General features: G+C 40.5%; 4 protein-coding genes and 1 long non-coding RNA gene across 11 annotated transcripts; 4 read left to right on the forward strand and 1 right to left on the reverse strand.

Moving 5' to 3' along the window:
* The first annotated feature begins 27,671 nt into the window (after positions 1-27,671).
* On the forward strand, positions 27,672-28,875 carry LOC143421942 (uncharacterized). The gene is made up of 2 exons (XM_076892003.1): positions 27,672-28,635; positions 28,702-28,875. The coding sequence occupies exon 1, from the start codon at positions 27,977-27,979 to the stop codon at positions 28,571-28,573; it is 597 nt and encodes a 198-aa protein (XP_076748118.1). The 5' UTR covers positions 27,672-27,976; the 3' UTR covers positions 28,574-28,635; positions 28,702-28,875.
* A 67,269-nt stretch (positions 28,876-96,144) lies between these two features.
* gria4a (glutamate receptor, ionotropic, AMPA 4a) lies at positions 96,145-219,644 on the forward strand. 5 transcript variants are annotated; one of them, XM_004543869.3, is made up of 18 exons: positions 96,145-96,519; positions 101,574-101,732; positions 158,575-158,814; positions 163,217-163,269; positions 163,530-163,661; positions 166,043-166,096; positions 167,160-167,318; positions 171,731-171,898; positions 173,112-173,216; positions 174,161-174,271; positions 183,529-183,735; positions 184,961-185,176; positions 187,544-187,704; positions 199,214-199,412; positions 203,694-203,941; positions 207,292-207,406; positions 210,955-211,092; positions 216,214-219,644. In XM_004543869.3, exons 1-18 carry the CDS (start codon positions 96,426-96,428, stop codon positions 216,376-216,378), a joined length of 2,724 nt encoding a protein of 907 aa, XP_004543926.1. In that variant the 5' UTR covers positions 96,145-96,425; the 3' UTR covers positions 216,379-219,644. The 5 variants fall into 5 exon arrangements, with proteins under 5 accessions (XP_004543926.1, XP_004543927.1, XP_004543928.1 ...); XM_004543870.3 differs by lacking the exon at positions 207,292-207,406 and adding an exon at positions 209,252-209,366; XM_004543871.2 differs by having other exon boundaries at positions 210,955-211,202; positions 216,214-216,334.
* A 5,284-nt stretch (positions 219,645-224,928) lies between these two features.
* msantd4 (Myb/SANT-like DNA-binding domain containing 4 with coiled-coils) lies at positions 224,929-235,674 on the reverse strand. Of its 2 annotated transcripts, XM_076892398.1 has the most exons (6): positions 234,807-234,842; positions 234,509-234,584; positions 232,402-233,142; positions 231,641-231,736; positions 231,273-231,554; positions 224,929-229,335 (listed from the first exon to the last, which is right to left on the reverse strand). In XM_076892398.1, exons 3-6 carry the CDS (start codon positions 232,507-232,509, stop codon positions 228,607-228,609), a joined length of 1,215 nt encoding a protein of 404 aa, XP_076748513.1. In that variant the 5' UTR covers positions 232,510-233,142; positions 234,509-234,584; positions 234,807-234,842; the 3' UTR covers positions 224,929-228,606. The 2 variants fall into 2 exon arrangements, with proteins under 2 accessions (XP_076748513.1, XP_076748514.1); XM_076892399.1 differs by lacking the exons at positions 234,509-234,584; positions 234,807-234,842 and adding an exon at positions 235,550-235,674.
* aasdhppt (aminoadipate-semialdehyde dehydrogenase-phosphopantetheinyl transferase) lies at positions 234,859-241,142 on the forward strand. 2 transcript variants are annotated; one of them, XM_012917067.3, is made up of 7 exons: positions 234,863-235,222; positions 236,112-236,225; positions 236,492-236,612; positions 236,972-237,093; positions 237,808-237,969; positions 239,829-239,897; positions 240,042-241,142. In XM_012917067.3, exons 1-7 carry the CDS (start codon positions 235,079-235,081, stop codon positions 240,207-240,209), a joined length of 900 nt encoding a protein of 299 aa, XP_012772521.1. In that variant the 5' UTR covers positions 234,863-235,078; the 3' UTR covers positions 240,210-241,142. The 2 variants fall into 2 exon arrangements, with proteins under 2 accessions (XP_076748515.1, XP_012772521.1); XM_076892400.1 differs by lacking the exons at positions 239,829-239,897; positions 240,042-241,142 and adding an exon at positions 239,521-239,730 and having other exon boundaries at positions 234,859-235,222.
* Positions 241,143-245,007: 3,865 nt separating this feature from the next.
* On the forward strand, positions 245,008-245,861 carry LOC143421943 (uncharacterized). Its single transcript, XR_013101545.1, has 2 exons — positions 245,008-245,602; positions 245,690-245,861. It is a non-coding gene; the product is annotated as an uncharacterized LOC143421943 (long non-coding RNA).
* The last annotated feature ends 14,925 nt before the right edge of the window (positions 245,862-260,786 follow it).

A 260,786-nucleotide genomic window follows, 5' to 3' on the forward strand; every position in this document is an offset into this window, starting at 1 on the left:
TCATCTACATTATTCCTCTCTTTTGAAACCCCCACCCAGTACTTCTCCACCTCACTTTTCAATTACGGAAGAAATAGAAGTGAAACATGACAAAGAGGCATTTATCTATTTCTGCTGGCCAAAAAGGGGAAAGGCTATTGAATACTGGATGAGACCAGAGAATAAAGAGGCGAAGTGGGCAAGCTGGTTGCTGCTATGTGATGTAAGTGACATGCTCCTCTCTCCTGTGTGGTACAAAACAGAAATACCCCACTGCTCACTCTCTATGCCTCAATTTTTCATTGTACCTAACATTACTTTGTATCTCTCATCATCGCTGTCTCCCCTTAAATCTCTTTTACCTGTCCATCTCTCCCTCTAATCTCACTCTCTCTGTGTTTCTGACAACCTCTTTTTCCATTTACCCCAACCCCCCCCCTCACTTCATGGGCTCTTTAGATTTTTAATGAGCCTATATTTAGCCTTGCAGGATAAGAGGAGTGTTTCTGAAGTGTTTTAGCCTGAACAGCATTTCTCCCGTCACCTTGGACATTTTTCCCGTCTGCCACATGCAGTTAATTCTCAAGTGTCTCATCCTTACATATCACTCCCTCTATCCATCTTTTAAGAGATTCATTATGACATATTAGATGCATTAGTAGATGGAATAAGGGCTTGCATACACTTGTATCCAAATAGTAACAAGTTTTGTGCATTAGGAATCCCTCTTTCTGGCCTCTTTCTCCGGATGTAAGTGTGGATTATTTGCCTGCATGAATGTCAATATTTCAAAGGTCCAGCAGCGATTTTACAAAAAGTTCATGGGAGTCTTTCCAACTTTCTTGAATAGCAGACTCATTCCTGAACACGTGATAACAGGAACCATAATCTGTTTTGTTTTTATCACATCCACTTTGCTCCTGTTTTTGTAATGAGCCATGAAAGAAATCAAGAACTACACTGAATACTGTAACTAAAATAGAGATTTAATACCTACACGATAAACTCGCACACAACTTTGGAGAAATTAATGACATCATGATTTATAGGCAAGATCACCTGGGCATTTAAAATCAGGAATACCTATTATGACAAAAAGTCATGACCTTTTGTGGAACACACCCACACTGCTGGGTGGACGTTGAAACAAAATACAATAGCAGGAAACACACACACACGAACGAAACTGTGGAAAAAGAATGGCTGAAGCGTTAATGCTCAGGAGACAGGACAAACGTGCTGAGGTATGAGAAGACACAAATGAAACACATCCTTTTTCTCAGCTACTAAAACTGTTATCCAGTGTTGCTGGGGGATCGGTGCAGTTCCATTAAAATTTAAGGAGAGTTTGCTGTCAGGCAGTGGCTTTTTTATCACCTTTGGAGACTACATACAAACATGATCACCTTTTCTTCTCTTCTTTAAATTCCTTCACTCCTTCACTCTCTATTCATCACCTCCTTTAGATCCTTGTTTTTTCAACAAGAGGAGAGCTGATCTCTGAGATGCCTTCTCTCAGGTTGTCTGTTTTTTTTCTCAGTATTTTTTAACCACCTTCCAGTCATGGGTTACATCAATTATTCATTCACTTACAGTCAAACTTAATGCCCTCATTTAACATTTTTTTTAACTACATGCCTGAGTGACAGGAAACAACCAAACCAAATCATCAGCACGACACATCCTCACGCAGGCAGGCTTATACAATTAAACTGTAAACTAGAAGAAGTTACATTTTAATATACGATTCAAGGTTCAAGGTTCTTTATTTGTCACATGCATAGTTATACAAGTATAACACACAGTGAAATGTAGCCTGACACGCTCCTCGACATGTGCAAAAATTGGGGGGGGGGGGGTGTAGAGGAAGAACATTATATATATACACATATAGTATATACACTGGGCGAATGTGCAGTAGTAGCAGCAAGCAGGTGAATTCTGTACATTAATATGAATAGACATCTGACGAGTGAAGCAGTGTTAGTGTTCAGATCCTGTAGTTTAGATTCAGCTTGCTAGTGTTAACCAATTAATGTGACATTTAGATGAAGAAGATTCCATGATAATATTTAATAATCACTATGTCCAAATGATGTTTTATTTTATTTTTAAGACTCTCTGTACTGACCTCGGGTCCTTTTTGCCACAGTTGTCTTTGCAAATGGCTGACAGAGCATCATTTGTCATCAAGGAAACAGTCTGACCTCCCGGATAGGGGGAGGACATATACATAGATAGCTGCACACTCACCTTTAATCAGGAAAGGGATGGGTTCCTTTTATAATATATCACACAGCTGCTTGACAGTGTGTGTGTGTGTGTGTGTGTGTGTGTGTGTGTGTGTGTGTGTGTGTGTGTGTGTGTGTGTGTGTCTTGTGGTCTTGCAGTACCTTAGATTTGGTGGGCCACAAAAGCAGGTGATCTGGAAAAAAGGAAATCCAGGAAAAACATAATGGGCATGGGAGAGAGCAAGCACAGGAATGAGCACGTACAGCAAAATTGTTGAGGTTGTCCATAATGTAGGCTTTGTTTTTTTTAAGTAACAATAAAAAGTTGGCTATTCCATCCCTGACAGCTTCACATGCTCAAGTATTCATCGGCTAGACTGAAGATGCATCATCTTATTATCATTTTCAGACGTTCCAGACAGAAAATGTGTTTTCATTTTTATTTTTTATTTAACCTTTATTTATACAGGTAGTCCCATTGTGACTCAATACCTCATGTACAAGAGAGACCTGTTTCAGACAAATGTATTAAAATGACAACAATAAAAGAAACAATAAAATAGCTAAAACTGTCTAATGTTTACACAGTCATATCAAAAACAGGAATGGGTTCCCGGTGATGATTTCACAAGGTTATTTGTACATCTTTTAAGATCTGCTAGTGAAATCAATCGAGAGAGGTGCAAGTCCTTCTGTAATGTATTTCATGAAGACGGGGCAGGAGAATGCCTTCTTTCTAGACGAACTGATGGAACAGTGAATGTAATGATGTCCTGTGACCGCAGACTGACTTGTTTATAGTGACTATGATCATATTTGTGTGTCTGAGAGACTGAAACAGAGCACATGTTGCAAAGTACAATGCACAGACGCTCATAAAACTAATAAAAAATGATGACATGGTTTCTAATTCTAATAAGAAATTAACTAAAATACACACATTTACATTTTTAATTGGCAATAGACCCTAATTTCAAGATTGTAAAAGGTGTTAGTCATTCACATATTCATTGCAAGCTACTATATGTTTAAAGGCTGGGACTGGTTAAAATAGCACCATACAAGAAAATAAGACTCACAACAAGGAGCATACATACATAGTTTATTAACATGCTTAAATTTTTAAAAATGTTAGCTTCATACAGCCATTTAACACATCGTTTGGTCAACATAAGTCATCAGTAAAATTTTTAGCCTTTATTACATCAGGCGAAGAAAAATACTGCATTCCAATTGTGTTTTCACATAAGCTATTATACAACTAGCTTAAAACAACTTTTGTCTCAAGCCAGCTAATGGAAGCATGGTGAACAGAACCAAATACATCATGAAGTAATAGAAAAATAAACTATCTCTAATTTTGTTCTTTAAAATATTCCTAGAAGTCTCTTCACTACCACAGGCATCCAAATTAAAAGTAAAAAAATCTTTAATCATGTGGTTTGCCTTTACCACACAGCCTCTCTGTCATAAATAATGAACCTTTCCTCTTTTCACTTCAGGTACCTTATGAAGCCCTCTGTCTCCTGTGTATGACTCTACATCTGTGGCGATGCGTGGATTCAAACATCAAACAACCTTAAAAAAAATTAATTGTGGCTACAACTAGTCAGCCCCGAATTTATCAAGGAGCCAGATTCAAATTTACAAGAAGATGGATTTGACCCTGCAGGTTTTATTTTGACACATGTGGATGAAAGCCCAAAACAAGGAACTGAATCAAGCTGATGAATGTGTTCTTTGATTTTGTATGGCGCTACTTTAAGGCGGGGGGAGACAGGGGAACTGGATTTTTTGCAATGTTTTAAAGCCAGTTTCTCAGTAACACAGTTGCTGCTTGTTGTCACAGCAGCTGAGTTGGTCCATGAGCTGTTTGTGGTTTAAAACAAACAGCAATCAGCACAAGCTGAGAATTCACTTCACTTTGTATCTACATTCAGCTTGCTTGTTATCTTGGCGAAAGAGAGAACATAACACTCTGATTTAAAAAAAAAATAATGCTACTCTGAGGCACTTTGCTCCTACTGTGCTGCTCACTGAGCCAACCCCCGCCCCCCCCCCAAAAAAAAAAAAACATTTTGCTGAAACTGCAATCATCTCAATCATCTTCTCATTCCATGTTTTATTTTCTTTTATTTTTTACTGCTGTATTACAACATGTTTGTCACACTACAAACATACAAATATCATGTTTTATAACGCAAAGAGAAAAATGATCCTTCACTGGCTACCCTAACGTTGAAAACTGACAGCCTGGACAGAAGTAATGCCTCACCTGGGAAGGCATCACTGCCACTTAATAAATGTAAGGTCACTGTAGTAGGTGAGCACGTTTGTCCTTTATTTAAGATATTTGTTCATTCTGAACAACTTAATATTATCACAAAATCACCACAGGTGTTGAAGGTGTATGGCGGTGGGATATCATTATTTTCCTATTACTGAGAAGTATCTCCATGGAGTCATGGGAAGCAACGCCAGGCAGCAGCACATGAAAAATTAGCTCATTCAATATTAATATGAGTGAGCAATATGGTAGCCGGGACAGGCTCCAGCCCCCTGTGACCCCTCTGCCAGAGGTTTCTTCCTGTTAAAAGGGAGTTTTTCCTTCCCACTGTTGCTTGCTCAAAGGGGGGCATTTTATTTTTGTGGTTTTCTCTGTTCTCTTTGTACAATTGTGGGGTCTTTACCTGACAATATAAAGCGCCTTGAGGCACCTGTTGTTGTGATTTGCCACTGTGATATGAACTCAGTTGAATAAGCAGGATACTAGATAAGCAGGAGAGGAAGGAAGGAAGGAAGGAAGGAAGGAAGGAAGGAAGGAAGGATGGATGGATGGATGGATGGATGGATGGATGGATGGATGGTTGGATGGATGGATGCATGGATGATTAACTAGAGGTTCCAGAATACCAATCCTGGATTGTCCCGGCCCATTTGTACTCTGCCATCTATAGTTCAGTCTTTGGTGATGTACATCAACCACTTTTGGGTATGTTTGTTGGGTAACAGTTTCTATCTTCTGTGAGATGCTGGGATATCAGTGAAAATCAACAACTTTAAGTGACCACAGGTGAAATAACTTACTTTTCGTAGCTTCAAGGCAAGTGAATGAAGGGACTACCTTCCTTGATTGACAAATGATAGGGTGGTAAAGACATTAGAGGGTTGCCTAGGCAACCAGAGCCTGAAATATCTCCTATCGACCAGCCTCTAGCTTCAAAGCAAGTCATTTCTTATGAGGGCATCCCTTACAAGAGCTTTTATCACATCAAGTTTCTAAATGGATAAATAAACCGAGCCTTTGGATCACGACTATCTTTGACAGCCTTCAATGGCCTTCTTGACACCCCTACTTTGGGAACCCTTTGCTTAGTAGTTAGCCATGGATCAGAAAAAGTACTTAAAACCTCCTTTATCGCTGTTTCCTTTATTGTACAGTGTCCTTTAAAACCACATTTTGCCATAATAGGAGAGACACATACGTAGACATACTGACAAGCCTGCCAAGCTGTGGCAACTGGTAATGACCACACTAGCAGGTGTAACAAGAACAGTTCTGTACCTGTGATCAGGTGGTATAATTATGTATAGGGATAGTGAGTTACGAAGGCGGGTTGGGGATGCCGAACTTAACCTGCTGTCTGCAAGAGTGGGAGAATACTGACGAGACAGTAACAGACAAATGGTGTGTGAGAAGAACAGAGAGGAGAGGAGAGACGGGGAGCCGGGAGAAGATGACAGAAAACAGGGGGAGGTAATGGCTGTGGTGAGAGAGAGATAAATGGTATGAGAAAGTTAATAACAAGCATTGTGGTTCCTCAGCTCCGAGTGGAGGAAATAGCAGAACAGAGTAGAAATAAAAAGAGAGAGAGGAGAAGAAGAAAATGGCTGAAATGCACATTTCCTTTGTGGTCTCTGTGGTGATGAAGGAAAGAAGAAAATGAGATGGACAAAGTGACAAAAAGATGTATGAGGCAAATAAGGTGAGAGAGACAGATACCACCTTCTTTGATCTGATATCTTTTTTAAACAACCATAAAGGATAAAATAATGTTCATGGATATTGCATTAAGCTAAGATCACAAATGGAAACAAGGAGAATGACAGAATGAACAAGACAAGCAAAACAAGCCCTATGCCACGCTTAACAAAACCATCTCCATATATCACTGTGTCTGTGATAGCATTAACATGTAGCTGAAGCCTTATGTATGTGTTCTAAACAACATGTAATTTCTCAATGACAATTCAGGAAATGTTTCCTTCTTCTTCTGGTTTATTGCTACCCTAGTACAGAGAGAAGAATTCAGAAAAGTTATCTTCTGGCCTGTGACCTTAAGAGATTTAAAAACTTTTAACAACCCACCGGAACACTGTTCAGTTCAGTGTTTTTCAAATTGAAGACTGTCAGGGTTTCTTGCTTTTGCTGTCTAGAGGAAAACAGCTAATGGTTCTTGTTGTGAAACACACCATTTGATCTGTCAGATATTTGGAAATGTTTTTGTTACATATTGCGGCAACAATAGGAACACTACTTGGTTGTGGACTATTAAGAGTTAGAAATATGTCTCTTTTTGTTATCGCTGTATTTTAAGGCCTTTGGTCATTTTCATTTTGTTTGTGCAACTATTTTTATAGATTTGGTCATAATGTCTGTCACAGCTAAAGTTAAAATCTGTGTTTCGCCAGGGTACCTGCACGCATTGTCAGAGTTCATTGAGACAATTTAAAGATGTTACTACAATAAACATTAAGTGGATCTATTTTGTGGCTTGAATCTTGCTAAAAGGATTGAACTGGAATCATATTAAAAGAATTGTGGTCTGCAACTGTTACTGATATATTATGATGTGAGAACTATAACCAACACCATAAATTAAAATACATACATGGAAATACAGTTTATAAGGCAAACGAGAGTTTATACAGTTCTAACAACATTGAAAATCATTATTTGGTATGACCACCTTTATTTTTCAACACAGCCTGAACTCTCTTAGGCAGGATTTCCTAAAATTTCTTTGAGTAGGACATCTAAGACTCTTCTTTGGAGCTGGCTGCCTTTTGTTCTGTTCTCTGTCAGGATGATCCCACACTGCAGTCCTGGCTCTGGGGAGCTGATCTATGTCCTCCACTGTATGTTTTTCTATCCAGGTATGGTTTTATTGCATTGGGAGTGTGTTTGGGATCATTGCCAGCATTCCATGTGGTATAGCATGGTGGATCAAAATCTGATGATACCTTTCTGTGTACATAATTACATCAATTGTGTCAAAATTCCCAACACCACTGGTTGAATGGCCATAGGTTCACAGGTTAGTGTTAAGTAGCTTAACAAACAAAGATATTCTTCTGAAAATAGTCAGGTACAAGGACTGGACTGAAGATGAGTAAATAATTTGTAATGCCGAAAGTATACCTTTGAAAGATCTTCAGAAAACCTGGAGAACTATTAATCAATATCGCTTTATTAAATTACAAGACAGTCTTCGAGGAAAAATAGCTCAAGACCTTTATACTGTACTCTAATTGAAATTTGATATTTGTTGGAGGAAAATTGAACTTTAGTGTTGTGCAACATTGTAAATTTTGGTATCGATCTGACACCAAAAAAACATTCTTTGTTTACAGCATTTTTTCTCAACTGCCTAAAACCTTTGCACAGTACTGTATGTACAGACAAGCCCACAATAAAACCAAGAATATGGTAGAGGGACAAACTTCTATTATGAATGTATAGTGATAGTCTATAATTACTGGACCAGTCCACACTAGTTTAATACTGTATATTCAAGTCCATGGCAAAATTGGGGGATGGTGCAAGTGCACTGCAGGATGGCAGGAAAAAGAGATAACACTGGATTGCATGATGGCTGGTCAAAGAGAATAGTAGCAGTGAGCAACAAGAGACAATAGGAAAGATAGTCCCAAACTGGCTCAAGTTGTCCCCAAGTTTGACAGCAGGAGCAAAGAGGGAGTGAGAAAATGACTAGTTGGAGCATGAGAAGATTGCATGGGCAAAAATGAAATGCGATGGCATTTCGTACATACAGTACTTTTGTTTTCTGTCAACTTCCTTAGAGTAAGAGAAATAAAAGCTAGCTAAGTGGCCAGAGGGGAGCTGACATAGACAAATGCAATTAGTGTGAAGCAGAAAAAAGAGTGAAAAACAGACATTGACACTGAGGCATACAAGAGACACCTTGAAAATTATGGGAATGGGGGTTATATAAGGAGCAGGTAAAAAGTACATAAATCATTGAACACTCATTAAAAGAAATACTAATAAAAAGCACTTCATTTCAAAAGCACCACAAACATCTTTAAAATGATGTCTCTTGTATGAGCTCAGAGCCAACCAACCAAAAAAAACAAACCAAGTAAAAAGTAATAATTTATGATTAGTATTTTAAATTTACCAAACTTACCAAAGCTGACTGCAGTTTTGAAACGGGAAACACGTATCTGTCTCTTTTATTGACCTGAGTTCTCCAACCACACACTGAATATCTACATTATGTTCTTTAAATATCCAAAGGTTAAAACTGATCCAATATGTTTAGAAGAACTAAAGCAATAAAAAAAGCAGTTTTAATGCACAGTATTCTCTATTGCAATCATCTTAAATCCAATAAATACTTAGAGGCACTGGTTTTCACACCTTGTGATCTCATTGTTTTTGGGAGGTCACTCTCACATTGTAAGCCGAACAAAAAAAGAGCTTATTGCATGCCTGCTCTCCTCAGTCACATTAGATTCAGCTGTAGATGCAGTTAATTAGCTAGAAGCACACTGTAAATGCTGTAACAGTTGTTCCCTGATGATGGCTTATGCTCTACTGAGTGCATTCTGTTTGCAAATGTTACACAGCATGTGTACTCAAATTGCTCTTAGGCTGTCCACTGCTCTTGTGTGGGCGCATCTGTGTTTGTTTCCATGTTTTCAGACAGCGTATTATTCCCTTTTATGCATATGTCCTTGTACTTTTTTGTAGTATGTGTGTGTACGTATGTGCTTGGAAAATTGAGTGTCCATACAGACGTGAGTGTGTGTGTTAAAGTGTGTATAATGAATGTATATGTTCCACACTGCTATGTGGCCATCGTATTTCAATCCTTGAGGCCCTCAGGGTTAACATCTCAGAGGAACAGGGAGAGGGAGAGACTGAGAGAGTGACATAAAAGGAGGTCTTAAAAGAGCTCCTGCAATAAAAAAAGAGCTAAAGAAGGGACACGGCAGACAGAGTATTCTAAAGATGAGAGCGTGACTGACATTTAAGGATGAAGAATGAGAAAGACGGCCGTGTGTGTGTGAGGGACTGACGTGTGCGTGTGAGGTAAGTAGGGGAGGTAAGTGACGGAAGTGACGGGAAAAGGTAAGCGACCCATGTTGTAGGTGACGTCAGACGCCGGAGATTTGGCGGGGAAAAAAAGTGAATGGTAGCGTAGAATTTAACAAAATTTCTTCAAGCTTCAAGTATACCAAATATACTAATCAAGTGTCATATAACTAACAACATCTGTCTTATCATCTCTAACACCCTGGAGGACAAGTTTAGAGTTTAGACGCTCTCCAAGATTACATCGACCGGTGCTTCCAACATCTAGTAATGAAGAAGGCCCAGAGTGCATCTTCCCCAGCAAAAATTGAGACGCCGTCATCGAAAAGATGTCACCCGGTAGACTCCCCCGGCACAACATCGCCTGCCGGCAAAGACGTTGCAGACATCCTGGAGTCAATCGACAAGTGATTGTCCAGTTTCGATGCGAGGCTGTCCCTGGTGGAGATTTTACACCGAGAATTTAAATCTCTGAGAGAATCCCTGGAATTCAGCCAGCAGCAGGTGGAAACACTTGCCGCTGAAAATGCCACGCTACAGGAGTCGGTCAAATCTCTCACCGATAATGTGACCCAGCTAAACATATAAAATAAAAAAATAAAAGAGACCGTTATCAATCTATAAGCCCGTAGCATGCAAGACAACCTTGTGTTCTCTGGTATTCCAGAATCTGAGGAGAACGTGGAAGCAACGGTGAAAAGCTTCATTAAAACCCACCTGAAGCTGCCGGAGGACACCATGAAGAACATCGCCTTAAAAGAGTGCATCGTTTGGGGCCGTGAGGTTACCGACCGGGAGACCACATCCAATTGTGGCCAAATTCGGCCAATTCAAACAGAAGGAACAGATGAAGAGTCGCGGCAGGGAGCTGAAAGGAACGGACTTCAGCGTGAACGACCAGTTCCCCAAAGAGATCCTGGAACGACGCAAGGTCTTGTTCCCAGTTCAACGTAGCTTCATCCAGAGAGGCTCCCGCGCTGTCATCACCGTGGACTGGTTCTATGTGGACAGACAGCTCTACCGCGATCCCGGCACCACTCCGTGGTTATATTGACTGCACTCCATATAAGAACCTGCTACACTCTTTTCCTATCCACTCACACTCTCTCCTCTAACATGTGTTTAACCTAGTAATATCAGTATGATGTCATAGCAGACAACCCCCCCGTCATTGCTTTAATTGGAATGTTTCTGTTTTTTTCTTTTTTTGTTGTTGTTGCTCACCATTCTCGTGGTGTCTTTCTTTCTCTTTTCTTTCACTGCAGTGATCACCTACTTCCCCACTCACCTACAAACAACACCCTCTATTTCTGCATATTCACACACCACGATCACGCAAACACATGCGCTCAATGGCAGCACATTTACATCAGCCTCACAGCACACACAGACTTACAAGACACACACGCAAGCGACGCTTGCTCATATTAGTTAATATACACACACATAGTCAGACTTATGGAGCCTCTCACCATATTTTTTTCTCTCTCTTTCTATTTACAAACAAGTGATGTTTCCACATTCTCTTCACCCGTCTAAACGAAACACCCAGCGTACATCATTAGACATACACACACAATTATGGGCACACTAAGGTTTGTCACATGGAATGTAAATGGAGCTGGCACCATAGGAAAGAGGTTAAAGATATTTAACCAGCATAAAAAACTACAGGCAGACGTTGTTTTATTACAAGAGACTCACAAGCCTGTCACAGGTTTAAACGAACTTAAAACACCCGAGTTTCCGAATGTGTTTGCAGCCTGTTATAATTCTAGACAAAGGGGAATAGCAATATTAATACATAAAAATGTTAATTTTACAGTACTCGATACAGTTATAGATCCAGAGGGTAGATTCCTAATTAATAAATTATCAATACTTAACAAAAAGCTATGTATTGTAAGTATATATGTCTGTGAAGGTTCTCAGTCATCCAGGTCATCGTAGTCAAAGGAGCTTGGAAAGAAAAGCGTCTGGACTTCTTTAAGTTGCTTGAAGACGTTTCACCTCTCATCCGAGAAGCTTCTTCAGTTCTAAGGTCAAATAGTGGAGAGTCCCAGATATAAACCTAGTGGGAGTGACCCCCCACAGAGGGACAAAAGGACCCCCTGATGATCCTCTAATCGCCTGAGCCAAGGTGTGAAACGTCTTCAAGCAACTTAAAGAAGTCCAGACGCTTTTCTTTCCAAGCTCCTTTGAGTAAGTATATATGGTCCAAATGTTGATGAACCCTCATTCTTCCATGGATTTTTTAGTGCACTCTCTGAACACTTAGATGGCACACTTATTCTTGGAGGCGACCTCAATCTGGGACTAAATGAAGAAATGGATAGGCTCAACACAACAGCAACTCAGCGCAATTGGCAGTCCACAAATATAATCAAACAGTATATGAGCGACTATGGCCTTTGCGATGCATCAGAATCAGAATCAGAATCAGATTTGTGTTTATTGGCCAAGTATATGTGTGGACACATACAAGGAATTTGGTTCCAGTAGATGGTGGCTCTCAAGCACAGCAATGTAAATCACACACACACACACACACACACACACACACACACACACACACACACACACACACACACACACACACACACACACACACACACACACGTGTCTATATATACACATTGCACATACTTACACATACATACACAACGCTGTGTAAACCAACTATAAATAACTAATCTAAACTTATATACATAAAATACAGAAATGAAGTGCAGGCATGCCAAAGGCATGGCATTCCCTTCACCCCAACAGTAAGGAATATTCTTTCCTCTCACATGTCCATCACTCCTACTCTCGACTGGATTATTTCCTAGTCAGCAGCTCACTGCTGAGTAACATTACAGACACTGAGATTCATCCTATAGATGTCAGTGATCATGCTCCTGTATCTTTAACACTAATACATAAGAAGAACGCTACACCAAGTAAAAACTGGAGATTCAATACATCACTGCTCAAAGATGAAGACTTTATTAAATATTTTTAAAAAAGAGTGGACTTCATATTTAGACTATAATGACACTCCCGGAACATCAGCATCTACTCTATGGGAAGCAGAGAAAGCTGTGATGAGAGGTAAAATAATTTCTTTCTCATGACATAAAAAGAAAACAAAATTATTCAGGAACTAGAAAAAAACATCAAATCCTTAGAAGAAGCCAACGTGTCCGACCAAGATCAAGAACTAATGAAGAAAATACGCAAAAAAAAAAAAAAAAAAAAATTGAATTAAATGAAATTATTAATAAAAAAACACAATTCCTAGTACAAAGACTTCGCTTGCATAATTTTGAACACAGTAACAAATCCAGTCGATTTCTAGCAAACCAGTTAAAAATAAATAACGAAAAAACAACTATATGTGCTGTTAAAGATTTATCTGGGAACACAATATATGACCCTGAAAGAATAAACAACATTTTTAGGGATTTCTATGAAACTTTATATTCACCACAAATAAACCTGTCTAAAAATGAAATTCTTCTTCTGCCCCGCTACAATCTGGAAATATTAAATATATAGGTATTAATGTCTCTCCTAAGCTTTCAGACTTAACTAAATTAAACCACATCCCACTTCTAAAGAAGGTAGAAGGCGATCTGACTAGATGGAAATCTCTACCCATATCACTCATGGGAAGGGTCGCCACTATAAAAATGATGATCTTGCCAGAAATAAATTATTTATTTTCAATGATCCCGAACAAACCATCACAAGATTGGTTCAGATCTCTGGATATGTATATTTCTAAATTCCTTTGGAAAGATAAACCCCCGCGTATCAGCTTAAAAACGCTACAAAGAACCAAGGATAAAGGAGGACTAGATCTGCCTAACTTTCAACAGTACTTCTTAGCCAACAGGCTTCAGTTCATCTCAGGATGGTTAAAACATACCTTCTTAGATGAGCCCTGGCTAGATGTTGAACAGGCCCTATGCAATAATCTAGAGATTTCAGACCTACCATTTAACAGCTCAAACATCAAAAGACATGAATGCTTTAAAAGCATCAACATCAGCTCTTCTCTGACAGCATGGTGGGAGTTTCTAAAAATAACGGAGTCTTCATTAATCCCATCTATCTGGAATAACCCTGACATATTACAAAACAATAATATGATTAATTTTCCAGATTGGAGTTGTAAAGGAATTAAATACTTGGAACATATATTAGAAGGAACAGACTTTATTCCATTTGACAGACTAGTTATACAATATGGGATCAACAAGAAAAGATTTTTAGAATATCAACATATTAAATCCATAGTAAAAAAAGAAATTTAACCTCTGCCAAGTTGAATTACAAACACCACCAAGTGTGGTACATTTTCTTACTCTTATATCCCCCAAATTATTGTCTAAAATATACAGAACACTTTCTAAAATAGATGAATCAATATCCCTTCCTATAGCAAAGTGGGAAGCAGATTTATCAGTCAGCTTAGACCAAAACTTCTGGTCTCAGGTATGCTTAAAAACCTTTAAATTGATTAGAAATCCCAGTCTGCAATTACAGTTTTTCTCGATTGCTTAAACACTATAACCAGGCCTCTAAACTAAAATTTCAAAACCGTAACGCTATTGTTCAAAAAGCTCACCCATTTCCCTGAACTATAAACACTATTCCCTGCTTTGACACATGACTCAAATTTGGTGAACTGTTACTGCAAAACTCTACACACAAATCCCTACATTTTACAGTGCTTACACCATGTAGTCATTTAGAAAGCACTAGCATGCAATAATGTTAACTTAAGTCAGCATAGCTTGAGCTCAATTAGCACACAATTAACCAGGTGGAAACACTAGGAGTCAAAATTTAGCACACACCAATCAGAACCTGCGATGGATAGATAAAAGGGCCAAAGTCAGCTCATTCAGGTTTGAAACAATGGATCCAAAGAGATGCAAAGGAAGAGGACGTGGTGGAGAAAGAGGACGTGGTGAAGGAGGAGGACGTGGTGGAGGAAGAGGACATGGTGAAAGAGGAGGGTGTGGTGAAGGAGGAGGACGTGGTGGAGGAAGAGGACATGGTGAAAGAGGAGGGTGTGGTGAAAGAGGAGGACGTGGTGGAAGAGGAGGAGGAGGTGGTCTAGGACAACAGGAAGGTGGTGGAGGAGGAGGGAGAGGTGGAGGAGGAGGAGGACGTGGTGAAGGAGGTGGAGGTGGAGAACGACGGCGACAAGGAAGGGGAAGAGCAAGGGCAAGAAGACAGTCAGTCTCGGATGAAATTCGAGCCACTTTAGTTGACCATGTCCTTGTCCATGGGATGACTATGAGGGAGGCTGGGCAACGAGTACAACCAAATTTGAGTCGCTTCACTGTTGCCTCCATCATCAGAACCTTCAGGGAGGAAAACAGGTAGGTGTACTTGCAGTAAGACTGCTTTGTACAGTAACGTTTAAGTTACTGAACTTATGTGTCTTGAGTTTCAGTATGTTTCCATTATTTGCCTGTAAAATGAATGTGTGACAGTTACAGTAATGAGTGCTTCTATTTTTGTAGGACACAGAGACGACCACCTGGTGGAGGCAGGTTAAGGCTTTTGTCGGAGGAGCAAGAGAGGGAACTTGTAAACATGGTAATTGCAAATAATGTAATCCGCCTGCAAGAGATTCAAAGGAGAGTGATTGAGGATGATCATCTTTTTCGAGGCATAAATGCCATCAGCCTCTCCACAATTGACCGCATCCTCCGAAAGAATCAATTTCGGATGAAACAGGCATACCGAGTCCCTTTCGAACGAAACTCTGACAGAGTGAAAAACCAACGTGTGGAATATGTTCAGGTATGAGTTTTGATACTGTATAAAGTATTGTGTACCATCACAGCATGGCAGTTTATGCTGCCATTTCAGCACTCTTGAACTGTGGTTCAGGGTACCGATTGACTCTACTGTGTTACAGTTTTTACCGAATGCCTAAACACTAACTGTGATTCCTGTAGCACAATTTCTAAAACTAGTCAGACGTATAGTAAAACCACTCACTAAGTGTGCAAAACTAAAAGCACAAAAACTGCTTTGCACTCAGTTTGCAATTTTGTAACACACACTTTGCAAGACTGTAGGCACAATTCACTGCACAACACTCAATTACCAAATTTCCAACACACTCCTAGCAAAAGTATACACATGTATGGCTATCATTAACACTAATTTGCCAACTGTCTGGCACACTTTCACATGTGAAAACTTTCTTAGATAATTCGTTCACTTTGCAATCAGCCTAAGCACTATAATACAGGTAAGCTGTGTGTGCGGAGTACAATGGTGGGAGCAGAAAGAGTGAGAAGTAGAGGAGGCCGAGGAAGAGGACGTGGAGGTGAAGAAGTAGGATGAAGAGGACGACAAGGACAAGGAGGAGCAAGAGGAAGACGAGGAGGGGGCAGAGGAAGCATGTTCACTGCAGACCACGTAACCCATATAGTCATTATGGCGATTGCAAATAATCCTATACTTGGAAATAAACACTTGTGTTTGTTTTGATGTGTTTGACTAAACACCAGTACTTGAAGTTTGGATCCCTCTATGCTTATGGATCTATGACAGAAGTATGAGCTCAAACTGACATAGCCTACCTTGTGCACAGGGAAGGCAAACGCCAGATGTGTTTTGTATTCATACCATCGGTGTGCAGTTGGCGCATTGTGTGCTTAGTAGATGATGGCTTGTGTGTACTGTTTGATACGGAAACACCATTTTTACAAAGGTGTGAAGAGTTAATCTAGCTGTGTTTGCTTTTGCAAGAGAACTAAAATGTTTGGATAATTGGGTGACAGGTTGTTTTATTTGTGTGTAGAGTTTTGCTAAATTAGCCAATAGTTACATAACATGTGCTTAAGCAATCAGAAAAAACTGTATGTGTTTTGCAGAGAATCTTTGAGATTGAAGGACGGCCTGTTCCCCATGAAATAATCTTTGTGGATGAGGCAGGTTTTAACCTGACCAAAAGAAGGAAAAGGGGGAGGAACATAATTGGCCATCGGGCTATTGTAAATGTCCCTGGTCAGCGTGGGGGGAATGTCACTATGTGCGCAGCCATCAGCCAACGAGGGGTACTCCACCGCCATGCCGTACTAGGACCCTATAACACTATGCTTCTCCTTGCTTTTCTTGATGGTTTAAGACAACATATGTTCCAGCTGGACTACAGGGAACCAGCACAGCCAGAGCAGCCTCACTACGTTGTTGTGTGGGATAACGTCAGCTTCCATCGCGCTGCTCTGGTTCGTGACTGGTTTACCCAAGGTTTTCTAATATCTTTCTGCCTGCATACTCTCCCTTTCTAAACCCGATAGAGGAGTTATTTTCGGCATGGCGGTGGAAAGTGTATGACCGAGAACCTTATGTCCGTGTTCACCTCCTTCAGGCCATGGAAGAGGCCTGCCTAGACATATCAGTAGATGCATGACAGGGGTGGATCAGGCATGCAAGAGGATTTTACCCCCGCTGCCTGGCTGGGGCCAATATAGCCTGTGATGTGGATGAGATTCTCTGGCCTGACCCAGACCAAAGACAAGATGCTGAGGTGGGATAATGTTTCTGGTGTGTGTTGTACTGTATAGTACATGAATGACAATGTGCCACTGTACATACATTGGTTGCGTCTTTTGTGTTTATCATGTGACAAGGGTTTTGAAGGGGAGAACCATAAGCAACCTATTTGTTTTGGAACTATTGTTTTGAATTAATTGTACCAGTGTGCAAAACTCTGTTGTAGTGTATGTGTTTTTGAGGGCTTGTGTTTGATGTCTGAGGGCAAAGTTTGGTTTTTCAGCAGGAGTGAATAGTTTTGGGTGTAGAGCTTCATTTTGACCTGGAAATAGGATGTTTGGGAAATTGAGTGAGATGTTATGGATTTGTGTTTACTGTTGTGAGGATATGAGGCGTAGTTTCAAGAAATGTGTTTTAGCAATCGAGAAAAACTGTAATACAATGCAAAATACTACATAGAGTGCACTATACAGGTCATCGGATGTTCCAGATGGGCTTTACATCTTCAACGAACTGCTCACACTGTCAAGGCAATACACCAGACAATTACATCCTTGCTCTTTGGTTCTGTCCACCAGTTCAGAAGTTTTGGCGGGGGATATGTGAAGACTTATCAAAGTGTCTGAAATGTAAAATTCCAACCTCCCCTTTAGTGTGCTTGTTGGGCAAATTGGATGATGTCACTACAGAAACTAATACAGTCCACATGGTTTTCACTGCCCTTTGCATTGCCAAGAATGAAATAAGAAAAATAAAGAATAAAAAATAAAATAAAAAATAAAAATAATCTTAATTCTAGCCAATATAGAAACCATCTAATAGATCACATTAGCCTCGATTAGAGATGGACCGTTCCGATATTATGTATTGGTACTGGATCGGATATCGGAGAGAAATAAAAATATGTAATCCGATCCATTAAATATCAAAAAAGCACCTCACAAAACTTGTGACACGCTGTAACACGCCTCATAACCATAGCACGTCGGAGCAGTATGCGTCATGTGATAGAGCGGCTGTGGCGTGCCAGACCTATCGGTGGTCTGGTTAAGCATTTGGAGCTTCGCTACCAACCCGGCATTTCATCTCCGACAAAGTTATCCCCGAGAGAAGTAAAGCAAGTGTGTAAGTAAAGCATTCCTGCGTTAACCTTAACAACCGATATATGGAGCGACTGCCTCTTCTCTCTCCCTCCCTCTCCTGCTGCTACTTCAATCGTGAAACTGATCAATGATCAGCTGATCGGCTTTTCTGTTGCGAGTTAATCGCCCACTTCGCGCCAGAAAGAGGAAACCAGCGGCTGAACAACAGCAGCACGTTTAAGCTTGATAAGCTGTTGTTAATATTACTTTTTACACCAGGATCTTTTTCTACGTAGCGGATCTAGCAAAGATTAGCAAAGGGGGCCGATAGGGCATTAACAGGGAAAAGGGGGCACAAAGACATACTTTTCTTATTCTCATTTAAAATGTGTAGCTTTTAATAAATAATTATCTGAATCTTGCACCCAAAGTTTTAATCTGATGAAAAATGTATAGAAGTCCATTACTCTATATAGTAACTATTAAGTCTAATATACCCTAGTAAGCTATAGTACTTTTTCCATCTGTGCAGTCGGCAATTCTGTTGAAGAAAGATGCTGAATCTATTTAATTATTCTTGAAAAATAATCGAGTTCTGTGCATTTTCTTCCCCCACTGCATCAAATTAAAGTTGATTACGTCGATTAAGCATCATGAGGTGGAGGGTGGGTGGTTCCCTATTTTTTATTTTTTTGCTGGAGTTTTAGAGCCCTATTAGTTAGATTGCTTGCTCTTTAAAATACCAGAATAGGGAGGATGGAGTAGGTTTAAGTTTATTAGATTGATCAGTATTGCTGAACTATGAAATATTTTGGGTGCAGTTTATTTTTTGCATACAGGTATAATAAAATAGCTTTAGTGTTTGTTTTTTTTGTAACTTGAGTATGAACTTATACAAAATGCAGCAAGATATTTAAAAAACAGTTTTGTTGATTAAAAAACACTATATCGGATTCATATCGGTATCGGCAGATATCCAAATTTATGATATCGGTATCGGACATAAAAAAGTGGTATCGTGCCATCTCTAGCCTTGATACAGCCTCTGCCACCACATTAGATCAATCCCTCTGGGCTCCTTTTATCGGCTCCATCACCTAGCGGGGGTGGGGGGTCGCGGTTTGGTCCCCCCTTCGCTATTGTGGTTGATGTGGAGGTTGGGACGGGCTTAGGGCGTCTGGGGAATCCCTAGGGACATTATCCCTGGAGGGCGCTAACCCGGGGGTTGTGGTCATAACCTGGTTAGTGGCTCTAGTTGCTCTTAGAGGGTGTTTTCCTCGTGGCTACGTGCAGAAGGGCTAGGGGAGGGTCTGTGCTGGTAGCCTGGCTGCTCCTGAGTGGATCTGGGGCAGGCGTGGGGGCTTGGGGTTCGGGGGTGCTTCGTCTTTGTGCTGGGGCTCTGGTTGGGCCTTGGGGGCTTCGGTCCTCGTTGGTGTGTCGCCGAGGTTGTGGGCGGGTGGGTGCACGGGGGCTCAGCCCTGGCGCAGGGGGCCTCTGGTGCATCGGCCTAACTGGGGGGCTCTTCAACTGGTTGTTCCATCCTTGCAGGAGTCCACTCTGCAGGTGGGGGAGAGACATAGGAGAGGTGGAGAACAAACTCAACCTGGGTGTCTATTGTCTTGTGTAGTCTGCGAGATGATTGAATGTTGGGGTGGGTACAGTTTCCTCTGCGGTGGGGTCGGGTGGGCTGCCCCGGGTCCTGTGGGGCTTGGCAGTGCTGCTGCCGTAGGTCCCGGTCTGGATGGGCCTGGGCCCCCTTGCCTTGGTGGGTGTCGGAGGATGGGGGTGCCTACTGGGGTCAGTGGGGGAGCTGGCCCCAGGGAGGGGCTTATTGCCCCTCTCTTTTTCTCCTCCCCATCCCCGACTGCCTCCCTCTTCCCGCTCCACCACACCCACCCACACAAGTAGGGCCTTGGGGTGCAGGTGTGTCACCAGGGTGCAGGGGAGGCATTCCCTCCACCTCTGTCCCCTTCTGGCCACCTGTGCCTCAATTTTATTCCACAACTTAGACATCCACATCACTCATACTCTCATAACACATACATATAGGGCCTTGAGGGTGGGCACGTTAACGGCATCCAGAGGACGGTCTGTGTATTCAACCCCACCTCTGGCGCCGGTGCCCACCTCTCAATTTTAAATCCATGTAGACATTGAGGGTTCTCGGGAGGGGCCGTGCTAACACCTGCTGCTCTCTGGCAGCAGCACCATGCCCTTCCATGTTTTAAATGCACTTTAGAACAACACGCAGCAACACTACACATGAGCGGGAGGAGGGAGGTATCGGGTCTTCATAGACCCCCGTTCTCTGCTGGCCATCGGGGCGGGGGGGCTGGCAGGAGGTGTTGGCCATCTGATTGGGATCTGGGATGCGGGGCCCCCTGCTGCTGCGGAGCCGGGGTGGTCTGCTTGCCTCCACCCTTGGGGAAAGGGTAACATCTCCTGGGTGTAGGTGCCGTTTCCCCCTCTGGGGGCGAGGGTACCTGGACCTGGGGTACAGAGTATGTTTGGGGAGTGTGATTGTGTGTACAATGTCTGTTTGTGTATATCTTTATGTTGGGTGAGTGCTGAGTATTTGTATATGTGTGCATGAGGGTGGGAATGCACGTTTGTGTCTGTGTGTGCCTGTTTCTCTGTGTCTATATGTCAGGTTGGGTCTTAGACTCCACCTCTCTGGGAACTCCCAGGCCCTCCAAAGTATGGAGGCCTATCTCCCATCACCACACTCCACGTCGGTGGCTGATGCCCTCAGTGGTCGGTGCGTTGGTGGTTCTTGGTGTCCGGGGCTGGGCGCTCAGGTATGTACCAGCTCACTCCCGGTGACTACTTGGCGGGGCCTGGCGCCTGTTGCTCAGTCAGGTCTCTTCCGGGGCGTGGGGGGCCCTCGGGCCTCCGGCCTCTGGGACTGCGGCTCGGTTCACTCTGGCACAGCTGGCTGCCGGCAGAGTAGGTGGACACGCCAGTGCAGCCCCTTCTGGCTGCTGCGTGAACCCTCGTCTGGGGCTCTCCTCAGCTCTTTCCGGGAGGGTGGCACGGATGCCCCTCCAGTGGTCCTCCTTGGGCTCTCGCACTCTGGGACCTCTGGATGTCTGGGGCCTGGATCTCATCCATGCCTGCTTCATGCCCTCGGGGACGGGGCTATGGCTCCCTACACCCTCTAGCAAACCGTTACATGGGGAAACCTTTTGAATACAAGCGTGCTGATCCACACAGGTGTGCACACGGGTGTTCACTGTCCATAGACATAAACTACACCTTTCTTGGCTGCTTCCTGAAAGCACATTGTGCGCTGTCGGCCCTGCGTGCTGCACCACAACATTCAACATTTAGTATTTACTACTGTTTACACTTAGCTAGATTAACGCGATGGTGTTGTGTTTATTATGTTGCTCTGGGTTTTTTTTGCTTGTTTTCTTTTTCTCTCAACAGGTGATCCAGGAGTTTTTTGTGTTTTTTTTTCTTCATTCTCGCTTTCTCTTTTTAAGTGCCCTTTCTCACTGTCCCTCTTCCCCTCTGTTTTTTTCCTTCATCTTTCTTTCTCCCTTTCCTATCCCCTAGTCATGTCTGTCCCATCTGTAACAACTGAAAATAAAATAAATAATAACAAAAAAAAAGAAAAAAAAGAGAAAGACGGCCTATATACACACAAGAAACATAACATTTTAATGTGTTTTTAGTATTAATGCAAAACCAGTTAAACTCAGTTATTTATTATTCAAAAGCATTGTGTCAAAAAAGCAGTTTTCCTAATTTCTGCAAGGATGATCATTTGCAGGTAATACACTAATTCATCAGCCTGTTTTGCAGTCTGTCCACATTCATATAGTGTATATGGTGCAATAAAAATGAATTTATGATGAGAGCAGGAGATTAATTTCCAGGTTCTGGCCAAATATGAAATATGGTTACTATCTGTCTTGCTTTTTCCAAGTTGTGGCATTGAATAATGGCTACAGAAAATAAAAACAAAACAAACAAAACTATACTGTCACTTTAAGTTTCAACCTTTACCTTTTAGGATGATTATGCCTTTACCTTATCTTTTCATCCTATTAGTCATTTGTGGGAAATTGTGTTATAATTCATTCATTTAACTTTATCAAAGTGAGCATTTGTGAGCAAAGTAATAAAGATTTCATAGTGTTACTTACTCAGTACATTCAAAGGAATAAAAGATATGAGGTCAAAGTGACCTTCACTTTTAATCACCAGAATCAAATAAATTATTCCTTGAGTCTAACTAAACATTGCCTTCATGTCTGTTCTACTACTGGAAACGTAATGTCTAGAGCCATAGCACTATAGGTACGTGGATGTTAATGAATGAAAGAAAAGGAAGAGAGACTACTTTGAAGAGGCCAACACTAAATCCACAGAGGTGTATAACAGTAAATTTTATTTTTTACCAAGAAATGATTGAAATAAGAAACAGCATTTTTATAGATTATGAAGATAACAATAATACAGACTCAAGACTAAAGTGCAACAAAAGATTTTCCAGTTGTGACTCGGGATGGGTATCGTTTAGGTTTTATCCGATACCAGTACCAAACCGGTACTTTTGAAACAGTGCCGGTTGTTAAATGGTGCTCGAACCGGTGCTTAAAGAATGGAGAACACAAACTTTGTCCAAAAACCTCTTGTGTTCTTATTTTTAGAAGTCTCTTTTTTTCTGCAAAATGATAACCAAGTTAGCCTTTTCTGTTGATACAACATACCTCCTTTGGTTGGAACTGGTGCTTAAACAATGGAAAACACAAACTTTGTCCTAAAACCTCTCATGTTTAGCTGTTTTTTTTTTCTGAAAAGAAGTTTAGCCTCCTGAACTGCTTGAAGAAGAAGCAACGAAAGAACCCCTCTTTGGCTGCTTCTTCCTCAAGCAGTTCAGGAGGCTGCTTCTTCACTCTTCTGCAACCTGTGACCTCAAGAACCTTGTGTTAAAGTTTGTGGGGGGTCTTCTTAATCACTTTGTAGGACCCCCCTCACTGGAACATGCATCATGGGAACAACCCATTCTGGTGCTTGTAAATCACTAAAAAAAACTTCATCAAATGATGAAGACAAAATAGAGTTCCCAGACCAGACTAGGAACAGCCTCTCTAGAAGAAACTCTAGGCATCATAAAATATTTTATTTAATTACCTCTGACAGTAATTGGCAGTACAATGTAGTATTTGCCATACATTTTTTATCATCTCCAATATTGTATACTGCAGATCTGGTAGCAAAAGATAAACAAACAACATGATTTGCGGAGCTGCAGAGCTGTACGACTTCCTCATGTTCATTATAGACTGATTTCTACAATTTGACTAAAAACATTAAACACAAATCCATCAGCTCATGTTAAAAATATCTTCATTGTCTGCATGTTTTTCAAAATGTGGCTCTCCTGTGGTGCTCAGAAAGGGAAACTCCAACAAATACATATTTAATGAGGTCATCTGCAAAAATAACCATGTCCATGGGCAAGATTTACTATCACTCTGCACCAGAGTAAAACCCTCATTTGGCATTAAAATATTTGCAGAGCGAAAGATGTGGACACAGGTATTTTGTTTGCTGCCCTTGTTGTGAATATATATTTGAAAGTAGAATATTGGGTGTAGAAAATTTAAATGAAGGTTTCTGGCATGCAGTTTAATACAAAATGTAATGGTACAAAAAGCATGTCTTACCTTGGTTGTGGGATTTGTGATGGTTGTAGTACCCATTCATTTGGAATGGAAATGTAGGATGAAAAATAGATGTTATCAAAATGAGTGCACAGCTGTCCCTGGTGGAAGACTCAAAGCTCTGAATGCTGAGTGCTAGATTTTGGCTCTCTTCTGTATCTCTTTGCTCAGTCCTCACTCTGCATGTGTTACAGGTGAGTTCCTTTCTGCTCTTCAGTAATAATGCCTGTACTTTACTGAAACTAAGTAGAACTCAGTGCAACTGTTTCTTGATGCATGCTAAATCATCCAGGTATGGAAATCCCAAAAAGTTGATTCTGTTCATCTGGATGTCGCATTTCAGGTGGGAAAAATGTTTCGTCGCTCCTGCAAGTGACTTCTTCAGTCTTCTTAGACTGTGACACTTCCATCAGTAATGGGGCACAATGAATGGTCAATGATCAATGGTCTTTGATCAGTGGTTGTTGGTCAGTGATCATGACAATTTGCATATTACTGATCAAGAGACTGACCTCACAGCCTAGTGTTGCTAGTTCCAGTCATTATGCAAATGTATTGTTCATAAGGTTGGGGAAACCTGCAGTCAGCTGAGAAGTCACTTAGATGAATGATGAAATGTTTCTCCCACTGATAATGTCACGTTTAGATGAACAGAATCAAATTTTCGGGATCAATGGAACTGTGTTACAGCATTTCGGTTGCATGTCTGCACTGAGAGTGGCAAATAATAAAAATTTCTGCATGTTTTTTTTAGTAGTGCGCACAAACCATAAAGCTTTTGTTTTTAAAACTTCTCTCTGTTGGAGCGATACAGGTACCATATTAATAGATACCTGCAGCATCACACAGCCTACAGGAAAAACAAAGCAATGCTTGCATTTCTGTGCTGATGACATTCAGCTGTATATGTTTTTAAGCCTCATGTATGTTTTTTTGTTTATCCCAGATAAGTGACTGGCTCTCCAATAGTTACATTGTTTTCAACTCAAACAAGACTAGAGCCATGATTATCGAGCCATGATTATCGTACATTCAAGAATCAGTTAAGTGATTTTTTCCTTTGTTGCATCTTCGAAGCATACTATTTGACTCTTCTCTGGGCTTTGCTTCATATGTAAAATCTCATGTTCAGGTTTCTTTCATTTAAGAAACATTTCTAAATAACAGCTATAGCCATGCATTTATCTCATTGCGCCAGATTAATGTAATGCCCTATTTACTGGGCTAGAGTGAGCCAGACTATTTACTCATTCTAGCAAGCATGCATTACCACTGTTTTATGCTCTTTACACTGGCTCCCAGTTGATTTTAGAATTGATTTTAGAATTTGTTTTAAAATTGTCATACTTACATATAGAGGTCTAAACTGTAAGTGGACTAATTTCAGACTGTTTATCTCAATTTCTTGTTAAACACACAGCTGGCTGCTGTCTTTGTTAAGTAAGTTCAATATAAATTAGTTATATCTCATAGAAGATTGAAGACGAGGGAGGTAGAACTTTTCAGTCTGTGGCACCTTGACTTTGAAGCAGTCTACCAGCTACATTTAACTAACCTGTGAATTTTCTGTTTAACTAGGACTTCTGTAGAGTCTCTTGTTATCATTATTTTTCTTTTAATCAATTTTTTTACTATCTGTTTTATGATGGGGGGTTTTCTTTTGCCATAGACTGCGTTTCAATTTTCTGTTTTATTTTACTGTATGTATTCCTAGTTTTTACTCTTTGTACAGTGCTCTGTGACATGGGCTGCGAGATTGAGACCCAGGCATTAGAGCCTCTTAATGCGCGTTTTGTTTAAGTTTCCACCAGCGTGGAATTACCATCCAAAATAGAGAGAGCATAGCCTAATATATGAAACAGGAAAAGACAGCAGTGTAATCCATTTATTTCAACAAAGTAACTGTATTCTGAACGGTAACTGTAACGGAATACAGTTACTCATATTTTTTAAATACGTAATGGCGGTACATGTACTCCGTTACTCCCCAACACTGCCGATGAATAAAACCATTGAGATGGCATAAACAGCTTTACAAATATAAAGCAATGCAGAGCAAAGACTCCCCATTGCTTTATATTTGTATAGAAATGGATAAAACTAAATAAATAATTAAATAAATAAATCTGGTGTTTTTATGTTCATATACGTTTATATTCCTCTATAGTGGTCCGCTGCATGAGTTTGTGTGCCTCCAAGCTGCTTGGGAAAAATCTGCGCCCATAGCTGTGTTCTCTGTGCAGCGAAGAGCGTTGAAAGCTCAATGACATTTCTGCCATGTTGACTGCTAATAACTTTGTACTTGATGTTGATACAGAGCTTCAGATGGCCAGTAGAAGTAGTACTCACAGAGCACTCATGAATGCAGACGCATAGAGAAGGCCCTCAACCAGACACAAATATGTGTAAGCAAGCATGTGAGCACATTTGGAAGTCCACAGAAGATGTATTACGCATAAAGCCCTTAACATGTAAACACAGAGAGTACACAAGTAACACATAAAAAGACACAATAATGTGGCAAATGCAAATATGCAGAAACAGTCACTGTGCTGTCTCTTTTGTGAAGTGATCTTTCTGAGCCAGAATGCCACCATAACCTCATCAGTGTGAGGTTTCACCTGCCTTCCTCACACTGAACAGCTCTACAATCTATTTGAACCCCAGCTAAAATCGGGTAACATTTCTCTCCTTCACTTCCATCTAAGGCAGTGATCACCCTGACAAGCAAGACTTTTCACATTTGTAAGCTATATTTCAAGAACATTCCTTACAAATATACCAACCTATATATTCTACATTGAGCTGCTGAATCACCATGACTGAGCTTAGCTTCAGTTTGCACAGTCATGGTTCAAGTGTTTTTATAACGTAACAAATATCTTTATGCATTGAATTTCTATTTTAAAAAGCTAGCTTGATAGATTTTGTGATAAACAATACCAGTTCTTAGCAGACCCTGTTTTTTACTCTCCATTCCTCTGGGATTGAAAAAATGCATCAAAAACCTCAGTAAAAATGCATGCATTTGCTCTTTTTTTCGTATTTTCTCTGTTATTCTCCTTTTGCTTTTTCCTTTTCTCTACCTCCTTTCGCTTTTTGCTGCTCCCTACATTGCTGTTCTTCTCTTTGCTTTACCATCTCTTCTTTTGCTGTATGGTCCTCTCCAAACTCTTTGTTAGCTCTTTCTCCTTTGCTCTCCCTCTTTGCTGCAAGGAGAAAATTGAATGAGAGTGAATGAGCATTGTGGAAATCCCATCAGAGATGCTATGGTCTCCAACATTATTAATTAGCTGATATATTTACATCAACGTAAGCAGTAAGGAGGGAAAACCTGCATAGAGATTGAAAATGTATACACAAATGCTTACAAATACTATAGAGTACAGAATAATCTCTCGAGACAAGTAGGAAGAAGTCTTATCGCGTACAATATTCAACATGTACTGAGACAAGAGATAATTAGGCAGAGTGGGCGGGGAAGGAGACAGGGAAATGTGAAGAATGGGGCAAAAACTTGGGATTTGAGACCTTGTCCTTGGAGGTCTGGGATTCAAGGGAATATTTTGCCAAATGCCAATCTGTTGGGTTTCACATGCCAACAGTTACCAATTTAGCTCGAGTCTGGAAAACAGAGAAAACATTGAAAACATCGTGTAAGGTCCTACATAACAGCTCCAAACAAAAGAATGTATGAGCTAATTTACAGACACCACTCTGAAGTTCACTTCATCCTGCAGCATCTGGACTCCCCAGGAACCTACGCCAGGATCCTGTTTGTGGACTTCAGCTCTGCCTTCAACACCATCCTTCCAGACCATCTCCGAGACAAGCTTTCCCAGATGAATGTGCCTGATCCCATCTGCCGGTGGATCACTAACTTCCTGACGGACAGGAAGCAGCATGTGAGGCTGGGAAAGAATGTCTCGGACTCCCGGACCATCAGCACCGGCTCCCCTCAGGGCTGTGTTCTTTCTCCTCTGCTCTTCTCCCTGTACACCAACTGCTGCACCTCCACCCACCAGTCTGTCAAGCTAATCAAGTTTGCAGATGACACCACCGTCATTGGGCTCATCTCGGACGGGGACGAGTCTGCCTACAGGAGGGAGGTTGAACGTCTGGTGTCCTGGTGCAGCCACAACAACCTGGTGCTGAATGCCCAGAAGACAGTGGAGATTATTGTGGACTTCAGGAAGCACACAGCCCCACTCCCCCCCCATCATCCTGACTGACACCCCCATCACCTCTGTGGACTCATTCCGCTTCCTGGGTACCACCATCACCCAGGACCTGAAGTGGGAGCCCACCATCACCTCCGTCATCAAGAAAGCCCAGCAGAGGATGTACTTCCTGAGGCAGCTGAAGAAATTCAACCTGCCAACACGGACGATGATGCAATTCTACACTGCAATCATCGAGTCCATCCTCACCTCCTCCATCACCGTGTGGTACGCTGGAGCCACTATCAGGGACAAACAGAGACTGCAGCGTGTTGTGCGCTCTGCTGAGAAGGTGATTGGCTGCAGACTCCCATCTCTGCAGGACCTGTACACCTCCAGGACATTGCGGCGTGCAGCTCGGATCTCAGCTGACCCTTCTCACCCTGGACACAGTCTGTTTGACCTGCTCCCCTCAGGCAGGAGGCTCCGGTCCATTCGCACCAGAACCTCTCGCCATAAGAACAGTTTCTTCCCCTCTGCTGTTGGACACATGAACAATAACCACATGATTGTCCCCGCCACTAACACATGACCCTACGCTGTGTCACTGCATCATTCCATGTTTGGCACTGATCACCACCTGCACTCATGTATATATCTTTCAACGTAGCACTCTTAATTCTTATTCTCATGTATATATCTCATGTATATCTCATGCACATATCTTTCCACGTAGCACTTTTAATTCTTATCCCTACTTTTATTTTTTCCATGTCTATTTAAGTGCTATTTATGACACTATGTTTGCACTGAAGCACCGCAGCAATTTCCTAATGTTGTAAACCTGCTCAACATTTGGCAATAAACCCCATTCTGATTCTGATTCTGATTCTGATTCTGAAAAATAAATGAGCCTAATTTGCTCTCCTAAAACTATTTTCTTCCACAAAAGTGCCCAAAGGCAAACATATCATATGTAAAATAGCATATGTGATAAATAAAACTGCAAAACAGATAATAAATAAGTACATGAAAAATGCCAGTAAATACATGAATAAATAAATACATTACATTTGATATTGGCAACAGCATGAACTGAGAAGAACCTCAAACAAGAATGCACATTTTACATGCTGCACATGCACAAGCTGCTGGAGCATACATACACTGTATTTCAGCTCACAAGGAGCACTGGAGGCTTTCTTCAAATTTTGCTTTCATCCTGTAGATTTTCCTATGACGACACATGCCATATGATAGCAAATTACAACTACAGTAATTTTGGTGTTATCGTTCTTTTAAATGTTTTGAGGTGACTTATTTGTGTATGCACAATATTAATACAAATGACCAAAAATGTCATCAGTGAACATAAATGGCTGGCGATCCAGAGGTATGATATGCAACAAAGGTTCTTGCATGCAATCAAACCAGTAACACATGTTTTATTCTGTCTGCGACTTAGAAATCACATGCTGTCACACCTGGCATGAAACCTACTGAGTTTGCACCTGTTCGCATACCTTACAAATAAAGAGTACTCAGATCAGCTGCGAGCTGTGTGTACAATCAGATTTCTATTAAAAAACAAAGAACAAATGTCATGGCTGTGTACAGGCAGGTAGGAAGAGAGGGGGCAAAATGCAGGACTCACGGAGGCAAACGTAACTCAAAATACTCAGCTTTATTGCTGGAAAGCAACCGAACAAATAAAACTAACTAACCTGAGAATACACAACAAACTAAACAGGCAGGCTGGCAAACGGAACACACAGTGAAAGTGAGGGTACGACGCGACAACGAGTAGGGGAAGATGCAGACACTAAATACAAGAGGTGAACAGAACTAAGAGGAAACAGCTGGGAGACATGGCTGACGCTGATTACACTGACGAGACAGGGAGAGCACGGACAGAACACACTGACAAAAGACACAGACCTTCAAAATAAAGCAGGAAAAGCACAGACTGGACTCAGAGATGCGGTACAGACAGGACAGAGGGGGCAGATGGGCAGACAACACAGAGGGGCCGCAAAACCAAACCTCTTAAGAACCAAAGGGTGTAAACCAAAACACACAATCAGCATAAACTAGAACAAAGGATCATAATAACAACAACAAAATAATAATAATAAAAAATAAACACAAAACACTGTGTCAAATGACCCAGGACTGTGACAACAACTTTGGGAAATTTGCCTACAAATACTGTATCATTAACTATTAGATAGTTCTCTGTGTAAGAAATACTGGTTTGGGCTAGACTTTTGCCTTTATAGCGCTTTCAGGAGTCAGGGCACAAGGAAACAATTTGTTAACTGTGAACAACTTACTGTTGTCTCAATTTGAAGTGGCTTTAAAGACAGCAAGAAAACTGTCAGAAAAACAAATAAATGAAAACCCAAACATGGAAATGTTGCATTATCACTGAAAAACTTGGGTGGGCTCCAAAAAATTTCAAAATACGTTGTATTACTGTTAGATTTAGGATTGTCTGTTCTATGATAACAAATGAGGTTAAATCTGTATTTCCTCAGCATGGAGCTATCCTGATCGTGCTGGCTGCACCAGAAGTTTCCTCATACAGAAGGTCTTCAGACAGGCTGCTTTCTAATGCATCACATAAATATGCTTTTATGTTTGATTCAAATACTGTGAAAAAGTCTCGAGTCAGTCTTCATTTAATTATGTTTTACTATGATATGGGCTATGGAAAATAGTTCCAGCGATTTATTGAAATATGTACACAGCTTTCGGATACTGTTCATCTGCTCTACATAATTTTTAAGGCCTTCCACTTCCTCTTTTGTCCCCGACTTCTCCAATGTCCTTAGTCTTTTTTAGGACACATTACACTGAGATATGCCAAGTCTTCAGCTTTCTTTGGAAATCAACTTCTTGCCGCAAAAATGCCTTTTTTCATCCCTGTCTGTATTTTTGGCATTTTGGCATTTTTCGCATTTTTCATAGACTCTACTAAAGAAATGGGAACAAATTATATGTTTTTGAACTATTGCCCATTTAAATAAAACTACAAGAGAGTCGTGCTCCTTGGAAGCAAAATTGAAAAAAATGAGGAGTGATTCAGGACTTTTGCACAGTACTCTACATCCCAACTATCCAAGAGCACCAATTAAACCCTCACAGATATGCTCACCCTCACCCTCCATTTGCATTATAGATGAATAGTCATTGGTGTGAAGCAGCTGTATCGACTGGCTGAACAGCCTTTATTGATAAGCCCATAAAAGACATGGCATCTTGGTATTAATAACTCACCACAAAGCTCTCCTCTGTATATAACACAGATATCATTAACTGTGGCACCGCTGTCACACTGGTAATGGCTATAATCAAGCTCCCTCCAGCAGTAAAAGTTGTGTGTGGGTGTGTATGTGTGTGTGTGCATGTTTGTGTATGCACGCAGTTGTCTTACGAAGGAGTATGGAGCAGCCCTTTGAGCCTCATTTTGACAGAGAATAGATTAAACAGAGATGCATGCATGAAAGGAAAGGCTAATTTTGCCTGATATGGCACTGGCCAACTTGAGTGTAATTCTACATTATAGTCTGTAAGGTCTCATTAGACTGGTTTCAAACAGACAGTATATTTATATTTATGCTTACATGTAAGCATAAATACAAGCACAAGAGACTGTATTTATCTATATTTCTATTAAAAAAAGATGTATCACACAAATTATGCATACTGTTATGTTTTATTTATAATGCATAATAACATTCCATATAATTTAATTATGACATGGCATATATAGACACAGTGATTTAGACTAAAAGCTATATTTAACCATTCATTAAAACTGCTTTTTATTCAAAGCACTTTAATTTACTTCTCACCCTTGACCACCATCCCTAATTAATGCATGCATCTCTTTGGACTATGGGAAGTTCGCACTGGTAGAACTTCACAGAGAAATGCCGCAGCTGTGGTTCAAACCTGGTGTTGCGAGGTGACAGTGCTAACCAGTGGAACACCATATATGCCAACATATCCGAGTGCATGGAAAAGATGAAATATTAAGGCATGGATTAACTTAAAGGAAAGATTAGATACATTTTATTAAGCCATCACAGAGGAATCTCAACATATTTTAGCTCAGTCACTCATGCTTGATAGTTTCATTAATGGATAGAAGGAAGTAACTGAACAAATCCACCCACAAGCATGAATATCAGCTGTATTGAGCACTTGGGGAAATGTGTTGCCTATATGCACTGCAGGTGTGTAAGTACATTACTTGGCTAAACAGATGCACAGCTGTAGTAACGTGATACAAATCTGGCGCTACACTATATTTATTGCAGTACCGCACATGTATTTATGAGTAACATTAAGTTACCTGCAATTCCATGACTGCAAACGGTTTAACAAAAAACATTTTGCAATGTTTGCTTTTTTTTTCTTAAATATACAAAAGGTTTTTGGTGTAATATTAAATTCACAACACTGCAAATTTATATACAGCAAATGTATGGCACAGTGTGGCTTTCTTAATTTCACCAGTCCATGAAAAGCAAAGATAAAATACAGAAATCCATTCACTTAGATATGGTAATTAACCCCCAGGAAGTCTTTTAACTTTCATCATTAGCTCACTACTTATGATGAAAAGATATCTTAAAAAGATACAAAAGTGTAACTGGAGACCAGCTGGTAATGGGATCACACCAGCTGCAATCCTACAGCGTTCTTAGACCACGCCTACCTTCAAACGCTCTCGTTTTTATTCCCACTGCCTCTTGAACAGTTATGTAGGTGTCGTGTTACTTACAGACTTTCAAACACCAACTCAAAATGAATTTTGTGGATAGACTAGAGATGGTGTCTGCAAGGCCTTTTGTCAGGGTGACACACATACAGACAGAGATGAAGAATCAAAAGTACAAGAAGTGCAAGTGCAAGACAATCGACACTTTTAATGACATAATAAATGTTGGTGTGCTTATAAATGTACTAGCCATTGTTCACTGATCAGGCATTACATTATGATCACTGACAGCTGAAGTGAATAACACTGATTATCATCATGGCACCTGTTAGGGTGGGATCTTAATTATGCAAATTCTCATGACCATTGATCAACCACCACTGACCAAAACCCACTGACCCAAGCCCACTGATCAATGTCCATGAGTACCATTCACAGAGAGTTGGGGAATGGCTGCAATCACAGCATTGTAAGATGGTGAAAGATGTGCCCTTAGGCCCTGGGGAAACCAAACAACCTCTGTCGAAGCGGATGGCACAACGCAGAAGAGCTAAATCGTCAGGCCAGTACTCTGCAGTTTATTTACACCTACAGGCCAGTGGACAGTCTTTCAATGATGAGGATGTACACATCCTGGACAGGCCATTTACGTGAAAAGGGAAAGACCATCTCTGAATCAAGGAGGGGCCCTAAGGGCACATCTTTTGCCATGTTACAATGCTGTGATTGCAGCCATTCCCCAACTCTCTGTGAATGGCACTCATGGCCATTGATCAGTGGTCTTTGATCAGTGGGTTTTGGTCAGTGGTTGTTGATCAATGGTCATGAGAATTTGCATAATTAAGATTAAGGAACTGACCTCTCAGCCTATTGTTCCTTCACTGGGCTGGTTTCAGTCATTATGCAATGTACTGTTTATACGATTGGGGAAACCTGCAGTCAGCTGAGACGAAAGAAGTCACTTGGATGACTGACGAAGCATTTCTCCCACAAAACATTATGTCCAGATGAACAGAATCAACTTTTGGAGATATACTCAAAGTTGTTGTTTTGATATGTTGTTGACCCACTCTCTTGGCTCTGCCAGGTACCAGGCGGTTCTTGGGCATGGAGCCCCGGGATGCTGATCTCGACTTGCACTAGGGTGGCCTCCAGTGTGGTCAGCTGCCCGTTGCCTCTGGTCCTCTGGAACTCCTACTCCTTGGCTGTGGGCAGCCCATCAAGGGCCTCCCTCCTTCTCCTGCTGGGATAGGCACACAGATTTCACAGAGATGTGTGGCCTTAGGTCTTCGGTACTCATTGAGGGTGCGGATGACCCAGTTCTCCTGGATCCATCTCTGTCCTCCTCTGGCTCCTGGAGGGTATTAGATTGATGATCATCTGACATGTGCATTCATACAGTAACACTTTCTTTAATGCTTACACACACTTATTTCCTAACATACAAATGTACTTAAAGAATTGTCACTGGAGATGATTTTTCAGTTCTATTTTAGGGCTAAATTTGCAAGAATTACCTCCAAATACAAAGAACATGGTTATTGCATTAGTGTAATGTGACAGAAACATATGACAGTCTCTATCTTTAGAAGTTCAGGATCGGTCAGTATTTTTAGAAAGGCTTCTTATTAGACTCTCTGTATTTCTGATGCCATACAAACAGACTCTACTGAGTTTCCTCTTTTTTCTTTTAATTTCATGTTTATTCCTTAATGAAGGAATAAATGCCAATATTGATTAACACAATATTGGCATACATCAAAAATATCTATATTAAATACAGCAACTTTTAATCTTATATCGTATCATAATCTAGGATCTATAATCTTAATCTTATAACCAAATTCTCAACGGTTGGCTAGAGGAAAGAAAATTGACAAAGTGGACTTTACATCATAAATGAGCCTTTATTGTGACAGTATGCTCCACCTTTTATCAGTTTAAAAGCCAATCAGAGTGATGTCAATATGTTGAAGTCTCACAAATACATGTGTGCAGTGTACTCCCTAACTGCAATACCTTCTATTGCAGACTAAATAATTAAGGTATAACATAATATATTTAAACAGTGTCATAAAATACAGGGAAATATTATAACTGTCATAAGTGTAAGAGTTATTGCAGGGCTGTCGTGTTAGATAATACAAATGTTAAGAAAGTTGACATTGAATTTTTTTTAATTTTATATTAAATTCTAACTTCCATTAGCAAATATATCTAATAATAATGTGGCTCATTTTTTCTGACCTAGATTGCCAATGGGTCAGTACACTTCATCTATATCTACTGTAAGCAAAAAGCCTAATTGCATTTATTGCTTTGATACGTTGAGAATAATTGGCTACATTGACTATAGTTTTGTTTTTATACGGTAAACAAGAAATTAGTGTTTTTTTAAAAAGCAATCTTCATGTACTGAATGTTGCCTTCACAAATTAGATGTCATATTCTGAGGTGCTTTAGCCTCCGAATGCCCTTTCAGTTTGACTTAGGCAGCTATTTAAAAAAAACACTAAATATAATGTAACAAACTGTTGACATCATGAAAATTTAATAAGTTCATCCCCCACAGCTGTAAACAATGTTCAGTGCTATAACTGTCATGTGGGCTTGGCCTATGCATGAGTGTGTACATGTCTACGCTTGCTAATATATTTGAGGTCATAAATATGTATATGTGTGTGGGTTTTGGCTTCTTATACAGCTGTGTGTTGTTTTTCAAAGAAACAAAGGTATGGAGAAATACATTTTTCTAGATAACCTGTAAGCCTAATGTATATGTACTGCATGCAACCAACATGCAATATATCACAGTTCAGAAAGAACAGACCACTTTAAAAAACATATGTGGTGCCGACTGTTACGTTCTCCTAAAAGGTCGAGGTGATGGGGGTAAGTAGCAAAACATGTCCAGGTTGAAAAAAGGAGACATGAAGGCAAAATTGTTAAAGGTTTTTATTAAAAATATTACTACTAATTAAATTGAAAGAGACAGAAAAGCTGCCATTACCTTGAAAAGAAAGAAAAAAATAATAACAAAACCCAGGAGCTGCCACAAACAGCTTGCTAGCTGCAAACCAACAGGGCTCTCTGACATTAGAGCTCCCCTTCCTCCAGCTTTAAACACCCATACAGGGTCAGTAACAGCAGGCCCTGCTAAATTTAAAAGCTGATGATGCTGATAAGATTCACCTACCAAAGGTTACCTTTTATACTACATACACACATACACTCTAGGACTGGGAAATGAGCCATGATAACTTGTAAAAAAAGATCTGCTTATATTGTTCTGAATTCACGTGGCTGAGAAGTTTAATAGATGTAGTGAAGGAGGACATGCAAAGAACTGATGTAACAAAAGAGGTTGCATGGGATAGGATGAGATAGAGGCAGATGATTTGCTGTGGTGACCCCTAAAGGGAGCAGCTGAAAGACGAGAAGAAGATGTTTATATGGGATCTTTAAAAAATAATAATAATAATTGAGGACTTCAGGGGATTATTTTGTTCCTCTCTCAAGTAGAATTTATACCACAAGGGTAGAAAATTGGACAAATAAGGACACACAAGTGTTCATACTTGTTCATACTCAGTGATTAGTCTGATGTGTCACATTGTTGATAACAGCAAAAGAGAAGATGATTAAGAGCTTACTGGAATAGACCCAGATCACAGTAAAAGCATTATAGAACCTAATAAATATCAGTACTTAATTAGCTGCATAATATGCATCACTGCACAATTCACAGCATGTCAGCTGATCCTGACAAGCAGCCAGCACAACTGTCGACTAATGTGTAGGTTCTGTAGAGCATTTATGGTATTTGTAGTAGGAGCAGAAGTCACACATGTCATGGAGAAGTAACCAATGGTTATTTATGAATTGATGATCTATGATAATGGGACCCTTCAACACTCATGAGAAACAAAGAACACCTCAAACCTGGGAACTGGTTACAGATACAGGATGAAGAGAAAAGTTCACGTTAACAAAGTGGTCAGGCAAAACACACAAAAAAACAATTAAGCAATGCTTGAACAAGCAGAGAAGCTGTATGAGATCAATAAACAATGATTTGGTTGGCAGATGATGGGTTAAAGCCCAGACTCTGCTCTGTTGGTCATTAGATGAGAAAAGAATTGCAGCAACATATTTGTTCCACTGAACACCAGAAGGTCTTTGGCTCACGAGAGGATGTCGGTGAACGCAGTTATGTGATATCTTCATTGTCAAATTCAAACTAATGAATTTTTCATTTGTTATGGACTTGTGGAATCAGCAGTTTTGTGACAGCCAGCTGTAACTGACACACACAAGCTGCTTGGGGTGTCTGGGGTTTGCAAACTCCAGTTTGGTTGTACACGTCGTGGGTAATGAGGAAATAAACCCAATGAAGACAGAGAAAGCTTGCACTTCCAGATTAGGAGGGCAAAGTGCAGTAAACTGACTGTGGCTTTAATGTGAAAAGAGCAATAGTACATGTCTTTTTACACATACTAAGAAAGCAAACACTACACTTGTTATAAATGTTACAAGAAAAGAAAAATTCTACACATATCTGTGCATTGTTGATCCTAAATACCCAAAAGTGCATCATATAATGTAGAAACCTAGGGATAAACAAAGAAGGAACACTGTCCAGTCAGTGATTATTATGCCACCTGCATGATATTTATCCAACTCCTGAGTGGTTTATTGGTTTCTGGGAATAAATGAAGGCAGGTGCCTGATAATGATATCTGCCACTGGCATGACAAGCACATATTTCAGGCAGGCAATTTATATCATTTAGTTTGTTTTCACACCAGAACATGACAACCTGTAACTGGATCTGTGGCTAACAAGCTGACAGCTGATAATAGGTGTTCATTCAAGTAGATATGTTAATCTTTATGACTTGGGCAATTATCTACCCACACTCTGTCTCACTGCTATACTACTGATGAATATCAAGAATATAGCCAGTGCTTTTTAAAAAAGGGAAGAGCCACCTCTGTGGTTGAGTTCATATGTGTGTTCAGCAACGCAAGCACATAGAAAATGTATAAGTGGGAGCTGATGATTGATGCTTACAGTGTGCATAAAGACTTAGAGGTCACAGTAACATCTGCTTTGGACACAAAAGGTGTAATTACAATGTAAAATATCAGCTTTTAAGCAGAAGTCATGCATGCTGTGGGATGATTATTTATTTATAGTGAAGACAGAAAAAGTACATGATATTAGTGCCAAATGAATTACACCTAAAGCATGATTAGGTTCATTTAAACCTGGTGTATTACACTTTTATGTCACTTTTCAGGCTTTATGGCTAATTGTAACCGTAGAGTAGTAACCACACTGTCACATGCTGATTTGGAAGTGGAGAGGGCAACATTCGCCTGGCCCTTAGGGCTGCAACAGCCAAATTAAGTGGATAAAAAAAGCCAGGGCAAATGAAATGGATTAACGTTTAGTGGCTGTGCCGTTAGCAAAATGACTCAATGAGTCATGGACAGTATAAATTCTGTGTAGATTTTATTCTCATACCACTCAGCTATCATTTGGAAGATTTCCCAAAAAGTGAAAAATATTGTACTATTTTTTCTGCTTTTTTAATACAATGAGATCAGGTATTCCTTTGTTTCAAGGAAGACATTTTTGATCCTTGAATAGCAAATATTTCTCGTGCTCCCTACTGAAACATATTCATTAGAAGGTAGGATATTGACTATGAAGACGCCCAGCAAGAGGAAAAAATAAAGACCACAGAGGAGATTCGTGGATGTAGTGAAGGAGAACATGTAGAGGATTGGTGTCACAGAGGAGGATGCTAGAGATGGAGGCAGATGATCCACTGTGTGGGACCCCTAAAGGGAGTGCCTGAAAGAAGAAGGAAGCTTTTATGTGATTATTACCACCTAGTGTTGTTATAACCAAGGTTATTATAGTTAACGAAAACTAACGAAATAACGAAAACAAGAAGTGAAAAAACATTTTCGTTAACGGAAATAAAAATAAAAACAAAAAAAGGAAAACTAACTAAAACTGTAATGAGTGTTCACAAAACTAACTAAAATGAACTGAATTTATAGCAAAAATGTGTTTAGTTTTCATTGATGTGTGCGTGTCATACAATAGTCAAGGGTGAAAATGAAGTTTAGTTTCCAGATTTTTTTCTTGCTGTCTAATTATACCAGCAGGTGGCAGTACGTTAGTCGAGTCGTCTGTGTTGCTGCTCCGTCCACGCGCAGAATCATGTCAAGAAAAGTCGGGAGAAAGCGCCAGAGTCCAATTTGGGATTACTTTGAATATGACTGTGTTTTGGATAAAGCAAGTGTCTTGTAGTGGAAAGAGACAAATTATGAGGGACATTTCTAAAGGGAAAAAAATCCCACAAACGTTAAAGTGCACTTGAAAAGCTCACACAAGAAGGCTAACCTAGCTTACCTTGAGAAGATAAGGGAGCACACTCAACCCTCATCCCCAGAAACAGACGCTAACCCCAGGCAAGGCAGCGTGATGCATCCCGAGACAACAGGACTGGGATATCTACATAACTGTGTGAGTCAATTGCCTTCAATAAGTTTATCAATTCACTTGAACCAAAATTACGAACACCCGGTGCTGCAAGAGTTAATAGTCTCATTGGGGACAAGATATACATTTTATAGTTGCCTGGTATCAGTGGTTGTTCATCTGCCCTTATTTATTTATTGTGGCTCAAGAGTTGGGCGTTAGCCTTGTAATCGGAAGGTTGCCGGTTCGAGCCCCGGCTTGGACAGTCTCGGTCGTTGTGTCCTTGGGCAAGGCACTTCACCTGTTGCCTACTGGTGGTGGTCAGAGGGCCCGGTGGCGCCAGTGTCTGGCAGCCTCGCCTCTGTCAGTGCGCCCCGGGGTGGCTGTGGCTACAATGTAGCTTGCCATCACCGGTGTGTGAATGGGTGGATGACTGGATATGTAAAGCGCTTTGGGGTCCTTAGGGACTAGTAAAGCACTATATAAATACAGGCCATTTACCATTTACCATTTATTTATTTAAAGAACCCATAGGTGGGAATGTGAGTTGTCTGTCTCTGCGTGTTAGCCCTGCGACAGACAGGCGACCTGTCCAGGGCGCAGAGTATGGTAGCTGGAATAGCAACATACCCAAGGATAAGCAGAAGAGAATGACTGATATGATGAAACTGGGATTTTGTTACACTTAATTATTGCAAACACGACTAAAACTATAACTGAAACTAATCAAAACTAAACTGAAACTAAGGATTTTCAAAAAAATAAAAACTAAACTAAACTAGCAAACAATTGGTAAAAACTAATTAAAACTGATATAAAATTGAAAATCTGAAGTCAAAACTAAATAAAAATAAAAACTAATGAAAATTGCAAAACTATTAAAACCCTGGTTATAACAGACAACATGTAGCAATGCAACTTCAGCACCATGGACAGTGCCGCATAATATAGACGTAGCAAGCAATGCAAAGCAATAGTTGATTCTATCTTAGCTTAACAACAGAGAAATTAATGAATGAATAGGCAAGTATGGCTTATTTACTTACCCAAGTTTTATTATGTTGAACTATCTTTTCAGTGAAAGGACTTCTACTGTCATTGGCTTTATTTTCAGACTGTGGTAATTCACACAGTCCACACGTGCACGTACTGAGAACAAATATGCAGGCTGAGTGCAAGTAGCAGCTCCGCTGTGTCTCCATGCACCTGACAGGACAATTCTGCTCATTCCTGAGATTTCACACTTAAAAACTAAACTAACACTAACACTTGGTGGCATATACAGTATTAGAAGATGCTACTCTTAACAAACTCTTAATTTAACTTTTTATTCTCCAATTATTTTAATGCTATTTCAGGTTGAATTGCATTACTACAACCAGCAATGATAATGTCATTAATTAGCATGAAATAGCAAGGACACAGTGTATTTGTACTTAATACTGGGAAAACACAAGCCAGGGTAAGTGGATTCATGGGCAGCACGTGATATAAAATTAAATGCTTATATAAGCTATTCATTATATATATAATTATTCCCCACATTAATTTTTGACAGCCTGCCTTCAATTCATCACTTCACATTGCTGAAAGTCTCTAAAAGGAGTTTGTTTGCTCGGGGTCCAGGACGCATATTGTGTGTATGTAGTGTTAGGAAGAAATGTCTTTAATTGTTAACGATGTTTCACATACGAGTTATTTATTTGGAAAGTTTGAATCTCTCCTTCTAGTTAAGCAGCAGAAAGGGTGCCCTTCATGCTTTGGGGCAAAATGCTAGATTTTCTTGTGCAAATGAGCTAAACAAAACATGTGTTTTGTAAATTACACCCATTTCTCCTCATGTGAACTTTTTCTTTTTATCTTCAAGGTTTTTCACATATTTGGAGTAAATCATGTTTCCCTTGAAACATGACTGAAAATGTCATTTATTGTATGTAGAGTAAATTTTTTATGCGCCCCATCCAGTTTCTTCCAGCTTTGGTGCAGTTTGAAAATACAGCAAAAAATGTGGGTTCTGAACGTAACTCACCCCTCAATTACGCGTACCAACACAGTGTAATTGGGAAAGCAATTTATTTGTATAAGAATGTAATTTCTAGCCTGCAGAATTTCACAAGAAGCATCCGCTGTTGACAAACCAAAAGGCATTTTTACTGACTGCTCCCGAGGAATAGTAAATGGATTGCTTTTGGTTTGTGTATTTCATTCATTCATTCACACCAAATCCATTGCTAATGGTGGAGTTATCATTCAAGGAAATAGCTTCTCAAATTTGGAGAAACATGGCTCAGTGTCTTGTTCACAAACCCGTCGACATGTAGACAGGAGTTGTCAGGGATTAAACTGCCAGTCCTTCAGTTAGTGGACACTCTGCTACAGTATCTGAGTCACTGCTAGAATGCCTTCAAAGGTATAAGATAAATTGCCTATAGATATAAAAAATGAACCCCTGGGTAATGCTGAAGAGTTAAAAATAAAAGTAGGCCTTCTGTGTATGGATAATTCAGTCGGTAGTAGATGATGAGAGGCTGTGGTAGTTGTAGTTGATTCCCGGAGAAAGTCTTGCTCTGTGATCTGCTCCTTCCAAGTGGCTGCCTTTGGCAAGCTTTACCCTTCTATGGAGGCAGGCTAATTAAAAACACACAGTAAACCATGGATTCTGATTAAAGAAGTTCTCAGTGCAGGGAACATAGAGGGAAGTATGATATACTTTATTTGGACATACCTTCTATTGCAAAAAATTTTTTTGGTATTGCAAGTGACACACAAGCACATTAGCTAATAGGACCTATATAGGCTATATTAGTTTTACACTGTATAAAGACCATTTGCAAAGCCAAGTAGAGCATCAAGAGATTCAGTAAATCAGTTCTCCTACTCCAGTAAGCAGAGGTCATGTAAAAGAATGGACAATATTTATTTTGCATTATAAGCTATTTGGTAATTAGACTCAGATCAGGAAACGCAGCAGTCCTGACAATATTTGGAAGTAGGAGAAGATGCACACATGGAGGAAGAGGTTCACAATGATTGATGTGTGGTGGAGATGGGGAGGAGTAGGGTCATACAAATGAGTCTAAAAGGCAAATGGACAAGAGTTACTAAGATTTAAAGCACACAGAACAGAAGATGATTGGCTTTCAGGGGGCGAGAGAAAAAATGATTCGTTCAGCGCGATTGCAACTGAAGTGAATTTAACATAGACTGAAAAGAGGAAGTGATGAAAAAACAGCAACCAAATACCCAGTAATGAAGGCAGACGAGTGCACACAGATCTTTCTCACTGAACTTATGCATAAGCTTCAGTCATTTCTAAAATAAATATGCACAAAAGAAGGTCTTTCTCTGTGTAACCCAACTAAAAGGAAATGGTGTAACACTATTGTCGTTCAATCAAAGCATCACATTTGAGGCTTTAAAGCCATCAGTGGCACTACAGACAAAATAATTTGTTGTTTTGATTGTAATGCTTTCCATTCAGGTGTCAGATCTTTCCCAGTTTTCATTGGGTAAAGTGAAAACCACTCTGTGAACTCTGATGGCGTAAAACACAGCCAGCGTATTAAACATTTGATGTCATTGTTCAAAAAGGTCTCAGGAGCAGATACCCTCTACCCTGCACAGAAATCATTTTTGCTGCAATAACCTTTTTATAGCATTCATTTTTATTAATGAATTAATATTCATTGTTTACAGGTCATCAGGGTTTGTTTGCTTTTTAGGTTGGTTTTAATTATTTTTAATAGACTCCCTGTAAATCTGGGGATGTTAATCTATAAAGCACCTCCACCTGAAAGGTATATTCTGCCTACTTGGCAGTACAAATGAAATGTGTGCCTTTGTGTTGGCTGTGCAGATACTAGTGCATCAGTTCCATTAATGGCTGGAAAACATGGCTGTAACACTCAGACAGACACAGATTCTGTTTATTGCTGATTGGCATCATTGCTTAAATTTGTATTTCCTTACTTTAATACAAGATAATTGCCCTGTGTTACTTGTGTTTTGTCTGTTGTTAAAATGAATATTCATACCAAGCTTTACCCTCCCACACACACACACACACACACACACACACACACACACACACACACACACACACACACACACACACACACACCAGGAGACTACCATCTTAGCCTTAATTGAAAGATGTAATCTTGGAAATGGAACCATGAAACATTAACAGAGAGAGGGAGAGAGTTTATGTGTATATACTTTATATTTAATCCTCAAGAGAGTCACTCAGAGACACTTCTGTCAGAATTTTAAAAAACTGACCTTCCCTCATCTTGTTTTCATCTTCTTCCCCCCTTTTTTAGTTTTGCTCTCTATTCTCTTCTTTTTCCCACTTCCTCCTTTGCATTTCTTTCGCAGTCTCCTTTTATGCCTGTATCCTTATCCCTCCCTAAATCTGACTCTCAGATGCCCTTCCCATTCTGCTAGTCTCTACCACACACACACACACACACACGCACACACACACACACACACACACACACACACACACACACACCACATCTCTCATTTTCTCTTCTCCTGCCAACTTCTTTCCTTCTCTCTAGATATCTCCTCTTTCCTGATATCTGTTCCCATATCTCACATCCATTGAGCACCATCATCTCACATGTGTGTCCACTCAATCACTCCAATTTTCTCTATTTCCTTTATAAAATATCTGAATAGGTACAATGTCTCACAGCCCCTGGTCATGTTTTTCTTATATAAAACTTATATCTATTCTTACGCTCATGCCTTTCAATATAAATCTGTGTCACTCCGATGTATGCTTTGTGAGAACCCTAACAACCTACTGGTGTTTCTGTGTGTTGTTGAAGGTGTGCTTTGTTAAAGTGTTCTGCACCCACTACACATCTCATCTGTAAAACAACTTTTTACCCTCAAGTTACTTTATATTAAATTGAAATCATATTTACATGCAGTGTGGTACCTCTGTGTTTATGAATATTAATACGACTTCATGAAAACCTGGAATAAAACTTTTCTGTATATGTTGCTAGCAGTTCAACGGTTGCAGCACACTGTAGGATTGTGCTTTATTCTCCAAATTGTACAGCTGCTTTCCTACATGAGTTGTTCACACTTCATTTTCCAAAATACTATATACTAAAAATGTTATGAAAAAGACAACCCTGGTGAGCGGTGTTTCATTTACTGTGAGTAGTAGCACAGCTCCCAGCACAGATAGTTAATACAGATAGGTTTAGACAAGAAGTACATTTTCAATTATTATCAAGCATTGGTACAAACTGTGTAACCTGTATAGCCCATATTTATGCTTAGTGATTTCCATCTGATATCATTTGCTGAGGGTTTTTTTTAAATGATCTACACATTGAGCCTATTTGTTGTCTCATCCTGGACAGTGGCTCTGACACTCACCAGTTTTCAGCCTCCTTATTTTTGCTTAGCATACAATCTCAGGGTGCTGGACTTGGGGTAAAACCCTCTATGAATGGTCAGGAGCTTCCTTGTATTGATGTCAGTGGCTTCTGTCTTCTCCTTTGGCCATTTTATAATCCCAGCAGGGTACCTGATCATCGGCCTGGCGTAGGTGTTGATTGCTCGGACCTTGTTCTTGACATTCAGGTGACTATTTGCCTGACCATCTGCAGGTACTTGGTGATTGTGGCTTTTATAGAAGCCTCTTCATGGTTCCCATTTGCCTGCGGGATCCTCAGGTACTTGTAGCTGTCCTCAATGTGTGCAATGTTGCCTTCTGGTAGTTCAATCCCCTCATTCACTTTTTTTTTTACCATTCAACTACACCTCTCCAGTCCAAATGACATTCCGTTGTCATTGCTGTAGATCCTAGTGTGGATCAGTGAAGCAATGCCTTGCTCACTCCTGGCATACAGCTTAATGTCATTCATGTAGAGGAAGTGGCTGACAATTGCTCCATTCTGTAGTCGGTATCCATAGCCAGTCTTGTCAATGATGAGGGGGGTTCAAGTCGAAGCAGAACAGCAGAGCGAACAGGACGTCTCCTTGATAGATTCTGCACTTTATCATGACTTGTGAAATTAGCTTGAAGTTGGCCTCTGCACAGTTCCTGATGAAGGCTCTTAGGGTCCTGTTGATCTTGTATAGTTCTAGGCATTCCACAATCCATGTGTGGGGCATTGTCATAGGTTTTCTTTTAATCATTCCAGGAAGTGCACAGGTTGATAAGCCTGGTCCTGCAGTCTTGGGCAACTGCTCTGTCTAGCAGTAACTGGTGTTTCGCTCCTCTGGGATTTCTGCCAATTCCTTTCTGTCCGCCGCTCATGTATTGAGCCATGTGCCTGTTCTGTGTTTAGGCCTTTCATCCACACGTAAATGGCATTTTGGATTACTGAAACATGCATTTTTAAAAACTCCTTCCAGAGTGGAGTTTTTGTGTTTGTGTGTGGACAAGGAAAACGGAGATCGAGTAACGCAAAGTCAAAGGTGTGAGCCTTTTTTGCCGTAACGCTGTGCGCCACGTTATTGTTTACATGAAATGAATTTCTACAAAAGCTTTCACGTGGATATGAATTTTGATTGTGATTGTGTGTATTATTGTGGATGCACCATAGAGACTATAAATGAAGGCTGTACTTACCCATGTCGCTGGTTTCTGAACTCCAGATATGAAGCATCAAGATCAACATTTCCACTATCTCTATTGGTTCCACAAAATGCCAAGTGTGATGAGGAGGGGTGGGTCTGGCTGAGAAACTGCTTTGTCATTGGCTAATGACTTGTGATTGGCAAGTTATTAGCCAATGAGCAGTGGAAAATACCATGGATAAGCCTCCTGTTTGAAATGTGATATGACCAAGATGTATAAAACAGATTTAATTTTTATTCCTAAGACAATGAAGTCATTAGCAAAGAGAGATCGTGCCTTCATTTTCCAGAAGCTACATCTATTTTTTCTTCTATTTTTTAGGAAATCTTAGGAGTGAAGAAGGGCGAGGAAATGAAGAAAAAAGCAAGTTAGCTGTTCTGGACTTGCACAGTCAAATTCCTGCCACATACTCTTCAGTCAAAGAAATGAATAGCTTTACTTGCACATTGCTTTGACCTGCAGCCACAGAATTACAGCTACCTTTTCTTTTGTCTAATGCTGCATTTGTGTTAGTTTTGCTATTGAAACTAAACATCATTAAAACAAAATTACTGCGAAACATAGAAGGACTTATAAAAAAAAATGGATGCATAGTGAAAATAAGCAAGATGTGAGAGAGTTCCCTGAAAAATGAGGAAATCAACACTCTGTATATCCTGGTTTTGCCTATATTTTGTCAAAGAGTTATGTATTATATTTCTGCAAATTGAGTTAAAGTGCCCTGGTGGTATGCAACTCTTGTTAAATGGAATGTGAAAAATTTTAAAGGTTATGGCTAATATTATTATGCTTAAAATAGCCTTAGCTTGACAGTCACTTTGTAACTTTGTAACACATTGCTAATACAGCTTTCTAGACACTGGCTGCTAGAACACTTCTTTGACATATTAAATTCCAATTTTTTCAGCTAATCACAGTCACTGTATTAGCCTTTATGTCCCTGTATATTATGATGCAAATTGTTTTCCCCTCTAGCAGGCATTTTTGTTTTATTTTTTCTTCTTCTTTTTGTAATAAAGCACATTGAGGTCTGTCTCTGTAGAAGGCCTTCAGTGTCATAGTCACAATATTAAAATCACTGTAAGGAGTATGTGGTATACCTATAACTAAAAGGATGTCCACTACCTGTTTAACAAAGGAATTGTTAGTTTTGTTTTAAAGTTCACTGATTTCATTCGTCTGTCTTTACAACATACTTCCTATGTGGACTTTAGAGTTCTTACTATATGCATTTTTCTCTCATTTTAATATCTATGGCCTCTAAAGCTATACTATAAAATGAGCATATGCCACTTTATCCGGGGCCAGGTCGCGGGGGCAGCAGCCTAAGCAAAGAGGCCCAGACCTCCCTCTCCCCAGCCACCTCCTCCAGCTTATCCGGGGGAATACCAAGGCGTTCCCAGGCCAGCCAAGAGATATAATCTCTCCAGCGTGTCCTGGGCCTGCCCTGGGGCCTCCTCCCGGTGGGACATGCCTGGAACACCTCACCCAGGAGGCGCCCAGGGGGCATCCTTGTCAGATGCCCGAACCACCTCAGCTGGCTCCTTTCGATGTGGAGCAGCAGCTGCTCTACTCTGAGCCCCTCCCGGATGGCCGAACTTCTCACCCTATCTCTAAGGGAGAGGCCAGCCACCCTTCGGAGGAAGCTCATTTCTGCCGCTTGTATCCGCGATCTCGTTCTTTCGGTCACTACCCACAGCTCGTGGCCATAGGTGAGGGTAGGGACGTAGATCGACCGGTAAATTGAGAGCTTCGCTTTTACACTCAGCTCCCTCTTCACCACGACGGACCGGTGCAGCGTCCGCATTACTGCAGCTGCAGCCTCAATCCGTCTGTCGATCTCCGCCTCCCTTCTCCCATCACTCGCGAACAAGACCCCGAGATACTTGAACTCCTCCACTTGGGGCAGGAACTCATCCCCGACCCGGAGTGGGCACTCCACCCTTTTCCGGCTGAGAACCATGGCCTCAGATTTGGAGGTGCTGATCCTCATTCCCGCTGCTTCACACTCGGCTGCGAACCGTTCCAGTGCGAGCTGGAGGCCCTCACCCGATGAAGCCAACAGAATCACATCATCTGCAAAAATCAGAGATGAGACTCTGAGGCCACCAAAGCGAAAGCCCTCCGCCACTTGGCTGCGCCTAGAAATCCTGTCCATAAAAATTATGAACAGAACCGGAGACAAAGGGCAGCCCTGGCGGAGCCCATCACCCACCGGGAACGAGTCCGACTTATTGCCGGCAATGCGAACCAAGCTCTTGCAACGGTTGTATAGGGATCAAATGGCCCGTAGCAATGGGCCAGACACCCCATACTCCCGCAACACCTCCCACAGGACACCCCGAGGGACACGGTCGAATGCCTTCTCCAAGTCCACAAAACACACAAAACACATTCTTGATAAAGCTGCAGGTGTCATGAATCGGCTGTGGCACGCAGGATGTAGGACCCAAAATGCAGGACACTTGAACAGAAGAGCATACTCAAATAGGCTGCTTTTATTGCAGTAGCAGAAAAAAAAACTCCATAAACAACAAACTTGCAAAAACCAAAACTAAAGTAGAAACTAATGCTAAACACTAAGAAACCTGGGGACGAGGCGCACAGAGTGAAAACCACACAGCATGAGGGGACGAAGCAACACTGACTGAGAGAAACGCGGGGCTAAAATACAGTATTAAATTCCGGTTCTTTTGGATTCTTTAGGGCCAAGAAAGACACGGCTCAAAAGTGGTCCTTTTACTTAAAAAAAAAAGATCTTTATTTTACATATCCGGGATATGGAGACCTGAGCACACAACACACAACCCCAGGTCTCAAGCACAAACGGAAGCCTAGGTATTTATATACTTGCTCTCTACGTCACACCACACTTTAAGTTTCGATCAAACAGCCTAGTTGGTTTCACTTTCTAGCTGCAAAAGCACGCTCTGCAAAAGCATGCAGTTTCCTGTCAGCACTTTTGGCACAGAGTGTACTCAGAGTTAGGCCTTTCTTATTTAAAGCAATTTAATCAGCATATAAACATTTAAGATGATAAATTTAAACCTCAACAGTTCCCCCTCTTTAACTAATTCTATTAGTTAAACTAATTAACTGACCCCCTCAATAACTACTGTTTACTAACAACAGATATAATTAGCTTTTCCTGGTCAAAGGGCCTACTTACTTTTATCACTCGTTGGAAACAGTCTCTTTAGAGTTAAGTTTTCCCACCCCCTCTGTGGATAACATAAATCCGGTCTTAGCACTATTTCTTGGGTAATTTACCTAACATAGAAATCCTGGAAACTATTACTAAAGTTGCTCTCATTACTCTTCATTACTTTTATGGTCACATTTAACCTTAACAAGCTTTTAATCTCCTAAACAACACATTTTATTCAACTGTGGTGCTCTGTGCTTCTTTTGGGTGCCCCTCTCTGGTGGTTCTGTTCGGTCCGGTGCTCCCTGGAATCTCGCCACCCCCGTGGTCGCTGTGGGCCCAAACTCTCCTGCAAATGAAACAAACACCTTTCCCTACTATGCCTCCCTAACTTATGATGTTCATCAATTGTTCTCTTAATTATTCAAACTTGGTTCAACCTATCATGTTCGTGACTCTCTAATCAAAAGCATTAACCTAATTATGTGTATAAGCATGTTAGCATCTATCCATCGGCCCTCAAGGTCCTCCCTACAATATATCAATTCAGTCAGTCACGCTGAACCAGGTTTTCAACTTTCATTTATATATATTCTTCAATGTTACTCATCTCAGTAAACAACCTTTTAACACCTTTAACACACTTAAAGCGACGCTTTCACGTCCCTCCAGGTGCTTCCTGTTGCTCACTCTCTTCTCTCTTATCTGATTATCAACATCCTGCACACAAAACTGTTGCTTCTGCAAGTGTGAAAGTTTCCAAGCAGAATGTGCCTCTGACCTACAAGTCACAGTACATTTTATCTGTTTCTGCAAGCATCTTCATTGACCTTTTACACCCTGACACCTTTCACAATAGATTACAAGAAAATCATTATAACCGCTTATTCTACTAAAAGATCAAAGAGAAAACAAACATTTTAATCAATTGAGTTTAAGCATAAAAGCAATTACTTATGTGTAAGTTTTATCATAGCTAAATCAAACTCCCACCAGGTCCTACCATGATCATAAAGCCCCTTATTTCAAATTAAACCCAAAATCACCCCTTCTTGACACATCTCATGTGTCAAATACGCTAAAGCCAGCTCCTAAAACGTTATAACATGTTCTTGATACAGCATATTTTGACTTCATTTTGCTCTTAATGTAACGGTACATTCTAATTATACTTTACCAGACTTAACCAAAATATATGTGCTTTCCTTACTTTGCTCCTGTTTTAAAGGAAAAGACCTTGGTCACTTCGACAAGTGTTTGTTATTCTATAACTGCATGTTATATGAAAAGTCTAGCAATCGCCTCTGTGACTCATAAATATTACTTTTGTTTTAGTTATTTTCCTCTATAAACTTTAGTTGACTTCTACAGTGGCCTATTTTGTTAATGGCACGAGTTATATCAAAAAGTTTCTCCCCTTTAGCATTTGGCATTTTCCCAACAATATAATCTAGTACCATAATCTAAACCCAGTCAATAAAACAGAAATTTTCTTTTTAAAGCAAACGTCAGCAACCCAAAATCAGCAGCCAAAAGATTAAGTCTGCAAGGCATCCCCTTTCTCTCCCCAACCTAGTCAATTGTTTGTCCCCCTTTATTCATGCTAACCTTGGTCCAGTTGTCAGTCCAGTCACAGTCCAGTCATTCACACGCAATTGTGAATGACTGGACAAAACAATTATCTATCATTTTTGGTCTGGATTGACACGCGGCAATCCTTTTAGACAAGAACTCGAGGTTCCCACAGGTAGCCTTCTCCTCAGCCAGTTGTAATCTGGAAAAGGTCACCTTATATTTGCTCTCCCGAAAATGTTGATTCCCCACCTTAAATAACAGCATTCCTTGTCTTCAGCCAGTTCAACCAGAAACTCGGCCTGAACATTTCCAGTGATGTTAACCTATAACTTTCTTCCGACCGCTGCATGTGGAAAATAACAAAACTGAGACATTTTCATTATTATCATCAGTGCTTAAACGACCCACTTCTCTCTCTCCAGCCAGAAATACCAATTTATTTCATGTATTCACCTTGATAAATGTGAGCGTGTTCTTCCTTGCGTTCATTTTATGTGGTCATGTTAATGGAGTGTAAGCTGCTCCTTCATTGCATATGTATTTTATAATCAGGTTTAACTCATGCCTCTTTGCACTGAGCTGTGGATTCAAACTATCTCAATTCTGCTTCTCCCCAAAAATAATTTCACATGTAACCATTTGTATGTGTGTTTTCTACTCATTAATCTAATTCTTAGTTTCTCTCTTTATTTTTACCCTTTTTAAAATTTATTTATTTATTTATTTATTTTTACCTATTATTGTGATGTGGTAGACATTCCTAAACCTCCATGAATTCAGCCTGCAATCCAATTTTCCCATATGCATTCACCATATGGCGTCCAGTTTCACCTCTCACAGTTTCCTGTGGGGCCTCGCAGATCAACACAGGCCCAAATCAGCTGTTTCTTCTCTCCATTGCTTCTCTCTTGATCTTTTCAGTCTTTTCTTTGAGGATTACTCCAAGCATGGCAAATATGAAACTCGGTGTCAAGTGCTTTCTCACAGTTATTTATCCCACTGTTCTTACCAGCCTGTAATTCACCGTGCATGTTGCATCACGTGCTTCCTTACATGTTGTTGCTGGAGTCGTCAGTATTATAGTTCAGTTGCACTGTCTTTTTGCCTGCTGTTAATTCTTCAAGTACACGGTGTTCTTTCTGTCTTCTGTCTTCATCAGGAGATTGACTGTCCTTTAAGCTTCTTCTCAGGATAACAAGACAATGAGAGGTGAAGCTGTCAAATTTTAAGCCAAAGGCTGGCCTGTTTTCCTCCCAATTCTGTTAATCTATGCTTTTGCCGCTGTACGCATGTTTTCAGATTGAGAAGAGTCCACCTGTATTGACACACTAAAACCTTCAATTAATATCCTTTTCATTTCTTTTCTTAAGACACCCATTAGCTTCATCTGCTTAGATCTTAACTCTTCTCTCTCTCTCTGGGTGCACACTTCACACACCAGCCAGTTTCCTTTTATGGGCATGCAAAGTTCCTGTCACACACACTGCTTCCTGTCTCACACACACACACACAGCCACACATACTCGTTTTTTCTGTTTCTCTCTTAACTGTTTCTACAGGCTAATCGAACTCTTGTTATTATTATTTCTATTTACAGTCTATAAACCCTCTGTAATTCTGCTCAGTCTTGATCTAAAAACAATGCACCCTTATTACACGCACACACACTTAAATATACTAAGCTCTTTCATTTGCCAGCATTCACACCAAAATCTTCAGCGTGCTTAGGAGAGCTCTTTCAGACATCAGGACAATTAACAATTTTCCACACATATCACCATTCTTTCAGCTCAGTTTTGTAGCATCATCCACACAATAATTTCATCAGCATTTTACACTCCTCCCTAAACTTCCTTAAAAAAACAAAATAAATCGTCTCACACACACACACCATGCCCTTTTTCTCTCAACACAATGTGCACCTTTAATCATTCATCCCAAATAACAATTTTACACTCCCTGCTGGTCAATCACCCCGCTTTGGGATGATTAGGCCCTAATTAATTTATAACCGCTAACCGCGGCTTGACAGGAAGCTCCACCTCCAACTTGCACCTTACAGCTTTACTTAAAGCTTACCTGTCAGTCACATTGAATGGTCACGGCCGGGGCTGCGCCCCTGTCGGTCAAATAGTGCAAGTAAAGTGGTGCTTGACGACTAGCTATTAACGAGCGTCCCCAGTGCTCGCAGTTGCCAGCTGAATTAACATTTAAGATGATAAATTTAAACCTCAACAACAGTGAGGGATAACGAGGGAATGGGACACAGGAGAAGAGCACACCTGGCAGTAATCAAGCACAACAAGACCAGAGGAAGCCAAAATATCCCAATTCAGGGTCTGCAGCCTTAAAGGCTGCATTTTAAGGCCGATTACGTCACAGTGGCGCGCCGAAGGCTGTCCCAATTCAAAGGCTGCTCGAAATGCGGCCCTCAAATGCGTCCTTCATTTCCCTGAATTTTAAGGTTGTGGCAGTGTAGACTTCGTGGTCCCATATATCCCACAATTCATAGCGCCGGCAGTCGGTGTGGATAATTCTGCCGCAGACGGCAGAAGCGGAGCGGCCGTAGAGTAAACTGTGAAAAGTAAGTACTGAATATTATGTCACTTATTTATGTGCAAATGTCTAATAATGAGGAACATTAAAACATTACTGTTGGCCACATGTTGGCAAAGTTATTTGCCATTAGCGATGTTTGTACGTTCAGCTTTTACTTGCTTTTAAAGCCTTTAAAATATAATAATACAATAGTCGACCTTAATCTTACAGAGAATGTGATGATTTTGTGGATAATTAAAGTCAGTCATATATCCACAAACACAACAAGCTGAAAGTCAGTGAATGCTGCTCGGTTTGCAGTGCTGAATATCACGGCACAAGCAGGATTCACTGCACTGCTAATGTTAGCTATGTTATATTGCTGCCTCTATTCGGTGGTGTCGAGCCAAACGGACTTTAACGTGTGTTTGAACGAGCTGACGGTTCACTCGTTAGGCTGAAAGAAAGATGCTTTAATCACAGGAGTCACACGTGTGTTCACTGTACCATCTGGGAACTCTTCTTGTTTCTTAATAACACAAACACTAAATCCTCCTCCTTTTGTGCTGTTTTGTAGCAGTGTGTACACCTGAGACTGTCACCTGTCTGTCTGTCCTGCACTCTCCCTCTGTTTCTTTCTCTCTGATTGTGGAATAAAAGTATGAACATGTGTTTATAAGTTACACTTGTGTTTGAATCCTGCAGCTTATCACACATTTGCTTTCCATGTGTGACAACTGCAAGTGTCCAGAGTGAGGACAGACTGAGGGACCCACTGCTGCACATCATCTGTGAGGCTTTGCGCCCCTGATGATCCACCAGGACAAACTCAGCAGTGTGTGAGGAAGAGGAGGAGGAAGAGCCAGCAGCAGCTGACAGATGGAGAGAATAGACAGACTGTTCCCTGTTTGTGAAGGACTGCTAGAAAAGTTTAGAATAACTAATTGTCTGTCCTGAATCAGTCTTATTAGGTAATGTTCAAATCATTTTATCATTCCAGTGTTTTCAGTGTGGGAGAAAGTACTCAGGGCCTTCAAGTTACGCACTATGAAAGGCAGCAACAAGTTTAATATTCAGAAACCTAAAGTATGTATCAGCAGCAGAATGGAGCTAAAAATTAACGTGTGTTTCAGTTCTATGAAGCTTTGAGTATTTTGGATTAGTAGCACTGCTGTGTTTGTTGCATCATATTGCTGTAATTGTTTATATGCTTTATATATTCTGAGGTAAGTTGATCTATAGTGTTACATCATATTCTATAAGGATGTTATGTGTTTGTATACTTTCTGCCCAGTTTGACCCATTTAGCAGAAGCCAGCCTGTTTAAGGCTCTGATATCTATTCTGTATGACTGAAAGCAGTTATGACATGGTCTGATTTTCTCACCCAATAAAGGAATATTTAATATATCAGTCTACTCTTCATTTTATCACACACAGTTATCACAGCTCGTACATTTGCTTTTAACACATATATGTAATCATTGAGCCAAATGTAATAATGCCAACATACTGAAGGAACAACATTTGTCTCTTATATATAATACATATATATACACTGTCAAAGATACTTGAGTGTCTTTGAGTGAAGATTTAAGGTGATAGGACATATAAATAGCTGCAACTTTTATCTTTACTGAAGCTCAGTATTTGACACAGAGTTCACTCACATGTGCTGTACCAGTGTACTTGCACATGTGATGTGACAATAGAAGTGATTTGATTTGAGAGTTCAAACTCACTGCTGCAATAACTAATAATGATTAGTATAATAACTATAACATTGGCCATATCATATTTACACTGACTTTAGTCTCATGAACAATATTAACTATTTGTTATTTACTAGCTAATCTTATATGACTGTTCAGCACAGATATGAAGCCCAACAATAATGTTTTACAGTCCTGTGGTCTCAGCCTCAGATACTTATTAAATCACGCAAAGCTCATGTAGAAACAAACAAACGAACAAAATATGTTCTCCTTCATTTCTGTCAACCACACATTTCCAGCTATCATGTTTGTTAGGCAACCTGGGCAGCGCAACGGAGGCTAGACCGTCCCATTTCACAAGCCTCACACTTCCAGCCTTAGCGGTCTTTGAGTATGCGGCCCTTGAGGACCGTTGAGGCTGCATACTTTAAGGCTGCAGACCCTGAATTGGGATACAGCCACTGACATGAGACACAGACTTACAAAGTAAAACAGGAAACACAAAACATAAACACGGATTTGACAAGGGGAGACAGAGCAACCATGGAACACAGAGACAAAAACCAGAATACTAAGAACGCTAACACAGAAACCAAAATACTAGAAATAATAAATACTGAAAAAAATCAAATGTCTATAATAATACAAAACTCAAAATCGTGACAGCAAGTCTTCTTTTGTTTTTTCTTTGCCTGTCCCATTTGGTTCTTTAGCTGCCAGAATTGTTATCTGATTGCCAACAAAGATGCCCAGTGGATTTACTTTACCAAGTGGATCATCACAGCCTTGCCGTATTGGCCATTTGATCGACCTTTGTTGTTATTATTTATTTTATTTTCAGTTGTTACAGATGGGACAGACATGGCTGGGGGATAGGAAAGGGAGAAAGAAAGATGAAGGAAAAGAAAAACAGTAGGGAAGAGGGACAGTGAGAAAGGGCACTTAAAAAGAAAAAAAAATCTCCCAGATCAGCTGTTGAGAGAAATAAAAGAGAAAACAAGCAAAAAAAAAGAGAGCAACATAATAAACACAACACCATCGTATTAATCTAGTTAAGTGTAAATAACAATAAATACTAAATATTGAATTCCAGGACCGACAGTGCACAATGTGCTTTGAGGTAGCAGCCAAGATTGTGTCTATGAACAGTGAACACCCGTGTGCACACCTGTGTGCATGAGCGTGCTTGTATTTAAAAGGTCTCTCCATGTAACGATCTGCTAGAGGGTGTAGGAAGCCATAGCCCTTACAACCAGGGCATGAAGCAGGCATGGAAGAGATGCAGGGCCCAGACATCCAGAGGCCTCAGAGTGCGAGAGCCCAAGGAGGACCACCGGAGGGGCATCCATGCCACCCTCCTGGAAAGAGCTGAGGACAGCCCCAGACGAGGGGTCACCCAGCAGCCATGGAGCAAAATCCAGAGGGGCTGCAGTGGCGTGTACGGGCTCTGCCGGTAGCCAGCTGTGCCAGAGTGAACCGAGCCACAGGCCCAAAGGCCGGAGGCCTGAGGGCCCCCACGCCCCGGAAGAGGCCCGACCGTGCCACGGACGCCAGGCCCCATCAAGCAGCCACCAGGAGTGAGCGGGTACACACCTGAGCTCCCAGCCCCGGACACCAAGAACCACCAACGCACCGATGCCTGAGGGCATCAGCCACCGGCAGGGAGTGTGGTGATGGGAGCTATAGGCCTCCATACTGAGAAGTTCCCAGAGAGGTGGAGTCTAAGACCCAACCTGACATATGGACACAGACAAACAGGCACACACAGACACAAACGTGCATTCCCACCCTCATGCACACATATACAAACACTCAGCACTCACCCAACGTGAAGACAGACACAAATGGACACTGTACACACAATCATACTCCCCAAACATACTCTATACCCCAGGTTCATGTACCCTTGCCCCCAGAGGGGGAAACCGCACCTAGACCCAGAAGCTGTGGGTCTTTCAAAGTTTTGCCTCCTAGACACCTCCTCTGGGAGGTATTTCCAGCATGTTCTACCTGGAGGAGTTTCCAGGGCTAGGGAACATCTCAATGTGCCCACTGATGAGCTGGAGGAAGTGGCTGGGGTGAGGGAGGTGTGGGCTTCACTGCTCAATTCCGGATATGCAGAAGAAAATGTACCTTGTACCTGACGATTTTCTGAACAATTTAGTTTGTTTACTTGTTTGTTTGTTAAGTCATTTAACATGATCTCATGAATCATCTCAGCATAAAAAGTCATAAAAACTCAAGGTATGAATCAATGTGTCTGGAGTGGAGGACAAAAAAAGACGTGGTAGGCCCAAACATACTATCCATAGCAGATGAACTGGATCTGAAAGTTATGTTCCTAAGAAATACAAAACATCCAGCAAAGACCTGTCGCAGGACCCAATGTTTTTCTTTTGAAATATTCAAATGATGTTTTCAAACTGAACTTCATAGTATTCTCTTTCTCTATAATTGGCGATGGTTAGTAGAACTAAACTCATCTTACAATGACTCAAACGTTTCACTTTATGGAGAATCTGCCTGCTAAGTAAGGGTGAATAAATGAGTTAGCTAATTTCTCAAGGTTTTCTAAATTAAAAACTTAGTGTGCAAGAAGTAAGAGAGATTTTTTCAATATGCATTCATATTGAAACTAGCTTCACTTTGACTCCTAGGGGATTCTTTACCCTCTCTCCAAAATGCACATGGAAATCAGCAATAATAATAATAATCACACATAAACATACTAGAATTATAACAGCTGCCCTATGACAGCTGGGGGATGACACATTCCCATCCCCCAGCTGTTAAATAAGCAGAATAAATTAAATGGATGCTTTCTGCTAGAGAAGAAAATTCACTATAAAACTGGAAAAGAGTACTACTGCTTTCCTATTTGCAGACCTTTTAATTGATCCATTCTGCCGAGTTGACAGACTTGTCACAGTTTCATGCAACAGTTGTTTCTCTTTTAAACAAAGAGCAGTCCAACAGATCTCATTTGTAGCACTGAGGGACTAAAGATTATTCAGTTAGCATCATGGATTGTTCTTAAGCTTTTGTCAAGCAAGCTAACTAGCAAAACAATGGAGCCAAGGTGGTTATGCTTGTCTTCAAAGTTGGATGGATAAAATCAAATCAATTACATAGGAGATCTAAAGATAGTATAACACATCTAAACCTGTATCTGGTATCAAATAGCACTTGTCCAGGTTTTTCAGTCCACCCAGTTTCAATTGCAGTCACTACTGCTGACACCAGCCTGAAGCTATACACTGAACATAGCTTTTGATCACTGCCATAAAACATCTAATTTGCACATCGCACAATATGATGGAGAACTCAGATAAACTAAAATAAGTGCCTCGAATAACCAGAGAGAAAGAAACAGAGGCTCAGTGAGTCTGTGTAACAGTGAGAACGAAAGCAGGGGAAGAGTCATACAGCAAACTCATCGGAAGAAAGAACTCAGATCAGAAGCTGTTTACACTGCTGCTGCAAACAAGCAAAGATTAAGCTCTTTAACCAAGCTCACAGGCCTCTTTGAAACAGACATCAGGGCTTTGTTCGGCGAGAGCCTCAACACAATAGCTACAAATTCGCTGCATGGCCACACACCCCGAGAGTGACAGAAAACTGATGCACCTGCCTCTATGGGGAGCGCCTTTATTCAGACTTGGCACTGCTTCTGCAACACTGAGAGCTTTTTTCTGTTTTTATATTTTTATATAACAGCACAGAAGAAACTGTTATGAGACTGATGCAAGAGAAGTCAATCATAAGAACTGCCCTCACCATTGTCATGCTGGGTCATTCCAGCTGGGCTTATTGACTCTTTCAGGGACAGGTGGAGAAATGACGTTTGAGTACAGTATCACTATTTATAGTAACCTCAATTCAAAGTCTGCTTCCATGTCTAAATATCAATGCAGAAATTTGTAAAACTACACTACTGTACAAAATGACTCAAGATATAGTCTTGAGCCATTTTGCTTCCAAAGAGACAGACTTTCTTGTCATTTTTTGAAAGGTTTTGAGTAGTTCTCCAGTTCTCCAGACTTTCTGCAGGTCTTTCAAAGTTTTCTTTAGCCATTGGCTACATTTTCACAAATTTTCAGGCCAGTCATTGTACCTAACTATTTGCAGAGGAATGTTCATGTTTTTAAGACACTTAATCCTAATAATTCAAGCATAAAAAAGGCAAGGGATGAACCAGAGCTGCGTGTGTGTCCTTTAAATATTTGAGGACATTGGACAATTGGGGACAAAAAAGAACTAACAGGCCTAACAAACCATCATGTCCTTAGGAAACAGGAAAGATTCCAGCAAAGACCTGACACAGGACCTGAGATAGTGGATGGCGCCCTTCAGTTGATCCATCTACTGTGTGGGATCGTCTTGGCAGAGAATGGAATGAAAGCCAGCCAATATTCAAAGAAGAGCTTTGAATGTCCTTTAAGAAGCCTGGAAAATTATTGCTGATGACTACTTAAAGAAATTACAAGAATGCTTGCATACGAGAGCTCAGGCTGTGGTGAAGAATCAGCATACCAAATATTGACTTTCAAGCTTAAAATTGTACAAACGTTTTTGCTTTACATATTCTATTTCCATTCATGTTTTTTCATGTTTCTGTAGATTGCTGCACCTATTTCCAAAAATTCTAAACAAATGTGCACTGGCTCTAGACTTTTTGGACAGTACTGTAGAATATTTAAATAAACCCAAGTTGCAAGCAAAACAGACACATTTGCTAGCAATTTCATTGTGTGAAGATGCAAAAGTCCAAAATAAAGAAAATTATATGGAATAGAGATGCATTGAAGGTGTTTATAAATACACAAGGTGATGAAAAAGAATAAGGAACTAAGATGTTTGGAATGATAAGAAAGGAGAGCGTGTAAGGGTAAAATGGGAGAAGGGAATGGACACATAGAACAACAGGGCTTGGAGAGGGGATCAGTGTGCAAAAAATACGGAATATCAGATAGAGAAGGATTAGATTCGAGAGATACGTAATTTGAAGGAAGAGGGACAGCTAAAATACCATTTGGGAAATGTAATGATAGTCCACAAAAGAGTAACAGAGAATTTAATTGGAAAGATTCCTTAGAGGGACAGGAAAAGAAATAAAAAAGGAATTTGAGAACAATTTGCAGCGTGTGATTGAAGGAGGAGAGAAGATTCAATATTTAAAATGAGAAGAAGCAAGTCACAATGAGCAGAACAAGCACTATTAAGTAATGGCTGTGGTGAGTGAGTGTGAGTTGATTCAGCAAGAGAAAGAGACAGTTAAGAGGATGGTCCAGACAGAGGGGTGGAACAAAATGAGGGTAAAAGTGTGATTCAGAAAGCGATAGGAGGAAAGAGGGGGTGCAGCAGGCATAGACAAGCTCAGAAAGGGGGGTCTTCTTCCGTTCAGCTGTGTGTCTTGGCCGGCTGTGAAAAGCCGCTCTCTTCCTGTCAGCACAGGAAGCCCACAGGGCGCCATTGTGTCAGACTCGGAGAGAGATGAGGACAGAGAGATCAACAGACAGAGGTTTGAATAATTTAGTGGATTTATTGATACATTTAAATTTCAGGAGGTTGTGTATTAGTTGGTATTCAAGTCATGCTTGTTTGTTATATATTTCCCCACCTATGATTTAGCTGCCGCATATCTAGATGGCCAATACCAGGCAAGTCTCATTAAGACTAATAAGAGACTGATTTGTGTTTGTTGGACTGATTCACAGTCCCAATCGCAACAAAGACAGAATGAGGCTGCCTTCAAGCATGACAGTCGCACTCAGTCATGCTGTGGCTTAAACCCTTCAGCCCCCCCCCCCCCCCCCCCCCTTGCCCATATTGACTAATACATTTAATTACTGTGAAATTTTACCCAGGGTCTCTGTTTCACAGACAGTTTATTGTCTTCTTTGGGCACATTCACCCTAATGTCACTCAGAGATTAGTTGCCAAGAGTCTGTAGTGGTAACTGGTTCTCCTCAAGGGAGATAGCTCTTTCAAGCTCTTTCAGTGAAATGAGAAAATCTTTCATTTAATTTCACTTGTTTTTGTAAGTAATTGAGCAACTCACACTCTCAGAAAAAGTGTCTCAAATAGAAGTGCACAGCTGTGTGTTCACTGGAACAAAAATGTCAATCATCTCACCTTACTCATTCAAACACTCGCATTAATTGACACAAATTGCACATCATAAAATTACAGTACATGGCAAGACTCTTCCGCCTGTTTATTAGTTTTTCCCATTACGCTGTTTAATTTTTAACCAGAGTTAGAAATCAGCGTGTCTACTATTGTGACTGTGATTTTTTTTTTCCTGGTGGGATTTGTCCGAAATACCTTACCTAGGATGACGGCTGTCCAAATCACACCAAACCACCATTTGAATTTGTGATCTCATTCTTTCAGTCACAACCCAGAGCACATGACCACAAGTGAGGGTAGGAATGAAGATCAACCAGTAAATCAACAGCTTCACTTTTATCCAACACCCACAGATAACAAGCTTGACTTATTGTTTGCACAGTGGTTGTACAGGGATCTGCAACAATGGGCCCATGGGCAAACTCCTATGCATCCTTGAATATCCTTGCGGAGACACAGAGCTGGTGCAGAAAAATTGTTTCCTTGAATATTATTGTTTTGTTTTGGGGTTTTATGTAGTGATGTTTCCAGGAAATACAAGATTCCTTTTTTGGGAAGTGTGGAAAACTGATTGATCATCAGTTGGAAAATAGGCTGACCTGACCATAAGTCAGGTAAGTGTTAAGTGTGTTAGGTGTTTTAGGTCAAGGAGCCAGAAAAAAAAATTGAGGAATTGAGAAATACTACAGTGTGTAAACTATGAACTATGATGTCACACGGGACTGTGAACTATACAGCAGGAGCAGAATGGAGTCTCAGGGAGAGGGTTGCTGCTTGCGCAGTGGAGTGTCAGAGACAAGTCTTTGCAGATGGAAGCTGGCATGGAAGGGAAAGCAGTCAAAGTGGTCCGGGTGAGTTTCCAGAGGCAGGGAGTCCAGAAGGTAACATGGTTCGTAAATCCTTTTGCTGTGGCAGGGAGGCAGGCAGGTAAACTAGCAATGAACTGAGCTTGGGCTGTGGCTGTGATTCCAGAGAAGACCAACATGCAGATAAGAGTGAGCATTTCCAAGGGTGAGATAATGAACCGAAGGATGGACTAGTTTAGCAGAAGATCTAGTGAGGGCTCATTGAGAGCGCTGGTCTTATATACTGGCAGGCCAAATTGCCCACAGGTGCAACTCGTGGTAGGGATGAAGGTGGCTCCTTCATCCCTACCACTACAGCTCTATGGAAAAACAAAGCCACTCGCCATAACACTATGGACAAAACTATTGTCAAGCTGTTGTCAAACAAGCTGTGGATCAGAGGCAATAAGTAGTAATAACTAACAAAGGAAAAGAAAATGAGGTATAGCAGCATATATAACATGTGCATTCTGAGGTGTTGAAATCATAGATCATAGGGTAAGTATTACTTACTTACCTCCCTTGTAGTACACCCAAGTTTGAAGAAGGTAATTTGTTTTGAACATTTTAATTATTATTACTTTCTGACTCCTCTCCACAGTGTGGTGTTTGTCCTGTCTTCCTCCCCTCACTCCTAGCTGGTCACAACAGATTGCTGCCCCTCCTTGACTCTGGTACTGCTGGAGGATCCTTCCTGTTAAAAGGGAGTTTTTCCTTCCCACTGTCACCAAGTGCTTGCTCATAAGGAGTCATGTGATAGATGGGGTTTTATCTCAAGACAACTGTTGTTGTGATTTGGCATTGTATAAATAAATTTTAATTGAATTAAATAACTAACAGCAGAAGTTACTGTTGAAATATTTGTTGGTCACATAGATTTCTTTCTTTACTAGTGAGATATTTTCTGATTCCTTCAGTCCACTCTTGAAACTTCCGTACAATAAAACAAACAACATAGATCATTTACTATAAGTATTCATATCTGAAAACAATTGTCTTTGTTTTCAGTTATTTCTTCGATCAAATTTTCTTTTTTCTTTCCCTTGTGCGCTTCTTTCATATTTTCCTTTCACATTCTTTCCTTGTCCTCTCAACTACCAAATCCCTGGTCTCCTTTTCTCTCTCCTCTTTTTCTCTTTTATCCCTGCTCCCTACTCTACCCTGTTTTGTTCTCCTTACTCTGTCTTGTTCTTTGTTTTTGTCTTCAGCTCTTTTGCTTCCCCTTTTAAGCCATCCTTTCCTTTCATGTTTTATTTTCCTATTCCCCTTTTCCCATCTCATATTATGTCTTGCCTGACCCATTCTGATTTCTCCTCCTACCTTCTCCTTTCATTTCTACCACTCATTCCTCTTCAGCCATTGCTTCTTCCTTTTTCTCTCAACAAAGTTTCCTGCTTATTTTTTTACTTGTTTGATAATAATCTCTCAATGGAGGCATTGCCACTATTACTCCATCCCAAACAAATGTAAGCACTGACAAAAATGGTGAATGTAGGCAAAGAGTAAAAAAGTAACATGCCAAAAAAAAAGTATTGTAAAACTAACATCTTTTGGACTGTGGACTGATGCAGCCATCTGCAGTGAGACCGGGTCATCACAGATGAGATGTAGGGTACCACACTCAGCTATTTACTCTAGTGGCTTTTTGTAGTGCCAGGCCATAATAAACCACAACCACGACTTTTATACACAGATGCTAATGTTGGAACAAAACACCTCAGGCAAAATTCTGAACACCCAACTTCAAGTTGCTGGTAGTTACTTCAGGCCCAAGCCCTAAGATCCTGCTGCGAATTTAAGTGTTGCACCACAAAAGTGTCAGCATGGGTTCATCCTCTGATCTGTTCTTTTTTTTTTTTCCTTCACTTGATATAATGGTTCCCATCTGTAGCTATTTTCTGGTGCTCAGATTTGTTCACAGCAAGAGAAGGCCAAGCTGACCCACACAAAGCCTGACAGCTTCCAGCCTCTAACAAAATGCGTTGACGTCACATTAATTGGCTCAAAGTGATATATTACACAGGTTACAGCAGACAGAAAATGTCATTTTCAAGTTAATATGAACTTTGAGTAGTTCTGTAAGATCTTGTGTAATTTATGAGTCACTGCACTGCTTTTGACATAAGTGATGTTTTTTTTACATACTGCTTTTTCTCTTAGCTGTGATTACCTGTCAACTGATCTGAAAAACAATGCCTCACTGAGAATACATATTCTGAGATCACTCTGTGGGCTTGATACCTGCAAAGCTGCAAAAACAAATGTTTTCAGCATACAGTATACCAAGGTCATAACCAGTGGATTGAATTTTGCAGGTGGGAGAGCCCTAAGATCCAGTGCTGCAGAAAAAACAATTTGTAGTGTGCTCCGGTGTTTCTGTCTTCATTCTATGTGTCTGAACATTACTGCTCAACATGCCAACAAATAATTCATCAGTAATTATCAACTACTTTAACTATAGGCAATAGTAATGATATATTTCTCTCTGCAGAAATTTTTTTCATTGAGAAATACCAGAATGTCCTGCCACCTACCAGCACTAGATTGGAAAAAACTTATATTTGATAATCTAAAGGAAAACAGGACATGAATTCCATGTATTTTAAATGGAAAATAGCAATTTTGAGACATTTGGGAAAACATCATGTACTGCACAAAATGACTTTGCAGTGACCTCTTTTATTTGGACGTCCAATTTCGTCCACTAATGGGGTTGTTTTGTAACGCCAGGCAAAGTTGTTTTTTTTTTCAGATGTCCCATGTTTGGGCTATTTATAATCCAAATGTGCTCGTTGTGGACGTCTTTTCAATGTCAAATTTAGACTCATTTTAGATGTTGTTTTTATATTGCTTCTTGAGGTTCTGTAGTCCCATATTTCCAGAGGGTGGAGGACATGTAACCTTTAGGCTCATTTTCCTGTAGTTTTGTTTACATCTGCAGCTGAGAAAATCAAATGAAATTATTGGAAAATGATCTGGAACAGTATGCCACCTTCCGAAATGGGACTAGATCATAACAGTTATGTGTGAAGGAATGCAGAATCAGCAGACATCTGCATGATAGTGCAGGCTTTTGACGCTAAAACAAAAGTGAGCAGCTGCACGGACTTCGAGCAGAAATGTCCTCGGCTTCTCACAGGCAGTTTGCAAAATGTACAACAAACAAACAGATAGTCCAGTTCATACACACTTACACAAACATCTCATACTTTCCATTCTTCTCTCAGTCCAGCTACCAATCACAACCACATTCACTTCCTCTTACAATCATGAACTTTTCATAATAAAACAGGATACTTGTAAAAATGAACCATTTGTAATGCAAATGCAATTTATTAAACACATTTTTCTAAACACTTTAACCATTATTATTTTACATTTTAACATGGATTTCAATGTTTTTTAATATTTCAACACATTTTAATAAATGGCTGTTTTAACCTGGTTACAAACAAATAAGTTGATTCATTAAAATAAATAAGCCAGTTAAAGAAAAACAGGAACATTTAAAATAACAAAAAAAACACTGCACGTGTACTGAATAAATCAAAAGAAACACATAATAAATCATGTTTGTTTATAAATAATCTGTATTCATATTTATGTTGATAACAACAATGTTGATATTTGTAAAAGAAATAAATAAATTATTAATCATTTATATTTCCTGCACCTGCCATAGATGTTCACATGTTGTCCAAAAAAAATTACCCAATCCAAAGTTCAAATGTTAACGTGTCTATAACAGAGTCTATAACATTTTGATAAAGGAGATTGTTTCAGTGGCAAAAATATTTAATTTTCTGGGAAGCTACTTCTGGTGTAAAGCTTATGCTCTGTATAGAGACATTAGATGTTCTCAAACAGCTTCACTTTTCCTATACACAGTAATATAATGCATGACAAAATGCCACTTTTGTACCATTAGGCAGCATGGGATCAGGCACCTCCAAAGGATAAAAAAATATTGTTGATATAAAAAAAACGTAAGTTAATTGTCTGCTTTTTTATATCAGACCAACTGAAACCATATATGATACACATGCATAAAAGACACACACTGTTCCCTGCCAACCCCCTCTCCCCCATTATCATCATGATCATTTATTAAATGTGACTTCCACCACAACGAGTGAGACTAAGAGTGAGGGAGCTCAAGGGAAGGAGGGATTGCTTTCTTAATTAAACGAGAGGAAAAAAGAGGAAGAGCACGGCGCCACAGGCTGGGCTCCTTTGAAGAAAAAACATTTATCTCATTCACTGCATTCCCCTGCTCCTCGTTTCTCCCTCTTTGAGTTGGCTTAGTTGCTCTGTGGCAGAGAACAACACGTACACACACACACACCGCTGTTCTGTCGCTCATTTTCTTTGTAGAGGTGTAACATGAGGATTATTTCTTTCCAGGTCACAAAAACTGTGCTAAATTATATAACATTAAACATTCTTGTGCACCTGCCAGTTTGGCTGCATGTCGTGCTCTTGCTTTCTTTCTCCCACGCAAACTCACACAACTCAAGTGCATTCGAGTTGAGGTGAGTAGAGTTACACACATTAACGCTCACAGTTAATAACATAAGCAGAATTTACACGAGTGCAGATAGAAATGTAATGATAAAAAAAAAGCCATAAAAGAAAAAGGAAATCCTAAAACTTAAGCTTTTAATTTCTATAATTACTTGTTATTAACGCCAGTAACATGAAGCGAGCTCATATACACTTTAATGATGTCATTCATTTGTCGTGCATCATTTATATTTACATACAATATGACCATTTTGTGAAAAAAGCATTACATAAAGTCATGCAATTGTAGGCCGTTTTTACACTTTTTAAAATGGTCCTCGACTAAGGGCGTTTCCCCTCTAATGGAATTTTAAGGTATTTTATTTGAAATGACAATTTAATTATAATTACACACAAATACGTAAAGGTAGGTACATTAGAATAAGGGTGTAACAAGTCAGGTTTTACATTACACAACGGAAAAATTATACTTGGCTTATCCTCGCTCAACTTACAGGTATATTACAGCAAAGGGTGAGCAAATTACATCTTAAGAAGTTTTAAGTACAACATAACAAATTTAAGTAGTGTGTAGTTCCTTAGTAATTTTGCAGAAAAACAATATTTCCCCATTTTGCAGTACAATTTACTTTCCTGGGCTTTATTATGGAGCAACTTGACCTTCTCTTCTAACATTGTTATTTAATATTTACTATGTTGATATTCATTATGGATTTTCTTTTACTCAACTATCCTTTTGTACTTATGCTGTACTCAAAATTACAGTATATTTGCAGTATAATGCGTCTCTTTTCCTGTAAAATACCCAGAACTTGGGCAGGGTTAATGCACTCTATAATATGGAAAGTACAGGGTATATTCGATGTAAGGTTGGGAAATATTGTTTGTTTTTCCACTATATTACCAGGAAATTATGCAGTATCTAAAATTATAGTATATTTTTTTCCTGATTTTTTTCCCCATATTCATGTGTACCTATCTTTGAGTATTAGTATGTAAATATGATGACATTGTAATTTTAAATAAAATATGTTGAAATTACATTTATTTACAGAGTAATTACACCTTCAGACATGGGCCACATTACAAAGAGTTACCAATAGTTTTATCAGTTTTCCGTTTGTATGACCTTCTTTCACGATAGGTAACACAAATTTTAAGTGCTTGGCACAAAGTAAATAGTTTAAGACTGAGTTACTAGTGATTTACTTGCACACTGTCACTTGCAGTGCTATGCTTGTGGGAATGGAAATGTCATCAATATCAAGCAAGTTATTATATGTCCAAGTATTGCTTTTATCACATCGAGTTGGTCTTCACGGTTGGGCATTATTGTCTGCCCCACAAGCGGATATCTCCAAAATAACAAGCAGCTTGGGTGAACTGATAGCAGGCTCAGTTTTTTTTTTATGTTGAAGCAAAAGCCAGCATAAACGTTGTTTTGACAGAACATGAAATCTACTCAATTTGCTCAAAGAGGTCTCCAGAGAGCCCTGAGCTTCTTTGGATACTCCCTCTGAGGAGATTTAAACACACACTGTGTCCTCTGCCCCACTTCCTGCAGAAAGATTAAGATTAAGATGGCGCCGGTGAGGTCGGCTGCCGTCACGACTGCTCCGACCACTTTTTCCTTGCCTTTGTTTTTTAAGTTAGTTTTCAGCGTTTCTAAATCGGCAAAATCATCACCATTGGGTACATTAGGTATGACAGTGACACTCTTGTTTCTATTGGTATACAATGTACTCACAATTCGAAGTTTTTAACTCCGGATCCGAGCTGGCCGAGTGAGATCTCGAGGGAGAACAAAGGGAAGCGGCGGCGGCCTAGAGGGAAGCGAGCCGGCGTCAGGAACAGGCTGAGAGCTCGTGCACACCGCACACCTCTGCCTAGCATCCTGCTCGCCAACGTCCAGTCACTGGAGAACAAGCTTGACGACCTCAGGGCCAGGATAAAGTTCCAGAGAGACATTCGGGACTGCAATCTCCTCTGCTTCACCGAGACATGGCTGAACCCAGCGGTGCCGGACCACGCCATCCAGCCGGCCGAGTTCTTCTCGGTTCACCGCATGGACAGGACACGGGACTCGGGGAAGTCAAGGGGAGGCGGCGTGTGTTTAATGGTGAACAACAACTGGTGCAACAGTGCGAACGTTGTTCCTCTCACACGCTCCTGCACACCAAATCTGGAACTACTGTCCATCATGTGTCGTCCTTTTTATCTACCTCGGGAATTTACATCGGTCATTGTAAGTGCCGTTTATATTCCACCACAAGCGGACACGGTCACCGCCTTATGCGAGCTGCATGAGGCACTCACACAGCACCAGACACAACACCGGGACGCTGCGCTTATTGTGACGGGGGACTTTAATAGCGCCAACCTCAAACGCGCAGCGCCGAACTTTTATCAACACATCACCTGCCCCACCAGAGGTGAAAGGACACTGGACCACTGCTACACTACGGTCAAGGACGGCTACAAGGCACAATCCCGCCCCCCGTTTGGCAAATCTGATCACGCCGCCATCTTCCTCATGCCAAAATACAAACAAAGGCTAAAACAGGAAGTTCCGGTTCAGAGGAAGGTCGCGCGCTGGACGGATCAATCGGTGGCCGCGTTACAGGACGCACTCGATGACGCAGACTGGGGCATGTTCAGAAACAGCTCCGACGATGACGTCAACGTGTTTATGGAAGCGGTTGTGGGATTCATCGGGAAACTAGCGGATGATACCGTGGAGACAAAGACTATCACAGCGTTTCCCAACCAGAAGCCGTGGGTGGATAAAACCATCCGGAACGCTCTGAGATCCCGCACCGCTGCCTACAACACGGGACTCATGACGGGGGACATAGACCCGTACAAAGCCGCGTCATATAACGTGCGGAGGGCGGTGAAAGAGGCGAAGCAGCGCTACGGGAGGAAACTAGAGTCACAACTCCAACAGAGTGACTCTAGGAGCCTGTGGCGGGGACTAAGGACAATAACGGACTATAAAGCACCAACAACCGGTATGACGAACGCGGCCGTGACTCTGGCAGACGAACTGAACACTTTCTATGCTCGCTTCGAGGCTGCAGCTAAGGTCTCCAACAATGCTAGTGTTAGCGGCGCTAACGGCTGCAGACAGGAAGATACTGCCAGCACCGGAAACGTGCTCGTCATCTCCGAGCATGAAGTAAGGAGAGCCTTCAAGAGAGTGAACACCAGGAAAGCAGCAGGACCAGACGGCATCCCAGGTCGTATCCTAAGAGACTGCGCATACCAGCTAGCTCCTGTGTTCACTGAGATATTCAACATCTCTTTATCTCAGTCGGTGATCCCCACATGCTTCAAAGAGTCCATCATTGTTCCTGTCCCGAAGAAACCCCACCCTGCTTCTCTCAATGACTATCGCCCTGTAGCCCTCACCTTAGTAGTGATGAAGTGCTTTGAACGCCTGGTCAGAGACTTCATCATTTCTTCACTACCAGACACACTGGACCCACTACAGTTCGCTTACCGTCCAAATCGTTCCACAGACGATGCCATCTCTCATCTCCTCCACACATCACTCACTCACTTGGACACTAGAAGGGGGAATTATGTTAAAATGCTCTTCATAGACTACAGCTCTGCATTTAACACCATAATTCCCTCCACACTCACCACCAAGCTGGAGCATCTGGGACTCAGCTCATCTATGTGTTAGTGGATCTCCAACTTCCTAACTGGCAGACCACAGGCAGTAAGGATGGGCGGACATGTCTCAGCCTCCACCACTCTCAGCACTGGAGCCCCCCAGGGGTGTGTTCTGAGCCCCCTGCTGTACTCTTTGTACACATATGACTGTGTGGCCACTACCAGCTCCACCACCATCATCAAGTTTGCTGACGACACCGTCGTGGTGGGCCTGATCTCTGATAACAACGAGACAGCCTACCTGAAGGAGATTAGGAATCTGGAGAACTGGTGCCAGAGGAACAACCTCCTTCTAAACGTCAGTAAGACAAAGGAGCTGATAGTGGACTTCAGCACTAAGCAGGAGAGGAACTACCAGACCCCCGTCATCAACGAGTGCCCAGTGGAGAGAGTGGACAGCTTCAAATACCTCGGAGTTCACATCACGCAGGACCTGTCATGGTCCTGTCACATCAACACCGTGGTGAAAAAGGCCCGACAGCGTCTCTACCACCTCAGACGCTTGAGAGACTTCCAACTGCCCTCCAAGGTGCTCAGGAACTTTTACTCGTGCACCATAGAGAGCATCCTGGCGGGAAACATCTTAACCTGGTTCGGGAACAGCACCATGCAGGACAGACAAACTCTACAGAGGGTTGTGCGGTCAGCTGAGCGCACCATCCGCTCCGAGCTCCCTGACCTGCACTCAATCTACAGCAGGCGGTGCTGGACCAAGGCCAGGAAGATCGTGAAGGACCTCAGCCATCCCAACAACAGACTGTTCTCTCTGCTGAGGTCAGGAAAGCGATTCCGCTCCCTGAAGACCAACACAGAGAGACTGAGGAGGAGCTTCTTCCCGCAAGCGATACGGTCTCTCAATCACACCACCACACAGTACTGACCCACACATATGGTTCTTACACACACACTGGACTTTCTGGACTTTGGTTTTGCACAACACTGGTCACTATATTCTTCATTTCCGGTTAATACTTGTACAGCTGCTGTTATTGTGTATATATTTATTTATATTTAGATTTCTTCATACATTCTTATATAGTTCTATATTGTGTATTGTGTATTTTGTTGTACAGTTATTTTATTTTCAACTTTAATTTATATATTTATCTTTATCTTATTCTTCCCAGTTAAATTTACCCTTCATTCTAATTTGTGTTGTACAGTTATTTCATTTTTAACCTTAATTTATATTTTATTCCTTCCTAGTTAAATTTACCCTTTTTAATTTTTCATATTTATTTCCCTTTTTAATTTTTCATATTTATTTCCTTTCTTATTCATAGCCTTTTCCTTTTTTGTTTTCTTTAGGTCACGAGCAGTTGTCCAAGCATTTCACTACATATCGTACTGTGTATGACTGTGTACGTGACAAATAAAAATTTGAATTTGAATTTGAAAGCATGTTACAACAAAGTGACTGAAAACAGGCCTCCAAAACCAAAACCAAAATGAGGCATGCTCAAGATAATTTTCCCAGATACGTTCTGTCCAGTGAAAATGATGGTTGTGCAAACTGAGCAGGGCAGAGAGGAGAGCCCTTTTTCCTACAACACATTTAAAAGCTCATCCATTTGGATTTTCATACAAGAACAGTAAATTCAGTAGATCCATGCGCACCACATGATCCCCACCAACAAGGCGCTATCGACATTTTTTTTTTAATTGCTATGTCTGGTTTCTGCTATCTTATTACTATATGCATATTTGTATTGTACAGCACTTTGGTCTACCAGGTGTGTTTTTAAAGTGCTATATAAATAAATGAGGATGATGATGATATTCACATAAGTTCGAGCAAAAACAGCTTCATTACATCAGTGATTCTTGTTGTGCTATTATGTCACTAAGTGCTTGTACCTGACTCACTTTAAAAGTGTTTTCTGTAAACACAGCAACATCTTAAAATGGACTACTCTTTTAAGAGCAGGGGGCAAAGCTTGGGAAAAGGGGGGGGGGGGGGGGGGGGGGGGGGTTGTCAAGGAGCAAGTGCTGAAGAACATTGTATCCCTGACATCCATCTGTAGCAGCCTGATGTTGCAAGTCTTGACAGTTCTGTCTCACACAACCAACTTGTCATGGTCCTGGGTCGTGTGACCCAGTGTGTTATGCTTAACCTATTTTGATGTTTATTGTTTGCTTAGGTTCTTTAAGGTAGTCCAGTCCTTTTTGTAATTATGTTACCCTTGCATTACGTCTCCCTTGCCCTTCGTGTGTTTATGTCTGTGTGTCTTGTACTGTCAAGTTCATGCTGTCAGTTATGTCACCTCCCCCTGTACTACGTCTCCCCGGTTCATGTCTCATGTTTCCTGTTTTACTTTGAAGGCCTGCATTCACTGTCTGTGTATTCAGCTCACTCCTCCTGTCCTGTCGTTAAGTTCATGTGTGTCAGCTGCGTTCCCATGTGTGGCCATTTCCCCTGATCATCCCTCCTGTGTATTTAGTCTCTGTGTTTCTTACAGTCTGTGTCGCGTCGTCTGTGTTCCCACCCTCCGTGTTTCCATGCCTGGTCTGTTGTCTTCCAAGCCATAGCCTCACCATAGTTTGTTCCCAGTTTAGGTTTTTGTTTAGCCACGCCATCCCTGCTGTATTTGCACACCTTGTTTTCAGCCATATTAAAGGCTCGCCTTCTGTTAAAGCTCACTCCCGTCTGTTCACTTGTGTACGCACCTGGGTCCATTACACGCATTCTCCACTCGGTCCGTCACAGCGGACCGTGACACAACTACATTTGTTCCCTCTTTTACCACCTCATGAGTGAATTTTATTCTGAGAAGGTATTGTAAGTCTTCTTGCGTCACAATCTAAAGGATTTAACTTGGATTCAATAGCAAACTGATTGCTGGAAGAAAAGGTAAGTGTTGCTTTTTGTGATGTTCTTTTCTAGGCCTGGGCAGTTACACTAATTACATATAGGCAGTTCCTATCACAGCAGCGTGAAGCAACTAAGTGGAAAAAAGTCATTTAAGGCTTCAGTAGTTACAGAAGAGTGAAAAATTAAATAAAAAATTACCATGAAGTGTTTTGGCCACCAATAGCCTAAAAGTGGGGTTCAACTTGATTGGATTGTATCGGCTATAAAGAGCCGCAGAATATAATTCATGTCATTTTTATAGTAATCAAATTACTCGATTCTCTTTTATTTTTTTCCCTCCCAACATAGCATTAGGCTTTATAGAATGTGAAATCAGAACTTGGAGATCAGTCTAAGAAGAAAGAAAACTATTCACACTTGCAACAGACCCCTTAAAACATACAGTGGGGCAAAAAAGTATTTAGTCAGCCACCGATTGTGCAAGTTCCCCCACTTAAAATGATGACAGAGGTCAGTAATTAGCACCAGAGGTACACGTCAACTGTGAGAGACAGAATGTGAAAAAAAAATCCATGAATCCACATGGTAGGATTTGTAAAGAATTTATTCGTAAATCAGGGTGGAAAATAAGTATTTGGTCAATAACAAAAATACAACTCAATACTTTGTGACATAACCTTTGTTGGCAATAACAGAGGTCAAACGTTTACTATAGGTCTTTACCAGGTTTGCACACACAGTAGCTGGTATTTTGGCCCATTCCTCCATGCAGATCTTCTCGAGAGCAGTGATGTTTTGGGGCTGTCGCCGAGCAACACGGACTTTCAACTCCCGCCACAGATTTTCTATGGGGTTGAGGTCTGGAGACTGGCTAGGCCACTCCAGGACTTTCAAATGCTTCTTACGGAGCCACTCCTTTGTTGCCCGGGCGGTGTGTTTTGGATCATGTCATGTTGGAAGACCCAGCCTCGTTTCATCTTCAAAGTTCTCACTGATGGAAGGAGGTTTTGGCTCAAAATCTCACAATACATGGCCCCATTCATTCTGTCCTTAACACGGATCAGTCGTCCTGTCCCCTTGGCAGAAAAACAGCCCCATAGCATGATGTTTCCACCCCCATGCTTCACAGTAGGTATGGTGTTCTTGGGATGCAACTCAGTATTCTTCTTCCTCCAAACACGACGAGTTGAGTTTATACCAAAAAGTTCTACTTTGGTTTCATCTGACCACATGACATTCTCCCAATCCTCTGCTGTATCATCCATGTGCTCTCTGGCAAACTTCAGACGGGCCTGGACATGCACTGGCTTCAGCAGCGGAACACGTCTGGCACTGCGGGATTTGATTCCCTGCCGTCGTAGTGTGTTACTGATGGTGACCTTTGTTACTTTGGTCCCAGCTCTCTGCAGGTCATTCACCAGGTCCCCCCGTGTGGTTCTGGGATCTTTGCTCACCGTTCTCATGATCATTGTGACCCCACGGGATGTGATCTTGCGTGGAGCCCCAGATCGAGGGAGATTATCAGTGGTCTTGTATGTCTTCCATTTTCTGATGATTGCTCCCACAGTTGATTTTTTCACACCAAGCTGCTTGCCTATTGTAGATTCACTCTTCCCAGTCTGGTGCAGGTCTACAATACTTTTCCTGGTGTCCTTCGAAAGCTCTTTGGTCTTGGCCATGGGGGAGTTTGGAGTCTGACTGTTTGAGGCTGTGGACAGGTGTCTTTTATACAGATGATGAGTTCAAACAGGTGCCATTCATACAGGTAACGAGTGGGGGACAGAAAAGCTTCTTACAGAAGACGTTACAGGTCTGTGAGAGCCAGAGATTTTCCTTGTTTGAGGTGACCAAATACTTATTTTCCACCCTACTTTACGAATAAATTCTTTACAAATCCTACCATGTGAATTCATGGATTTTTTTTTCACATTCTGTCTCTCACAGTTGAAGTGTACCTCTGGTGCAAATTACTGACCTCTGTCATCATTTTAGGTGGGGGAACTTGCACAATCGGTGGCTGACTAAATACTTTTTTGCCCCACTGTAAATTACTGTCGAGGAGAACGATACAGGAAGCCGTCAAATTATACAGGGACCATACTGTGCACTAAAAAAAATATTTAAATACCTTTGCACTTGTGTTGACCATTTAATAGACTTTAATACTCTGGGGTATTTACAGACCGTAATAATATTAACTGTTTATTTATTCATCAGGAAAAATACCTGCACATAGAGAGAAAGCTGATTGCACTGCAGATAAAGGTCATGAAAGGTTAGTGACTTCTCCCACTGCTCACAGTCGGTTCTCAGTCAGCAATTGCGAACGGAGGGAGAGAAGTGAGAGAGAGACGGACGGAGAGAGAGGAGGAAGGGGAAAGTGAGAACAGAGAAAATAACCGTAGCTCAAAGAAGGGTCCAAAAAATGGAGGGAGTGAAGGAAGCAAATTAGAAAATGAGAAGAGAGTATAGATAGGAGGAGGATGCGAGGTTAAAAGAAAGAGTGGGTTGAGTAGGGTTTCACAATTAGATCATTGATGGATGGATGGCATTTAGCTCCCCGCTACTTACGGAAATAACTAATTAAGTGTGTGCATGTATGTGTGTCTGTGGTCTCGGTATTAGAAATGATATGGGACCTATATCTTTTATCTTTAAGCTGCAAGTATTCACAAGTATGTCATGTTTAAGGGAACTTATTACGTATCCTGTCTGATAGACTAATGGCTATAATCCTCCTACTAAAACAGTCTGTAAAGAGGATGAGCAGTGAGAAAAATAAGTTGGCGTGGAGATAAAATAAGGCTAAATGCTGTTGTTTCTAGAAATTTTGCAAACACCGTGTTACATTCAGATATGTGTTATGAATAATACTGTTAAAGTCTGGCACCAAAACTGGCTCCAAAAAGTAATGACAGCAGGCAATTTGAAGCGCCCCACCTCTATTAGTAGGAGGTTTACACTTTTCCAAACACAAATTGGTCCAAACATTTCTTTTTGTACCTTTTCTGTCCTAAATAGTTTATATATTACCATTTTTAAACACTTTCTATTTTTTTGATTATTTTCATTCAATGTGCGATTGCTTTTGTGGAAGCACTCCAACACTAATAATAACTCAGTGGTAGTATACGCAACATAATTGGCGCGATACATTTTTGTAACAATAATTTAAATAATTGCACCCCTTTCCTTTTTTTTGCCCGTCCCGTTTGGTTCTTTTGCCATCAGAATTATTGTCTAAAGGCAAAGGAAGATGCCCAACAGATTTACGTTACCAAATGGACCATCCCGGCCTTGCCGTATTGGTCTATTTGATTCACATTTGCTTTTATTGTTTATTTTATTTTATTTTCACTTGCTACACACGGGACAGACTTGACTGGGGAAAAGAAAGGGGAGAAAGAAAGAGGGAAAGCAAAAGCAGTGGGGAGGAGGCACAGTGATAAAGGGCAAAAAACAAAAACCAACAAAACAAACAAACAAAAATACATATATCAATCACCTGGATCACCTGTTGAGAAAACAAGCAAAAAAGAGAGAGCAATATAATAAACAACATCATCATCATGATCTATGTGAATATAACAGTAAATACTAAATATTGAATATTATTGTGCAGCATGTAAGATCGACAGCGCACAGTGTGCTTTGAGGTAGGAGCCAAAAAGGGTGTAGTTTGTGTGTGTGTGCACCTGTGTGTACACCTGTGAGCATGAACGCGCTTGTATTTAAAAGGTTACTTCATGTAATGATCTGCTAGAGGGTGTGGGGGGGCCACAGCCCCATCCACCAGGGCATGAAGCAGGTATGGAGGAGATCCAGGCTCCAGACATCCAGAGGCCCTCAGAGCACAAGAGACCAAGGAAGACCAACAGAGGGGCAGCTGCGCCACTATCCTGGAAAGAGCTGAGGAGAGCCCCAGATGAGGGGTCATTCAGCAGCCACGGAGCAGAAGCCAGGGGGGGTTGCAGTGACGTGCCCGTGAGCTCCGCCGGCAGCCAGCTGTGCCTGAGTGACCGAGTCCCAGGCCGAGAGGCCGAGGGCACAACACCCTCGAAGGGGTCAGAGCGAGCCCCAGGCTCCAGGCCCTGACAAGCAGCCACCGGGAGTGAGCCAGTGTGTACCTGGACGCCCATCCCCGGACACAAAGAACCACCAATGCACCGATGTCTGAGGGTGTCTGCCACTGGCAGGGGAATTGGTAAGGGGAGATAGGCCTCCATACCTTGGAGGGCCTGAGATGTCCCTAGAGAGGTGGTGTCTGATACGCGACCTGACATATAGACACTGACACCCCTTTCCTTTTAACATGAAACACATGAGTTTTCATTTCAGATGGAAAAACATTAATATTATATAAATTTCCTGAATTAATACATCATTATGAAGAAGATTACTGCTTAACTATTTTGGACTGAACCACAGATATGCAAAAACCGGGATGGTAGAATTAGTTGGTACTTTTATTTTTAACTTTTTGTACTATGACAGTTTTATACTCTGTTTTCTCCATTCTGTTATGTATCTTTTACCTATAGATAGTGAGTATCTGTTCCACTTTCACTTTGCTTAATTTCAATCTTTTACTCATTTGAAATTAGGAGAAAAGGACTCATGAACGCACCAGACTGCATACTACTACTTGCTTAGCAATTAGACCATATTGCGACCATATTGCTATACAAAGCTTTTACGTGACTTTCACAGAAAGCATCCAGTGCAATTTCCTAAACAGTAACAGTCCATTGCCTAGATTCTACACAGCATACTTCTGCCAATGTTTATGTTTTACACTGTATTTTTCCATTTTATATAATTTATCCACAGGCTTTATCCTAAAATATTGTATTCCCTGATCCATCTGGTATTCATCTGGGTAGCTAATTTAGCCCGTTGATTATAATGGAGGATTGCCAGTACGCCAAGGGGGTTGTCCTCAAACAGACTGTGTTTTAACAGAGGTGGTTCCTCAAATAGGCCTATTAAAAAAACAAATTTCAACCAGTACTACTCTAAGTTTTGGTTTACAAGTTATGTTTCAATTAAAAATATTTCTCCAGAAGACTTTTTTTTTCCCTTTCTACTAAATCTAAACAATTTGAATAAATTCATAAAACAATTACAAAGACTGGGTTTACTATAAATATACATGGTTAAGATTAAAAAGGACTACAAAATAAAAGATTAGTTCTACAAAGGAGCAGCATGGTGGTGCAGTGGTTAGCACTGTTAGCCTGTCTGTGTGGAGTTTACATGTTCTTCCCATGTCTGCATGGGTTCTCTCCAGGTCCTCCAGCTTCCTCCCACACTCCAAAAACATGCAGTTTGTTGGGTTTGGTTAAGCTGGTGTATCTCAATTGGATCCTCACGCTATGGCAGCTTGGATAGCCCACCTCCGAAACACCATAACAGTAAATTGGATAAGTGAAAGAAAATGGATGAATGGATAGTTTTCCAACACTGGTGTTTTACCGGGACATTTTAAAAAATTTAATCACTGTAGCTAGCGTACAGCATTATTGGTACATGCTGCACAATCAATCCTCAGTCAAAACAGTGCTTGCTTGTGAAAACAAACCAATCTGTACAAACCTCAGCCCCATCTGACTGAAGAAATGAATAAGCCTTCAGTTTCATATATTTGAGTCTGAATGCGCTGTCAGCATGTGACGTGTGTTATCGCCACCACTTTGTAACTGAGAGCAGCGGGTGGTCGAAGCTTGTTCTGAGTGTCTTTCTGAGAGGTCTCACCTTGCGTGCTGCTGTGATCTGTTTTTTACAGCTTCAGGAACTATGCCAGTAGACTGTGGACAAACATCAATTTGAGCACTTTATTATAGTTAGGAATTACAAAAACTGTTTAAGATATCATTGTCTCTGGGATTAGCAATAAGAAATTAGTTGGTTGTTTCAGTCACGATAAAGGTCAATGGAAAGATATAATATGCAATTCTAGGTTGCGGGGGAGAAGTTTTAGTGCTCATAAAAAATCAGAGTGAGAGAGAAACTGATGAAAGGGGGGTATCATCAAGATAATTGTCAGGAATGAAGAGATGAATACGAATACACAGACTGAAACCTTTTATGCCAAATGTTAAAGTGACAAAGTGCTCTTGAGGAAGAGAGGAAACATAGTCAAACACAGCTTTTTTTGCTAAACCCCACCTAAAGGACAAAGTGCTCTTCAAGTATTCTGAGCTACTGGCAAACACTTGTCGTGCTCACACGCATGCACACACACTTTCATCCAGTGCTGTGTGTTTAGAAAGCTCTACAGATATATGACACTCACCTGAACTCCATTCAAACATGCACGCACACACACGCAAACACACACACTTCAGCTTCTAGGAAGGGATTAAACTCAACCTCCTCATACTGTACCTTCACTGTGCTGCATGTGGCTCAGCTGGTGTTAAATCGGCACACACTTACACACTCACACACTGCCTTGGTATTACTTTTACTTTCAGTGCCAAAAATAACCACTGTGTCATGTTGAGAGAAACATAATTTTTTCATAGGCACAAACTAGTTGTGGAATACTTCACTGTGTTTATATTTCATAGAAATACAGTATGCACTCATAGCTGATCACTGTTGAGTGGATTAATTTTGAATGCAAGACTTGCTTCCGCACACATGTTCTTCTCTTTCTGTCCCACGCATATACAAGTTCAGAACAAGTTAAGACACGAGTAGAGTACAGGCATGTTGTTCGGCTGTTTACAGTGGAAGCAAGCGTTTCATTATTCATGTTGATTAAAGAACATCTCTGTTTTTGTGTTCCACTAACAGGCCAAACAAGAGGACAGGAACAGAAGGTAAACAGTAATTGTCTTCATTACCAGCAGCCTTCATACGCTGCGCAACACACACTCAAACACATTCAGCTTACTGCTTACCATGTTTAAATGACTGACAGCTGAAACTGGCATTGTGTTGAGTTGCTTGGAGTATTCCTTTGTCTTGATTGTGTAGGTTTGTTCACAATGCTGGCTTGGTTTCTATTCAAATCTAGTGCAAATTTTAATTGAATCTGCAGAAAATCTGCAAAAGAGAACCATCCACAGCTGTTGTGCATAAATAAGAGGTTTGCCTAATTTTTTTAAAAGCAGCAATAATCCAGTTGAAATTAAACCAACCAGCTGAAGAAGAAGAAAATATGATGCATGTATGACATTTCTGTGTGTTTCACCTATTAAATTCAGAAAGTTTCCTTTTCATAATGCACATGTTTGAAGGTTTTGTCTGCAACAACAAGAGAAGACACTTCAGTGGGCATTTAAATAGATTAAGCAATGCTATTGTTCATTTGTACAGTAGTACTTTCATTATGGCATTACTAGAAAAGGGCTGGGATTAGATAACATCAAAAAAAAGACCCCATTCTGAAGAATGTTTCATGGTTATTAGATATTGTTTCTGTAATTAAGTTTTAATGAAAACGTGTGTGCTGAAAGTTGCACCCATGATAAAATTCTACTACAACACCAACTTATGTATAGCATAATACCTATAATCAATTCAGAGGGACATACAGTACAGTACATTCATGTTGTAGTAGTGATCTTGTGAATGTTTGGTAAAAAGCAGGTGCTCATGAATATTCAATAAGAGGGGAAATTGTCCAAATGTGTGCTGCTTTTCAGCCTAAAAAACATCCACATGTATGTATTTGTAGTTAACGTATACGGGATGAAAATATGTTTCCATGTATACTGCCACTGGTGTGAGTACTCGTGTTTTCTTCTGTCGACGTTTCAGCTATTCAAACCGTGTCATAGGTTTGATAAACCCTCTTCTCTTCAAGCATCTTGTCTTTCATTAGTATGCATGGTTGGGTTCACCATTGGTTCACAGAATGAATGAATGCAGTAAACTGTAAGAGCTGTCTTTGTGCCAGCAACATTGCAGTCATTTTGATTTCTCAAGGTTATTTTTCTCTGATATGCATCCAAGAAATGCCACTGTGTTGTGACAGCCAACAATGAACTACCACAATCTGTCATGACACCTGTTTGCACTTTTTTGGTGATTTCGTTTTATATATAAATATATGGTGGTTTCATCATCAAATAAGGTCCAGACTCAGTTTGTTAACATGTTGACTTCAGTTGATACAGCATTTCTTCAATACAATACAGGCCATCTTTGACTTAACAATAACATTTCTAAAAATGTTTTTATATACTTTTGAATGTTTTAAGATTAATAACTTACAACTCCCCCTTTAGCAGACTACAGTAAATTGTCTGTACTTTCACTGGTACTACCGGTGTTAAGACCTATTAAAATATATATATATATATATATTGCTAAATGCACTTAAATGCTAAACTGAAAAGAAACAGAAGATAAAACAAATAGAAGAAACTACTAGTATGTCTACAAAAATTCAGATAATAGATTTTTTTTAAACTGGTTCTCAACACATTTAGGCATTACACCATCTTCATCTTTGAGAGGACATTTGTACCATCACATGCTCGGACTCCCGGTGATACTTACATGTGGATGTTTTGCCCCAACAGTCATAAACACTTTCCAGATTGCAGTTTATCTATGTGCTGCAGTGTTGGATGTGGGTACTGTTAGGCGGTTGAGAGTGTTGAGGGAGAGCAAGGTTGTGCTTTTTTCATTGATCCGGATTCCACTGCAAATCCCCCTTTAAAGGAGTGGATTGGTCATAAGGCAAACCTTTTTAAATTTCTAAATTACTGCCTGGAAGGAGCTATCAGACGTGATGATACCACAGTAATAGTTTTTACCTCTCGACATCATGAAGAAATATTAGACCAGGTAATAATCTGTAATTCTGATGACATAATCAAAATCATTAAATTTCTCTTTGCTTGGGGTTTTAATAATACATTCAAATCATGAAGAGAGGTCTGTATGGCCAAGAAAGGTTGATTACACTGAGTTCCAGCTGAATATTAACACATTCAGGTCGACAGTGTCAGTGCCGTGTACGTGAAAGGTTGTTTAAACATGCAGGCCTGCTTGTGTTCATACATCATAATAGTTTAATTGCTGGTAACTTATATTTCCTCTGCTCAGCTCAAACTTACACATACAAACAATTTAGTTCAGTTCAATCAAGGTTTATTTATACAGCCTTAAATCACAACAACAATCACCTCAATGTGCTTTAGCCTGCACTAAAGACCCTACAGTAACACACATACACAAACACACAAACGCAAACCCAATTTGTAGTGCAGGCTTTTCTTAAACATACAGGCAATGACAGTAGTGTTAATAAATATTCAACTGCCGTGCACAAATGAAATACAGCCATGCACACACACACACGCATGTACACATTCAATGAGCTCACAAGTCGTAATCAGCTGCCATAAAAACCTTGGTGTAAACCCCTGCCTCCCCCTTAAATCCCAATAATTTCACTGAGGCCAATTCTCAGCAGGCTCTTTCAGCACACTGACATACCTTCAATCACACAGAGAGACACACACAAGCACTGTTGTATTCCATGTTTTAGATTACGCCTTAGGTTATTATAGTGAATGTGAGGGGTGGAGATGGTCAGATGCCTAGTTTGTCTGCTGATCAATTGAAGCCAATGACCTATTGAAGACAACATCATGGAGCTTACACCTTGTAAAAAACATGTATCTCCCTTCATGAGATACCAAACATACTGTTGATTTCAAATACAACTAAGATGCAAAATGTATCTCCTTTTTCCTTCTTTGACTTTCAAGAATCCTACTTCTCTTCCCTTATGTTTTGATGTACCTACGACCCAAGCACCTACTTATAAGCTCCAGAGAGCTATTTTCTCATTCCTCATTATAGTTCACCAACTTCTTATGTAACATATTTGTGGGGAGTGATGAGCAGCTTATATCCTGTATGCAAAAGTATAACTACAGAAATCCTTATTCAAAAACAAAAGCCTAAAAGATTTGTAAAGCAAACAGAGGGCAGTAACAAACAACTGATACAATGTATCTGTATCTGTATCTGAAATTATTTCAAACTGGTTCTCAAATGGTATCCACAGTCACCAGATCTTAATCCTACAGAGGGATGTGGTGGAATGTGTGATTTACATCATGGATCTGCAGCAACTATGTATTGTTATCATGTCAAAATGGATCAAAATCACTAAGGAATGTTTCCAACACCTTGTGAAGTCTCCACAATGAATTAAGGCAGTTCTGAAAGCAAAAGTGGGCATAACCCGTTACTAGCTAATCAAGTGACAGATGATAAGTGTGCATTAAAGAACATTTTTGTAGACTGTGTAGCTTTTTGGAAAATAATTTCGATTTTCATGTCAAGAATGCGAGGCAAATTGGTAGTTTCCAATGCTTCCAGTTTTGTTCATTCGTCTCTTTTCTATTAGAAAATAAGGTTTCGTTAAATTCTTAATGCAATTGTCCATCCATCCATTTTTAGGTTCTTATCTGAGTCTGGTTCCCTGATGTGTATATATAAGTCAACAAAGAGATATAACCCCTTGAACATATCTTGGGTCTGCCCCATGATTTTCTCCCACCAGGACATGGCTAGCAGGTGCCTAGGAGTAATCCTAATCAGATGTCTAAGACACCTCATCTGGCTCCTTTCAAACTGGAGGAATAGTAACTTTATTTTGATTTGTTTCTGTAATCTTATTCTTTCAATCACTACCCAGAGTCCTTGTGCCCATAAATGAGGGCAGGAATGTAGACTGACTGGTAAATCAACAGCTTTGCTACATCCTTGAATATCCCTGAGAGAATAAAGAGCTGGTCCAGTTTTCCACAACTAGGATGAAAATACCATTTTTCCTCCTGATTCAGCTAGCAGACCAATCGTCCTTCCCAGCACTCTGGCATAGACCTTTCAAGGGAGGCTCCAGCGTATGATCCCTCTGAAGCTGGAAGAAGCTCACTGGTCCCCCTTCTTGAAAAGGGAACCACCATCCCAATCTGTCTGACTTCCAGGCAGTGTGGCAGAGGTGTGTCATCCAAGAGCTTTGAAAACCTCACAATGAATCTCATCCACCCCAGGATCCTGGCTACCAAGGAGCTGTTTAGCTACCTCAGTGATCTTGCCTCAAGTGCTAGGCAATCTACTCCATTCCTCTAAAGAAAGCATGTCAGTGGGATTCAAGTGAACCTTAACATATTCCTTTAATACGTTAAGGTTAGAAGTTAGAAGCACCGCAGCCATGGTGTGTAGTGTGGACAGCTAGACCCTAACCCATCTTGAGTTTCATAACAGTTTGCCAGAACCACTTCAAGGTCCACCAAAAGTCTTGTCACTAAGCTCTTCCCACACCTAGGGTTTTGCTTTGGTTGTTTCTAGCGTGAACCTCATCTTTTCCAATTGCCTATCAGCTGCTTCTGTAGTCCTACATGCCATTCAAGCTCAACATGACTTCTGCAGCTTGACAGCTCCCTTCACCTCTTGTGTTCACTATCTGATTTATACAATATTACATACATATTAAAACATTAGATATGCTGTAACTGTCATTATATTCAAATTATGTTTTCTCATAGAACAAAGAATTTTGTGATTTTTACATTAACTGATGACATGGTCATATTTAGAAGTCTTAACTAATCATTCATTTTGACACAATAAGCTAATGTTGCAGAATAACATATTTGACATGGGTGCAAATGTTGCCATTGATGTGACAGATGATGTTAAAACATTATATTTCAGTGAAAAAAAAATGTTTTTTTTATTTGTAATTAAATCCTTAAAAAAGTTAAAAAGAGCAGCGAGAGCAGCCAGATGTAGATGAAGAACATGACATGGGTAGACCATCATTCTAGCATGGAGGAAGAGAGGGAGGCAGAGGTTTGTGACCACTACATTAGCCTCTGTGCTTGTCTCCCTCCAGCACCATTAGCATATCATTAGAAAACATCTGAACTCACAGATGTTGGACGCTTAGCCTGGCAGGTTTGCTGGGAAACCAACACACACAAACACATGCACACACAGGCTCACTGCAAAGCTAATGTGTTCTCTTGGTGAACACACCACATCGAGACACACAATGAACGCCCAGATGTTTTTTGCTGGCTGATGGCAGGATGAGAGAAAAGGAGAAAGGACATGGTGCAGATCTGACTTAGGCTACGTTCACACTGCAGGTCTTAATGCTCAATTCCGATTTTTTGATCAAATCCGATTTTTTTGTCTGCTCGTTCACACTACAAATAAAATGCGACAGCAAACGCGCTCTAGTGTGAACGCTCAAAGCGGCCCGCATGCGCAAAAGAAGATGTCACACACAACGCGCTCTGTTTAGACCCAGAGCAACAGTATTGTTTGACTGATGGCCCTTAATATAAAGACTTCGGACTTCACGTTTCCCAATTTTTGCTTTAAGTTATTTTGTTATTTACATAATAATGTAAATAACCTAATAATGATCCTTATTGCTGTTTAAGAGAGGAGCGGTGCTTCAAAGGATAGTTGCAGATTTCTGTCAGAATCTGCAGATTATACAGTACAAATAAAATGTTTACGTTGTCTTCCCAACAGTTTCACTAACATCTACACTGGATGGCCAGGAAGCGTTCGCGATGTCTTCTCGGGCGCTTCTCTGGCGCTGATAATTGGCTTCAGTGTGTCGGTGACGTAAAAGGCGGATTTAATGCGACTTGACCGTTCAAACAGCAGTCGCTTTCTAAAACATCGGATATGTATCGGATTCAGTACCACATACGAAAGTGACCCAGATCGGATTTGAAAATATCGGATTTGCGCCGTTCACACTGTCATAGCATGATCGGATATGGGTCGCATAGGGTCAAAAAAAATCGGATTTGATGCGCTTTCGCCTGCAGTGTGAACGTAGCCTTAGAGGCCAGATAGAGAGATGCAGAGAGAGATTTTATTTCCATCCATTCACTTAAAACTACAATACAAAATATTCCATATGTACATGTGCATCACTATCAATGCAAGCCAAAGTGACAATTCTCATAGCCCTACGGGTGCTCAAATGCACATGTATGTGTTTAGATCTCTATGTCTGTATGCACTGGTAAACTTCCATTGGCAGCACTGCACATTTATGTGTGTGTGCCTGAGCCTGAATGTTCAAATGGTCATATTATCAAAGCAGTTTAAAGCCATCTGCCAGCCTTTGGGGACAGTGCTGTCTGTGATCTGTCAAACAGTTTGCATTTAGTCTGCCTTGCCAGAAACCAGGCAGAGCATTTAGACAAGGTGTGTGAAGATCCAGGACCACTGCACAAGAGGGTAATCATTATCTGACAGGCACCCAGGGATGGCATTTAATGGTTTTGGCAACCGGCCCAGCTAAGTCATTTGCCTGCTGGCTCCAAACCATCTCCACAAGGATTCTTAAAAAGGGCAACTTAAGATACATGCAGACTTGAGTACAACAAATGCAGATTTTCTGAAGGCCCAAGGTACACAAGGTAATCTTAAAAACCAAATGAAACTATTTCAAATCCAATTTTGATAACATTAATTCCTTGCATGTAGTACTTTGGAAAAACAAGCAAAAGTACTGCAGATTGACCTTTCAGCACAAAAGGGAAGCAATTTACTTAATAAAAATAAGTAGAGGTGTGACAGTCCACATCGCAAGATCTTGCCGCGTTTGTGTTGCACAGCTAAATCGGGTAGTATTAAATGTGACTTTAAAGAATAATAATTGGATAACTACTATTGTCACAAAAAGGTGCGCAGAAAGAGCGAGATTGAGGTTGCAATAAATGTATCTTAATTTATAATCTGGTTAAAAAGTTTTCATTAAAAAAAAATCAAAGTCTTTCTACAAACGTATCTAATTTTTAGAAGAGCCCAGTGTGAAATTCAGATAAAGAGACTACTCTTAGTTTTAGCTGCAGCCTCTGGGTGACCTCAGCTCCCTCGCTATCAAGTGGTGTGTCCAACTGGCGAACACAGAAGGTGAAAACAAAGTAGCAGTTTCCTCTCATATCCTCCTGTTAATAAAGAGTTAATGTGATTTAACACCTTAATGCCTAGTGTATCATATTTAAAATGAATGAAATGAATTGAAAGAAGCATATATATTCCATATATAGCATATTTGAAAGCTGGATTATCTGTAGTTTTCCCACAAAGTATGTCCCTTATTCCTGGAGTGGTCTGTATTTTCCATTTCTCCCAGAGTCATTCTATTTCGTCCGTTTTTGAGAGAGGTGGGATTTTCAGTGACGGGTGTTACTACCTTTGCATGTGCTTCTGTTTGAATCTGAACTGTATTCTGCTTTAAATCTAAGATTAATATGGTTTCATGTACTTTCCCCTTCTTTCATGATAATTCCTCTCACGTCCAATACCCACATGTGAGCCAAATTAAGAGCAAGTGTTAGCCTCCACTTGTGCAAAGCTTGTACTTAATTGTACTATTTTTCAGTGTGTCATTTCTTGTTGTATTATTACCAAAATGTTACATGAGTTGTATTTCTATTTCATCCAAATACTGTAAGTACATTATATTTAATTTTACTGTTATATTTGGCTTCTGACTTTGACTTATTATTTTTAATTTTTCAAATAAAAGTTAAATCCATATATGCAAACTGTTTTATTTAGTTGCTGACAGAAAATACGAATGCATGCAGACCTACATACATAAATGCTTCGTCAGTAATAGTTTTATTAATAAAATGTTCCTCACTGGAGCCTCTGAACGACTCTCAGAATGTTCCTTTTGTGACGGTTGCATTTCATTCAAATCTCCCTTGCTGCTTTCCTTCAGGGGCTTTCTGCCTAAAAGGCTTCGTGATGGAGTGCTTTTTTAATAATAGTCAGTATTTTTTGTGTGTAGTTTAGTGAAGCTAGGAAATAAAGTACCTGATTAGGTTTAGGAATGGGTCATGGTCTGGATTAAAATACAACCTTTCAACAACCTGACCATGACTTAGACAATCCTCCTGGCAGAAAGCCTTAAAGGACCTCAACCACACCTAAACACATCCCATCACCCTGCTACATTGGGAAGCATTAGGACTTGAGTGCCACTTTATGAGTCTCTTCAATGAGCTCCTGTGTATTTATATTTAAGTCCCATGGACAGAACTCAATTTGATTAGAGGTTCCACAGAAACAAGTAGTGCCAAGGATACAGCAGTATGTTGCAACTATATCTGATAAACAAAGTGCTTGGTGAAGGACGTGAGAAACGTTATTTTAGTTGCAAGTTTTTCAGCATGTCTTCAAGACCTCTAATCCATATATGGCACAATATATTATAACGGCCACTTGATTTTGCCTCTTAGTGTACTCTGTCCACTGTGCTGGACTGTCTCAGGGTTGTCATTGCAAGTATGCTCCTATGTTTATGGATCTGGTGCTTAGGGCCCTTTCAAGTGCTGTCATGATTAGGGCCAATGTGCTACCTGTCTCTTTTTTAGCCAGTGATAGGATTTCTTCCTCTGTCTGGAGTGAATTGGTCTTCCGTGACATTTTCTTCTCCTCCTCCTAGTCATTTCCATCAGTCGTCTGCTGCCTTTGGCAGTTCTTGTAGCAGTTTGTCTCAGGGGGGCATTTCCCTGATGTATTCAAGGATGCTTCTTGTTTTATCCTGGATCATGGCTCTGACACTCACTTATCCATGTAGTCCTTCTTTTTGCTCTCCTCAAGCCTCAGCATGCTGGACCTTTGCTGGAACTGACGATTGTGGGGAGTTTTCATGTCTTGACATCAGTGACATCTGTCTCATCTCCACTGTTCAGCTGTGTATCAGATGACTGGTAGGACATTAATGGCTTATGAGTTATACACATCACTGTGCTGGCTTTTCAATACATAACTTGTGTGTGTGTGTATACACATCTGTATTATTTATGCACTAACTCTGCATTATTCATGTGTTTATGATTAGTATTTAAACATTAGACAATATCACTCCTTCAAAAAAAGAACAAATACATAAATTGCAACCTGTTAAGATAATGATGAGCACAACACTGCTGGCTTAATCTCTGAATTACTAGCTTCCTCACAGTTGTAGCTGCCTCTAATTTAGCCTGACGTTAATTCTTGCCGGTAGTCATATTGATGCGGCACACTGCCACTCTGTCACTGAATCAAACCATAATAGCATTTATTTACAAGTCATGGTTTACTGGCACAGAGGGCTCTGATTTCACAGGTGTGGGAGAGACTGAGCACAGTCTGTAACCATAATCTGCATATTTCCTCAGTCATCGATGTGCTCTGCAAAGACCTTCAAATCTCTTCAGAGGTTTGTGTAACTACTCAATGTGTGGGCTGTCGCTCCAGCCTTGCGCAACTGCCGAACATGTTGCTTTAAGTCTTTCACACCTAAATTTTGATTTAAATTTGTATTGATCTGTTACTTTCACTGAGCACACTGACGTCTATCTACACTTTCAATATGCATGCCAGTTTTTTGGGGGAAAAAAGCTGCATTTTATAGTAATGGGTGTAAAAATGACCAAGACCTATGTCTACATTATATCCCCACTGTCATCATTTAGGGCCATTACTAAGCATGCATTTTTTAACAGTCTGAAGTCACATGAGCTAAACAATAGCTGCTACGTGTTATAAATGCACTGGTCACCGGATGTCATTGATTTGCATTGATCGTCACTCTACTTAGAGTAATGCAGCTCCAACCTCGTGGTGTAATACAATCCATTGATGCATATCTACAAATGCTCCTTTTTTTGGTCTGTTTTCAACAAGGTGCAAGCTGGCTAAAGGGAAGCTGGGCCATAGGACACAATTTGACATGGTACTACAGGTCAAGTTGCAGGAAGGGAAGGGTTGGGGACAAGAATTAGATAAAAAGATAAAGTAGAGGGAAGACTACTGAGAGGTCTGATAGATTATGATATCAACATAATGAAGTGCTAACAGAAATAAGGGAGGGTTAAAAAGAGAGTGGGGAAGGAGGAATATGGTTATGTGAATATGGTTAAAAGGATGAGTCACAGAGACCATGGTTAAGGTAGAGGATGAAGCTGAAGAGCTGTAGGAAGTATGCGGAAGGTGGGGAAGGAGGAGGTGATGGGGAGGAGGAAGAGGACATTTAGACTGATGAGTCAGCACAAGAAAGAGAATGATGGATGAATAACCAGCACTCAAAGTGGAGGGGATGATGGTTATTTCTTGTAACCTTTTAAGCACGAGTGGTGACAAGTTGCTCAGTGGCTGCTGGAAACACAACTTACGATCTAACAGACAGACAGACAGACAGACAGACAGACAGACAGACAGACAGACAGACAGACAGACAGACAGACAGACAGACAGACAGACAGACAGATAGATAGATAGATAGATAGATTGATTCTTTGTTATTAAATATTCCACAGTCAGCTGTTAGTGGTATTATAAAAAGTAAAAGTGATTGGGTGCAACTGCAACAGCATTATAAAGTGGTAGGCCACATAAAATCACAGAGCGGAGGCCAGTGGATGCTGAGGCGCATAGTGTCAATCGCTACAGACCGTCAAACTTCATGTGGCCTTCAGATTACCACAAAAGCAGTGCATAGAGAGCTTCATGGAATGAGCTTCCTTCGTCAAGTAGAGCATCTCTATGCTCACAACTTTGTAATAGCAGTTTGGACATGGCCCATTTCTGTTCCAGCATATCTGCAAACAGTGCACAAAGCAAGATCCATAAAGACATGGATGAGGGAGTTTGAGGGAGACATACCACGTATGGGATGAATTAGAGTAAAGATTGCTAGCCAGGCCTTCTTGTCCAACATCATTGTCTGACCTCACAAATGTGGTTGGAAGAACTCCTTCTGGAAGAATGCTCCCACACACTCTTAAACCGTCTGTCTGTTTGACAGAGTGTGTTAATGGTCCGTAATGATGACGAGAGAGCTGAGTGTAAAAGCGAAACTCTCCATTTACTGGTCGATCTACGTCCCTGCCCTCACCTATGGCCACGAACTATGGGTAGGGACCGAAAGAACGAGATCGCGGATACAAGCGGCGGAAATGAGCTTCCTCCAAAGGATAGCTGGCCTCTCCCTTAGAGACAGGGTGAGAAGTTCAGCCATCCGGGAGGGGCTCAGTAGAGCCGCTGCTCCTCCACATCGAAAGGAGCCAGCTGAGGTGGTTCGGGCATCTGATAAGGATGCCTCCTGGGCGCCTCCTGGGTGAGGTGTTCCAGGCATGTCCCACCGGGAGGAGGCCCCGGGGCAGACCCAGGACATGCTGGAGAGATTATATCTCCGGCTGGCCTGGGAACGCCTTGGTGTTCTCCCGGATAAGCTAGAAGAGGTGGCTGGGGAGAGGGAGGTCTGGGCTTCTCTGCTTAGGCTGCTGCCCCCGTGACCCAGCCCCAGATAAAGCTGAAGAAGATGGTTGGATGGATGGACACTCTTAAACCTTGAGTAAGGCCATCCCAGAAGAGCTGAAGCTGTTATAGCTGCAGAGGGTGGGCTGGCATCATATTAAACCCTATGGATTGATTATGGGATGTCACTCAAGTTCATATGCGTGTGAAAACAAACGAGTGAATACTTTTGGCGATATAGTGTATCTTACTATATTAGTTTACTGATGATAAATTAAATGCAGTAGAAGGTATTTAGTAACATGAAATATGGCAACAGTGATTAAAACTGGATTGCTTATTTAAACTTTCAGGAAACAGTCGAATGAAAAGTAAAAATTTCTTTTTCACTTTACACCCATTCTGGTTTGAGTCAGCTGAAAAAGCAAACACGAGAGTGTCATTTACTACAAGCCTATGGGACTCTTTGTTGATCGGTCGTTTTTACTGGGGTGGTATATTGACTGTGAACTTAGCAAATGACTTCAATCCAGCAGAGGAAGAGAATGCCTCAGAGGCAATGTATATATTGATGAATGGATTCAGAAATTGGTTACAGCTAGATATTGCAAGATATGAGGGAATGTGCAATCATTTTCTGCTGTAGCATTATCTGTATTGACTTGCTATGAGTAGAACAGAAGTATATAGACAGAACTAAAAACTCTCCTTTCTATATCGTCTTCATTTAGTTATTTTTTCTGTCTACTTTCCAGGCCGCGGAACAATATAATATATATATAATGCAACATGCTACCTTTTGAATGCTGGGAATTTGTATTTGTAAACGGTCCAAAAAGTATGTGACAGGTGACAAATGATCTCTTTGTCTATTGCTGTCCACCACAGGTCAGCCTAAAATAATCCTGTTATTGATCCCTGCAAAAACAAGCCACGTCTGAGAAGCTTTCAGAACAAGCAGACAGCCATTTATGTAGTTATAGGTATTTAAGTATGTAGTTCATCATTCTTGCTTTCTGTGCAATGAACATTTGTGCATAAAAAGCCACGGGGAAAGGCACTTTCAAAAAAAAAATAAAGTTCTTGCCTGTAGCACACATACTGTGAAGTCTCACAAGATGAATTCTCTCAGGATCAGGATCTTGCAAATCTTGCAAAAGCCCAGCTGCCTTGCAAGCAATAATATTCACTTTAAGAAACTATTCATGTTATTATTTTTAAAGCATCCTCATGTTAATTTCATCCATCCATGCATGCCCAGACCTCCTTCTCCCCATCCACATCTTTCAAGCTCTTCCAGGCGGACACTGAAGCATTCTCAAGTGAGCAGATATACATAATCTTTCCAGCATATCCTCAGTCTACCCAGCAACTCTCTCCCAGTAGAACATGCCAGTGCTTATACACTCAACAGTGCACGCTGGAGGTCAACCTTCAGTGAAGCCAACAGAATCCCGACATCCTTTGCCTGCATCCAGAGCTTCTGTTCATAAAAGTTAAGAACATCATCAGTGATAAAAGGGCAGCACTGGCGAAGTTCATTATCCACTGGGTATGAGTCTGACTTTTGACTGGTAGTGCAAAACAAACTCTAATTGTGTTTGTACGGGGATGAAATAGCCATGGCAATGGGACCCTTACGCCTGAAGCACCCTGAAAGGAACATGGTCCAATACTTTTTCCAAGCTTCTCTCCCACTGCTGGCTTTAGGTTGGAGGCCTGATATCCCACAGGCCGGCTCCTCACTCTCATCAAATTTTCCTTGGTAGATCCCATCAGGGACAAGCAGCCTTTGACAACATAACTCCTTTGATCACACAGGCATGCAAACCCCTCCAACACAGTAAAGTGGTCATTCATGAAGAAACTTCTGCATGGTGCCTTGTGTAAACTTCACCCTGCAACAAACACTAGGTTATGCAAAGCGGAGCACTGAACTGTAGCTTTTACTGAATACTAGAAAAGATATTTTTTATTAAAAATTAAAAACCTTTTATTTTGAATGTTTTATAACATTCACAATTGATAACATAAGCACTGATATTGTATCTCAGTCATGATCCATCTAATGCATTTTTGAGGCAACGGAAAAAACAAACCAAATTCAAAAAGTCAATAAATGTCATTTAGTTGCTGCATGTTTGACATTTTAAATATTTTTATGAACTGTTTTTGAAAAAAAAAAATCATCTGGTAAAAAAAGGAGTTAAAGTGTTTTGTCACATATTCTTTGTAATTGCTGTACTTTTCTTTGGATACAGTACACTTCACATTTATTTCATCCTTGAGCTGCAACATCAGCTGGCCAGGCAATAATTTAATGATTTAATAATCAGTCGGTACATCAGTTTGATTCAGTGGCTGCTTTGTTTTGATTGTTCAATTTGCCTTACACACAAATAAAGCCACTGATACACACATCTCAGTCATATGGTGTTCTTGTGTCGTTGAAATGGGACCACCTGGAAGATGAAACCAGTGGAATCCAGATGTCGGTTATTATGGTGAACTTGTTCTTTTTGGGTATACTCAGGAATGCCAAGTTTCTGCCTCTCTAGAAGATGTTCAAATTACAATCTGAATATTTTTGTGTGAAGATTTTACCACAGTTTACATTGACTAATAAAATACATTTTTACATGTATATCGTAGAGTTAACAGTTATTAAACTGCTACCTGCTTTTGCCAGCTTTGCTTTCTGTATGACTAAACTTTTAAAAATTACTGTGGGGTTTTATTTACTGTCATCACTGTTTAAAATGACTATATCAGTAATGTGGAAAAGCTAAGTGGTTGTTTTTGAAGCCGCTGATGTCCAGAGTTGATTTCTAATGGCATTGCGTTGTTGCAGAAAGTGACTTGGCAAGTGACAGTGGTAAAAGCCATTATTACATTCAGTGAGCTTAAATTCAACGACCGGGACATTTACACTCCACAGTTTTAAATATGAGGTGGTTCTGTGCTCAAAATAAACCACAATAAATGTCCATTACCATGCAACAAATTATTGTACAGATGGCTTAGCCCTGGACTGAAAACTCTGAGAAAATATCTTCACTTTGGGTTCCCAACACCACATTCTGCCCACTCTGGCAAGTGACTTTTGTACAAAGCAGCACAATGGATCAGTGGATCTGTGGCTTTAGTCTGGACAGAGGCCATTCTGGCATGCATGTGTATTGTCTGCAACACAGTTAGAAAATGTTCACATAGATAGTCCACATATACATGATATGAAGAGTAAGCAGTGCTACTGAATTTCTGAGATCCTATGAGATCCTTTCCATTACAGCCACATTGCAATACTTGGTATAATTATATCTATGTATAAGTTTACATTAGACTTCACCAAAACAAGTGATTATCAAGTAGATTACTACAATTTGCATACCTGACTAAATTAAAATGTCAGAAAATGTATATATAAGTGTATCTTATGTGGCATACACAATAATGCCATCCGGCCAAGTAACAGTCACAGTAGGAGGTAGGTACTAATTAGCACACCTTTGTCCAGAGGGAAGTAACTCATCAGCATTATGTTCTAGTGTGATGATTGTTTTTAGCGATACCTGCAGATTGTTTGCTCTCAGCGGCACATGGTGTGAGAGCAGTGACGAGTCAGCCTGCCTGTAGCGCAGTTTGACTTCAGCACCATGGACAGATTTCGTCAGTGCGGTGGAGGAACTTGAGGCTTCAAACTGCTGGACACTGGTTTGCAGGACTCTGAATATACATGAACCCTCAGCGTGTAGCTTTTGAGCTTTTGAATATAAAATGCTTGCACATGATACTGCCCGATGGAGGTAAACAACCAGCCAAGATCAACGATGCCACCCTGTTTATCCAAGCACTCTAATAAGGCCAGGCTACAATAAGATGCAGAGTGTTTGCTTCTATGGAAAAACTCTAGCTTTAAATCAAATACAATCAACCGTTTGCATGCTGCTTCATCGCGGAAAGAGAGTCTTAATTGTAAGTGAATTAACATTCTCGGAAGGTAGAGATGTATAGTGGAAAATGTAAGAAAATGTTGAACTCGCATTTTTCCAGGCTGTTTGATTTAGTCGCATGTTCTTGCAACCGACCGGGAAAACCCTTCAAAGACGGGCAGAGTACATCTTTCACTGGGACAAGCCGTGAAGCAACCCTTTCGTTTTGCCATCTGGAAAAATGAAACTGTGCTCTCCACCGTGTAACTACGCGATCCCAGACCGTCTGTCAGTTTTACCGACCTGCTACCGGCAGGCTAGATTAAACGACTCTGAATGGGATACGGCATTAACATAACGCACTCTAACACGGAGTACTCCGGGCTATGATTCCCTTTCCGCCGTTTTATTCCCTTATTCTAAGCTATTCCGACTATCTCATTATTTCAGACTTTTATGAGCCCGTGTCAAGGAATGGTCGCACCGTCTCTCTTGTATTTGCAGTTTTCCCCTCACTGGGCAGATGTTTGCGCTCACGGGGTCGTGACGTTGAAATAACGATGATTTTAGCTGAAACTCGGGACGCGAACGGCGTCCGGCAGTTAAAGAGAGCTTGAGGTTTCCCTCACAGGTTTGCACAGGTTGGACAAACATATTCCGCTCTAACAGCGGAGTGGAGCGCTGCGTGAGGATGGATTGGGTTCGTAATGTAATTAGTTATTCACCAGCGCGCGTTCTCTGACACTCTTTCTCACTTTGGACTTAAACCCCACCAACAACAACGCCACCCCCAAAAACCCAACAGTATATATGTTAAACGTCGCATTTTCAAATTAATCACTTTGATTTTCTGACTTTATGCCCCGCGCACCCCTTTTGTGAATCATTCATTGACAGATTAAACATGAGTTCTGTTGTTTTGTTTTTCTCTCCACTTTAACCCGTCCAGAATTTACCATTTGGGTTCAAGCAAACCTAAAGACGTCGGAGAAGGAGGGTGGAAGATGTAGAAGGAGATGGAGAAACAGTCCGTCTAACCCTGGGTGAGTGAGTGAGCGAGTGAGAGACAGAGCAGGGGCGGACGAGCTGAAGAGAGAGAGAGACTGGGCGCGCATGTCCAGTTCTTCCATGCAGGCTGTTCTCCCTGCTCGCCAATCATTCTACGAGTTTCCCCTCACTCTTTCTCTCTCCCTGTGTTCACATGTGCACCGGACCCACAGCTTTCTTCTGAGCGGACACTGCAGGGAAAGAACCGACCGAAACCACCATGGAATAGGAATACGACCCGGGAAACGGGGGAAAATAAAACCTCTCTTATCTTCTTCTCTCTTTTTTCCCCGTCTCTTTTTTTCTAGCGCCTTTTTCTGTCTTTTCGCATCTTCCCCATCTCCCTCGATGTCTCTCAACAGTTTCTGAAGGGATTGAATTAAAGAAAAATGAGGATTATAATTTTTTCTTGGCACTTTCTCGGGGTGTATTCCGCCCTTTGGGGGCTGGCGACAGGGGCTTTCCCCAGCTCAGTGCAGATAGGTGAGTTGGAGGATTACTGATTTTACGCACGGACACTCAGATCTGACACACTACGCGGAATTTTGGTGGATTTTTAGCGGACAGCAGTCACCATGAAAAAAAGGTGCACCAGGACCCAGCAAACCATAAGATTCTGTAAAACACGAGAAATCCACTTAAGAATGAAGGAACAGAAGAACATATAACTATAGGAACATTCCCTCTGTGGTGCATCTTTTCTTACTTTTATTATTATTTTTCTAATCCAAGATATTTTAGTGCTGGTTTGGTTGTGACTCATATGGTTTATAAATGCACACAAACGCTTTCACTCTGTCTGTCCTTCTAATGTATTTGCGTGTATTTTACACGCTGTTCGGGGCTCATGAATGTTTCAGCGAGCTTTGTTCCCTTCTAGTCTTCTTCAGTGTTTAGACACTGCAGTATTCTCTCTCTCTCTCTCTCTCACACACACACACACACACACACACACACACACACACACACACACACACACACACACACACACACACACATACACACACACACACTCTTTCTCTCTCTCTCTCGCTGTCTGCCCTTTTCCAGTTACCCCGTGTCAGTGCGGGATGAGCCTGTATTTCAAGCCATCTAATAGATCTGAGATGAAGTTAACTGCATCTGAATCATGGGTTTACTCATATGAACCACCACACATGCTCAGAATCTCTTCCTCCCCTTCTTTGCTTCACGCACAAACATACACACATCCAGCCAGGCATGTGTGTGATAATGAATGCACTGCATCACTCCTTGTGGGGGGCAGCTGGGAGGTCCTATAATGAGATTCGCCTCCTTGACTCTGTCTCTCTACAGCTGCCAATAAACTTAATGCGCTAAATATTTCCTGATTTTATACACACAGGTACACGCATACACACATACACACATTTGCACTGATATTCAAGCATGGATGTGCACACATACACTGTCCACATACAGTTAGAGTAATGCACACCTGGTGTATTCTGCGCATTTGAGTAGTTACAAATGTCAAGCACGCATCTAAACATTCAACAACACATGCTCACAGTGAACATGCTTGCATACGTCTACATGCTGCATGAAGCATGCACGATCATGCTAAAGCACACACATGCAGTCTTTTCTTCCCTCCTTCTGGCCAGCCTCCTTAAAACACTCCAATATACATACATGATCATCCACTTGGCTCTCGGGCTGACTTGAGAAGTCATTTGCATATCTCTGCATTGCACACAAGTGTAATGCCATTGGATGCACAGACAATTTTTTTTTACATACGTGTGTTTGAAAAAGAGAGTGTGAGACAAAGAAGAATAAAGATGCGAATATGTAGAAAAAATTATTTGACAAACTACTGCAATGACGTCCTCATCTAGTTTCAGTACGTGTTAAGTGTGTTTGTATGTGTGTGCGTGTGTGTGTGTTCTCTCAGAGGATATTTTACCCTAAAACTAAAATATATTTTCATTTTTGAACAAGCCACTTGGAATTTCTAATCATAAGCCATACAACAATTCAGTTTTGGATGAAATTGTAATGTTTGCACAAAATTATTTCTTGTGAAATTTGCGCAGTTCCCACACATGCTCCAGCTGTAAGGTCTTCTCTGTGTATGTGTACAGACGTGTGTCTTGATATTTGGAGATGATTTCTCTGGGCTTTGTAGAAGAAACACTAGAAATCAGAGTGAAGCTGATGTATTAAAGGGACACATGCAGCCACATGGATAAGTGACATGTTATGTAGTGATAATTGCTTTGTTCAATATGCTCTGCCTCCCATCTCCTCCCCTGTCATTCCTTTCTCAACCCCTCTTCTCCTCTCTCTCTCGCAAAGCAATGTCAAGGCTTCACAGTCTGCTCATGTAATCCAATTCAGTTGACTTGAGCCTGACTCGGTTGAAACTAATTCACGTTGGTTTTCCTCAAGTCGTAATGTTAGGCAGAATTAATTTATGTGATTATCTTAACGTCAATGTCAATCTTTATTTCAATAGAACAAAGCAACAAGGATGACCTAGTGCTTTACAAAACAAACAAGATAAAATCTTAGCTCAGTAAAATAAGCACAACAAAACAAAACATAAAAACAAATAAATACAATTAAATGTGACTAAAAACAAATCAAAAAAGACACCACAACATAAAAAAGACATTAATGGGACTCAAGAGTAACAGGAAGTCCAACTGAACTGGAATTAAACGGCAAAATAGAAAAAGGGAGTTTTAAGATGGGATTTAAAAGACTGTATAGACTGCAGTACAAATATCAAGTGGCAGGTTTTTCCACTAGAGGCTGCAACTGCAAAAGCCCGATCCCCTCTATGCTTAAATTAAGACCTCGGCTGCACTAAGAGCATCAGGAAAGATGATCTCCGTGCTCTTTTTGGGGTTATATAAGTTGAGCAGCTTGGTTAAACAGCTGTGTGCTATACCATTTAAAATTTGAGCAAATTTAAATAAAATGTTCAAATCAATCCAAAAAACGGACAGGTAAACGGACAGGTAAACGGACAGCGTGTAAATCTGTTAAAACTCCAATGATGCGCTCATGCCTTCTAATACCTGTTAAAATCGCAAGATTTGCAAGATAAATTGCAAGATCCTGATCCTGAGCACTTATAGCTAAACAACAAACCGCCTGGACTTATAGATGCCCTACAAGGGACTACTTGCCAGTAAGCGCTACAGGTGTGTTTTTTTAGTTATGACACTAAATAAATGATTTATCCAAGTACTTGCTAAGTATTTTAAAGATACAAGAAAGTGACTGACTGCGAGTTGCTTTCATACGTACAATTTTAATATGTACCTAACACAAGCCATGACTGTTAACAGCACTGACTGCTCGATAGCTCTAAAAGCTCCTTTAGGTTGTGGCTTAATTTTATTGTCTTCTGACTGCCGAGTACATTTGTGATTGACGTTTAAAACAGTTTACAACACAACATTCCAGATGGTTCAGTCAAACAGACCATTTCGCTCACTGGTTTTCTCTCTTCTTTGGTGGTTGGAGGTTCATTGCTGCCATCCATCTGTTGGAGTGAATCAGGTGAAAAAGCCATTTTTTTCAGTGTTTTAGCTGATATAATTTTGCTATGTTATGTTATCTTAACACAGCTTAGGCTGCTGATGTGTAGTTTACAAGGGGTTATTCTTTGCATATGAGGTGATATGAAAAAAAACTCTAAACATTTTCACATCACTCTTTGCAGTCCTGTGAAAAACTAAGTACACCCTTAATGTTTCCACAGGAATTAGGAAGGTAAGTAGATGCCAGATGCTGCCAGATATTTGATCACCTCATCATGAGCAAGTTTAAGCACCTCTAGAAAAAGAGACCTTTTGCCAGTTTATAATTTTGAAGCATTCGGGTATTACTTGGCAAAATACCACAAAGATTGGACCTCCCAGTGAATTTGCACCATGGTTAGACTGCGTAATGGAAAAGTTCATGAAAAGATTGAATAAGTATGTCCTGAATGGGTTTACTGCAGAAAGCCTCTTCAAAATAGAACATGGCAGCATTGCTTAGGTTTGCAAAGCTGAACCTGAACAAATGACAAGACTTTTTGAACAATGAGCTTGTTTTTCAGCCACAGTGGTCCTTAAATTCTGCTGTACACCAAAGTGTTCTAGAGTCAAATGGGAGGTCATCTGTTCGACAGCTAAACCTTAGCTAATATTGAGTCACGCAGCAGGACGATGACTATCCCAAGCATAGCAATAACCTACAACAGAACGGCTGAAAAAGAAAAGACTCAAGCTGTCAGCATGACACAGTCAAATTTCAGCGCTCACACTGACTGAAATGCTGAGATGAACATTAACAGAACTGTGCATGAACAAACCTCAATGAATTTTAGTAACGCAAAGAAGAGTTGGCCAAAATATCTCTATCATGATGTGAGAGACTGATGAAGTTATAATAAAGTTATTTTTGAAGTGAAGTTTTTGCTTCTAAAGGTGCTGAATCATGGGGTGTACTTAGTTTTTCACTAGACTGCAGTGAAAAACTTCATGTCTCCCTACGCTCCTCTTTTTAGTGGGTGGGTCACTCTCAGAGCTTTTCAAACATTGTCTCACCCACTTATTTAATTCATATTTTGTTCCATTTATATCTCACTGAAGGCAAATACCTAGCATATCTATAACATTTTTGATCTCTTCTGTTGATTTTAGAAGTTACTGGTGTTATATTACAGGTAGCATATTTTTTCAAGGTTAAAGAACAGAATCTTTTCCATTGAGAATGTATGGAAAAGATTACATGACCTTTAACAGCTTTTCCCCCATTTTTTTCTTTCTTTCCTTTCTAGTACAAGTAGTAACCTGTCAGTCCCATCTATCTCTCTAGTTCTTTTCCTACATATCTGTATAAGTTTTATCTTCTTGTTAATTTGGCCTTTTTTCCTGTTTTATGCAATACAGCTACCTTTTCTGTTTCTTCCTACCTCTTCTTCTCATTCTCTTTCACTGAACTGCATGAGGGGAAGCTCTCATTTTTAAAAAAAAAAACAATGACTTTTAACGCTTGCTCTCTGTTACTCTGTGTTTTTTCATGGCATATTCTCCTCCTTTATTTGGCTGACCCTTTTTGATCTGTTTTCTTTTAAGTCCTCTCAGACTCATTATCTCTTTGATGGCTTTCCCGACAGCTTAGTCGTTTCTCTTTTCTTCTCCTTTCCTCTCCATCTCTCTGTCTTTCTCAGATTTCATCAATGCAGTCTGCAGTGTGAGCCTCCATAAATGTGTTGGTATTCATGTTTGTGCGTGAGACAGAGAGCGAGAATGTGCTAAAAGACAAATTACCTTTTATAACAAAGCTAATGAAGATCTTGGCTATCTCCTCACTTCTCCCCTCCTCTGTTTTTCTCTGCCCTCCCCATTTATCTTTCGTTCCCCTCATTACTCTTCTACCTGTCACTCTCCGTCTTTCGCGACTTTTCCCACCCGACCCCTCTCCGCCTCACAATAACTCACTTCCTTTCTTTTGAATCATGTTTCTTACCTTCTTGGCCTCTCTTCTTCTCTCTTTGTCCCTCTTTCTAGGTGGATTGTTCATTAGGAATACTGATCAGGAGTATACAGCTTTTCGACTAGCTATCTTCCTTCACAACACCAGCCCTAATGCTACGGAAGCTCCCTTTAACCTGGTTCCACATGTGGACAACATAGAGACTGCCAACAGCTTTGCAGTCACCAATGCATGTAAGTACTTAACTATGTAGCTGGTTAAACAACAAATGCGTACAGTATGCCTCTCTCTCCATGCCTTTTGCTCCCTTTAGCTAATCTGTCATTACCATTTTAGATAAATATTTGTTTTATTTTCTACCTGAAGTTGTTCAAAGGATCAAACTGTAACCGTATTTTAAACGCACAGTATCATATCTTGCTTCGAGCGGTCTTTTTCTTCAAATTGATATTTTAAAGTGCTGATTTTAGACACTGTACAAGACAATGAAACAGTGATAAATGCTAAAGTCGTTGCTGTGTGGCATTTTGAAGCACTGTCAAGTGGTTAATTCTGTTGGCAGTTGTTACCCAGACTGATTTATTTCATTCTCTTCTATTCACATCATCACTCCCATCTGTAAAAGGATAACATAACCCATCACAAAATATTGCAGGCTGTTACAAGTATAAAATTAGTCTGGGAACTGTTGCAGACAGTGTTTAATATGGGTCCTTTGTGTTCAGAACAGAGGGGAACAGTTGGTGCTTGTGTCCTCTCTGATCTTTTGAAAGATGACAGCTAATCTTTCACCATCCCTGTCTGTTCATGAGGGGATGACATCTAATCCTTCAAACTCCCTGTCGACCTGGAAGCCTATGAGAGAGATTTTACGATGTTTGCGCTCGCAAGGTAGTGTTAACAAGGCTATATGGGCAGCTGGTTGGCGATATGTCAGAACTGCTGCACATGCTGCAGGTTTCTCTGGGTTTTTCATAGAGGAGCCCCAACTGTGGAATACCGATTTTTGCCAGAAGCTATTTTCTTTCCAAGAATTGTAAGTGACAACATATGGACACAAAATTTAATTCCACTCAATGCAATATAATATTTGCATAATGAAAGCATTTAAGTGACAGTATAAATAAAGTGCTCTGCCATTGGAAAGAGATACCAAAAATGAGCTTTTGAGTTTACCTGACCAATCTTACCTTACCAAACAAAATAAGATGGAACAGATTTATTTAAAAAAAAAATCACATGTCAGGTACTTACATCATTTTACAGTATGTTTAAAACTTCACTAGATTACAGGACATCCACCCTTTTCTCTTTTTCACTCAGCTCCATTATTTTTTTCTTAACTGCTTTGATCCTTTGCTCATACCGAGGCTGCTGGCTTGCGGCTCTAAGCTCTGGATAGCGTTAGCTTTAACACATTTTTCTTTGTTGGCTATTTTTATTTATTTATTTATTTTACATATTTGCACATCTACATGTGTAAGATCATCAAAAACCTTTTAATATTACACAAAATTAAACAAAATAAAATGATAACTGGTTGCGCCACCCTTGGCAACAATGACTGCAATCAAGTGTTTATGATAAATGGTAATGAGTCTTTCACATTGCTGGGGAGGAAATCTTTACAGAGAAATCCAGCCACTGATGATAACCTCTGTATGAGGTTTGGATTTAAGAAACTGGATTTAAGTCTGGACTTTGACTAGGCTACTTCAAAACCTTAATTTTCTTTGTGAGTCACTCAGAGGAGGACTTACCTTTCAGATCATTGTTGTACTGTGTAACCCAAGTCTGCTTGAGGGGGTTCCATTCATGGTTCCATCAATTACGACAAGTCGTCCACTTCCTGAAGCAGCAAAGGTCAAAAGTCAGTATTAAAGTATGGTCATCTTTGAAATCGCCAAGAGAAGAATGGTAAACTGATATTTCAGTGGCCATTTACCACCTTAGACTGTTTTTTAACCCATTTTTTCACCCATTCTTGATTGCTATCAAATGTGTTAGGTTTTTCCGCTTAAAACCCTTAACACGTTTGAGCAGCAATCAAGACTGGGTTGAATTTATACTAATCAACTAATGTTGTTTCCCACAAAGTTCAGAACTGTTTGTTATAACTGCTTCTTTAGTCTGATTTGTGTCACATCGCCAGTTTGACCAACAGTTTAGGGAATGTTAGATCAATGTGATTCTTGTTCTTGTTTTCAACTCATATGACTGAGAGATGTCCTTGTGTATTTTGTATGATAGTCATTTAGTTATTTGTTTTCTAGAAGCCCCAGTTTAAGTCAGTTGTGTGCCTGCGCTTGTTTACAAGTCTTTGTGATTGCATGTTTGAGTGCAGTGTCTTTTATGCCAGTGTTTGAGAGGGGATAAAGCTTCACTGATACTCTCGGTGAGCTGAATCTAGACATTGGGTGAGTTTGATAAAGCAGAAAAGTGAAAGCTTTAAGAAGAAAGAATTTATTTATCATTTATCCAACTGTTCGCAAAATATGTGTTTTTCCTCTCAAGGGCATCATCATATCACGTTCCCTCGTTAACTCAGTTCTAAAGTCCATCCATCCTATTTTAGGGAAATTCTCAAGAGACTGTGTTGCACCGTTTTACCTCCTTATCTCATTAAGCTTTAACAAATCGACCACCAGGGTTATTAACTAGGTGCTGTGTACGAAATCAATACAGTATTTTACAACAATGCACCGCTTGTCTTCACAATATTATATCAATTTGTTTTCCAGGAACAAATAAATGGTTCAGAATCTGAAATGTTTAAAGCATCACCTGACAATAGTTTTATGTTTGTTACGTGAGTAAAATTAATTTCGAGATGCCATACCCTCCACCCAAAAGGGAATTGCTAAAATTTAACTGAAGTAAAATTCTAGTTATATTTAATCATAAATCAAAAGTGTACAATGTAATTTCCAAGTTTGTTTCTACACACTGCACCACAGAGCCACATAAATTAATAGATTAGTTAATACAGCTACAGTCACTGGAAAATTGATAGTCTACAACCTCCCACCCTTAGATTCCTTCACACACTGCATCTGTTCCAGTCCATTGTTAAGCTGAGCGAGTGAGTGGAATGGTGCACAATGAATAAACATCAGGTTGATGCTTTCTTATAAAGTAAGGGGAGGAGTATGAAGGTGCCATCAATCAGCCTGACTGACTTAGAAATGTGACCATCAGAAACCCTGTTGTGCCATAAAAAAGTGGAGATTTGGGACTAAATATTTCAATGTAAGCGCTGCATTTTTTCCCAATGAAGAGATATAGAGATATAGATAGTTAATGTATGTTAAATGATATTCTCAGAGAGGGTGGATAATTTTTTTCTCAGATATCTCACAGAGTGTCTAGTGTCTTTCTGTGTTTGCATGTTCTCCCTGTGCCTACATTTGTTCTCTCTGAATACTTGTCACACCTCTGCTATCCAAAGGCTAAAGAAGCATTCACTCTTAATCGAAAATATCAAATTCCTTGTGATAACTGAAAATTCAGGGAATCTCCAAAATCATTCGGTTTCAGTCTTTGGATTCTGTTGATGCAGTTCAGGAATTCACATTCATGAACCATCATCAAGAAGCCACACTTTTGTGCTGACTGACCCGTTTCTTCCTTGCTCTTAACACAACCGCTCAAGTTTATTTTCAGTGAATCATATGTGTACCGTTCTCTTACAAGTGTGCAAACAAACACACACATACACGCACAGGTGTTGGCAAGAGGAGGCTCTTCTATGCAAACCATGGGCTCTTCCCCTCTCTCTCTTGCTCTCTCCACAGGCTACGCGTAACAAGCAGAGCCACTTCTTTCTCTCTGCATCTTTTTTCTCTCTCTCCCTTTCTTGCCCACTCTTTTCACTTTTGTTCCATCCCTCCCTCTCACCTTCGCCGGTTTCCACTTCTCCCTCTTTTCCCTCCTTGTCTTTCCATCTCCTCAGACTCTTCCTCTCCATTGCGTTTTACTGCGCCTATCCTCTGCACAGGCGTGGCGAATGGATCACTAAATTAATCCTTGACTCTTGCTCCGGGTGGTGAGCAACACTCCGAATTTGAATAGCGAATACTGCCTCTGACCTTGGCTAGTTCCTCTCTATTCTAGCATTCAGAAAGTGTGAATGGATCATGAAAATCCTCGGTCCCCATCGCTTCTCCTGGTCACCCAGGAGTACAAACCATTTTCTCATAGCAGTGTCACACATCCGTATATCCTCATCTGCCATCAATCTTTGTATTTCTGTCTATATCAGCACATATATCTGTGTAGGATGTGACTCTGTGTCTTACTTTGTTAAAGCTGTGTGTATTGATGTTTGTATTAATGTGTCCCAGTAGAGAACCACACTACTCCACTGGGCGAAGAGCTCCATCTCTTTTCAAGGGTTTGATCATGCTAATCCATGTGCTTGATTTGTGTACGTGTGCGTCTACAAACCTTTGCACCACTAAGGTGCGTGATAGTGTGTGTGCTGTGAAAACCAAAACAATCCACTGAGACAGAGTGCGATGAAGATAGTCAGAAAGTGATAAGGTGCATTAGAGGCAGAGACGGAAGAAATTGAGAGGAAACGATTTGTAACAATAGGTGGTTATGCTTTGTTTGTGGCGTCAAAGCTTAAAAACATAATGATGAGTGTTTGGGTGTAAGTGAGATTCTATTCTATTCTATTGCTTTCTATTCTATTCATTACTGCACAGCTGTAAAGATGATTAGGCAGGATGTGCAGTTCTGTGTGGTGTGGTTGGTTGATTATCGCTGCGATGCATGACCTCATTTGCCACCTTAAGTTAATATAGATTGTCCCTATAGTCAGTTATTCACAAATCAATAACTGACTGCCACAGATTGCGTTTACATGCTGGCTGCACATGATTATCTCTGCAGCCTGCCTGAGTCAAACTGTTGGAGTCAGACTCTCCTTGATGTGTCCGTCTTGCTTTGTTCCTAAATTAATCAGCTCAGAGATGTGGTGACAATTAGTCTTCTCAATTAAGAGTTTTCCACCTATGCATCACACAAAAAAAACAGCCTTCACACATCTAATAAGTATATGGACACAGTCTCGTATATAGATAATGATAAAATATCATAAACTGCTTACACTTCACATTTGTTCAATCTTAGCTCTGTTGCTAGTTGTGCTTCCCACTTTTAGAATAAATGACACAGTGTAACAAAACATTACTGATACACTGAACTCATTGGGTGTTTGCATCACCGTGGATATGGATAACCAGCAGTGTGCAGTGACAAGCAAAACAGTAGACCTACAGATGGGTAACAAATTAAAGTAAAAACCCAACATGAAGGGCCTCAGTCAGATGGAAGCTTCAAAGTGCAGTGACATTGGTTCACTGAGCTTCTGGACCTTTGATGGAGTGATAAAACACCAATCTTCCAAAGTATGTTGTCTTATTTTGAATTTTGATGACGTGGTGGAGTGGGCTGTCTAATAAGTCAATAGAAAACTCTCAGCTTTTCAGCTGGTTCGACATTGGGTGACTTTGAAAGCTGTAGCACATGATTTACATCATCTTTATACTCATCAAACTGTTCAGTGACCCTTTGTACCTTATCAGCTTGGGCACTCCTGCTCTAGAAGAGACAATTCCCATCGAATGCGTCGAATGTGACCCATCCCCATAGGGGTATGAGTGGATCTAGATTTGGCTGGTGTGGGCAGTATGGTCTGGATTTTTGCAGTATGTTGGTACAAGATGTTATTTTCTGATTGTCAAAGATTTTCCCTGAAAAAAAAAGTGTTGAAAAAAGAGTTGTCGCCTTTTCAGTACTAGATTTCTTGCAAAACCTTCTCTGTTGCAAACCTTCTGCTCGGCACAGTTCCTGCTCTGTATGAATAAATAAACAGAAATACCGCAGTTGTAGATTACAGAAGTCTTCCACTTAAAAAAACACGATGTTGCCTGCATGTAACTTTTTTGCAGGGGGAATATTTCATGTCAAAGTAAATGAAAGAATAGGATGCTATGAATGCAAATCTGTCATAGAAATGTACAGGTGAACAGGCAACAGCAAGTGACGGGTAGCTTTAAAATGATTGCGAGTGTGCCAGGGTTCCAGTTAGCTCAGGTTGGCTGATATCATTTCTGTCAACAGCTCTTAGCGCTGCTGTTTTTAAGGGGCTTGTTTCCAACGTGTTTCTGGAAACACGCCCGATCCTTTCTTATTGACAAGAAAATGACTGATACGCTGCACCAATTTAGGTAGTGATTGAAATGGTGTTGATGCACGGACGACAATGAGCTCTGTGTGTGCACACATGTAGCCAAACACTTCAAAAGAGTTCATCAGTGTTTAAATTTTCTCTGCATATCCAGGCTTGGAGCTTTGATTAAATAGATTCCTGGAACAGATGGCTACAACTCAACACCACCCACTCTCACACACACATAAATACAAATTTTTACACAGTCTTCTTGACACACATTGATTTTGCCAACCTTTCCACTCGTATACAGCATTACTCTGTGCCTTTACCTCACTCAATTCCTTCATTAAAAGGCTCTGTCATCTTGTAGATGATTTGAGTGGCTCAGTAATGGCACTGTACGATCTTTTTTATTTGTGATGTTTTGCATGGTTATATGTCTTCATAATGACCACACTGGAGGAAGTACACTGAAATTATATCTAAAACGCCCTGGAAAAGCAAGGAGATTGAATTTGCAACAAACCTACATTTATTCATGTTACTTGTCATGAATTATTCTAATTGTGCTGACATTCCACATCCCCAAAATGCCAGGAGTCATCCTGGATGTCTTTAGTGATATAGACTGGGTATTGTATTTGGAAAAAAAAGGATGCCACATTATTGATATGAAATGAAAATTATTAACCTACATGGGGCTCAATTCAAATACAAAAATCAAAGTGAAAATATTATGCAGGAAGTTTGTCCATTTCGCTCAAATTTCATTGCAGCGATTCATTTTAATCATACAAAATTGTACAATACGGCCACCACATGCTTGTATGTATGCCTGGCAATTTAAGGACATACTCCTAATGAGACGACAAATGGTGATCTCCCAAATCTGGACCAGGGAAGCCCTGCGCTTCTGGATAGTCTGAGGTGAAACCTGGTAGTATCAGATGACACCTACAGTAATGGCAGTCAGGATGACATTGCCTAGCCTGTAGAGGTCTGTGTGTCCATCCTGGAGGAGTTGGGTTAGGGTTAGTTAGGGTTAACAACCCCCTCTGTCATTTAACCAACCAGATCAATATCCCACACATTTAATTGGCTTGATACTACTCTCTGTTTAAAAAGCGTCCCTTTAATTTGGTGAGCCATGTACATTTGAAATGTTTTATGTGTTCCTATTTTGTCCTGCGTTAATATTAGTTTTTGTTCCTAGAATTGTGATGATACATTAATGAAGCTTTCAAGATCATGTTCTTATGAACTGCTGGACCAGTTTCACATACCACACAGTTCAGGGTGTTTCCTTTGAATGTTCTCTCTGAGACACTACAAGACCTTAACATTAGAATCAGCATTGGCTGTCTCAACCCTGGAGGAGGAATGCATAGCCTGGTGTTGTTCCAAATCTAACACAGTGCCTTTTGACTTTGAAATGAAGTCTTCTGCTTCCAGAAGGTTGAGCTTTAGCTGAAGATCCTAATCCTTCACAAACAGTTTGAGTCCATTTGAAAGAGATACTAGTGTTTGCACACAAGTTTGATGCTGAGGTGAAATTGTAGAGTGCAAAGTACAAACTTCTCTGAGTGCACCTGACTTGGACCAACCAATGTAATTACATATTGAATGTAATTGCTGATTGAAAAACACTGGTTTTCAATTATCATGTTTACACAAATCCTCTTAAATTTTGCTCAACATCAGTATCGATGAGTTTACTAAAAGCTGCTGTGACTCAAAAAGAAAAAAAATGAAATGAACGGATATTTGATATAAATCACGGCTGTAACACAGTGTGTTATAATCACTATGTGTATCAGTGATGATGCGATCTAAACAGACTACGTTTCACTCAGTTGACCTTTGAGCAGTCAGCTGTGCACGGAGCACAGCGAGGTCAAAAAATTTTGGCGCTCACTAGTGTGAGCAGCTGTGGTGTTCACTGTTGCAAGTTGATGTGCCCGATACACTGACATAAAACAGGAGGAGTTCAGTGAGCATTCAGTGTGTTTTAAGTCAAATTATAAATGAATTTCAGTAAGAAGAGATTGTTTGCAAAAGAGAAAAAAGTGAAAGTAAAAAAGCATTTTTGGCAGATAGACTCCAATGAATCATTAAGGTAAATCCCAGATGAAGATAGTTTGACTGCGCCCCAGGGTGCCTAGAGACTAGACATAAGTGGGAGGCTGAGGGAGACTTTGAGTGCAACACCCTGGAAAACCGAGATGAGGTGGTGGGAGGCACGATAGACAGCTTTAATAGGAAGAGTGACAGGTCAGAACGATTTTAAAGAACAACGGCTAAGGGCTTGGAGAGTGTGGATACATAGATCACTGGACAAGAGCGGTGACGCTGAAAGGTTGAATGTGATAAAATTGATGGTTTGGGAAAATGTAAGTAATGAATAAAACTACAGGGAATCCAAATTGAACATGAACATGAGAGTCAGCTCTCCCTCACAGTGCATTAAAAACAGTTTTGTAGCGTGGAGACTGCATGTCATAACTGTGTATTAGTGAATCGCACTTACTTTAAAGTTATTCATTGATGTATTTTAGTGCATTTAGGCTTCACATGAGCAACAAACAATTGAAAAATTTAAAAAATAAAAGTTACTGCCCATGTTAACATTTGTGATTCAGTGTTTTCAGTCATTGAAAATGCGCTCACGTACAGTGTGGATATAAATCTCATTTATTTCATTTTGACTTCTCTTGACCGCTAGGTTCACATGCACATGACCATCTGTGGTTGGCTATCTTACCACAGTATTGACTTTCATATTTTCCCCCCATTTCTTTTTTGTAAAATAACCACTGATGGTCAACTGCTGAACAGCCGCCTATGTGTAGGGTGCGGGGCTCCTGTGGATCACTGTAAGTGCTCCCTGAAGAATTGCTCGGTTGCTTTGTTTTACTACAGCCTCTTCAGTGATTACCAAAATGTAAGCAATATTATTAAATCACGCAGTATGTTGCAATGATTCAGCGCACTGCCTCAGATAATCTGATTTTATTTTGTGGTACAATAAAACATGCACTCTCAGTGTATTTCAATTCTTTCATTAAAAAGTCCACTGTTAGGAAGACCTGGCATCTTCCCAGTGAGAGGATTTCTAATGGCAGTAGATTCTGTCTCCTTCAGAGATAGTTAAGGCTGTGACGGACGGGATGTTTGGAGTATTTTTTTCATTTAAAATGTTTCAAAAAAGAATCGGGAGTGGCATAGTCGTGTGGTGGTTAGCGGCATGCGTGCATTAGGCTAAATTGATTATCCTAAGCTAGCTTCAGGTGTGGGTATAAATGGTTGTCAGTCTCTTTCTGTTAGCCCTGTGATAGATTGTGTACCCCGCCTTTTTTAAGCTAACGTTCACACACTCATACACCAGCGTATGCATCAACAACAGGGGTGCCAGGTGTCCCACCACTGTTCTGTTAATTGATGATGGATGGATGGATGGATCTTAATATTTGTACATATCACTGTTGTCTAAAAATGCCTCTCAGGAAATTCCAAAATGGTGATAACGCTTGTGTATCTGTGTAAGAAAGAAAGAGGTGGTTTGGATAATATATAGAAACAATATATTCCCAGTCTGACATATAAAAACATTTTGGTATAAAAGTGAAAAAGGGACAATGTATCCACTTTTAAGGAGTCAGACTGATGCTAAAGCTGCACTGGAACCCATATTAATGAAATTCTTTTTTGTGGGTCTGCTGTACCTTGAGGCGAGATGAGACACTGTGCCACATTCGTGTTGCAGGTTTTGCAGACTACCAACACTGAACCGTTAAGTTAAATCCTCCCACAACATACTGCAGTGTTGTTGTTGTTTTTTTGTTCTTGTCTTGTTCAGACAAGTGATGTGAAAGCAACAATGAGAAAAAATATTTCAATTAACTGTGGTTAGGCAGAGAACATCAATCGGGTGGATGGAGGTTTTTTCTTTTTTTTTCTGTTTTTTTTGGTGGATGTGATTTGCGGGTCAGCACTGTATTCTCTTGCCGTTTTGTTCAAGCCCCGGTAGTAATGAAGAGTGAATAATATTATTAGACCATGCAGTATGTCTCAGTGAATAGCAATGTTCCCTCCAGGTAATCTGACTTCTCCTGGATGAAAGGCCGACTCTGTCTCTTAAACACACACGCTGACCCACACCTACACACTCGTATGCACTCACACAGTGCCTCAACTGCCTCTATCTGTCTAATGTGTTTCATTAAGATCTCTATTTTCCCAGTAGGCATGATAGCTGTGCTGTAAACAGAAAAAAAAAAGTCTGTTTCCTCTCTGTTTGTTTTTCACGCTCTGGCGTTTGGAAGATGAAAAGCTGGAGAAGAGATGACAGAGGATTTTAAGTGTTACGCGTCGCCTTAGCAAAACACAGGGGTGTTTATACTGAATGGAGACGTGTTCACAGTAATTGTCTGTGACGTCTTTCTGTTGTTCTTCACTTTCTCGGCTTTACTGCTGTTGTTTTTGTGTTCTGATCAAAGGATTTCCATTTGTCGACTTTGTGCTCTTCCTTAAATTCCCCTCGCTTTGCTTTTCCTCCATCACGAGAGTCCGTTTACATACTCGGACCTAATTACAAACATAAACACAGTGCGTGTCTGTTGCCTTTTTAATGTTTTTCCTCATCTTTCCTTTTCCCTTTTTCCCATTTTCAGTAAGACATGGTTTCACCTCGCATTTACACTTGCTATTTTTTTCCTCTCTCACTTTCTATTTCTCTCTCGCGCCATCCTCTGTCTGTCATTACTCTCCCTCATTACTCATTAGCTGTTAAAAGGCTTTTGGTGTCGGACAAAACCTGTGATGTGTCTGTAGTGTGTTTATCTAAACTCAAGCTGACACCTTCGCTGCTAAAGCCCACACTGAACCTACACCTACGTTTTCACATCATCTGTCACCTGCCACAAAGTGGAACCTGGAAACTCAGTAAACCTGCAATAGCTCGTCAAACGGTTTATTTCGTATAGCACTGTTTTACTGTAAATACAGTGATATGTAAAGTATTTATTTTATATATCACACACACACACGCACATACAAACAGCAAGACCTTCCTGAGGCCCACGTGTGTGAGTTTGTTTCCATGGATGAAAGGAAGGGCATTAGTTAATATTGATGAGTGCTGCCACTCAGCTCTTCTCACTGAAGCTCACTTAGAGATGAGAGACATGACCTTTACACACGCGTGCACAGACGCACACTCGCACACATACACACCAAGGTGTTATCTGCACGCATGCACTAACATTCACAGAAGCACACAAAAACACACAAAAAAGTGCATTTGCCGTTGTGTTATTTAAGCCGAACTATTTGTACTCCTAAATTATTCCCACTCTCACTGTAAATGGTGAAACCTAATGCGTGTGTGTAGCTGAGTGTGCTTGTGCATGTGCAAAAAAAAGGAAGGAGAAAAAAAACATGCATGTTGCTCTCAGTGTTAGTTAAAACCACATTTCCGCCTGTAGGATACGCCAACCTTAAGGTCAGTGTCAGCCTTGAACCAATTCATCTCTAATGGCTCTTTGGTATTCTGCTAGGGTAACACATTCCAAGGTAACCAGCAGGTAATTCATCACACTTACAAATAGGAAGAGACAAAATAGGATGTGAAAAAAGCTATTAAACAGATCAGAGCAGTAGTTGGACTGATATGAGGAGAGAAAAAGCCTCTCATGGAAATACAGGAAAACAATGAATTATGCGCTTTCTGCTGATTATCACAGGGACAGGAACTCTTGTGCACACATAAACACACATATACAGACACACTTTGCAATTGGGTAAAAGCAAGTCATCTAACCTTGTGTGTGTGTGTGTGTGTGTGTGTGTGTGTGTGTGTGTGTGTGTGTGTGTGTGTGTGTGTGTGTGTGTGTGTGTGTGTTTGAGTGTGAGAGAGAGAGAGGCCAGGCAAGATGTGTGCCTGTGTTTCAAAAGTCACATCACAGTTTGCCCACTCACATTCTGGCTCTCTTCTGTCTGAGGTAGTGGAGTGCATCAAATAACATGCAGACACACACGCGCAATCGATCTGGCCCTTCAGACAGTCACAGTGATGGATGGACACTCCCCTGCTTCTATTTTTACGCCGGAACACTCTGTGTGTCTGCCTTCTTCTTTTCACAATTACAAAAACATAAAGAAAACCCCTGTGTCATCAATACAAACTCGTCTGTGTGTGTACTGCGCGTCTTCGATACTGGTGTTTCTTTTTTTCACCCTGGTTGGAGCCCAGCAGGATTTTCCTGGCTGAACCAAAGGCAGACTTCTGACACTTTTACTCATGCAGCAGAAGTTAGGCACAGCACCACATGGCAAAACTCACAGCCTCATACGGAGGTTCCTTTGGAGTTTTTCTTTTCTAATCATAAAGAAACATGTCAAAGCAAAACCAAGTGAAACACAGTTGTAGGCTCTTGTGGTGCTTGTATTTGTGGTTTTAATGCTCCAGAATGTGTCACATTGTGCATGTGTGCCAGCTTGTGAGCATATTAGAAAAAGAGTGCGACGTCTGAACCACTAGAATTTAATGCCTTGGAAATGTCCAAACACATCACATCAGCATATTGACCAGCTGAGAATTGAAAAACACCTTATCAATAAATAAGGATGGATAAGGTAGCACCAGTAAAGGAAAATCAATGCAAAACTCAAGGCAAATGAATGTATTTGTAATTATTGTTTTGAAGGCTCTTCACCACACACAGCTATAGTTAGTTGTTACTTTGCAGACCGAAGACTTGCACTTTAACTTTGGTGTAATTCTTCTGTATAATTCAACATCTAGTCACCTTTGGTGGGGCTATTTGTACATGATGTGTTATGTAATAGGTTAAACTACAGGAGTGTGTTTCCCCCCCCCAAGTTTCAATCCCATATTTATTTAAATCTTATCACTCGGGACCAATGTTCCCTCCCTGAGCGATCCCGTGGACAACTGTGAGCGACATCAGACGTGTGCACTGTGGTCACGCCAGCATCCATCCAAGTTACATGGTTTATTAAAATAATCAAATTACAGCATTTACATTTATGTTAGACTACTTTTAAACTGCTTTAGCCCACTTACAATGAAAATGTAAAAAAAAAAACTAGCCATTGGCCTGTGTAGTATGTTAACACTATTGGAAGTAAAAATGACTTGAACTCCAATTTCGAAAACACAACTTTCTTTTTCTTTTTTCTTTTCTTTTTTTTATATATATATAAAGCTCTGCAAAATATAGTATATAATGACCAATGTTGGGCAAATAATTATATAGTTACTCCTCAAAAAAGTAGCTCAGTTTGGCAAACAACAAAGTTTTTTGCAGCTATTTTTTTTAAATGCAGCCAAGGCATTTTTAAATAAACATTTCAAACTATTTACAGAACAATCAGCTGTTCTGCATCAAATTTGATGCCACACAGACTCCAAAAAATAATTTCTGTCCACTATGAGATAAAGGAGAACAACAGCCTGATACCTGCAGGCCTGACAACAGGAGATGTATCACTCCTGTAACACCTGTAACATTCAGCAGTCGCCTCACTGTTCTGACACACACAACAAAACTATTGACTACACTACACACTAACTACACAAGATTTGCGCTAAACGTCTCAAATCTCTCACATCTCAAAACACCGCCGTCACTCCTAAAATTTCCCCCCGTTACTTAACAACTAGATGCCATGTTGCCATATCATTTTTTGATTGGTTGACATGGTACTTTTTTGGACGAATAGGAAAGAGAGAGGGGGGTGGGGGCTTGTTTTTGCTCACAGGCGGAGAGCGCTTTCGAGCCTTTTTTCTTATAAAATGCCGTTTTTACTGTTTCTTCCCGCAGTAAATATAAACAACATAGTATTCAGGAAGGAAACCAAACATTGAATTTTTTTAAAATCACAACTCTGGTTTCACGTGGCCTATCAACACAATTTAAAAACTGGTATTGTTCCGTCTGTCCTGCTCACATCTCCAATGGTTGTACACATTGTCATTAACGTGGCTTCACTCCACCTCAGCCACACCACTTTGCTAGCTAAAACACCGGTGTCGGCACAAAAGGGCGCTGTCATAGCCTGTCAACGACGTTGATTGGCTGCATATACGAATGTGAATCGCATTATTGGCTGGACTATGGGATAAAGTGGGATCGTTCTAATCCCATACGGGAGCAGCCAGTCACTTACTGACTAACACTGCAAAACAGAATTGTTAAAGTATTCATTTTAATTTCAATTCAGGTTAGATTTTTTTTTTTTGTGCGCAACGCAGATTTTCTGTGCGCAGAGACCGTGCCAGCAGTGCGCAATTGTGCACGTGCGCAGCTTAGAGGGAACATTGCTCGGGACCACAAGGCTAACTTAGCAATTTGTACGAACCCAGACAGTCCTGATAAAATGTCTAATTATATCAAAGCTTCAAAGCTTCTTTTGAGATTGTAGGTGCATTTTTTTAAATTTGTGTTGCAGTTTGTGGCACTGTGGTATTACTATCTTGTGTAATAGCAGAACATCTTTACCAGCACTTGTGCTTACAGCTGTGATTATCATCAGTTTTAAAAATGTCTGTTGTAATCCAAAAGAGATCTGGTGACTGTGGAGACAGTGAACTCATTGTCATTTTCTAGAAACTACACAGCAAATTCAAAAGTGTTAAATGTTTTGGTGTTAATAGTCTTCTTGCAAAAGTAGAGTTAATTTTACTCTAAGTAGAGTCACATTCTTTTAATGTAACTCTGAGGTGTAAAATGATAGTAGTTAAAATCGAGTGTTAAAAATGAGTGTTTCTCTGTCAAATCTGGAGGTGTTACAATGGAAACATTAACTCTTGACCTCTTAACTCTGAACTCCTACAGGGGCTGTGACACCAACAGAGTAAATTCACAGACTCCGCCCCCAGCACGGCTCCAATCGAAGCTGAAGTGAAGCTGTTTCAGAACATTTTGCTCTACATATTTGAGTTGTTTGCCATGCTTGGTAAGTGATTTTTTCAAAGATTGTTTCAATTATTATTATGAGCTTTTACTTCTGTGGCTCTTTGGAGTTGAGACAAAGCTGTGTGAAAGGCATTAGCCATGTTGCTCGGTGATAGCATAATATTCTGTTTTAGCTAGCTGAAAGGTATTGTCTGCGGGCAAATACCACAGCCTTGAAAAAAGCTTGCATGTGAATTTTCAGTCAAACTTTTGGTCAAATACACCTAAAACAATGTCTAGAATGTGAAATGTTGGTATAATGGTGGTACTTGAAGCCTGAAAACGATCGCCCATAAAAAAAAAAAACGAGCAAACAGCAGTAGCAGGCGTCCTGACTGGGTTCTACGTTAGCATAGATCCCTCCAGAGTTTTGTGCAGACGGTTTAGGTAAAAATGAAAAAGGTTGAGGTTTTACATTTAGTTCAGTATTACCTGTTGCCTGTGTCTTTGTCTTTTGGGAAAATACTTTACACAAGTAATGGCTCAAAGAGGATTCCTTTTTTTTTTTTTTCACTGTGCTGCAATTGTTTACTGGATTATTTGTGCCATTAATTAGTGTCAACTAATTTTTATACAATCTCCACACAGGATATGCTTGTGAAGATGGAATATGGGGGAGAGCAGAAGTGCGTTGAAGTTCCACAAAGGGATGAATGAAGGACATGCATATTGTATTGAAGAAATAAGTGATGAGAATGCTGTTATTTGCATTTACCAGCTCGCCTATGTCAGACCTTTTGATAAACACAATTCTAATGAAAGTGAGAACATGTATACTGTTACATCTTTCAGAAAATGTTTTGAAATTGTGGTGCACAGTTCAGAATAAATGTTTTTCAAAAAACATTGCATCTTTTTAGTAAAGGTTTATTTCCAAAAGAAATTTCTAGAAGTTCAGAACAGTAAAATTCCTGCTTTTTAGAATGAATTAGAAGATGACTCTTACGTAGTTAAACTAAAATACTCTTTGAGAGTTAATATATAAACTCTTAACACCAAGTGTTAAATTATCAACTCCAGACAGATTTGGTGTTTAACACTAAATCAGAGTTAACGTACCAACTCTCCAAAAAGAGTTAAATTAACACTCTCTGGTGTGGACCCATATAGACACTTTAATAGTGTTGAAATCAAATCCGACAGTGTTAATTTGGACATGCTGGATTTGCTGTGTAGTTTGAGATATTCTAAGCTTTGTGGCATGCACCATTATCCCACAGGAATAACCAATCAGAAGATGGACTCACCGTGATCATAAAGTGAAAGATCAATACTCAGGAATTGGCAGGAAGGACTGGTAATACTCAAGTCGTGTGTGGTGTATTGTAACGGACTGGGTTACAAGTTAGTTGACTGTTGTGTTATCAGTGTTTTGTGTTCAGAATTGCCAGTTACTTATGGCATAGTTGGACCACACCCGCAGCATTGTGATTTACTGAGTGTCCTTGAATGTGCAGTAGTCTAGAGGCCGGTTGGCCTGTCAATCAGATCAGCTACCAATGACAGAGAGTCTGGAGGAGAGCAGGTGTGTGGTTGGCTGAGAGTTTTCGTGGGGTGGGGGTTAGAGAAAGTGTGTGTGTGGGGCGGAAGAGAAGGAGAGTGTCGGGGTTGTGCTGTTGCTGGAGAGCGCACTTTTTCGCTGTTTTTTTGGCGTTGGCTACGGCCCACAGTAGCCCGTGTTACTTTTCTGAATAAACAATGGTAACTGGAACGCTGATCATCTGTGTCTTCTGTCGAGGGATGCTACACTGGTGTCAGAAGTAAAAGCAAAGCTTTCGCCTCCGGAGTTATCTGCGATCGTGCCACCCCGACTCACGGCATTGGCTGTGGACGCTGGAGATTTTTGCGGGACTTTGCGGAATGCTTCCAATGGATTACTCCAAGATCAAGCGAGAACCTACAGCGGAAGTTCACGGACATGACTACTCTGCTGGGGACCGGAGGTTCGCGGAGCACAGAGAGCGGGTGAGGCAAACGACAGCGGATTTGGCGAGAGAAGCCGGCTTTGCATCCTCTCACCGTTCGAGTGGCCGAAAGAGCTATTTGGGGACTTCTGCAGCGGCTGGGGGTGTGGAGAAAGACATACCGACGCATAGAGACACTTTCCACGCTTCCATGAAGACCCCCAGGTATGATGGCAAGGCTGACTGGGAAGCTTTTCATGCACAATTTGAACTGTTGGCCAGGGCTGGTGGGTGGTCTGCTGAAGAGAAATCCCTGCAGCTAGCTATGTGCCTTACTGGCGATGCCCTGTCTAGCTTGCTGCTTTTGAGCCCAGAGGACAGGGGGGATTATGATGCTTTGGTTGGGGCTCTGAAGAGGCGGTTTGGTTCTTGCTCTGCTCCGAGCCTGCTGCGCTCCGAACTGTGCAGCTGCCGCCACCGACCAGGAGAATCCATTAGGGACCTAGCTAATGACATTGAAGGGCTGGTCCACCGCACCTATGCCCACATGCCCCCACCATCCAGGGCGAATTAGCTTGTGACCACTTCCTCCAGATCCTGCTTCCAGATGAGCTGAGGATCCAGACACTGTTAGCTCACCCTAAATCCCTTCAGGAGGCCCTGGAGTTGGCTACAGAGAGAGAGTTACTGTGTGCTGGGGCTGCTAAACCCATGAATGAGCCGACCAGGCCACCGCAGCGATACTGGAGATGCACAGCCCATTCGGATGAGGCCTAGACGCCTCCCCCTGGCCAGACAGGCTGCAGCGGAGAGGGATCTGCAAGAGATGCAGCATGCTGGACTCATTGAACCATCCACCAGCCCCTGGGCCTCCCCGGTTGTTATGGTTCCAAAGAAAGTGAAGGATGACTGGAGGTTCTGCGTAGATTTCCGGCCTTTGAATAAGGTGACAAAGAAGGACCCATATCCTCTACCACGTATAGATGAGACCCTTGACACTGTGGCGGGATCCTCATGGTTCTCCTCCCTAGACCTACACAGCGGGTACTGGCAGGTACCCCTCGCATCAGACGCCAGACCAAAGACTGCATTTATTACCAGCGGAGGCTTATGGCAATTTAAAGTTCTTCCTTTCAGCCTCTGCAATGCCCCTGCCACGTTTGAGAGACTCATGGATAATGTGCTCACTGGAATTCCCCGCGTAGAATGCGTGGTTTACCTGGACGACATTTTGGTCCATGGTGCTTCTTTCCACGCTGCCCTCGGGGCCCTCAGACGGGTCCTGGAGAGGGTATTGGCAGCAGGGCTAAAACTCAACCCAAAGAAATGCTGCTTAATGCGACGTGAGGTTGCGTTCCTGGGCCACCGACTGGGGGCCGGGGGGGTCAGCACCATGGATGATAAGACCCAAGCTGTTAAGGACTGGCCCACCCCAAAATCTGTGCAGGAGTTAAAGAGCTTCCTGGGCTTGGCGTCGTACTACAGACGGTTTGTAAGGGGTTTCTCCTGCATAGCCGCGCCACTGTTCCACCTGCTCCAAAAGGGTGTGACCTTCCAGTGGACAGCAGGCTGCCAGGTAGTTTTCACCTCACTGCAGCAAGCCCTAGTGGGGGCCCCAGTGCTCTCTCCGCCTGACCCCACTCTGCCCTTTGTCCTTGACACAGATGCCAGCAGTGTCGGATCTGGTGCAGTGCTAGCCCAGGTGACACCCGGCGGGGAGAAAGTGGTGGCATACCATAGTCAGGCCTTTAACAAAGCTGAGCGCCGCTATTGTGTCACAAGGCGGGAGCTGCTGGCAGTGGTATGTGCCATACGCCACTTTAAGTACTACCTCGGGGGCCTCCACTTTACGGTCAGAACTGACCATGCTGCCTTGCAGTGGCTCATGTCTTTTAAGGAGCCAGAGGGGCAGCTAGCGCGCTGGATTGAGGAGCTGCAGGCTTATGATTTTGAGGTCATGCACAAACCTGGGGCCCAGCACAGAAACGCAGATGCGCTTTCCCGCAGACCCTGTGCCCAGGACGGATGCCACTACTGTGAGAGGAAGGAAGCTCAGGAGGAGGACCAATTGGTGCCCGATGTAAAGTGTGCTGTGACGGGGGTGGAGGAACGGCCATCCAGTCAGAGGCTGGTTGCTGTGGATGCAACGGAGTGGAGACGTCAACAGGAGGAGGATGCTGACATCAAGCCAGTGCTTGGGTGGATTGAGGAACAACGACAACCCCAATGGGAGGAAATCGCCATGTTGTCACAGACCACAAAGGGACTCTGGTCCATGTTTAATGCCTTGCGGCGGCACGATGGAGTGCTACAAAGGGGCTGGAAGGAACTGGCTACGGGCGAGACGAGGTGGCAGTTGGTTGTCCCGCGGGCCCTGCAGGAGATGGTGCTTCGCGCAGTGCATGGGGCCCCAGGGTCTGGCCACTTTGGTGTCACCAAAACAATCCGCCGCCTCCGGCAGGGGTTCTATTGGGCCCGACATAGACGGGATGTAGAGGACTTTTGCCGCCGCTGTGACAGCTGTACAGCACGGAAGGGACCCACAGCCAAATCCCATGCCCAACTGCAACAGTTTCCTTCAGGGTACCCTATGGAGAGGGTGGGGATGGACATCCTGGGTCCTTTTCCCCGCAGAGAAAGGGGAAACCGCTATATCCTCACAGCTATGGACTATTTCACAAAGTGGCCAGAGGCACACAGTTTACCTGACCAAGAGGCCGAGACAATTGTGGATGCTCTGGTGGAGGGGATGTTCAGCAGATTTGGGGTGCCTGAAGTAATCCACACGGACCAGGGCAGGAACTTTGAGTCCCGTGTGTGCCATGTGCGAGAAACTAGGCTCCCATAAGACCCGTACAACACCCCTCCACCCACAGAGTGATGGACTCGTTGAGAGATTTAACCGTACACTGGCAGAGCAACTGGCGCTAGTGATGGCTAAACACCAACGTGACTGGGACAGTCATGTTCCCCTGGTCCTCATGGCATATCGTTCGGCGATCCAAGACTCCACTTCGTGCTCCCCTGCCCTTTTGATGTTGGCCAGGGAGATCAGGACTCCAGCGGAGATGATGATGGGCCGACCCCCCGATGCTGATGGGGACCAACCAGGTCCTGACTATGCGAGGAAGCTCCAGGATCGCATGGAGTCTGCTCATGACTTTGCTAGGAGGAAACTGATAAGTGTGGGGGGGCGGCAGAAGAGGAACTACGACGTCCATTCCAGAGGCCGACATTTTAAGGTGGGGGAACTGGTCTGGGTGTACAACCCCCAGAGGAAAAAGGGCAGATGCCCTAAGCTGAACAGTGACTGGGTTGGACCCTGTAGGGTTCTGGAACGTCTGGGGGAAGTGGTGTATAGGGTACAACTGCCCCCAAGGGGACGGAGAGTCGCCCTGCACCGGGACAGACTGGCTCCCTATCGGGGTGCGGCCACTTCACTGGCACAACAGGGTGGGCCGCTGACGGACATGGACTCCACCCATACAGACTCTGCCACCACCATTGTGACAGCCCCTACTGTGAGCCCTGTGAGCCCTGGGCCCACAGCCACTTTGGACGTGGCCCCTCCCCCACCTCCCTCCGGGCACCTTCGCCCAAGGAGGCACCATAGACCACCGGGCCATCTGAGAGACTTTATCCGCCCTCGTGGGCGAGGGACTTTGAGGGGTCGGGGTAATGTAACGGACTGGGTTACAAGTTAGTTGACTGTTGTGTTATCAGTGTTTTGTGTTCAGAATTGCCAGTTACTTATGGCATAGTTGGACCACACCCGCAGCATGGTGATTTACTGAGTGTCCTTGAATGTGCAGTAGTCTAGAGGCCGGTTGGCCTGTCAATCAGATCAGCTACCAATGACAGAGAGTCTGGAGGAGAGCAGGTGTGTGGTTGGCTGAGAGTTTTCGTGGGGTGGGGGTTAGAGAAAGTGTGTGTGTGGGGCGGAAGAGAAGGAGAGTGTCGGGGGTTGTGCTGTTGCTGGAGAGCGCACTTTTTCGCTGTTTTTTTGGCGTTGGCTACGGCCCACAGTAGCCCGTGTTACTCTTCTGAATAAACAACGGTAACTGGAACGCTGATCGTCTGTGTCTTCTGTCGAGGGACGCTACAGTATAAACAATGCTCATTTGGTATTATGGCGCCTAAAGTGTGACAAGAAAATAGTCCTCACACCATCTTCAAGAACTGACAAGTGTGCTCAGACATGCTCTTCTTCATGCATTAGATATAACAAGTGGTTATTTCAGTTGCTGTTGCCTTACTGCACTCTCGCCTAACAAGCGGTTGTTAGATAGATTGTACCTTAAAAAAAGTGACTTTAATTGTCTGTTTGAAAATGTTTATGTAGAATTAGATGTATATTAGAAGTAGTGGCATCCACATTTCCCCCACTGAGCCTCATTAAAATGCTAATAAAAGAAATATGAACCATGTAGCAGTGACATATTTTTTTTAATTTTATCAAAAATCTACTGTGTTTCTTTTCATTGTAAAGCCAATGAATAGAACAATAAAGCATGACTGGATGCCAATTCAAATGACTAGTATAGGTAGAGTGGGCTCCAGCCTCCTTATCTGTAGTCAAATATAATAGAATATATATTAGATTAATATATATAGAAATGAAATTTTCAAACTCCGTGTGTGACATGTTCAGTCTGTGTTATGATAGCAGTGACACATTCTCAGTCCTAACTCCATTTAGAGAGCAACTGACTTGGGAAATGAAAACTAGATGAGCGTTCACATTACCTTTTGGCAATGCAGAAAAAGTTCAAAAAAGGTCAAAGCCTTCCCATCTGGGTCCCTTTTAGTTGGACGAGTCATCAGAGGGTACTTACTAAACACGATCACAAACTGCCTTGATGATCCGCGGCTGTTACTCCTTTCTGAAGGGGACCTTTTGCTGTGTGTTCCACATTTATTGAGCCGTGTAAAGGCTGTGTCTGTGAATACCTAGAATATAAATAAGATCCATCCGTGTTCATCCATCCATCCATCCATCCATCTCCAGTTATAGCAATCCGTACAAGCGCATACATATGCATTAAACATGCTTAACAGAGAGAAACATTAAATTCTGATGCCCCTGACTGGGAGAACAAAGTGCAGTTTGCAATTCTACTTATAGGACTACCATTAAAACTGTATGAGAGCTTGGAGTGTCAAAGCTGAGCTGGTTCTTCAAAACAACAACAGAAAAATATATCAGAAAGTTTTATGTTGGGAATGTGTTTATTTCTAAAGATCAGAACTATAATGCATTATTTTTAAAAGTGTTACATTAATTATACTACTTTTAAAAAAATGCAATAATGTAACTTATTACTGAACTAAATTTGGTAAATTCATTGCAGTTAGTTACTTACGTCACAAATTATCTCAACATAAGAAAAAAAAAAAACACAAAAACTTGCCTTTTTTCTTCCCAGCACTTGCACTAAAATCAGGCAATTCTAGATCGTGCAGGAAAGAGGAATACCAGTTGAGGCCTACAGTTTCTGAGTGGTGGTGAAATAAAGATTAGTTTTATTCCTATTGCAAGGAAAAACAAGAGCACAAGGCTAAAGTGCAAACTGTAACCAGGAAAGAAACAACGGCATAGAACAAGACAAAATTGGCTCTTTGCAAACATCTGCACAAACCTTTCTGCTAACACAAAGTTTGCATAAGCTAGCAAGAACCCAGAGTGATGTTGAAGCTGAGTGTGTGCTGACTCGAGCCCAACAGCCAGAGCCCGATCTTTAACAAGTAAAGGTAGTAAAGGTACAAAGCTTGTACCTTTATTTCTACTACCTATTTTTCTGCAGTATAATTTCATTAGCCACCCCTCCGAAGGATCTTATAACTGTTTGATATGTTTACACTTAAATTGTATTTATGTTTTCATTAGGATGGGGATTTTGGTATGTGGGATTGAGGTTAATGTAATGTAAAGAGTAGTTAAACAAATTACTTTCTACAGGAAGAACAGTGTGGCGTGTAGTACCTCACTTTTGTTGAGTTACAACCCCAACGCTGCTGATGAGTGGAGAGGAGATGATAGAGAGGCTACACAGGCTGAACGAGGATTCCTGATCAGTCATCTTGTATGCATTAATTAACAATGATGACAGCATGTGAAAGCAGTGAAAGAATCGTGACAGCATATACACAGAAAAAGAACAACTACTATAATAATCAGCTCTATGTGAGAATTGCTGCACTGTGTCATCACAATCCTGTTCAAGGAAGAAATAAACAGAGTGCAAAGGATCTTAACCCTAAAAACCCTAAAAAGTTTAAACCAATTTAAAAAGGACATTTTTATTATTCCTTTAATCAGTTTGTACAGATACAAAATTGTCATGTTGTGTGTATAATTTTAATCAACTGTAAATTAATTGTATTTTATTCTTGTTTGCATTTAAACAGTGTCTAAACTTTCTGAAAACAGGTTGTACACAGATGCATTATTGGCACAACCTAATGGGCACTTAAATTCCCTCTCCATCATGCTCATTCACACAACTATAAACATGCACATGCATGCTACTCTTTTTGCTCATTTTCCCACAGGCTCTAATCCTCACACAAACACACACTCAGTCACACGCTCAAGGGGATGATAGGATGATAGCATAGTACAGATGGCATACTAGAGTAATATTCTCCATATGGGAAGGTAATAATCAGTCCAGTCATGTAGGGAGAAGAAGAAGAGGAAAGGGAGATTAGATTTTCAGAGGGTGAGAAAGGCTGGGCTTGTGTTGTACATGGTCGAGGGATCATGCAAGACTGCATTTTGGCAATGTGGAATGGCTTCTGTTTAGCTCAAATAGTAGAAAATATAGATATTAGATTAGGCCCATAAGTATTTGGACAATGACACAGTTTTGCTTTTTCTTTTTCAATTTTCCTCCAAACATAAGAGCAGTAGATTTTAAATCGGTCAGATGCGCTATCTGAGACTTACATGCAGCGTTGCAGAGACTTGTCAACCAGGCAACCCAAGCAACATGCTTTGAGGAACTATCCCAGGGAGCATGCTACAGAAGACTTTTTTTAACAGCCTTGTCGACATCAGTCAGTATCCCCATGGAACAGAATCTTCAGCCAGACTTTTACAACCTTAAAGTTAAAACTAGAAATTGTATATAACACAAATGAATTGAAGAACTGACTTAAAACTACTGTCATGTCGGGGTGCGCCGGTGTGTTTTTTGAAACAGGACCCAAAAGCAGATGTGGACGAGGAGTTGCAGGTTTAAACAAAAAGCGATCCTTTATTTGGATGATGGCAGGAGTTAAACATGGTACCCTAAGTAAACTAAAAAAAAAAAAACTCTAAGAAACAAACACTATGATGCTCTATGACTAAGACAATGGTGAGGATAACAGACGACCTGACAATGACATTCAGAAAACAGAGGACTTAAATACACACTAAATTAGCTTTCCATGGCGGCGCATGCACACGCAGCGGCTTCTCTCTCTCTCTCTTGACACATGAGGCGATCAGGGGAAGTGGAGACACATGAGGAAACAGCTGACTAGGATAAACATAATGATGCACAGGAAAGAGGAAAGCTAACCACATGAACACAGAACACAAGACCCTTTTCAAAATAAAACAGGAAACATGCAGACTTAGACACGACAACACAAGCTTAACAGGCCTAACACACATGACAGACTAGACAAGGAACCAAACACAGAAACCAATGAGACATATGATAAATAATCACTAACCTAAACCGCCACTAACCCCTAAATAAGAACAACACAAACTTATAACCAAACTAACATGAAAACTTCAAAAATTACAAAATAAAACACAAAATGCTTGGTCAGAGACCCAGCCTGTGACAACTACATTCTTTTGGTTCACCAGCAGGCAGTAGCGGTTTTAGATACGGGTGATACGGGCGACACGGGCGGTTGCCCGGGGCGGCATCGTGGTGGGCATCAGCAAAAAAAAAAAATGCTCGTACTCATGCTGCCCCGACGTCAGCTAGCGCATACTGGGAATGGTACAGGCACTGATCGGTTCTATCGTCCATTTGCTGGGAGTAAGGGCACCTTCCGTTTGCGAGGTGCGCCTGCTGCTTGCGGCGCAGAGAGGAGAGGGCGGGGCGGCGGGGGATTCTCTGGCTGGCTGGAGCAGCATCTAATAACCAACTCGCAAAATAAAACAAAATAAAAACAAACCAACAAACACGAAAACACCAGACATTAAAATACAGACTTATAATTTGCACCGATGTTTTTTCGAAATTCTACACGCGAAAAGTGAGCGCGAGAGCCCTCGGTGCGCCTGCTTGCTTCTGAAGTCAAAGTAAACTTTATTGTCATCTCCGCTACATACAGTCTAGTATATAGAGAGACGAGACGACGAGGCTCCAGTTACAGCAGTGCAAGTAAACAAACAATATATATAAGAAGAGTAAGAAAATAAATATACACTTTAGGACTATGGGTAATTGGATCAATAACAATTTAAAATTTACAGTTTGATGATTTAAAGTCTCACACAAGCCGTCGAAAGGGGAGGGGGGCCTGCTTCTTCCAAATAGAGCACATTTCATTCATAATGATGTAAATCCAAGCCCATTATGTATTCATGATTTGAATCCTGGGTTGTGTGAAATCTCAGAAATACACCTTAGACAAAGTGAATCTGTGAACTAGGTGTAGGTCTATTAGGTTATGTTGTGGTGATCCTCGAGTTGGGGGATTTGTGTTCATACTGGAGTGCAAAATTAAAACCAATGGAAGATGGACAAGAAAAGTTCAAAGCCATCAGGTGCTCAGTTTAGAACAAATAGAAAAGAAGAGGAGGAGAAACGAGCAAAAGATGCAGGTAAGCAGATGTGTCACTGGATAATAGCAGGTCATCCTGAAACAATCAGAATCAGAATACTTTATTAATCCCTAAGGAAATTATGTGAGTTACAGTTGCTCCAAGAAGAAATGGTAAAAAATAGCAACAGTAACAGACTAAACTCCAAACAATACATTATGTTACAGATTTTAATATTAATTAGTCAGTGTCAATTGTTGATTTGTCCTGTTCTCATTGTATGACAAATTATGATGGCTGTTTGGTAGCCGTTTGCATACTATGCATACTCTCTCTCTCTTCATGTGTGTGTGTGTGTGTGTGTACAACAGTTTTATGTTAATGTACAGTCCGTAATATGTTTTGTGTGTCTTTGTGTGTGTGTGTGTGTGTGTGTGTGAGGGGGGGGGGCAAGAGGGAGTGTTCGCCCAGGGCACCAAACAGGCTAGGACCGCCACTGCCAGCAGGGCACCACCTCTAATTGCAAAATATTAACTATTATTAGTGACACTGACTTATCACTTCATTTCTGACCTCACTAAACACTTTCCTGATTTCCTGAGTTTGTTTAAGGCCCATCCCACTATCTTGGGGGCAGTTCTGGGCTACTCTCGATTGGCTGAAAAGCGAGGGTAATCACCTGGGTCTTCCATGACATGAATGATAGTACAGATTATCTTTAATCCACGCTAGTAGGTATCAGTCTACTCTGATGAAGTAAACATCTTGTGTTGACTCACTCCGGGTCACATACAGTCATGGTAAAAAGAACGTTTATCAGAAATAACTTGAAGTAATATTGAAGTAATATTTTCTATGTGGCTAGATTTCCCCAGATGCGGCCGACAAATGCGTCCTCCTTTTCACCAGATTTGAAGGATGGGTTGGGTGTATCTTTCGTGGCTCAACCTATCCCAGAATTCATAGCCATTTCCAGTTTCCAACAATGGCAGCAGCTACTTTGTTTTAATATTACTGTTATTACTCTTTCTGGGTCACAAAATATTTTCAGGCGAGAATGTAGGTGTGTAAACTTCAAATATCTGCTCAGTTTATCAAGACATCGCATATTTGTAAAGGTTCTCCAACGTTTTCGGAGACGTCCCACCAGCTCGATAGCTAGCCGGGGGTTCAAGACTCACTGGAGCTGGCGACAAACACCGGACTCCCGGCAAATCATTTTCAGATCCCCCGCCGGCTTTCACTACTCAGGTTAAACATGATATATACTTACTTTTTCATGCACTACTTCTGCACTTTGGCTTAACACAACACAGTGTAATATGTAATGGTTTGTTCATCTGAGGTTGCAGTTACCTTGTTAACTTGCTAAGAACCAGATCTCTTATTTGATCCTGAGACCTGGTACTTTATTTTTGCCATGACTGTAACTTGTTCTGATTTTTGATAAGTCTTCATTCCACGTTTTAAGGCTTCAACAAAATATGATGTTTGTATTGCAAATTTATGGCTTTATTCAGGGTAGAGTCAGTGAGTCAGATCTCTTGGTTGTTATTTCTGGTTTCAAAGAGCATAGATTGAGACAGCCAAAATACCACAAATGAACCGATGTTGTATCAGTAGTCATCTTCTATTTACAGGTTATGGTCAAATCTGAGTATCTTCACACAATTTTATTTGTTTAACTTTTTGCAAAACCAAAAGATGTTGTTTACAGTTTCCTTTTCAGCACCTCCCCAAATAAATTTAAACAGTTGTCGTAACAACTCACAGAGACTGGAGGATATAGATCGTAGATTCTTTTTATAGAGCAAATCTATTTTTCATGAGTAGACACTGCATTTTGAGCTGCCTGGACTTTTGAGTGTTTGCCTGCTTTGGATGCTACATATGATGCTGCCAAAAGAGATGAAAGATGAAAGACCCATATGACATTAACAACACATTCAGCTTTGGAAATATTTCTTTTTATTAGTAAAAGAAAAAAGTAGAAAAAAGGCTCAGGTGTTTTCTCTCCACTGAATTTATGCTTCTTCCTTTGTGCTCAGTTGTTCACATAATGCACGTCTTTACATATTTTTTTATTCATATATATACATATATTTTGTATGAGAAGTTTGTTTGTAGTAATCTGCATGCAAATGGCTTTGCCTCAAGAAAAAGAAACTGCGTCACAATCAAAAACAGCACCTGAAAGCTTGATGTACAAAAAGGGATTTCAGTGTGCATCTGCATATGTGTGATGGTGTGTGTATAACAAACCAACTGGCATACGCTTAATGCTTTGCGGACATTGTTGTGGTTGACCTGGGCCAGTCCAAGAATGCTTATTGCATTAGATAAAAACAGCATTTATCCAGGCACCATAGTGCACAGTGGTTAACACTGTCACCTGGGCTTAAATCCACCCACTTGCTGGCTGGGACCTCTTTGTGTGAGGTTTGCATGTTGTTCTCGTGTCTATGTGGCTTCTTTATGGGTACTCTGGCTTCCTTCCACATGTCCAAAGAGATGAATCGATTAGATTAACTGATCACTCTAAACTGGCCTTAGGCGTGAATGTGAGCATGAATGGTTGTCTCTCTGTGCTGGCTCTATGATAGAGTGGGGACCTGTCCAGGGTGGAACTGGTCTCTTGGTCTATGACAGCTGGTACTGGTTCCACCCCCAACAGAAAATGGATGAATGGGCACTGTTTATCCAGTGTGAATAAGTAAGATGCCAAAAATATTTCTGTGTGTCAAAGCACAAAACAGCCTTTAAAGCCAGTTTCAGGAGGATTTGTTATGTATAAATAAAAAATAACCCATTACTGAGCATAATAAAGTCCTTGTTCACTAGTGACAAGCACTGTATTGACATAAAGCCTTCTGCTATATCATTAATTTGGTCCACGTATCCAAGCAGTTACTTCTAAAGTCATTATTATTACTGAACTTGCAGGCAAAACTATTACCAATTATATATTTTATTGGATGTTTATGCATGTTCTGTCAGTTGCGTGTGCTTGCTGCAGCTGTACTGCTAATTAAAAACTTCTCTGTCAAGGATGACTGTGCTTCAGACAGCGCTGGAACTAGGACATTCTGCTGCTGCAGTGCATTTCTGATAAACTTAATTCATTGTCTTATTTGCACAAATGCTCAACATTTGATTTCCTACTTTAACTTAACAAATGTCCTAATACATGTCTGAAAAACACAATGTGAAGGAATTTCTAAAGAGAAAACTCTGTCCACCGATGCACAGTGTGACTCATACTGTAATCAGAAAACCTGCAAAACACAAATGCACTGCGTCACAATTATGCTTATTGCCATCCTAATCTGAGGATTTGATTCCTCAACAACACTCAGGTTGTCATGATGACTACTGCCAAAACAGCAAAAATCAAAACTTCAGTCCATTATGTATGCATTCTTGCCCCAACTTTGAGCTCATGAGCACTAGGTCAGCTGCTTCCACACTCTGTGCTGTATGCATCAGTGAATATCATTGTGTTCCATCTCAAAGAGTATTTATTTATTTTTACTGTAAATGATAGCTGACTTTGCCCTAAGCGAATAAAATCTACATATGTTAATGAGAGATGTTTTGTGAGTCTCTTCCGAGCTTCTTATTCTGTAACACTAGCTGTCTGTGAGATCAAACCAACTATGGGCATACTGAGCATGCAAATAAAAAACATGACTGGCTGTAAACAAGAGGAAACAACAGTCCCCTTGCTCTTGGGGGTCATGCATTGACAACCCAAAGACTGCACTAATGCCCTTCTTTGATCCCACAGAGAAGTCTTGTACGCTCATAGTTATTAGATGTGCATACATAACAGTTCAGCTGGGCCCACTGTTTAGTGCTCACTTTTCAGTCAGTGAATTGTAAAGCCTGCTGTTATCTGTCTTTTTCATAGCTAACTTCCCCTAAACTCAGTTAGAAACTGTCCTTGGCAGTACATCAAGAAGAGCCCTCAGCAGTGTTAAAGTAATCTTATCTAATTAACTTGGTGGATAAATTATAGGTTCTGCACAATTCTACACAATGATTAACATGATTTCATTATACCGCACATTTTTATAGTACTTTTTCCCATAATGGGTCTCTCTCTTTCTTTCTTTTTTCTACTCTTGTTGAAAAGGTTTTTCCATGCAATTATGCTTTTACTGCACTGGGAGTGTGTTTGGCCATTGCCATACTGAAAATGAAGCTATTGCCAATCAGACACTTTCCAGATAGTATTATATGGTGGACCAAATTCTGATGGCTCATAATCCCTTCATCCATCCATCCATCTTCATCCGCTTTATCCGGGGTCGCGGGGGCAGCAGCCTAAGCAGAGAAGCCCGGACCTTCCTCTCCCCAGCCACCTCCTCCAGCTTATCCGGGGGAACACTCCAGCGTGTCCTGGGTCTGCCCTGGGGCCTCCCCCCGGTGTGACATGCCTGGAACACCAACCCCAGGAGGCGCCCAGGAGGCATCCTTGTCAGATGCCCGAACCACCTCAGCTGGCTCCTTTTGATGTGGAGGAGCAGCAGCTCTACTCTGAGCCCCTCCCGGATGGCCGAACCTCTCACCCTATCTCTAAGGGAGAGGCCAACCACCCTTCGGAGGAAGCTCATTTCTGCCGCTTGTATCCGCGATCTCGTTCTTTCGGTCACTACCCACAGCTCGTGGCCATAGGTGAGGGTAGGGACGTAGATCGACCGGTAAATTGAGAGCTTCGCTTTTACACTCAGCTCCCTCTTCACCACGATGGACCGGTGCAGCATCCGCATCACTGCAGCCGCCGCACCAATCCGTCTGTCGATCTCTGGCTCCCTTCTCCCATCACTTGCGAACAAGGCCCCGAGATACTTGAACTCCTCCACTTGGGGCAGGAACTCATCCCCAACCCGGAGTGGGCACTCCACCCTTTTCCGGCTGAGAACCATGGCCTCAGATTTGGAGGTGCTGATCCTCATTCCCGCTGCTTCACACTTGGAGCTGGAGGCTATCACTCGATGAAGCCAACAGAACCACATCATCCGTGAAAAGCAGAGATGAGATTCTGAGGCCACCGAAGTGAAAGCCCTCCGTCACTTGGCTGCGCCTAGAAATCCTGTCAGAATCGGTGACAAAGGGCAGCCCTGGCGGAGCCCATCAACCACCGGGAACAAGTCTGACTTATTGCCGGCAATGCGAACCAAGCTCTTGCAACGGTTGTATAGGGATCGAATGGCCGTTGCCATTTGACTAGCGGACGAACTCTCCTTTCCAGCACCCTGGCATAGACTTTCCCAGGGAGGCTGAGTTAATTCCTTCAGTATTAACAATATCCCGACACCACTGTCTGAAATGCAGCCCCAAACCACGGAGCCTCCATTGTGGTTTACAGAACGCTATAGACTTCTCTGCTGACCTCTTCTATACATACAGATGAGGATTTCCAATAAAATTGTCAGATAGGGCTTCATCGCTCCATAAGACTTGTTGCCCCTGATTTTCAATCCATTCTTGGGTAATTTGGCCTACCCCAGCCCTTTCTCCCTGTTTCTATTTCATAAGGATGGCTGCTTGACAGCCACCCTTCAACTGAGACCATTTCTGATGAGGCTTCAGTCAACAGCAGATGAGTCAACTGAAGTGCCAGATGTATCTCTCATGTTCTTCAGTTGATTCATCTGCTGTTCACTAAACCAAAGAGAATATATGAAATAGTTTAAATGATTTCAAAGCCCCTCACAAACCTGAACTGAATAAACAGAAGAGGGTGGATGGATGGATGGATGGATGGATGGATGGATGGATGGATGGATGGATGGATGGATGGATGGATGGATGGATGGATATCTTAAGTGAAGATATTAGCAAAGCAAACTCTCACTCATGTATGATTTCATCTGGTCAGCCTTAGATGGGTTAGAGTTATTTTAACCATTACTCTGGTCAACTATCATTGTTTAAAGATTAATTTTTGTGTTTGTTTGCATTTAACACACATGCAACACTGATAATGTGAAATTTTCCTATGTTTAGCTTTGGTTAGAAATATATGACCATACAGTGAGTGCTTTTCATTATGCTCACTTGCGCTCTCTTCCCACAACCCAAAAACGATTCCTCCATCTACCATCCTGAAGGATCTATCAATTCCTTAAATGCAGTTTGAGGAGATCAAACTGAGCAAGGAGGCTTCTGGAGAACGTTAGAGTGACAAATCGAAGGTGTCCTTCTTCATTTCTCTCTCACACATCCTGGCGTTAAGGAGCATGAGGAAAAGATGTGAACGGAGGAAGCGGAGAGACACAAATAATGAAAAGCACCCAGTGGTAGTGAATAAGACACGAGTGTGTGCATGCGTGTGCTTAGCTTTCATCTGCAGAGGCTGGCTTTTTGCTTGAGGACAGGGACTGTTCACTGTGCTGCTACCCTGCAGAGTGTCTGCGTGTGAAGTCTCCCTGGGGGACAGAAAGTGTAGTTACATTCTTGCCAGAACTCGGGACGCTCACAGTTTATACACCTTCTATTATGTTCGACTCTCCTTTATTCTGGTGTGTTTGACAAATGGTTTGAAAAACTTCCATGTGGTAAATGCAGCATCTCATCTGGCAGCATTGCTAGTGACAGTTTGAATTGGAGATCTTGTTGATTACATCACATGAGGTATTACTTGCATGTTATAGGTAGACACCAGTAAAAACTAAAAGCTAACATTTGATAAAGACTAAACTAGACTTTAGACTACCTTGTTTAGACCAAACAATGATCCCTGCTGCTCTAAATCTGAGTTTTTGAAGTAAATTAAAAGGCTCTAAAAACTGAGTTATCAGATATATTTGTAGAGCAGACATCAAAAGCATGTATTATAAAACAATGCAAGGGGATGTCCGTGAATACCAACTTTTACCTCAGTACATAGTACTATCAACACTGTAACAGCATTTAAAACTCTATTCACATTCAGGTGTGAAGCACAGTATAAAACACAAGAAATGTGTTCTTAGCTACTAACCATACAGTACAACTTATGTACTGTTTATGTGTTGTTAGGTAGGTTATGGTTATAGGTTCTATATTTTGTTTCTTTGGAGTTAGGTAAGTTTCTTTTATTTCTACATCAGGGATGTTTTGTTTGTTATGTTGGCCTTGGCTCTGCCTGGCGTTATACCTCACTCTGAACCCAAATCCCATCACCAGTATTAAATAAACCTTCTACAATTACCATCTTGGCTCCTCCTTCTCTATCCACCTTTATGTTCGTCCCTTCAACCCCCTAGATTAGCCATGGGACGTCACATACTTACTTGTAAGTTCTGAACTCTTCTTCTTTCACCAAAGATTAGTTAGTCTGACAAGAGGCACTAAAATCAGTAAGTGCCTAATTCAATAATCTTCTGTGATAATCTGGACTATTGCTTGACCTGCTGAAACATGAAGACTGAAAGGCTCCTAGAGTTTCTAACAGTAGAATGGAAGGCAGAGGTTTCAGCTGTCATGCTGCTGTACTATGGAGCCAGCTCTCAGTTTCAGGAGGATTCAGGAAGCATACACCCTTTTTACTTTCAGGGTTAGGGTGACTCTCATCAGGTGTATCAGGTGACTCTGAACCCTCCCTTAGTCTTGCTGCAAAAAGCTGCTGGGAGGCTTCCAATGATGCATTTAGCATTTCCTCCATTTCCTCTTCACTTATCTCTTTTCACTCTCCATGAGGTTAAACACCAGTGTTGCATTTAGCTATTAGTGATTATTAAACTCTGACTCTCTGCTATAGTGTGTTTTCCCCTCGTCTCTCTCTGCTCTTTTCTCTTTCCCATCACCACTAATCAGTCACAGCAGATTGCTCCCACTTCCTGATCCTGGTTCTTCCTGGTTTCTTCCTGTAAAAAGGTTTTTTTTGCTTCCACTGTCACCAAGTGCTTGGGTTGTCAGGGTTGTCTGATTGGGGTTGTCCTTTTAATATGATAGAGTCTTTCCCTTGAGGTTAGTGTTTTTGTAAATTGGGACAATTACAAATATATTACAATTGCTTTTAAATGAGTTGATCTGAACTGGAGTTTCTTTTGAATAATGCACTCGAATGATCAAACATAAATATGACAAGAAGGGAGTTTACTAGCTATCACATAGCAGCTCCCATAATGAAACAGACTGTCGAAAAGCTAATCAGTGTTTTCTTTTTAAACCAACTTCCCAGAATGACTCCCTTATGCCTGGGGTTCATTTTATTCCTTAACAGCTACAATAGTTTCTAAAGGAGCCTATCTTTACCAAACAAGATTTTTTGCATGTTTTCTTTAATGATTAATGTGTGGGTTCTAGATTCCCAAACCTTCTGTCTCGCACAGTCTGTTTACTCATGCTGGGTGTTTGACAGACACACAAACAGTAGCCACAGTGTAGTGGCTGCTTATTGTGAGAAATTATATTCATTCTCAATTTTTGACATTCAGTAACATAAAATTATCAGCCTGCTGGTATAATACGCTATATTCATAACACACATCATCTCATGTCATATTGCATAGTAAGATCGTTTTATAGTACCTCAGAGGGAAGGTAACAAAAAACACATGAAAGTCTGGTTGGGGTTGACCAAAAAAAAAAAAACATTGTGAGAAACTAGATTCTCTGATTCAGTCAAACCATAGTTGTCTTGTCTTGAGGAAATAAGGAGATCATCCATCACCTGTCCAATACCATCTCAGTGGTGAAGCATGGTGGTGGCAAAATTATGTTATGGTGTGCTTTTTAGCAGAGCGGCCAGTAAGTGGCTGTCATCTACTGATTGAAGGTTGGTGGTTCGATTCCTGGCTTCCCCTAGTCTGCATGTCAAATATCCTTGGGTTAAAGGAAAGCTGAACGAGATGTTAAGTACTACAGGGCACCCAGGAACATCGAAGGGAGCCGAAGGGTTACCTTCCAACAGTACAATGACCCCACAGTACAAAGACCCCAAGCATGTGTCAGTCAGCGATATTTGTCACACACCTTGGTTGTCGTTCTACAGGGAGTGCAGAATTATTAGGCAAGTTGTATTTTTGAAGAATAATTTTATTATTGAACAACAACCATGTTCTCAATGAACCCAAAAAACTCATTAATATCAAAGCTGAATGCTTTTGGAAGTAGTTTTTAGTTTGTTTTTAGTTTTAGCTATTTTAGGGGGATATCTGTGTGTGCAGGTGACTATTACTGTGCATAATTATTAAGCAACTTAACAAAAAACAAATATATAAACAAATATATATAAACAAATATATATATATTGATATATATATATATATCAATTATTTATTTTTACCATTGAAACCAATATAACATCTCCACATTCACAAATATACATTTCTGACATTCAAAAACAAAACAAAAACAAATCAGCGACCAATATAGCCACCTTTCTTTGCAAGGACACTCAAAAGCCTGCCATCCATGGATTCTGTCAGTGTTTTGATCTGTTCACCATCAACATTGCGTGCAGCAGCAACCACAGCCTCCCAGACACTGTTCAGAGAGGTGTACTGTTTTCCCTCCTTGTAAATCTCACATTTGATGATGGACCACAGGTTCTCAATGGGGTTCAGATCAGGTGAACAAGGAGGCCATGTCATTAGTTTTTCTTCTTTTATACCCTTTCTTGCCAGCCACGCTGTGGAGTACTTGGACGCGTGTGATGGAGCATTGTCCTGCATGAAAATCATGTTTTTCTTGAAGGATGCAGACTTCTTCCTGTACCACTGCTTGAAGAAGGTGTCTTCCAGAAACTGGCAGTAGGACTGGGAGTTGAGCTTGACTCCATCCTCAACCCGAAAAGGCCCCACAAGCTCATCTTTGATGATACCAGCCCAAACCAGTACTCCACCTCCACCTTGCTGGCGTCTGAGTCGGACTGGAGCTCTCTGCCCTTTACCAATCCAGCCACGGGCCCATCCATCTGGCCCATCAAGACTCACTCTCATTTCATCAGTCCATAAAACCTTAGAAAAACCAGTCTTGAGATATTTCTTGGCCCAGTCTTGACGTTTCAGCTTGTGTGTCTTGTTCAGTGGTGGTTGTCTTTCAGCCTTTCTTACCTTGACCATGTCTCTGAGTATTGCACACCTTGTGCTTTTGGGCACTCCAGTGATGTTGCAGCTCTGAAATATGGCCAAACTGGTGGCAAGTGGCATCTTGGCAGCTGCACGCTTGACTTTTCTCAGTTCATGGGCAGTTATTTTGCGCCTTGGTTTTTCTACACGCTTCTTGCGACCCTGTTGACTATTTTGAATGAAACGCTTGATTGTTCGATGATCACGCTTCAGAAGCTTTGCAATTTTGAGACTGCTGCATCCCTCTGCAAGATATCTCACTATTTTTGACTTTTCTGAGCCTGTCAAGTCCTTCTTTTGACCCATTTTGCCAAAGGAAAGGACGTTGCCTAATAATTATGCACACCTGATATAGGGTGTTGATGTCATTAGACCACACCCCTTCTCATTACAGAGATGCACATCACCTAATATGCTTAATTGGTAGTAGGCTTTCGAGCCTATACAGCTTGGAGTAAGACAACATGCATGGAGAGGATGATGTGGACAGAATATTCATTTGCCTAATAATTCTGCACTCCCTGTAGTTGGCTGCCAGTAAATTCATAAATGTTTATTTTGGGTCTCACCAACTTCCCAACACCTGTTCTTATTTTACCTGTAATCACTTGAAGTCACGGGATATCATTCACTTTCTATAGTAACTGGTCAACACGTGTCTGCAAAAATTATGTCATATGCTCATTTAAAAATACGGCTTTGTTGATTTTCATTATAGCATCATAATAGCTGATAGAAAGCTCCAACATATTTTGAATACTTTCTGAATGGTCTGTACTTGTTCCCTTTCAGTCGATTCACTCGGTACAACACATAAGCATGGGATATCACGCCCTCGCGTGTCCTGGCTGAAGAAACCTTTAATCACGCCTTTAAGGCAGTTGACGTGTGATGACACGCGCACAGCCCCGCCTGCACATATAGCCGCTGTCATCACAGTCATCCCTCAGTTCTTACGCTCTTCACCTCGCTGAGAACACCTCTGCTGAGTTGGGCTAGCTAGCTGCTGCTAGTTAGCTCCGTTGTCTGCCAGTACATGGAATTGGACAGCGCCGAGGGGGCTGGCTTAGCTAACCCACCCCCTATGGAGCCGTCTCTGGCTGCTTATCTGGCCCCGTCCCATAACCATGGTGTCGGCGGCCCCGCAACTCTGCCGTCCAAGCACTGCAGATTCTCTGCTTTGCAGCTGGAGAAGATTTATCGAGCTCAGGCCGGCACTGCTCGCGCCATGAGCTCTGTCACCATGCTCCAGACGTACCAGGCAATGTGCCTGACGGAGCTCGGATCGCTGGTTCCTGATGACAGCCCGCTGGCACCTCTTCTTAACAAGGTCAGAATCGCCACAGATTACATCCTCCGTGCGTCTCGCTGTGCAGCACTCTCCCTCGGCAGAGGGATGGCTTCGACAGTAGTGGCGCAGAGGCACCTGTGGCTGACCCTCTCTGACGTCCCGGATAGGGACAGGGCTGTATGTCAGGGCACCAGTGTCTGCGGCTGGGTTATTCGGACATTCACTTGAAGCCATTCAGGCTAGATTCGATCTGAGGAAGAAGCAGATGGAAGCTCTGCACGACATCATCCCCAGACGTCAGCCCAAGCCCAAGCCCGCAGCTAGCTCTCACAGGCCCGCCGCTCCTCTGCCGACTGGCAAGAGACCGGCGCCCACTGCTGAAGTGGGTGTGCCGCCAGCGAGAGCACATCCTCCTGCCTGAGCTCCACGCCAGTCGGCCTGGAGCAAAGGCCCACCCTCGGGCCCCCGGCAGGACCCGACGCCCAGGAGGAAGAAGCCTCAGCCCTCTTAGCTGTGGTTTCGAGTGGAGAGGGGGTCCAGCAGCAGGGAGACACTGTTTTTACCCCTCTGTTGCCGCACAAGAGGTGCCGCTTAAGTTCTGTTCAGGTTGTCAGCCCCAGAAGGCGCTGCACTTTCCTAACACTGTCTCCCAAGCACAAAACCCCTGCACACAAAATGCCTAAGGTAACTCCCTCTTCAGGTGTGTTAAATGTTCAGGTGACCACATCGAGTGTTCCCGCTGTCTTTCATTGTTGTGCCCCAGAAAAGGTGCCTCCAACAAAATGTATAAATGTACATGTTTCCATGTTACAGTCAATAAAGAGTGTTGTTTATTCTCAAACAATCACAAATGCTCAACCTGCAGGCAGAATGAGCCAGGTCAGGCAGGTGATGCAGTCCCCTGCAGACACACTGGGGGGCGACAACGCCCCGTCGACGGTGCTGCAGGTCAGCCGGCTGGCTGCTCACTTTCCTTAGTGGCACGCTTGCGCCCCCTCTCCGTGGGTGCTGCGAACCGTTGCCATGGGTTACCGGTTGCAGTTCCGGGTCAAGCCGCCTAGTCGTAAACACGACTGTCAGCACCGAGGCGGCCATGATACTCAGAGAGGAAATAAAGGCGCTATTGCAGAAAGGAGCAATATGAGTGGTCCCCGCTTCGGAGACAGACAAAGGTTGGTACAGCCGTTATTTTGTTGTTCCGAAAAAAGGGGGAGGGCTTCGTCTCATCTTCGACCTGCGAGTCTTGAACACGTATCTACAAACGTACAGGTTCAAGATGCTAACACTCAGACAGCTCTTGAATGCGGTCGGCCCGGGAGATTGGTTTGCAACAATCGATCTAACAGATGCTTATTTTCATGTGGTTATACACCCAAAACACAGGCAGTTTATGAGGCTTGCATTCGAGGGCATAGCCTACGAATACCTAGTGCTGCCGTTCGGGCTGTCGCTCGCTCCTCGCACCTTTACGAAATGTGCCGAGGCAACGCTAGCGCCCCTCAGAGAGAGAGAGGAATCCGCATCTTAGCCTACCTAGACGACTGGGCTCTCGTAGCTTGCTCCAGAGAGCAGGTGAAGACAGCTGTCGCTGGTTCTGTCACACATTCAGACACTGGGGTTCTCTGTGAACTTTAAAAAGAGCTCGCTAATCCCGAGTCAGCAGATTACTTTTCTCGGTTTGGAAATATGCTCGCTTTCCAGCCGCGCACGTTTGTCGGAGCACAGAGTGGCCGCGTTTCATCGCTGCCTCGCTCAGTTTCATTTGGGACGCAGACTGCGTTTCCAGACGATATTAAGCTTGTTGGGCATGATGGCATCTTTGATCGCCATAGTGCCACTTGGACTGTTAAAAATGAGAGCGTTTCAACGCTGGACTCTCTCTCACCGTTTGTGTGCATCGCGTCACCTGCCGGTGACCGCGTCTTGCATGCTAGCTCTCAGTCCTTGGAGGGAGCCCGGGCTGCTCCTGTCTCGCTCTCTGCTGTTATGGTGCAGTGTTAATTTTCTGTCTCTAAGAGCCACCCATGTCCCGGGCCACCTGAACCTGGGGCCGGACCTTCTCTCCAAGGGGGGTCCTCTGGTGAGAGAATGGAGGTTACACCCTTTAATAGTGGCTCAGATTTGGGACCTATTTGGCATGGCGCAAATAGATCTTTTTGCTTCCAGGGTAAATACTCACTGCCCCCTGTTCTTCTCCATAATCGACCACGATGCACCCTTGGGCAGACATGCTCCTGTATCCATTTCCCCCAGTGGAAATGATATCTCCAGTTCTAGAGAGAGTGCGTCGGCATTCCCCCTCTCTCTGATTCTAGTGGCCCATTGGTGGCCCAGAAGGTCGTGGTATGCAGAGATAATCAGCCTGCTAGCAGCGAGTCCTTGGCAGCTTCCTCTCCGCAGGGATCTCCTCTCTCAGGCGGGAGGAGAAGTGTTTCATCCGCGCCCAGATCTGTGGCGCCTTCATGCTTACCTGCTGAGAGGTTAAACTTGATTGCTAAGGGTTTGCCACCTAGTGTGATAGCGACAATTCAGAGCGCTAGGGCCTCATCTACTAGAGGCTTGTATGCTTATAAATGGCGAGCCTTCGAGCAATGGTGCCAGGACCGCCACACTCTCCCATTTCAGTGCTCTACTGTGGATGTTTTGACATTCCTGCAGGAGCTGCTGGATAAGGGCCTTTTATTTTCAACAATTAAGGTTTATTTAGCGGCTATATCTGCTTGTCATATTGGCTTTGACGGGGTGACACTAGGTGCACATCCCCTCGCCATACATTTTCTGAAACGAGTTCGCCGGCTGAGGCCCGTGCTTAAGTGCAGTGTCCCTGCTTGGGACTTGTCTTTGGTGCTGGAGGCCCTTTGTAGCCCCCCGTTTGAACCCATTGAGTCTGTGGATATGAAATTTCTTTCATATAAGACTGCATTACTTCTCGCTTTGGCTTCGGCAAAGCGAGTGGGTGACCTTCAGGCGCTCTCTGTGCATCCCCCCTGCACACAGTTCTCTTCTGATGGCCACAAGGTCGTATTGTGTCCAAATGCTGCCTATTTTCCCAAGATCATGCCTGCATCTTATAGCTCAATGGAGTTTGAGTTGCTGAGCTTTTGCTCCCCTCCTTTTGCATTTGAGGAGCAGAGGAGGATGCATTTTCTTTGTACAGTGCGTGTGCTATGCACCTACATTGAGCGCACTCAGAATGTGCGTTTATGTGACCAGCTGTTTGTCTGCTTCGCTAATCCAAATAGAGGTAGAGCTCTGTCCAAACGGAGGCTGTCCCACTGGATTATAGAAGCTATCTCACTGGCATACGGCACTGGTGGTCTTGCTTTGTCCCACAGGGTGAGAGCTCATTTCACCAGGGGGATGGCAACCTCATGGGCTCTTTTTAAAGGGGTGCCTGTAGCTGATATTTGTGCGGCAGCTAGTTGGGCATCAACGCACACTTTTGTGCGGTTTTATCGGTTGGACGTCACAGCCCCTTCGGTGGCTCATGCTAACCCGTCAACATATTCCATGTGGTCAGCCCAGCTAATTGCGGGGACATCGACCGGAAAATCCTCGTCTTCGGACTCAGACGAAGCCGGGGCTCCAGACTCGGAAAGGAGAGGGTCATGCCGTGCGACAGCCGAGCATCCCAGCACTTTTTCCACAAACGTCACCTGCCTTTCCAGGGTCGAGTGCCGGACCTGGCGACAAAACGCACAGGCTTCGGGCTCCGTCAATGGTCTCCTAGCGTGGACGATCCCCAGGCAGACAGGGCAGGCATCGTGCTGGTCGCTGTCGTGCAAAGAGAAACCGCATCCCTGAGGACAGGGGCGAACAGAAGATTTCTGCTTTGCTCGCTTCGGTTTGGAGTCCATTCCAAAACACAAAGCAAAACGCTGCACGGGAAAACTTGAAATTAGCGCTCCGCGGGCAGCCTACACACCAACTGCGCGGTGGAGGCTAACACCAACAGGGGCAGTTAAGCTAAGTTCACGTCGGCAGACAACGGAGCTAACTAGCAGCAGCTAGCTAGCCCAACTCAGCAGAGGTGTTCTCAGCGAGGTGAAGATCGTAAGAACTGAGGGATGACTGTGATGACAGCGGCTATATGTGCAGGCGGGGCTGTGCGCGTGTCATCACACGTCAACTGCCTTAAAGGCGTGATTAAAGGTTTCTTCAGCCAGGACACGCGAGGGCGTGATATCCCATACTTATGTGTTGTACCTCGTTCCTCTCCTTCAGGGAACAGAAGGTATAGACATAACTATTCGTTTTTTTTACTATTGATTAGGTGGTGAGCAAGAATTGTTGTACTTGCACTGCGTGAAGCTAATGTCTATATTTGATACTGTATATGTATTTTTCCCTTTATGACTAGTTATATAAGGGGTTTAAATGTATCATAGAAATTATGCCAGACGATTTGTGATAACTGATCCAACTAAACAAAAATTCTGTGATACTTGTCAGATTGCTGAAATGCTCCCTTTACCTCTATAAGCAGGTCAGTGGCTGCAGGTTCATTTTTGGTACACTGCTCCAGGGATTCTAGTGTCTGTATCACTGAACTGGAAAAAATACAAATAAAATTTGGTTCTCTTAATTAAATAGCCATCTTTGCTCATTCTAAGAGAGATATGAGGCGCTTAAGCCTTGTGTCGATCAAGCACTTCTTTTTTTAGCTAGCATCGGCACTTAGCAGATGCTTGGGGAAAGTGCTAGTCATGGTTTCGACTGTTGCTATGAGACGATATGAGACAACTCAAAGCTCAAAGCTCTTTGGGTATTTTGTTTTTACTTGAATCACACTGGCACATTGAGTAAATATGCTCAGCTCTTAGCACTTGCAAACAAGGAGACAAATTGGCCAGTGAAGAATGTTACAGTGGACCAAGTGATGCAGGAAATTACTGCTCAAAGTCGCTGCAGGTTTCAAACATCTGAGACGACATCTTCAAAAACACTATTAAACAATTCTCATACATGTTTTAATTCACTAGGTTAGATAAGTCATACTAACATATCTTCTCCACATCTATTTCATACAGCACATGGAGTTAATAGGGCTGTAGCCAACATATACAGAAATAACAGAGCAGGTGTTGTTTGTGTTGACTGTATGTGTAAGAAGTGGACCGTGGCTAATGAGGGGAGATACACTAGAATGCTTCTGTCCAAAATGAATGCTTTCAATCATTTAAAAAAAAGTGACATAAGTGCTGGTATCCTTTAGGAATTAAGCACTTTGGAGAATAATTTTTCTCTGCTTTTGTTCTGCCAAATTATGCACTGTCAGGATCTCCAGACTTTCCATGTAAAATTGACTTGTAATAACTTCCATGACAAACACGAAGCCAGCTCATTTTAGCTCACATTAACCACACTATAGGTATTTTGTACCTATTGTAACATGTTACTACTAATTAATGCACTATGACCCAAATCTCTTTTTATATAACAGACCTGTGATTATCTTCTTGAATAATGTTAATGGAGTCTAAAAGCTACCGACATCTTAAAGGTAATGTAGAAAGTGTAAATGAGGAGGGGGAAAAAATGCTTTTTTTGTGTTCATTTTCTTCTCATTCATCCACTAACAGCAGCTGTGTAATGGCTGTGCATAAGCAGACGTTTGAAGTTCAGCTTTATCCTAAAGGACATATGGACATTAAGAGCCGGGGATTAAACCAATCATTCATTCAGCAGACATCTGCTTTCCTTTTTCTCCTGCCACTGCCAACTTGTACTGTAAGATGAGGCAGATGAAATTAACGTGACTAAGTTTGTTTAGACTTGACTCGATTTGACTCGATTCAATTCAAACTTAAAGTTTTAAATGTAATTGAATTTACATGAATTCATCTAAAGGATAGAGTCACACTAACTGGAGGCGAGAGCTCGGCGGATGGAAAGAGATGAAGAAGAAGACAGAGATCAGCAGGAGAGCAAGATAGATGGGCTGAAGAAAGGATGAGGAATAGCGAGGGGGAGCACTGAGACAGCAGGAGAAATGGGTGATGGGACGCCATTACCTCCCTTACATTACTGCTCTGTTTATCTTGTGAGCACACTCAATCACCGTGGACCTGTGTTCAGCTGGAAGGACACACAAACGCATAAATAGTGGCATCCGGACATATTTGTATTACTATTTCAAACAAGCCATTAAGTAACAGTTCCTCCATTTGTTGTAGTTATAGTGATAGGAGAAGACAGATGTGCAGCACACACACATATGCAATTTTTGGGTGACTGTGCATCTGGATGATGTAGATAGTCCACAATTCAATTCTCGTGCTCATTTCTAATCATTTCTACTCTTAAATGTTATCATCAGAAAGGAAGAGACGAGGTCAGAGATAAACATGAAACAGAAACACAGACACATTTTGCAATCTTTTATTTTTTAACAGAAAAATCAAGCAACAGTAGTTGAACTTTGAGAGATGGTTATCACTGACAGCTATTCAAACAGTTGCATTGTCTGGCTCAATATGCATCAGTCAGTAGTCAGAGCTTTGCTGACGGCCCTGCAAGAAAAAAAGACCTGAGATAAAATCAGCTGCTTTGTGTCCTCTCACAATTTTACAGTCAATATCAGACCGGCAGCCTTTTCTTGTTATGTGTTATTCAGCTATTTCTGAGACATGCTGTGTGTTAAACAGAGTAACACAGAGCAACTTTTGGAACGTTAATAAGACTCAGAATTGTCATTGGACACTAACTCAGATCCTCATTGATTCCTTGGACGTTGAAATAGAAATAAGTAAAAACAACTGCCTTTCTCACATCCTCTGAAAGGACGGCACCAGCCATTTCAGCAAGTCGCACAAAAAATATTCAAATGACAAAGCAGCTAGTTTGAGCTGTAGGAATTTACCAAGTTCGAATAGATTGTCAGCTTAACAAAGTGGGGTCTTTTTACACAGGAGATTGCATATTGGCAGTTGAAATGGGTTCCTTTCAACCATGGCAAGGAAGTTATTACGACCATGACAACAGAGGTCCTGTAACCCTGAGAAAGTAGCAGTTTGACCCATAACAAAACTCCTTATTCTCATCCAAACTGTGATCGTTTTCCAAAGCTGCAGGCAAATGGAAGGTTTTACATATCAGAACATGATAAAAAAAAATATCATCTTCATACGGTTTTAAAGTTTGTTACGCAGAACACCTCCTGATAAGTAAAATCATAGACTTTAAAGAGGGTGTACTTTCATCTCACTCTGTACCTAAACCTATCCAAACCACAACCACAGTTTTGAGTTTTGTCACATTAACTTTTTCTTTCATCACTGATGATGAAGGCTAAGGATACTATTTGACAATAGTAATTAGCTACTAAGTAGTGGTAACTATAGTCACCGTGATGCACTTGTGCACATATGACCTAGTTAGCGCTCCGTGTGATTGCTACTTATCATGTTTTTGCAGGCGCTCCTAAGAAGCAATCACACAGAGCGTAGAGCAGAAGGAGCATCCACTTCAAAAATACCTAAAGTTGTCCAGTAAAACGGCTTTACGCACCTTGGGCTGTTGAATCAGAGTGTGAAATGAACAAGCGGAGAATATTAAATTGGCTTTTGGATGGTTGCAAAACTGCAAGGATAACACAAGGCACATCACAAGAGAAAAGTACACATCAAGTGTGCTATACCATTGGAAAGTGGTGGGCTTTTTTTTTTTTTATTTTGCAGATTTTTCTGTGCGATCACTCCTCGGGGGAGATAAAAGCACAGTACTTACATACAATATGAGGCTGGCATAGAGAGTTTCTTTCTCTCCTCCTTACTTTCTTCTCCTGCCCTCCCTCCTCCCTTGTCTACTGTGATGAATGGTTTTGATATTGGCTGTGTGTGTGTGTGTGTGTGTGTGTGTGTGTGTGTGTGTGTGTGTGTGTGTGTGTGTGTGTGTGGTGGGGTTGGGGGGGATGAGGTGCCTGTGTTCATACTGGACAGCCCAAGGGGGTTTTAGCTATCGTTAGTACTCCTTAAAGATGACTGAAAAAAAAAACACTGTCTCTTACTCACTCACACACACACACACACACACACACACACGCATGCATGCACACACTATAGATTATCCCTATTTAAAAAACTGCATCCCATATGGTAGCAAAGCCCTGTGACAGGTGATGTGTAGTCTCCGTCGTTCTTTCCCTCTTATCATTTCCCTCCCCCTTCCTTACTCTCTCCATCTTTTATCTCAGAAGTTGCAGACCTCACTGTTGAGACAAAGTTTTTTGTAGCGCGTTGTATATGCTGCTCCAACTGCGCGTGCAGATGTGGGAGTCTGTGTGTGCATGCATGTTTTACTGGTGTATCAAGCTGTGAGCAGATCTGCTTGGGGCTGGAACTTTGCTTTGAGACTTTTTGTCAGGTTCTCCATTACAAGATTGATAACACGCCTCGGTAAAGACAATCCTGGGGACATTCAAGCATTGTTTTGTTTCATAAATGGTAAGATATTTAGGAAGGTGGACTATTTATTGCAATTGCTACCTAAATGGTAAATGGCCTGTATTTGTATAGCACCTTTCTAGTCCCTAAGGACCCCAAAGCGCTTTACACAACCTGTCATCCACCCATTCACACACTGGTGATGGCAAGCTACATTGTAGCCACAGCCACCCTGGGGCACACTGACAGAGGCGAGGCTGCCGGATACTGGCGCCACCGGGCCCTCTGACCACCACCAGTAGGCAACGGGTGAAGTGTCTTGCCCAAGGACACAACGACCGAGACTGTCCAAGCCGGGGCTCGAACCGGCAACCTTCCGATTACAAGGCAAACTCCCAACCCTTGAGCCACGATCGCCCCACAACTTACGAAAATGATCACACTAAACGGTGGCACATCAGTCGTGTGGCTGTGTGTGTTGGTGTTTGAGGCTTGTAAGTGCAGCATCATTCTTAACCTGGTTATGTTAGTTTTCAATTGCAGTAAATCTCTGTGACGTGTGGGCAGCAGAATCTTTTCTAGAAGAGCCTCATGTTCCAAAGTAATGTGCTGAGCTAAGAGATATGAACTTGAGACACTAATGAGATGTTACCAAAATGCGATCGCTTCCTCACGACTACACAGAAAACAGAACTGCTGATTGGTCGTGTCCATAGCTCATTGGACTGAGACAATAACAGTTACAACTCCCATCGGTGTTCAATCACTTGTGCATGTAATTCCCTTGCTCCCCATTTTATTAGAACCCTCCATTTTCAGAGTTGACTAATGCAGGAAAATGCCACAAACTTAATATTAAGAAGCAATTTTTGAAGCTCATTATAGCCCTGATGTGCAGGCTTCACACCACATTAAGACAGGTTATTAAAAATGTTCAAAACCAGAAGTGACTCTTTACGAAATGTCAATTTCATGTTTGTGCAATTCAAAAAATGAGGAAGAAGTCTATTTTTTTGATATGCTTTCCACTCCATTTTTGTAGGGTGGATGATGTTAAAGAGCTCATTTAACTTAAAACATCATCTGCTTCCACATCTGACAAACTAGCTTTGGTACCGCATTCCAGCAAAGCAGTGAGTGAAAACATCTCGGAGCAGTGTGACAAACTTGGAGAATACTGACGCCAAAAGACACCTTAGGGGTATTTGACACCACTAGAGGTGGGTTTTGATTAACGATTTATGGATTAAAATTGATTCTGGGTTGGATAACGCGATATCAATTAATTAAAATCCTGAATCAATTTTTAAATATAAATTTATTTTGCCCGAAACGCCAGAATCTCAGGTTAAACCTCACAAAATTTCTACAACCACCAAACAGCTAAAACAGTAAATGAGAGCAGGTACACGGATTCTGCACAAAGACGTGAACACAAAACATGACCCAACGCATCCGAATCAGTGAGATGTTGCCTTTCTCACCCGACGCACGTATGTGGACACGGACACGCCGTCGGTGCTGAAAGCCGACAGCTCACTGATTTTGAAGTGTCAGTGGGCGCTTTGTGTTTACGTCCTTTTTGCGCTAGATTCTGAAGCTGCAGGTTTTATATCTCTCCAAACAATACTGACTGAACCAGCAGCCAAAGACAATCCAAACTACGCTTCACATTTCGCTTCACATAAACATAGTCACGAATTTCCTCTTACTTTTGCTGTTTTGCTTCCACCACGATAAAATCACACTTCATGTAGAGCTTGCTCTCTCTCTAAATCAATAATCAAAACCCACCCCTACTTATTACCCACCAGTCTACGGTGTTGGCCGCTGTTTTGTTTTTGTTTTTTTTACGTACTTCCGACAAGAAGGTAAGGCAAGTTTATTTATATAGCACAATTCAACAACAAGGTGATTCAAAGTGCAAATAAAAAGCATGATTTAAAAATTATTTTAAAAAAAACAGTAGATAAAATCAGTAGTTAAAATGTAAATTTTGAAATTTAAGCTTAACATTGTGGATTTGGTGTTTTATTCAAATGCAGCTGAGAATAGGTGAGTCTTCAACCTGGATTTAAATAAACTGAGTGTTTCAGCTGATCTGAGGCTTTCTGGGAGTTCCAGATATGTGGAGCATAAAAGCTGAATGCAGCTTCTCAGTGTCTGGTTCTGATTCTGGGAACTGATAAAAAACCGGATCCAGATGACCTGAGAGTTCTGGAAGGTTCGTACACGTGAGGATGATACCAAACAAGGCAAAGTAAATAGTTTTTAAAGCTGAAATGTAGAGGGAAAATTAAAAGTAGTCATTTCTGCTGTTCAATACTGAACAAATTTAAACTTTTTAAAATTATGCAAAATTGCAAAATGCTTAGCTGTCTCTAATCAAACCTCTGTAACTTTGCTCTGCTTCATTTCGTTTTTGACTGCACAATATTTTTAAGGTCATCTGCTATAAAAACCCAGACCAGGAAAACCGCCTTCATGTTTTTCTGTGTTTTATCCTCAGTTACTTTGACACAAAGGAATCTGCTGTGATGCTTACATCTTTGATAACATCTCACAAGTGTCAGCTTTCTTTTTATAGATATAAAAATATAGATATGTATTGGTAAGTGATCAGGATTATAATATTTCTGACTGTCTGAGGCAAAATTTCCCCAATTCAAATCGAATCAAATCGAATCGTGGATCGAATCGATTCTAGAAATCAGTGACGATACCCAGCCCTAATGAGAACACATTTTGCAGACAAATTTGTGTTTCTAAATGTGTTCTGCAATTACATTTGGAGCTCTGGATACGATTTATTTCCTAAGTTAAGCATGTTGGTTGGTTAGACTGCGTGATGGACCTATAAAGCACATGATAGTAAGACCAGAGATTAATGTTTACATACGTGCATTTCAGCTTTGCAGAAATTAAGGTGAATATCATAAACAGTGTTGGGCAAGTTACTTTGAAAAAGTAATTAATTATAGTTACTAGTTACTTCTTCAAAAAAGTAACTGAGTTAGTAACTGAGTTACAAGATTCTAAAAGTAATTAATTACTTGAAAAGTAACTATTGCTTTACTTTAAAAAAAAAAAATGTTTAACCCTCTGGGGTCCAGGGTATAATTGGCCATTTTTGACTACTTTTAATTTTCCCTCTACATTTCAGCTTTAAAAACTATTTACTTTGCTTTGTTTGGTATCATCCTCACGTGTCTGAATTTATAGTTATGTTTTCATTTTGACATACTGTATTAACACAATTAACAATTGATCTAAAATCAGACAAAAAACATAAAATCCGAGTAGAAAGTTATTATTTTTACTGTAACAACCACAAACATGTTTAATGAATCCTATTTCATAACTTTAAATGCAAATATAAATTGTCAATTTTAAAATCATATGCACAAGTTTTGCAAACAACAAAGTTATTTGCAGCCTTTTACCCTTTGTTATAACCATTTCAAACTATTTACAGAACAATCAGCTGTTCTGCATTCAATAAGATGCCACACAAATTATTTGTGCCACTTCAAAAAAATAATTTCCGTCCACTATAAAGGAGAACATCACAGCCTGATACCTGCAGGTCTGACAGCAGGTGTATCACTCCTTTTTCTACCTGGAGACAGCAGTCGCCTCATTGTTCTGAAACACAACACCAAACTATCCACAACACTACACACTAACTACACAAGACAACACATTAACTACACACTCCAAACACGCTAAACGTCACAAATCTCTCTAACGGTAACGGCGTTGTAACGATGGGAATAGTACTGAAAAAAGTAACGCCGTTACTTTTAATGATCATGATCATAACCTCTGCTTCAACAAACATTTATGGCAGGTTCTTGGGCACCGCGCTGATTGTTTGTTGTTGCACTCCTTCTGTGACGTCACCACAGACCATTGCTGTTCGCATTCGCTCTTATAGGCACACTGAGCTCACTGCAGTCTTTTCTGGAACAATAAGTGTCGCCAAAAAGAAAAAGCCTTTGTTGATGTAGGACTAGAAAAAGTCAAAAAAGTTAGCAAAACTATGGCAAATATTTCTTTTGTTTAGTTTTCTCCAGAATGTCTTTTCAGGCTGTTGCAACATCTCCCACAGCATAATGTGAGACTCCTTGAGAAGCTCCTACACTGATATAAGTCTATACGATCCTGTCGGTAAAAATCGGTTTTTACCAACAAGACTGTATACTCACACAAGGACAGAAAACTTGAGAGCTGCTGAAGTTACACCAAAGCGTGCAAGTGGAAATTTCACTGTAAAAGAAAAACCTGTGGGTTTGCAAATGAAATGCACTGTAAGATTTGCTAATATATTTACTCTATATGAACATATTCTCTAGGTGACTGAGATAGACAGCCAATAACCTCAACTCACTGTGAACTGCAGAAAATTAGTAACATTTAACTCACCTCAGTCACAGGATAAATGATCCGAAAGTAAGAACTAGAGTGTCCAAGTATTTATTTTTACATATATTTGATAGCAGGGAGTGAGCCATAGTGTCACCAACTATTAGTATTCCCTAAATGGGATAACACTAAAGGCCACACAAGTACTGTAGTTGCCTCTCTTGGGTACCTGTCCTCATTTTCCCCAGTCATTATTCTTATTCTTAGAAGCTTTATTCATGAAGCCTCGGGGACAGGCCCTGGGGGAGGAGCTGGGGAGGAGTGAGGAGGATGAACAGGTGCAGAGAAGCAGAAAGATGCAATCAAAGAGAATAAAGAAGTAAGTGTGGTAGTTCTACCCAGGAGCATTTTCTCCTGATGTCCCTCACCCCTGACCCGACATTCAACCCTGTATTCAGACACTGGTCCTAAAAAAAGACATATTATGAATGCTCTTTGAAGCAGCTGTGCATGTGTGTGTGTCGGTGTGTGTCAGTGTGTTAGTGTAAACGTCAGTGTGTGCTTGTGTTTATTAATGTGAAGACCTGACTCCCAACACATTCAAATGGCTATGACTAATTTCCAAGCCTTTTCTATTCCTTCACTGCCCTCCAGAGCAGTATTTCCTCACTTTCTCTTTCTCTCTGTTTGTAAATATCTTTCTCTACCTCTTCTTTTCCTCTGCACTGTCTGCTTGGCAGACTTTACACTCTCTTGCTGTCAGAGCCCCTCGTGGGTTTTGGAACTACTCTCTTCCTCTCTTGCTTTTCTCTCTCTCTCCATTTCTTCTTTCCTTCCCTCACTGAGAACAACCGAAGCCTCCGTTTTCTCTCTGCTTGAGGCAGTTTTGTGAAAGAGGGAAGAAAAAAGGGACGACAGAGCGAGATAGACGGGAGAAGTAGGCAGACAGAGAAATGAATGGCCTTATTCACAAGCACAGCAAAACCAGACACACACACACACACACACACACACACACACACACACACACACACACAGTAGGGTACATAGCAATCTATCATTCTCAATAATCACTGCCCCTGTTTATGAAGCTGTTGTGGCTCAGTTATCCTATTAGCTATGTTCTACTGGAGAGGATTCGATATGAAATCCATAAGGTGGTCGAATGTTCTTCCCAGACTATTGATTTTCAAGGTTTATCTTGTCTTTATAATGCTACTAATTAGCCCACTTGAGGCATGGTGTCCCTGAAAATGTCTGATCAATTGTTTTCTGCATGTTTGCAGATTTTTGCGTTATAAATATGTTTTATTAAACTGGATAAACATATCCCATGAGATTCAAAAAACTCTTTAGGTAGCTCTTCTAGGGAGAAGAATGCGTTATAATAATGTCTCCGGGAAGGAAACCACAAAAATATTTAATTCTTCATAACTCGTTTATGCCTCTTGCTTATATTGCTTATACTGCTGTGCATACCTCTTTATTTTGGTGCTGAACAATTGGCCATTGCTTAAAAAGCTCTCGGATGCCTCCTAATTTTGATCTATTTTATAAAGTAGTGAGCATTTTCTCTCAAAGAATATTAATCTTTAGGCTTTTAGCCTGACTTCATACCTTTTTTCTTTTCTTTTCTGCTCATAAATAGAGTGGATAAAAAGCTGCTTTCTTGATTTAAAAATAAACGTGTGCATGATTGTCTATTACAGAAGCATCTGTTAACCTGTTTGCTTTTTAAGAAGAGCTGTGGGGAAAAGTGTTTCATGTGTTTTACTGTTGCATGATTTTATAGAAAACATACCATTGGGTATCCTTGTTGGTCTTCAGACAACAATTCTAAAGAACCAAATGGGAGAAAACAGTAAAACAATTTTACAGGCATATTATGAAATTTCTTTTCTTTTCTAACCTTTGTGGTGCTGGCAGCTTTTTGCAAGGAGTTGCTCCATTGTGTCATAATCTCCAGTATGGTGTATTATATGGGAACTAATCTGAAATCCATACAGTGACTTTGCTCTCTGCCAGATTTTATTGATCTCCAAACTCCTATCTTGTCTTTATAATGGTCCTCTTTAACAGAGCTTTTGATGCCCATACAAATGTAGTGCTTCACTGTGTAATAAACGAAACTTCTAGAATGGTGCAGTGGTTAGCACTGTCACCCCACAACAACAAGCCCCTGGGTTTGAACCCACTGGTGGCTGGGTCCCTTCTGTGGGGAGTTCTCCACATGTCTGTGTGGGTTCTTTTTAGGTTTTTAGAGACCACAATAAACCAGGAGTTCCACAAACAGACAAAGCTGGATCAGATAACTCAAGAAAGACTCTGTGGCTACAAACACACACACACATACACACACAGAGGTATAATCAGCAGGAATGGATACAGCTGGGTAACAAGAGATAGGTGATGACAATCAGGAACATGAGCCAGGGAGGAAGTACAGGTCAGAGCAAGACATTAGAAATTACCAGAGCAAAAAATGAACATTAACCCTAACTGGCACAATGTGTTTTTTGAATAGAATAACTAATTTCACATACAGTAGGAGTCTCAGTCACTGTGGACATTTTACTGTTCAAAGGATCATCCTCAAGCAGTTAAATATTTTTTCTTTGAAAATCTGGACTTTCACTTTTGCTGCGCTGGAACAAAAAAGCACAGGAGCTTGCTTCTCCAGAGCTTACCCCTGGGTAAATGAGTTAAACGTGAACTTTCAGTGTAAGCCATTGTGCAGTTCATTTGTCTATAATTATATTGCACATAAAGTTGATTATTGGTATTCACCACGTCCCCACTCCCCACCCCATTCTCGGGTACTACTGCTCTACCCTGTAGGCAGCCCCAGGCAATGTCAGGGAAAATGCACCTTATGGCTTTTAAACAAGCTTGTACTCCTCATTTGCTCATGTGTGTGCTTTATTTTGGCCTTTGCCTCAAGATAATGGGAGATCACAGACTGAGAATTGCATGTGTGCTTTGGAGGATGGAGGGATGCTTGTGTGTGAAGGTAACTACAGCATCTACAGTATGGGTCTGTATATGCGTACACTCAAAAAAAATAATTCATTGGATGAACGTAATTTCATCTTGCCACTTATATTCCATCTAAACAAATCATGTTATATTAATCCATCTTGATTGTGTTGTTTGCACACAATATATGTTTGTTGTTGTTTGTACCAAGTTAGTCTACTTAAATTTATTTAAAGTCATGTTATATTGTTTAAACACTTTGGCAAGTGAAAAGTCAGTCTTGTTACATGAACTAGTAAAATATTTGTTTGTTACACCAGTGATAATCTTGTTGAATGAACAAATGTAACTTCTGTCTGTAGTGCATGTTGTGTTCATATTACATAATGTTCAACAAAAAAATTCAACGGATTTAGAGCAACTTCCAATCCACCCATCCTCTTATCTTTATCTGGGCTGCGGAAGTGATAGGGTAAGAGGGGCAGGGTACATCCTGGACAGGTCGCCAGACTATCACATAGAGACAAACAACCATTTGCACTTTAACACCTTTGGGTAATTTAGAATCACCAATTACCCTTACCCTAATAACTGCATGACTTTTAACTGTGGAGGAAACCAGAGTACGCAGAGAGAACCCATTGCAAACTTGGCCAGATTGTGGACTTGAACCCAGGACCTTCTTGCTCTGAGGCAACAGCACGTACCACCATGGCATTGAACCATGGTGGTACTCAACAAAAGTAGGAAAGCTATGCTTGATGCAGAATTTTCTTTATGTTTTTGTCCTTGACAAGTTAAACCATAGTAAATAGTAATACATACAATACACGTGGTGTGTATGGTTGTCTGCCTCTTCCTGTGGTTTGACATCTCGTGTAATCTTGTGAATTTCGTGAGTCCAGGCAACTAACCACTCTTCCTAGATTGTATCATGTCATCTGAACAAGAACAAATTAAGTTTTTGAATTTCATGCACATCCAACGTGATTTAATTACAGAAGGTATCTATTCTCTCTGCTATGTTAACAAAAGAAAAGCAAGAAGCTGTCGTAAAGACATCAGCATCATGGTGAGGAATTTGAGAGGGAAAATGGTTAAAGAGCAAACAACACCAGAAGCAAAGAGAGCGACTCTGTTAGACTGTGAATTATTGTACTGTTTCAGCAACATTCTTTCTTCCCTGTTATGCAAATTGGACAAATTTGAATGTGAAAACAAGAAATAAAGTGATTTTGCAGAGTATGCAGATGATTGAGAGGGCTTTCTATATAAGCACAGAGATACAAATCAGAGAATAACATGGACGGCCGTGGATGTAGAGGCTTGAGTAATGCAGACAAAGGAAGGACATCAGATTTATGGAAGGGTATGCGCAGAGAAACAGAGATGTTTGACAGACAGAGCGAGTAATTAAGAATCAAAAAACAGACTGTACATTAACAAAAAAGGAGATGCTCGTGAACAAGTGAAGGGGGAGCAACTAGATGTAAATGTAGGAGATGTCCCTGGAGACCTATTGTGTCCAGTGCTTTAACTGTGGTGATGATGTACCATGCCGCTGGTCCCTTCCTCTCATTAAAGCTTTATGAAGCAAGCTTAGCACACATTTTATTACAATGACGCCACTGTCTGGCACATTCCAGCCTTGCGGCAGGGTGGTGTTGGTGGAGAGGGTTTCAGAAAAAAAAAAAGCCAATAGAGGCATAGATCAGAAAGGGAATCAAGAGAGAAAGGAAGACAGTGAGTGTAAGAAAGGCAAAACCAACATCAGGAAGCACGAATAGAAAAAAGAAGAAGCGATAGACGGAGAACAGAAGCTAAGAATGAAAGCTCAGATGAATGAAAAGTGGGATTTCAGTTATGTGCTCTGGGCCTGTGTGTATAGTTGCAGCTGTCTTGGTATTGTATAAAAATAGACTGGTTTGGGATTAAGGCTATCAATATTTCTTTAGGTTTTGATGGAGGCCCATGAGGTAGAGGGAAAATTCAAATTTGAAGACAAGTGATGTCATAAGCTGCATCTAAGCCAGAAGTTTCAGTCAAATTTCAAAAGAAGTCATCAGCTGGCACAGGAGCTCTGCTCCAATCTGCTACCCAGGATGTCAGCTCACATGTTCAGTGCTTCAGTTCTATTATTTCTCATTCTGCTGGGTTTTTTCCTTAACTCAAAATAGTTGATCCTTTTACCACAAATTCATCCAAAATCAAGCCAGTTGTACTGAGATTTATACATACAAATGGATTTTCTTTAGCATTTATAATAGATGAAACTCCAAGTACTGCACTTTCCTGGCACTTCACTAAAAAAGTACAATCTTTTTTTATTATCTTATAACACAACCTCATTTCAGCATCGCTTATGTTACGCTCATGTGCACTGAAATATCAACCGAAATCTGGGAAAAAGTTGTAAAACTCATTTGTGAAGACACTAAGAACATTGACTTTAAGAACGCCATGACTCAGCTACTGCTGAATGACGCATGCTAAGTACGTCTAGTATGCTAGTTCTCTGAATTGAAGACATTTAGCTCCTGTCATAATCAGAGACTAAATCCCTGCCTTATCGCCTCCTGGGTGTAGGGGCCTCAGCTTTGTTTAATTGCCACAAGCCCAAGCGTCAAAACTGCATCTCCCTCAGTGTTTACCCCCACTGAGGCTTATAGCTGATAATGGAATTACTCTGAGTCCCAGGGGGAGGGAGAGCAGGAGGAACAGGAAGAGGAGGCAGCTATAGATGAAGGAAAGTGGATGATGGTGGAAGCTGAAAGAGAGAGGATGGATGGAGCATCTGCCTGGAAAACTAAAGAAAGGGGCAAAGGTATGAGGTGATGTGATGTGATGCACAAGAAGATAAATAGAGGGAGAAAGACAGGAAGGAATTTAGAGTAATGCCTGACAGTTGCCAAAAGCAAACCCTGCAGTCTTCGTGCCTTACTGTTTACTCCAGTGTGACGTATGATGGGGCGGAGAATGAATTATGATGCAGGGTAGAGCTGAAGTCTAAAAACATGGCTGTTTGAAAGAAAGGAAGAATGGGACTTAGAAAAGAAAGAGGAGGAGGGAATAAGAGGATAAAAGAGAAAGTGGGCAGCCGAAGTGAAACATTAAATCCTATAAAAAGAAATAAATGATGACACAGTTTTCTTAGACTTCACTCGCTTAATTTCTGTCCTCTTCTTTTTTTGAGAATATGGAGGATTCCTCTGTTCACATACCAAATGCTTTTTTCTTGGTTGAGCTACAAAGATGAATGACAAAACAAAGCAGAGGGTAGAATTTTGCAGAAGCGACATAGCGGAAGATGTCAGAGCTTTTTAGTCTTCTCTCTGTCATGTTTGAAAGCTTCCGGATGTTTGGCGACTGAGCTGCAGTGCTGTAGCAGAAAATGACTATATTTGAAGTGAACTCGTGGCTTGGTCTCAGATTTTTTATTTATTTTTTTGGCTCTGCATGTCTGTATGTGTGCAGAGATGGATCTTAAGGATCTAAAAGCTGTTGGGAGTTTGGATTTCATTTTAATTTTCTCAAAAAAGGCATAAGAAGCAACATGAATTTTGGCAACTGGGAACGATTTTGTGTGAGCATTTGAAAATGTCTTGTCAGGGAGCTTAGGTTGGCGTCTGGTTTTCAACCCATGCCCCTGCAAATGTTTGTGCTTGTAATTTATAACTACATGTGGAAGGGCTATTGTGTTGGGGCCTGTTTTGGGTGAAATAAAAGTCATTTTGCAAAGGCAGTCTAATGTGAAAATGACTGATGTATTTTCAAGATCTGTTCTGTTTCATTAGGCATTTGCAAAATCAGTCACACACACAACTCAAAAATAAATTAAAGAAAAAATGCAGTTTGTGGGTCTAATTAGGAGTGTAAAGTTAGTGCATAGCTGACACAAGTTGAAGCCGTCTCTCATTAAAATTGGTTCACATGTGAAACCCGATTCCACAATGTGAATTTAATTAAGGGCTTCTCCATCCTCCCTTCTTGCTGTTTTTGGACCGTTTCTCTAGCAGCTGAGTCACTGAGTATAATATAGTGTCATATAGTATTTTTGTCGACTTACCCACTTTTTTTCCTTCTTCTACCTGGATCCCTTTTGTGTCCGACACCTTATCCCCCGACCCCTCTCCATCTTCCACCTCTTCTCTGTCCACAGTCTGTTCTCAGTATTCAAGGGGGGTCTTCGCTATCTTCGGCCTTTACGACAAGCGTTCAGTAAACACGCTGACATCGTTTTGTGGGGCCCTGCACATCAGCCTAGTGACACCCAGCTTCCCCACTGAAGGCGAGGGCCAGTTCACGCTGCAGCTTCGGCCGTCCATCAGAGGAGCTTTGCTGTCCCTGTTGGACCACTATGACTGGAGCCGATTTGTCTTCCTCTACGACACAGACAGAGGTAAATGCCCAGCAATGACTGTGCTAATGTTGCATGTAAAAACAGTTCGAATATATAGTGGTCTTATGACCAAGACAAAATCTGACCACTTCTAATTTTCTTCTACTTAACTTTTATTCCTTCTGAGTTTTAAAGAGCAAAGTCAGAAAAAAATCACAGAAAAAAAATCCAAGCGCTAATGGGCAGGTGTGTCATTGTTTTCATAGGACTCAATGCCATTCTGTTAATACTACATACACTACATGATCCAGTAGCTTCTGGATCCATCCTTGGTGTTAAAATTTTTTTTAAAATTAAAGTAATAATTTTCTTTTTGATTTTTAGTATTTCACATTTAATTCAATTCAGTTCAGTTTTATTTTATAGCACAAAATCACAACAAGAGTTGCCTCATGGCACTTTATATTATAAAGGTAAACACCTCACAATTATACAAAGAAAAAACCCAACAATCATATGACCCACTATAAGCACACACTTTGGCAACAATGGGAAGGAAAAACTCCCTTTTAACAGGAAGAAACCTCCAGTAGAACCATGCTCAGGGAGGAGCAGCCATCTGCCGTGACCAACTGGGGGGTGAGACAGGATAAAGACCTGCTGTGGTTAGCTCGCTCTGCTTTATAATGTTGTAATTTGAGGTGTGCGTGCATTTGCTTAAGGTCCCGCACACTGTCTCACAGCATTGAGGGCTAGACTTCGACTAGGTCTTTGCAGCACCTTGGTTCTTTTCTTTTACAGCCTATCTGTTATAGATTTGCTGCTGAGCTTGGGATCATTGTCCTGTTGGATGACCCAAGTCCTGTGGCTTCAAAACAAGCCCCCAAATGATCAACCCTCCATGCTTGTGCTTAACAGTTGGCATGAGGTGTTTGTGCTGATATGTTGTGTTTGGTTTTCACCAATCTTGGCACTTTGCTGGGCATCTCCACTTTGGTCATGTCTTTCCAATGCAAGCACTAAAGCCTTGACATTTTTTTTCAAAAGCATCTTTGCAAACCTAAGTCATACAGCCCTGTTTTGTTTTTGTTTTTTAAGGGGAGGCTTTCTCATGGCAGCCTTTCAAAAAAAGTTGTACTTTTTTACCAGTCAATCTTCATCTAATTGTGCTGTGACAAACTTTAACATTTAACACACTTACTGAGGCCTATAGACCCTGAGACCTATTGCTTGGAGGTGTTTTGCATTTCTAAGGCCGAGCATTGCATTGTTTGACTATATGGTGGATTTCCTGGGACGTCAGCTCCTGGGAAGATTGCAGCATTGAGCTAAAACATTCCTGAATCCTCCAGAACATCAAACTGTCAAAACTTTTTCTTTCATAGAGGTGCTCAGACTTGCAGATGATCAGTTAATCAAGGACATTTGATTAGCAGCACCCAGCTGCTACTGACCCTCTTAATTCCTATAAAAGCAGTAAGGGCGTACCCCTCTTAGCCTTAACCCTTTCTTTTCTTTTTTTTTTTCTTTTTTTTCATAAAGTAACTCCCATATTTAGCCCTGTGTTCTCATGGAAACACAAAGGTTTTATTACTGGCAATGGGCGACCGTGGCTCAGGGGGTTGGGAATCGCATCTGTAACCGGAAGGTCGCCGGTTCAATCCCTCGGCTCTCTGTCCTGGCCGTTGTGTCCTTGGGCAAGACACTTTACCCTACTGCCTACTGGTGTTGGCCAGAGGGGCCGATGGTGCGATATGGCAGCCTCGCTTCTGTCAGTCTGCCCCAGGGCAGCTGTGGCTACAACTGTAGCTTGCCTCCACCAGTGTATGAATGTGAGAGTAAATGAATAGTGGTATTGTAAAGTGCTTTGGGTGCCTTGAAAAGCGCTATATAAATCCAATCCATTATTATTAATGAGCAGACTTTATAAGGACAGCAGCTGAAACAGTGGTGATTTGGCACTTTTCAGCCAGAGACAAAGATTTGGCCTCAGCTCTCGCGGCGTTCACCTGCTTTTGATTCGACCATGCCATAATGCAGCACACGCAAGTTAGTGGAGCAGGCACAGCTGATGCCCTCAGACCCTAACCACTGTCATGGGGATGCTTGGCACGTTATTTCTCTCACACACACCTACATGTGTGCACAAATAGACACACACATACACTCCCACACAGACTAATCCCCAGCCACAGGGAGTGAAACACAGGTCAAACATGACGTAAAGTCCCCAGACCGTACTATAGTGGGTGTGTGTGTGCATGTGTGTAGGTGCCTCAGCCAGCATCCTGTGGCCTTCGTTGTTTTAAGTTATTACCTGGGGGAGCAAAAGGGGAAAAAAAGAGGAAGGAAAAGGGGGAACAGGAAACACAGGTTAGGTCAGTCGTGCTGGTGGCAAAGTCAAAAAGACAGAAAATTAGCTGTGAGTCATGAGAGGAGGAGACAAACAAGGTGACGGGGGCAAGGGCTAGGAAGAGGAGAAAGTGGAGGTAGATGGGGGGGCAGTGGAGGATGGCAGGGGGAGCATTACAGAAAGGAGGAATAAGTAGACAGACAAAATCACAAGCCTCTGGGGATGTACAGTAGCATATAGCACAGGAAGGAGGGGAAATGTTTGAGAGAAAGGGGGATGGGAGGGAGAAATGGAGCGAAAGATGGATGCGTAAGAATTTGGGCTGTACTCACCCATGACTTGGCCAAGGCAGGGCCCTTCATTACAGGCTCCCATCAAGACCTGCTGCCTGTAATGTGCTGGAAAATAGGCAGTAACACTGTGATCTGTTTTATGCACCCTGCTCTGCTCCAGAGACAGCTGCTAACACGCACTCACAGAGGCACGAACTGTGGATGTCCACAGAACTGCACATGTGCATGCAAAGGCAAATGCATTCACAGACAAATTCAAATAGATTACATTAGTGCATACCCATTTCTGAAAGCATTAGATAATATGTGTAAAAACAGTACATAGGAAGGCACACATACTGCAAAACACCTGAGTAACTTACAATATAATCAGTTTGTATTCTGCAATTAGTTTTAATTCTGATTTCATTTCGATTTTTTTTGTGTTCAATACAGTTTAGTTTCTGAAGCAGATAAGTTCATTTGAGTTTAGTTTTTATCCACTCTTTCATTTTCTTCTGCCTCACCAGTTCAGGGTTGCAGGTGTGCTAAAGCGGTCACAGGGCGAAAGGCAGGGTGCAATGCAAAATGATGATTTTTAGTTTAGTTTTTATTAGCTAGTCTTAAACTGGTTATTGCAGTAAAAACAAAGCACTTTGTGAAGGCGGTTGACTCCAGGTCACGCACACCTGCTAATTCTTAATAAACAAAATCAGCAAAGTCTCATCCAGGCAGGTTGTGATGACACATGTGAACAAAATGTCAAAAACAAATTTTCTTTTAGTTTAGTGGATTTCGTAAGTTCACAAAATCGTTTTTGTCAGTTTATTTTTCTCCAAAAGTTGGGTTATTTTTTACACCAAGTTTTACCTTTTTAGAGTTTTAGGTTAAGTTTTAGGCACAGACATTTTCATTTAGACACATGTATGATTCTATATAGCATCAGTCTAGTGGTTAAAAAGGTCAAACTAGAGTGTGTGCTTTCTCGTCTTGTGTTTTAGAAGACTCCCGCTGTACTCGTGTTTCTCTGCCTTTGTGTCCATGTGACTTTCAGCGAATTGTGATATCATTTTATTTTGATTGAATCTGCTTTGCTCAGAGAGTTAGCATCAAGGTTTGTTTCAGCGCTCATTGTGATAGAAACATGGCCGCATGCCAATATTAAGAAAGAATATTGCTGTTGCATTGTGTTATTACTTATTATTACATGTTTCCCATTTGTCTTGACCCAACATGACACTTGTTCGGTGTAATATTATATCCATTGTCACTCATGTTGACACCTTCTGCTTGTTTGATCAAGTCAGATTCATTAGAAACACATTAAGAAGACAGCCTGTTCAAAGGTGTGTTGCCTCATATTGTAGAAGCAGAAGTCCATTTTATAGTTTTGATTCCAGACTATAAATACTAAGTATTTACACATGAATTACTTTTTAATCCTATTTTACTCTTAAGGGGGAAAAGGATTGAGAATTTAATTTCAATGAAATGTCAACACTGAGTGTCAGAATTCGACAGACAATTCAGACGTTACACTTTGCAGGCTGGAAGATAAAAAATTAAGTTGAAGATGCGTTAAATGCTAAGCATTTTGCCCCTAGTTTTTAAGCGTAATGCACACCTGGAAACAGTTTTGCTAATTCTGGTATAGTGTGCAAAGGTTTTACCTCAACTATGATTAGGATAACAGATTTTGAAAACACGAGCACTTTTATTTATTTAGTTTTTTTTCTGGAAAAAACAGCAAAGCATAATTTATCCATTTTTCAACTGCATCATGTACCTAGTGCAGCATTAATTCTCTTTTTTGCTTCCCTTACTCTCTGTTGTTTAGGTTATGCAATACTGCAGGCAATTATGGAGCGAGCGGGGCAGAACGGATGGCAGGTCAGGACACACACAAATGCGCAAATTCTTGGAAACCTGCTAAAACACACACACATGCACAAGAATTGTCATGCTTTCTCAGAGCGCACAACTAGTATATTAATTTAAACATCCACATGCACACACTGTGCTCCCATGCTGTGTATTCACATTTCTGTGATTAGTTCTTCAAATAGCTTTTTCATTTGCTTGAGGTTTACATGCATGACTCTATCCATGATGTCTTCTCTTGTGTTCCTGCGCGCATTTGACATGTACAGGTGAGTGCAATCTGTGTGGAGAGTTTCAATGAGGCGGCGTATCGGAGACTCTTAGAGGACCTGGATCGACGGCAGGAGAGAAAATATGTCATTGACCTGGAGCCTGAGAGACTACAGAGCATCCTGGAACAGGTACTGTTATTGGGAAATTTAACCAACAAGATTGTGAATACTTCAGTCTAAAATCCAAAATAGTGCTTAAGCCAGCAAACCATGTAACTCATGTTAGTTGAGTATGGAGGTTGAATATGGAGAGATTTGTGGTGCAGATAACTTAGCAGGATGGAAAAACATGGAATAATTAACAGGTCTATTAAATGTTAAATAATTCTGTTTTAGAGTAAGTTTGAGGTTGTTATTGCCATTTATTAATAATAATGGATACTTTATTGATCCCCATGGGGAAATTACTTGTTTTTCTCTGCATTTGACCCATTCACTCAGTGAAGCAGTGGGCAGCCCACTAAGCAGGCGCCCGGGGAGCAGTGTGTAGGGACGGTACCTTGCTCAGGGGTACCTCAGGGTAGCCGTTAAGTGGATTCGAACCGCCGACCTTCCGATCATGGGGCGACCACTTTACCTACTGAGCTATCCCTGCCCCTTATTAATGGCTACATTACATTTACAGCATTTATAAATACTCTACAGTCCCTGGTTACAAGTAATAAAAGGTCTGACACTGATCTGGATGCTAAACAAGATCATGAGATCGAGTTAATGGCTGCCCAAATATCACTGAGTGAGGGCAGAGATGACATTACTGACCTGCACTTAACACTTAATGAGATACAGCCAAAGCACAATGATACGTTTTTAGATCCTTTTAACCACATAATAGGTTGTGTTAAGTAATGAGGTGAGACCCTGTGAGAAATAGTGAAAACAATTAGAATTAAAGTTAAGTTACTAATGACTGTAGTACCACATAATGGAGATTTTTCACCGTACCACTAGTGTCTGCCGACTGTCTGCTCCACTCAGCTGGTTGCAGCAGCTCGCCTGATGCTTTCTGACATCTGGAAAGAAAACAAGATTTGAGTTTTTCCCTGGAGTTCGTAAATGTGGAATGAAAAACTGTGACTTCCCCAACAGTGTGTGATTGCAGTAATGACAGTAAAGAGTCCTATCGCACACAGATTTCAAGCATATACCCACGTAATAAATATCAAGGCATGCGCTCGGACACCTTATGGCTGTCTGAGTTCATTAGATTGTCTGTCTTGTTTGATGGTTAAGTCTTGAGCTCTGACAGGTCTCAGGAGTGTGTGTGAGAAAGATAGAGCGTGTGACTCAGGGCTGCAACATCCCATTGGTCCTGCCACCTGTCATTACATGTGATCCTCACTTTGCATATGTGATAAACTCACTAACACAAACATACACACAAGCACATTCACTAATGCACATACCTCTCAGAAACTCCTACAATTACTGGTAACACACAGAAATTTAATATATGTAAAAAAAAAAAAAGCTAAAATTACAGCATTACAATGCACATAGTCATACAGCTACACAGACACAAACCCACACTAGTAGCGGCATCTCAGACACACAGACTGTTTCTTAATTGGCTTCTGTGCTGAGTGAACAGACAGACAGGAGGCGCACGCACAAACGCACACATGTGTACTGAGACGGGCATACAGACACAAACACACACACTAGTCAGCTCTGCAGAGCTGGCACTGGCTTGCATCCCTGCTCTGAGACAGAGACTGCTCTGTTTGTCTGCCCCTGCCAGCTGCGATCTTTGTGTGTGCACGCGCGTGTGTGTACGTACATCTGTCTGCGTCAGTACAAAGCCGCTGATATGTGTGGGTGAGAGAGAGACAAAGAAAAATGTGAACAGTTTGTTAATTAGGTTTATGCCACTTGTTAATCTCAATATGCATTCGACCACTTTGTCAGAATTCCCACAGTCTGCTGTATTTTCGCTCCATTTCCCTATATGGATAATATCAGTGACCAAAAACTCACGGGTTTTAGTTTTGAGCAGAAATATTTTTACCTTATAGGTCACATTTGAAATCAAATAGCAAACAAAAAAAAAACAAAAAATGAAAAGAGTGAAATCATCTGCAGCTTTTATAACCCATATATTGTGTTTGGGTCAGACTTGACCTGTTTTCAAGTTTAGGTAAAGTATTATATGCTTTCTTTCAGTGGAACTACATTTCTCAAAAGCAGCTATTTCAACAAAACAAATTAAATTTTATCATTTCAATTTGAATGTCTCCAAAAGACAAAGTACTGGCTGTTTTCTGCATCACTAAAACATTTTAAAAGTCTGCAGAGTTTTTAGCCAGCATGGTACCAAAGTCTTCATCATTTTATCCTCCTTTAATCAGCATAATAAAGTAACCACAGCACCACTGTTAAGGAAGGTAATGGAGCAAGAGATGGAGGAAATCACCTTTTTGTCCTTGTCACCCCTGTCGTGCTCCCTAATGCTACTTTTCCCCTGGTTTCCAAATTAAATCCACGTTTTCTCTCCCCCTCTCTCTTTTCAGGCTGTCAGTGTGGGGAAACATGTCAAAGGTTACCATTACATCATAGCAAACCTGGTAAGGATGCTGGCGTTGCTTTCAACTGTTGTCCTGCTGTTTTCTGAAACACGTTTCCTGTTGGTGTAATATTTTATTCCAAAAGCCTACTTAAGAATCCACAGTTGACATGCAATACTAGACAAAACAAGATGGACCTTTGAAGAATTTTTCTTCAAGTCTTTGTCGTTACAGAGTTGGAGATTTTCTGCAATGATTAAAAAAACATTATCTTAATTATTTTCTATTTATTTCTACCAGATCCTATTATGTATTTTACTAAATTACTATTTTATCATGTGTCTCTCCTTGACAAAGTCACACCTTTGGGAAGCTGCTGGAATCAAGCTCAATAAAATCAGCATTGTTTCAACCTTAATTCCTGAAATCTTTTGAACAGTAGTTCTCTCCAGCACAGTGTAAAAGGGTCCGGCTCAGGTCAGGTTAGATGGAATTTCATTGCTTTTAGTGATTCCTCAATGTTGCAAAGTTTCCACTGTGGGGATGTAATCTGGAGATCTTAGTTTGTGGGAGGACTTTGAACCTTAGACCAGGGGTCTCAAACATATGGCCAGGGGGTCAGAATTGGGCCGACAAGGTCTCCAATCTGGGTCACTGGACAGTTTTGGAAAATGTGAAGGAAGGCTTAAACTTTGGACTTTTAACTAAAGTTTTATGTTTTACAGCTTTTCCTGCTCATAAAGACATCCCCCCATGGCCATTCATACGATACCGAAGTACTTGAGTAGTAGTTAATCAATTAAATGATCTACTGTAGAAAGTTCTGGGTTTTGCTTGACTTTTACAGTGGTTCCACAGTTAGAATAAATACATAAACAAAATAAAACACATTTCTTTATCAGAAAAACTGAGACTTTTTTCTTATATTAAGATATCTCAGGCAATAAATGTGTAGTTAGTGAAGTGTACCTTCTTTACACTGATTAAATGGTTGTTTCCTTGGATATTTCATAAGATGAATATGGACTGCATTACATCGTCTGGTCTGAAGGTTTTTGTGGTTTTTGTGTTACATTGTTCCAAACACATTTCTTTATTTCTGTCATGCTTTTGGTCTACCCAGGGTTTCAAGGACATATCTTTGGAAAGGTTCATGCACGGCGGGGCCAATGTGACCGGGTTCCAGTTAGTGGACTTCAGCAAGCCTATTGTCATAAAACTTATGCAGCGCTGGAACAAACTCGATCAGCGTGAATACCCTGGATCTGAAAGCCCACCTAAGGTAATAAAAACACGTTGCTCTATCATTGAATATGCATTTTGGAAATCTGCGGCAGACAGAGGTCTCGGTACCTGAAACATATTCTTATGTGCTATCTGAAGCACTGAAATAAATTCTACAGCAAAATATGGAATGAAGAAAATGCAGGACTTCCATTCAGACTTACTTCAAAAATGCATGGTATTGAGATAAACAGTTACTTGAAGTGCACGCACACACATTACTGCCATTGATGTGCAAATTGATCTTTGTACCTGAAATTCAACGCAAAAGCTGCACGGAAGGTTTTCAATCAGGTATCCAGCCACAGGGGGATACGCAGTATTTGAACCATTCAGAGTGTGATGTGGTGCATGTGTTACAGCTTCTTAGCCAATCAGAGCATGACCTCAGAATATGGCAGTGAAAAGGCTTATCTGTGATTAAGTCTCAAGGTTAACGTGATGCATACAGATTATGTAGACTAAAGACTTTGGTGTTCTGTGTCTGTTTAGAATAAAATTCTGCTGTCATGTGTCGGCTCTCTCACCTATTTACTCACTTTTCTGAGATATCTTTCTTTAACCTTTATAGTTCCAGCTCCTTATAGATATTCACAATTAAATCCCTTGACAGAGCACTGACCTGTGGGTATATTTATAGAAAAAATGTCCACCTACCCATTAAAAATACATCAGCTGTCAGCCCTCTGCCCGCTTGCTGAAATTGTTTGTATTCAATAATCCTCAAAAAAACACAGTAACGCAGTAACTACTTGTAACTAGTAACAGTGATGCAAATATATATTTATGGTTTTACGATTTCTAATTGGCACGCTATTTTTCACCCAGTCCCAGTGTTAATGAGCTAATCATCAGTTTTAGATTCACCTAATGAATTCTCATTAGTAGATGTCAGCTTCATCAATCGTCCCTTAACATTTACACAACATTTAGTGTGTTAATTGAGGTAAGCCTATTATGCATGATTGTGACAGATAAACACAGTGAACATATTTTGATGCACAAAACAGAAGCAAACACACCTGTAAGTGCTCAAATCTCAAAACCTCTAAACATCTTTGTTTAAGTGCATTCAGAGAATGTATTTACTTTTGCTGCCATGTACATATACTGTGTTACAAACCTGGAAACAATGATTTGAATGATTTAACAGTAACAGAAATCCAGTTACCTCTCGTGACAACAGATGCCTCCAAATTGCTCTTGGCTAATTTTTGCTCTGTAAAAAAAAGAAAAAAAATGAGCTCAGTTAACCTTGGGGCAACTGGTAGCCTTAGGCCAAATAAAAATGTGGCCTGATAATGGGCAGGGTGGGAAATACTACTGAGAATTGTCCCTTCTACACTTGAGGCTGGAATTTGAGCCGCCCATCAATCAAAATCTCTTAACTGCTGGTTTCTCTTTGTTTTGCTTGGAGATTTTATTGAAAAGTAATTGTCAAAGAAATATATTAAGCTCATTAAAATGTTGTAAATAATAATTAGGATCACTTCAGGAGATACAAACAATTTTTCCAAATTTCTGCAAACACTTGATCTGACTTTATGAATGTTGACCACATCTGTGTTAACAGATTTAATCAAAATGATTAATAAGAAGGATTTAATAATGATCATCGTGATAATAATCTTAGTAAACATTAGATTTGCTCACTTAAATTCTACTTTTAGTTATTATTGCTGGTATGAAATTAAATGTTCAGATGTTATTTCCCTCTCAGAAACTCATTTAATATTTTTTTCAATGTAGTGTTTAAATGTTTTTTTTTCTTTTTGTTCGTCTATTAACTTCTTGCACAATCCTGACGTTTTCCATCTTTCTTGTTATTGCTTTTAATCAAATCCAGTTTATCCGTATTTTTTTTTAGCTATTTTCACAGGAAAGACACCCAGGTTCAGAACTTACAGGTGGAAAAGATAAAAAATTTAACATTCATATTGAGTAGAAGGCAGCAGCCCTACTTTAAAAAAAAAAAAAAAGAGCACACAAGCGTAAAAACACAGACACTCTGAAAACGACCAAAGTGACACAGGACTGTATACAGAGCGATGATCAGGGATGAGAGGAAACACAATGGGAACTAGACACAGCTGAGATTAAGCAAGACAATGAAAAGACAGTAAAACTGAAAGCAAGTCAAAAAGAGACAAACAACTCACAAAATAAAACAGGACATAACAAACAGCTAACAGACAAAGTCTCAAAAAGAAGGAAATGCTGGAGAGACAAAATTAGAACAGAACGTAACAGTAAAAGCCTTCACTCACAGACCGTACCGTTCTCCCTCTGAACGAAGACGAACTCGTGCTCAGCCAGTGTTATTCATGACGCCACGTTAAATGCTGTCATGCAAGGACACATCTATAACAGATTCAACAACCCTGGATATCTGGAAAACCAAAAACCCTTCTCAAAACAGGAAATTACAACTATACATGGAATTAAATAAGGAAGGCTTTGGCTACAAGACAGCAAACAAACAGCAGCTTTCAGTGAAACAGCCTGCAGCATCCAAACCCAGAGAATAATCAGAAACATGTATTTTCAGTCATCATATTGTCACAGTCATGGGAATTGTGGAAAAGGAATTTGACCTGATGATCAGACTGTGAATGTCAGGGTCAAATACCAAGTCCAAAATTATTCAGGATCAAGTTTTAGCTGTAACATCTACCCAACAGCAGAATTTTGCTCTGTTTGATTTTTGTTCTTTTGTTCTTTGCGTGGCAGTAAAAGAGGTGAAGATTCAGATGTGGAAGTCATCAGAATACTTCCAGGAGTGAGCTGAAAACAGCAGGGGAGCCATAAGAGAGCGACACAAAGACAGTGAAATTTAGGTCAAATATGGTTTTGGCTCGAATTGGATGGAGTCGTTTACATCACAAACTTAGTTAGTTAGCAAAATGGCATTTTTATTAGCTTTAAAGATAAATAACAGCTGATGCTACTAGAAATAATTTTAGTTTTTCTTGCATTTGATTATACTGGACAATGTTCAAGTCCTTCCACTTGCAAAAGGAGGGATTTGATCATTTCACTTTTTGCAAAGCGTCATAGCTGCATAGATTTTTATAAATATGTGTGAAAAATGAAAACTACTTGGTTCATCTTTATATATTAATCATAAAGCCGGTCCCTGATATTTTTCTCTAAATGTTTTATCCTGTTTGACAAGCCACATTTAAAAACTTAAAGATTGAATCTGATCCTGGGGAACATTTCCTGAAACTTTGTGTTTTTAAAAGGTAATTCTGTTTCTTTGTGCCCCCAAAACATTTGTACTCTGCTCCTGACATAAACTGAAAGTTAGAAAACTACTTGGCTCACTTTTTGTTTTCTCTGTGATTCGGATAGTCTTCATCTGTCAGTCACATGCCTAAAGGCTTTCCTTAGTTTCAAAGGGTACAGATGAAAGGAGGATGACACAGTTGCGTAGCCTTGCAAAAAACACCTTGTGGGATACAAATCAAGGGATGTCAATAAGAGAGAAACTACCTGCAGAGGCGTGGAAAGCATTGGCAAGAGAATCTCAGCCGACTTGCCTGCATCCTTCCATTTTCATCCCTCCACTTCTTTCTGTCGCGATGTGAAGGCAGCCTGCTGAGTGTTTGACTGCCTCCATCTGTGTGGAGCTGCGTGTCTGTGTGTGTCCTGGGTGGGGGTGTTGCTGCTGAGTGTGTGTGTGTGTATTCTTCCCTGCAGCGCTGTGTCTTACCTATAATGAATTTGTCAAGCAATCTGTCAAGACCACCATCACTTGCAGGGTTTCATCAGAGCACAGACACTGATAGTGTCTTACATTGAATTAAAATTAATAGCAAGTCATTTTAAAGGTATTAAGTCTATTTTATAATACAACCCAGTGAAACAGTAATAAGCGTTTGTAAACCTTGGCAATCAGCATGACAAAGAATTATGGCATATTTGAAAAACACGTTTATGATATAATTTAACTCATTTAAATGGCTTCAATGTCACGTACAGTGACTTTATTTAAAAACTGTAACTCTGTCTAATCCTGGCACATTTACAGTGATGTTACATTTATAGTGGTGTTGATTGATATTTACTGGAGAAATAAAATAAAAGTCAGAGCAGTGAGATAGACTGTGGCACTGGTCACAGTTTACATAATGACCATGTTCCCTTATGTAGAGTTATGATGGTCTAAGCCTGGTCAAAAGATGTGAGTGGGTAGTAATACTGTTGTAGAAAAACATTCTTGGAAAGCAACAAATATACTGAAATACTTCACACTAAACATTTTAATGCAAAAGGATAATAAAACAGTTTTTAGGCAATTTATGTTATCAGTTATATAACATGAAGGACCTAAGATATACATACAGTTCTATACAAAGTTTAGGCTTGTCAAAGAGGTAACCTTTGTCCCCTCTCTCTTTTTCGCAGTATACCTCATCTCTGACTTATGATGGTGTCCTTGTAATGGCTGAAGCCTTCCGCACCCTTCGCCGTCAAAAAATCGATATCAGTCGCCGTGGCAATGCAGGTGACTGTCTGGCCAATCCAGCTGCTCCTTGGAACCAAGGAATAGATATGGAGCGTGCGCTCAAACAGGTTGGCTCAATTTCACTGATAGTGTACAAATTTTATAATAGAGTGAATGCTAAATGAATTATCCATTATCACATGTAAACACACAAAAAACAAATGAAATGAACAAAACAAAGAAGAAAGACTAGGATTGTTGCTGATGTAGAATTTTTTATTTTTTTTTGCTTTCTCCTGAAAAGCTGGAGGTAAATAGGTTGTAAATAATCTGAAACAAAATGGTAGCAGAAAAAATTACTGAAAAGGTTTTAAACACTAACTAAACTAATTAAACCATTCAGATAAACTCTTGGTTTTGTGCCTTTATTTTGGAAAGTTAAATCCAAGTGCTTTTATTTTGAAAATAAGGCATACAGTACATGGATGCTCTGTTAGGGACTGCGGCTGTTGTCTGTTGTGAATCGGTAGAAATTTTGTGGTCATAATGTTAAAGTTGTGGAGGTCCCAACCATTTGATGATAAAAACAGCACATGACAGAACAAAATATTATGGAAATAAATGCTTTGGTCCAGTTGTTTTAAAATACTGTATCAACAGGACTTCAATTGTCTCTATGTTTATACTTGTACTGCCGTATTTCTATATCTTATCAATTTATATTAATGTCTCATGTACTTACCCATCAGCGGTATTTGCCTCAGACTTTCAGTGTAATGTTTAAAGTGAAAACGAGACAATATTAACTTTAATTAGACTTGGCCTCTAAAAGCAAAGACAAACTAACGCTTAATGACAACAAATGAGGGGCAACCTAAGAATCAACAGAGAATATTAAACAACAAACTCAAAAACACTGGGTCAAAAACCCAGCACCGTTAAAGTATTTGCATTCATTAATTCTTCTGTTTATAGTTGCTTAGTGGCAGCAGCTAACATTCCCACACTCAATTCAGGTTTTCAGCTTGGGTACAAAGTGTTCATAGGAAACAATGCAAGCGTTTCGTTTGACATAATTGAAATAAATAACGGGTATCAGTCTTAATGTTAACTGTGCATCAAATTATTGCTAATGGAAACTCAATTTTGTCTCTGTTGCAACATCCCGTTGCAGTTATTGAACTATTTGTTTAAGCACCGCTTGCTTGGCTTCACCATGAAGACAAAAAAAGAAGCCCAAGCACTCCTATTGTACTCCTGATTGTTCACTGAGTGTCTGCGATCTTAAACATCTGTATGAACTATTTTAGTTTTATGTTTCTACTGTTACAATTCATCCAGGTGCGCATTCAGGGCCTGACTGGGAATATTCAGTTTGATCACTACGGTCGGAGGGTGAATTACACGATGGACGTGTTTGAACTCAAGAGCAATGGCCCGCGCAAGGTAAAAGTTCCTCATGCATTAAAAAAAGACAAGGACTATAAATTTTTGAGTCCAGATACTCACAGCAATACCATGAGCAAAGTATTTTAGACCGTGTTTCTAAAAAGCCATGTTAAAAGACAGGAAAATGCAAAGAAAATGCTGTTTATCTTAATTTGAGCAAATGCGATGCCTCAGCAGGATATATACATAAATCACAATTAATTTAAACAATTCCTGTTAATTTGTATAGTGCTTCATTCTTCATTCAGCCTCCATTCATAAAAAAAATAATTTACGCCATAATTATTTTCATAATTCTTAATTAATAACTTCTGTTTGCAATTATGAATACCATTAGATGACTGCAATCAAACCAGCCATCACAGCTTGTGTATATTAATGGCTTTTTGGAGTACACACTGGAGATCAGCTCCCAGGCAACCTGGGGGTACATAAAATCTGCAGTGACATAAATAAGTAAAGTTTGAACATAATCTGTCTCAATAAGAGAAGAAAGTAAGAGGACAGGATGTCATTTGGAACAGCTTATAAATTCTCTATACTGGAAAATCACATACATGTAGCCCCAATAATAAAGATATAGCACCATGTTCCAGCATCGCAATTGTTCCTTCGACAGCAATGTGTGTTTATTGAAGGTTCTTGGCTCACACTCAATATCTCCTACAGTTCCAATGGGAAATTTCCTGGAGTTTGCTCAATCTGATTTATCTTTCTCTCAGTCTCATTTTCTCCTATTTCGCCTTCTCATTTCCTTTAATGATTCTGTTTTACCTTTTCTGTCTCGATTGTATTGCATGCATGTCGAATTACATTTTGCATAAATTGTGCGAGGGTAAAACTGATTGAAAGTACATTAAACTATATTTTCATGGATGTTTTTTCTCTTTTCCCTCTCATTCATCTTCTCCTACTCCCATATATCCCCCTGTTTACCTCAGATTGGTTACTGGAATGACATAGACAAACTTGTGTTGGTCCAGAATGAAAATGCTCTGTCCAATGACAGCTCGGCTATGGAGAACCGGACTGTTGTCGTGACAACTATCATGGTAATGTACCATCTGACTGTTTTCATTTCTCCATTGTTTGGGTGCTATTTGGGTGAAGCTCTCCTTCAGCGCGGACACTCAGTCGTTCCAAAATACATAGCCTAATGTCACCAGAATCTTGATTTGACTTGAGCACGTATGCAGAGACTTGAAGTTTATGTTGAAAAAAAATTACACACCAGAAAAAATATGATAACCATATGAAATAAGTTTTTATTTTACATTTTTTTCCAAGCAAGATTAGTAAGTGGAAATTGATGGAATAGGAAAACTATAGGCAGAGAATTTCTCATATACAGAACACCCACTTAGAATATTTCACAGGGGATAGGATACACACTAACCAGTCACTTTATTCGGCACCCCTGATCGAGTGGTATAATGCAAATACCTAATCGGCCAATTACATGGAATCGATTCAGTACATTCAGGCATATGGACATAATCAAGATGACCTGCTGAAGTTTAAAGTGAGCGTCAGAATGGAGATAAAAGGGGATTTAAGGGACTTTGAATTAGGCATGGGTGTTGGCGCCAGCTTGCTGATGTTTCAGAAACTGACGACCTCCTGGGCCAACAAAGAATGGCCCAGAAAAGAGAAAATATCTAGTGAGTTGCAGTTCTTTGGGTAATAATCTCTTGATGCCAGAGGTCAGAGGGGAAAATTGCCTGACTTCTAGCTGATTGCAAGGCAACAGTAACACCAGTAACCACTCATTGAAGCCAAAATAGCAGCACATCAATTCGATTCAGTTTGATTGTATAGCCCAATATCACTTGTAACTGTTCGAAAGGATTCACAGGCATAAAAACATTAATGCACAGGATGTCCAACCTTGAAGCAGATGAGCTACAACAGCAGAAGAGCACACTGGCTGTAGCAACTGAAGCTACAATTCCCAAGGATTCATCAAAATTGAACAATCGAAGGTCTAATGATCCTTGATTTATGCTGAAACAAGATGAAAAGCATGGAGCCATCTTCGTGTGGTTGAAGCTACTAGAAGTGACCTAATGTCAGAAAGCTCACATCATCTCAAGCTGGTTTCTTGAATATTGAAAAATACTCAGATTAGCCTCCACCTTTTGCATTTTATCTTCTAATAGCAAGTGAGAATCTTGTTTTTAAGCCGCATCACTCCTTTTCATTGAAGGGTGTCTTGAAAGTACCCTCTAGGTGAACTGGGGCTATTTTCAGTACAATTAAATAAAGGAGAAGTGGGCATGTGTCATCCCTTAGTGCTAATAGAGTCTGCCATGAATATTGCAGTCTGTACTGTGGGGAAACAATGGCCACAACATTAATGTGATAATACGAGGCTAAAGTGCCCCTTTTAAGTGTTGTTAGACTCGTCTGATGGTTCACAGGACGATTGAACCCTTATGTCTGGACAATCTGGCTTTTCAGTCAGCCTCTGGCACACTCTCACCTCAGCCATTGTTTCAGCGTCCATGGGAAGTGTTTGGAAACTTCCACTTATCAAAAAAAGAAATGTTTTTTTAGCTTGGACCCTCTTTGTTTTCTTTTTATTGGTGGGGGCCATACATTATTCAAATGAAAACGGTAATGCGTCCGCTGATTACTGATTACACACGATCGTAACCAGTCAACATATGCAATCACTTTTCGTAGAGAGGGAAGTTACCACAGTTACTTTGTGGATACTGTAGAACTGATAGCGCTTTAAGTCCAGCTCTGTGGTGAGGTTTACCTGTCTTTGTGGTCTTTTTGGATACATTCAGCATCAGAAAGCTGGAGGATGAACTCCAACAAGGGCACAACATGGCACCGTTTTAACACTGAAAGAAAAATCAGCCTGGAAGTGGACGAGCTGGATGAGTTCAATAGAGCCCTCGCAGTACAGCCAGGAGGGAGTGGCACTTGTCCAGCTGGAAGATTTCACTAATGTCTCATTAGTAGGCAAATCCAAAAGTGACCTCAGATCACCATTTAGAAGTGACCTCAGTCCAATCTCTTCTAATAGCTTTCACATAGACACTGCTCTGCAGCCCAGTTTAATTATTCCTCTTTCTTCTACAAACAAGGATAAAGGAGGGCTAATCGGTGGATGTGTGCACATCCTCCGCTTACATTTGATTTCACTTCACCCATCTGCAGCGTTTTTATGGTGGCCATCCCCTTCCTGTAAATGCAATCAGTCTAATTCAATTTGGCATGCAAAGTGATGCAAGTGAAAGCAACTCAAAAGACTAATTTCAGCCCAGAGATAAAACAAGCCACAGATGCTCGGGCTTTAATTCGGTGTTTTGTTTTAAGGCACATTGCATCGTTTCATCCAGAAAACTCAAATGTGACCAAAATATCTGCAGTTGTACTTCGCCATTGCCCTCCCCTCATGCAAATACTTACAAACAGACAACGGCTCAAAGATGTTGATTTGAGAGTGCAGTGAGTCTACAGTGCCTCCGGTGGCCAGATCCAGTCATCACTCCTGCTGGCGCAGAGGAAAACAGCCGCGCATGCTGCTGTAAAGAGTTCAGAAACACTAAATCAGCTGGATTAGGTGTCCCCAGTTTGAGCTTCACCTTCAGCCATGCACATTTCAGCTGGCAATATATCAAACTACACTGCAGTGTTTGGTTTGGTGACTCGAGTCAGGTGCAAGAGAAACATACAAACACATCATCAAGATCAGATACTTAAAAGGGCAATTTAGTAATCTGTGACAGTGCAGTGCTGTTTTCTGTTTATTTTGTACTGTGTCAATACATTAATCTCATTTTGGTTGAAGAGCTGGTGTTATGAATAAATTAGTATGGTGAACAGTGTGTACATGCTTCCGTTGTTTATTTCCATCTGTCATTCTATAATATGTCTGTCATTCATCTGACATTCCAGCACATCTGTCCTCGTACTCCCCTCATCTCTCCTTCGTCTTCTCGATTCTCTGTAACTGTACTCACCTCTTCAGCCTCCCCAAACCTTTGTTTTCTACCTCCATGCCTGCAGTCTTTGCATATTTCTCTGTGGATGGTGACCTCAGCAGGGCTTGACTAATGTTAGCTCAGCCACCTCCTCCTCTTTGCAGCCTCTGGTGATGAGGAAACCTCTGCAGCGACACTGATGCCGAGTCTGCAGACAAACCAACAGACAGAAAACACAGACCCTCGAAAATGACTGAGAACAGACAGCCTGATAGAGTTTCTCTAAAGCTCTTAAATGACTTATCTTTCTTTTCTTTTTTTTCTGTATAACATTTTTTTTTTAATTATTTGGTTCTGACATCATATATTTGCTTAGATGAAGATGGCTAAGAAATAACGGCACAGAGAAGAGACGAGAAGGAGGATCATGGCCCTGTGAGGTTTTGGGCTGACTTGCTCATTGTGCTCCTGTCTTCCTCTCGTAACAAAGCTACCACCAGATGAAAGCTCTGCAATGGATTCTGCAGCGTCTGTCAAGGTTTGACATTTGGTCGCACAAAGTCACCGGACTGTGGAACAACACTGTTAATTTAGATTCTTCTCTTTTTGAGGACAACACAGCTACCACCGTCCTCTCTGTTACACTGCCTGCAGAAGAATTTGCCTTAATCAGATTTCGATTTTATTTTTTACTTGTTTTTTTTTTTTTTTTAAGAGAAGATGTAGATGGAGAGTGACAGGTCTTCACTGTCAGTCCGGCATTTTTTTAAGCACTCACCTTTCTCTCCTCTGTCTTCATCTCTATGCTGTGTCTCTCTGTAAATCTATTCAGTCATGCCTACTCAGTCAACTTTCCTTTAGTGTATTTGAGCTCTTCTGATAGGTTGTTTTTTTTTTTTTTATCTCTTCATCAAAATAAAAGGGTAAAGTAAACCTGTTCTCATAATTTTAGGTGACTTGTTGGGCATTTGTATGAGACAGTGCTATTTTCCATGTCTCTCTATGTATTTAATCTTACTTCCACAGAGACACTGTGATCATTTGTGTACTCTACATGTAAAAGAATAGCATTTTTTAAAAACTATCCCAGAAAATACTCCAAAGCTGACCCTACACGAAAATGGAAATATTGCAGACATCCTCAAGACCCAAATGCTAAAGTAAACATTAATTAGAAACCCAGTTACACAAACACATGAATACATGTGCATCAACAAAGCCCTCACAGATCTCAGAGCAAAGATGAGGGCAGATTGTTAGATGTGTTGCCTATGGTCATTATTAAAGAGTCCTTAACTCTATTCCAGATACACCCATGAGGACATGACTGTGTCTTATTTATGCCCCTGCTTTATAATCATAGTAGTGCAATATATCTGACTTTATATTAGTTAGATTTTAAGTTAAACAATTCTAATCTTAAAAGAAAGAATATTGTTATTGAAAAAATAAAACCAAATCTTTAACGAACCAAAAGGATTGTGCACGGCTGGTCGGTCAGACTTAGTCTGCCTTGATGTCTAATTAGTTGTCTGACTGATTCATATGTTGACAGACAAACTGACTGACTGTTACTGAAGAGGACTTGAAGGACTGGCAGTCTTCGTCTTCTGGTCATTGGTTGGCTGCTCAAATAATCTTATTAACTGCTGAACTGCCCTGCTTTCTTTATGGCTAAATAGCTGGGAGTTAATCGCACTGACCAACTGGCCAAATATGTGACCGGATAGATGATTATGTACTGTGATTGCAGTAATTGCTTAATAAATGGACTGCCTGACCAAGTAACTGACAAAGGCTGTGACTCACTGCCTGCCTTGCTTCTCTGGTCATGTGAACAGATAGCTCGCAGGCTGGTGAGATGTCTCTTGCTATGTAAAAATCTGGCTTTTAAAATGCTGTAATCCAGTTGGGGGGTTGAGGGGGAGTGAATGAATGACTGGACAGTTAGGTTGACTGTCCATTGCATTGGGGTTCGTCTTCTCACCAGGCTAGCTCACTGGCTTACATAGCAAGTCATTTCTGCCTTTTTGGCACCAGAGTGAAGTGTTTCATGTCTTATCAGCCCAAACCATTTGCTTCTACAAAGCTGTTCTCCCTCTCTCACACACCCCTTTCCCTTCTTTGCTTGCTTCTTCTCCATTTTTCTTTTTTTGTCACATTCTCTCTTTCTCTTAATCTCTCCTTCACACTTTCCCCCTTGCTGTTTCTATCGTCTATTCTCCTTGTAGCGATCACTGTTTGTATTCTGATCTCCTCCCTCATCTTTCTTCTGTAGTTTCTTACAGCCAAAACGCCCTGCATCCCTCTCATCCTGCTAGTCTCGTTCCCATTACCATCCTTCTTTCCTTTCAACCTCCTGATTCTTATTTCTTCCTCTCTTCTCCCCTCCCATTCCTTGCACTAACTCATGATGCCACATTAGGCAACACCCAAACATGATGCTTTTTCCCAGCAGTAAATACATGCGCTAACATCTTGTACACACACAAACTCACTCACTCACAGCAAGACAAAAGTGTCTGGAGCAAACTGATAACAAACCTTAAGGAGGCATTAAAGTGATACACTGCCACTTTTGCCAGAGCTTCAGCTAAAATGTGTGTGTCCATACATATAGTATATCCTTTCGTGTGTATCGGCTTACATAAAACTAAATTAACTCAGCAAAGTAGACTTGTCAGACTTCAAGCATTTGACCTTGTAATTGAGATGGCTGCATTCTCCTTAACACAAGCTGACTAAAAGATTCCCGCTGAGAATCAGTGATTAAAGATGAAGCAAACAAGCGCTCAAGGTTATTTTTTAAGGAAGGGACCCGATAAGGCGCTTCCATTTCAGGGTCAGCAAAGAAAGTTGTTTGGACGTGACAGGATTGGATTCACAGAATTCACTATAAAGCTGACAATAAAACTAAATAAAATAAATAAATATGCATTAGAAGATATTTCTATTTGCCAACTGCCAAGAGTTTGATTTGGACAATAATGCTGTTCTCCATTTGACACTACAGCATGTGCACGAATATTGTGGATATGATTTTAAGTTGATTATTACATAAACCTTAAACCAATTATATCAGAAACAATCTCAAATTCAAATTAAGCTCCAAAAATAGGAATAGAGTGGTTTATTCAAAATGAAAATGGGAAATAGGTGTAGCAGTTTATTGAAACATGTGCAAAGATACATGGAAATAGAGATATATAAAGAAATAAATAGCTTGTTACAATTCTAACAAGCTTGAAAGGTATGACACCTTAAACGTTCAACACAGTCTGAACTCTCTTAGCTGAACTGTAGTTCTCCAATCTTCTTGAATGACATTCAAAGCTCCACTTTGAATGTTGGCTGCCTTTTTGTTCTGTTCTCGTTCAAGATTATCCCACACTTCTTTAATCATGTTGAGGTCCAGGCTCTGTTTAGGCTAAATCCTGACTGAGAGTGTTCCACTGTGTGTGTTTTTTATCAAGGTATGCTTTCACTGCATTGGCAGTATATTTGGGATCACTGTCATGTTGAAACATGAAACTGTTGCCAATCAGATGCTTACCAGATGGTACCTTTTTTTGTGTTCATAATTCATTTTGAAACGATCCCCAACCCCACTAGCTGAAAAGCTGATCTAAATCACGACAGTACCTCCACCATGTTTTACGGATGGATGTAGAGAGCAACAGAACTATTGCTCAAGACCGCTTTAAAAAATCACTGAGGAGATGTATGTTGTATTTTTCAGCTAATCCTTTGGTTGCATTCATTCCAATGGACAGTTGTGCTAAGCTAACCGTCTCATGGCTGCAGCTTCATAATTAACTTACAGAATTAGAGTGGTATCAGTCTAGCTCTGAGCACATATATGTTAATGGAAACTATTAAGGTTATAGATAGTGCTTTAAACATGCAACCACATCAATCAGATTATAATATTGCATACGTTTGAGTTTCCTTATTTCCTTATATATATTTGTACAAGTTGTCTGCATTACAACTGGTTCCAGCGTTCAAAGCACTTGTACTTTAAAAGATGATTTCCTCACACTATCGCTTTCCTCTTACTTTTTATCCCTGGTATGCGATTGTGATGGCTCTGTGCATCTGTTTCATTTACATGAAACTGCTTTGCTTTTCACATGATTGATGTATAGTTTGTGGAATTTGTGCCCCGGAAGCTGCTAATGTATCTGATAATCATATTTTTGGGAGAAATGTTTTGTTCTTTTATGTTTTGTTTTCTTTGTATGTTATGAAACTGAGCACCAAAGGGCAAATGTTTGTACTTAATGATGATGACGATGATTGTCTTGGTAGTGCAAATGTTCAGCATTAATATTCAACATAAATTAAGAACTGATTTGAATGCTTGGCTTCAAAAGAAACAGATTTTCTTAATAGTGTTTTACTGAAAAGTGGAGAATTTTTTTTTTTTGCAAAAAGCACCTCTGTAATGTGTATTTGTTTTTGAATTGTCTAAATGTAATGTTATTTTCTGTATGTTTTTTTTTTACCTTGTTTATGTGGAAGAACAAAAAGGTGTGCATGTCCTAAGCAAACTAAAAAAAATGATGATGAACTCATTTAAAAAATAATATTTTAGAAAAAGAAATGTTTACAGCTATCCTAGCAGCTTTTTCAGGTTGTGAACATGCTTAAAATAACAATGATAATACTTTATCTTGATGTTTTCTGGGTTTATTTTATTTTGGTGGTGGCCAAAATCAAAATACCAGACTGGAGTCTTCAGAATGGTAATCCTCAATCCAGTGAGCAGTGTCAGGATGTCCAGCAGAGGCGGTGGGGAATGCTTTTAATTTTCAAGATATTTACTCATAAACCAAATTAGGAATCAGATAATATAAGACAGAAATTCTTCTGCAGTATAAATCATCTTTACATTTAGATAAATGCAAAGTCATTAAATACCCCCACTGAGAAGAATTTCTCATTTTACGCCTCAGTCGTACACAAGTGCACAAGTAAATGGTTTCATTTCAAGCTCTTTGTTTGCTGAAGAGAATAAGGATCAATCTATAAATCCAACTTCCCTTTGAAGGATTTGTTTGTATCGCTCAGCTCCTGTTGTGAGATGGTTTTAATCCCTCTGCATGCCTTCCTTTGAGCTAGACCTTTTCTTAATGTAATTCAATTTCCCAGATTGAAGATTCTCCCATTGATTTCATCCAGATCTGTGTTCTTTATTGCTCATTTGACCTCTTTGATTCATGTCAGCATAAAAATTCTCCTTGATTAAACTGTACTTGAGTTTGGTGTGAATCAATTTCGCGAATGAAGAATTCAAATGTTATCGTTTTGTATGTGTTTTATCGTCCACATTTACTGTTTCATAGCTCGGCCGTGTTGGGTATTATACCGGGCCTGTTTGATTAAACAGATGAGATTAGTCTTTGATTAAAACAGGTTTGATAACATTTTAATAGGCTTTGTTTCATGTGGATTACAGGGTAAGCTGCCTCAGGCATAATACCATTACTCACTGCTTCTGATAGATGCACTGTCACTCAAAAGACTCTCTGCGTCTGTGTGCGTTTCTTTTCTCTGTGGATATCCTACGTGCAGCGATGCATTTGTGCTATTCCTAATACACCGACCACCTCACATTAAACTCACTCTTTTCGCTTTCATCTTTGATAACTGCATGCACAGAATTCATTTCGCCTAAAAGCACCAGTCTCCTCTGCTTTTTCTTCTCCTTCTTTGTATTTTTCTTCCCTCTCATACATTTCTCTCTTCTCAGCATTAGTGTTGCACTAATTCAGGTGAGGGTCCCTGTGGAGTCATGTAGACGAAGGCATATAACACAGTGCTGCAAGTTAGAAAAACAAGATATAAAACTTCACCTTGTAAAAACCATCTGTAATATATAGATATTTTCCCATTTTATCAACTATCATTTTTTATCAAGTTCTGGCTTCTGTGTTTTACTAACAAGGTAGTTTGTGTGTGAGATTTTATGTTACTACACAGTTACTAACACATGAATCTGATAATGTGATGGTGGGTTATATGGACATGGTCCTGTATGTACGCTAAGATATCATAGGGTGATGTGTATGTAGTTTATAAAATTCAGCTGATTTGCTCTTTGGTCTTTTATTCAATCCTGTAGCTTTGCATTATTTTCATATCTTGTAGAGATTTGTTACTCAAAGATTGTTTTTTACAAAAAGAAGTTCAATATAAGCTTCTCCTTAAAATCTATATACATGTCTATTTTTCACAAGAATAACATCAATTTTCTTTGTACGTGTTTCATGCGTGGTGCATTGTTCGTAAGCAGACTGGTTCCTCTTAATTCCTGCCATCATGTTCGTCCAAACAGCTGTCCTTCTTCCCTTATGCTGGTTTTGTAGGAGGGTCCTTACGTGATGCTGAAGAAGAACTGGGAGCTTTATGAGGGCAACGACCAGTATGAGGGATACTGTGTGGACCTTGCCTCTGAGATTGCCAAACACATCGGAATTAAATACAAGATCTCCATTGTACCAGATGGGAAATATGGAGCGAGGGATCCAGAGACAAAGATATGGAATGGCATGGTTGGCGAGCTTGTGTACGGGGTAAGGATGGAAAAATTGCAGCATGCAAGGAATGCTTTGAATTTTGTTCTGGATTTTCTGTTAAGTATCAGAGTATGGCGTTTAAGTGAAATCACAATGACATTACAACAGCATCACAAATCACATCCTGTTATGGTGCACTTCGGTGCCTTTTGGCAAAAACTTCTATAATCTTTGCAGAGGTCGTATGAGCTGCAGAGACATTACATCATGCAATGACTGAGAAATTTTCAAAATGACTCCCTGCAGTATAGCAACTCTCACAAGCTCTGCATCTCCATAGTTGCCAAGTTAGCTTCCCACTGAGATGTAATGTCACGGCAGGTTCACTTATTTCTTGAGATTTTTGCCACGCTGGTTAATTATGCCATATACTCCCAGGCACAGTCTGAGATCTCACAATGCTGTCTGAATACAAACTTTATTTGCACACACAAGACAATGTCAGTCGTCGATTTGACGAAGAGTGAAAGCGGAGACGTTGCAGCAGAACACCGACAGAATTAATTACCCTCCAGAATCTGGAAGGTGACACAGCAGAACATTGACTAATCGGGTTTGATTTGCATCAAACACTCACAGTCTGTCCTGATAACTCTTCTTCCACACATAGAAAATACTGTACTGCACTTGTAGTCTTTGTCTTTTCTTTGTTGTACTTTACCCCCCCGTCTTTGCTGTAATTTGTTTTATCCGTCCCTCTATTGTGCATTAGGTTGAGTGGGTATTTGATATCCTGTCCTCTCTGTTTTCTTTTCATATCACTTCTGTCCTCGTTCTTTTATATTTGCTGTTTACTTTTCTTGTGTTGCAACATCTTTACTCTTTGTAGCAATGCGCTGCTATCGTAGGTTGTTTCACTTACCACTGTAGCTATCATTTAGAATCATGCAATCATTCAGCAGTCTGTGTGTTGAATTAATGGTATTTCTGACTTTTCTTTGGATTTTGTAAATGTGTGTAAGTCTGTATGCACACTGCCTTTCATGTCTACTGTATGAAATACTCCTCTGTCGTTCTGGTATCCCATCACCCGCCTGCATTTCTTTCAACCCTCTGCTCTCCCACTTCTTCTCTCACCTTTGAGTCCAGTTCCCCTTTGCTTTGCTCATTGACAGTTTCTATTCATTATAGCTTGTTTGTTTTATATGCAGTTGATGCAAATTAACTGCAGTAAAAACATGAGAGTGAAGTGAAATCTCAGCCCCACCCCTCTCCTTTGCAGAAAGCAGAAATTGCTGTGGCCCCACTGACCATCACCCTGGTGAGAGAGGAGGTGATCGACTTCTCTAAGCCTTTCATGTCTCTGGGAATTTCAATCATGATCAAGAAGCCTCAGAAGTCTAAACCAGGTGTTTTCTCTTTCCTGGACCCACTGGCCTACGAGATCTGGATGTGCATAGTGTTCGCTTACATTGGCGTCAGTGTTGTGCTGTTTTTGGTGAGTTATTGTTACATACTAGGTGTTAGAATTTGAGCTGGATCCCAGGACTGGACTAGAAAAGTTACTGAAGCCTTGGGTTAAGGGATGAAAGCGCATACAGTAGCTACAGAAGTTAGTTTTTATTGTAAGGTGCTTTTTTACCACACAACTCATCATGACTCTTGATGTCTCTGAGTATATATTTTTTTATGTTTTATAGATTAGCCCTCAATAGCTAATGCATTTAAAAATTTAAGAAGTATGACAGTACTCCCTTTACACTCTCAGCTGAAATGGCATTTACAGTGTTGAAGACAGCTTCTAGGCAGGAAACCATTGGATACTTAGAGGCATCCTCTATGAACAGAAATATCATAATAGTGATGTATGTGAGACATTTAGATGCTCAATGTCAGATATTTAAGACAGCCCACTTCAGCATGCACAAGATCAGCATAAGCCCTGTGATACCAGATTGTCTGAATATTCAAGGAAACTGTTTTTCCTCTTTTATATAAATCAGAAATTCACTCTCCAAGGTTTTCCTTTTATCTGTTCTGAGATGTTAAACAGATGTCTCTCGCCGCTTGCTAGCTCAGTTTGCCTCTGAAAACACATTTCTATCATTTTGTATTAACTTCTGTGTGAATAGATTATAGCGCAACTTAAAAAATGCAACCCTACCCAACTAACTCTGTGACCTGTGGACTGATCTTAAACAACAAAAGAAAACAACTCTGGTCAAACTTGAAAATTTAAAGGTGCCAAAGGTGATGAAGACCAGGCAATGCTACTTGCTAGGAAATGGAGTCCACTAATAGCTGATAATCATTTTCAAAAATACACTTCAACAAAAACATCTGCTGTTTAGTTGATAGAGGCCACCATGCTTTGCTGTAATGTTGCAAGCCCATAATCAGTGTTCATTCTCAGCCTCTGCATCTTTTTATTAGCACTACTTGTGCACTATATTATTATGAATTTATTAAAAATTCACAGAGTACACTTCAGCCCATGGGCTCATGGTGTCCTGGTCACCAAACATTTGAACATTTCAGAAAAGAAGCGCTCCCAGGCAAGAGCGATTCTTTACTGTAAGCTTTACAAGCAGCATTTGCACCTGGAAATAGCTAATGACATCAGATTTTAAAAGTGGATCAAGGTTTTTGTTTTTATTTATTCTTTTTGTTTGTTTGTTTATTATTACTATTATTATTATTATTATTATTATTAAAGAAGTTACAAAAATTATCTGGATTCAAATATGGCAGTAATGACAGTGTTAGTGAGACGGTAAGTTAAGGTTAGCCAACTTGTGAAACTTTAGCAAAACATAGTTAAGACTCTGGTAAGTCCAGCTCCCATACATACTCCCAGGGGTTGTCTTACTCATGAAGTAATTTGAAAATAACAGCTAACTAATCAGATAATGTTATCAAATGACTATAACCAAAGTCATGTAACAAAGTTACAGGTTACAGTTAACCTTAGCTTGCTAAAGTTCTGGAGTTAAAATTATTTGTGTACATATTAACTGACTAGCCAGTCAAATTACTTCACCAGCTATAGAGGAACGTGATCCATCACATCACACAGTACTGTGTATTTGCCAAAGTTTGATTTAAGGCCAAAAGAATATTCATTGCCTCTATATAAATAAAAAGCCTAATACATTTTTGTACTTTACAGTCACATGTGATAAAGTAGAAAACTGGAAACAAGAAAATGTTGTCTGATATATACTGTAGAGTCAACAATTGTGATTGTAGCTTGCAACCACAAATGTTCTTTTCTGATGACCAACGGCCCAAAAAGCTATTTTTTCCTTATTTTGCTGCTTTCCTTTTCAATGTTTCTCTTGTTTTTTTCTGCCACACAAAAATACTGCCACACAACTGTGTTACCTCAAATGGGTCTGTAACTTTGTCTACACTATTATTATTACTGAGCAATGCAGGGAAATGACGCCAAGCCAGCTACCTGTACTGTAATTTAGCTGCACACCATGTCTACTGTTTTTAGCTTTGTCAAGTCCAAGTTTACTCTGTTGCTATTATATTTATACGCAATATTTAGTATAGATTATATACACTGGTATTGCTGACTTACATCTCTGGTGATTCCTTTAGTGTTCTAATGTTGTGGAAGAGCATAATAACATTGGTGATAGTGCTGTCCGTGTCTCATTACCATGTGGTTAAAAAAGGGGATTTTGACCATTTCAGACCTTGGTAGTCCTGTAGTGTCTTTCTTGAAATTAAAATGAAAACATTTGTGTGCATATTCAAGTCCTTAACATGTTTCAATTTTTCATTTTAATGTTCCTATTCAGCTTTTCTTTTTCTTTAAAATTTTCTAACCACTTTTCTGCATATGCTATCTTAGGTGAGTCGCTTCAGTCCGTATGAGTGGCATGCAGAGGAACCAGAGGAGGGTGCCACAGAGCAGGGCCCCACTGACCAACCTCCAAATGAGTTTGGCATCTTTAACTCCCTGTGGTTCTCACTGGGAGCCTTCATGCAACAAGGCTGCGACATCTCACCACGGTGAGGGAGGGAAATGATCTGTGAGAGACAAACAGAGTGCATTTGTGTTTGCATGTGCGTCAGACTGAGCGAGATCATATTTAAGGCTGTGTACAGGGTGAGTGTGTGGGCTGGGGAGAGCATGTGTGCCTGTGTAACTGTCTGTAATGCTTGAGTGCTGTAGTATTAGACAGTGGTGATTCAGACTGTTGACAAAGTGAATCACCTCTTTTAGCACTTTTCTAGGTTTAACTGAGCTGGGCTGATACACTAAGGCACACACATGCAAACACAAAAACGTAGAAGTGTGAAGAAAACACCTGCATACAGTCCAGTGGTGATGTACATGTGGGTCTGTTATGGTGGAAGATTTAGCAGTTTGCTAGGTGTGTATGAATCTTTAATGCACCACAGAAGAGGCAGAGTCCAGCTATATTTTTAGAATATTTATAAGAATATGCCATTTTATTATTGATAACCTGAGAATGCAGTTTAGTGAAATATTCATTGCCAGCATCCTCAAGACCTTTAGGGAGCAAGTTTAAGGAGAGAAGGAGCAGCAGGGAGCACTTCACACTAAAACAAATGAAAGCAAAGCCTGATGAGTGATGAACGCAAGAAAAACATAGTGTGATCAGTCGAGTTTGGGAGAACAATAAAAAAAACTGTTATGTAAGCATTCACGCGTGAATGCTTACATAACCGTGAAATCACGGTCAAAGCTTCACACTTTAGGAAGATAAAGTTATTGCTCAACTGAACATTATTCCACCTGCAACATGACATTACAACCCTTTCGTGTTACCTGAAATCGTTAAAACATGACGTTTATCTGCCTGTGGGAGAGTTACACTCTCCTTACATTTTTGGAGATTATCTTTATAGCTGCAATATGTCTTAATGGATTTAGTCTTCCAAGCACAAGACATCGAAAAGAATCCAGTCAGTAAGAACAACACAAATTAGAAGATCCCACATGCTGCAACCCAAGCAACGGTCCATTACCCATACTGGAATCCAGTGAGTGGATCCAGTCCTGGAGTGCTGTGTATATGTATTGATTTGGTACTAAGAGGTCAGGGATGCAACAATGACCTTAAATGTCACAATATGCACTGCAGGGGAAATTTACAGGCAGTCTTTTGCTGTTTTCTAACAAGCCGGGTCACTTCTGGATTTTGTGTCAGCTCTTTGCAGATGATATAGTTCTGTTGGCTTCATCAGTTGCTGGCCTCCAGCTCAAAGTGGGAATGAGAATTAGCTTCTCCAAATCCAAGCCCATGGTTCTCGACAGGAAAGGACTTAAAGTATCTGGGGTTTTGTTCCAAAGTGAGGAAGCGGAAGGTCGACAAACGGATTTGTGCAGCATCTGCATTGATGCAGATGCTGCACAAATCCATTGTGGTGAAGTGAGCTGAGCGTAAAACCAAAGTGTAAAACTACATTGCTACACTTAACTATAGTCGCAAGCTCTGAGTAATGACCAAAGGAGATCATGATTCCATGGGGCAGAAATTGGTTTCCTCTGAAGCATGGCTGGGCTCAGCCTTAGAGAAAGGGTGAGAAATCTAGTCATTCTAGAGCTGCTGCTCCCCCATGCCAGAAGGAGCAAGTTGAGATGGTTAGGGCATCTGATTAGGATGCCTCCTGGGCCTCCCCTAAGCAAGGTGTTCTGGGCATACTCGGTGGAGGGCCCACAGTATGCACAGGAAACTATGTCTCTCAGCTGGCTTGGGGACAGTTCCTCTGGATGAGATGAAGAAGGTGGTTGGGATAAACGAGGGATGGATGGATGGATGGATATACTTATACTTAAATATACTTAAAGAGGAAAGCTTTTCCTGATTTTACCTGAGTTTCAGATTCTGTTACCATTTTTTATTTCTTAAATTATTTCTTTTGCAGCACTTCAATTGTCTCTGGTGCTTGTTTTATTTTGCTCACTAATCATTTTACTTTGCTGCTCCTGCAAAGGACTTCATATCACAGATCTTGAAAAGTGGTATATGGCAAACTTTATCATTATTCGTTATTTTCTTCTTCTCAAGGACTATTCTGCTGTTTCTGAAATGAATTGACATCAAGAATCGCTCAGACATTTGTGCTGCATCTCCATTTGCATTTCTCTTTCAAAAAAAGAACAAAAGTTTCTTTTCATCCCCCCAAACTTCACTTTCGTCCTCCTCCTCTTTTGCTCCTCTGCCCTTCTCTTGTGCTCTCGCATCCATCTCTTTCATACGCTCTCCTTTTCTCTCTCCACTTCCCGACACATGTCGTCTCCTTCTTCTCCCCACTTTACTGTGACTGACAGGCCAATTCTAGCCTTAGCACACAAAATGGAAAACACTCACATCGGCTGCGCGCACAACCACTCAGAGATGCACGGTCATACAAGTTGTGCACACGAATAAACAGACACTTTACAGACTTTGCTTTCCTTATACACACACATGTAAAAGAACAAAACAGCCAGCGTACAGTTTCACAACAGTCCAACACACACATGTGGACCTTTCTGTCACTTGCAGGTCCTGAGTATAAGCTACAGCTGTCATATCAATAATGTGAGACTTAACATGAAGCCAGTGTTCGTCACATAAATCACTACAGCCTGTCACTTCCAATATAGCACAACGTCTCCATAGGCCAGGATTACAGCGGCCGCAAATGCCAGATTATATTCTTACAGTAAGAAATGTGTTTAGTTTATCTTATGGATTTTTCAAACAAATCTTGGCAATTTAGGCTTAAGATTTTTCCTCATAGTAGCACCTCCTACAGTTACAGTTGATGAAGTAAATGCACTTTGATTTACACTGTATCAACATTTTAGTCTCACAAGATACACAAGGACGGGTACATTTGCTGTGTTTCTCCACTCTGATGGCATTTGGTTTTCAATCCCCTGTTTTTTTACACAGAAATGAGCTTTGGAGATGCATATCTCTTAATTGTAATATTGACAATATGGGGACATACCTGGTGTTTTCTAATAAGAAAGAAGAGGCCAAGGAGAGGTGAAAGCATTCAGTGAACAGGCGCGAGGTTAATGATGGAAGCACAAATGAAAACAAAAGTATATTAACTCTTGACCACACATGTTTAAATAGATAGCACTCAATGTTCCCAATGGCTTTGTCCATATATGTGGTGCTTTATATGGGCTCTTGCTGAAAACAGCGTGCTATATATAGTGAGTCAAGGGAGACAATGTATTGCTGCATGCTTACAAATAAGAGCAATGGTGTCTGTAAAAGACTTAACTTCTCTGAATCATGAGGCTTTGCGGTTTGGCAAATGTCATTCAGATTGGACCAATGTCATTCAAAATACAGCAGCAGAATTTTCAATGGACTCATATTTTGGCCAGTGGGTGTTAAGGGCTTAAAGTGACTTTTAGCGTTATGGGTGAGATTATTTATAATCAAAAACCTTTTACAGTCTGCCCAATCTTTTGCCCAACCTATGCATCTCGTGCTAAACCATGCATCCCTGCACCGTGATTAGCATCATACCCCTTTCTTACAGCAAACACTAAGGCTGCTGATTATAGCAAAGGAGTCTCAGTAAGGGGAGGAGAAATTTGCTATTGTCCCTCTTAATCTCTCTTCATGTGGCCCTAACGTGCTCTCCCGTATCTTTCTCCCAGTATTTCTTTTGTCATTGGGAGCCACGGCTGAATGAAGCCAAATTTTACTGTTTTTAATGTGCCAATTTGGCTAGATAGCAGTGTCTGTGACTATAAAGCTTTTAAATTTAGGTTGTGTTCATGTAGTAGCATTATTCCACATGAAATCACGGTCAAAGAGTTTATTAGTCATCAGACTCATTGATGAAAAAATGAAATAAGCCCGGCGACCAGGCTTTTTGCCATAAAATCATGTGATGGATGAGCCTCTTTGACACTGTGCTCTGCAGAAATACTAGATCATGTCCTTAGAAAAGGAGACGTGTCCTGCATATCATAATGTCATATCACTTTTCTTTCTCCTCAGTTCATTTCCTTTAATCTCACATTCCCTTGTTCACCTTTGCAAGCAGGCAGAATCATAATGCTAACTCAAGTCACACCTGACAGCAGAAATGTGCTACAGCTACAGTGAAGACAAGGTATTTATGTATTATCATAACACAGACTGTAACCCCCCCCCCCTTTTTTTTTTGCCGAGATGCCTTCAAGTTTCCTTGTATTGAAAATATCCAATAATCTTTTACTTTTATTACAAATTTAAGGATGTCTTATGCGTACGTTACCGTGATATCTATATGCAGTATCACATTCCCTCTATTAGCTGTTCAACCATATCAAAAAACAACAAAATGAACTAAATGATAATAAAGGCAAACATAACAGAATTTCTTGCAATGTTTGTACGAGAGATCAAATCCACCCATACGGAAAAGAAATAGTAAAAACTTATATGTGATTTACTCATGAAAGTGGCCACTTTCGCATTACTTTCATACATTGTTTTAGTAAGTATCCAAAACATACAAGTTTCATTATATAATTTTTCAAGGGATCTTATATCTGTTTTCACACTTATATGCTTTTCATACAAGTTTCACACAAGACAGATACAAACTTTATAAGATTTATATATATCTTTTCCATATGGGCAAAGAGACTGTATATAAACAAAATTTGAAAAAGTATGTATATATGCATTATTTTTTAAGCTTTATGACTTCTTTGGGCAAGTAACCCTCTCTGTGACACAGTGGCTCCAGATAAATATGTTATGTAAAAATGATGAATTGAAAACAACCAGAAAAACTGAAGAAAGTTCAATTTTGAGTATTGTCCACTGTAGGTAAAAACACTATGGTAGCATTGCTGGAGCTACGTCTTCTTTCAGACTTTACATGCTGTACTTCATTCTGTTATGTCTACAGTTACTTTATTTTCTCTGCAAATTATTTTGCTGAAGTCTTTGAAGAATCTAATTTCTTTATTGTTTTCCATCGTTTTTCATCATCCATATGTCTACTCTGACGATGGGACGCCTATTTTTTTGCTCAGGCTTTATCCTCACTTTCCTCCATCTTTCCAGTTGTATTGTCCCTGGCCAGTCAGCGGGGATCGGAATATCGAGGCTGACATTTACTGTGGAGTTGGGAATAAAGGAAAAGAGGCAGCCGCTGCAGGAAGAAATATTCTTTCTGACTGGTTGAATGCGTTCCTGTTTCTTCTATATGTTCATTTCAGTCTGTGTTCATCTGCTTTGCAGTTTGCCTCGTTGGTTGTTACCAGTGCATGGGTTCTTTTTTTTGCTTGGTGAACTATGCATCTCTCCTGCCCCGCATTATGTTTTGTCTTATTACATTTATGAACATCTGTACCCATGTGTCGATACTGGTTGTTTGACTCCGTATACTCTGTGTATTGACTGTGTATGTTGTAGTGAGCTGCCATAGTAAGTCCATTGGTATTCAGCGTGGGTCCCTCTCTCTGTGCTGCAGTCATCTCTGCAGTCCAGGAGACACAGTGTAACAACGCTCCTATTCAGCTCTCTTCTTTCTTTCTTTCTCTCTTTCTCTCTATCTATCTGTCCACCTATGGCCTCCCTACCTCTTTTTTTCTTTGATGCTCACTTTTGTAGTTGGCATTTATATAATGGAAACTGCTGTGCACGTGTGTGGTGGCGTGTCTACATGTTTATGACACTACTGACTACTTTATCTGAGCATCCCACGCAACCGACGCACCGACTTGTGTTTCTTTCACCTTTCCAGTCAAGCACAAGGTAATGGCTGCCATGAACATATTTATACACCCTCAAACACATTGTCAGAGTGACCTTGATAGGGCATTAGCCCCACCCGCCTGTCATCTTTTAGCCCAGGCTTTTGGGTTTCTAATGATGGCGATTGGCTTGGTCATAACATAAAGGGTGGCAACAAAGTGATGGATGGTTAGGTGATAGTGCGGGACTTAAAAAAAATAAAAGAAAGAGATTAAATCATGGTGGAAATGTCTGTTCTCAGAATAAGAAAGACCAAGAGGGACTGCAGGGAAGCAAGAAAGAGGTAAAGGGATCGCCAGTGAACATCTCACAGGGATTAGATCTGTCTCTGTCAATAAGCATATGAAATTACAGCTTCCGTCTCTTGTGTGTACGTGTATTGAGGGGGGCTGTGCGAGTGTGTCTGCTGCTGTCTGGGCAGTTGTGCGCTTGAGTGTGTGTGGCTGCGTATAAATGTGTGTTTGTGAGTGTCATGTGCATTGAGCAAATGGCTGTGGGTGTGTTGAATAGTTAATGGTAGCAACAGATCCAGCTAATGGCATGACTAACTAACTGCACTGGGACACCGAAGCCTACTGAGTAATTAATGATTAGTCTCAAGGTCACTGATTAGAACCCAGTCACGCTGACAGACGACGTGTTTATGAATTTCACAAGTAATCCTTTTTATTTTATGAACAGTCTTTTCAAGGCTCCTCTCTCTAAGCAGCTCAGATCTTTTCTGCTTCACTTTTATAGTTCCTCTTATTGTCTCCTATTATGCCGTTCATTACCTGCCTGCAGCACCTACTGTTTAATCGATTAATTTGATTTTTTTTTCATGTTCGCCTTGATGCCCTTTATTCTGCCTTCATCTGCTGTGGCGTCTTTGAGCCCGTTTCAATCATTTTGCCGATTTACTTTATGTCACACCTCTAGTTGTTCCCGGAAAAAGATGAAAGCAAGAAGAGACAAAGAAGAGAAAGGTTGTATTATATTATGCCTCCCACCTGCATTATTCAGCCTTTCTGTCTTTTATTGTGCCAAAAGCAAACATTTAAGCTTCACTTTCTTAAAACATCAGTCACACTGCCAGCAGACTTGATATTTGATGAAACTGGTCTCGCTTCCTCCCGTAACTTGAAGACAGCTTTGCTTTAGATGGTTTGGAGGTGTTTAAAGGAATCTTTGATGTTGACTGATCAAAGTGAAGTCAAGTGAGGTGACTTGTTGTAATTGTTGCTGAAATAACATTTAATGAGTAATTGATTATAGTTTTCAACTGATCTGCCTGACACTGATCTTCAATTGGTCTTATGGGAGTAAAAATAAAAACACACTCTAGATATTATGGGCACACCTGAAGCTCAAAATTGCAGTCTCTTCTGTCAGGCGATGAAATCCAGATGTATTGGATGCTAAACAAATTGCATAGCTCAGAAGGATTCAAGTGTTTGCGGGTGACAGTGTGAGTCCGTGTGAGAGGGAGTGAAGACGAACAGCATGCCATTAATCTTTCACACACTGGATTGGGGAGGCAATCTGTTGGCTATCATAGATGATACATGACCAGCTATAGAATGATTCGCCTGTTGCATACCAACACCGTGAAACCGCACACACAGGCAGCATCTCTCACACAGACGCAAAAAGAATCAAAGACACTGCTGTCAAAGATCAGCCGAGTGTACTGGCATGCACTCTGAGAACAGCTGAATTCATCCACACGTCCACATGAAAGCACATTTGTACACATGCCTGCTTGCACATATTGTCACACACGATTCCATCTAAATCAAGCGCCAGAGGGCAAACGTGTTCTCCAATAGGATGGTTTTCTATCAAGCTGCCTGAGATACAGAACCATTTTTAGTTCATTTTCAGAATAAAAGCAGTAACCTCGCCCCCAACATAGCATAAAAGAATGTGCCAAAGCGCATGTGCAGACTCAGTGAGCCGTTTAACTTTTACAGTGTTTCTGTCATTGTCACATCTGTATTAACAGCCCATGCAGCAAGAGGAAAACTGTGCATGGGAGTAGCTATAATTGTAAATCAGCCTTAAACACACTGAAAGGCTGCACAATCTGTGTCTCTTCCCAGTGTATTGTAATTAGTGTGAGAAGCTTTACTGTGAGGTTTAACGACTTTGCTTTATGTTACAGATTTGTAGGACTTCATTAAACGCTGAGCCTTATTTAAATGGGGAAGCCCATCTTTCCCTGGCTCTTCACTGTATTGCCGGGTTTTATCATTTAAAAAAAAGAAAATCCTCGCTAAGATCAAGTTTAGTCTGAATGTAAACAGAACAAAGGGAGATTGTTTGCAGCAGATGCTAGCCCAGTCTCAGCCCAGCAAATGACACGCCAAAGTTAAGGTATTAAAGTGAAAAAAAAATTAGTAAATTAGACTCTACTATAATGTCAGATTAACTTTGCTGGCTGTCCTGCACTGTGGTCCAACATTCTGTTTTCCCCCCTATGAAACCTTTAATCTAGAAATAAAATGAATCAGATGTGATCATTTTAGATTCATGAACACTGAGGATGATTTATTCAAAGAACCTCACGGGTTTAATGTAAATAAAATTAATTAGAAAAATGATTGAATGCTCGAATTGAGCATTCTGCTGATAAAATAATGGACCTCGGAAATTCATCTGTCAACAACTACAGCTGAAAATGCTGCTTGGCGTTGATGGATGCAGTGTTTAGTTTAAGATGACAATTCTAATGCAAAAAGAAGAAGAAATATGTCCTCATCGTACCTTATTCCTCTCTCATCTAATGACACATGCATTTTAGGTCCTAGTACATGTTCATACTGTAGTACTGTTTAGACCAGGGGTGGGCAACTCCAGGCCTCGAGGGCCGGTGTCCCTGCAGGTTTTAGATGTGTCCTTGATCCAACACAGCTGATTTAAATGGCTAAATTAGCTCCTCAACATGTCCTGAAGTTCTCCAGAGGCCTGGTAACGAACGAATCATTTGATTCGGGTGTGTTGACCCAAGGTGAGATTTAAAACCTGCAGGACACCGGCCCTCGAGGCCTGGAATTGCCCACCCCTGGTTTAGACTGTGGTTTTAGATCACTGTTAGGTGATTGCTAGATCACACGATGATGCCATAACATGTGATATTGATAAGAACCTTCAGTGGGCTGTGATGAACCAGTGTGCCCGATTGTCTTGATTCCTCAACTCCTGATCGTGTAGGAGGAGTTGGTGGACAAAAAAAGAGATTTTGTTTGCTACAGTAAGATTGCATGTTATTAGGAATGCTACTAACATCTGCTTTAAAAAAAAAAGCAAGAGTGCTTGCTTACATGCTGGTCTAGTGCCTCTACAGGTCAGAAGCAGCAAGAGAAATTACACTTCCAGAAAACAAGTCAGTTTAACTGGTATAAAGAGTCCATTTTCAATGAAGGAGGTAGTGATTTAGACACATATCAAACAGACGATTTTCAGTTTGTATCCTATGTTTGGCAATTACTATTTTACTTCTTCTCTTTTGCATCTGTGGCTGTTTGCACTACTTTAGGGCAAGAACGTGGTTTAGGTTATATTAAATCTGAAAATTGTTGGAAAACAACAGTAGTTATATTTTAGCTTAAAATTTCTATTAAAGAGCCTGCGTATACGTTGCAAAAATAATTTTTGTTATTATCAACAGTGTTAATTTATGAAAGCTGTAGGCCGGAGCCTTTAATTTGATGTAATAAATTTGAGGAACCCGTATATTTTATGTTAGAGATGTGTTTTGCTGCAGTGTATTGTCATTCAGTATCTGCTCATACCAGCACCTGCGGTTGCCCCAAGAGGAGCTGTCAAATGAATTAATAAATGCTCCTTAAAAATACATTAGAGCGTATATTGGTTATTAAAAGTTTATGTAATGCTTATGAATACAAGATATGCAGAACTGCAGTAAAGTTTTACGCCACTTCTCTTGTCACCGGTCCTGCCTGAAGCACTAGCCAAGGAAATAAGCAGTGCACTCTGCCAAATGCCACTCAGTGATTATAATGGGTCAGTTACAGAGGACAAAATTTCCCCAGTGATCAATAAGGTGCAACTTAAACTTCAACAGATTCCTTACACGGTCATTTTTTCTTTTATACCACTTTCTTTTTCCACTCACCCAGAGTCACTCCACAAGGTTGAATTAATAAGGTATTGTTCACCAGCTAACCAGTCAGATCACCTCTGCGTTTTTGGCCACTAACAGAAATCCTGTGAAATCTATGAAACTTCTGAACATGCCATCCTCTTCATCCTCCTAATCTCTGTCACCGGCATATTTCCTTTTCTGGGCTCAAAGACAAACATTACATCAAAGTGTCACATGGTTAAAAAAACAGAAAGTTTCTGTTGTATCCTAATAAGTATAAAAATATATCTAACAACAGTTTCGTCTGAGAATCCATCACGGTGTATGCCAGGTTCATTATTTCAAGCAAACAGATCAAGGCCTCAAGGACAAACACTATCAAGTCTGTGTGTGTTTGCGTGTGTGTGGATTAAGAGGTGCGATGGATTTTGAAGAGCAGCATAATGCAGAGTTGCTCCAAAAGGTGACAATTTATGCCGAGTCATGCGTCAATGCGTCTCTCCACTTTCTCGCTCCTCGTTTTCTCTTCCGCTCACACTTCTTACAAATAAACCCGACTAAAAATAATTTGTCTGCCGCCGCTCTCACATCAGAGTGTTGGTATCACCAGGCTGTCCGGTAAATATCGGAACACATTGTCTGATTGTATGCAAGAGGATCTGATTATCGCCCGAGGTTTAAGTGGCTATAATCAGTGTTTTTATGATAACAACGGATCACAGATCACCTGAATCAGGAGTTCATCATAGCACCTTTCAGTTGTTTTATTTCTTTTTGGTGTAATTTTACCAAAAAAATAATAATATTAAAGTGCTTCTTAAAAGCAAAAGCGATGAATTAGAATTGATGATTTGCTTTCATGCTCAAGTTATTTATCAGGTCTTTTATCAGTCATTTTCTGCATTTTTTCTTTCTTTCTGAATGTCTTGTAGTGTATGCCCAGTAATATTTTCACTTTGTTTCTCACTCCTTTGAAGTGAAGTTGTTTTTTTGATTTTTTTCTGTATTATTATTTTCCTTGTTGCTGTTTCTGCCCATTAGAATTTCAAGGTCTTTTACTGACTGCGGTACTTAAAAGGAAACATCATGTGGCCTTCATGTATTTTTCTCTGACTTTCTCTAATAGGTTCACTCTCACTTGCTTTCCTTCCTTTTACTCAGTGAAAACAAGTTCATGCAAAAAAAAAAAAAAATGAATTGCCACTTACTTTGATGCTCCTGCTCACAATTGGGAGATAAACAGCGTAAGCATGGAGAAAAGGAAAAGAAGGAAAGAGGATGAGAGAGATGCTGGCTTGCCCCGATTGCTATCTGTTTCATGTAGCCTCGGTTGCTGTTAGTGCTGAATTGGTTTTCAGGTTGAAAGACAATTACTTTGGCGGTACTGTCAGTTTTGTCATGCACACAGAACGCTTTGTGAAGCTACAGTTTTCTGTGTTGCATATCTCTGCAACGGTAATTGTGTTTCTTTCTCTCTCTCGTTTTTTAATCCCTTCACTGTCGTCTTTACCTTAACCATCTCCGTTTCATCCATCTGCTGATTTCTCGTCTGTGTTTGCTTTCTTTCATCTCCCTAATCTTGCCATCTTGGCCACTTTGTAAAAAAAAAAATTGACTTTATCTTTCCCTTTCTTACACCTCACTCTTCTTTCCCTGTTTTTTCTCCCTACCTCACTCCCCACTCTCTTCTCTGCAGGTCTCTATCTGGACGTATTGTTGGAGGTGTGTGGTGGTTCTTTACTCTTATCATCATCTCCTCTTACACAGCCAACTTGGCTGCATTCCTCACTGTGGAGAGGATGGTTTCACCGATAGAGAGTGCAGAGGACTTGGCCAAACAGACAGAGATAGCCTATGGGACGCTGGACTCAGGCTCCACTAAAGAATTCTTCAGGGTATGAACTCAACGCCCACTGTTCATTTTATTTGATTGCTTGAGCCTTTTCAGGTTAATGGAAATATGCAATCAGCCAATCACATGGCAACATTTCAGTGCATTTAGATATGTAGAGATGGTCAGGACAGGCTACTGAAGTCCACACAGGCCATCATAATGCGTGGAAAAGGTGATTTAAGTGATTTTAAATGTGTCATTGCTGTTTGTACCAGACAAGCTGTGCAGTGCACAACATATCCAGACTTGAAGCTACTGCAACATAAGGCTGTTCCTGTCAGCTAAGAGCAGGAGGAACTGAGGCTACAATTCACATGGACTCACCAAATAGGACAATAGAGATTGAAAAATGGTCTGATCCATCATGGAATCAACAGTGGTGGTGGTGTAATAGTGAGGGAGATATTTTTTCAGATCATCTCAAACTGGTTTCTTGAAAATAACCTCCACAATCATCAGATCTAAATCTAACACCTGTGGGATTGATTGGTGTGCACCCAACAAAGCAGCAACTGTGTGATGCTATCACGTCAGTATAGATCAAAGTTTTCAGCACTTTGTTGAATCGATGCCACGAAGAATTAAAGCATTTTTGAAGGCAAAAGAGGGTCCAACCTGGTATTAGTAAGGTATAGCTAATAAACTGACAACTGGGTGCAGATTCAAATTTACAGAGATGACTATTTAAAATATTACATTGTTCAGAAAATACTTTAGTGGCAGAACTTTAATCACTTGTATGCTAGTAGGGAATAATGAGTGTGCCTCGGTTACCTAGGCTAATTCAAGCAGCACATACTTGAAAACCAATCTACAACATTCTAGAAAATCGAAATTAAAGGATCTTTCGTGTACTGATCTCGACTTGAGAGAGACTTGAAACGTGATGGTAAGCTGAGATGACTTTCTGTTTCCAGTTAGTTTGCGTGTAAAACCTGATCAAAGCCCACAGTAAGATTTAAAAAGATTACACCGGACATGAGAAAACAAAAGATCTGTGCTGGATTTTCTCAAACGCAATGTTGATTACAGTGAAAAGATGTTTTTTTTTACCACAGTCCTCAGCAGTTAATCAAAATAAAGGAATAAAACCATAATGATTATAAAAGTAGGCAGTAAGGTAAGTAAAGTCAAGGATAACCGGTGGGATAGAATACGCTGCTATGAAAAGAAAGTGGAAAGAATAGCAGAGTGGGGTAAAGAAGCCCCAATTACACCTTCACCCTTTGACCTCTTCACCTATGTGGCTTCCAGTCAGTGCTAATAGTTGACACACATGAACATGCACACAATCCTATTTTTTTTTTCTTTCCCTTTTGCTTCACACAATTATTAAGATTTGTTTTTGTTCCTGTGCATGTTATGTGTATATAAACAGTTCTGCTCTGTAGGAATGTGTGCACTGGTATTTGTGTCTGGAGACAAAGGAGGAAAGGGGGGAGAATGTAGCAGGCAGTTTGTGCTTCTGTTAGTCGCTCTGGCATCATCAACATAACGAGCAGGCTGAAATCTGTGGAGGGTGAAAAAGCAATTTACTCTCCCACAGCTGAGGGGGATTCGCCACCACCATTAATTATCTTGTGTGTGCATGCAAGTGTGTTTGTGTGACCGTGGATGTGTACATACAATATCGTGTGCACATAAAGCAACATATGCATGTGTCTTATATGTGTAAGCAAGTTTGAGTGGCGTTTTGTAACGCGCAGAAACACGGTACGTGCGTCCATGTAAGTTTAAAAGCGTTTCCATATTGTGCATGCCTGAAGGTGACTTGCAGCATCCATTTTCCTCTTTCACAGCTACGCTCATTGTTAAAGAATCTGGAAAGAGTCACACCTTATTGTCACACATCCATCCCTCCAAGGCTAGACGGCGCTTTGTACACGCGCGTTTATTATCGGCATCTCTCGGTCTCACTTTCTTTGATAGGTGGGGGCTTGGATAGATGGGCTGGAGGTGTACAGGAGGGGGGGTGAGAAACTGTGATAGACTTTGGCAGACAGAGGAAGAAATGGAAGGAGAAAAATGAAGAGAAAGAGGGTTGAATGAAGAGAGGCGGAGCCTTTTGATGTGTGTGACATTATTATGGGATAGGTGTCCGTCACGCACTAGCAGCACACTGATACACACACATATCATTCCCCGGGTGCTGGTTTCAGTGGCTGAGGCCCTGGCTTGTTGCTCGAAGAGCGACAGAATAACACTTTATCACCAGGAGTGAAAGAGAAGAAAGAAGCAGTGCGCTGGTGGAGGATGACAGTTTGACTCCTCTGCTTGTTATTTTCACTCTTGAGTACACGCAGTTCACACACACAAGCAAACAAATCATTTCACATATATACACACAGACCGATGTGCAGAATTACAAGACCACAGACATATGTAGGATGTATACAGTACACATTATAAAAAAATATAATAGAGTTTATTTACAATACTGTGCAGACGTCTTAAGCCACCTTTCATTTCTTCGTATTTTGCTAAGAAACTGGTGAATTTATTTACTGAAATATGTGCAACAGAGTTTGTACAATTATAATAAGCTCAAAAGCCAATATCTCGTATGACCGCACAAGACGATCCCACACCGCTTCATGGATGTTGAGGTCCAGGCTCTGGGGAGACCAATCCATGACCGATATCCAGGTGTGCTTTTACTGCATTGACAGTGTGTTTGGGATCATTGTGATGTCAATCAGACGCTTTCCAGCTAGTACAGCACGGTGGATCAAGATCTGAAAATACTTCAATGCATTCATAATTCCATCAGTTCTGACAAGATCCCCAGCACCACTGTCTGAAATGTTTTACAGATGGCTGTAGACACTCACTGTTGTAGCTCTCGCCTGACCTCCTCTGTCTTCAAATTGATTGAACCCAAAAATTTCAATTTGGATTCACCACCCCATATGACCTGTCGCAACTGATATTCAGTCTTTTTTCAGTGATGTGACATACCCCTGCTTTTTGTCCCTGGTTTGTCTTGTAGTTTTTTAGGCCTGCCACTTCTGTCTCTGTCATTTCCATTATGTGTCTTTAAGGAAACACTGTATAACATGTGGAGATGTGCTAGATTTTTGGCTCTTTGGGTATCACCATATTGGTACAAAAGCACAGTTTATATGCTTGAAAAACTGAGTTATTTTGGAATTTTTCATAGATTCAAGTTTCAAGTAAAGAAATTGCAAATAATTATCATTTTTTAATAGGCTAAGCTAATAGTAACAAAGTGCCTAAAGATACATTTTGTTATATTTGTAGCTACAACACTGGTTCACCCATTAGGTTCGGCATATTCTGTATGCTTGAATGATTCAACCACAGTAAGTGGTTTTAAAAAACACAACATTCCTCTGAAAATAGCCAGGTACAAAGAGTGGACTGAAAATGAGTGAAAAAGCAGCCAAAGTCCAAAAACGTCTGGTTTGTTCAAGGCAAAATATAAAGAAATAAGTGGTGGCTGAAGACTTTTGTACTGTACTCAGTCCTAAATTCATAACCACACACCAGCTTAGTGTACAAGTATTCCAGTAAAAAGTAAGACTGATGCTTGACTTGTTAGCATCTACGTCATAATTTAAATGTGGTTATGCAGTAAATGTGATTATACACCAGGAGATAAACATTGAAGACACAGCACACCATCAACAGCATCATTTTACTCAGGGACCAAAAGAGGAAAAGTCAGCTTCACATCATATGAAGCTGTAGCAACAAATCAAATCCAGTGAAAACATGGATTGTTAACATGGATTAACAGCTTCCTTTTTGCATCAGTAAAGTCAGCACTAAGGTCAGCATGTCGATTTGAATAATTAATTAGATAGTGTCCGCACACTGTTCAAAGTAATATTTATAAAAGAAAAAGACTGGCAGGCATTGTTCTATTTTTCTTGTAGCTGAAAACCAATTAATTTCTACTCATTCCTTAAGCATAAATCCATTTGAAATAGGTCACAAAAATGGAATTTTGTATTCATTTTTGTTAACCTTCCCAAATCAAGTTTAAGAGCAATGCGTTTGGCAAGTTTGAGTGTTTAATGTTTAATATCTTTTGGAGAACATCAATAACTTAGCAACAAACAGGCAGTATTTGTTAGTGGGACTCATTTATTTTTATTAAACGGCTGAAATATATACAGTGAACATCTACAACGTAGCTTCCTTGACAGCTGGCTTCCACATCATTTTAGGGAAAATTTGCTCCTATAACTGTGAATTTATACCCATTAATTCCCTGTTAACCTTTTCCTTTCTCCCCTTTGCTCCTCTTCCATGCTAGAGATCCAAAATAGCTGTATACGAGAAGATGTGGTCATATATGAAATCCGCTGAGCCAACTGTCTTCACCAAAACCACAGCAGAAGGCGTGGCAAGGGTCCGAAAGTCCAAGGGGAAGTACGCCTTCCTTCTCGAGTCCACCATGAACGAATACACGGAGCAGCGAAAGCCTTGTGATACCATGAAAGTCGGAGGCAACCTGGACTCCAAAGGATACGGCATTGCAACACCGAAAGGCTCACAGTTAAGGTGGGTGGAATAGTGTAACAATAGGAAACAGTAACGACGCTGATACTGGACTATTGCTGCGATATTCCACCTACCCTGCTGTGCCTTTAATACTTGACCTAAATCAACCTCTCACTGCTGTCTGGTGAAAATTTCTCAACCAAAGAATTGTAAAAATTGACCGAAGTGGATATTGATTGATTCTCGCAAGCGTAAAGTCCCAAATTAACAGTAAATGTTATTGATTTAACACAGTTTATGGATTTATGGCAGTTATATGTTTTTACCGAGCAGCAGTGACTTCGATAAATGTGTTAAACGTGCAAATCATTTGTTTAGTCATGGTTTCTTTTGTTAATACCTTAATTTCTTTTTCCCCCCACTTTCTGCCTTCCTTTTTGTATTGTTTGTAATTCTGTTCGACTCTTTGCTCTCACTTCTGCCATCTGTTAAATCAAAGCATGTCACCTCCACTGTCTTTGTCCTGTGTCGCTGTCATCCATACGTCGCTTTGTGCTTGTGTCCTTCCTTTCTTTTTTGTTGCTATTTTCAACCACCTTTTCTCCACAGGGCCACCTTCCAGGTAACTCTGTTCATTTGTCTGCTATCATCTCACTCTTCCATGATACTGATGATGACAATGATTAAAAGAGAGATTTATTACCAGAGAATGACCACGAGGAGAGGCAGAACCACAGACTGCTGCCACTCCATCCAGAGCCACGGGGGGAATTTATAGACAACCAGGAAAAGAAAAAAAGTGAGGAACAGGAAGCAGAGGGGCCTGTCCAATGGGGGGAATTCAAAGTAAATATAATACAGGAAAAATACAGATCCACAAACAAGAGAGAAAAAAATAATTGACTAAATTCAGCAAAGCTGGACCACTTGCTCACTCCTCTCTCCTCCATCTATCTCTGTCAGCATTTCAGATTTGCCACATAAAAGGCAAAGCACAAACAGCACATCAGCCTCACACCATGTCCTATAACTTTCCCCTGTGCATGGTGCAAAGTTCCTCAAGACCCCTGTCGCCCTGTAGTTTAGCTCTTATTTTCTTAAAAGAGAAAAAAAAAGGTTTTCCCGTTTATGAGGGAAAATTGTGACAGACAGCAAGTGGATAGGTTCCTTTGGAAGCTCCCCCGTAACACATACCTGGGACTATCCACGGTTGTCTCTGGCAGCTCTCAGTCTGCAGAAACAGACTTGCACAAGGCTGCGAGTGCGCACGCCGGGTGAGCCTGCCTCTCCTCCTGGTGCAGTAATCATTTGATGTGATGATGATGATGATGATGATGATGATGAAGAGCATGAATACTCTGCTGACTGAGCTGAACATTAATAGTATTGTTTACTTTCTGCTATATGACTCCTTTTGATGTGACTTTTAATATGTGACTGTCATTATCATGCTTTACAGATCTTTTTGAACTGTTTTCATCCATTCCTCTTATGTTGATGAGATTAGTCATGGTCGGCAGATTAGATCACCCCAGAGAACGCTGTCTCTTCTCGAATCTCTCGAATATTGTTTCTAAGCTCTTAACACCAGTGTACCATCAGACCGTCAGAGATGAGATAGTGCTTCCAGATAGGCAAGTGCACAGACAAAGGGCCAGACAAATAAAAAAGTACGCAGCGACTGCTGTGACCGTTGTGCAGAGATTAGTATGGCCGATCAGCATCGCACAAACAAAAGCAGAGCACAGTCGCACAAGAAGAGGATGACAGGAAAGAGTTCATGGGCAGCTGTAAAAATCAAAGATGTGGCAAAGAAAGCAGAAAATGACACAGTCATACCATAACTCTTGGCCCTTGTAAACATGAAGCATGATTTTTCAAATAATGTTGCCGCGCAGCAAGAAGGTCCTGAGTTCAATTCCACCAACAGGCGGGGTCTTTCTGTGTGGAGTTTGCATGTTTTCCCCGTGTTTGCGTGGGTTCACTCTGGGTACTCCGGCTTTCTCCCACAGTCCAAAGACATGCAGTTTGTGGCGATAGGTTAATTGATTAATCCAAATTGCCCATAGGTGTGAATGTGGGTGCGAATGGTTGTCTGTCTCTGTGTAGCCCTGAGACAGACTGGCGACCTGTCCAGGGTGTGCCCCGCCTCTCGCCCTATGACAGCTGGGATAGGCTTCAGGATAAGTGGAAGTAAATGGATGGATGGATGTTTGCTATAAATCCAGGATGTCAAACTGATTTTACATTATGAGGCACATATGTCTCGCTTTCATCATAAACAGTCCAAACTCCCTTTTCTGTCAGTGTAAAGATGTTTAACTACACATTTAATCCCATTTAAAATAAGAAAAAGAAGTTTAATTTCAATTTGATGTCTCAGTTGTTCTACATGATAAAAAATTGCTGCTGTAGTAAATGAAAGAAATCTGTTAGCATAAATAAATAAATGTGTAAAATTACAGAAAAACGTTCATGTGGCTCGCTACACGGACTCTACTGCAGTTACAATTACTGGAGAGTAATTCATAATTAATAAATCATCATTAAGAAATATTTCTAATATAGAAATGTCTTTGTATTGTTACTTTGGCGTAGTATGGCCATTGGGGGGGCAGAATCTGGCCCTTATGTTTGACACCCCTGCTAAAAACTGTGTATTGATGAAGTAAATTGCCATTCAAACAGATTCAATTAATTTTTGTTCTTTTTTGCATGGAAAATTTACATGTAATTAAATTACTTAAACATAAACATTTTAGACACTCGAGGCCACACACTGCATGCACATCTACAAAGAAGTATTGGCAAGTAATGATTTTGTATTTCATTAAAATCATGCTAGGTATACAGACAAACATACACTGTACGGATGCCAAATAGTTATCCCTGTGTCCCTGAATTTTGTTTAGAGGTCAGTCCCTTTAACAGAGTAAGCAGGGCCTTAGGAAACTGAGGCCACACAAACACAATGTGCACACACAGAGCAATAGGACGACAGGGGGGCAGCAGGAGGGGGCAAGTGCCTCATCAGTACACTACAGAGACCTGGTTAACACACTATATACCAGTAATCTGACACTCACTGTGGTAGCATCTGATTTTAGTGCAGCCAGATACAGAAGAGTAACGCAAGAGGGGTTTTTTTGTAAAACCACAAAACAAATTTGGAAAAAATTCCAGAAGTAAGTCAAGGAGTGATAGTAAGGGAGAGCGTTGTCCGGGGTGCGGTTTTCCCCCTCTAACTCACCTGTATGTGTGAATTCAGCCCATCCTAATTTCTGCTCCCTCTCGTCCTCCTTTTCCCTTTCCTTCTCCTGACTACGGTCCCCCGTCCATCTTGTCTGTTTGTCCCTCCATCCTCTGCTCTGACCAAACTATCTTATCTGTTCCTCCTTTTTTACTTAAAGAAACGCGGTCAACCTGGCCGTGCTAAAACTCAACGAGCAGGGCCTGTTGGACAAATTGAAAAACAAGTGGTGGTATGACAAAGGAGAATGTGGCAGCGGGGGAGGGGATTCCAAGGTTAGCCCTCTCTGTCTGCCCCCCCACCTCCAGGTGACAGGGGCTGCTCACCAGCTGAGTGGCTCGCGACAGCCCCCGTCCTGGGAGTGTAACACATGCATCTGCCCTGGCAAAGAGTCACGCAGCGTACAGGGAGGATAGAAGAGATAGCTTAAATCTCTTGAGACAACCTGCAGTTGCAAAAATGGGCACATGGTTGCACTGATGTCCACGGTCTGTGACTTTATATATAAGTTCAGACACAATGACAAATGCACTTTGAAGCTTGTTGATACACATACAATGAAAACCCCTGAAATAACTTCTTTTTAAATGAATCAGCTGGCTGGACCTGGTAGAGACCCAGAACCCGATTGCTGGAAAATGTAAATATATCCTACTTTCATTTTGAATCATCAGGGGGAAAATGCTCATTTTCTTTATAATGCATGGAAAAATATCCCTATTCTGAGTAACTGCCAAAATAAATCAAGCACATCTCATGAAGATAACCATTTTAAAGGTGCTTTGCACTGAACTGGTAATGTCCCTCTGACAGGACAGAGTGCAAAGTAATGGAAAGAGGTTTCCCTGATGGATAGCTGGAATAATAAAGAGAGCAATTACTGTCAAGACGGGAATATTTGCCCCCTAGTGGCAGCTCTGGGAAGAGTAGAGAGAAAACAAACAGTCTAGTTAGAGTCAAATGCAGACACCCCCTGAGAGGCTCAGTTTGACTAAAGGCAAGTGGAGAGATGAATAATTAATAAAACCAAAAAAACCAGTCACAGGATATGTGTGATTTCAGCAATTTGGAACATTTTTCAGCAAAAAAAGTTCTATAGTGTGATAAAGAGTCAAATATTTTAATTTCTAAAAGTATTCAGCTAGATCTTTAACAAAAGTTTCATTCCTTTAGTCAGTTTGAAAACTGAGAAATTTTAAATGCAGTCTATCAAGTTCATTTGAACAGGAATAAATTCTACATGCTTGTTAGTGGCTGTAATTAGATACAGGCTTTGAGCTAAATGCATGCTAATTAGTTGTTATTTGTCATGTAATTAATATTAATTATTGTTAGTATGCACAACTATATAAACTATTATTGAAACCATCATTAGCAGTGTATATATTTAGATTTTGTCACAAATCAAAACACTGAATAAATAAAACTTTGACTCTGTGATGAATTATTTCAATTCATCTTTAGGAACACAAGAATTTCATTGCCTAGTTTCATCCAAATATCATAGCAGTCCATCGATTTTAGTCACAGCCCAAAGTGGTGGACTGGCAGTAGTCTTCCTGTTAGTGTATTTCGATGATGACTGATTGTTGATGACTGCCAACGGATTAACCCTTTGATGCTCACCCCAAATTTCACAACTAATGGGGTCAAAACAGTCAACCAACCAACAGACAGAACTACCCATTTGTTTTCTCTGATGATATGCATTAGGGAGAGTTTAAAGAAAAGATCATTTCTGCTTCGACGCATGCAAAGTAAGTTTGCGAACTTCTCACTCTCCCAGTTGTGACACAGAGCTAGCCTGATGCCAATAGTCCCGGTTTAATAGTAATTGCCTCTGGATTGTTGTAGGTTGAGCTGGGGCAGCATGGGTGTGTTACCTGAAGTGACAAAGGTGGGTCCCACTCATATGTCTGTAGCTCGCCTTAGCTCCTCGCTCCCCCCAGCCCCTCCTCAACGAGCATACACACATGTATTCAGTGGGATCCATGCTAGGTCACTCAATCTGAGCAAAAGTTTTTCTTTGTTACTGAGATGTGCAATGCAAATGAGAAATACTCTAATAACATAAAATAACATGACCTATGATGTTATTTATGTTATTTTTACACGCGAAGAACCCCAGTAAACCTTGCAGTTTTGAAACTGAGCGAAGCAGGCGTCTTAGACAAACTGAAAAACAAATGGTGGTATGACAAGGGAGAGTGTGGACCCAAGGACTCTGGAAGTAAGGTCAGTCTCACGCTGCTGTGGCCCGCAGAACGCTAGCCTGAAACTCTCATCATGAATACTACTGCAACTACTGTCTTAGAAATAGCATTTTAAGCACTTTAGATATTTCTTGAATGTGCTCCACATTAAAATTAAAAGAGTCTTTTTGGATGGTGGACCACATTTACCTCATTTTAAATACAAATGAAGACAACAGTCTTCTTCAGTCTCTGTAGCAATCTGAGGCAATTCCATCTTCAAATCAGTTATGTTGAAATATATTAAAATATGTAAAATCAACAATCTTCACTTCCATGTTTCTATTTTAATCTCATATGCTAGTCCATTCCACATGAGAATGGCACTGATCCTTATGCATCAGCAATATTAACTTGTTGCAATTACTGTCTCCATTTTATATTTGAGATTTAATCAGGGACCAGCTCCCTTGTTTTCTATTAATTTAAGAATGTTTCCATAATGTCTAGATATGTTATTATTTCCTCAAAACTTTTGTTGAAAGAAGTCAGTCAAAATAAAAAGCAATGATCAGCAGCTACACTCATTTGACTGGTTAAATTGACATGCTGTAAAATCAGTTCTGGAGTGTGCCAGGAGCCCAGCTACACAAATATATATAAATTTTTAATAAGGTAAAAACAGAATGTTGCATTTATCATTAATAGAGTTTATATCACTAATAAATAATATAATGAGCTATAAGCTAAGCTAAAAACAAAACACAACAAAATTATGTTTCTATATCTATGATTACGCTTTAGTATTTGTATAAATGGATCTAAATTACCAATGAATTACAATTACAAAGCAACTGGGAAATAACCAGGGAGTTCATACTGCATACCTCCCCTGTTAAAAACATTAATCAAAATTATATTCAAATTTTTTCAAAGTTAAACCTAAAAATTGTTGCTAAACAGTTTTGGGTTTTTTTTGCCCTGCTATAAATATTTGACATGGGAGTTGCTTTAAGTTTTAACTAAAGTACTGGAGCTTTTCCAAAAAATAGAGCAAAGTAAAATCCCCGCTCAGATTAAAATCTTGCTCTACAAATAATTCACTCTTGCTGCACTATTTTGCACACTGTAACATTTCTAGAACTGTTGAATGTTTTGTAGCTGTAGTGATAGATTTGTAGTATAAAGTATTTGTGGAGTAGCAGATGTGGTGGCAGTAGATATTAAAGTTTTATATGAGTAGTATGTCAGTTTATATAAGTAGAATGTATTACTGTGATCATTTATGATAATACCATAACTTCAGTACCTGTAACCATATTAATTTTTCTGGTATATTCTCCATTTCTCTGTGTCTAACTTACTGTATCTGCTTTTCTTTGTCTGCTTTTTCCCTCATTTTCCCTTTCCCTCTGATCATTCCCTATTCTGTCTCCACCTTCCTCATTGCACCACTCTCCTTTTACTGCTCTCACCTTGAGCCTACTCAACGTCTCACCTCACTTTTCCCCTTCTTCTCTACTCTTCCTTCCTGTCTACCCACCACTTCTCCTCTACCTGTCCTACTACTACTACCCTTTCATCTTTTAAACACATGTTCCTTGAATCCTCCCTCCCTCCCATCTCTTCAGGACAAGTCGTCCCAGGCTCTGAGCCTGTCCAACGTGGCTGGGGTCTTCTACATCCTTGTGGGCGGCCTGGGCCTGGCAATGCTGGTGGCCCTGGTCGAGTTCTGCTACAAGTCACGGGCCGAAGCCAAGCGCATGAAGGTGGACCTTAGCCCCCCCCACTGCCCCAGCCCCTCCCCCAGCACCCAGAATCTAGCCACTTATAGGGAGGGGTACAACGTGTACGGCTCCGAGGGGGTCAAGATATAGGGGTAGGATTTAGAGGCTCCCGTATAGGTGGGGTAATGGTGGTGTTGAACATGGTGGTGGTGCTGTAGATTTTGTACCGACGAGGCTGTCGCAGCAGCCCCACGCAACCGTGTTGTTCTTCATGTGGTGATAAGTATGTGGTCAAGCATTGTGGAACCAATGTACTTTTTAATTTGTTTTTTTATGTTTTCTGCTTCATTTTGGCTGTTTTGGTTATTTATTTATTTATTTATTGGCAGAATATTTTCTTAGACTTTTGGGTTTAAATTTGGTTTGCGTTTTGTCACGGTTACATCACCCTGGGCTAGACTGGGGTTAGAATTATGTGACCGCAGATTTGGTTCCATCGTCTTTGGCTGCAGATGATCATGATGGTGATGATGATGATGACAGTGGTGGTGATGCTCTTGGTTAATGACTAGGCACCTGCATTGTAATTTTCAGATAACATATTGAAGCCGCGATGCACAACTCCAGCATTAAATACATTTTGATTTTTTAGAACCTTTTTATTTTGAATGAATAAATTAATGAATATATTATTTATTAATTATTTATATATTAATTACCGTAATTAATGGTGTTGGTTTATTATCTTATTTCACATGTGACATCTTGAGTCCCTTCTTTAAAAGTTTCAAGTTTATTACTGCTAAAAACGTCTTCGTTATCCTCATCTGCTGATGTGTTTTCTTGGTTAAACTTTCACAAGGTTTTAGGGATTATCTATTTTCAGTTTTTCACCATCCTGAGAGCAAAAGTTTGTTAATTTGGTAGCCCTCATTAAAATCTGTGACTGCTTCCAGCTACAAATTAATTAGCTAGTGTGCGGACACCAATTACTGTGGATTTGGGTCTGACTTAAAATATTTTTACCCAAAATGTGACAGACATCTTATGATGAAAAGCATTATTAAGATATTTATATAACTGTAGATGTCCGTTCTTTCAGCATAACTAGACATCTCATTACTCCCTCTAGCACCACTGCAATACCAGACAAATGGGTAGAGTGGGTTGTTAATAGCACATGAACGCAGATAGAAATTTGTGTTTGGTCCCTCTTAAGACCAGTTAGTGTTGAGCCAATTCAAACTAATTTAGAGCACGTCTGGTCTTCTGAAAGCTTCAGCAAAGTTGCTGCTGCGCCACATTCCCCCTGAAAAATTACCTTAATCAGTAGAAGTACAAATTCTTGAGGGAGATATAAAATGGCAAGGTGATTTTTTTTTAAGCCAACAGCAGCTTTTAATTGCTTTTATTTATTAATTTATTTATTTATATTTATTCATATCAAACTGGTTTCTTGAATATGAGTATAAGTTCACTGTATTCAAATGGCCTCCACGGTCATCAGATTTCAATCCAATAGAGCAACTTTAGGGTGTGCTGGAACAGACGCACAAAATGTGCAGCAACCATGTAAAGCTATCATGAAAATAAGGATTAAAACAATCTGAGGAATGTTCCCAACACGTTATTGAATCTATGCCACAAGAATGAATACAGCTCTGAACGCAAAACTGGATCCAATCCAGTGCTAGCAAGGTGTACCTTATGAATTGGCTGGTGGGTGTATACTAAGGTACAGGTGAACACAATGGAAATCCTTTGTGCTAAAAAGTATACGCAAACACCATGAGTCTAAATGATCTGTTAATTCATTCCTTTTATTAAATGTGTTAATTCCTTTTGAATTTATAATAGAATAGCCCTTTGTTGTCATTGTACAATACCAAAATATAATATAAAAAATATAAATAGCAGACAGCAGGAATAAATATAGAGAAATTTATACAAAAACAATACAAAGGCACACATTGAAGAGCAAGTTCCAAGTTACCAGTCTCATCTCTGCTGGCTTTTAGTTGATATTGTGTATCATCTACTCTACGTCTCTATTGTGTCATCCAATACCTGGAGTTGTGCATCCTTACTGCAGACAGACAAAAAAGGCACTTTGGCTTTCCAGCTCTGACAATTTCAAAACAGCCCGGTTACTTACTTAGTTTTAATGCAGACGAATAATTGATGAAGCAAGTACTTCATATGGAACAGCTACTCTGTGATGTGGTTGCAACATGACTCATGTTTATTGTTATATAAAGGAGCAATTAACTAAAGTGAACAGAAAACACTGAACATTTCAGTGCGTAGGAAACCATTTAGAGGCATTATGAGGTCATACTTGATGTTCACCTTGAGGAAAGTAGCAAAATCGATACAGAGGATGCAAAAATAAGGAGAGCTAAATGCGCACTGAATGTTGGCTCTTGACATAAACTGACAGTTTTGAATACGATGGAGAATTCACCAAAGACAAACCACTTTCACAGCGGACCATTTTGGACCACACTCAAAAGTAACAACACTGATGTTAACAGCAATTCCCCAAATGATTATGGTCTGCTATCAGTCATACAAGAATATTTCAAAGAGCAGTGGTACCACACAAAAGAAATTAAATGCATAGGTTATTTAAAAATTCCATGTCTTCTCTTTAATTCTACACTTCACAACCCTTAAAATAAGAAAGCCATACAACGGAAAGGGGAATTAAATAATACACAACATTATTTTCAGATGTTATCTTGTAATTCAAGTATACAAAAGTTCACACAAGAACACCTGATTCGAAGTTTAAGATTAAGAATGTACTATTTTTCTTTGCTAGCATCGTTTAAACAGATTATTGCCTCTAGATGTTCAGTGTACTCAGTTTGAAAACCTCTAACATGATTTAGCAGGCGAGAAATTTTAAGAAAACAAAGCATCCCAGAGTAGCTCATCTGTGTGAAGTGTCACCCGACTCTGAGCAGTATAGCCAGTCACTCCCTCTCTATGAATTTGAAACCCTGGAAGAAAAATCACTCCTTCCCGTTTTCCCTCTGTCTTTCCAAAGTCCTCACCATTTCAATCCTGTCCTTCCAAATCCACACCCGAGTCTGTCAGGTTACTGAAACCCAGAACCCAAAAACGCATGGTCACCTATGAAATGCAGTTGTCTAAAACACAAACCCTTCTTGTCTATAGTGTACATGTTTGTGGATTGTTGCCTGCCTCTGTATGCTACAGTAGCATTTGCACAGCGTGGTAGCCTCTTAATGAGATTTGAATGTGCAGTTTAGGGTGCTTTCACACCTCATCTGTTTAACGTAATTCAAAAAGAGGATTAGAGCTTTTTTTTTTCTAAAAGACAAATGAATACTAACATCAAATCAAAACATTTTACATCGTTCTCTAGATAACCTCTAATTTGGTGTCAAAAACAAACTTAAAGGTTTCCTGTGGCGTTTTTTATCATTAGTACCACAATGTATGATTGCCTGTTTTATTTTATTTTGTTTGCATCATGCACAAGAATGCACATGTACTCTTGCTAGTAATCGCTTAGCACAGCAATTCACAAAAAAGAGAAGAAGTGCTAGCAAGTAAAATGTAAATTAGAGTTCAGTCAGCACCACTGTGATGTAAAGATGTTATTTCCATTTGCAGTGGTTTATATTTGGAGAGCATTGCTCTCTTCTGGGACTTCCCTACCCTTTCTCACGCATATGTGGAAAGCATAAGTCAGGGAGAGCACTCCTCCCTGCCGTTTCATCTGCATATAGGAAAGCTGCAGGAAGGCTGAGCACAAGCAAGAGCCTTGATATGGATCTAAGCAGGCATTAAGGACAACAGCAAATTACTGATTAAGTCGGACACAACAAGAAAGGAGGAGATGGATTGGAGGTGGGATGCAAAGCTGCTTGCAGATGCATGCATTACATAGCACACTCGGTCAAGATGTCACATAACAAGAAGCCTACATTCCAGGCTTTTATTAGCAGCTTTTATAATGCTCCCACAGCCTCAATGAATGAAAGTTTTTAAAAAGTAATGAATAAACTTTTTCTTTTTAAATGAAGTTTGTTTACACGAGAACTCTACAGGTCACCTTTAACAAGTGCAATTTCAAAATTTGATATTTTCCAGGCTATTGAACTGAAATCCATGACCCTTTTTTTATTTTGGTTTGTTTAATAATTAAAAAAAGGAATAAGCTTCATGTCTCATATTTGGTCAGCATTTTACAATAAGAGACTTGTTTAGCCACGTACGACTTTACTAACTACTTTAATTTAGGGGACACCTGAAGGGGAGGTTACGGTGAAGCAATCCTGAAGTAATAAGGAACTGCTGAGTTAAGTAGCATCTCCCAGCTGGGTATTTGGTAAATAATCATTTTTATACTATAAAATCCAGCATCAGGCATTATTAGGGTAGAACTGATGAATAACTCATTATCTACTGGGTTGCTCCTTATTCATTCATTTACTACTACAGCTTCTATTCCTACAACCAAGCAATTGTTTGTGTCTCTTATTGTAACGTGTTTTCCTTATATGTTGATCTAATGGTCTTTTTAGAGGGATCAAAAAGATGCTGACTAGAATTTACCAAACCACAGGCTAATGTCTTTGTTACTTTTGTTAAACACCCTTGAATACAAAGACATGTACTGAATAATAATAATAATAATAATAATAATAATAATAACAAGTGTAAAAGGGAAATTAAGTACGTGATCAGTTTGAGAAACGGCAAATGTTTCAAATTTTTATTTGATCAATTATTTAAAAGAAGAATCCATCATCAGAGTTGCCTCTGATTAGCTTGATAATTAATTAAATCCTTTATTTGGTTCCTGTAGCACTGGTTTGCTTATGTACAAACTCCAAACAGCGAAACCTTCTCAATATAATTTTAACTATTTCAAATATTTTATATGTCTACGTGATCGCGCCCTGAGACCTTTTTTTTGTATTTGTGAGCCTAATATGTGTAGTGTGTGTACAGGCACATGCATGTATAAGTGCTTTTTGTGCATGTGTTTGTACAGAAAGTTGTCGTTTTAGTTGTTGTTGCATTTGCTGTGCGGTGTTTCTGTCTATGAGAGTGTTTTCTTTTTCTCAAACGATATCTCCACTCTGCTATTTCCTCCCCTTCTCCCTTTCATCTCTCCTCATGTAGCTGTCTTTTTCTGAAGCCATGCGGAACAAGGCTCGTCTGTCCATCACAGGAAGTGTGGGGGAGAATGGCCGCGTCCTGACGCCAGACTGCCCCAAAGCTGTGCATGCTGGCCACGCCTCCCTCCGACACCCCGGCCTTGCAGTGGTCTCCTCTGGACTGCCCTGAAAACCAAAAAACACCTGCCGTGCCTTAACAACACACAAACATACTAGGACTTCGACAAAGACCCAAACACACACTTACATACAAAAAGATCTATATATATATGCTCACACACCCGCACGTACATGATCATAGCAACAGAAGCTCAAATATTCAGATACAGAGAAACACATTTTTACATGAAACACACACACACCGCATCATCATTTCACATTTCCTGCTGCCACTGACTCATTTTACAGAAGACTGATGAATACAACTGTGGAGCGAACGGTGTAGAAACAGAGCAATGGACAACTATGGCGTCACACTTGCCTGCAGCATTCTTTTCTTTTTAATTTTCTTTCTTATCTTTTTTTTTTTGAGAGGATGCCAATATCGCGAGATCATCGAACCAACAGGAAAGCCAGCACAGATTCCCATGAACAATGAGCTGTGAACACGACCATAAAACTGATCATGATGATGACAGTGAGAAAGATGATGACCACAGCCGACGAGAGGAAAAAAAACAAAAAACAGACAACCAAACTACTTAGCTCCCGCTCTCTCGTCATTGGACAATAAGCCACACCCCCTTAACAGCGCCTTACTAAGACGACAAACATTGTTTTCATCATAATCATCATCACGGTCGTCATCAATTTAACTTGCCTGCGAAGAGTGCCAGCTAGTATAACCCTTAGAAGACCAGAAAACTGTAAGCTTGAACATTTGGACTACTCAGCCATGGACTGCTCAAAATGAATGAAAATGCTTATAGAATGGTTTCTCTCCCCAAACCAGCGAGTTAATCAATATAGAACAGAAGTAACCTCCAAAACACAGACTACACAGGGGTTTGTAAAAGAAAAAAAAACGTGGTGATTCATGGAGCCCCTCATCAACAGCATCAACATGACAGTAGAAATTCTAAATAGCAAAGTGATGAGTACTTATTTTGCCGAGTGGGTGAGGTTGATAAATAGAGAAAAAAAAAATAAAAAATACATGGGCAGATCTCAAATGGCTTCCTAACAAAGTGTTTCTCAGCCTGACAACTGGGATCTTACAGACGTTTGCAGAAGAAATGAATGAGACGTTTGAAATACGTTGGGTAAAAATCTTTAAAAATGTGGGAACGCATTCATTTTCCACTGTAAAAGGCAACTGATATTTGAACTATAAAGGCCAACTTTGACAATTTCCAATTCAGTTCAACTCAAATGTGCAGTTTGGTTGTTATTTGAGATCCTCCATCTTTTCCAGTCGCTGGGAAAAGGTACCATATCAGAGAGCTTGCTTTTTAAAACTGTTGTAAATAACTGCGTAGCAAAACAGAATTCACCTGTCTTTTTTAATCATCTTAGATAACAATTCATTGCAATAATGAATATAAAAAAATGCCACTACTTGTAATTAAGATGAAATTTTTTTTATAAATCTACATATTATATATAATACAAATAAATAAATATATATATATATATAAAAGCCTATAGAGAGCTATAGAAAACATTGATCACTGATTGTCAGAGGCCATGGCATACATTCTGTTCAATGGCTGTTTTTTGATAACTTGAAAATATTGAAATACCACCGTTTTCATGTGTCCGAAACAACACTGAATGTCCATCTGGCACTCACAGAGACACACACGTGGAAACATGCGCACATACATAGTTGCATAGACGCGGTCGGCTCAAACCATAGAACCATTAGTTATTCACTGCTTTACACTGTCTAATAGTGTCTTTACCCCCCTCAAATCTATGTTTTGTTAGCTGCAAAGCCACTTGAAACAATGTAAAAATGCCACTGTTTATGACTGTACGTAGAGGCGGTAGATCAGTTTGACTGCTGTACTGCTGGGAAATAGTTTGGGGCATCTTCAAAAGTGTAGCACTAATGGTGCATTTATTTTTTTTTTAATCACATTTTGTCATCGCGTTTCGTTCACATTCATGTTCAAACTGAACGGGTTTGCGCTTCAATAAGTGGACTATGTTTTCCCCCGAATCTATATAGTACGGTACATTTTTGGGGACCTGAAAATAGAAAAATGCATATTGCATTAAAGACCGGTGTGTAGGTGTTAGTGACATCTGGCTGTCAGATTGGAGACTGCAACCAGCAACAAACTTACAGTCAACGTCATTTCAACAGAAAAACACAAAGGCCCTCTGGCATTTGGCTGGTCCAAACCTGGCAATATCCAATGAAGACGAGCTGCTTCCTGTGTATGTATGAAGGGCTCATTCTAGAGTACTGAAACACAGTCATTCCAGGTACAGGTTGTTATATAATGATGAAAACATGCTTAAAGAAGCACTCTAAATCCTGCACACTGATCCTTTAATATCTGAGGAAATCTTGGTAAAAAAAATAAGGGAAGTAAATTAGTGCAGTTATTATACTGCAATACAGCTAAAGCATGATGCTTAAGATCTGTGTCATAATGCAGCCCGATACTGTATGTTTATGTTTTTTGCCCTTCCAATTTTGTTATTTTATAGTTTGTCCTTTACCCTACCTCTCACCTGCTTAGGCCATCATTGTTCCTTCCCCACGTTTTGTCTTATCTTCCTTTGGCTCGTGTCTCCCCTAACATGCAAAAAGCTCTGTACATAGCACATCTCAAGAATGATTTCTTGAAAATATTTTAATTTCTTGCCCTAATCCAATGCAAAGTAACAGGCTAGAGATTAATCAAGAACCTGAGACACCGGTTGACAATCTGAGTTTCTTCTAGCTCTGCGTTCTCAGCGTTGCTTTCCTTCTGTATCATAACCTTGTCTGTTGAACTCGCACCTCATCTTGTATTAGTCCTGCATCAGATCTATTCAAGCCAAACAGACAAACACATAAACAGAAAAGAACCTCTTGAATCTACATGTATTTCCGACAACAGATTTAAACTATCCATAAATTTTACCAGTAAAGTAGAAATTTTCTACTCACTTCTCGGCCGAGGGGATCAGGAGCCTGCAGAAGTACTGCACCAATCCAGCATGAGAAAAAATGCTCAAATAGTGGGTTTCTTACAGTTATCATTAATCCAGCTCACTAGACCAGAAACACCAGACACTTCAACCTCACATGATACTGTTGCCTTTTCTTTTTTTTTTTTCATTTATTTTATTTTTCACCACCAGAGCATAAGATTTTGTGCGAAGACAGCAAAAAGCTGACCGGTGGGTTGTCAATGCTCTGGCTTTAACAGTTTCTTTCTTCCTTTATTTCTTTCTTTCCATCAGTTTTCTTTTTTCTAGTAAAACATCAATGCTCAATCTCCTGTCTCTGTCTGTGCTTATTTATCCAGTAATCTCAATTCTACACCTCCAACAGCAGAACGGTGGATTCATTTTCAACCAGATGATGAAATTGATATTGATCGCTTTATTTAATGGTTTGTTTCACAATGAAAGATCCATAGTCAAATATACTTAACTGGACTGAGGTAAGTACTAACTAAGCAGTATGAAACATGAGAAAAAAGCAACATAGAAAGAAGGAAAGAAGAAAGCCAAGGAGTTCTACAGTTTGGACAGATTTAGACAGACTCCCAACAAAAGTACTGGATTAACTTTGGAATTGCAATCAACTTATAGCCACAGTTTTCAGGGATTCAGAAGTAACTGGAAAAAATTTAATTTTATCAATTTTATTGTTTTTATCTATTTATTTATTTAACATGAAAGTGATTTGAACTCGATCCCTGTAGTCTAGAAACCCTGAGCATCACCAAATGCTGTGTTTCCTCCCGTGAGATGCTCTGTTGCTGCTTGTTTGTGGGTCTTTCTCCATTTTTGTATTTAATAATTGAAAAGCATGCTCTACTCATATCAGGTGACTGACTTCACCATTGAAATATACAGATTTTTTTTTTTTTTTTGCCTTGAGAAACGCTTGGTTTTCTTGTGTATGACTTGAGTCATCATCCTTTTCACTGTGAAGTGCTGTCCGATCAATTTTGCAGCACTTGGCTGAATCTGAGCAACGAGAGTCAACAGCTCCACTGGCACTCATACATGCCCATGCCTTAACATTGCCTTCACCATGTTTGATAGGTAATGTGCTATGTTTTGAATCACGAGCTGTTTCTGTCAGTCTTTATACTTTTCTCTTCCCATCATTTTGGTACAAGTTTAATTTGGTTTAATCTGTCTTTTAGACATTTTATGTCAAAGTCTAATCTGAGCTCCTTGTTCTTGAGCATAACCAGTGGTTTGCACCTTGTTGTAAACTCTCTGTATTTATATTCAGGAAGGCATCTGATAGTCAACTTTAACAGTGAAACTCAAACCTTCTTAAAAGTCTTCTTCACTTAGGTTGATGTTGAGGTTTTCTTAACCAAGTAAATAATTTGCATCTGCTTTAGCTGACACGTGTAGTCTTTTAGGTCTTTTTAAGACTATAACAGATCGCTGATTTTACCACCCTTAAGGTTTGTCTATCTCTCTGATAGATTTGTTTTTATGGCCTAATGATGGCATGACCTCATACTGAGAGCTACAGTTAACATCTACCAAATCCAAATTAAACACAACACTTGGAATCATCTACAGATCTTTTATCTGTATAATTACTTTTGAGCCTCAATCACATCTTCAGTCACATATTGATTGTTAACTGTGGCCAGTTTTTTGCCTCAGCTGCCACTGTTATTTGAAGAGATAAGAAAACAGAATTCAATTGACTGCAATCTGTATGTAATGTACTGACATCTAGTGGTGAGATCATACACACTGTACCTTTAAATTCTACTATAGTTGTGTACAGAGGCAAAAAGGGTTATTGCATTTTTTCCACTTCTAAATCTGTAAAACTACTACATGCACAAAATACATGGTTGACTTATATGAATAAATTAGCACTTAATGTTGAGGAAAGTTAATGAAACACTTAACTGCCAAGGTACAACAGGCACAAGTATATAACATCTCCCGATAGAGCAAGTTTAAGAGTGTAAAGTCATTATGAGACATTAAGTACACACAGTTTTAGGCAACTCGAGTCCTGACATACTCCAAAGCTGCTTTTATCCACATGTACCAGCCAGCAGGTCATAGTCCTCTCTTTACAAATACTCTTTTTCAGGTAAAGATAGAGTGTGCAGGAGCCATGACACATGATCCCCACTTATTCACAAACAGCAACATGTGAATATACAATAATTGTAGTATTTTTGATGCAGGCTTATCCACAACATAAACAAGTGTTAGGATTTCAAGGTCAGGGTTTACTAATCTTGTATTTAATCCCAGATCTACCAACCAAACACACTTTTCCTGAGGGTTTCTTGTCTTTGAGTGAGATTCTAATCAGAGTCATTCATACCTCAGCCAGACCATCACACAGCCCAGTTTACTCAGGATTCGTTAGACTAGTTTCTGGCACAGAGATAAACAGCCATTAACCACCATGGAGCAGGGAGGTTTGCAGAAAGATCTAGCTTTTCATGTATTATCACCAGCACTATGCTCACATCGCTACAGTCAAATGGGAGCAGAGTAGGGACCTGGCAGCTTAAAGACCATCACTGCCCAACCAAACTGAGAAGGATACAGTTTCACCATGAACTACTGAGAAATGATCCGCACCCCAGAGCAAAGCGTTAAAAAAAAATCAATTAATTCAAATTCAAATTTATATTTATTTATAGATTTGTTACATGTAAATACTAAATAAAACACGTTGCAAGTAGCAATATAAAAGCAGGCAATAAGACCAGAAGTTACAATGATTATTTGATGATTTTGCACTCATTGAGTTTCTCTAATAAGAAAAACACTTTTACAATGGAGAATTTAACACAACACCAAACTGAAATAAGTTCATGGATATCATCTAATTGTCTATAGATTGCATGCAGCTTCAGGAACTATTTTAGTGTTTTGTTTCTACATATTTTCTGCTTTTTGCTTTGCACTTAATAAGCAAAAGGATCATAGCAGATGAGGATTACTGCGTCCATTAACTTGACTTAAAAACTAAAAAAAGGGTTGGATTTTTGTGTCTGTACTCGTGCCATTACATGATTTTAAACCAAAACGAAATCGCTCAATCAGTGGTTTTGAGAAATCCATTTTTCTCCAGAGACAGATGGAGGTTTTGGGGTTGTTTTTTTTTAAGTTTTACAGGACTTCTTATGTGTCTGCCCTGTGTGATACCAACATGTCTCAGTCTCTGCCGCTGTAGACCTGCCGTTATGGGGTTAAAAACTCCCTGCTGTGAGTTTGTCATTTGGGTTGTATTTTTCTTCAGTCCTTGGGGATCTAACACTCTTAATGCAGAGCTATCACCAACAAGCATTTCCCATTATTTCCCATCTCACTCACGCTCTCGCAGAAACCCACACATGCGCTCGCACACCATGCTGTGTTATTACTGACAAGTATTTCCCATTTACTTGAAGATGAAGCAAAATAACAGTTTTGTGGAGTTCCACCACCCTTTTAACCTTGCACCTTCGTGTGCAAATGCACACATGTGAACGCTCACACGCCTCCCGTCTGCCTCTTTTATCGTTACTGCAGAGTGACAGCAGCCTTTTCACCTTTTTATTTTTACTGACACGATTTATCTTTCTCAGCCTCTGCCTTACCTTCGCTCAGCTCTGCATTATCCCCCTTCTGCTCGGCCCCACCTCATTTCTCCTCTGCTCTCACTGCTCATTCTCTTTATCCTCCCCTCCTCTTGTCATATCTTATTTCTCCTGTTTTGCATTCGTCTCTCAGGGGGAATCCCTGTCACACCGTGATTTGTCATCCACAGCTCCTTTCCCGTTATGACCACCTCCCCTGCTCTCTCTTTTTCTTGAGGCATTTCTCACGATCTGATAGAAGATTAAATCCCAACACTCTTAGCACACACAGGCAGCTCACCGTTGTGCTGGTTTGTTGTTGTTGTTGTTGCCACTGCAGCTGCTAGGATCTGAATATTTTAAGACTGTTAAGAAGTGGGGTTACTCTAGTACATACTACCTACCTATACGCGTACAGAGCTGGAGTAGCCGCACACAAAAAATGAGATGACAATAAATAAATTCACTGCTGGGATTCTTCAGGGTTGAATTAGTGCAAATTTTCTGGCTGAATGAATAATAAATGAGATTGTTTGTCATTTAATGCCAATGGAAAAAGAATGACTAAAATATTTTCAGTTTTGATTTATGAGTAAATCAAATGGAACTGATTACAAAAAACAAAAACACTTTGCTTCTGGATGATTGTCTTAGCTTTTTCTGCACACTGTGACAACTAATTGCTGATTTCTCTGACAGTAGTAACACACGCACTGGGAGTCGAGGTCAAATGTCAGATTACATACAAATCCATCATGGCACCAAATTTACTTCACGAGAGTCCAAGGAAGTTGGAAAGAAGCTGCTGAAGGGAGATTTCAGATATGCAGTTGACTGCAAAAAGTAACAGAATTCGTGCATGTGAGAAGCTCTAAATAAAATTTATGAAAAAATATTGCCTCCCTGCAACACTGTGGTTTCTGGTCTATATTAGCAGAGCCTGTCGTGTGAGGGTTGTGTGCAGGCAGGAGTGGTAGGAGGACCCAAAGTGCAGACCGTCTCGGACAAAAGGTGAATTTAAACTCAGATTCATTGCTAGATGGCAAACAGAGAACTAGCAAAACTGGGAATACAAATAATAAACTGACGACAACAAATAACCTGACATGGCAAATGGCCAGAACACACAGCAAGATGCGAATAGATCACAACACAGACACAGAGAAACACAGGGCTTAAATACACAGAGGGAGCAATCAGGGAATGGGTAACAGGAGGGAAACACAGCTGGGGCAAATCAGGCCTAATGAGACAAGGGGAAGCGAAACCAGATACATTAACATCAGACATGGACCTTCAAAATAAAACAGGAAACATAACACAGACTGAACTAAAGACACAGACTCACACGCAGGCACTGCAACAGAGGGAACAGAGACGTGGGACCAGGACAGACACAGACACTGACTGGACACGGGGATATCGCAGACAGGGGAGACAGCAACTAAGGATGCACAGAGACATAAACCATAAAAGAGAACTCTAACAAAGAAACCCAAGATTAGAAATGATAAATAGTACAATAAATTCAAAACCCTGGGTCAACGACCCAGGCATCCTAACAGAGCCATAGTAGCCTACCAGATATTTGTTATGAAAAAAATAGTAATAATAATAATATTAATAAAGGACCTAAACTCAAATAGTTTTTTAGATAATAGAATTTTAAAATGGCCCCTCAAAAAATCATCTAACACCTTTTATTAAATTTTATTTTTTGGAAACCTAATCACAGTAAAAGAAAAAAAATTCAGACCAATTTATGCACATCAAGTGGGATTATTTTTTTCTTTTTTGTTTCGTAATTTGATGGATTTAGATGGAATGACCCGAAAAGCCTTGATTTCTCTCACAGAGGAACAGCAGACACCAACCAGTTTTAAGTGACTGACAATCAACTGTTGTACAAAGCCACTTTCATGCTCTTCTATCCAACTAACATGTTGAAAGCAAATTTATCTTGACAAGACAAGGGTTTTTATTAAATTATGCATCCACTCCAACAGAAATATCAGAATATGCAGTAAAACAGCACATTAGGTTTAATCAGTACCTCATCAGATCAGTGTTATCATTACTTACATGACTCAACGTGTCTCAGAAACAAAACCAAATTCCTGTTTTTCCACTTTTTTTGGCTTTCAATGCACAGTCACAAAGCATTTATCATTAAAGGAATTTTACAAAACGATGGGTTAGAATGGGACTAGACGGGCAGAATGTTCACTTTCATTACTAATCAGATTGGCTTCGTAATATCTCTTCTCTCTTTTATAGACTGCCAACGAGAGCTCTTACAGCAAGTCTGAGAAGAAAAACCTGAGATTACCTCTAAAGTCCATCCACTGTTTTTCAAATCTTGAAACAGCTGATTTTAAGGTATTAGACCCCTGAAATCCTTGGACACAGATCTTTGAGCTGTAGCGAGCTCTGTGACCTCTGGGCAGGCAGCTTTTAGTTTTTATCCTCGCCACCTGTGAAACAGTCTGCCACAGGACCTGCGGGCATCTCAGTCTGTGCACAGTGTTTTACCTTCACAACGCTAACAGCGCTCTCTCACTTTTATTTCTTTTCTTTTTTTCAGAAAGGTTATAAATGTGTAATATCTGTTAACCTGATATAATGGGCTGCATCACTGAATAAGGTCAAGTAAAGTTAACACGATATCAGGAAGGAAATATTGTATTGTTTTTTTTCCTCTAATAAGCTCACACAGTCTAGACAGCAGTCAGTTGACTCAATATATGACTTCAGTGCTGAGGGACTCTTTGAATCAACATAGTGGATTTTCAGATCACGTCTAAAGATAAAGCAGAGCCTTTTGAATGAGGCTTTCCTCTCTCAAGTAGAGACGAGTATAAACCATGGGACCGAGAAGTAAACTAGCCTTTTGTGATTTGATCTGTCGGCCTCGACCACCTCGCTTTGAATGTGTGTCTTTGTTTGTGTAAGCCCTCGGGTGATAATGAAGGTCTTTCTTATGAACTTAAATGTTTCACTTTCAAGTGTCACCAGGTTACATCAGATTTAGTAAAGTCCTCAAAAGTTGCAGTTTTTGAGAGGCGCATCAGGGACATTTCAGCAATTGTCCCTTCTTCTTAAAGAGCATCAGTGCAGAAGAGTAAAAACTTTTGCATTTTTTCTTATTATTCTCTTTTGTCGTTATGCATAAAGACATGAAAGGGCCCTCACAGCTTAATCATCAGAAGCAGCACTTTAGGATCTGGATGTATAACAGATTTTGTTTCATTCTGAGCACCACAATTTTTGAAATTTCTCTTTATCAACAAGTATTTTAGCAAAAAGGCACAATTTCAGGAAAATATTTTAAAAAGACGCACTTGTAATGCATTCTCCACAAAGTCCAATACCCAGATTTTGTTATTTTAATTGACCCAGACCTACACCCCGATATTTAACCTTTTCTTTGCCTGTGTTCAAAGAAAGTTTCATGAATTTGGGCTCCGTAGACTTTAGTTTTATATAATAACATATTCATACTATGATTGAATGTCAAATATAAATCAACATAAGAAAAAAATATCTAACATTAGGAAAAAGTAACAATATTTATGATGACTATTATTATAATTTTCAATATAAAAGCTTGTGTTTGGTGTCATTGATGTTACAGATGACACAGCTTTTAGTACAGTATGGATTACAGTCTTCAAAGCCAGTAATACTTTACAGCATGTTTACAGCAAAACTTTCATTACTTCACTTACAGTATTTTTTTTAGCATGCACATCAAACTTGCTGATCAGAAATTCCTTTAAAAATCTTGCAAAGTCCTTCCTGACATGAGTAGGAGGAATACAGATGTGTGGTGTATAAAATCAGCAATAGCTGAATTCCATTTAGGTTTCTCAGTATCAGGGTTGTGGTGTGACTCGTGTTGGATCAGTGGTAGTGATATTAGTATCTAAAAGCCTGTGAAAAGGTGAGATATCAACTTAAAATATTATTGTCAATCGTGTTTGTCTTCTGTGAACTAAATTTTTTCTGTACAACAAAAGTTGTGTGCTTTTTGTTACAGTTACACTAGAGAAAACGGTGGTTGGAGATCGCAGAACGCCGCAAATTATTGTGACCGTGTGCAATGACCATGCAATTTTGCTGCCTTTAAAATGACTGACAGGGACCATGTCTGCACGCAGTCAGGTGTCATCTGACTGACATTAGAACAAATTTAGTACGTCAAGACGGCAAAAAGAAAAGCAAAAGGACAGAGTCAGTCTGCTGTCAATTTATAACTGAATTAACAGAATCTGTGATTAACTGTCATAAACAGGTGGAAACTGAATCTGTGAGCCTCTACATACACAAAATTTCACATTAAACGGAAATTCACAATCACTACTTACATTCACAGTCCAAATATAATATAAAAATTCCTCCACAATTGTTGGTTTAGTTGCTGTAACATGGTGATTTAACTTCAAAATGACAGAAGTAACTGGGGATCAGTCCTCTTGGCTGAGGCTACCCAATGTACACTACACCCAACCAGGCAAGGTGTTGGCATCCTGCCGTGAGGATACCTCGGCGTAGACCCAAGACACACTGGAGAGATTATATCGCTCAGCTCGCCTGGGAACATCTCGGTGTGGTAGGCCTGGGCTTCTCTTCTTAGGCTGCTGTCCCTGCAACCCAGCCTCAAATAAGTAGAAGAAGATGGATGGATGGATCAATGGATCGATGACACAAGTGCTCCCTAACTGAAATAAACAGGAGAAAACAGTGCAAGGAAAACAATAAGGCAGCTCACCCCTTCTGTTCCAGTGCTATTTACAATGTGCTATTTACAATGAAAACTAATGTACACACTATATACAGAACTGAGAAAAGTCGCACAAAGTCACAGGCAAAAATGTCTCAGGTTTTGGAGGCCAGGGCCAGGTCTGCTGCTGCTGTCAGTGGCTGCCCAGGGACAACTGCTGGTGGAGGGATTTTGAATGCGACCACATGATCGCGGACCAATCGGCAGCCGTCAGCTCATCCACTCAGGGACCTGCAAAGACTTAAAGGCACAGACAAAGGAAAAAACCACCAAAACAGATTATCAGCAATCACCTTGCAACCAAAAGTGGCCAACCAGAGGTAGGTGGAGTTGCACACTTACCTTCTATGTGACCAGTTCGTCGCAGCTATTTGCAGTTGTTTACCAAATGCAAAATATTCAATGTAATCATAACGCAACCACCATTTTTTCCTAGATGCAAGGAGGTTACCATCATATGCTTACTGTAGTGTGACTGAACTATTTGTTTTTCAGTAATAGATAGGCAAGGGTTAGGGTTTATAGGAGTTATAGTACAATAGCACTATTTCATATATATACTTAAATATTTCTGCACCAATAAAGATTAATTGCACTAACAGCCCAGTATTTATTTAACATCTTCCACAGCACATTTCTGTGAACTGGAGTGCTGAACATCAGCCAACAGTTGTTGCATTTGGCCGCTGATTGTGCCGAACAAATATTACACCCTAAGGCACTGTTCTCGGGCTTCTTCTTGGCCATTTAGGAAAGATCACTAAAGTGTCTCGCACCAAACGTAGACAGTATGTCTGTGAAAAATCTGCTGCTAGTACCAATAGTGATCTGGAGACATCTAATTTATTCACCCTGCTCATCTACCCTCTTTTTCTCACTCTTATCAGATTTTTACTGACAAATGGTCCTTGTGGAGCTGCATTCTCTCTTTCTCCACTTGCAGGCGCTCTCTCTCAATCTGCAACCTGCCAGCCTCAAACTTGATGAACTGCAGTCTCTCCTTCTCCAGCTGCAGTCTCTCCTTCTCCAGATTTAACTTCGCTGCCTCCAAGTCCGCCGCCGACACTCCCTTCTCCCTCTGTCCATCATGAGTTGAGGATAAGGACGAACGAGAGGAAAGGACTGGGCCTTGTTGCGGCGGCAGGTTAAAAGAAGAGTTGACGTACTCTGATTGGCCAACACGCATGAGTCTCAGCCTCTCTCTCTCCACATGTAACCTCTCCTTCTCTATTTGCAGCCGCTCTCTCTCCACCTCTGTCTGACGAAGTCGCTCTTTCTCCACCAATAACCGCTCTTTCTCCACCACCAGGCGTTCAGTCTCCACAGCCAGCCTTTGTTTCTCTAGCTCCAGACGATGTTTCTCAACAGCAACCAGACACCCTGCTCCTATGTTCTCGTCACTGCTGAGTTCACCCAGCATTCCCATCAGGCCACCAGGCAGCAGTAGATTTCTGCTGGTGGTGGAAGTCGGATCCTTGGAGGGGCTGGGCATGCCCAAGTCATTGTGGGAATAAACATCAGTATCATGCCCCTCTACACGTGCCTCGATGTCACAAAGGAGAGAGGGAATATCATCATCATCCATTTCTCCATCTCCCACATCCCCATCCAGCTAGAGGGAAGGAGAAAGAGAGAGAGAGAGTCATCATTTAACAGGTTTTCACACATATGTGGATAACCAGTGGGGAGATCAGCAGCAAGGCTTTCAGCGCAGAACGCTGCAGACATCAGTGGTCGCAGACATGAAATTGATTAAGTCAGACAGCATGAAAATGAGGAGCTGGGGTGCAAAGTGGCCTGCAGATGTGCATCAACTGTAGCAACACCTTAACTATTGGATGTGTTTGGTATCAGCAGGATGAGGAGCTCCTCTGGGTCGGCATAACTAAAGCGAACGCCACACTTATTTCTAATTCTCACAGGAGACTCTGAAGCAAGCCTTCACAAATAAACCCAAAGAAAGATGCGCTCAAGAAGCACTGAGGTAAATGGGGGATCCTAATTTCTCCTGAGTTATTTTCTTGTTTTTATATAAATGATACAGCATTAAATACAGTCATGAGCTATTCTGAGTCATCAATCTGGATTTCTGGCTGAGAGTTTATCCCCAAATTATTTTTAAACTAAATCTCTGCGACTACATTTGATGGTTTCATGTGCTGAGCTGATTATTTCACGGTCTGCACACAAACCATCATCACTTCTTTTATTACTGCAGATTCTCTGGCTGATAATATGTACCGCTATACTAGATATCGTGCAGTTTTATATTATAAGGCAGTATTAAATCAACCAAAGACACAAAATACTGGAGAATTTTTGAGATGTATAAATATCTATATTGGCAAAAAAAAAATTTCACTCGCCCATCCACATCATTGAATTCAGGAGTTCTGATCACTTCCATGGCCACAGGTATATAAATTAAGCACCTAGGCATGCAGACTGACTCTACAAACATGGCTCGCTCTCAGGAGCTCTTTGAATTCCAAGTCGAGTGGTGAAATTTCCTCATTAGTAAATATTCCACAGTCAGCTTTTAGTGGCATTATTACAAAGTGGAAGCAACTGGGAACGATGGTAACTCATTTTACGTAGGCTACGTAAAATCACAGAGGAGAGTCAGTGGATGCTGAGGCGCATAGTACGCAGAGGTCGCCAACTTCCTGCAGAGTAAATCGCTACAGATCTCCAAACTTCATGTGGCCTTCAGATTAGCTCAAGAATAGTGTGTAGAGAGCTTCATGGAATGGGTTTCCATGTCCGAGCAACTCACATCACCAAGTGCAAAGCAAAGCGTCGGCTGCAGTGGTGTAAAGCACACCAGCACTGGTCTCTAGATCAGCAGAGACATGTTCTTTTCCAGGAGTTGGGCTCGGCCCCTTAAAATAGTGAAAAGAACAAGACATTTTGGACAATTTCATGCTCCAAACTTTGTAGGAGCAGTTTGGGGATGGCCGCTTCCAAGGTTGGATGGGCATCATATTAAACCCTATGGATTAAGAATGGGATTTTTCTCAAGTTTATATCTTTTTGAAGGCAGATGAATGAACACTATATAGCGTATGCTGCATATACTAACTCCTTAGCTGCTGTAACAGGAAGCGTTGTCTCATAAGATAAGAGTGACCAGTGAGATTTGATCTAAAAGCAGATCTTAATGTAATCACAGAAAAGTAATATTTAAATGTCAGTCTTCAATTATATCCTAATTAATTAACACGTGCTTAATTTAATTTAGTCTCTACCTTGTGAACCTGCAGGAGTACAATCAACAGACTGGACTGACTAGAGACACTTGAGCTGCATAATGTGTATTAAGTAATGGCTGGTAAGGACATTAATTTGACTAATTACACATTAGCAACACTTGAATTTCAACATAGGCTGTTTGTCTTCTCATAATATTAGCAGCTCTGTATTAAAGAGCATATTTTTACAAAATAATCAGTGTGCATATACATGAAATGATGATTTAACAGACTCTAAGCTTTGATGGCTGCTCTACAGAGAGAAACACACACACACTGTTACTCTGTATTCACTGACATCGTCCTCCATCTTTACTCCCGGCAGTGCCCCCACGGCCTGCCCGCTCGACCCGCTGAGAGCCACCATCTCCGGCCAGTCACAGTGCCAGTCCTTTGGGAAGCCCGAGAGGTCAAGCAGCTGGTCACAACCAGATCCCAAAGAAGGCGCCTCGTGCTCTGGAGAGGAATTTCCATACTCAGTCTTAATGGCCAAAGAGGGGGGCGAGGAAGAGAGAGAGAGTTCAGTCTGCAACTGTTTTTTCTTCGTAAGCGCGCGCCAGTCGAGGTAACGACGCTTCACCTGCACATCAGAAAGGGAAGGCTGCTTTAAAAATCACAACTGGGTCCACAGAAGCAACGATACGATCTGAATGGAGACAAACACACCTCGGCAGCAGTGCGTAGCTCCCCCTCTCCCAGGGCATTCACACCTTGTGCCACTTCCTCCCATGCTTGCCTCTTCAGCTCATTAATGGCTGTGTTCTATTAAAGAAGAAAGACCAGCAGTTAAACTGTTTCATTCAAAGAGGCAAATAATATGACACTAGTTTACTGAATGGAAAAGAAAGTGACTGCACAAATTAAATTCTCCTGTGCCATTGAAACTAATTACCCTCTCTTCATTGGGAAGAAGAAAGCGAACACTGGGGCAGAGTGTACAGGTGACATAGTCAGCATGAAGTTATTAAAACATTTTTTCAACTCTGCCCTCTTAACCTCTTCTACTGATTTCATTAGGGAGATTAAAATATGACTGTTATGTATAAGCAGAAATGTGTCCAGGGTGCAACACACAGGACATCCTGCAGCTGAAAAACAGACATGTCAGTGCTCTCTAGTGGCAGCAACGGTAATGTAACCAGTTCAAACCTTGGAGTCATCGTTTTGTTCATTATTTACAGCCTCTAGATGTTTTAATTTAGACCAATATAAATTGGAGCTGACTAAACACAGGCGGGCGAGATGGCAGAATTATCTGAATGGTTTGTGCTGCTGTTTTTGTCATTTTCCGCACCTTGGTTCAGACTTCCAAGGAAAGAGAGCTGTGTATGCATTTTTCTGTGGATAAAATCAAGAAGAAAAGAAAAGAAAAGAAAAGAAAAGAAAAGAAAAGAAAAGAAAAGAAAAGAAAAGAAAAGAATCTCCACCTGTTGTCTGGAGAACAATACGTCTCTCCTCTTGTGGATCTCCCTGATGAGAGTTTGTGTTTCCCTCACGCTGTAGTTGCTCTTCCTCTTCCTCTTCAGGTGCTTCATTTGCAAGAAATCCAGTGTGGCAGCAAGGAGTGGGACAGAAGCCCCCAGAAATGTAGAGAGCAAGAAAAACAAGTCAAGAGAGACAACTGGAAAAACAGGAGTGAAGTTATGAGAAAGAGAGGCACAGATATGGAAGAAGGTATCAGAGGGAAAGGACTGAAACAGAGGTGTAAAGAGACAGGTCGCAGTTCAGTGTAAAAGGGAAACTCAGTCCTCAAATAGAGAGAAGTGTGGAAGTTTGCTGTAGCTTAGCTGTCCTTCAGCAGCGCAACAGTTTACACCGGGGAGGAATTCCTCCGTGGCTCCGTTTGTAGCAGCTTCTTTAAAGTTTTCCACCTGGGAGTATCTAAGTAAGGACATTTAAGGCTTGGGGGTTAAAGAAATGCTAGCTGGAAAGAAATGCGTTGATCTGGTAGACTGGAGGTATAAGTCATCAAATCCTTCCCTGCTTTGCTCAAGTTTGACTGGAGGGTTCACTTTTTCTTTTAATAAGACACAAGCTATTATTAATATTATAAGAAGGCTTCAGGTTGCAGTCCAACTTCTCCTGGAATGGGCTGCTGCCAGGTAATCTCACGTGTAGAGAAGCATCACAGGGTGAAAGTGTTCTTTAGCCCTTCTTCTTGTTTAGCCCTGTGTAAAAGACGAAAAAGAAAGCAGATAACACGATTTAGTTTATACAGCCACCTACAGTTGCATTAGTGGAATCTGAGCAGAGAGTACAGCCATGTACACTTCACACACATCATCAGTAAACACTAGTCACCTGGTTGCACTGGCAGCCATACATGCCCATGTACACTTCGGATCTCTACCTTCTATTCGGGTATTTTCAGGTCAAGTCCAATCTGACCTTCCTCTTCTTCGGTGTAACCAGTGGTTTGGACCTTACTGTAGAGACCTCTGTATTTCCATTCATGAAGGTGTCTCTTTATTGTAACTGACAATGATACTTTTGCCTCCTCAGGAATGTTCTTGACTTGTTTGGATTTGTAAAGCAGTTTTTCTTAACTATAAAAGTAATTCTGTCATCATTCACTTCAGTGGTTTTCTATGGTTTTTCAGGCTTTTTGATGTTGCTGGGCTGTTCAGTGTATTTATTCTTTTCTTTTTTTGATGTACCACAGCAGACCCTTAAGTTATGACTCTCTCTCAGCTGGCCATAAAACTTATTGTCAGTCATGTTACAAATTACATTTGAGCCACTAAAATTGAAAGACTGTGTATACCTATAGTTAATGCAGTACTTTTGTTAGATCCCTTGGATTAAGGATGAAAGTCTGTAATTCTATCACATTTTGATTGTTTGATTTAAAATACACCATGATTGCATGGAGAGGCAAAATTACACCGATTGCGTCATCATACAAATACTATGAACTAATCTGTATATTAAGCGGAATGAGTTAGTTTGGGGGGCGTTTTTATAGATAAAAAAACACATGTTGAGTATTTTAATTTACTCTAAGGGTTTTTTTTAATCAGTTGCCCTAATTTTGGATTGGAGCTGGACAATCAGCTACAGGCCACCTTTCAATCTAAAGACAGGCAAATACTGAGATCGCTCGTAACTATGATGAATACTGATGGGTAGGAACACTGCTCATGCCTCACGTGTCTCTGAAGCACATCAAACATCTCTATACTCTGCGAGTCGTCACTATCTGTCTATAATTAGCAGACAATACTGTGTTGTAACAAGAATTTTACTATGATAATGCGTTACCTTATCGCACAAGAACACAAGAAAGACCTAGTTGTATGTAAATAAATAAATAAATATATAAATGGATAAACCTCGAAGGTTAAACATTTTTCCCTCTTTAACCTTCCAAATCGTTGAAATTACGATTTTTTTTTTTTGGATGACTACAAGGCATCAGTAACCAGAGAGGCTCAGCACATTTTTGTCAGAACAGTCATAAATTTCATGTTTTTTCTGCATCTCGTCAGCTCCTCCAATAAAACACCACTGGTAATAATAGTAAAAACAACTCACCTTAATCACACAGAAAAACCGCAATCCAAACAGCACCGTTTAAAATGCAATTTTAATGCTGCGTTCATCGCCCCGTCTGAAACGGGAGAGACTAAGGTTTCAAAGCTGTAAAGACGATTAAGGTTCGAGAGATTTAGACTTGACATTTAGACCTAAATAAAACAAAAGCACTTGGTGTTATCTCATTCGGACATCGTCTCTACTTTTGTCATTGTATTGCACGGGGATGGGGGTAATTTATTGAAACTGAATCGTAGTGTTGTCGTATTTCCAATGTTATTGAAACATTTGAAGTTACCGCCAGTGACGCGCCATTTTAATTGCTCCTATTGGTTAATCCTCCACCGCGCCCACTTATGACGACATTGAATCAGGCCGGGCTCTTCCGGGCATGTGCACCGCTGTCAACTCCGAAATGTAAACAGGAAAGTCTGTTGGGCGAAAATCCGCACGTCTCTGAACATTACATTCGAAGACGCCGCGCTGACTTTAGCTCATTAGCAGCTCGTAAGCAGCCCGAAGTTGCGGTGGAGGAGCCCGGATGTCAGAGGTGGAGCAGGGGGCGAGGAGATGGGTTCCGTCCGGTGGGCTTTCCGCTGCGGATCGTGGACGCCGGGCAGGTCAGACTGGCTGTTCGCTGCTCGCTGCATCCAGCGGGAGGAGAAAGATCGGATCGGGCAGTTTGTGTTCGCCAAGGATGCAAAGTCAGCTATGGTGAGTCCAAAACTAAACTTTACCGATTCTTGGTATCGGCCAAGAGCCAAGTAAACAAAGAGCCAGTGTTGCCGATACCTGTAGCGACACTTTAAATCTGTAAAGTTAACTTCTGTTGGGAAGACCAGTGTGTCTTGATTATGACCACAAGATGGCTGTGATTTTTCTTTTTTCCGCATTACCTACTTAACACAATAAAACACATCTCACAGCTTTTCGTGTATTTTGAATAGACCTGGAATGCGCCTTGGGGCAACTGTTGGTGTGATTTGGCACTATTTAAATAAAATTAAATTGAATTGAACTTAGTGCAAAGCAGAGACTTACAGAATGACGCCCAGCAGGTTTACTCCTACAGGTTTCCGGTGGCATGAGGGCCTAACGGTCTTTAGCGGGACCTTCCTCACAGGTTCTTGCCAGAGAACACCAGAACTGGCAGGGCGCCCTGTTCTCTTCACAGATGGTGTTTCAGGCAGCGTATCGCTTGCCATGGCATCTCCAGATATTTTCACATCTTGTCACATGTGCTTAGTGCAAATCTGCTCTCATCTGTGAAGAGAGACAGTGTCATGAGAGCCTGTCTCAAGCTACCAGCAGTGATAAGGACACTGGTAAAAAACAAAAAAAGCTAAACTGAAGTAAAGTAGAGAGCAGCAGTCTGTGGCCCCAACCTGAAATGCCATTAATATGTTGCATATTGTATCTCCAGTACACCTGTTGTCACTTTAATTTGCACCAAAGCAATCAAAAGTAGTTTATGTTTATTACCTGGACAGAGTGATGTCCCCAAAGTTTATAAAACTTTGTATTCTGCTGTTATCATCAAGTGCTCCCTTAATTATTCTGAAAAGTTTATACAGCTGTCTTTGCGTCTCTGTTGCCTCAACAGGCTGGACGGTTGTTGCTAAGGAGGCTTGTGTGTGAGAAGATGGGGATCCCATGGTCAGAGATCAGACTGGAGCGATCTCCCAGAGGCAAACCTTACCTGGCAACACCTGGCAAGGTTCACTCCTGTTTTCCATAAAGTTCAAAGTCTGCATATACTGCAGCATTTTACTTCACTGCATTGTCATTTCACTAAACTACAAGTGTTCCAGCACAAGTAACTAAAAATCAGATATAAATCTGATATATCAGAAATATATCAGAAATAGATCTATAATACAGTGCAGGGAGGGTCAGCGTGGCCCAAATACTGGATTTTTGTCAAGCTCAGTATAGACTTCATTTATTTTGATACATTCAAACATATAATCCTTCTCCTTACAGGTCAGTTCAGAGTCAGATCTGGCCTGGAGTTTCAATCTCTCCCACCAAGGGGACTACGCAGTGCTTGCTGCAGAGCAGGGGAGGCAGGTCGGGGTGGATATCATGAAGACCGCCATGCCAGGTAAACACTGTGGTTCCCTGGTTAGGATAAACCTGTGCCAATATATGAAATGACTACATTTTTGGACTCGTTTAGCTATGAAATTCCACCACAAGGGGTCGCTGCTGCACCATATATATACAGTATTGACTAGGCCAAGGCTGTTTGTGTGTGTAAATTTGGATTTCTGTGTGACCACAGAATTCAAATGTGCGAAACACTTCCATCAAACACAGGCTGTGTTTGAATATTACTGTTTTTCTTTTCCATCACCTCCCTCATTCTCCTCCCCTCATTTATAATTTTTCATCCATTCTCTCTTCCCCTCCTGTTTTGGTTTTGTATTTTTTTTGTCCCCGCACCTCTTTCATTCGCTCCAGGTTGCAGCTCTGTGCTGGAGTTTTTCCGCATTATGACTCGTCAGTTTACAGCGCACGAGTGGAGCGCCATCCAATCAGCCGGCTCGGAGCACCAGCAACTCGCCGCGTTCTACCGCCACTGGGTAACCATGGCAACCATACTACCTTGTGCCCTGTGTGTGTAACAGAAGAAAGCACAGGGAGAACGTAACATTGCCGCTGTCCTCTGAGGCGACACACACTTGTATTTTTTTACATACATGTGCAAATTTGTTTCTCAAACGCTGCCCCGCTGCATCGCTGCATGCTGTCATCGGAGACGTGCGCTTTCATTTCATTTTCTTTGGTTTTTGCCTCCTTTCGCTCTCATTTTCTTGCATGCACTCACACTCTCTCGCTCCCTCTCTCTCTAATACACACACACACACACAGATGGTCAGCAAAAGCAACAGTGGAGCTAAGTAAAGATTTTGTGCGATTGAGAGGGTGGCACAGAGACGTCAAGCACTGATATCACCACCACACTGTTGACTAATGGCAGAGCTCAACGGTTGCCATAGCGATTAGCCTTGTAATAGTGTTATTGTGGCTTATTGGTTGTCGTGCATGGTCGGTTTTGGCTGGATACACACACACACACACACACACACTGACACACAATGTCCTTCTTTGGTGTGCACTCTGATAAACATGTGTGCACAAACTCCCATCTGTTGCGGTTTTAAGTGGTGTTTCTTCTTAGCCAAAACACCCTCCACCACATACACACACACCATCCCACACATGAAGACACACGCATACACACAGATCATCATTTTCTGCATGCAGCTGATCGGGTTTCTTCCCTTTCCATCAAGGCCCTGAAGGAGAGCTTCATCAAAGCCATCGGCACCGGTCTGGGCTTCAACCTGCAGAGGGTGGAGTTTCACCTGCCGTCTGAGCCGCTCACACAGGACCGGGTACTGCACCAGACCAAGATGCATCTAGATGAGGAAGAAGAAGAGGACTGGGTGTTCGAAGTGAGTCTGGTGTTGTGAAGAAAAAGAAAAGTCCAGAGATGTTGTTAAAATCTAGAGGTTTGTGTATTAGAGGTCACAGCTCAACAATTCAGTCTATTTTTGTCTCTCATCAGCTTCCAAGTAGTCTGTGGTTTTATTCTCAGGTTTAAAATGTTGCTATGCCATTTGATAATTGCTCCATTTTTCCGGATTTTCCACTTGTGTCACGAATGCATCAGTGCTGTGCTAGTTCACACTTCACAAATGTTTGCTCAGTTCACACACACACAGATAAAAATAAGCTATTCTGTGTTTGTTTCTTACATTTTTTGGAAATGAGCTGCTCTGAGCTATTCTTTATCAGTAGACTCTCCTCCTCTCAGCCACGCAGCCCTCAGCAATCGCTGCTTCCCACACAGAGTGAAATACTGTATGCAGCTATAGAACTGATGACCGATTAGTTTCAAGTGCAAAGATGATAACATGAGTGTGTGTGTGTGTATTTTTTGTTTTTTTATATTAAGTAATGTGTCACAAATCAGGTCAGCTCAAAACAAGACGAGCTCCACGCGAGCTTCCATGCATTGCATATAATTTGGGATCGCATTAAACAAGCTGGAAGCAGCTTTTAGGAAAGTTTAACACATTGGTTCAAAGGACTTGGGTGCTATGCAGAGGGGACCTTGATGCACATTTCCACAGTGAATATGCCCTTGAGAGCATCTTCAGAGAGAATCATAGGTGGCCTCGTACAGAAATACAAGTGGTTGTGATTGGGGGGGGGGGGCTCTCGAGTGTTTCTTCATCCTGCCTAACATGATAACTGAAGATTAGAGGAGTGCACCTCACAGAGCAAAGAACTCCTCTTTCTGCCATTGCTCTGCTCCCCCTATTAACCTGTACATTTCTTTGCCGTAGAGCAGACACTAAGTTACAAATATTTAAAGCAAGAACATATTGGTACACAACACACCACAATGATCTAGGTCATCTCTTTCAAGCCCTTAAAAAACATGACATCTTTTAAAATTAGGAACATCCTGTCACAGAGCATAGCTGATGACCTGGTGCATGGGTTTTTACCAGGCTCACTCAAAACGTCTCTGATCCAGCATGTTCCATTAAAAGCACTAAGAGAAACTATAAAGAGATCATATTTTCCAGATTTAAGGAATTTAAAATCCTGCTCGCATACAAAACCCTTAACGACCAAACTCCGTCATATCTTAAAGATCTAATAGTACCCAGTAGAGCACTTTGCTCTCTACTTCTGGCTCTTCCAAAAATACCACGGGAGGCCTTTAGCTGTCAGGCTCCATTCCTACACAACCAGGTCGTGATGCAGACTCTCTTCTTTAATGTTAACCTTAAATACTTTATTCTTTGATAAGCTTATCATTAGGCCTGGATCAGGTGACCCTATATCATCTGTAAACCAGCTACGCTGTGACGTAATGGTCACTTCACATCTTCCTTTCTCTCTCAGTGCATTTACAGTTTGTGTCGTCTCCCCTGCAGTTTGTGCACACACATACTTTTCTTCTGTGTCTCCTTTCCTCTCTGACTTTTCAGAAACTCTTTGAAACTGCAGCGATGAGCTATCACTGGCCACATCGCCAACCTGCTGAGTGTTTACTGCTGCATTTTGTTTTTTGTTGGTTCTCCATCCTCTTCTTTGCACTTACCCCAAGCATCGATGCCGATGGCCTGTTGGAGGTTTCTGCCTGTTAAAATTTAGTTTTCCTCACCACTCAAATAAATTATTGATTTTCTCTCTATTGGCATTACTGTGTGCCCTTTTTTGTGCCAAACACCCTAAAATGATTGGTTCCAAAGTCTATCCAGACTGCATATTTTTGGATTTGTGTGTCATTCTGCAGGAGAGTTTACTGGATGCTGATCATCATGTTGCTGTAGCACTCGGACCAGCAGACAACACATGCCCTGCAGTAAGGAGGCATAACTTTTCCATTAAAAAAATGTGAACTTGGAATGAATAGATTAAAAAAAGAAAGAAAACTTAGCTACAATAGTAAGAGTAGCTATCATACTGTAGGATAAACAATATTAACTTTCTTCCTGGTTCCTCACAGCCTCGTCCGCCTTCTCTTCTTCCGCCCACCACATTTACCGTGCTGTCGTTCAGAGAGCTCATCGACTCAGCCTCACCTCTAACAGACGAAGACCCCACCTACTGGGATAGCTTCAAGATGAAGGCTGAAGCTCCGCAGAGACAGAAGGATACACACACGTCCACATAGCCGCCCGTCTGAAGCCGACACTCAGCTGCCATACAAACGCACACCTTTCAGAAGTGCCAAAGAAGAAAAACACTGACACTGAAGTTGCTTTGGTATTCAACCCGAATCCAGTCACGTCCTGTCAAGTTTATTTGCCAAGCCAGAATTTACAGGCTTGTCTCAAAGGACCTAAGAACTTAGACAGTATCTGACACATCTATCTTTAGATTCTCAGTTCTGATAAGTATAAAAAAAGACAGGGGATTCAACAAAAATCACCAAACCAATACACAGACACACAATATATCCAACATGTCATTTTGTTTTCTTTCTACGCACTGAATCAGATTTAAGTCTCATGAAACTAGAAACTGATTGGCAACCACCAGGCAACATCTGGTCACATGACTGGTTGGTGAGAGGTTTCTGTCAGTTGTTGTGAAATTGTGAATAAATCCTAATTCTTACCTCAGCCTCCAGAAACACGCTGAGGAGGTTTGGAGTGGTTTTTAGCTTGGATATATTTTTCCATGTAATATCAAACATATGTAGGACTGCTTTAATATGTTTGCACGATATCTCTAGAATTAGAAACATCCTGTCTCAGAGTGATGCTGAAAAACTACTTCCTGCCTTTTTACTTCTAGGCTAGATTGTTGCCATTCATAATCCCTGAAAAGCCTTGAGTTGATCTAAAATGTTGCAGCGCGAGTACTGACAGGGAACCAGAAAGAGAGCATATTTCTCCCATTTTAGCGTCACTTCACTGACTCCCTGTTAAATCCAGAAGCAAAATGTTTCCATCCAACTGTTGGCTAAAAAATAAGAATAGATATGTTTAACAAGGGAATTGGTGATGATCAAAATAAAAAAACAACTTTTTTTTTTGTCATTTTCAAACGTTTAAAATGTGTAAAATGCAAATAAAATAAACTTTAATAATTTTGCAGATCAGCTGCTTTTCTTAATCTCTATTTTTTGCCATATTCTCTGGTGTTAAGAGGAGAAAGCCAGCATCCAAGGTCATATGGAGGTGTATTTGTGCACATGACATGCTCTTGCACATTTGTGAGGGCACCAGTAATGCTTTACAATATATAAAGTTGTTTTTAATAACATATCCACCACCCACCAATGTTCTTTGGACAAACTAGGTTTTCTTTCCTATTTCAGTAAGAAAACCTAAACCTCAGTATGCATGCTAAGCATTACTTATGACATACACTGACAGCTATAGTCCTCCTGCAGGGGTCTGGGTTCAGTTCTCTCCCAGATCATTTCCTGTCATTCACCCTCACTCTTTCTACACTTTGTTGTTATTCTCTACACATCAGAATAATAATTATAATAAAAAAAATGTCCATCCCAATTGTTCTGAAAAATAACTTTTCTCAATGTCAACAATTAAAACTTTGCATATTAACGAGTTTCAGCATTGCTACCCAATGCTACAAGTACAATTTTATGTATGTGAGTATCACAGTTGAGCACGCTCAAGCCTCATTTTGTTTACTGCTGTCTTTCTTTCCTCCCTTGTGTATCTAAATGTAAATGTCTCTCAACCTTGCTTCTCTTTCTTAACTTCACTCTTATCTTGCATGAATGTTTTCCTCCTTTCTTCCTCCACATTGTCACTGCCATCATATCTCATCTTTCTCTTTTTCCCTCTCTTCTCAACTCTGCCTGGCAGCATCTGTTTTTGTTGAACATATTCAGCTGACCGTCTCCTTCCTTCAATCTTATTCTCCTGCTCTCGAGGCTAACTCATAGATTGCTCGTGTCAGTCTGCCGCATTAACCTTTTCTTTTCCTGCATCGCATATTATTTCTTACCTGTGATCGTAAGTCTTTTCGCCTGCACACGTTGGCTATCATCAGTGCCAAGAGGTCTGTTAGCAATCTCAATGAACGTCCTACACTTAGCTTTTGCTTTAACCTTTGAATTGAACAGATACACAAACACATCAAGCAAACCAGCCACAAAGAGTTCTTTCAGTGTCACATCTGCCTTCAAATTGTAATCAAAGGCAAACATTGGTTGTCTGAGACCCACACAATGGCACGGACTGGTTGTTTAACCCAACCTGCAGAATCTGCTGCTCATCTTCATCGCTCTCTTTTTTCTAGCTATCCTTAGCCTTCCGAGAGAACAGACAGGACTTGTGGGTATTGATCTAATGGCAACCTACTCTCCAGGTGGCTTTATGGAGTCCTTTTGTTTACACTTGTATATGTGACAGATAACATAGTGTTGAAATGTCAGAGAAAAAGTGCACTGATTCAAGTGTATGTTGCTGAGCCTGTACAGAGTTGTATCTGTATACAACTTGAAATGACATATGCGTGCCGTCGTTGTCTGCAGCTGGAGTGAATTCATTTGCCTCCTCATCGTCTTAAATCTTACGTTAGCTGCAGCGGTGAAGAGGAGAGAGGAGGCAGCGGGGTCAGACTGGAGGCCCACAGGCTTTCCTCAGAGAGAGACCATTTTTAGTTGCTTCAGGTTTACTGATGTGTCAGAGACAAGACCACGGGAATAGATTTTCTCTCTTTTTTTTTGTCTTATATGTGGGCTGGAGACAAGACTGCTTTGGGCATGAGACTGAGTTTAGCTTGAAGTGAGAGATGAAATCCACCTGCCTGCTGTTGAGGATAAGAGTCATGTTTCTTCTGATGGAGGAAGAGCAGGAGAACAGTTTCTGCTGCATTTAAACTTTCACTGGTATGTTTTTAAAATTAGACTTGATTTCAAAATAACATTTTTAACCATTGCCTTGCAAACAACGTGTAAAACAAAACATAAAACCCTGTTGTAACTTATGAACCTAACAAGTCCACTGAAGACTTTGCGCTTGAGTGATTAGGAAGCCAATCCCACATAGGAAGGAAAGCTCACGTAATGGGTGCACTTGTTTGCTGAGCTGGTAAGTAATACGTTTTCAGCTGCGCCTGACATTTCATTAATTTTATTTCATCCTTTAATGTGTCCATTACTTTGTTTAATGATTCAATATGATGACATTCTCATCTACTCGAGGTGATTTATGCCAGCTGCCGATGTGACATATGCTTTGCTTTGCATTTACTTCAAAAATGCATCAAGAATTCTGGAAACTACACTTATTTATTTCCCAGCAGAGTGTAGTTGGAAGCATATTAGCTTAGCTTAAACAGAGGCGAGCAGCTAGCCTTTCTCTGTCCAACGTTTTTATAAGTTTATAAAATCTCTGTATCAGCACTTCTGTGTTTTTATGCACAGAAGCTTTTTAGGCACACCTGTTCAACTACTTGTTAAAGCAAATATCTAATCAGCCAATCACAAAGCAGCAACTCAGTGCATCTGGGCACATAGACATAACCAAGGCAACGTGCTGAAGTTCAATCGCAGCATCAGAATAAGGAAGAAAGTTGGTTTAATGGACTCTGAATGTTGTTGGTGCCAGGCGGGCTGCTCAGAGTGTTTCAGAAACTGGTGATCTTCTGGGATTTTCCAGCACAACCATCTCTGGGGTTTACACAGAATGGTCTGAAAAAGAGAGAAATATCCAGTGAGCAGCAGTTCTTCTGATGGAAATGCCTTATTGATACCAGAAGGAGAATGGCCAGACTGCTTCGAGCTGGTAAAAGGCGACAGTAATTCAAATACAACCAAATTCTGCTGTGACATACAGATATCAGGGTCAAATTTTGACATAAACAGCATGAAAGCATGGAGTTTTGCCTTTCTGCCTCGTATTAATGGTCAGGCTGGTGCTGGTGGTGTAATTATGCAGGCGATATTTTCTAGGCACACTTTGGGCCTCTTAGATTTAACCATGCCTTTATTATAATGACTTTCACGTGCAGATGATACATTACAGGGGTGAACAAACTAGAAAATGGTATAAAGATCTTTTCAAAAGATCATCTGGATGATCCACCAACCTGTGAAATAAAACTTGACTTTTTTTGACTGCAAACCAGTTTGTTTGGAAGGGGGGAAAAGGCATTGCACAACAACACAAAAACCTTCAGCCTGACTGTGAACGATGGTGGAGTGCATCATTCTGGAGCTGCTTTGGTACCTCGGGGTTTGGACTTGCAATCATCATCAGGGAACAATGAACTGAAAATTGCATGAAGAAATTTTACAGGGGAATTTCAGGGCAGCAGTCCATGGCTTGAAGTTTAGAAGGGGTGGACTCATGAGCCAAGACAATAAGCCTAAGGATACATGTGTATCCACAACAGAATGACTGAAAGCAAAGAATTTGATATTTTCATATTCATGCTTTTTTGACTTGCCAAGCCACTACTTCAGTGAGAACAGATTGTGAGCTGAAGCCTAAAGTGATTTACTGTAGTGTCATAGACTGACTTTGTTATGTCTGTCTGGTCGGCTGGAAAATATATTCAGAGTGGATTTTTTCTTCTCTTCTCCTGCATTTTCTTTCTTGTGGATACTTAAAACTTTGCTACTTCTGAGGGAGCGTGGTGGTACTTTGATGTAGGAGCTTGGAGTCGGCGAAGATATGGCGTACACGGCCCCGAGTCTTTTTTTTTCTCAATCCAAGCTTTGAGCTTCATGTTTGCTCAGATATGAAGCAGTGTTTCAGCAACGGATAAGAGGACTGACTTCTATGTGCCACTGGAATTCGTTATAATCCTCTATCGCTCAGGCTGGTTCCACTTCAGAGTCATACATTATTCAGTGGCAATGTTTCATTCTGAGTCCACAATCAACCAAAGTTTGGTTTGCAGGAGAAATCATAAACAGTGCAAAAAAAAAGGCCAGTGCATGCCTTTATTTTCTTTTTGTTTGTTTTTTGCTAGATTTGAAACAGTACTGCATTAATATCGCCTAAGATGCATGTATACTGTATGTACAATATGACATTAGAGGCATTGGTGTGTGTTTTCCATTTTCTATCTAATCCTCCTGATGCACCTGACTGAGATTAGTCAGTGAGTTAATGTGATAGCTTTTGTACAGCATGGAATTACACTGACACTCAGTAACCCTCAGTATTAGTGCAAATGCCATGTAATTAGTGCACGTGCTCTTAAATGGGATGACTACAAACCTAAATCCACACTGTTGCCTATTGTGTCACGGACCCAGTTCCAGGGATTCGGGGTCCGTGAGCAGTCTGGACTACTATTGTAGTTATTATCATTATTATTGTGGTTATTGTTATTATGGTTGTGTCTGCTGTCCTGTTTTCCGTGTTGGTGTACTGTCAGGTGTTTATGGGTGTGTGCATGTGTGTGAGGGTGCGGTCGTGGCAGGCACTTCTAGGCCTGGTGGGTGTGGCCCTGCCAGCTGACCGGTCCCACCCAGGAATCCACACACACCTGGCGCCGATCAAGCCTCGTCAGAGGAGCTTCAAAACAGCGTGGCTGAGAGCTCCTCGACGCTGGATCGTTGAGTGACTTCCCGTCAGTCTTAGTTTATCGTGCAAGGTTAGTGCAAGTCTGCCGTTAGGTTTTGTACTCACGACTGCCTTTTGTATGCGTGTTTCTCAGGAGGAATTGTGGCGACCAGGAGGCAGCACACGGACAGTACACAGGGAACGGAGACAGAGCACGGAGCACAGGATAAAGGAGAAGACACGGAACGGGAGTTGGGATCGCACGGGGAATTTATTGTTGTTTGGATTGTCACCACTGTAAATAAACGCACTGCCTTCAGCGCCAAGTCCTGCATTTTGGGTCCTCATTTCTCACATCCCCACGGTCTGCCAGCCAGACCGTGACATATTGTGTCTGATTTCATATGTTTTCATATATTTATTTTCATTTAATACAATGTAAAGGGCCTCATTCTCAGAGTTTTGTCAATTTTGCAAATCCTGCAAAAGGTGACATATCTAGTCTGGCTTTACCTAAACAGCACATCCTTCTAGAGTTTTATTTACTGGATGTATTTGAAAAGGTGCTTGATTTTATACACTTGTGGCAATGGGACTGAAAACACCTTAATTTAAAGGTTAAGAGTTGAGGTGAGCTCAGCAGATATGAAGAGATATGAACTTTCCATTCACAACTAGTCATTTATTGTTAACATAAATACTCCAATACAGCAAAGGGAAATAATTTGCATTTCAGGACCCTTGACATTTCTAAAATACGGCTAACAGAGGACAAAACAGGAAGTTTAATACCACGCTCAATAAGTTAAATAACATGTGTGCTTCTTACAGGGAGATTCTACTGCAAAGCTAACATGAACCAGCACACCTATCCTAAAATTTCAAGGCTCAATCTGCAAAACGATTAAGGTGATCACTATACATTAGCTAGTCAGACTAGGAACAGACGACAAAAACAAGCACATACACACAGAGCATCTTCTGTAGTATGACATTTGCTCACCCATTTCTTATGTGTGCAGGAAAAAGTGCCCTACAGACACACATCCACAGTCACTGTCCTATTTTCTATAAGTAACTGGGGCACCTACATCTGAGTGTGTGAGGGCCAAATAAGGAAGTTAAGTGGGAGAGGGCAGAAATAGTAGAGTTAAGGACTTTACAAATCGAATGTTGCACACTATGTTGCTAGCTAAAGGTCCAGCTGCTGTATTTCACAGGGAGAGAAAAGAGTGCGAGCTAACTTCACTCAGAGATGGAGAAAGACAGGACAGGTTAGATTAAAAGGTAAAGACTGCTCAGTGACACTCGATAAACTATATAACACTTACATGTGATGTCATAATGTTACTCACTTATTTGATTTGTATATGATGGGTTTTGATAAATTATGTATTTTCGTTTTGTGAAATGTCCTGCAAAACAAAATAAGCTATGCTAACTTTGTTTTTCAAATGTTGCATGAAAATACTGGGTAGGTTTGTCCAGGATGAATTCACAGTAAAGCTCTGTGTTGGACCGGTGCACAGAGGCTGTGGTGTTCATGGTTAGATTTAGGTTACACTAAGTGTCAGTGTAGGGGATGGACATCAGCCAGGATAGCTGTGAAACTGCTGAATTCTCTTTGACTGCAGAGGTCCTATATCACAGATTCAAACTACATACATAAATTACAATTAGAATTTAATTTTTAATAATTTTTGTATTCTCATGTATTCTCAGAGCCTGTAATTTTTCACCTTTACTTGAGCAAAAGAGTTGCTTCGGTACTTCAACATTTACTAGAGTGTTTTTTAACCCAGGTATCTGTACTTCTACTTTTCCAATTTTTCAAATGCCAATAAACAGACTGCATTTGGCAAACAGGATGCTCCTAGCTCAAAATGAGCACCAGTACTGAATATATACTGCATACTGAATATGCAATGATATGGAAATAGTAAAATAATACTATTTTACCTCAGACACACAGCTGGATGCTGCTCCGGGTCGATCAACTCTCTGAAATTGTTTCTCTGCCTCCTGAGAAGCGTTCCCAACTCTGCCAACAAGAGCTCGAACTGCCCGCTGAAACCCTGAAGTATTTATGAAAGCGGTCGTGATACAGCTTCAACTCCTGGATCAACTCTTGGGGTAGTCTGCATGAAAGATGGACATAGCTTTTGAGTCTGCAAGGTTCTTCAAAGCTGCATTCTTTTTAGTGGCCACCAGGCAGTGATACCCGTGGTAGCAAAAAGAGCTCAGGTCCCACAGAAATCTGTGGGCTATTATATATTAAGATTTTAAAAACGCATGACCTCCAATGTTGTATGCCATTTTGCATATGTAATAATCATGGTGACAGAGTAGGATCAAGTGGTCCCAGCCACATAGGCCTACTTTTTACACCATTCTGAAGTGTTTTTCCTCAACATGAATGAGGATTTCAATTTAAGTGTGCAGGAAAAGGTATGTAAGAACATACTTGTTTGAGTAGTAACTTTAATACATTTAATGTAACAGTGAATTTGGTTTAGAAACATATTACATAACTATTAAGTCTCAAATGATAATTTTGTGGTTTAACATCAAATATCATTAGACCTGGCAGAAAATGGCAGATGAAGATAAAACAAAGTCAGCTGACGGGAAAAAAGAGTGCTGCAGAATTTAAGAGAGTTATGTGGACCAAATACAACGACAATTGAAAGTAAACGCATGAAGGGCTGATTAGAAAGTCTCCTACCATCTGTTGCCAGTAACAAAAGCAATCAGCTGGGTTAATAAAATAGACTGATAACTGTGTTTTGGAATGGCTCATTAACACACACACACATAGACATGTAAATGTCTATGTGTGTGTGTGTGTTAATGAGCTATGATCATGGTCAACTTTTGCGAGTCCTCGGGGAATAGCCTTGGATGCACAAAATCAATTCCCCTTCAGGCACTGACACACATCCGCACGTCAGAGCAACGTCACAGCTGCCACAGTGGATTTAGACCTTAGATTTGATCCGGTGCCCTGCACCTGCCCCCCACAGAATATGTTGTTTCTTCCACAAATTCACTGTAACACTTTGTGTTATAAGGCATTGCACTGTGATTGAAACTGTAGTGAGAGATCAGTCAATATCGACCCTCAAAAAGGATTTCCTCATAACCTTACAGACTTTTTGGTTCATTTGCTTTTACACAAAATACTTAAATCACAAAACCACAACACATAACTTTAATTATTGTTAAAATATGGAATAAATGTCAAAAACCAAAGTCACACTAATTTCACAATAATTTTTGTCAGAGCATGTGCAGTGCTTAAGAAAGTTTGAAAATTCAATAACAACAGTACAATATTTTAGCATTGAAAAATTGATTAAAGAGTTGACATGGAAAACATCATTTTCAGGCTCATGTGACCTATTAGATTTATTATGTGAAACGTGGGGCAGCATAAGGCTTTAAATATACAGCCGGTAAAATAAGTATTAAACATGTCAACAAGTAAATATCTTCTAAAGGTACTATTGACATGAAATTCTCACCAGATGTCGATAACAACCCATCCAGTCCAATCATGCACAGTAATCAAACCATAGATGTCCATAAATTATGTGTAATTATGAGAAAGGACACAAGGAAACAGTATTGAACACGTGAAGAAAGGGAGGTGCAAAAAGGTATAGAAAGTTACGACACCAAATGAAATCTATCAGTATTTAGAAAGCAATCCTAACACTAAGAGTTACGAAGCACCTGTGGAGAGCTTCAGAAGACCTCCAACTGGCAGGTACCATTGTTTCAAAGTCACTAAGTGATGCACTAAATCACGTTGTCGGGTCAGATAACCAAACCAAAACTGAACTCCTTGGATGCCATAATAGACACCATGTTCTGAGGTCAAAAGGCACTGCATATCACCCCAAAAACACCATAACAACATCATGATGTGGAGCTTTTTTGGTGAAGAATGAATGGAAAAATCCGCCATCATCTGCCAGGATGATAAAGATGAAATGAGGGTGGATGTTTCAGCAAGACAATGATCCCAAACACACAGCCAAGGAAACACTCAGCTGGTTTCAGAGACTGAAAATAAAGCTTATCTAATCAAATTTCAGGGGAGGCTGATGATTGCACAAGGAGACTGTTTCTATTATCAGTGCTGGATCAGAGTATGGTTATTCTTCAGTGGTTCTTTTGAATACCATAGTTTATTATTGATGCTGGTCAAAAACATATAAAAACACGATATACATTTATATATATATAAAGTAAACCTGCTGTATGTGACATAGTAGCTATAGCTGCTGCCTGGTTTTTTGTTGAAAATATATACACAGTTACAGCTCGAATTTTTCACTTTAAGGGCTCTGAAGTAAAATAGCTTTATTGCACATACAAAGTCTGCATGCACACATGCAAAGTAATCTATCCATAGCCACATACATGCACTGTAAGCATTAATAGGGGCAGATGCATAAAAGAAATAAACCAGCCATGTGGAGACATACATAAACACACACACACACACCGAGTGATTTGTTTTGACAGCACGAGTGTCCTGTGGGAGCAAACCATCATGCATCACCTCAAAAATAAACCTCACTCCAGGGTAGGAGACAAAGTGCATGGCATCACAGACACACATTTAAATGCACATCCACACCAGCTCAGACTGGTGAAAAAGAACACAGACACACTCAAAATCCACAGGACTGTAAAACGTGTGTGTGTGTGTGTGTGTGTGTGTGTGTGTGTGTGTGTGTGTGTGTGTGTGTGTGTGTGTGTGTGTGTGTGTGTGTGTGTGTGTGTGTCTTTTCCATAGTTTTCACATGTGTTATGAATAAACCTTTTTTTCGGTACCGGTACTAGTTTTATTTTGTTGCATTTATCCACGACACCTTAAAGGCTGGTCCATGAAAATATTGTTGGGCATAAACTGGTCCGTGGCGCAAAAAGGTTGGGGAACGCTGGTCAACATGACACATCAGAAATATTGAGTAAAAATGTTGTTCAGTGCTATCAGGTCACAAAAATCTTGCCCTGTTAGTATACACCTGGGATCGGACAGTTTTCAGCTTTACTTGAGCCTCAGGTGCTGACAGTCAGTCCAGGACAAGTTCAAATGAATTAAAAACAAAAGCAAGATTTCAAAAAACAAACGGGGTCAGCTACTGTAGGCCAACAAATTAGACCTTAACCTTATAGCTGTGGTATCTGAGTCTACACTCCAGTCACCTTGATTTAAATTTCCTGAAATCTAACTATAGGAGAGATAACCAGAATATTCATATATTATTTCCATTAAATAGTCTGATATTCTGAATATTTTAACTGCAGATTACAGGGAGTGCAGAATTATTAGGAAAGTTGTATTTTTGAGGAATAATTTTATTATTGAACAACAACCATGTTCTCAATGAACCCAAAAAACTCATTAATATCAAAGCTGAATGTTTTTGGAAGTAGTTTTTAGTTTGTTTTTAGTTTTAGCTATTTTAGGGGGATATCTGTGTGTGCAGGTGACTATTACTGTGCATAATTATTAGGCAACTTAACAAAAAACAAATATATACCCATTTCAATTATTTATTTTTACCAGTGAAACCAATATAACATCTCCACATTCACAAATATACATTTCTGACATTCAAAAACAAAACAAAAACAAATCAGCGACCAATATAGCCACCTTTCTTTGCAAGGACACTCAAAAGCCTGCCATCCATGGATTCTGTCAGTGTTTTGATCTGTTCACCATCAACATTGCGTGCAGCAGCAACCACAGCCTCCCAGACACTGTACAGAGAGGTGTACTGTTTTCCCTCCTTGTAAATCTCACATTTGATGATGGACCACAGGTTCTCAATGGGGTTCAGATCAGGTGAACAAAGAGGCCATGTCATTAGTTTTTCTTCTTTTATACCCTTTCTTGCCAGCCACGCTGTGGAGTACTTGGACGCGTGTGATGGAGCATTGTCCTGCATGAAAATCATGTTTTTCTTGAAGGATGCAGACTTCTTCCTGTACCACTGCTTGAAGAAGGTGTCTTCCAGAAACTGGCAGTAGGACTGGGAGTTGAGCTTGACTCCATCCTCAACCCGAAAAGGCCCCACAAGCTCATCTTTAATGATACCAGCCCAAACCAGTACTCCACCTCCACCTTGCTGGCGTCTGAGTCGGACTGGAGCTCTCTGCCCTTTACCAATCCAGCCACGGACCCATCCATCTGGCCCATCAAGACTCACTCTCATTTCATCAGTCCATAAAACCTTAGAAAAAACAGTCTTGAGATATTTCTTGGCCCAGTCTTGACGTTTCAGCTTGTGTGTCTTGTTCAGTGGTGGTCGTCTTTCAGCCTTTCTTACCTTGGCCATGTCTCGGAGTATTGCACACCTTGTGCTTTTGGGCACTCCAGTGATGTTGCAGCTCTGAAATATGGCCAAACTGGTGGCAAGTGGCATCTTGGCAGCTGCACGCTTGACTTTTCTCAGTTCATGGGCAGTTATTTTGCGCCTTGGTTTTTCCACACGCTTCTTGCGACCCTGTTGACTATTTTGAATGAAACGCTTGATTGTTCGATGGTCACGTTTCAGAAGCTTTGCAATTTTGAGACTGCTGCATCCCTCTGCAAGATATCTCACTATTTTTGACTTTTCTGAGCCTGTCAAGTCCTTCTTTTGACCCATTTTGCCAAAGGAAAGGACGTTGCCTAATAATTATGCACACCTGATATAGGGTGTTGATGTCATTAGACCACACCCCTTCTCATTACAGAGATGCACGTCACCTAATATGCTTAATTGGTAGTAGGCTTTCGAGCCTATACAGCTTGGAGTAAGACAACATGCATGAAGAGGATGATGTGGACAAAATACTCATTTGCCTAATAATTCTGCACTCCCTGTATGTTTCATTTACTTTATTTTTTTTAATACAGATTTTCTATAGGACAAAAATAACAATGCACATGTATGTACATAGCATACTCATTTTATTCACAGAGTCAAGCGGATGTTACAGCTGCTGTTTGCCTCTAAAATTACCCTTGTTGAAGCAGTGAGCAAAAGTCTTGTTTTAAACACAACAGGAGCCTGTGTCCTCCAGAAGGTTGGCCAAACCAGCAGCAAAACATAAGGCACATCACCCTGTGCCCTGTCGTGGTGACGTTAATGAAATAAAATAAAATAATAAATAATAATATCTCTTTGCAGGATACAGCCATGCTGCCCTTGAGTGCGGCCTTTATCAGGACTTTCAGGGACCAGTGAATGCTAATAAAAAATAAGTCTAAAGATCAGATTGCCTCTCTCAGATTCCCACCATAGACCCAAATGTTTGCTCCACATTTTATATGCATGTTAGACATTCTGTTCTGACACAGCTCTGAAGCATCTACGTGGATGAAAGAAGAAATTTTAAGAGTAATAGTGAATAGTTTATGGCAAGAAGTCAACCGTTTCTCACCATAGACATGTCTTTTCTTCCCTCGTAGCTCTGACCACAAAGGTTAAAAAAAATCACCCAAACATAAATATGCCTCGTCTACTGTTTGTTAGCATGTGGATGAATGCACGTATGCACACATGACACAGGCACAGATGTTGTTACAGCTGAAGAAGAGGACACTGACTAGAACAAGTTCCCAAATGTCACATGTCAAACAGGTCAGCGGTATGTTTGTTGTTAAGCTCTATTTCAACTTGTGAATGCGTGCAGACGCACAAGGTCAGACTAACTGTTTATACATCTGTTAGAGTGGCCGGGTGTACGTGGCTGCGCGTCTTGAATTTAACGAGAGCTGACTGAGATGATCAATTAATCTATGTTCCAACGACGATAAAGAAAATGCCACTTATAAACATTTTACACTTTTAATTCACTTTCCGTGTATGTTGGTAAAAATAATCCCATATTTAACATCAGAGTATCTCTGCAGTAAAATTGCATCTGTGAATAGTTTTATAAAGCCTTTTCCATCACCTCCGCTTAAGGGTAGTGGCTACATTAGCCAAAAGTCAAGCTAAGTTGCATTGTGGGTAGTGTAGATAATACATTTTCATATGAATATGCAGGAAACATAAAGAGTGGTCTCTCTGTACTTCTAATAGTCTTCATTATGATGATAATTTGTCCATCCTCTTCAGACAGATGGTATTGGTGACAAATGCTAAATGCTATTGTCAGTCTACAGTTTGCTACATTTGCTAATTAGAAATAAAATATAAAGTGCAACCAAAGCTGAATATTACTTGGTGCTCAGGTCCGACGGCTGTAAAACAAACCCAAATCATCACCCCTCCACCACCGTTCTTTACAGTTGGTATGAGGTGTTTGTCCTGATGTGCTGTGTTTGTTTTTCATCAAACATGGTGCTGTGCATTACAGCCAAACATCTGCACTTTCATCTCATCTGTCCAAAGGACATAGTTCATGAAATCTTGGTTTATTTAAATGTAACTTTACATCCCGTACTTGTTTCGTCTTTTTCAATTTTCAATTGTCATGAACTTTAACACTTAACATGCTTAAGTAAGGCCTGTAGAGTCTAAGGCTACGTTCACACTGCAGGCGAAAGCACATCAAATCTGACTTTTTTGACCCTCTGCGACCCATATCCGATCATGGTATGACAGTGTGAACAGCACAAATCCGATATTTTCAAATCCAATCTGGGTCACTTTCGTATGTGGTACTGAATCCGATACATATCTGATGTTTTAGAAAACGACTGCTGTTTGAACGGTCATGTCGCATTAAATCCGTCTTTTACGTCACTGACAAAGACAGACGCAAATTATCAGCGCCAGAGAAGCGCCCAAGAAGACATCGTGAACGCTTCCTGGCCGTCCAGTGTAGATGTTAGTGAAACTGTTGGGAAGACAACGTTGGAGAAACGTTGAAACTGCAGATTCTGACAGAAATCCGCAACTATCAATGAGTGATGTGTGCACATTGCACCATCTGACCTGGACTTGACTCCTGGAAAGATTGTAGTGTTACTAGAATCCTCCAGTCCAGCAAACTGCAAAACTATTGATTTTACAGAGGTTCTTAGATCAAATGCATTTGATTAGCAGCAACTAGTTGCTAATTACTCTCTTAATTGCTATGGAAACAATAAGAGTAAACTTTTTTCCACCGGACTGCATGGAGTCCATGAGTCTATTTCATAGGAGTGTATCGTATTACATCCTTCCTTTCTTTCCCCAAGTCTGTTATGGCAATCAAATTAAAGCAGTGCTTCAAAATTATGTTCAACTTATTAGATTATCCGAGATTTATTGCGCTCTCATAAACTCTCTGTCTGTTAAGGTTAGTTGTGGACAAAGACTAAACACTCCAGAGGAAAAGATAGGTAGCAAAAACCAATACTCACTCTCATTTATCACTGTTTTTGCTGTTTACCAACTCCTGCAGGAAAGATATGAAGCCCCATCTGCTAAAAAATCTACGTCGGCCGGCTGGTTGCTTACTGTGCCTGCTGCTGTGTCATGCTGTGCTGTGGGATTTTTAGAGTACTTTTGCTAGAGGCAGCAGCCTGCTTCAGCTGAAAAATGGGAACAGTGCATACTTAATATGATAATGTGAAAAAAAAATAAAAATCACTTACTCTCAAACTCTGGAGAAGTTTACACAATATTTCCTAAAAATGGGTAGAAATCCATTTTGTTTGCAGTTTGTGTTTTTCAACTGCCTCATGTCCGAGTCAAGTCAATGAAGATAATGCTTCACAAATACATACATGCACGTGTAAGAATAGTAGATCTGCAGGCAAAATAAATAATAAAAGGGGAACACGTCTCTTATATGGTCAGTATAGGTAACACATGTGCAACAAAAGTGATGTCGTTCTCTTTTATATAACTTAAAAAGAATACAAGTCAGTGAAGGTGAGGTCCATCTAAATCACCCTCATTAATACAGTGTATGCATGTAACAGTGAATCCCCAACTATGTAGTCTTACACAAACATGCAGCAGATGGTGCATCCCAGTTCTAATTAGCTGGGTGTTTGTAGTAATAATGGATTTCTCTCATAATTTATAAAGAATGATTAGATTATGGAGAAATCTGATTGGTTTAAATGAGTATCTAATGAGCGCATGGTAATGAGGTTACAGGATGTTCCAGGATGTAGTACTGAGAGCGTATCCTTAAATCACTCTCACCACACACGCACAGTCATGTATACTTTGTTTCATCAGCTGTGTGTCTGTGTCCTGCTGCTTCCTTTGAACACCCTTGGATTGACTCCAAACCACAAAACATAAAACATTGAATTAGATACAGTTGCTCTCTGGAGTTTTAAAAGGGATGCATTGTGTATTAGTGTGATTTCAGCTATGTAAAAAGAGCATTTTTCATCATTTTTCAAAAACACATTAGGTGTCCAAAGTGATAGATGATAGATATTAGATAAGTGGTTTAACGTGTTGGAGAAGACGCTCACATATTTCCTTCTACATATTTCTATCCATACCAAGGCACAAATGTTTAAACGACAATCAGAAATGTGCTAAAGTGGAAGATGTTTAGCTCAGTGAAAGTAGATCTGGGGGACAGTTTCTTTTGAAGTATGCATAGGCATGATGAGCATCCATACATCAGCGCTGCATTTATGATTCAGCAGGTTTGACAGAAAAAGTGTAAAAACCACATTTACGTGATTTAATTGACTTTGGATGTGGGATGGTTGTTGGTTGTTGTTGGAACCTCACAGTCTGAGTATTGTTGCTGAACACATCCACAGTGTACCCATCTTCTGATGGCTTTATAACTTCACCAGCACATTTGAGTCTGTGGCCTTCATCAAGGTCATCAAGGAATATGTTGAAAACAGCACTTTAAATACCATATACTTGTTTGAGTAGAAAAAAATCCTAATAGGAACAACCAATCATATGTGTCCAGCATACCCACCAATCTACTCAAAATTTTTGATTGTGCAGGGGAAAAAAGCAAAATAAGCAATCGTGTACATCTAATAAACTAATCCACCAATGGAGCGTAAGTGAGGATGGGTTGGGAATATGGTCATAGCATATAATTGAGGAGTGACCAATGTCCAGCCTTGGTAATGTTTAGTACTTAAAGAGAAAAAGTATCAATTTCAGTGGTGTGTTGTGATTTCATCATCCCGTGTTCCTAACATCCACTATGAAAGATCATGACTGTGCAGCCAACAAATTTGCAGCAACTGTGTGATGCTATCACGTCAACATGGACCAAACTCTCTGAGGAAGCTTTCCCGCATTGAATCAATGCAGAATTAAACGCCAAAAGAGGCTGATGCATTAATGCAGTGGACATTCTATTTGTTCCAAGGCTTAGAATTATTGGGTGTTTTCAAGTAATCCTCTTTATATATATATATATATATATGTATATATATATATATATATATATATATATATATATATATATATATATATATATATATATATATATATATATATATATATATATATATATATATTATGGAATGCCCTTTAGGAAAATATTATATATATATTCCAACCAAAGTCTGAATATATAGAATGATCTTTTGAATATATAGAATGAAGCTTGAATATATAGAATGAAACTTGAATATATAGAATGATCTTTTGAATATATAGAATGAAACTTGAATATATAGAATGATCTTTTGAATATATAGAATGAAACTTGAATATATAGAATGATCTTTTGAATATATAGAATGAAACTTGAATATATAGAATGAAGCTTGAATATATAGAATGAAGCTTGAATATATAGAATGATCTTTTGAATATATAGAATGAAACTTGAATATATAGAATGATCTTTTGAATATATAGAATGAAACTTGAATATATAGAATGATCTTTTGAAAATATAGAATGAAACTTGAATATATAGAATGAAACTTGAATATATAGAATGAAGCTTGAATATATAGAATGAAGCTTGAATATATAGAATGAAGCTTGAATATATAGAATGATCTTTTGAATATATAGAATGAAACTTGAATATATAGAATGATCTTTTGAATATATAGAATGAAACTTGAATATATAGAATGATCTTTTGAATATATAGAATGAAACTTGAATATATAGAATGATCTTTTGAAAATATAGAATGAAACTTGAATATATAGAATGAAACTTGAATATATAGAATGAAGCTTGAATATATAGAATGATCTTTTGAAAATATAGAATGAAACTTGAATATATAGAATGAAACTTGAATATATAGAATGAAGCTTGAATATATAGAATGAAACTTGAATATATAGAATGAAGCTTGAATATATAGAATGAAACTTGAATATATAGAATGAAACTTGAATATATAGAATGAAGCTTGAATATATAGAATGAAGCTTGAATATATAGAATGATCTTTTGAATATATAGAATGAAACTTGAATATATAGAATGAAACTTGAATATATAGAATGAAACTTGAATATATAGAATGAAACTTGAATATATAGAATGAAGCTTGAATATATAGAATGAAGCTTGAATATATAGAATGATCTTTTGAATATATAGAATGAAACTTGAATATATAGAATGATCTTTTGAATATATAGAATGAAACTTGAATATATAGAATGATCTTTTGAATATATAGAATGAAACTTGAATATATAGAATGATCTTTTGAAAATATAGAATGAAACTTGAATATATAGAATGAAACTTGAATATATAGAATGAAGCTTGAATATATAGAATGAAACTTGAATATATAGAATGAAGCTTGAATATATAGAATGAAACTTGAATATATAGAATGAAGCTTGAATATATAGAATGAAACTTCAATATATAGAATGAAGCTTGAATATATAGAATGAAACTTGAATATATAGAATGATCTTTTGAATATATAGAATGAAGCTTGAATATATAGAATGAAACTTGAATATATAGAATGAAGCTTGAATATATAGAATGAAACTTGAATATATAGAATGATCTTTTGAATATATAGAATGAAACTTGAATATATAGAATGAAGCTTGAATATATAGAATGATCTTTTGAAAATATAGAATGAAACTTGAATATATAGAATGAAACTTGAATATATAGAATGAAACTTGAATATATAGAATGAAGCTTGAATATATAGAATGAAACTTGAATATATAGAATGAAGCTTGAATATATAGAATGAAACTTGAATATATAGAATGAAGCTTGAATATATAGAATGATCTTTTGAATATATAGAATGAAACTTGAATATATAGAATGAAACTTGAATATATAGAATGAAACTTGAATATATAGAATGAAGCTTGAATATATAGAATGAAACTTGAATATATAGAATGAAGCTTGAATATATAGAATGAAACTTGAATATATAGAATGATCTTTTGAATATATAGAATGAAACTTGAATATATAGAATGTATGAACCTCATTTTTAGAGATGATGTGTTTCTGAATTCTCTGCCTTTACAAAATGGCATCAGCTGAACTATTTCAGTACTTTTTAGAGCTTGACAACTGTTTTGCGACAGCTGTTCAAACTGCAAATGGTAGAAATAATTTGAATTTATACTACGTCACCTTGAAGAACACGTTTTCATTATTGCAACATTTCTAGTGCTCATGAATAATGTTCAACAAAATGTTTCTGGGAGAAGATTATGCACACTTCTTGAGGGAATTTATCAATCACTGATGGAGATGTCAACTGAGCTAACACTTCGAGCAGAAGCTGAAGCACATGTTATGGGCTCATTATATCATTCTACATCTCAAAGAGGAAGGTCAAGGTAAGTGATAAAAATGGAAACAAATTCATTCATAATGTGTATGGCACTTGAAAGAGTCAAGAGATGGCAAACAAGATAATGAATGCAAGAAATAAGAAAGAAGTTAACATATTTCTTCTTTTGTTTCTAACTCTTTTAGGTACAACATACCAGCTACTCAGCTGACTGACATGCGAGACTTGGGGTTTAGTTGGATGGCCATATCTCAAATGTTGTCAGTAAATGTTGGAACACTGTACAACCACAGGATACAACTAGTGGACTATGGAAATTTGCAATTTGAACAGCTGTCACAAAACAGTTGTCAAGCTCTAAAAAGTACTGAAATAGTTCAGCTGATGCCATTTTGTAAAGGCAGAGAATTCAGAAACACATCATCTCTAAAAAAGAGGTTCATACATTCTATATACCGGTATTCAAGTTTCATTCTATATATTCAAGCTTCATTCTATATATTCAAAAGATCATTCTATATATTCAAGTTTCATTCTATATATTCAGACTTTGGTTGGAATATATATATATATATATAATATTTTCCTAAAGGGCATTCCATAATATATATATATATATATATATATATATATATATATATATATATATATATATATATATATATATATATATATATATATATATATATATATATATATATATATATATATACACAGACTGTGGTTAACAAAAAAAAAACAAAACAATTGCTGTCCTATACATCTGTGAGATTAACAAGTATGTCACATATGGTTGACCACAGCCAGTAAAAAAAAATGAATTAATGCATAATCTGAACTCTAATGCGTACAGTCCAGCAAAAATCCTCAAAAACACAGGAGGTGGATGTCTCTGAGGTGGTTACAAGCTCTTACAGACACACACATGTAAATAGACACAGAAAAACATGCAGACCCACACAAAGAGGTAAGGTTCAAAGAGCCTTACATGGTTGCCTCTGTGATCTTTTAATATGCATGGATCAGCACTAATCCTCGACTATCCTCATCCCGTTTCCACTCTGGTGACCCTGGTAGAACATTTCAGAGCGAGGCAGGATATGGGTATTATTGGGTCTTTGGGATAAATTCACCCAAGGTTTCTGTTTACTTGACGTCATGTCTTTTGTTCTCATTTGGCGCTTTCATTTGGTTTCTTTTGAATATTCCACTGTGCTGTAATACAACAGCAGGGTCTAAATAAGGGCTGTGGTGAAGAAAATTAGCATTAACCTGGAATAAGTGAATACTGTTTAAAGTTTTTACTGTGCTTCAAAGAGAAAAATGAAGAAAATGAGAGAAAGTGACTAAGAGAGTGATGTGCAAATCACCAAGAGATAACTGTGGTATGTGATGGATGAGTGAACGATGGAGGGAGGGGGAAGATTAAAGAAGAAAACAGGTGAGAGGGCTTTGGTGATTCACTATTGAGGACTATGCCCTTTTGGCTTAAAGTGCAGCAATGAAAACATTGCAAAGATACAAATATACCCCTGTGCTGG

Source organism: Maylandia zebra, linkage group LG14 (assembly GCF_041146795.1).
Source record: "Maylandia zebra isolate NMK-2024a linkage group LG14, Mzebra_GT3a, whole genome shotgun sequence".
NCBI classification, from domain to species: Eukaryota; Metazoa; Chordata; class Actinopteri; order Cichliformes; family Cichlidae; genus Maylandia; species Maylandia zebra.

What these genes read in the sequence shown, in the direction of transcription:
- msantd4 (XM_076892399.1), bottom strand. Translation starts at nt 232,509, where the DNA reads ATGAAGCACCTGAAGAGGAAGAGGAAGAGCAACTACAGCGTGAGGGAA. An exon ending in TATTGTTCTCCAGACAACAG is followed by an intron (nt 231,737 to 232,401) that starts GTGGAGATTCTT and finishes CTTCTTTAATAG; the next exon opens with AACACAGCCATTAATGAGCT. An exon ending in AGCTACGCACTGCTGCCGAG is followed by an intron (nt 231,555 to 231,640) that starts GTGTGTTTGTCT and finishes TCTGATGTGCAG; the next exon opens with GTGAAGCGTCGTTACCTCGA.
- aasdhppt (XM_012917067.3), top strand. Translation starts at nt 235,079, where the DNA reads ATGGGTTCCGTCCGGTGGGCTTTCCGCTGCGGATCGTGGACGCCGGGC. An exon ending in CATGAAGACCGCCATGCCAG is followed by an intron (nt 236,613 to 236,971) that starts GTAAACACTGTG and finishes CATTCGCTCCAG; the next exon opens with GTTGCAGCTCTGTGCTGGAG. An exon ending in AAGAGGACTGGGTGTTCGAA is followed by an intron (nt 237,970 to 239,828) that starts GTGAGTCTGGTG and finishes GTCATTCTGCAG; the next exon opens with GAGAGTTTACTGGATGCTGA.
- LOC143421942 (XM_076892003.1), top strand. Translation starts at nt 27,977, where the DNA reads ATGCCCAGAAGACAGTGGAGATTATTGTGGACTTCAGGAAGCACACAG.
- gria4a (XM_004543869.3), top strand. Translation starts at nt 96,426, where the DNA reads ATGAGGATTATAATTTTTTCTTGGCACTTTCTCGGGGTGTATTCCGCC. An exon ending in CCTCTACGACACAGACAGAG is followed by an intron (nt 158,815 to 163,216) that starts GTAAATGCCCAG and finishes TCTGTTGTTTAG; the next exon opens with GTTATGCAATACTGCAGGCA. An exon ending in TTGTCGTGACAACTATCATG is followed by an intron (nt 174,272 to 183,528) that starts GTAATGTACCAT and finishes CTGGTTTTGTAG; the next exon opens with GAGGGTCCTTACGTGATGCT.